This window comes from Gallinula chloropus, assembly GCF_964237585.1.
Source record: "Gallinula chloropus genome assembly, chromosome: 7".
Taxonomy (NCBI): Eukaryota; Metazoa; Chordata; class Aves; order Gruiformes; family Rallidae; genus Gallinula; species Gallinula chloropus.
In genome coordinates, this window is record NC_140092.1 from 3370225 (window position 1) to 3658582 (window position 288358).

At 42.0% G+C, this 288358-nt stretch overlaps 3 protein-coding genes across 4 annotated transcripts; 1 reads left to right on the plus strand and 2 right to left on the minus strand.

Moving 5' to 3' along the window:
• Positions 1-4055: 4055 nt before the first annotated feature.
• STK32B (serine/threonine kinase 32B) lies at positions 4056-145807 on the minus strand (the record flags this gene model as incomplete). Of its 2 annotated transcripts, XM_084266665.1 has the most annotated exons (12): positions 4056-4194; positions 15210-15274; positions 16050-16181; positions 20683-20808; positions 21801-21917; positions 26414-26517; positions 38300-38389; positions 47679-47716; positions 67520-67693; positions 109653-109804; positions 117484-117539; positions 145732-145807. In XM_084266665.1, the coding sequence occupies 12 exons, from the start codon at positions 145805-145807 to the stop codon at positions 4056-4058; spliced, it is 1269 nt and encodes a 422-aa protein (XP_084122791.1). The 2 variants fall into 2 exon arrangements, with proteins under 2 accessions (XP_084122791.1, XP_084122792.1); XM_084266666.1 differs by lacking the exon at positions 38300-38389 and having other exon boundaries at positions 145732-145783.
• A 26385-nt stretch (positions 145808-172192) lies between these two features.
• CYTL1 (cytokine like 1) lies at positions 172193-174228 on the plus strand (the record flags this gene model as incomplete). The annotated part of the gene is made up of 4 exons (XM_084266927.1): positions 172193-172339; positions 172447-172491; positions 173851-173979; positions 174145-174228. Exons 1-4 carry the CDS (start codon positions 172196-172198, stop codon positions 174226-174228), a joined length of 402 nt encoding a protein of 133 aa, XP_084123053.1. The 5' UTR covers positions 172193-172195.
• Positions 174229-253700: 79472 nt separating this feature from the next.
• On the minus strand, positions 253701-256628 carry MSX1 (msh homeobox 1; the record flags this gene model as incomplete). Its single annotated transcript, XM_084266738.1, has 2 exons — positions 253701-254609; positions 256175-256628. 2 exons carry the CDS (start codon positions 256626-256628, stop codon positions 254179-254181), a joined length of 885 nt encoding a protein of 294 aa, XP_084122864.1. The 3' UTR covers positions 253701-254178.
• Between the last annotated feature and the right edge of the window lie 31730 nt (positions 256629-288358).

Below are 288358 nucleotides of genomic sequence, written 5' to 3' on the forward strand. Positions count from 1 at the left end.
TGCCAGATAGAGAAATAATAGGGATTATTTGCAGGACAGGGGTTTGTTCCAGGTCTTCCCTTGAGATGGGTGCTAGAGCAGTGGAGGTTCAAGAGTATACCCACTAAGACTGTAAGCACACCTAGCCAAATCCTCCAAGCCTATGTTGGCAGACACTTTTTTCCATAGCAGAAGTGTTGGCATAGTTACCCAACTGGAAAAATGCTTTGGGTCTTATTCCATTAATGATTTTTGTCAAGACTACAGATGAAAGAAGCCGTTTGTATTTTATGCAGTTGGTAATTAAACATTTACAGTAGAGTGCCAATATTTAATACACAATGTAGAAGGAGCAAACTGAACAGAAGGTGAATCTGGCAGAGTTTAGCGTGGAGGGATGCTATGGGAATGTGCATGTGTGATCAGAGCTGTAACACCATGGAGCAAGTGGCATTGCAATAAAATGTTGTAGCAGCAAACAGCTTTTCCAGCTGTGCTAGACTTCCTTCCCTCCTCTCCTGAACAGAAATGAGAAAAAATATTTTACCCTTGAAATGACTTGGAGAAACCAGATGAGACTTTGGGAGTTAAGATCACTGGCTGCTTTTGCAAGGCAATAAAGATGTGTAGAATAAATGAGTCCCAAGGAGTTTCTTTTGGGTTTATGACTGCCCCTGCTTTGTATTTCACTTACATCTCACTGAGTATTTTGTAAAAAAAGTAAAAACCAAAATAATCCATGTCATATTTTGGTTGCCTTCCCTGTTTCTGCTGGAAAGCAAGGCACTATTCTTGCAAGTGGTTTTTTTTGTGCAATTTCTCAGCTCTCTAATACCAGTTTCTATGTAAGAATAGAACCTGGTAAGCTCCATCTTACTCCTGCTACAATGATCAGAAAGGTCCCCATTTTTCCATAAGGATTAGGCTGTATCTCCACAAACTGTCTGTGCCATCAGAATCAAGATTTGTCTGACTAAATATCAGTGTGCAATGTGCTTGTCCAGATCTGAGATGAGACAGTGCAAGTGCACTACATCCTACAAGCAGCTTTTTTGGGTTTTTTCTTTCACCTTCCCTTTATTTTTGAGCCTAGCTCTGCCTTGCTCAGCTGCAATGTACATTTCTCTTATGTCTAATGCTAAGGGACTACTCAGGCTTATTCCCAGGCTGTGTGGCTTTTCTTGTGGTACTTGTTCTGTCCTCACAAAACACACACTATACAGAATGACTTCTCCTCCTTCATCTTCTGCACCATTACCAAGGCATCCCATGACAAGGCAGATCCTTACAGCTATGTTGATAAAAAAGAAAGATGAACTAAGAGTGCATCAGGTCTCTGCAGTATATCTGGGCTTGCTCTCTGACTTGTATAATAAGTAGACAAGGATAACCTTATGCAGCATAAGGTTCAGCTTCCAGTCAGTGGAAGTGCCATGGACTCTGGATAAAGCTGATTGGTGCCATGATTGTTTGTTTGTTTGTTTGTTTTTGTGTGAGCAGTAGAGTTGTTTGAGAAAAATTGTGTGGCAACAGGCGTGAAATTGAAGTGTCTGAGTGAGCTTGACATTCAGGCATACTCCATGCTAAAGTATCTCAATAGATGCCAGCTACTGAATAATGAGGCTTCTCTCAAAACCAGCTTAGTAGAGCATTGGCAAAGACACCCAGCAGCCAGCCAGATCAGACAGCAAACATTTGGTAGAATCCTGCTGCTGATTAAATTCTATTGGTGGGGAACTCCCCTGATTTTTAATACAGCCATTGATTCAATTCTTGTACTCAAACAGCTATGGATCAGGACTTTCCATTCTGTAAGCCCAGGTTTCTTGGTGGCTGTGTGTGCACGAGCAGGCAGTGCAGCCCGACAGGATGGGCTCTGCAGAGCAGAGCAGCTGGTGATGCAGACCTGGCATCCACATCAGGCTTCATAGTTCCTGAAGTCTCCGGGCCCCAGGCTGGGCAGGAGGCAGTAAGTGCTCTCTTGGATAACGTTTGTTGCTTTTGTGTAATCCAAAAGAATCTGATTTGGGTGCTACAATATGAGCTAAAATGCAGTGGGGCTGTAAGGTGGAGACTTTAGCTGCAAAAACATCTCCACAGTCTGGCTTCAGGTGCTGGTGTAGTGGCATCCTGTGTGGTTGGTGTTGTAGAAGGTCACCCATGAGAATGGCTCTTGCTCAAAACTGTGACCATAGAAAAAAAGAGAAACTGTGCAATTGCCTTTTTTTCCCCCTAAATGTTTTTCCAATTGAAAAATTTTACATGGAAATTCATTATAAATTACTGGCCCTGTTTCCAAAGTCTTCATGACTCTAATCTATATTGCCTGATACATCATGGACCCTGCAACCATTTACTGAGGAGTAGTGCCATTCATTCCTGTAGGGTTACTCAAGATCCAGGATTGTAATGCATTTTGGTTGGCACAGAACAACAGGTGTTTCCAGAAATTAAATGTTATCTACTTTTTTTCTTAATATTGGCTTCACTTGGGAAGGACCAAACCCAAACAAACCAACCCCAACAAGCCAAAACCAAAGAAAGCAACAAGACCAGCCCCCAAAAACGTCATTATAAGAAGGGATGGGCATGAAATAGTTTATTCTGGGCAATTAAATCTTTCCTCTCATGACTAGAGTAGTCTCCTCCTTTACTGATCCTATGATTATGTAGGTCTATGCCCAAATTAAACAAGCAGACAAAGACTTTGTTCATGATAGAGGTAATATTTTTTACCTTACTACATTTGTAAAGTGCTCTGTGGTTAATACAAAACCCATATCATTTCATGGAGTGATAAAAATCTGTATTTTATGAAAAAATTGTGACAAAAATTACACGTAATGTGAAAACAAATTTTGAAGTAGATTCAATTACAAAGAACTTTGTTTTGTAAAAGATAGAATGGAAACAATACAGCAAAAATAGATTATTACAAATAAAATGTTTTTCACTTCCAAACCCCCAACTTATTTGTTTTAAAAAGTTGAAATGAAATTTGCTTAGGAATGGTAACCCTTAAAAATAAAAGTACAATAGGACAGGCTAAGCATGCATTTATTATCAAAATGTGGACATACAAGCTGTAAAATACCATCAATGTTTGGTACTGTGGGTGCTATTAAAAAAAAAAAGAGGCTTTCACATCAGCAATACTTTGGATAAAGTATGTTTCTTCCTAGTCAAGATAGTTCTCATCCAGAACAGTTCCATGAAAACAACCACATGTAACTTCTTCACACTTTATAACACCTAATTATGAATCTGAGCAAATCCTTTACGTTTTTAGCTTCTCCTTACTAAGCTGCTTTTTGAGTCTGTCTCAGCCTATTGTTACAAATAGAAAGGTCTCTCTTTGTCATGGTTCTCACACTACTGTGTGTGTCTGGCCCTGCATTCCCCATAGTCTGGAGCTGAACTTCTGCGTGGCTGGAGTCACATCTTTTACTACAAAGCAGAACGCACAAAGTCAAAGAACAATGTGAATACATTCACGCTGCAATGTTTCCAATGGGCTTCAGGTATTTCAATGAAATGATTCAGTGTTTGGCCTATTTGACACTACACTCACATATTTACATCATATACATCTGTTATAAACTCAACAGCAGGCGAATCAGGAACTGCCACGTCCAGCAGTTCCACAAAATTCCAAATGGGACCATTTTAATTAATGGAGACAGAGAGGGTAACATAAAGCCTTGAAGATAAAGCTGGCCCCAGTTTAACTTTGTCTCTTGAAAGTAGGCAGAAACGTGGCAATCTTTCTGAGAGGCTGCCCTATGAATTGTTTCAAGTTTTCTTCCAGGATTTTGAAAAGGAAAGTCACACTTACTTATAAAACTGTGTTTTCTTGCTGATGATCATATTTCCAGTGGCAGAGGCAAAAGAAGAGCAGGGGTGCAACGTGGGAAGTCGCAGCCGATGTGCTCTGTGGGCTTGTCCTTGGCTCAGCATCCTGCTTTTGGAGGAGTCGGATGTCCCTGCATCCTGAGGGGCGAAGAAGAAGGCATGCACAGAGAGGACCTTTCCTTGCCCTGCCAGGGTGGAAGAGGTGGGTGCAGGGCTGTAGCTCACTAACTGCTGCAGCCTCTTGTGCAGCCGTGTCCCAGTAAATTGTTGTTACGCCCATCCTGGAGTTTCTCATGGCTCTGAAGGGATGCTCTGCTGTCCATACTGGAAGTTGGTCCGCTTTGATCCTGCTGTCTTCTTAACCTGCCAAAGGTTAAAAACATTGATATAGCAATTATGGGCAGGTAACTGTATCAGAATGACAGCTGCTGCTTGTCCCATGGATAGCCACACACATGCCTGTGTGTAAAAGAGAGTCCTGCACCATCCCACCCTTATTAACTTCTCAAGCTGACATTTCTTCTAAGCACTGGTGATTCCTTCCTCCTAAAAGCATGCAGCAGAGTCAGGCAGTTGCTCCCACCAAAGCCTGTCATAAACAGCCAGCAGAGGAGTGTTTTCTCTGGCTTTAGCACCTCTGCACAGACTTGAAAAAACGTCCAGCAACCTCAAGGCTGATGAGAGGCGATGGCTGGGCACACAAGGGCAGTGAGCAGCTGCTCTGCTCTGCTGTCCAACAAAATTGTCAGGAATCTCCACCAGTACAAGTGAAAAAAGAAAAAAAAAAAAGAGATGAAAGTATGTTCAGTATTCCTCTTGTTATTACTTCAAATGTTGTCAAAGCCACCCAGGTGGCATCAGGAAAGAATATAACAACAAAACCCTGTATCATTTAAAGACTGCAAAGTCATCTTATTTTGACATCATTTTCTAGAGAACAGCAACAGCCCTAGCAGCACCTGCAGTCACCAACAGTCATTTTGTCATCAAGCCTCTAATCATTTCTGTCCAACACTGGTATCAACTACTGTGATTTTGCTGTGATTCATGTGATACTCAGTGTTTTCCTCCAAACACGTACTCAGTGTAAGTACTTTGAACAGGGCTGTAAAGTTTCATGCCATGAGGTAAAGACTAATTTATTTTTTTTTCTCAAAGGGAGAAACAGATGTTGATGTATCCCAAAAAAGGCACCAAGAGTTGATACCAGAGATGCTTTGGAAGAAGCTCTTTGCAACAGTGACTGTAAGTGGCATATATTATATTCTCTAAAAAAAACCTGCAAGTAACATGAATATGTAGGAAATAGCAATGGAAATGAGATGTAAAGGGTCAGTTTAAAAGGATACAATATTTTCAGGTGGCATAAGATGCCATATTGAAGACTCAGAAAACAATGTGGAAGGATGTGAAAATTCTTCCATAGCTAAATACAGGAATAAGAGAGATTATTTAAGCCAAAAGTAATTAAAACAATGTCCAAGTAGGTTAAGTTTAAACAGGCACAAAGACAGGCACATTAAATAAAAAGGTGTAAGGCAGACTGAGGAAAAAGCAGATTAGAGGAACAAATTGCTACAAGCATTTACCCTAATAGTGACTTTTTCAAGTGCACCAGAAATGCGATGGCTGCCAGTGAGTCTACAGGCTGATGGATGACTAAGATATGGAGGATAGCACAGGAAATATGAGTCCCTAGCTGAAAAGCCAATGAACTATCTTCACCAATGTTCATGACAAGCAAGCTTAGGGGTCATTCCTTCTTTTATGAGAAATTTGTCCATCATCTCCAGTCAAACAGCTTGAGAACCAGACATTAAATGAATGTTGACAAAGCATCAAGACAGTGGATTTTCACCTAAGGGCTCTAAGAAAATTGAAACAGAAAATTTCTGCACAGCTAAATAGAGTATGTAAATTACTGTTTAAACATTCTTGGCACCAAGGAATGGAAGATAACAAATGAGATGTTTTGTTTTGTTTGTTTAGTTTTGGGTGGGTTTTTTTTCTAATAAGAGCTTCGAAAAAGATCCAGGGATTAACAAGAGACTAATTGATTGAGACAAAGTCTTGAAATACTTTAGGGTCTCAGCTACTGGCCCTTACAAGACTCATGTGTTTGTAGGCATTGAGAACTGGACACAAGACTCCAGGTGGGACCTGACTAGGGCAGAGTAGAGGGGGAGGATCCCCTCCAGTGACCTGCTGGCCACACTCCTCCTGATGCCCCCCAGGATCCCCTTGGCTCTCTCAGCCACCAAGGCACACTGGCCACAGAAGCTCATCAGCATCAGTGAAAGTGCACAGATTACAAAATTGGGGCAATTTTTGGCAGTAATATGTAGGTTGTGCAGTGTGCACACAGCTTTTCAAAAATAATGGGCTATATGCATGTGCACCTTAGCCTCTACTTTAAAAACTTCCCCCAATTATATTTCTGCCAGTACTTTAACACCAATTGCAGGCACTGATTGTAGAAATATTGATAACTGAGCATGATTTCTGGGACAATAAGCAGCTTGGCTTGTCATCTGGCTGCCACTGCAGGGAATAAGAATTGAGTTTGATACATGGACACTTAATAATTTTCTGCCTGCATTTTTAAAGGTTTCTCTTATAAATTGGTTCTCACTGTTGTTCTATTTTTGTAAAAATTGAAGAAGCTGGCAGTATTTTGCAATTGTAAATGAGTGTTGCTCATTCTCTTATATCTCTGCTATTCTGCTTACTAGTTCTCATCTGCCAGGTTTTCATTCAACTACGTTTTTTAGTGAAAAAGTAAAATAAGAAAAAAGAAAGAAAATGAGGAAAGCATGCTGATCAGGTTGGTTTTAACTGAATAAGTGTATTTGGGAAGAGTACTTTTGCTTTTTAAAACAAAATAGCCACCAAATGTATCAGAAAGAAGTGAAGATTCCAGTATTTTTTTTTAAAGTTAAGAAAAATAAGCTGACAAGTTAATCAGAACTCAGGAGATTTGCTTATCTTACACACCATCCATAAAGAAGAAAACACAAACCTGTGCTTGGTGTAAATCTTAGGGAAATGCACTAACAACAAAAAATAAATACAACTATTCATGGATTGCCCATGTGCTCTTGGTGGGGGCTGCAGATCTCGTCTTGCCCCTTCACACTCAGGTTTGCTTCCCAAGGAAAGAAGGGTGCAGGATGAGGAGTTGGCATATGACCAGGACATGTGAACAGAAGTAAGTCTCTGGCCAAGTTCTGTGAAATTCCCCAATTTAAAAAGGGCTCTGATTTCATAGCAACATATGTCAGAACTAATTGATATAATAATCCTGCATAAGATTAAGTTACCTGGTAACCTGAACGTCTGCCAAACATCCCTTTTCCCAGTGGTACCCAGGAGGGCTCTCAAGACAGGCAGCAAATAAAATTCTGCATGGGAATGTTGTTGCTCTGTTTTAGGCATCAGTTATATTCACACCAAAAGTTAAAATGGTGCAAGGCTTGATGTCTGCACCCTTATGGCAAAGCTTGCTAATCTTCAAACCAGAGCTGCTGTATTCCAGCTGCCTATTGGGAAGTCTTTGGTCTATGCTAACTTCCAAAACAGGAAGGGAATAGCTTCAGAGACTGATTTTGGCCTAGGAAAAATTATGCCAGGGACCATGCTAACAGCAAGAAGTATGGGAGCTTCCCTATATGCTGACTTTAAAAAATAGGCAGAAAACAACTAAGTTGAAAAATGAAGGATAAGAAAAAAAAGAGGAGAATTAGAATGAGAGTTACACACCTGAAAAACAAAGAGGGATTCAAAAGAATCCCAACTGTAGAGATCTACTTAATTAAAGTAACTAATTATGTAGCTAACTGAAATTATCTCAAAAGACAGCTGTATATAGCTAATGTTCATTTTTATTAAAAAAAAAATCCCCTCTTTACACCTTGCAGAAGAGCAATAACCATGGCAGAGTTAATAGTGGGGTTTTCTCTTTAGCTTCTGCACAGTGATCTCAGCAGTGCTTTCAGGAAAACAGAAGTCACTGAGAACTCTGTGAATTTGCTAAGCATTTCCAAGTAACAATCTTGTTCTGCCCCAGAGGAGGCTTGGGACAGACCAAGGCAGAATTTAGGAGCAACTGGAGCTAAATCAACACATCACTCAGCAACATCATCACTGAGTGACACAACTCCAAACTGAAAATTAGAGTCTTTTATCTCAGGTAATTTCTCTCCCTGCCCTTCTCTAGAGAGTAACATGTGCAGAAGGGTTGTAAATGAAACATAATGCTACTGTGTGTTTGTGTGGTAGCAGGTATGTACGTTGGAGACCTGATCTAAGACCTCATCAAATCACTAGCAAGAGTGGATGGCATGAGTCTTTAGCTCTTCCTTGAGAATGTCATAGTTATAACTTGCTTGTCCTTGGCCTTCTGCCCCTCAGGTTAGGCTCAAATGGAATTGCTGCACACATGGTGCTTGGAGCCATATGAGATGCCCTTGACCCCCTAACAGAGAGAACAGGCAGACACAACAGCAGACCACAAATGACCTGTGCCCATTGGACTGGCACGTAGGCATTTAGTCTTGCAGAAATGGAGTGAGTCCACAACTGTTGGATGGATTTTATGCCAGCTAGCTAGAGAGAATGGAACTATCAATTCAGGCTCTCTCTAAAAGATAGATAGAGGCACTAACATGGAGTAATTAGTTCCAGCCTAAGTTATCCAATATATGTGTCACAGATCAACTGAGTTTCTCCTCACTGACTATTAAAGGAGCTTAAACTAAATTATTTTTTAATTGATTAGTTTAAAGGACTAGAGTCTTCTTGCATCTCTAGGAAAATACTTTTCCTCTCTGAACCACAGAATCAAGTCCCTTCCTGTCTAGAAGCTGTATAAATTCATCACACACTGCACTTCTTAGCAAAGCCAGTTTGCTTCTGGATTAGAGCTAATTTACACCCACACTGTTCAGGCGTGCAGAAGCTGAATGGCCCCATCAGCCTGGTGCACAGCACACGTCAATAAGCACTGCCAAGAGCTGGGTAATGAAGTCACGGAGGAGCACAGGAGTACAGTAGTTGCCTGTTCATCCATGCAGATGTGCCTATAACATATTCAGGCTCTGGGTCTGCCAGCATGGCTTTTCTGCATGACTTGGACTGCACCTTGAAAAATACTTTGTCATCTAATTCCCATTTATTTTAGATACCTTTGAAAATCTTGCAAACACCCTTGGAGTTGTTCTGCCTGTAACAACCATTTAGCTCAGTGTGTGTTTGACCCCAAACATGTACTCTTGGTACTGACTGCTTTGATAGAAACAGTCAAAATCTCAGGTCTGTTTTCCTAATAATACACTGTGATGTATGTGTTTTGATAGCTCAGTAGATTACCACGAAATCACTCAAGTAAATCTGGTTTAACTCTATTTGTATTTAAATGCCTGAGACACAGCCTAAAAGTTAGGCTGTATTACAGCTGAATGTGAAAAGTAAAATTTTGGAGGAAATGTCCCCATGTAGCACAGATGTCTTCTTGTACCACTGACACTCATGACATTTACTCCCACCCCTTCCAAAAAATCCTTGGGGAAATATGCTTACACCATGGGTAATTGATTCAGGTTGATAGTGCCTGCTGAGTAATTATGCTCAGTAAATGCCTGTGAATAGAATTTTCTATCAACCAGCAATTTATAATCAAGCATAATGGGTTCAGGTGCACACACTGTGTGAGTGACATGTGAAAGACTAGTATGTGGAAATCAAGTGACAAATTACACTGGATGCTGCAGCGTGTTGACCTGCAATGTCTTGAGATCTCAGGTTTACCCTGGGAATTGATAAAGCAAAATAAGAGTAAAGAGATGAAGTAAATAAATGAAAACAACAAGTGATGTGCAGCCATTTAAGAAAATGAAACCAAAACAACCAATTAACACTAACATTAAAGCCATCTTCAGACTAGTAAATTAGGTGTCTCTCAGAGGGTCCTAGAACTAGACACAATATTAAAGATGACCTATTATACAGCCTTAATTTCTCATAGATACGATTTTTCCTACATAGATTTTTCCTTATTTTTTTAATATGCTTATAGGGTGCTGAGAACCATACATTTTTTGTTCCTCTCCAAATTCTGAGATGTACAAATGAAGATGTGTTTTTCTTTTCTCTGCCTATGAATTGATTTGATTAATTTTTATGAAATGTGTTTGTGTTTAGCTTTCTGTAAATGGAAATGCTGGCTTGCAGTGCTGAGGATTTGCATCTGTTATCCTGATACTTCCAGGTCCTTCCACATTTCAGCACAGAGGATGCTCTGATAAATGCACACCCCCGCCACCCCCCCAAACTTTCATTCCTGAAGTTGGATGTTCATTTGTTTAAGAGCAGCCACCACAATGATACAGTCACTTATTTTGGAAAACTTTGGCCATTTTTCCTTAGAAGCTTAGAAGCTGAGGTTCCAGTTACTCATTAGGTGCTTCCCCTCCTCCCCCATATAACTGTGAAGGGAACACATTATTGAAATATATAGCTTTTTCATGACCAGTCTTTTCTCAAGAAAAAAGTGAATTTGAAGGTGTGTCTACAGAAAAATAGCCAGCTTGGATCTGCTATGCTCAAATCTTTAGGAGGATGGCTCACTAAGAGGAGAGTCACTTTTGGACTGGTGATTCTAAACCAGTAATAATGAGCAGGAATTGTGGGAATCAAAGGCAGAAGTGAAAGAGCTGGTGTGACCAAGCAGAAATTATTAGTGGCCAAAAACAAGCCAGGTTTAATGACATTCAGAAAAGCATCTTTCTAATTAGGTGAGATTGCAGGAGCAATCTCCAAAAGCAGACTTATCCATTACAAAAAGGACAAGAAAATGATCAGCGAGGAGCAACGCGGCCACTTGAAATGCTGAGAAAGAGAGGGATTAAAGGTCATCAGAAGTGGCAAGAAAAGGAAAATTGTGCTGTACCCTCATCCAAAAAGCATTCAGATATTATAGGGATTATGATAATGTAAATATCTCCAGAGACAGTAAGTGACAAAAAAAATAGCTATCAAGAAAAGTACCTTCAATGAGGTGCACTGCAAATCATTATGAATATTCAATTCCAATCAAACTGAAATGAAAGAGAGCACTCAGGGACTCTGAATTTCAATCTGAAAAAACAATTGAAAGGAAAGAAAGGGAACTACAAATAGAGAGATAATAAATCTGATCTTATAAAAATGCATAGAATATTAAGTAAGCTTTTTACATATGATACTGACAAAATCAGACAACATGATTTAAAGCATCTTGATATGCTTAAACCATGCTGCTTCAACAACTGATGTTTATTGCAGGACCAGAGGGCTGGCTGCACACCTATTACCTTTTCAGTTCAGTATCTTTTAGGAAATAACTAGGTATGGACAAACAGTAGGAATTATAGTAGGAAAGGATGGAAATGTACAGCAGCCACCTGACCGATTCAATTTGTGGCAGAAATTTTTAGTGTTGCATTGAGCAAATACCAAGAAGAGAAATAAGGCAGCTTAGGAAAGGGGCAAGCCTGTTCAGATCTGTGGGGTCTAGACAGCTGAATATGCTCTCATAGGATATTAGTATTGAATAAAAAACTCCTCCAACATTGGTACATTTTTTAAAGCTTCCACTAGAATTGTTAAAAATACAGATATTTTGTTCATCTAACCCATTTTCACATACACTGAATATATGAAATACATACTCTGTTCCATAAAATTTAGTTATGTGATTTTACCTTCATTAGCAGGCTGATCATTTTGATGGCTTGTGAAGAATCCAACTGAAGGATTATTCTGCCTGAGGAGCAGATACTTCCAGTGTTTTCTCCTCTGTTCTTTATTTGCTCACCTCTTTAATCTTAAAAATATCTTTCAGAGTGAGAAAGACACATAGGAACTATAAAGGGTGAGAAATGTGATTCCACTGCAAGCAAATATTGAATCTTATTTCTTAATTTCTGGCTATTTCAGGTTTGGGGCATTAATAAACAGATGTAGATGTATGTGAAGATTCATTCAGTGAAAACAGCACCAAAATAGCAAAATAATCTCTGCTCAGCTTTTTAATAAAGCTACAAACAAACAGTGTGACTTTATCTTTACAATCTTTCTTTCTCTCCCTGAAGAAATTGAAACTATAGCCTACAGCCTGGAAGTAAGATCAGCTTCTCAAAAAATTGCTGGCTAATCTATAGGCATAAACACTGAGATACTGCAGAACATTTGGTGCTGCATTTCTAGATATAATAAAGCATCTACCCATAGAAATAGAGATAAAGCAAAAACCCAAAACATCATTTGTCAGCAAAAGGAACCAAACAAGTCCCTGAAATTAACTTTGGGTCATATTCTCCAGCCAAGCCCCAGTACATGGATCATTTTAGATCACAGTTTAGTTTATGTGTTCAAAACTAAGAAAGAGATTTATACTGGCACTCCTAAGAAGAATAGAAAGAAATCCTGCACCACAGTAGATCTTGGATTGTAAAAGAATTTTGGATCAGGACATCATGTGCCCCTCTCAATGGTGCTGCAAGACAGTGTCAATGTGGACAGATAAGACATGTGTTGTGTCAAAAGACACACGTATTTTAATTTGTAGCTCACCAAATCAATCACATTCAAGGACAATGTAAGCCTTACTGAGAATGTCTGTTGCCTGAATGATGCTGGTAAAATCATCTGGAAAAACATCAATCTCTTTGAACTGAGCCTACTCTTCTGATAGCTTGGCTTAGCTAAAATGGACTCTCTTTTCCTCATGCACTCATCTTGCTTGAATAAATAACAGCTTCCAAATACTTAACTGCAGAAAGCAATAGAAAAGTGAAAATGTGCATTCTGTCTTTTCAGGCATGAACTTAGGCTATTAAGTTACTTCATTCGATGCTTTGAATTACTTTTTAATTCTTTTCAGCCCAGTAAGCCTTTTCTCTACCTCTCCCCACCTCTCCCTCCCCCAGCTCTTAACTGCAATCTAAGAGTTCCTGATAGTCTCCTGAGTTTCTTGGAAAGAAAATAAATATGGCATATTTATAGATTTGCAGTATCTGTTGCAGGATGAAAGATATACAGTGAAAAAGAGACAGGGCCTGGGAGCATTGGTAAGATGTTCAATAAAAAGAGACTCTGCTTTTCATAGCATGTATTTTACAAGTACTGGATGGCAAAATGTCACGAAACTGGGATGGTTGATACCTCATTCTACTTAGAAATTACTACATTCTGCTCACACATTAACTACGTCAATTCATGCTGCTCAATTAGAAACATCTGAAATCTTTCCTAGAATCCTTTCAGTTTGGGAATTCTTGACTTTTCCCTTTAAAGAGGGGCTAATCTTTTTGGTTCACACTTTCTCAGGTTTTATGTAGTGTTCTGTGCCACTGAGGTCAACTGAGCAGGCAGCTTAAATGCCAATAAAATGTGTATTTTTGTACCTGAATATAATGAATATCTAAGGAAGTATGCAGGTATCTTCAAATAGCTAGCCACACAAAAAAATCTGTTCTATGTAGAGGAACATCCAAACATCTGGTTGCATTAATCTGAGACTGATTTAAAGCCCTATTTGGGATTGACAGCTCACCTAATGATACAATCATGTATTAGAGGATATAATATATCTTCATGTCTTTCAACATCTGCAGCTGTACCTAAGAACCTGATTGGCCACGTGGCTCTGGAAATCCTTGGAAGCACAGCCTCAGCCTGTACATGCAGCTTTGAGGTCTAAGGAAACCTGCCATAAATTACTCTGGCATATGTTGTGTAGCTTCCTCTCTCTGGTACGATGACTTTTCTGTTTGTCCCTGCTCTTTGTTTTGTTTCCATTAACTGGAATTCACTTTCCACTTCAAAAATTTGACTTTTACTTCCCCCTTTATTAACATTTCTGCCTTTGAAAAGTATTTCAGAAGCCTCTCCACATCCTTTTTCAGCTCTAGTACAGTTTAAACAACAAATGATTGTGATCTGGCTTTAGAGAACACAGGATCTGGTTTAAGTCTATACTAAATATTTTTCCTTTATCTTGTCAAAGCCAATCAAGCAATGACCAAAACACATGCATTTTCTGAATGAAGTGCATGTGTTTTATCTTTTGCTTCCATTTTACTATTACTCCATTTAAACTTCTCCTTGATCTCTCATCAGTCTCTCAGAGTCCTTTATAGTTTGTGTTGTTACTGTTGTTGTGAATATGAAACAAGTTAAGAAAACTTCCTGTCCACTGCTAAAAAGATTTAAGAATAAGACAGGAAAATCAGGTCAAAAGAAATCATTCAGTGCTAGTGAACAGACACAATGGAGTTTTTTAATTGTTTTATGAAATCTGGGATTTCATCATTCAAAAACCTGCTTGATATATGACTCTGGAGTAGGAAAGAGAGGGAAAATGAACTAGAGGTATGAATAACTTTTTGGAAATGCATCAAATTGATCTATCAATGTAAATGTTTCCTAATCTTATTATGATCTCAATAAATTTGATTTTTGTGGGTTAATAAAACTCTTACAAAGTCCAGCCATTCCCTAGTTCACTGATACCAGAATTGATCCAGAGAAATCCACCAAGACCCTTCTGAAAACCTTTACGAGGTGGCTTGGTCTGGCTTTTCTTGTTTATGGCTCTTACGTAAATATATGGCTCATATGTAAACATGTGGCCATCTTGTGCTAGAGATCACACAAGTCCTCACTTTAATTTCTGTGAGCAGCCAGTACTGAGCACAGACATGTCCTGCAGGTTCTAACAGGAAAAATCATCCATGGTATAATTTCCTTCGTGCCATCATGTCATCTGTGCAAAGCTGACAATCCCTTTCCCAGTTTTAATTACAGAAGACAATAATTACCTGCATTGTAAGCATTAAGATAGTCACAACTTTTTAATTAATTTCTAACATTTCACAACTCCATTAGAAAGGCTTCCAGATGTAATTAAGTCAAATAAAACCACTGAATGTAGTTGGATAAAAAGCAAAGATCTGACCAAAGACTCAAACAACTCCGCTGCTGTGAGCTGTATACATACTGATACCATTAATACAAGATTATTTACATCCTTGGGATTCAGACTTGTGTTTCTATGAATGCTGGCTGACACACTATGCAGCACTTGCTTCATGTCTGAAGTAGTTTTAATATTTACCTCTGTTGAAATAACTAATGTTGAAATAAAGAGATGGAAGAGCCACAAAACCATCACACTGGAGGCCGTAAGAGGAAGAAATCAATGGAAATCAGCCTTTTAGCCCCTGTTTCTGTGATCATTAATGACATTTCCTTATACTGGGAGGAGAAAAAAAACCCCAAACAGTTCTCAACTTAATTTCAGTAGTGAATGTTAAACAAGCATTAAGAAATGCACTTACTTCTCTCTGTTGAATATGATGAATTCTTTCCTGACGGTTTCCAAGCACTGCTGCAGGTGTACGTTCTTTAAAAAAACAGCATGAATAGGTTGATTAAAAACCAGGGAAAAATCACAGGCAAAACCCACAACCAAAACGACACAGCACAAAAAAATCTCATGAATGAATACTATCAAAAGGCACTTTGAAGACTCTTCAGAAGTGGGCCACAATAGCACAATCAGCCTGTCTTTCTTTTGGAAGAAGTTCCCCATAAAGAATTCCTGAGGATTTTTACATCTGATAGCTCGAAGAACAACTTGTGTGAGCACTCACAATGATCAGGTGTGGCAACAGCATTTATAAAACCATACTGAAATGGAAATTAAAGTCTGGAAAATGATTATTTCTTAATTGTCTCAGAGGTTTAGGCTGTTTTATACAAGTCTTTCTACATGAGACACATTAAGTCCAGTCTGCAAGAGACAGCTTTAAAACATAAACGAGCTTTTCATCACACACTTTTAACTTTTGGTACTAGCAGTAGACAAATACTCCTTTGTAGCTATCTGTCCATGTGTGGGAAGCAGATTTGCCAACTGGCAACACTTTTTCATAGTTTAAATGAGCATCTATGAGAACATTAAAAATCCTTACAACTTAAACATGCTGTTATTATTTGGCTGAAATAATAGTTTTCATGTTGCTTTCAAGATGGTCTGTGCTACACATGAAATGACAGACATATAGGTCAAGTTTGTTTTCAGAGTTGATAAAAATTAACTTATTGGAGGTGGTTTTTTTTTTAATTACAGAATATAAATGAAATGCCAGTGACCAAAGTTCAAGTCCCCAGCTTACCAGTGGGCAGGTTTCCTTAGCTCCATCTTTGGATTTGTTTTTGGCAAGTCGCTTTTTCTTTTTATGTAGAGGCTTGGATTCTAAAATCATTTCTTCAAGTTCAAATGTAGGATCACAGTTCAGTCTTCCTTTCTGGTACAAAAGGATTCAAAGTTACTCTTTGGAGCAGCACTGCGGTTTTTCAGTTTGCCTGGCAAGTGTTAATAGCAGTAGAAACGATCCAGCTTCCCTACACAACATCTGTAAAATGAAGACTCTCTTTTTAAGCCTGGAGGGATGCTTAAGCTTTAAATAAGGGAGGTAAGATAAAAATCATATTGTAAGGCAATTATAAAGAGTTAGATACTCTTCCTATTTGTATACAAGTGTATTCCTAAACTGAGTACAACTGTGTCAGCCCAATGAGAGAGGTTACTCTGGCCTACAGTCTTAATCAGATTATTGGTTAGTGCTGTAAAACATGAACAGCACCTGTGGTAATGCAGGAGGGACAGGGAGTACCCCTGAGACCTCACCTGTGGAAGTCTGCTTTTCTGAAGAGTTACGGGTGGATTCAGCTACCTAGCCCCTACCAGTGATAGCAAAGGAAGGCATCAGCCTTTTTCTGCCTAACAGCATTTATACCAAAAACAAATCATTCAATTATGCTTTTTCTTACCCATTACTTACATTATTTAATATTCTGACTTCTTAATTTTCATGTTAATTTGTGGTGCTTAAACCAAATCCTAAGATTCTTTGTTGTATTGGGAAGTTCTTTTTCAGGCAGGATGATTGGAAACACCATTTCCACATGGTCATTTCCTCCTTTGACTCCTTTCAGATTCTTTCTTAATTCTTTTCAGGTTTTTGATTCTTTCAGATCTCTCCAGTATAAAACTTTACAGGACCATAGTTATGCCTTGAGGGTTTTTTCTCTGAATTCTATCCATTAGTGCAGTAAAGCCATCTCATGAAAATGTTTGGGATGAACTGTTCCTCTCCTATTTAGGGATAAGAGCTAGGTTATGGCCAGAAAAATCTGTGGGTCAGCTGAACTTAATACCTTCTTTAAAAGTTACTACTTGGCATCCTAATTATTGTGTCAGTGTTTTGCTACTGATGTAATCAGAATAACATGAGTTCCTTTCTTCATTCTCTCAGAAAATGTAAACAAAAGATAAATCCAAACCCAAACACAACCCAAACCCCCCCAAACAATTGAACAGTTTGATCTGCCTAGTGGAAGATCTTAAAAGCAGCCTGTTTTCCTCTGGGAATTCTGAGAGTTCAATCACACCACTGTCACCGTCAAGGTGGAAGTACTAAGATAAGTCACATATAAATGTCAGATGTAACCAAAGACATTAAGCAGTAAAACCACATCAGAAACCACCTATAAAGCTTGTGGTGTCCTACTATAAAACATTTGATTTAGAGATCACTCCATCATTTTTATTCCTAGCAAAGTCTGTTTACTCAAACTACGTTATTAAGCTCTCTGATGCCTTTTCCTACATATTATCCAGTCAGGGCTTTTATTAATGGAGGTTTATAGCTTATTTATATTTATTTATAAATAAATAATTCTTTACATTTAATCAATATCAGCTCCTTTCTTGAGCATGTACAGTTTTAATATTTGCTTGAGCACATACATCACTTTAATTCTGAAGCTTTAAAAATGAAAGCAAATTACATTTAAATAATTTCTTGCTCCCTTATCAAATATTTAACACCACAAAACAAAAGCCCTACTAACAATTTATGACTCTACGCTGCATATAAAGAAATGAGCTAAACCATAAAGAAACACATGTAGTAGTTATGCCAGAATGATGTTTATGGAATCAAACCACACAGGGAGAAATGAAGAGATGGGACCTTCCTACCACAGGTCTGATGTGCACCCTCTTGTCTGCAGAAGGCAGGCAAGCTCCTGACAGTAACAGCAAGCTGTCAGAAAACCCTCTAGTTCAAAACTTTCCCCAGATCAGTCTGTCAGCTCTAATTCACCCTCTCACCTAAGCCCAAAACCCAAGACATATCTTCTTGTGCAGCCCCAGTCAATCAGGGAAGGTTTTCCTGGTGCAACAGAGAGAAAAGACTATGGAAAATGCCTGACCAAACCTGGTCTCATGAAACAGAAAAGCAGCACTGTACTAGAAAAGATGCTTTGACTCACACAGTCTCACTTTTTCCCAACACACCTAATTGACCAGGTGGAACAAGCCCTGCAGCATCAGCCTGGGTTCTAAAGTATCTGGTAGAACCCGTGATAGGACTTTCAGACTGGACTAATTAGAAGTAGACAACAAAAGCAAATTACTCCTATTTCCCTTTAAACTTATAATTTTGCCTCCAAAATCATGTATTTCCCTCCATTATTATAGATTCCCACTAAAAAACAAAGTGAATCCAAATGTGACAAGAATATCTTTGGACAAGTTTAGTTGCAAACATTTCAAACTATTTCAAGAGGATTTCCTCTTTCCTCAGACTTCATCACTTTCACCGTTGTCAACATTAGCCACAAAGGTAGATCACTTGGCTCACAGAGCAGTAACAGACATATGGGTTCCACTACTGCTTCTCAAATTACATTTAAAATTAAATCCTTAAGAAGTCAGGAAACTTATCTATACCCTCCCAGGAGTAAGGTACCCTCAAAACCAACTAAATCCAGGTGGGAAGAAGACAGTGAATTAAGAAGTTAGTGTTACTCAGCTGTGGCCAGATCACACACTTGTGCCCCAGCTCTGGGTAACCTGGGCATAAACCAGATGGATATGGAAAACTTGCAGTCCCTTTATTAGGTCCTATTACTACAGACAAAGCATCACCCCTCACTGCTTAGGGGTCAGGCTTAGCAGGGTGGCACATATCACATTAGTTGGCTATAGACTCCTGGACCAAAGCTGAGTTCAATCCTCAGGAGCAGAGTTAAGATGCAGGATATGGTCTTATGAATTCAAGCTTGAGTGGGAGCAAGGAAGAGACCAAGGAGATGTCTGAGGAAAGGACAACACTAGAGCAACAGACTTGCCATGGGGAGGTTTCAGTAGCTAAAGTAGATTGAAGTTCTCTTTAAGTCCTAAGACACATACCTAGGCACAACTGGATTGCAACTCTCCTGAATTCCCATGCATGTTTGGGGTACCTTTCAGGTATGTGGAACTGGAACCCTCTTTTAAAATACAAACCAGGGTTGTGAGGTTCCATGCATGCTAACAACTGCGAGTTAAACTTTCATCTAGGAATAGGAGATCTAGATCACCACTGAGTTTTGTGTGAGAATGAGCCAGCCCACAGCTCTGGTATTTCAGAGACATGGAGAATGGAGTTCATGGCTCACCTGGCCACAGAGGAGCTCTGTTCTGTAGTGCCTTGTTCAAGGTAGCAACCTGGGAGAGCACAGGGAAAGGGCCTGGCATGGCACAGCAGTTATTCCAGCTGCAGGGATATTGAGTGAGAGGAAAGGAGTCTTGGCCCTGGTTTGGTAGATATGACATGTACTTCTCATGTTTTGAGCTTGCACCACCACTGGGCTACAATGTGAAAGGGAGGAATTTCACCTGTGCACAACACTGCTCTGCAGTGCCTAAGAGGGCCCTGACTCTCTCTTCACCTGTCATAATAGTTACCTGCTGTGTTCTTGGTCTTTCCCCAAGCTCCCTAAGGAAGTCCTGCTTGCCCCCATAGCTTTTTTTCTGCAGGATGTTGCTTCCAGGAAAGTATCTGGTCAGGTGCCAGGACACAAAGCAAACATTGCCAGTACTGTCTTGGCAACCTATCCATCTGCCTTTGCTCCATTAGGCAATGGCCTCTTTCCTTCAGCTTCTGCAGGGCTGGATACCAACCTGTCAGATTTAGCAAGAACTTCAGTGTGCACCTGGATGAGGGCAGGGTCTAGCAATTCCCCCTTCCACATCTTTACAGTTGAATTAAAAAAAAACAACAAACAAAACAACATAAAAAAACCCAAACAAAACAACATAAACCCACATCAAAACCAAGTATGCTATGAATGTATTGTTTGGAGAAGAATTACAGTGCAGTATGACTGAACACCATGGAGAAACATCTTGACATGAAGCCATTGCTTTTTATTCATGGCCCTCAAGTCCATTTAACTTACTAATAATCAAAATGGAACCACAGTAAAGAAGAAAACACCAGATTCCCTCTCAGAATCTGAATGGTTTCGTGTTGGAAACTGTCACAAAGGAGAGTCTTTTGGAACAGTATTTTTTAAATGAGAAAGGAAGAACACACTGGGATGTTAAAAAGTCTTGCAAATGTTATTCAGATGCATAACTTTCAGAGCAGCAACAATTTTCTTGGTATTCTTTGGCTCAGAGTTAACTCTGACAGTCATTTTCTCTAACAGCTGAAATGCAAAGTCTGGAAAATGTTTTTCATTTGAAAGGGAACAAATAGTGAACCAAGGTTAATTAGGTTTTTGTTGTGATCTCGTGGTCTATGCCAAACTTTCCCCTAGCTGTGACCGAGCAAATGAAAGTAGAACCCAAAGTAAAGCTTCTGTGAGAAGGAAATCACTGAAGAGCGATAAATACAAGAGTAAACAGGTAAAACAGCAGTGATAATTAAAGTTAGAATTTGCACACCCAGTTCACCTGGAATATGGACTTACGTTAGGAACAAAGCCTGGGGTCACTGCTTTCTCTAGAACAGCATCCCAGTTGACATCAGCTAGGTATGGAGAGCTTTGGATGTCCGCAAGGCTTGAGAGACGGCACTCCGGGTCCTTAGTGAGGAGCTGTGATCAAGCACAAGGCATTTTCTAAGGGACTGGATGCCACATAAAAGGGGAAATACATCACACACACAAATTGTATGATACACACTTATATGTAAGAAAATGACTAGGGAATCTTCTAACAACTTCTAGAAGTCCCCATCTAAAGAAAGGAAATGAATACAATTTAATTGCACCAGATGGCTGTGGCAGGCATAAAGCATATAAATGATATAAATGTATTAGTAACAAAAGTCTGTTTACTAATACACAAGAGTCCAAGTAACATGAAACATCACAGCTCAATGCCACCTGACAATTTGTATGTGATCTGTAATTTATGGGAAGTTATAGTTACACTGAGCAACCTTGCAGCAGTTAAAATTAACCACCTCTCTGCTCCAGGTATCAAAAATAGTTTGCTCATTGCTGCAAAGGAAATTGATCTTGCTCTATTCACACATTCACAAACATTTCCTGGTCAAATACCAGTACGGATGGTCTGAAATACCTAAAAGAGGCAGATGAGCCAGAAAATTAAATCAAAGAAATAACTGGGATTTGAGGAATAAAGTGACTTCCAGGGTTGTGCTGCATTCAGAAAAAAAACCTGTCTTGTATCTTAATGACATTTACACCAAAGGGGCTCAACTTTTGTTGTTGCAACTATAGCAACATGGGACAGGGAGAGATACAGCCCTTTTCATTTCTAAGCTCCCTGGCTGGAAACTGTGGCAGAAATTCAGAGAGCAGAGTGGGCTTTCCTTTAGAAATATTAGATACCTGTTTCTTTGAGGCCATGAAAAGCCTGACTCTAAGCCTAAGAATAATCCATCTTCTAAAGAGAAAATACTGCACCACCGACATTCAGAAAAGTCTAGGAATAAGCACTGCTTTCTTATCCTTGCAATTTTGACTGCTTAATGTGTGCGTCTTCCTACCACTTCTGCACTGTTGGAGGAGCTTCTGGAAGAGGAGAGAAAAGAGGACAGAAGGTGTTTGTGCTTTCTTACCTTTTTCAGTAGTGCTATCATGCCCTTGCACCATGCAGATGAGTAGTGAACTCTTTCTATCTTGAACATGTTGAGTATCTCATCAATGGGGGTGGCTGAGTGAATTTCATATGGCCTCTGGGATAAAGTTAAATTGATATCAAGTCAGCAAGAATGGATAAAAGTGTGTAGGCAAATCATGTGTTCCTGAGCTCAGTATTGTTTATGCTGTAAATATCAAAACCACCAAAACATCTTATAACAATTTGGAGGCTAATCCTTCTTTGCATGTGTGCTTTTCTCTGGTCATAATCAATGTAATTACTCATAGATGCATTTCCTCTGCAAATTTTTCTCTCATGACTAGAAGTATCAGTTCAAATGAGATGGCTGAATAATTTTGTTCCTGGGGCATTCTATGTGAAACGTGGATTATTTACTCATTTTTTACATGTAGTACTAGAATGTACTTGAGATCTAAACTGACAAAATGGGTAAGTGGTGGCTGAAGGGAGAATTGTCATCCTGATTTTACTGAGTAGTAGATAGTGAAATTTTTAAAAGCTTACAAAAATCTGTGTAAGAACCACAGTAAAAAAAGCAGACTCTCCAAATCCCAATCCTTCTCCTTTTTCCTTTTTGAAATCCAACATTAATTTATTACATGGACCTACTGTTCTCTTTCCTTGTGCCTAAATTATACCATAGGTGAAGAGAAGCCCTAGCTTCACGGTGCCTTGTTTGTGAAGATTGCTGTGATTTATCTTTTTTAAATGAAGCATTTGCAAGTGAAGGTACTACATATCAATTTAAATTCTTAATAATTATTGAGCTCACATTCTCTGAAGACTCGTCTTTGTGAAGCTGCCAGAATGGTATTCTATGTTGCTGTGTTTAAACAAGGATAGAGTGTGGACTGCATGTGAATTGAGTTGCACCCAGCAGGTGACACGTATGTGGTATGTGATATGCCATCTGCAGCCAAATGCCATCATAGCAGCAATGTGCAAATTGAGGCATCATAATTCATGCACAACAGAGTTACCTTTTAATCCAATGTTCTCAATAGCAAAGGGCAGACACTCATCACCTTCTCACATGACTTTTGCTAGTATGTACAGGTAGAAGATTAGAATTTAAGAATTTAAGAATTTCTAGGTGTTAGTTATCTAATTTGATAGTGATTTAGAGATAGTCTTCACAAGGGCCCAGAAAACACTCTTATTTTGAGAAGCTTCATGACATGTTTAACTTTGAACCTGTGTATGAAAACAAGTCCATTCCAAGTGCTAAAAATAAATTCAAGGATTGCTTAAATCTTTTTGCTTTGATTCACATTGAGTTTGTCTGTTGACATTTAGCTATATCATGTCCATATGAATTCAACAGGAGCTAAATGCATGCTCTGAATACATAATTTTCTTGAATTGGGTTCAAAACTATCATTTGAAGTAGCATGGCATATTCTCTTCCCTACCTGTGGTAATGCTGCTAAAAAAGAGCTTTTAACAATGAAAGGTTAACATTCTGTCCATTGCAAGAAGTAATCTACTGCTTATTTAGACTTGGTATAATGATGTGACCGACAGGATCATTGAGCTAGAATTTACACTGTCTGTTGGAAATGGTGACTTAGCTTTGAAAATAGTGACTTTAAGGAATAATGAATCTTTGAAAGAAGTAAAAAGTGAGAATAAAAATAAGAATGTTTTTCTCTGAAGGATGTTTCTGTACAAGCCTTTTTCCCCACCTGAAAAATCCTTTAAAAACTTACCTTATTTTAAGGATTATCAGCATTCTGCAGTCTTTCTTAATTTTTTTTTATATTCACAGAGATTTTTAATAATTGTTCTTTGTCAATTTGAAATATAAATACGCAAAGAAATGGCCATTATAAGCTTGGTCTTTTGAGGTCATTAACCCCTATATCTCCCACATTTTTCAGCCATTCAGTCTGCTTGAGGGTCAGACACCTTCTTGTTTATTTTGTGAAAAAGGAAAAAACAAAACTCTGCTTTGTTTTGCTCATGACATTTCACTGAAGTTCAGTGCAAAACATTCACATCACAGTGAAAGTCAGAGTTCAAGAATTCCACTTACTACCTCTTTCCTTCACTTTGTCTCTGTTGAGGGCATGGTATATAGAGCTAACACAGTATTTTAGGAGTCGATTATGGCTTCGGAACAGATCAATGTGTCGTGGTTTGCACAATGAAGTTTAATTTCCTGATCTTGGGGAAAAGACCAACATTTGATACAAAGCTGGAGTTTTTTTGGTTATTAAGTATTTTCTTGGCAACTGGGTGGGCAGAGAAGTATGTGCTGAGAAATGCTACTACTACTGGGGTAACCCAAACATTGCCCAGACAGCTCTGCACTGGCTGCAACCTAGAATGACTTGAATAACCCCTCCTTTTTAACCCTCCTTCTTTCCTTTCCCATGTGCTATCATGAACTGTGATCTAACTGGAGGGAGATGTACCTCTGGGTGGTTCTGCCCAGTGCAACGTCTTCCTCTCGCCCCATGGCTGCACCAAGCACCCAACCCGCTGCTCTGCAGCGTTGGTGCGCTCTTCTCAACGCTGAACAAAGTGCTGGGGGACTGGGAGGAAGAGGAGGTTGGGTGCCTGCAGGTTTAACTTGCAGCCTTGTACACGCAAGCTGCTTCTTTGCTGCCATCTGCACAGGGCTTCTGGAGCAGATGGAGCTTTGAGATCACAGTTGTTGCAGAAAGCAACATGCCTCGGGTTAAGCACGTTTCCTCAAACCACCACTACTTCTTTTGTCATCACTTCTGTCAGTTTAGGCTTTGTCTAGACTAGAAAAATTTAGAAATAGGATTCAGGGGAAAAATGCACCTTTTCCTACCCTATACAAAGGTGTGGGCTGCCAGGCCACCCTCTGCCTTGCTCAGCAGGCAAGGGCAGCTCACTCTGCAGGAGGAAACAAGCAGCTGGCTTGGTTGACTGGGGCACAGACAGATGGCAATGTGGGGTTTTTTTAAAAAAAATTTATTCAGTCAGCTTGCTTTGTCTGTAGCCAGAGAGATTTGTTCAGAGAAGACTGTACAGATCTTGGCAGGTTGATGCCATTCTATAATATTCTATCTGCTCTGTCTCGACAGTGTCCAAGGCCAGGTTGGATGGGGCTTTGGGCAGCCTGGGCTAGTGGAGGGTGTCCCTGCCCATGGCAGGGGGGGTGGGACTAGATCTTTGAGATCACCTCCAACCCAAACCATTCTAGGATTCTAGATAATTTTTGATTTGTTAAAGTATTAGGTATCTTTTGTGATTAGTCTTGGGAATTCAGCTTTCCTTACACAGTATTTCATTGCTCTGCTTTGCTGGATATACACCTTGGTAAAAGGGTTGATGTCAAACCAGCAGGATCTTCTTTTAATTTATTATAGGTGCAGCTAGTACTACCTACTCTCTGTGACTAGGGTTAAGAATGTATTATATGTTTAGCTCTGCCAGACCTTAACCATTCAGAATTCCCTTTTCCATCCTGGGAAGTATGTCAGCTTAAAATCTCAGCAATTTTTAAGAGTGATGGTAGAGAAAAATTGCAAAGACTTTTTTTTTTTTGTTTTGTTAAAAAGGGTTTTAATACTCCTGTGCTTTGAGAGGAGAGATGGAGATTTGGCATGGGAGAGACCTTTGTATCAGGAGCATGACTTGTACCATTTCTATTGAAGTAAAAAATAGTTTGGGCAAGTTTTAGGCCTTTGAAAAACATTGCTTCTGGATTGAAGTAATAACGACCAGACATTCCAAAATGTAGTTTTCCATCTAAAAAATGCAAATAATGATTGTTCTTTATTTCTAGTTTCCTTTGTCTGTCGACCTTCATGAAACAATAAGATCTTTGTGGGGTAGATTCTGTCACATCACAAAATGCTTATCAGGACAGGGCAGCAGTACTATGTCATATGATAACAAATACCACCCCATTAAAACAGCATAGTGCAGTGCGATAAAATCCTCTTTCCAAAATAGGAATTAAGAATAAAAATATGCTACTACTTGAGCTACATGTCATTACACTGAAATAGTACCTAAACTGCAGCTTTCCATAGGCAATAGTAAATATTTAAGCAGCCACCTTCTATCCTTTGAACCAAAATGGAAAGGAATTTTCCATTACCTTCTGTGATATTTGACCATGCTTAGGAAGATTTTTCATTAAGCTTATTCACATAATTGATTAGATAAGTAGCAAGTGCTCTGGCAGATAAGCATTTTCTGTAGTTGGGCCAAGCATCTTAGCCATATCATCATATTAGATCTGTTAAGGTATTAGCCAAGAGCATCAAAGATATAATAAAGCCTGAAGTAACTCAACTTCTGTTTGGAAAATAATACAATTGTTTCCAACTCAGCATTGTTGAGAAGCCATTAAAATGTTAGGCCTTTCCATAGCCAGATTTAGGCAAACTTTCATAATGTAATGGAGAGTGAGGTGAAAGTTTCCTGAGAGTGTTTCCAGCTGGGAAGGGCCCAGCACAGCATTCCTGACCTGAACTACAGCCTCAGCCACAAAAATTACATCATGAAGGGTGTACTCAGGCACACTTCCAAACTTGGGGGCTTCTGTCAGTCAGTGTGTTAAATAACAACAAAAAACCTTCTTACCCAACCCCTCAGTAATTCATATGCTGTAATTCCTAGCGACCACCAGTCTACAGGGTAGGAGTAGCCTGGACCTCCATCCATAAAGGCCTGGAAAACTTCTGGAGCTAAAACAATAAATCAAAGAAAGACCATTATATTAAGGTTAGATTATGGGTCAATAATGATGGAGTTGAAAAATTAATATGGGTGCAATTAACAGGAACTAATTACATTTGTAAATGCAGCACTTTCAGGACACATTTTCAATGCCTTGGTTTGCTGTCACTGTGTTTTTGTACAACAAGTGATGTGCTGGTTTGTGTTTGGTTGCTTTGTTCAGAGGGTAGAGGGGAGGAATGGTATAACACCAGTGGTGTTCCTCCCTCTGAAAATACAATACTCTCACATGCTGCTCTACCAAAGCAAGAGTCTCTGCTGGGTTTTGACCAACATGGTCAATGCTGAGTTGTGGGTTACACCACGTTATTTGCTACAGGATAACCATGTTTCACCTAGTGCTGAGGAGAGCTAGAGGCAGGAGAGCAGTGAAGATGACTGGCTTCATGGCCAGCTCTCAAATCAAACCCCCTACTTCATCACCTGCATTATGTGCTTCTTGGGAGCCTTCACTGGTCAGGGTTTTTCAAAAAGTCAGTAATTTTTTATATTAATGCCTACCTGTTTTGGGTTTTATGTTATCTGACTAAAAGCAAAGTCCTGAAGCACGACTTGGAATATGTAATGCAAAAACTTTATGGGAAAAATATTTACAAGTGAGGTGGTTCTTTGTGATTGCTGGAAATGTTGAACATGGTAAATTGCAACCTAATTCTACATGGGGATAGAATCAAAGGGGTTTTAAAGGGATTGAGCATAGAAGATGTTAATTAAATTCTGTCCTGAGACCGATTTTATGCTGTGAAAAACTGTCACGACTTGAAATAAACACACCATCGATAAAGTAATAAATTCCATAAAAATAATTTTTCAGGGCTCGTGGAAGATCTTTTCAAAACAAGGATCCAGTTGGCTAATCTCAGCAAGATAGATACTGTAGGTTTTTTTCAGAAAACCACGTATAAATAAGAGAGGATATGAAATGAAATGAAAAGTCAGTCATGCTTTTCTAATTATTTCACAGCAGAATCTCAGAACACTTTTTGCAAAAACACCCCTTTCCCTGGGGATTTTCTAAACACTCTCACCAACCATAACATCTTGCTAAATTGCAATTACCATGTGAGACTCTTCTGGCCAGGACACTGAATCCAACGTACCACATTACCACCTGATTACCATCGCATCACTTTCTAATGGGCATTCTGCAATGGATAACATCATCTGGTCACAGTGACTTCTGACTGGCAGTTTGGGATTTCACTATGCACAGCAGTTAGAGAAGCACCTTTAATTAAAGGAAAGACATTCCTTTCCTGGGAGCTTTTGCAGTCCTTGCATCATTGTGGATGACAACCTAACAATTTACAACTCCAGACCTGAGGGCAGAAAGACTTGAAGAGACAAACCTAATCAAGGATTTTGCATCCATGAATTACATGCAGCAAACCCCTAATCTGTAGAATAAAAAGCAATGAACAAATGAAAGCATACTCACTGTCCAGCAGGGCCACCTCTAAAACAGGTTCAGTAGAAGAACTGTGGGAACTTAAATAAACTTTTTTGCTAGAATATGTGTGTTTGGAGACTAGCTGAGCAGTGGATCTCTTGGTATAAGTCAGCTTGTGCTGTGATCTAGTATGGCATGAATCAACAGTGCCATGAACGTCATCACATGGCATTAGCTCTGTCTCACTTCCAGAGGATACAGCTTCACTTGGCATCCTATATCTTCAGATGTACTTCAGATCTTGTTTGCATGCCCCTCGGGATCTGTGTAGGCACCTCGTACATGTGTGTGGTCTATCACATAGATAGATGCTGAGAGGATAGGCAGGAGTTTTTGTGTTACTTCCGTGACTTAATACACCTAAATGGCACATCAGGCACCAAAGTCCTACTTTTAATATCACCAGAGGCAACTTATAGTGAAGATTTGCTTTCTTTAGCCGCATTTGTTATGTTTTTTGCCTGCTGTGCCCTGATGATATAGATTCTCATTACAGAAAATAGCCTTTGTGGACTTTTTTATTGAGCTATACATGTATAATATTGGTTTCACTCTTTCTTTTAAAGCTTTAACATTATTACCATGTGACTGATCACTATCTGATTTCTGTGAGGTAGGGATGAAAGTACTTTATTGATGTAACCTACAGCATTGAGAGAATGGGGCAGCTGTTTCCTTAATTTAGTGACTGAGTTCTCCCCTTTTACTTTATTTGCTTGTCCTAAAAGCTTCGAGGTCAATTCATCCCACATGGAACAGGTTGGCAGAAAATGCTTTCTTTTGCCCACTGGCCCTGGTGTTTTGAAGCTCTTTTCTCACCTTAAGAGATGACTGCATGCTAAGATGGGCAGCCAGGCTCCTGGTCTTTAAGGCAGATAGTCCCTTTCCCCCTGCTTTCTCAATACTGCTTGCAGTCCAGCTGGACTGTCTCTCTGCATTCAGTCAGTGAAGTGCTCATAAGCACCTGCTTTGTGAGACCAGGGGGGGACTGACAGGTTAGCCAAGCTCTGAAGAACTAGAGCTGAGAAATACAGAATATAACATCAGAATATAACTCTGTGAGGAGAGTCAATTCTGGGTATAAACTGGCAAGGATACAAGCAAACAAGAAAATCTGAAAGGAATCTTTAAATTCTACCTTGATTTTCTTTAGCATTGCTATTGAAATAGACTATCTGTAGCCTTTTAAAATTTGAATTTGATCTCAGGCTCAGCTTGGACAGCTGTCCTGCAGCATGTTGTGGGTAGGTTATCCCAAAGGATTGTAAAATTTAAGTTTGCCAGCTTAAAGCAAGGGCAACAGCTCTGCTGCGTACACTCTTTCTATGCCCACCATCTCTTATCTAAACAGATTTAGAATGAGAAGAATATTTACAACTTTTACCCCCATGCATCTACCTAAGTGCAAGGATTCTGGCTGCAAAAGTTCATTCATGTGGACAAAAGTGAGGAGGTGCATGTGGGAACAAGAGTTTCAGATTTTATTCCTTGATTAATTTCTACTGAGCAAAAGGATTTTCAGGAAAATATGTGGTTTTAGTACTGTATCTGATCCTGCAAATTCTTGTGACTGAGGGCTGTATTATCACAGTCAGAGGCAAGGCAGCAGAAGTTTGCATGGTGGAAGCACAGCTTTGAAATAGCAAAGCTAAATCAAGTAATAGCAAGTCTAGCAGCAAGACTGAATGCAAGGACAAGTGGAGAAGTAATGCAATCAATAGGTCTTACAGATCCTCAGAGCTCCCCATGAACATACATCTTTGAACTGATTGAGAACCTCTTTTCTAGAGCTGCCCAAAAGAGTGTCTTCAACAGCAGTAACATGGTCTGGCCTCAGTGCTCACACTGGTTTGAGAAGGGGGTTGGGCTGGAGACCCCTGAGGCCCCTGCTAACACAAATCACCCAACAATCCTGTGATGCTAATGAAGCTCAGGTAAGCAACCACCTTCTCACTCAGCCCGAGTAGGGTGATGAGGGGGTCTAAGGCCAGAAGTTTCAATGAGACCTTTACAGCATCATCTTCTCCCCAGTCACTATGAACCACATGGGCTCTTCACTTCTGCTCAGACACCACAAAACCTGTCACCTAAAGTGCTGGGGGCTTTTAAAGTCTAGACCTCAGCAGCAGTGCAGTCTTTTTGCCTAGGGAATTACTCTTCATATGTGGCAGATGTGTGACCCACCACCTTTCATGCAAGGCTTTAGTAAGTATAAAGATAGAGCATCTCAAACCCAATACCATTCCCAGCTGGGACATCAGTCTATCTTTCAACAAGACAAGCAATAAAATCAGAAATGTTTCTGTGGCTTGTATGATAACGAGTAAATGCAAATAGTTGATTTCAGCAACTCATGAAGCTAAAAATTTTCAATATTTTTTCTTTCCTACATCTGTATTTTTCCCTTAATAATATACTTCCATGCTTTCACTGTTCTTCCACTTTGTGTTCTCAAAAAAAGACCTAAAATGAACCCACCTTTGCACAGCATTAAGTGTGCTTCAGCACGTTTCTTGACTGAGTCTAATATGCATTTCCAGTTAATGCTGGTTTTTTTTTCCCCAACTAATAAACTAAAATAACACCTCTTTAGAGCTTTGTCTTTTGATGCTTTTGCATTGTATCTTTCATTGCAGACTGCCTCTGTACCATGAGGAAGATTCCAAGGAAATAAATAAATGGTTATTTCACTTTATAATAAAACCATACTGGAGAACAGCTAATACAAAATTGAACATGAAAGCAGATCTAGTGGGTCTGCATTCAGCTCAGAACCTGTGGCTTCCTGGGATATCCATATTCCTGTTCTGTGGGTTTGGTCATACTTGGAGCTTCAAATAATTTTGTGAAATAGAGAGTAATTTCTAACAAACCAATTCACATATATAACTACCCACTGCAACTGTCACATCAGCTGGATGATCTACCTCTACATCTACTAAATTATGCAGAGGGTGCATCTTGTATTGTATGCATATTTCCCTAAAGACCTGAGACAAAAAATAATTCAGTACAAAACCTGAAATTTTACTTAATTGGTTGGTAATATTGTATCATATTTGTGGAAAAGTATCTAACAATATGATTTATGAGCTTGAAATAAAAGAAAATAGCAATGTAAGTGCAACGCTGCACTCAGTTTTCACTATCTTTTCCTGTTGTCAAAGAGCATTTTGTACATATGATAAAATGCTTTTACATATGGTTTCTAAAAATCTGCTGAGTATTCCTAGTCCTCACATAAATACAAAGCTAAGCTATAAGTGTTCCATGTCTCTGAAATTCAGGGCATCTTAACTTGGTGCCCAACGGTGAGCTTGAAAAGACTGTCCATGAAAAAATAGCCAATTTGAGGTCCATCACTTGGAATGGTTGGCACAAAGAATAGCCATTATTATTTTTGATGAAGCATACTGGTTTAATCATAAAGATAATTCATCAGACTAAATCACACAATGAAGAGCTTGGAGTGGCTCTGATACGAATCCTAAACAGCACAATGTGGAATTTCTTTTCTGATGAACTGATTTAAGTTTCACTTCCTTAGCAAAAAGCTAATCAAAGAGGACCTGGTGTGCTTAACTATCACTACCTGGGAGACTACCAAGGGTTGATTTGAAGCTATTACTTCCTTTGAGGCACTGCTGACTTCCATAGGCTGCTTTGAAACTTTGCAAGATTGGTGAGAGGGAAAAAGTGCAGTGAGATGAATGCATTAGACCCTTCAAGTCATCCTTCCTACTTACTAACAAATCAGTATATTTATGTAATAACTTGTGAGTTTTGCAAGATCAATTAGCTGTAGGGAGCTGATTGGCTATGTAGAGCTATATATTGCCAATGAGAGCAAGTCATTAATTCCTACAAAAATGCCCTGTGCTGGGGCAATTAATATGAAAACCTGAAAAGACAATTAAAAAATAAAGCAAAACACACCTCAGTGGAGGTTGTGGAGTCTCTGGAGATATTCAAGACCCATCTGGATGCCTACCTGTGCAATATGTCCTGTGGAGACAGGGCAAGGGGCAATGGCTGCAAGTTGGAGCACAGGGAGTTCCACACCAACATGGGGAAGAACTTTTCCCCAGTGAGGGTGAGGGAGCCCTGGGACAGGCTGCCCAGGGGGTGTGGAGTCTCCATCTCTGGAGAGATTCCAGCCCCGTCTGGACACCGCCCTGTGCAGTATGAGCTGGGGAGCTGCTCTGGCAGGGGGGTTGGACCCGATGAGCTCTGGAGGTCCCTTCTAACACCTACAATTCTGTGATTCTGTGATTTCATAGAGAGGAAGACAGATCTCACTGTCCTTAACCAAGGTACAGCTTAATATCATGCTGCCACATATCATTCTCCTGCCCCATCTTAGTCCCTGATCTTGCAAAAAACCAAGCCAAAACAACAAAAAAAAGAGAACATAAACTTCCATATCTATAAATGGATCTATACACACATAGACAGCGCACAGAGTACAAACAATATTTTCATTGACTAGCACAGGTTAAGCTGTTAAAAACTTGTTTACATTTTCCAGATTTTAAATGTGTTAATGACTCGACACTTTCATAGTTTCATCATGCTAAATCAGGCTTAATGAGTGACAGATTAAGCTGAAAAAAATAAGAATTTGATTTTTCAAATAATATTCCAAGATCCTTGGACTGAGATGGTTCAGTGAAATAGTAACTGCTTTCTCAGCACTGTGATGAGAAAATACTAATTTTCACTTTTCTCTAAAAAGTAAATTCAGAGGTCAGTAATTCTTCTAGGTCACGGTTTAAACAGAAAACAGAAATCAAACTACAGTGATGACAAGTGATCTTCTATTTAGAGGAGAAGCTGATTTAGGAGAAAAAAGGGACACAACAACTTCTCTCCCCCTGAATATAAACATGGACTTGGTAAACTATCAATTTACCTCCTAGCATTTACTTTCACATGTGCTAAAAGGGTCTAAATTATAATGGACAGCTTTCTGAATCAGAGCTGTAGACTAGCCAACTGCTAACTTCTATTGTAGAGGGCAAAGTGCTGCTTAAAGCCTGACCATGCTGGGCTGGCAATTTCCTAGCGTGAGACCTCGACTTGTTACAGCAGCGTAATTGATTTCGTACCATTATTCACATAATACACCTCAATAGTTCTAATACTCGTATTTAATGCAATTATTCAATCAAAGCAAATGTTTTAGATACCACTACCTGAATACAGACACTGCATTTAGAGTGCCTCATTAGCTTGCCATATAGCTGTTCAACCTCTGTTGCCCTTAGTCGGGGTGCGGTCCTCATAAAACCTTCTGCATTACTCAACCACTGAACAGAACCCAGATCTTGCCATTGCACCTGTGCAGAGAAGTCCTTTCTGATTGAAGCTCTGAATCAGCCTCAGAAAACAGCCTCGACTTGCTAGCCTCATGGAAAGAAAGCTGAGAAGGAGTGGATGTGTCATGGTCTCCTACTGCTGAATATGAAATTATACAAACATACCTTCCTTACTCCATACAAAAGCTCAGAGAGGTGGCAGTGCCAGTTTCTCTAGCAACTTGTTGAAGAGACTGTGTCCAAAAAATATTCACTAGCTACTTGGATGATTGGCCAAGTGTATGGGCAGCAGCTATTCTGCCTCAGTACTGAAACAAACAGGTCTGGATAGCTGGGGGTTCACAGGGCAGACCATGTACCTGACACATCAGGACTGTTACATACTCCTACCAGGTTAGCAAATGTCTTTGCATGCAAAAACCTGGGGAGGTTACATGGCTTGACCAAAGAACAGCAGTTATCCAGGGGGCAGAGATGCCCTGCTGGGTTGCTGGAAGTCCCTGCTTATTGTCCTGTCTGCAGTCTCTGCTGGAGCTCTCTTCCCCCTCAGATCTGCCTGCACAGCTCTGCATCCGATCAGGTCCTTCCAGGTAGATTTAATAAAGGGAAAAAAGAGCCCAAACCATAACTACGACTTCAAGTCAGCATGGGGTTTCTTGACTGAAAGAGTCAAAGAAATGATTGTATTAGCTGGAAGATCCTAAAGAGTAGTAGGAGGTTGGAGAGCACAGAGAGGTGAAAAGCAGCCAGAGACAGTAACTTCTTTCTCACCTCCTGAGGTTTTTCACCTGCTTGTGTGCCCATGGGTTAATGTCAGAGTGAAGCCCAAACCTAAATACTCACTCACAGCTCAGTGCTGAATTGCCTCAGCCATGGTGCTCCTAGCACAAGCTGAAACCAGTGAGTGTTTATTTCAGTGCCTCAAAACCCCACATGCCTGCTTGGTTCTTGCCTGTCAGAACAAACAGGAGCCTCCCAGCTCATGTGGGCATCGTAGTATTTCCCTGGGATCAGAAGGGCAGGTAGAGACATCACCAGGCAGTCAAACCCCCCGTAGGAAAAGGGAGAGATTTTCAAAAGCTGCCTTAACTGCACTCAAAAGGCAACAAGCTGCAGAGCCCTATTTCATTCCAGAGCACTGGTTAGGATGAGTTCAAGGAAGACCAAGGCTGAACACCTTTGAAAACCCAACTCCAAATTTGTCCCTGTTATGTTGTAAGGAAACTTAGCTCTGCAGGGTGTTTTGACTTTACCTGTAAGGTGGATACCAGGACATCCACTAACTTTCCTCTGACTCCAGTTACGCTCCCACAAGGTATTAATTAATAAATACGGATGACTCATACACTCTAGAAGTTCAGTGGACCTCTGTAAATCCACACTCCTCTGGTAATCTCAGGCACACAGCCATTCTTCACTGTGACAGCAACCTATGAAAGCAGCTGTGAATATCTGAGATAACAAGCCTGTGGGATAGGAAGGGATAACTGAAACTTTACATGTGATTTATTGCTGATTTGGTTGGCTTTGGATTTTTTTCAGGTGTCTTTATATTGTTAAATGTATTTTTTTAGGTATGATTTGAAGTAATGTCACAGTGCATTATTCACAGGGTAACTTCAGCCTCTGCTGAAGAAAACCATAAAGCCTCTACCCAACCCCCCTAACCATACTACCATCAGAAACAGAACAAAAAAAACCCCAAACAAACCCTAAGCCCACAAATTCATAACCTGTGAATTGAATATTTTTGCAATACTGACAAATAATGTGCAGATGTATGGAAACTCCTTCGTTCAAAAAGGAAATATTTCAGCAAGTAAAAAGTATGTACTATAGGATCCAAACACACCTAAATTATGAAAGAATTTTAAAAAAAAATTAAAAAAGAGATCTGTAATGTTTTCTAGATATATTTTAGTATTTAACATTTTGGGGTTTAGCTTACCAACCTGTTGTAGAAAGGGCCATTACTGCAAATGGACACCCAGAACAGGGTACATTCTCTGAGGCACAGGAATATTTCTTGCTGCCTGAATGAGGGACCAATATAAGAAGCTATTTTTTTCCTGCTCCTGCTTCTAAAGATGGAAGAGTGTTGAAAATGGCACATGCTTGCCTAGGTGCTTCCAGCCTGGCAAATGCAGACTTGCCTTGAGCACCAAGAAGGCTAATGAATAGACTTCTGCAGGAAGAAAGAGCCACAGCTGAATATCCCAGGCTAGGGCTGCAGCCAGAGCGTGCATCCTTCCCTGCTTCCCCAGTCCACATCCTAATGCATCTCTGATCTCCCCCCACCAGTGCTTGTGTTCATTTGTTGGCAGCAGACATGCCTGCCAGAAGTCAGTTCACTCTCAAAGGACATTTTGCATCGCTTGCCAGCCTAGGATGACAGTCTAAGAAGCTATGAGCTTTCAAAGGGCTGTTTGTACAATAAAACCTTTGACAATACCCTCAATCACAGGTGCTGTCGGAGGTTTGAGCAGTAAATTTGCAATGATAAAATCAGGCACAGGTGACAAACACAAGTTTCTTAAACCAGCTTAAGGGAGGCATTGTGTTTCACAGCAGTACTCATCTGAGCAGCACAAGACAGAACCTCAGAAGACCCCTGAACACTGAAAAGCTGATTTCACTTTAGCATTTCAGGTCAATGGCTTTGAGAAGTAAAATTGCAGAAGTGTCTGGAAGCAGCATGTTTTTGCCAGGCTATTGGCCTCATTCCTTTCAGATTCATCTTTGTCTGTGTTTTTGTTGTCTATGTGTGGCAGGTATTGCACTTGTCTGAAGGCATCAGCTGGGAAGGGGGACCAGGGAGGGTGGGGAGGGGGAAATCCCCAAGGTTTCTGGAGCAACATTCACGTTCAGCTACATTGCATTCTGCTTAACCATTTAATAGAGAAATAGGCAGGGAAAAATTCAGGCTGAGAAAGACCTAGGGGTAAAAAAAGGCTGAAGTGAAGTGGGATTAAGCAAAGGCTGCTGGAGCTGATTGGCACCATGCTTAGCGTTCACAAGATAGGTATCTTAAGCAGAACAGCCAGTGCATTTTTACAACACAACATCAATTCACTGTGGAAAGGGACATAAATGGAGTTTAAGGTGGGTGGACTGGATTTCATCTCTGCATTGAATAGATTAAGAATAAATTAAGAATAAATAAGATGTTTTCTAAAATAAATCTCAGCATTTCCTCCCTTGTACCATTTCTTGGCAAATGTCAGTTACACAAAAAACAAGCTGCCACTTCTCATGGAGGTGGTGGAGGGTGGGAATTCCAAAAGGATGGAGCCATTTTTCATAATTTTAACCTTAAAGTATAAAATCATGGTACTTGGCACTTGCTAAGATTTCTTTTTCTTTCTGTTTCTATAAGCCAGGGTTTCTCCTCATGAGAAAAGCCTGCCAGCAGAGACCACTAAAGAACTAATTTCTTGCTTATTCCTATGTGTGCAGATGGTCTGAAAGATGCTTCCAAAGACAGTAGGCTTCCCGTTAACTCTCAGCAAAATGTTTAAGGAATACTCACATACATTTTTGTACAGCTGTTTTGACTAATCTGCTTCTGATCATTAGCTGACAGACGATCTCTTCATTACACACATTCAGGCAATGACAGACAGATGCTAAAATGCTAACTGACCCCTAAGCAAGCACTTGGCTTCATTCTGCTTCTGTAATAATTATGCTTTCTAATGTAAAACTGTGCAACTCCTTCAAGATTAAAATTGTAAGGCCATCAAAACAGCCATTTAATTGACTACCAAATTGAATCTGAGAAAAGACTATTGCCTGCTGTCATCATCACAACTAAATATGGAAAGTGTCTATTCTGAAGTTGTTTGAGCTCCTGCAAAATGGTTACTCTTCGAGGATACTCTTTTGTTTGTGTCAGGACTGCATAAAATGCACTCAAAATAGACCAAGAAACTACAAGAGCCATCCAACCAGCACCAGGTAGGTGTACTGGTGACAAGCCCCAGTGGCACAGTGTGGTCACACACACACTATTGTATCCTATTAACTGCTGAAACAGGACAGCTATGGCCAGGCTGCTCAGGGAAGTGCTCTTACTCCTATGCAGATGTGTGGTAACACAGTGGCCTCTTTTCAGAGTATGGGAATCTACCAGGATTTCACTAGTACATGGGCATTAGAGTGCTCTGAGCACATCTGCTAAAGACAGTCACTTGGAGATACACATATCTCTTCACCTGGTTCCCAAATGAGTTTAGTCTTAAACCAGTCATCGCCACAGGCAATGGCAATTACAGATACAAATAGAATTACAGATGTGTAGGAAGCCACAAACAGGACAAATCACACCTGTTGTTAGTTGTGGAAGTTAGCCTAACTTCAATAGGACAAATGACCTTCAGGAGATGCCTTTTGCCTTTCAGCTCCAGGGGAAGTTTGAATTATCATCTTAGCCAAGACATTTAAACACATTAAGACAAGTGAACTGAATTTTACTCTCCCAGTTTTTATCTATGCATTTCAAATACATGATTAAAACATATAAAATCCTCCTAAAAGCCATAGGGCAAGCATAAGGGATTAGTCACCTAGGACTCTAAGAGCCATTTTTGAGGAACTCAGTGTAACAAGGCAATTAAGGATATGCCTAGATACTTTTAAAACTGATTTTACATGTTCTCTGCTAGATCACAGCCACAGTGGTGCAAATACAATAATATATCCTTGTCTCCAGCTGTGAGGATTTGCAGGACTCTCCTGAATTTGCTTCACAAAAGCAAACAGAGCCTGACTAAAAGCAAAGTCCAAACTCCTGACCAATCCCTCCATCTCCAACACTTTCCATTGTTAACACACATATACTGTCACCAAAAAAAAAAGTTGATCATATTTTTGTATGCTTTTACAAATTCAAATCCTTTTAATATACCAGTAGTGAACATTAATGTGTTTTCTTACAATTCTTTAATGGTCTTGGAAACTTACCCATGTAGGGTTTTGTGCCCGCCATAGAGGAAGCTTTTTCTGAGCCTTTCACTATGGTTGCTATGTTAAAGTCAGTGATGTGAACATGTCCTGCAATTACACAAAGTAAAAAAAAAAGTTAAAATAGCACATCAGACAAATACTCATTCCTTTGTTTAACATGAAAGATTCATAACAACTCATGGAAACTCACAGTTCAGTGTTGCTCATAGCTGGAAATCATTGTATCAGCAGCAAAGTAACACAATACTTTTCCTACATGGTTGCATCCTCTATCTGCTTGCAATGCTAGACCATCTCTTACCATGAATATTCAGGACAGGAACTGTTCTCTCAGAGAAGTAACAAGCAGGAGCAGTGCTCAATTTTGTGAAGCTGTGTGTGAATTCTACCTCTCCTTACCTCTAACTAGAGCCACACCTCACAAAGTCAGGCACTCGTGACACCTGACTGCTGTCACATCCACTTCAGGTTGCCATCAGCCTGGCTTTTTCTGAATTCCCTCTGGGCAGAAATGGAGCCAAGAAGAAAAAGGATATTTTTATCATACAATAACTATTAAAATTAGATCCACGGGAGCAGAAGAGTGTGCATGTAACAGCAGCAGGTCCCAAATGATCATTCCTTTGACAGCAGTTGCAAGATGAAAGGTAAGTGGCACAAGTCAACCTGCAGACTTGCTGCCTGACCAGCCAGACAGCTGATTCCACTGCACTAATCAGACTGGATGGTCCAAACCTCCTGTCATTACTTTTTTCCTGGGGTGGTTTACAAGCACAGGTTAAATTGCTCCACCACAGTGATGCAGTAGTTGTTAATCCTGGTTTGCCCTAGGCAGGTAAACTGAATGCAAATCTAGCCTGGAAATGTATCTGCAGACTTGTAATTTGGTAAGTCTGCTGTTAGGTTTTCTTATTTTCTAGTTAAGGACTAGTTTTATATAGTAGAGTGATGTGGATATTATGGTCTCTCTGATCACATCTGGCAATGCCTTTGTAGAGAACAGAGGATGGAGAAAGGTGCTCCTTTCCCTGGCTTAGCCCTGCATTCAGATCAGGATGAGTAAATACATCATGTGCTGAACTAGAGTCTTGAGTGACAGGTTCCTGTGGTTTGGGGGTTTTTTTTGATCAAGATCTCAACCTCATTCAGTCCACAGAACAGAGCAGGCTTTAGGCATGATGCAGCTATTAACCAAGGGTAGTTGTTATTGTGTTTGTTGCCAAAGATGAAAAGAGTGTAATAAATGACTGATGCTGAGTGTTGCTACAGTGCCTGACTGAGGAACTGCAGTCTTAACAAAAGATTAGGCTGCTCCGACAGCCTAACCTAGACCCTGCTCAAAGTCCACAGGAAAGGTATCTGCCAACCTCTGACAAGTCTGCAGTCGTGCAGGTGTGAACTGGAAGTCTGAAAGTACCCAGGTTTATTCCAATCTGAGCTGGTTTTGAAGGGGAAAAGGAAAAGGACACATCCCACTTGCAGAATTCAAGATATTTCTCCAAAGGGGAGACAAAGTAGAGCTTTTCAACGAAATGGCTTGAATTTTCTCTGCAGTTTTCTCAAAACACCTGCTTACATTTTGACCCTTTCCTCCTAAGACACCCAGCCCAGGAAAACATCTGCAAACAGCAGACAAAAAGTGGGCAGACAAAAGCGATCAGTTTATAAAAGGAGGGGGGTGGGGTGGGTTGAGAGGCTGTAACAAGAATTAGTGCTCACAGCCCAGCCTGCTGCCAGATTTCAAGATGGTATTCCTCCTTCTGGAGATGGTATTCCTCCTTCTGGAGCATAGCTTTTTGCTATTTATTTCTGCAATAATAAAACACCACAGCAGAAAGCTTCCTGAAAAAGATAATTGAACCACATACAGCCACCTCATGGCAGTAGTTTTAAGCAATTCCATGTGTGCCTTAGAATGAAGAGCTGCAAGGATCTCGACAGACTAATACTTTCTCCTTTTTTGACAGATAAATATAAAGCTCTGTCATTTAAATGACAGCATTGTAAGTGATGCTCCCTATTAGAGTGCCAGCATGATAGCCTGTTGCAAAACACCTATCGTATAATATCCATTCAGACTGATCCAGAGAGTTGATTTGCAATGAAAATTGCCTCTCCTGCAGTGCATTGTTTTCCCTCCCTTTTATTAGATTTCTTTTCATTTAACAAAACCAAAATAGCACATGTGAAATGTTGTATACACTGGTTGATGGGGTTTTTTTTTGTTAAAAATGCCTTTCTGGGAGGTAAGAGATGGATTGGGGCTTTAGGTTCTGCATAGGTCACCTGCATCCTGCTGCTGATACAGCAGCAATGGGCAGCTCCTGTCTGTGTAGCAGGGCTGTGTCTGTACTGCTGGAAAAACTCCACCTTTGTTCTTCCCAATTACAGGACCACCCCAGGGCCCATGAGCTGCCTTTGGGCAGCCTTTGCCAGTGCTTAGAGGGCTGCTAATCACCTCTGGAGGCAAAGGGAGGTGTCCCAAGTGCATGCAGGTGGCTCTGCTGCCCCAGGGGCTGCAGGTATCTGGGGATACGGAGGGGGGTTGTGTCTGGGATTGAGTCAGAGCAGGGGGTGTTGGGGAATGAACCCCTCATGACTGTCAGCAGCAGACGAGGGCTGGAGGGATGTAGAGGCAGAGCTCTGCCTGCCTGCACACACCACTGAACAGTTTCATAACTTTTAAGCACAGGGATCTGGTTTCTTTTTTTTTATAGGTTTTCATTCCTGGTGTCAATATTTTGAAAGATAGATAGACCCCAATTTTCTCTAGGAGTTTTTCTAATCAGCCTCTAAGGCATCTTTTTACTGCAGCTGTTGCACATAGGAAGAAGAAAAGTAGCTATGCTGCAGGAAAAACCCTGGGATACTGACTACTTCATACTGATTCCAGAATTTCAGTGCATAGGGACTTGTCCTCATCTGAGCTTCACACTTTGTACTTGACTGCCCTTTCTGGATACTATTGTGAACAACAAATTAAATGCCAAAACCAAGCCCTGTACCCTGGCTCCCTTCTGGGGTACCAGGAACAATATTGAACCAAGCCACTTGCGTTTAGCTTTGAAGAGCTGTGAACCAAAGCAGCACACAACAGGTTGAGCAATACCTGACTGAATTCAAGGATCATGGGGAAAAAGCTCACTGCTTAGTTCCCATGGCTGTGTGAGTCCATACGATAATAAGAAGGTGGCAGGGAGAGGGGAAGAAAAGGCAAATGACCACATTCCTCTGGCTCTCTGCAAGTGGCTTTTTCAAATCCTCCCAGACCGCACAGAGTTCACATACACCAACACACACATTGCAAGCAGAAAGCATCTCAGTGGAAAGAGAAAAATTGCATTCTTTCAGTCAACTTCCAGTTAAAGCTTTACCAGGGAAAATGTGTAATTAATACCTACAGCACAGTCTGTGGCACTGAGAAACTTTATGCATGCACCTTTGGAAGCACCGTGTGGCTCATATGCCTCACTTTTCCACATGGCCTGAAATCATAGACTGGCCTGGGTTGGAAGGAACCCCAAGGATCACAGAGCTCCAACCCCCCTGCCACAGGCAGGGACACCAACCTTCAGCCTGGATCTACACAAGGTTGCCCAGGGTCCCATCCAAACTGGCCCTGAACACCTCCAGGGACGGGGCACCCACCCCCTCTCTGGGCAGCCTGTTCCAGCCCCTCACCACTCTCTCTGTAAAAAACTTCCCCCTAATATCTAATCTAAACCTTCCTTCCTTTAGTTTTAATCCATTCCCCCTTGTCCTGCCATTGTCTACCCTTTTAAAAAGCTGATTCCCTCCTGTTTGTATGTTCCCTGGAAAACCCAGTACCTGAGGTAAAAAGCTCCCTGGCTTCTCTGTTTGGATTAATTTTTACTTTTAGATAAATGAGTATAAAAAATAACAACAATTAAAACAAGTCCTGAAAGGTGGCTGAGACAGGCTGACTAACATTTAGCAGAGGTAAATGTACGTGACTTCAAACCTCATTGAATTTCTCAGTCTGACACCAAAGGGGTGAATGTGAGGACAGAGGGAAGAAACACCAGAATGGAGTTATCACCAGTGATTCAGCACGTGTCAGAGCTGATGTGAAAGCTCAACACAGTAACATTGTGGAGCAAATTCAGATCTGGTTTGCCCTCAGAAAGTCAAACCCTGTGAAGAATTGAAACAGCATCTCCCTGGGTTCACCTGCACTATGTACAAGAGCATAAGCTTATATCCTCATGAACTTGGCATGATTTAGCAGTCTGCCACTTATTATCAGGGAGTTTGTTAGAAACTGTATTATACTGCAATAGATGGGTTCAGGAAGGCTGTGCATTTCAAAAGGGGAGGCTGTTTAATGGCCATTGAGGCATCTAACAGTTTCCAAGTGTCAATAGCTTCAGGTGCATGAATTATGCTCAGAACACTCATCTTCTTAATCAGCATCGGGAATTTAAATGAGATTCAGTCCTTGAAAATTGTCCGTGGGTATGATGAGGACCAGCCCCAGTGCAGTCACACCAGGTACATCTTTAGTGGAGATTTATGTCTCCCAGCCATCGCCTTAGAGTAATACTGTTGTCAGCTCTGGTGTTCACAATAAACATCAGGCTTCGAAATACTGAACTTATGGGTGGGTTTTTTCATCCAGTTTTTGGTTTTAGGGCTCAGATTGCTTATTAGGTACATTTGTCATTTTTTCTGTTAGTTTTCAAATGAGAGCTGAGATTTCCATGCAATCAAGGAAAAGGAGTTCTAAGGGAAACTCTGATGATCGTAAAAGAATATAGCCATATATAAAGAGGCATATACAAATGTCAGTCTGAATGTGCCTTGCTCTCTCATAAGAGAAATGATTACTGAGTAAAATTATCACTAACACAGATGCAAAAGTCTGCTCTGTGAAAAAAAATCTCCCAAACTAGTAAAACACAATTAGGCTAAGAGTGAAACATTAAGGGTGTGATTCAATATGGAAAACCACTAGGAAGCAGGTACAAGACTAGAATTAGGAGGCATTCAAGGAAAATAGCAGGTAGCACCTTCAAAATGAAAAAAAACAGGGAGTCTTCACATAGCCTGTGTTTAAGCTAAGGAACGCTTTGCACAGGCTGCTAAGGATGCTAAAACTTCCCTCCATTTAAGAAAGCACCAGAAAAGACCACTGAAATTTATGAACTGCCTAGAAACCATATCCAGCTTGGGAAATGTCTGAGGCTGTAGACTGCATGAGCATGTGGGGCAAAGTACCAGAAAACCCTGCTCTGTCATCCACTTTTTGGCAACTCTTGAAGAGAAAGAACCCATTTAGAGAGGTCTCTGATCCAGGATGGTTGCTCTTCTGCTCTAAACTGAAAGCCTGCATATTCATAACACTATCTGTGGCAACAGAGAGAGGCAAAAGGAATGGAGCAGTAAAAGGAATGGAGCAGTGCCTTAGAAGAAGAAATTAAAAAGGCTGAGGCTCTTCAGCTGAGACAGGAGTGTGAAGGACTTTCTGACTATTGCAAAGATTGTGATTGTAAGCTATTATTCATCAAATCCTGCAATTCTAGAGGTAGAGGATTTTTTTTTTTTGAGAGAGTAATGTTTCAAGACAGAGAAAAGAAACCACTTTGCTTTCATGAAGGATGGTGAACTACAGCTTGCTGATGCAGGAGGTCGTAGAGGCCAATACCAGCAGGAGCTTCAAAGATACACTAGACAAACTCCTTAACAATGATTCATCCAGGTTCTAAAGGGGATGTGCAGAGATACCCTGATATCCTAATAACAAAAAATTTGGGTCATAGGGGGACTGAAGCATTTGATGGCAAAAAGTGGCAAGGGGAACTGTCGTAGAATCACAGAATCATAGAATCTCCTGAGTTGGAAGGGACCCATAAGGATCATCAAGGCCAACTCCTGGCTCCACACAGGCCCAGCCAGGTCAGAGCAGGTGACTGAGCTCATTGTCTAGACTCTTTTTGAGCTCAGCCAAGCTCAGTGCTGTGACCACTTCCCTGGGGAACCTGTTCCAATGCCTGGCCACCCTCTCAGTAAAGAACCTCTTCCTAACATCCAACCTAAACCTCCCCTGTCTCAGCTTCATACTGGACCATTGGGTTCTATCATTATTCATCAAAGAGAGGAGATTGGCACCTGTCCTGTCGCTCCCCCTCGTCAGGAAAGCACAGACTGCAAGAAGTCCATGAACAGTGTCTCCTATTGCCACTGTCTATGACAACACTGACCAAGTCTAGCCCCCAAGGAGGTCTTCCTTGGTAGACCCAGCAGGGACCTTGCTGGGTCTTATGAAATGATGTCCTGAAAAACTTCCCTGAGAGGAAATCAAATCCTTCCAAATTTCCCGTAAACAGAACGTGATAATGGTGTGATTGCTCTGCACAATGCAAAACAGATGCCAAACTAGAGCCTCATAATTTCTGCAGAAGAACCAGAAATGTTAATACCAACATTGCTACCAAATAGTTATAGAAAAAAAAAGAAAACGTACTAATCTGTTTGCTACAGCTTCTTTTTCTGCATTTTAAGCATTACATGTCTCCTTAGACACCATGGAGAGATTTAAAGACAGCTTTAATTTCTTTAATATTTCAGAAAAAAAAAATAACATGGACCAGACTTTGCAGCTTTTTTCCTAGACACTGTTTCAGATATATTGTTCTAAACTGTTAAAGGGAATAGTCCAGGAAAGAGAATACTGTTATTGAGAGGATTCTGTAATGTTTTTCTCTGTATAAGACAGTAACAATACCTCTCCTGAATCACCAAGTAGTCCTTTCAGCTATCTCTGAAATAATTCAGGTTCGGATGTGTGTTAGCAGAACAGAGCACCACTACTAAATTTAGAGATTAGTATTAGTTGAAAGAGGGAAACCTGAGATGGAAACTTAATAGGAGAGCTTTATAAAGAGCATTAATTTCCTTAGAGAGGTCTGCTTCCAGTTCAGAGTGAACCCTGAAAACATCCCTGCTTTCTCTCCTCAGAGGAGACTCCTCTGTGGAATGGAGACTCTCATCAGAAGAACAGGCAATCATCTTCTGGTAGGGGCTGAACACTGTTTGAAGCAGTTGATTACTCCATTCTCAGGTAGCATTAGGCTTCTTGTGATCATCAAACATTTATCTCCACTGATGCTTCAGAACCCATAATCATGAATGTGGAGATGAGGCTTTGCTGAGAAGTATATGGGAAACTTTAGGCTTCTCTGATGGAATGATTTGAATGTGCTGTGTACATTTTCATGTTGTTTTTTCCTTTGTAAATTAGATCGATCCTTTTTCTGGCTTAAGAAAAATCTCCTGTTTTCACTACTTCTGCATGCCTGAGCTATATTCTTGAAGACATATTCATAAATTCTAATGAGCAGCAATATCTATACTCTATAATCTTGGTATATGTTACAAAAGTCAGCCAGTTTAACTGCTTGAAGATGTAAGGCAATGTGAATGGCATAAGAATTCTCTTCGACCTCAACCAAATAGGTTTCTTCAGTGAGGTCAAGGAAATCTAACAGATTTTTCCACTAAGTGAAATCTGACTATTCCCCCAAAATTATGCTACTATATTGAGGCTGGATCACAGCTTTTATGGACTTCAAGAAAAGTGTTCATCTTGCAAAACATACATCTGTATCTTTACTCAAAACTTCCTAAGGTATTAGTAATCAAAGAGAAGCAGATTACATAAAACATGTTTGTGTCTTTCAGTTATCTGTGAAGGAAGCCAGTGCTGATGAGCACGGTACAGGCACTTGTCCTACTGACGTCATGTCGTTTAATGAATTCAAGTGTGTAGACCCCTACCTAGGTTGAGAGAATTACATCTCCCAACCTCATAACAGGCCTGTGAACCAAGAATCCACGAGCTGGTTAATTCTGCTGAGCAAAGTCTGGAGAAGCATGCTTGTTTCACTGCTTTTGGATGGGTATGCTATGAGGGAGCAGTGTTCTGTTACTTTAGAGAAAAAGGGCTATCCATCCCAAAATTTCTACTCTGGCTACCAATATTTTTGTTGCTGAACTGCTTATAATCATCAGAAACCCTACATTTTGCTGTATATATCACACTCTGGTGTAGCTGCTTCTTTGCAGTACAGTACTTGAGCCCCCATAGGAAAGCTCTTGCAAGAAACTGACTTTATGCAGTAATTGACCTTGATGAGGGGCAAGGAGAGATAAGGGCAACTGTACTTCAAAGGCTGTCAATCAGAGATTTAATACACTCACAGTCATTTTGCATTGCCTTTGCCATCGTTAATTCACCCAGGACTTAAAGACAAGAGATTTCTATTTCATGCTTATTTGCTGATATTAGTGTCTAGGGAACATTAACACTTATGGGCCTGACACATTAAATTCCTGAAGTTTCAGATGGTTTAAAACTCCAACATTATGCAGCTTTGTTGGCTTCCATATTTCCAGGGACAAACTCCAGCTGTTCCCAATTGACTTTAATCGACTTTAACTTGTGTACCCCAGAAGCTCTGCAATGGATTTTGAAAGATAATGGTAACGTTGGCATCATTTCAATTTTGTATTTTCTCAGAGATTAACTGCTTTTAATCAATTTCTGAGGTGCACAAAGCACAACAAGACTTTCCCACAGTAGCAAACACACATCTCCTTTTTCCTATTAGTCTTACATTTTTCTGTTCTGAGGGATACATGGTTAATGTTTTCTTTTACCAGTATTTTCTCATGTTCTTCCTATGAATAGTTGAGAAATGATGCATGAGGTTTTAGCAAAACACATCATATATCACGTATACGATTTGTGTTTCAAGAAATTAGCTGCTTTTTTTCATACCACATCTATCTTTCTTTGACATCACAGAATTAGAACTGCAAGTTCTAAAGCTGATCATGTTGTCTAGTCCTTTTTATGTTATTTAAGCCAGAACAGCATGTAAAGGTATAAAAATTTTGCAGACATAGAGGCAAAGTTCCATGTTCCACATCTAAATTGAGAAAAGTAATTTCAGATACCTACATGCAAAATAATTTGCTATATGAAATTTCTTAACCCTTCAGAAGTTCTAAGAAAGCCTGAAGTGTTTGGTATTGTCCTACTGGTAGGCTCCTAAAAAGGAATTTTGGTGATTCACACTAATGCAGTTAACAAAACATTAACTTCTTTTCATCAGTTGTCCCTGGTGATCTCAATTCATATTAAATTCCTTATTCTTCAGGACTTGCAAGTGTCAGATCAGCTTTTTTTTTTTTTTCAACTGGGAGGGAAATTACAAAATCCACAAGGTGGACAGAGAAAGTAGGACAACAGGAATCAAACATCTGGGGCTAATTTACAAAGCATGTCACCAGCGTTTTACTTAGATCTCAAGAATTAGAGCTATCTGAGAGAAAGCAGTCAGTATTCACTTACCATGTTCATCCAGCAGTATGTTGTCGGGTTTGATGTCCCTGTAAAATAAGGAAAGGAATGCATTACATTTCATACCCGAATTAAAACTGCAATTTTGAAGTTTTCCCCATCTGGGTATGAGGGCCAAGTCACTTAAATCATTACAAAACCAATGAAAACCATATCATACATAAAGGCAAATGATCTTTATCTACATCTTTTTACTGGCCTGAGAAAACATGCATACTAAAGAGGCTCTCTAGGTTTCCATTTTATGTGGTTTTGTTTTCATATGGTTGGCATTGACATGGATTTGGTTTTCAAGATTATGTACTTTATTCTTTATAACAGCAGGAACAGCAAGATGGAAGATTTGCATCTAGGAGGTGCCTGATTGCCTCAGGGACTCCACATTTGACAGACCCAAGAAATCATGTAATTGGAAACAACAGTGATCTACCCTTTCTGCCAGACGCCACTAATCTGCCATGCTCATGCACGTGATCACTCACATCTTGTAGAGTTCTGCTAGCCGTCTCCTGCTAATTGGGAAAGTCTAGCAGCTCTCCTTTTAGCCCCCAAATCCCCACCTGGCTGTCCATAATGGCAGGTACTCTGCTGGGGGAAGGAGCAGGAATAAGGGAGGATGGAGATTTTTGATGTGCTGAAGAATCAGCTCAGCTCTGCTGTTCTTGGCACAAGGCAGGATTGCTCTAGGGATCTGCACTTTCAGGATCATTCTCTGTTGACCTATGTTCATGCTGCTGTCAGGAGGGATGGAGACAGCTTTCCCTCACCATTGTTGGCCATTCCCACGCTCTTTCTTGGTTTAGCATCATTGCTTAAGGTGCAGACTCATTCTAGGAGAAACTCATCTCTTCCCTTTTCCAGCCTGAATCAGTCCCTGCTCTGGCTTGCCCTGCAGCTTGGTGACTGTGGTGTGGCAGTGTTGTGTGGTACTGCTTTTACACCAGCAACTCACACTTCACACAGTTTCAAAGTCATGTTCTCAGTGTGGCATTGCCAGAGTGAGAGATGCATCAGTCCACCTGGGGCAAAACATTTGTCCCTTGGGCTGAATTTTCCACTTATCTCAAAAGGGAAAGCACTGTAAACTTTAAAAATAACCTGTCAAATGATTCTGCAAATGAACTCCAAACATTTCCACCTGCCTAATTTCTTTTAGCCAAGGGGTGGCTTAATTATTCCAATTTAAATATTTTCCTAGGAAGCCCTATCCTGGCTGAAATGCACACGAATGCATACTTGGATTTTGTTAACAAATATTCCCCAGTAAATGGAATAAAGGAAAAAGAGAAATGTTGCAAAAGAAAAATGTGTTACACCAGAACACTTTAAAAAAAATTAATTTTAATTAAAGAAAGACTTCTAAAGTAAACATCATACAGAAATAAGATAGCAACAGTAATTATAATACGTATATTGTTTGCATGTTATGAGTTCAGTCATCACCCAGACTCCACACCTTTCCTAACAAAAGGAAGCTTACAGTTCAGTATGCTGAATTCCAAGCCTTTTAGCCCTTCCTGAGAATCACATGAAATTGTAATCTGCACTAAGATTATGTTTACAATTTGTCTAGCAGCAGCTGGGGAAACGTAGGATAAATAAGAAATTACATTGAATCATTCCCTGAGCATTTGGAAATAATGTAGGATGTGTATGTGTCTGTGTAAGGAAAAGGATCCCACTATGAATCACCATCTGGAATGGAAATTTAAAATTATATCATTATTTCAGACTGAAATACTATATTTCTTCTGCACAACGTACAGACTATCTATAATTACCTGATTTAGCAGCAGTTCTAGTTATATCTCTAATGTCAGAGTAAATCTCTCCTAGAGCCCATGTCACCCATAAACCTACAAACTGACTTGTCTCTTTCTTCTCCCCTGTAGTCAACTTGTCATTTCATTTACTGTATCAAAACCTCACCTTCCCCTGTTTTCACATGGTGAAGTCATGAGTTGCAGGCAAACTATAGGATTAAATATCTTTGGTTGTATTATAAAACTTCTCTTTGGTGGAATTATCATAGGAAATCCTATACATTTTTATACATGATCCCTAATCTCTCGGTTGATGAGACAGTTTTCAGAAGAGCTGCTTTTCAGCTGGTATCAAATACATTTGCTAGTAAGAAAACGATCCCTGGGTTTAGATAACTGTTTTCTGATAAGAGCTGGAACTGTGATTTCATGTTGAATAGTTTTTGTGAACTTGAAATTACAGCAATGACATTCCCTGGAAATAAGCATGCCCTAGGGTTTATACTTCACAAAGGTTACCAAGCCCAGTTTGATTCTGCACTGTTCATGTGGGTAAAAATATTGAGGGTCACACCCAAATACATTAGGGCCTGCCTCTGGCTTCAGATGATACATTCAACATCACGCCAAACTTTTCCCCAGTTTCAGAAAACAAAAATTAAGAATTGGAATGGTACAATCTAGTACTTCACTGGGAATAAGACTGATCAAGATGAGAAATTCAGCTTTGTCTGTAACAGCCAGGTCTGTAACAATGCAGCACCCAGGGATTGCTCATTACAAGACTGTTCCTTTTCTATCTTTTTTTTTTTTTTTTAAGAAGATGGGTTTGAACAGTTTGAATACCTGCTATGGAATTGCACCATTAAATAGACTACACATTTTTATTGCCACCAGAAACGACAGTGACAAATCCACTTGACAACTGTATGTCTCATCAAATACATTCTTCATGCAGTTGCATCAGTAATATTCAGAAAGTTGAGTGGTAAAATTAGATCTGTGCTTATCTTTCTGTGACTAATCCAGGCAGTGGCTGCCACTTGATACAGATGCAGAGAGACCAGAAAGCCTTTTTTCCTACCTTAAGGGAGCTTCCCCACCGCGGGCTTTGCCAACTTTGCTCGCTTTGCTCAGAGGCAGGACTGTAGCTGGGGGCAGGTACAAAAGAGTGTGTTTCCTTGTGCAGAGCAGCCCAACCCCTCAGTGCCTGTGACAACTTGATGGACTCAGAACCACGCCCCAGATCTCAAAATGGGCTATTTTGACCAGCTTTCACAGCAAGTAAAAGTCACGGGCTAACTTAAGCCAAGAGGTGAACAAGTTTCTTAAGGAAGATGCTGCCGTTTTGGGATCCTATGCCCAAAGATGCACGTGATGCATAGATTCACATGTGCCTTCCAGCAGCACTCTGGCATGGGGTTGCCCTCATTTTACAGCATGGCACTAAAGGGTCTCCTCTCCAGAGGCAGCTTGTTGAAAGCTCTGAAGGCTGCAGAGGAGCGAGGCCACTGCTCTGCCCCTGCACTGGCTGCTGCCTGCTAGGTACAGGGCAGGGGAGGTTCAGCACAGTCAAGGAGGACTTTTTAGGTCTAGGAGCACTGCAATTAAAGTTACTGGATATATTCAGAATGGAGAGTTTCTGGCACCTGTTACACAAAAGACAGCTAATTCCTTTAAATAAATGTCCCAAGCCAGACCATCTACTTAAATTCATTTTAAAAGTAAAACCAGTTTTTATTTGGGAAGGTGGATTTAAAAGATAAGAACTCTTTCATTAAACAGTTAAAAATCAAATGTGTTAAGTAAGTTAAATTTGTTTTGGCTACACATCAGTTTTTCAAAAAACCCCATTTTTCCCATTAGCAAGCATGTGCAAACAACAGGGTGTGAAGTTCAGTGCTTCAACTTCAGGGGTTTCCTGGTATACACATCCCCAGCTAAGAGAACGAAGTGAAACACTCATTTTGTAATCCAAGTGTCACAAACCAGCTCATTAGAAATTGTAGGACTTCTGCAAGGAGCAAACTCAGAGTTTGCAATCAGAAGAGCCCTGGGCTGCCCTCTAACCATTCACCAAGCAACGACCAGCACAGCTATGAAAGTGTCCTTGACACTGATTTCATAAACACAACTTTCTCAGTCTGTACTCCAACTTTTTTTATAAGCAGAAAAATCAGAGCAACACAGAAATGGGAGTAGAGAAACCTTCAAAGTCATTACTCAGTGACAGGACCAAGCATAATATGCTTACAAACATAAATAATGTGACTAATACAAATAATGTAACAACTGGCCCAAGAAACTCAAGGATGCTGACAAAGGAGAAACAAACTGGAAAAAATCACATTTTAATTGCCACTTGTTGCCTGTGAAACCATTTCTAGCTTTCTTCAGTTGCCTTAGCTACAGATGTCGAGCTCAAGCTGCCTGAAGGTGGAAGGTACAGTAAAGTGCTGCATATAATTTCCAGGTAGGAAAGAATTATTAATATTCTATTTGTATTTTTATCACCACCTACAACTACCTGAAGGGAGGTTGTAGCAAGGTGAGCGATGGTCTCTTCAGCCAGGTGACAGGAGATGGGACAAGGGGAAATGGCAAGAAGCTGGGCCAGGGCAGGGTCAGGTTTGATGTTAGGAAAAAAATTTCTTACTGAGAGTTGTCAGGGCCTGGAACAGGCTGCCCAGGGAGGGGGTTGAGTCATCTTCCCTGGATGTGTTTAAAGAAAGGGTAGATGAGGTACTTGGGGATATGGTTTAGCATAGGATGGGAATGGTTGGACTTGATGATATTAAAGGACTTCTCCAACCTTGTGATTCTGTGAAATTAGTGACTTTGTATCTCTATTAATACCACGGCACTTCAAATATTGATCTAGAAACGAAAGGCATATGGTTGGTGATTTGACCAGGGAAAAAGTAAAGGCTGGTTCATTGACACCACTTCACATTGTTAACAAATAATTCTACATAAAAATGGCAATGAGTTGGGAAATAAAAGCTTCATCTATGGATTATTTGGGTTCTCATGAGATTTATCACTGTATCACAGCACTGAAATGAACCTTATAATACACTATAAAGGGAAAAAAAAAGTCTTCAATTATGGAAATAAATGTGACTAAATTCAGATTTCCACAGACAAGGGGTGTATTTTCTTCCTATTAGATATTTAGATTCACAAATAATACACCTGTCCAGGGCAAGAGGTTGGTAAAGACAGAGTGTGCACACAGAGTGAGGTTTTCTTATGGAAAAATTGTTAAATTTTTGATAAAGGAAAATTCAATATATACTGGACACTGTCCAGCCAAGAGGTGGATTTGGACAGAGGTGTTTTGCTTCTATAAGGGCAGCGCAGAGCTAATGCACTGCCCAGAGCTGAACCATGCAGAATACCTACCAAGAGTGCTTGTTTGAGAAATAGCCTTAACGAAGCCTGATGGATCCTCTCTTCATTTCATCGACACCTCATCACTCATTTATCTTTTTAGTTTTTTGTTCCTGGCAAACACACTTCCTAGTTTCAAGAAATGTTCAATGGTTTTCTTACAAAATCAGTAAGAATCTGAGCATTTCACTGATGATTCCTATCAGATGGATTGGAATCTGCCCCAGACCTCTGATTCTCAGTCCACATGCCCCACACATAGATCTCACCAGCAATTACTGCCACTTACTGTCCTTTCATAAAGCAGACCTTCAGAGCCTCCTGTTCCTGCTCTAATGAATGCCAGAGTGTGACACAACCCTCTGAATCGCTGTAATTTTGAAATTTACAGACTTCAGTAAGATTGGAAATCAGCTGAGGAGATTATGAGAGATCTGTAAAGAAAAAACCCGAACATCTGGGTGTGTTTCCACAAAGCACCACATCTGACACCCAAGCCACTAGAATAATTCAGTTCAGAAACAGGCTTGCACAGTTCATGGTGTCTGACTAAAACAGGAATGAAGAAACAAAGTCCATTAACATAAGACACTGGTCATAGGTATAGACAGAAAATGCAGAAACAAGTGATCAAGATGATGAAAAATTATTGGTCCTGATTTTCAGATATTTAAACTTGGGCTAATTCACTGACAACCAGAGAGAAGTTACACGGGTAATTTATTGTTGCATGGCTTTGGCTGAGCTGTTTATAGGAATAAATAAAAAACAATGCATCCTTTTCAGCTATTTCTCTCTTGAGTAATAAGAAAATTCCAGCACAGCTGAGATCCACTAATTCTGCTTGAAAGCAGAATAAACTGTTGTTTTGTGCCAGGATGCCCATGCAAAACTTGTCTTTTGGGAAGCAAAGGGCACAATAATTCATTCAATCAACTCAGCAGTTTCCATTTGCACTTTCTGGAGCCTGTTGTACACAGAGGACTTCCAGTGTCAAAGGGCATTGCTTTCAGTGTCCTGTCCTAGTCTGAAATGTCAAAAACTCTAAAATATTCAGTAGTCTAAGTTCTGTCCAGTGGAACTTAGCCCCATCTCCATCCAAAAAAAAAAAAAAAACACCTCACAAAAAAAGAAAAAAAAACCCAAAAAACCTGTTTTTCAGTTTCCAAATAAAACATGGAGTCAAATTTGTAGTTTTACAGTGATTTCCCAGATCCAGTTTTAGAATCAAATTACTGTAGAAGATACTTTTTTTCAAGTGCATGTATGTGGATAGACAGATATCAGATGTCTTAGAAAAATTAACTCCTTCCTTCAAGAAATGCTCAGACTGACAGATGTAACAACCTGAAAGTTAATCCGTTTTTCTCACAGTGTTTTAATAGTTTAATAATACTTTAATTTTATGCTCAAATCTCACAATTCTCATTAAGGCAACTTCTAAATCTAGACATTAATAGAATTCCACAGAATTCTATGTTAAAAGAATGAGGAATGGTTTGAAAATCATTCCTTAACACCGAAACACCTTTGACAGGATTCTATACGTGCAAGCCCAAATAATATATTTATCATCAATAAGAAATCTGTAATTTTGTTATTATACAATCTGTGGTGCTTTATTAATGAACATTTATTATATTTAGCGAGGCAGTAGGCTTTGCAAAAAATCCCATATCTGCTTATTAGGTCTTCCTATTTAAAATCCCTTATGTTTGAAATCCTATGTTTTGTCTGCAATTCCCACTCCTGGGGCGTTAATGCAGAAACAAAAAGATCCATAACAAGTCCCAGCTAATTACCTGGGAGTATGCATTCATGTGATGCTAATGAGAATCCAATCACCCAGCCCATTATCACATTTTGCAGCCTTTTCCTTCTGCGTTGCAACCTGTGTGGCAACAAGACCATTTTCTAGTCTGTAGGCAAGATATAACCACTGTAATAATTGTGGCAAGTGAAACAGCTCTCAGTGATGTAGACCTCTCAGTGATGATGACCCTACCTCTTCCTATGTACCTTTAAAACGCCTCTGGACCTCTGGTTCAAAGCTTGGGATTGTCGTACCTATATATATATATATATAAAAGTATGTTATTCTGCTGCTGAGTATTACAGTGCCTGCGTTTGATTTTTAATTTAGTACTATGTTTTACCAGGTGTTTAGGAAGATCTTGGATTTTCTTAGCGCTTGTACTGGCCAATTTTATACAGCTCTGAAAATAAAGCTGTCAAAGGCAGCACCCAAACATGCTTATTTACAAACACTTCAACTGAAACAAGCTTGGCATTTTCCAATGTTATCTCCATTTGGAAAAGTGAGATTATGAAAATATCTTCAATTTTCTGTTTGTAACAATAGGTGGCAGTAATGATATCTACATTTCTCTGAATGGCCAGTGGTCTTTGGAAACGCTGTATTTGTCCATTGTAGCTGAGACAAATAGTTGTAGTAGATATTGTTATACTGGGGTGAAGAAAATGAGCTTTTCAAAAACCAGGAATTCTATACTAAGCCCTTCCAATTTCTGTTCAGTTCAGTTCCTGAATTTGCATAGATGTTAAATAAAAATATTAAACACAGAATATTTCATTATGTTGTTCTTCCTGAAGATACCACATGACTATCACAGAGGTAATTACATACTGAAATAGCAATAAAAATGGGTGAAGATTCTTATATGCTATTAAAGCTAGAAAAGAGAAAGGTTCACTTTGTCCTTGTTATCCAGGATTCCTCTTCTGGACACAGAGGTTCTTTTCCAAGGGAGCACTAACCAGCACAAATGACTCACAGGCAATCGATCTTGCCTAAAGGACTCAAAGTAATGACAAATGTGCCACTTCCTTTGCTAGAACTGCTTTCTAGAGCTAATGCTAGGCATGACTATAGCTCTTGGACTTTTGGGTAGCTCTAAGAGGAACTTTGAACAACTGCCAACACTGTGGTGATGCCAAAACATCACTACATTTCCAATATAAAGTCTTTTCAGCCAAATGCTTCTCCAGAAGACGTGGAAGGAGTCATGCAGAATCACCATGTAGCGGTAATTTGTTGATAGTCTCACAGCTGATGGCTCTAATTTTTTCAGTGTTGTAGTGTCAAGTATTGCTGAGACATTCTGTGCACACAAGGGTCATAACCCTTTGTGTAAATCAGCTTCCAAGAACAGGTGACACCTCTGATAACCACGGGAAGTGCATATGCCTCATTAGATGCTAACTGGAATATGGCATTTGGAAAGAATTATCTGGTCCAGCAAGAAAACATATACATTGGAATGGTGATGCTTCTTTCCATGATACCACATGAGTGTGTCTGATGAGGAATGTGGGGGAGAATGTACTCAGTGTGTACTCTGCCAGCAATTGCACTAGTATTGGTCTCCTTCTACTAAAAGACATGGGTCCTTTTCCAATTTACACAAGAGAAATCCATGTGTGAAAGTAAATGAGAGAGGAAATTCGTAACATTTTTTCTCTGCCTGAAGATAAATCTGGAGAATATAGCTACTGAAAAGCAGGTTTGGCTTTCTCTGCTGTAAAAAGCTAGCATTGAAAGTGGGGTGTTTTGCAACAGCTGAAATTCATATAGCTGCTACTTTTTCCCCTTTTTTTAATGCATGAAATATAGATTAGATCCATTCAGATGTATCACATCTCCAAGAGTTTATGCAGTTTTTCAGATAAACTCAAAAAGAAAATATCAGAATTGCAAACACACAAGTGTGCTGAAGTCGACTGCCCTTCACAGTGTGTAATATCTGTATAATATCCCTAACATTTGCCTCAAAAGTCCTACCAACTGCTATACACAACAGTTCATTAGATACCTGCTAGAACAGCAGAATCCATAACAATAATATACCCTTGTTTAACAACTGTTTCCCAAGTGATCCAAGTGTCAGCAGTACAGTGTAGTAGGGAGAAGGTCTGTAGACCAGCAAGCAAAAAACAACCATGCAATGCTCTCTTATTCACTCTGATATGAAACCCCAACTTCTAGCACGAATGTTAGACTCCCAGTGACCCTCACCACTGCCATCATCTCCTGCTGGCTTGTGCTGAGCACCCTAAGTATAAGTATTTGGGCTTTTATTCCTCAAACCGACCTCCTCAGACCCCACAATACACTCAGCCAGGACATATCACAGAGAAGAGGCTGATTATATTCCACAGTCAAGAGAACTTCCATGTCCTGCATATGCAGGTAGGTCTTCTTGTGCAATCCACCAGCAGATGGATGAATTATATGAAACAGAAGGGCAAATATCTGATTTTGTGGTGCATTTTCTCCCTCCAACTAATCATCAGTGTTTTGAACAGAAATCTCATGACAATTTTCTACCAATAGCCTCACCTATCAAGGGATGGAATGTAATAAATTGCTTCTAATAATAACTTCTAAGAAGGAACATTTACAAAGAAACTCACAGAGCAATACCTATATGCATTCCTGCAGACTGGTGTTTAAAACAGATGAGATGTGACAAGTTGTATTTAACCCAAACCACAGCTCACATTCCAGTACAGCACCTTTTTAAACAAGTTTCCTTATTGTAAGAGATGTCAACAACATATTGCTTGCAATCAAACAGCCAAGCCTTCCAACTCCTCTTGATGAACCTGGATAAGGTATGAAAGACTGGTAACATTACTTGAAACCTCAGAGTGTGGCAACGTCCTGGTTAAGATTACTAGACAAAAGTGTGGTATGGTTGAAGATGTGTTTAAACCAGACTCTTTGCAGAGAAACTGTCACTACAGTAACTACTTGCATGGAAATAATTTTAAGGATTATTCTTGCTACTTACTCAAGTGAAAACAGAGATGAGATTCAACTCCCAGATTAGGATGCTTGTATTAGGGTCTATTGTGAATTAGGCATCTACATCCTCATTTATAATCAATGGATGTATAAACAACCTGGTCATTAGTGTGTAAAGAGCCATTCAGATGACAAAATGCCATTTTTTGGATGAGCCTAATAGCTGTCTAGATTCTGTTGGCTGTGTTGACTGGGTATCCACTTGCTTGAACAACAAACTAAACAAAAGCAGAGCCTTCTGCATTTAAAACTTGGTGAACTGTAGAATAAGTTTTTAAAAACATAGGAAACATCTTGCATGCTGTGTGGAATTATGAAAGCAACTGGGGATGTGCTCAAGTCAAATTATTGTAATGTGTTATCACAGAAGCACAGGCAGGTATTTAAGCCTCTTGTAGGAGTCACGCTTCTGGCGCTCATTGTCTCATTTGACGTCACCTCACACCACAAAGAACGCAGTCCTTCATACATGATAAATTGGGCTGCAGTTAAAATAGCTTCCATGCTTAAGAATTTCACTGGTGTCATCAAATAAAACATCCACTTCATTTCTGACATCAAATCCTCTGAGGGTTTCTATGACATTCTATCTGCGGGAGGTTAAGAGGGGATGTCTGAAGAAGCAGCCCAGGGGGTCCTCACTCCCCTCCAGACCAGTGGCCATCACAAGCTGATCTGTGGCATCCAAGGAACGTGGCACTGCCACACAGAGCTGCCTTTGTACAACTGGAACCACATTTCACCTTAGAGAGATAAAATCCTGTCTGGTGTAAGGAAACTGGTGGCCAAGTATTTCTTGGGAGGGAATAGTCAAAAGTGACTGAGCACCACCATTATTCCCATTAACTAAAGAGATACAGTGCTTTGATGTCTATGTTAAAAAATCTAGACAACTAAGGGCAAATAATTCTGTTTCTCACCTCCAGAACTCATATGCTATGCCTTTTTGACACCATATCTTCGAAAAGAAAACAAACAATAATGACAGGATAAAAACCCTGTTGTCTGGAAATGGACATCCTTGCCTGTGTGCTCATAGTTCTCATTTTCAGTAGCAGAGGTACTCTGGGACTCAGGGAAATAAACTGGTACTTTAATTAGTGTTCAACCCTCTATACATATGTAAGTGCATGTGTCTGCATTGGGGTCGGTCTGTAAAGCATTTCTATGCCTGAGTAGGTTTGCAGAAGAGAATTGAGGGAGCACCATCAGGGGAAAATTCTGTAGCATCCTAAATTAAGAGGCAAACTGTGAGTCTGTAGATTTTAAAGGCAGAAGCCAAGACAACTAATACATTTCATTAGCATAAAAGCTGAGAATTGCAGCATTCTGGCAATAGGTTTTCCACTCAGCAAGTTTTGCTAAGTGACTATATTGGTAATTATTATTGATTATCAATGATAGCTCAATTATTGACCTAGACCTGTGATACTCATTGAGAAGACCTATCAACCTAGTATTTTTAAAGAGCAACATATCTTATTTTTTACAGCAACTTGAGAGAGAAACATAGCAAACCCAAGGCTGCATTTCCCCACATCAGTACCTTTTCTGGGAATACACCAAGAGATTAATTTTTATGCCAGTGTGTTAATTCCTGTCTGCAGAACTCAGAGCAAGGCTTTTCACAGTGGGTGAATAAAGTGGTTTGACCCTGACAATGACCAAGAGGGGCACCCCTTACCCATACCTTGCACCACACTCTGCACTCTTGCCTCTTCTTCAGCCCTCCAAGTGCCCCTCTAGGCACGTCCGCCACGCTTCACGCAGGGACATGATGTCTTTTTTTGTTCTTGGTACACTCAGGTCCATCTATCTCAGCACCAATTAATTATTTTTTCCTACTACTGGTTGTCCAGTTTTTTCCTACTACTGGTTGAAAAATCAGCCACGTTCACTGAAAGTCCAAACTGTGAACTCATGGGCTGGGCATCCGGAGCTCAGCACAAATTTGTTCGACCAGTTTGTTTTTCTGCCACTGTTAAAAAATTGATACCTTCTGCACTGTTATTTTTTCTTGCAGTGTTTTTTTTATCATTCATGAAGTCTTTCATCATTCCAGTTCCACTGCACATCGTTTGACTTTGAATAACTAGAGAAAGATGAGATTTTAAGCAGTGTTTTTACTAAAAAGCTAACAAAATTTGAGTGCTGAATAAAGCTAGAGAAAAATATATTTTGATTGTCAAGATGTTTGCAGTCTGAACTGATCCTGATAGCAGACAGTATCCGTACAGAAAGCGGGCTAACAGTTTTATCATATCATTTATCTTCAAAAATACCTGTGCTCATAATTAAACCCCCAAACTTAAAAAAAAAGGTGTGAAATGTGCAATAAGAATATCACTGAAATAAACCATGAGAATATAACATGATTAGACACAGAACAGCCACTGTGAAAAGAAAAAAATTAAAAGAAGCTCCAGCCTTCTATTGTTTTTATCACCAGACTAGAGAGCAACCCCTCTGCACTCAGCACAGCACCAAAGTTTCGTGTGAGTAACAAGATGAACAAGGTAAATGACTGAATAAAAGCTACTAGCCACTGGAAGAAGGTAATTTCTCATTCTTGTTACTCTGACTATAAAGATGATTTTGATAATTAGTGTAAATATGACAAAATTGACTAGAATCTAATTTAACAAGTTTGGGTTCTTTCAAAGCCTCCCAAGCGCTGCTCCCACCTTGACCAGTTTGGTACTACGTGTTAAAGTCCTTCCTTGCTGATGGCAGTTCTGCATGTGCAGGAGCACCACAGCTGCAGAGTTGCAGGCTTGCCTTGAGTCTCCTGTGGCAGGGAAGTGCAGTTGTTCCCCCTGGGCTGGTAGGAAATTCCCTGCGGGATGAGTGCAAGCTGTGCACACACGTGTTGGGAGAAGCGAGGGCTCATCAGTAGGACTGCCTGTCATACAGCATCAAAGCTTTGAACTTCCTCCTCTGTAAAACTCATTCAGGGGTGTTGGGATAGGAGTTCACAAAGGATATAGAAATGTTTGAAAATAATCTCAGGGGAATGACCAGAGGAGCTTCCAAAAAAGGATATAGAGAATAAATGCAAGAGAAAACAAGTTGAGAAGGCAACTTCAGAGTACAAGTTTCATAGCAATCTATATCTTAATTACAGCTCCTGCCCACCAGATGATTTGTTTTGAAAGATGAAACTGTCAGATGATCAGAGCAATAACTCCCACTCTTTCTCAACCCTCCACATATATAAGTCAAAAATCGTACAAAGCAGACCACATCTCACCTGAAATATCAAAGCTGTACTGAAAGCTGCTGAATGCATTTCTAAAGCAAGAAAGGAGGAAGCTCAAATTGCAATATCCTTTAATGAAAAGTCCTTCTGCCACACCATGGACAATTTCCTCAATTCCTGAGATATAAAAGACTGTTGCACTCTTGAGGAAGTAATATAGATGTGCACTTTTTGCCTTAATTCTCTGCTATTTTGCCATACATTAAAACAAAACTTGTCTTGTAAGTAAATCTCCAAGGGAATGATAGAATACTCCATGTATGCATTGCTCATCTAAGCTGAAAAAAATGTTGCAACCATTAAAGCAGAAACAGGAGACAGAAGCAATTGTCCATATGTTGCTATTGGTTTATACTTTCCTCAGCCTGAAGTTTACAGTCTTTTTGCATATTCCCTTTCTCCATCTCCGTGCTTTAATCAAAGATGCTAAATTTCTTCACTGACTACAAAAAAATGAATCAAGCACATTGCATGCAAATCTGGCACTTCAGTGGAGAGAATATGCCTGCACACAGTTGTGATGTTGTGAAATAGCCAGGATGCAAACACATCAGAATATTTTTAATACAGTGTTAACACCAAAGCTTTGGAAAAAAGAGGATCAATGTTCTATCGGAGGGGGTGAGCCCTTGTTCTCTCCCTTGTTAATTAAGAGCTCACTCCATTGCTAGCTTGATCTTGCTGGTGAGAGAAGCTTTTGTTCAGCCTCTCCTCCCTCCAAGCTAGCACGGGGAGGTGGGGACAGCAACACCACCTGGGGTTGGCAGGTTGGGGGAAAGGGTCACAAAAACAGGGTAAGACAGGCAGTACCATATGAGGCAATTAATACTGTGGATACTGTTATGCCTCTCAACTAGGAGTGCCTAATGATTACAATTACTTGTTGCAAATTATTTAAATGTAGTTATTAATAACCTTGATTATTATATTTAGAATTATAATGCCCACATGCTATTAATGCAGTGATCTTTGCTACCATACATAAGCTGGGAGCAGATGCCTATACTATAAACACCTGAAGCTTTAAAGCAACACTGAGAAATTTGTTGTGGATTTCTGTGGAAGAAAGATGGTTCTGATAACACTCACAGTGCCTGGGCCACAAAGAAACTAGCAATATACTAAAGCAGAAAACTAGCATAAACCAGATCAGATTTGCGGATGGAGACCTGAGATAATCTTGAACACAGAGCTCTGCTTCAATTCTGTCAGCATCATCTCCTTCCGTGGCTGAATCCCTGAAGATGATTCATGATCAAAATTTCAATACTGAGGACTGGGGGATGGAAGGAAGGAAACCATTTAATCTCATTAACCATCAACAGGATGATAAATTGTGGATCTGAGGGATGTATCGTATTTTACTGCATATCATGTGCCCTGAGGAATGCTTGTGTAAGATTTCTCTTCCTAAAAGGTAGGCATGGAAGAGACATGGGAGGGCAAATTAGGACAATTCAATGGACAGCCCTCTTGACCTATCATGATCTTTGGTAATGCTTATGACTATTAGTCACATTATGGTTATTTTTTCCCCCCATTTCATCTCCTTCAGACTATTAAATTTTCTTCTTCACTTGCATGTGCTCACCAGCAAGAAAGACTACTATTACAAGCTGTAAGGAACTGTGTCCTTCTAATGTGTCCTGGTAAATCTCAGGTTGGCACTATTCTGCCTGTGACATCTGTGAGAAAGAACAAAGGTCAAATTCTCCATCTTCAAATCATTTCCAAACCTTTTTACTGCTTACATACTAAATGGATAGTGCTATGAAGGGAACATCTTAAATCAGAGTTTGCTCTTTTGATATATGGTGTCACAAGCGAGACTGGGAAGACCCATTTTAAAGAAGAGTCTAATCATTTGGACATATTATCTTATTTCAGCAGACTGCTGGACACCTTGAAAGGCTCAGTGGTAATGAACAAAGAGGAATCTCTTATACCATAGCATAGCCTAGCAGTGCTGAACAAAAAGAACATTTCATCTAGCTGGTAGCAGCAAGACACCCTTACTCTGCAGTGAATCAGCTGACAGAGTAAAATGTAATGCTTGATTTGTCATCGTTTTCCATTTGCCCACCCTACACTGCTGCTGAGTAGCAGTTTGGAGCTGGAATAGCTCCTGATGCTACTCACAGTTGGAAGCAGAACTTGGAGGAATGTAAGACAGAGCAGTGATCACAGTTGCCACACAGCACAGACCCGCCAAGCCAGACCGATTTCAGTTATGTTATGCCTCAACCAAAATGTTATACTTATGTTTATATATGCACACATATACACACACACGGGTTTGCATTAGAAAGTGCCACTGAAATAAAGCCCTGGGGATGGAGATGAAACAACTAGTCAGCATCCTAAAATCGTGCTGGAAGGTTATCGCACTTTCCTTTCCAGACATCTGCCACATCCAGCCTCCTTTCTGAGCAGATGAAAACTGATGGAGCCAAAGTGTGATGAAAAGTTGTAAGAGCAATGCAGTTAACACCTGCCCCCTTAGAAAGAGAAAACGTGATTTTATCAGCACGAGCGTGTTACTTGGGCAGCAGCCGCAGCACCAAAGGGCCAACGCTGTTCCGAGCCAAGGCTCCAGTTGCAAGAACATCCTGGGAGAGGCAACACTGGAGCTACTGCTGGGAGAACTAGCTGAATGAAAATGGGCAGCCTGCTTCAGTGAGGGAGCAGCTGGTTTTATTGAAATGTATGAACAGCGACATTTGTGAAAGGAGGAGGTTGAGTTACTCATGGCTGAAATAAGTTTATTCAGCCTTTGATGGGAAAACTTTTGTCCAACACATTATTCACTGGTATTATACAAGCAGTGCTGGAAAGAATGTGTTTAGTCATACCATCTTGAAACTTGATGTCAGCTAATGCAGAACGCCAGCTTCAATCCAATGTAGGAGAATGAATGAGACCATGTGAATTATCAGGAACCTTTCAGTGTGTACTGGATCTGAACGTCTACAATAAACATCTCTCATCCAACTTTTAAAGTTGGTTTTTCTGCTTTTTAATTTAAGAAATAATGTGGATAAAATATTGTTCTGGCACAGCTCTGGGATGGGCTGAGGGTGGGCTAAGTGCCTGGTCAGTTGTCAGCTCAGTAAATTTCCTTGTGTTATCACTCACTGTGTGTATTCTGTCATAAGTCCTGTTGCTGTTCTTTCCCCCTCACTTTGCTGTCCCAATAAACTGTCCTGACCCCAACCCACAAGGTTTGCCTTTGTCTGCCCATTCTCCTCCCCATCCTGCTGTTGGGGGTGGGTGAATGTGGGCTGGGGGGTGCTCAGCTACCAGCTGGGGCTGAAACACAACAAGTATTACTACAATAGGACTGAGGGGAAATAGGGTTTTGTGGCTTAGGTGCTACCTGTGACCAGAAATTTAGATATACCTCAAAGTTATCTGTTGTATAAATTAAGTAAAAAAATTGCCTGGAGCAGTCTTGGGATCATAACTTGAAACTTGCAGCTTTTCTTTTTAAAGTCTTTATAATTCTGTCCGAATACCTATGCAAATGCAAACATCCACAATAAAGCTGCAAGACACACAGTGTGGCATTCATTATTGTGCCATAACAAATAAATCCACTAGTGCAGGACTCTGTGTGACAAATTTGGATCTATATATATGGGTGTGATTAATAAAAACTACACGTTTCATAAACAGACCAGAATGGTAGTGGTTTCTACACTATTTATGGTTAAAGTTGTCCCTGCAGAAACAATGCCTCTGTTGCTGAAATGATTGCCACGTTCAAAGCACAGAAACACTAACCACATCAGCACCTACAGAGCCATTGTACGGCATCTCCAAGGGGAACTGGCATCGCACTGATCTGGACACTGTTCATCCATTCATACATGCTGGATAGTTCCTGTCCCCTTCATCACCAGTTCCTGCTATAGCAAAGTCCTGGGGCTGCAGGTTCATCTGGAAAAAACCCCTTCTGTCATGTTGCTGTATGCAACAGTAATGGAAACCTGAACACATGTCATACACATCTGTAAACACTGAGGAGGAGTTAAGTTCATGACACACACATCATATATTCATTTCCCTGTAATACTGCAATTTGAAAATCCTCCTACCCAGTCTGATGAATCATTCAACTATTCTTTCTCTGTAGCACAGACAAAATTTAGTAGGGGCTGTCTCAATGACTCTGTGACTCACTAACCCTTTCCCCTCCCTTTTACTGCCAATGCACTCGTTTAAAAGTGAAAGATCTAATACAGTCTTGCAGGTTAGCACAAGAATGCTGGCTGGAAGGACTTGGTCACAGTGACATTGCTGAAGTCTGCTACCACAAGGTATAGATGCCAAACAGCTCATGGGTTTAATCTCTTACTGAGATGGTGTTTGCACCAGCAACATATTGGCTACCTGTCTCCTCACTGTGCATCACTGCTGGCTCAGCTCAAGACCCAGATTAAATCAGCACTGTCCTCTTAATGCCAGCCATGCTACAGAGACTCACAGCTGGTAAAGACCAGTACCACAGACTGCTGCTCCAGGTGGTGGTGAGGCAGAAAGTGCTGGGGTGCTCCAGGCTAAACATGTTCACTGGCACACAGATCATCTGGGATTTTATGGTAGTGGTTGGGAAGATGAGAGACAAAAGGTTTCTCGTGCCAGAGTTGGGTGGTTTGGGCAGTAACCAGTGAAGTGGGAGAGCTCTGCTCAGATCTCAGGTCTGCCAGCTTCAAAATAAACTCCTATAACACGGCGGAGTCCTGAACAAGATCCTTTATACCCTAAGCAATAAGCCTGGCTAACCAGCTAGAGAGACCCACCCCACTGGGTCTCAGAAACAAGTGTTTTGTGAAAAATTCTGGTGTATAGTGAAAGCAAAACCCAAACCCCAAAAATTGCCTCCACATGGAGTCAACAACCAGCTCCACAACCCCATCACGCCTCCCTCTGCCTTGGTGCAAATCAACAAGTGTTGGAAGGTGCTACTCTAGATTACAACCAGTGCAAGAGGGAAAAGTAAGTAAAATCAAGTGCTCACTAGTGATGATTATGTCCCACAGAAGGGAACAATGTGTCTTGCCCAATTTCACTGTTGGACTGTGGCAATGCAGTCACTGTCACAAGAAACTATAAGCAACCACAGTGACTTCAATCTAGTCCTCGTTTCTCTCAAGACATCTGCCACCTCTCACAGGCTTTTCTGTGAAACATTTCTAAGTCACAGGCTTGTAGCAAAATACAAGTTTTGATTATGAATTGCATTCTCTTGTGAATGTTTTGACAGCCTATTTGCATAAAATGTCTTGTCATTAAAATGAGGGTGAGAAAAACGCTCATCAATTTGTTTTTCACCCAGACCATTCCTTAAGGCATAGAAACAAAGGTCAGGCGAGACTTGGAGCTCCTCTTTTAAAATATTCACTGAGAAAGGAAAACATATGCAAAATATATGGAAATGTACTACAACCAATAACAATGTGCTAAAGATACAAAATTTCAGAAATTGTTTGCAACATTTGTGGGAGTTTTAACTGCAAGCAAAACAACTGTTGTGATGTTTGCTTGAATTTTGTCTTTGCACTTTCAGGAATACAGAACACCCATCTACCACTGCACCTCAGATCAGAGAGATCTCCCTCTTCAGATCATCCTTGCTATTGGTTCTTTATTGCAAAATGATGAGGCAGCTCTGGAAGATGGATGGGATGAAAAATCTCAATTCATTTATTTGAGTGAATTTGTTTATACTGGACACTGGAAGATCTGTGACACACATTAGTTTAGTTTGGTCTCTGAAAAATCACATTCTGTTTGGCAACATACAAAACACTATTTTTGTATTCAGACCACCATAGATCATGGAGGAATATCCTGACTTTACCATAAAAGAGCAAAATAGACACTCAAGACCATCATTTTATAATTTCACAGTTTTTCTGTTGACATAAAACCAGAAGTTACCCCACTGCTACAGTTAAATGCTGAATTGTTTAAGGAAAACAGACCCTGATGATCAACACCTTTTAGGACATGAACGCTATGATTACCAGCTGTAAGGCAGTAAAAAATAACAGACTGCTGTAAACCAAGAAGTGCAAAAAGGATGCAGCATCTATCACTGGTCTAATTTATTTCTACTGTTCCTCTTATTTCTCCACCTCTCTTCCACTGCCTGACTCCCATGCAGATTGTGCAAGTAAACAAATTACTCTCAGCCTTTGGTTTTCTGTCCTTTTTCTGATGATGTTGTTGTGTGAAGATGTTGTGCTGGATTACATCATTTTTGTTTTCAGGAACATTGGGACTCTGGAGAACTAAAACTAATTTAAAGGCAGACAGGGTGTTGTTACGGGTATTTAGTGCTTAAAGTCCATAGTAGAAAACATATGCCATAGTAGGAGATAAAAACAAACCAAAAAAAGGGTAGTGTGAGTGGCTGAGTCCAGAAAGAAAACACTTTAAAATACCTTTTCACAGCCAAATTACACAACTGGATAACAATGGAAACTTTTCATACGTTTTGAATAAACAGAACCTTGTAATCAGACAGGTGATAAATTCCTCTGTCAGAAGCAAGCAGCTCATCCCTCAAATGAAATTCCCTCACCTGTGAATGATGTGGTGCCTCTGCAAGTAATCCAGAGAAAGCGCCAGCTCACAGATGTAGAGCTTCACCGTTCCTTCGTTGAAGTGGACGTTCTGTTGCAAATGGTAACGTAGATCTCCTCCGAGCAAGAGATCAACCACCATGAACATGTCTTCTTCATCTTGAAAGGAATACCTGGAAGGAAGAGGTACAGCTGAGATCTCAAGCTTGGTAATGCAGCCACAGCTGTGCTCTTGGGGTAGCTCTCTCCCAAAGTAGATCTGCTCATGGCAAGTCTGTGATTTCCCCTAAGGGCATGCACTGGTTTCTCACCACTGTGGACCAGCAGCCAGACTTTGATTGTGGTGGGATTCTGAGTATTCAAAGCAAGCAGAGCTTTGAAACAGTACTGTCCTATCTGGATTGTTTTAACCATACATTTACACCTGAATGTTGATAAAACAGTATTTAAAACACTTTCCACGTTTATGCATTTTTAAATAACCATATACTCATTCGATTGACTTACTAAACAGCAGCAACAACACAGGCAGCCTTGAAACCCTACGTGGTATTCACACACAAATAACTTTAGCTCAGTGCCTGTGGAAAATACCCTGGCAGGATTGAGAACTGCTGTCCCAAGAGTATTTTCCGGATTCAGTAAATATACACAATGTTCTATTAGCTGAATATTTTCTATGGCTTGCAAGGTAGCTCCAAATTCAATAAGAAATAAAACTGTAATTTCACTGCCTAACAATACATATTTTTTTCAGTCTGCAACTTATACCTTATAAAATAAGAGAGTCCTCATGGTTACTGACTGAATTCTTCTGGACCTTTTCCCAGACTGCCTGTTGAGTACTCTGAGGACCAAATTCTGATCTGATTTAAACCCTGTAAATCCAAAGGTGTAGCCAGCCAATGTATAGTGTATATATAGCTCTTGGGCAAGCAGGAATTTCCATGTGTTTCTACTTACTTTAGCTATGCACTAAGCACTGTTTATTTCTGATTTGAGTAAACTGTCAGAAACTCTGTTTTTCATTTCTGAATGCAACTAAGAAACAGCATCTTAGATTTCCCAAATGACGAATGGAGAACACTGTATTTATAATATAAAGTCACTCTTTTTTAAAATTTTGAAGTTCTTTTAGAGGTAATTTTCAGGGGAAGTTATATTAGCTTATACCAGTTGTGGATATGAAGTGCTAAGAGGTGATCCCCAATGACAGTGCCTCTTCCATCACCTTTTCTCCCACGAGGCACGTAATACATGTTGGCTACACGTGCAATTCAGTTTCCCTGAACTGTAAAATATATGCTAAGGAAATGAAAAAGAGTGGGCTTCCAGAAATTCTGTGCCCACCCTCCCTCCACAGGCAGAAAAGTCTATATTAGATTATTTTAATTGACAGTGACGTACAGTTTCACTTTCATTCCCAGGCTTGCACTTTCTGAAATGAGGCACTGCTTAGGGGTTGTCACAGATGGTTCATTTTGAATTTAAATGCTTTCTATTCTTTCCAAACACAGTTCTGAGAAGTGAGTGACTCCAGGTACTGTGCTCTTCTGTTTCTGTATGCCTGCCAAATGCCAGGAGGGGAAAGCCATTTTATTTGCATTAAGCTTACTTCTCCATAAGTCAAACCTCTGAAGCAAAATAGTAAAGTAGGTGGCACATGGTGTCTGCTCACCTCCAGAGACTCAGAATTTCAGAATGGAAATGTTAAAAAAGAGGAGGCTTCAATTATATTCAAATTACTCTGACAGTTGTGCATTACTGACCCTGGAGCGATTGCAAAAGGAAAGCTTAAACACACAGTTATATTTAAGATATTTGTTTTCTTTTTTGACACTGCTGTTATTTTAAATGAAGTAGTTGTAGCATTGAGCAGATGTAATGAGAGATGCTATTTTTTCCTTCAGTTACTGCTTGAGTAAAGTGTAGATTTTGTCTGGTTCCTTTTTAGCTATTAAAAAAAAAACCAAAATGAAACATCACAGACTGAAATCTCTGCTTGAAGGTGAAAGTGAAATATTGTGTCTAAAGAGCTCTCCTGGTGTCTGGAATCGTGTGATTACGTGTCAGTAAAAATGGTTCCAATGCACCTCTGGTCTTGAGAAGGAAAATGTCCTGAGCCCTTTCTTCAGTGGTTCAGCCACCATGAGCTGGAGCATGAAGGCAGGGTAAAGAGTGACTGCTGTGAACTTTCTTTTAAATTCAGTGACTATTCCCATTTCTGGGCAACTAATGAGTGTGTTTTGAAGCATACCTATGAATGTTCAGTCTAGACAAAAGACAACCCAGAAATAAATGTGAAATCTTGCCCACATCCAGGTGAAGGAGACCACTTGATGGAACTGTGTCTTTATATCCTTTCTGCTCACAGTCTATCACAATGTGAGAGCAACCACACTAGGTCAGACTAGATACTTATCCAGCTTAGGAATCACAGAGAGCACACTCAGAGAAGAGCAAAGAACAGTGTGGAGACGTATAATACTTTCTTCCAGGGCTCAACCAGCCTCCACTCACTGGACTGCCCCAAGACTTTCCAGGACTTCATTTGTCATCTCTGGGAATCCAGGCTGGGATGATGAGAGATTGGTTTTGTCTCTGGACCTGACATGTTAGTGACTGATTGGTCTACTGCTACTCCACCTTGCCTCTCAGTTGAACGTAGTAAGGTAGGTGCAATCCCTACAAACAGAGCTGAAGGCTTTCAGAGATGACTCTTCCCCTGGAACAAAATGGTTTGAGCCCAAACAGACAAAGTCCCAAACCAGCAGAGATTCAGAAGGATGGTTAATGTTGGCACTCATCAGCCTTGAATCTGTCACAGCCTCTGAATGAGGCACAAGCCAGTTGCCTTTAGACATTAAAGCTGGAATGATGAACACTGAGGATGAGCTCTTGAGGAGCTCTGTATTGATAAGTATCTGTGGTACCTGCTGTTCCTGTAGAAGAGTCATTGCATACTGCTGTAAAGGCCAAATTTGAAAGAACTGATGCTGTGGATGGATGTGTTCAGTGCATCAGCATGTTTTTTCACCCACTGTAAATTATATTGCAGCTGACACATCATTATGCTAACAATATGCATCAGGCCATAATGGATAATGATGTTTTCACTGCCCAGTCAAACCAGTTGGGTCAAACCTGCATGGATGGCCTTTCTCTGACTAGCTGGATCAGACCACAGGGGATTAAAGGTGCTGCAAACAAGACCATTCCAAGAGATTTTCACCCCAGTGAAATTACTAGTCTACAATCTAGAGGAGAGTTTGGACAGGGCAAACAACAGAAGGCCTCTGGAGCTGATGGACATTCCACAAACTAGCTCCAGTAGCTACAAATATTTAACTTCTGAATGCTGAGAAGTTGCTCCAGGTCCTGCTGTGCAACTGGGTACTGAACACTGTTGCTGCTGCTCTGTGTTAAGGACTCACAGGACTTGGTGCACCAGCCCCTGACTGGTTTCATTTGTCATGGTCACAAGCACTCGTGTCCTCTGTCTCTCTCCCTTATACAAATCCAGTATTCTTTCTGTTCAGATGATATGAAGCATTCCCTTTCAGCTTCTTGCTTTTTCAATATCTCAATAAATAAGTGATCTTGATTTATTTGTCTAAGGATCAGAATTGACAGCGAGTGAAATACCAGCCACTGGAAAAATGAATCTTTGGAAATATTGCTGCAGGTTGGGGAGGGGCTGGTGGCAAATGAGCCCAGTGGAGATTAGTTTTTTGAGTAAGCATTGTAATTTTCCTTTTCTAAGCTTCTTATCTGCTCAAAGGCAAATGACATACAAAAGGGCTGATTGGTTTTTGAAGAAAAATCAGAGGTTGTTTGGGATTTTTATGTTAACCAGGTAACTGAGAAATACCTACAGAATTAATTATAGTAATGTGGCTGATATTGAATACTAATAATACATTACTAAGTTACTCTAAAGGCAAAATTTTAATCCTCCTTGAAATGAAAGAGCAAATTATTTATTTTATTTCTTTTTTGCTTGCTTTTTAAGTAGTACTATGAACCAGTCCTAGGAAAACTGTTCTAATTACAGAGCTAGGTTTTGCTTTCTCTTGCTTGAAGAAAAGTTTTAATGCATTAGAATCAGCTTTCTCCAAATTAAGATAAAATAATAATGCCCCTAGCAACAGCGAATTGGATTTTTGATTATCTTTGGACTGGAAGATAAACTACCATTGAACAAAGTCCTCCATGGAAACAAATTTAAACAAAGCACTTTCTGAATAATTTATATGTTTCTATATTTATATCTGTATATTTGTTTTAATAATATCTTCTTTTGTATTTATAGCAAATATTTGTATTTTTATTTGTATCTCTGTCTTTTTACAAAAGCAGTTACAGATGAATTATTGAGATAATTTTTCCTGGTTTCATTCCCTCATCTCAGTTAGCTAGGGTAATTTTAATTTTTTTTTTTTTTGAATCCTGACAGATGAGGCACCCACTAGCCAGAGTTATTGTTCTGTATGTATTACCTGGGGAAAAGGAAATCATGATGGATATTTTATATACGACTTTAATTTTAGCATAAAAGCACATTACAAATTTCATCATTAAGCCCAAAACAAACTTCATAAATCCAATGTCATCAGAAGAATATATGGACAGTTTAAACATTCAGATAACACATCTACTAAATATGATGAACTATTAATTCTAGGTAGCTATTAATATTGACCCTGGGGTCACTATTTCTTAGTATGTTTTCCTTGCTTTGGTTTTTTTAATAGTCCTATTTGTGTAGCTATGTTACAGAAGTCTCCTCATCCATTGTTAAGTAGCAATAGGTTCATCTAATATTTGCTGTATAGAAAAAGAACATATTGCATTTGCCAAAGAACTTTACACTGAACAGCTGGGTGGAGAGGAAAAATATAGGTCCAAAACTCCCTGCTATACATATGGTGGAATATAATATAGGTACAGTGCAGGCTAATATGAGTGCCCCTAATAGAAACTATGTTCATTCATATGTTCATTGAACAAATAGAAACCTGCTCAAAACATGCTAAAAGTTATTATAGCCACTGTGACTGGGCTCAGTAAATACTCATCTGTGGATTATGTATTTTATAAAATAAGAAGTTCAAGTTAACTGAAGACATGTCAAGTTTGTGTGTTCTGCCAGCCAAGGACAAGCCTCAAGAGAAAAATCCAAGATTTATGAAGTTTGCTAATATAACTACACAACTATTGTGAAGGAATTTTGGAAAAGGCTTTTTTTGTACGTTTCTATAGATTTCATTTGTACTCTTGGAAAATGGATAAGTATTGCTTATGGGGACTTACAATTTGCACATGCAAAATATTTAATAGGAGATTATTTTGTAAAAAATTGGAAATGCTTTTATTTCCAAACTCAGAAAGACAGTTGTAATTTCTCCAAATAGTTAAGGATAAGGATTATTCCTTCCTTTATTTCTTTATAAAGATATTTTTCTATCTTTCAAGATTATGTAAAAAAATAGGAGAGCAGGAAAACTCTTCATAAAGAATTAAGTTGTTGATGCTTTTATGAAATATTTTCTCAAATTCTGTTTAGCTCTGATGTGACCAAAGGGGACAGCTAATAATGGTCTAAATAAAATAATAGCCTGAAATGGAGTTGAAAGATGCAAAGAATTTCTGTCTCAACAAAGATAGTAAAAGACATATTACAGACTTATTAGCATAGCATATATTTATATAACCAACACATATTAATATTAGCTCCCAACCAGCTCAGGCTTGCCAATTAGAGACAGCTGAGTATTCATCCATCCACGGAGGAAAAGTCTTTCTCTCCCTCCAGGCAGTTAAGGAGAGAGAGCCACAAGCCCTCTCAGATCTTAAACCAACCCCCAGCTGCTCATCATTCCCACGTGCTCTATTGCAGCATTTTGCTCAGCTTATCATGAGCTAAGCAACCATGCAACAGACTGGCAGCAAAGAACATGGATGAACTAAGTAAATGAAAGCAAAATGTAAAATAACTGTGGCTTATTTTATTCTACACTTGGCTTTCACCTCATGAAATGATTCTCATCACTGTATTTTTACAGGGGTAAACTACAAGTTACTGATCAGTGCTATTTTGAACTGTTGAGTTCTTTGAGGCCTAATCCTTTCAGATGGTTTGCCTTAGACCTGTTTCTCTTTTACTCCTTCATCTGGCTCTAATCAATGCTTTGCTCCCTCTAAAGGAAGCTTCTTCACACTTGCAACTGATTTTGCACATGCTAGCAGAGGATGAGGTTGAGATGTGAGTTACAGTAATAACTCTGGATGTTTTGCTTGTCCTTAATCATAGTATCTTCTCTGGTATGGTAGAAAAAACACAGAATTAAATGTTGGTGGTCATCTACTAAATGAGAAAGGGGTCTTCCTGTTTAGAGTGTTTTCTGTTCCTCTAGTCTGGAGGTGAAGAGCTTAGAGACAAGGTTTGCATATGTCACCTCCACCATTTCCCATAGAAGACTCTGATTAGATCCCTTCCTCAGCTCAGCACTGTCATGTCACAGATGTTCTCTAAACCAGGAGCAATGATACTTCTCCAAAACTTCTTGTAGACAATGATTGGATTAATTTATTCCAAGAAAGATCACTGCAGGAGGTAACTTATGAGTGATATTAGTTAAAACCTTCACAAACATTTGTTTAAGGCATAGAAAATTTCAGACAATAGGATTAATTTTTGGTGTACTGTGAATGACAAAGTAGAAAAGCTACCATGTAGCAACACTACTAGTAATCACTATGACTGAAAATGTTTTTATTCCTACATATTAAATGATCCATTTTTCCAGGTGGCCAATCTCTGAAAGTGCTTTCTGATCATTTGTTTTTCAGGAGAAAATTAATTACTTTTTTGGCTCATTTGCCTGTATACTTGTAGACTTAACAGCAGTCTCATGATAAAGTCTGTTTTCTCTAAATATTATTAGACCAGTGATAAAGTAAGACTTGCAAATGAATGTAAGATAGGCTGAAGTCTCAGTCTATTTATTTAGGATTTTTTAGCAGACTTGGATGCAATATCATCAAAACATTTTAATTGTTCTGTTATCATAAAAAGCACAGCAGCTTTCACCAACTTCACTCAGCTTCATTCTTCATCAATCTTTTTTCCAAGTGTTTTAGCTGTCATCTATATTATCTTGAGGGAACTGAAGAGAAGTCTCCACTACCTCCTGTTCTATGTATAGCCTTCTTTACTGTATGTACATCACAATTACATGAGAGCTCTATTCTGGTTGAGTGAATAAAAGCATATATAGAATGCACTTGGGATTTGCTGATATTCTCAGCTGAATACTGTCTCTAAAATCCTTTCAGCTGTGTTGGAGATGTGCTGTGACTGGCTGTACTCGTACTTAGTGAATGTTCTCCAAGTTCTTCATTATCATTTTGTGTTATTATCACTGCCAATTTATATCACTTCACATGCACGTGGCACTCCAGCAGTAGTAATTATTTGAATAGTGCCAACCAGTCTCTCTTGTTCCCTGCTTGTCTCAAACACATCCAATTACAGCAAGCATCAGACAACACGTGTGAAGAGCTCAGGGAAAATACACAAACAAGTGTCCCATTACTAATTCAGGAAACAGCTCACCAAGAAAATTAGGTTCTTAGGAAATATATGGAAAAGGAAAAAGTTCATTGGGAATAGAGGACTGAGAATATGGACCAAATGTGAATGGTAATAAGAAAGAATTCTACAAGCCAAAAAGAAAGAGTAGGGAACATAAGGGTCCACTGCTCAATGGGGCAGGAGAGCAGGTGACAGATGACATGGATAAGGTCAAGGTGCTCAGTGCCATCTTCACCTTGACCTCCATTGGTATAAAACAAACTTCAGGAATCTCAGGCCTCAGAATGAAAACCTGGAGCAAGAAATACCCTACGTGGAGAAGGACCAGGGGAGGGAGCACTTAAACAAACTGGACATATATAAATCCATAGGGCCTGATGGACTGAATTGATAAATAATGAGGGAGCTAGTTGATTTCATTTCAATGCTGCTGCCAAATATCTTTGGAAGGCCATAACAGTTGGGAAAGGTAGCTGAAGACTGGAGAAAAGCAAATTTCCTGTCCTCAAGAAGGATAAGAAGGAGGATCAGGGGAACTATAGGGTGGTCAAGCCTCACCTCAATCAACAAGAAGCTGATGAAGCAACTAATCCTGGAAATCATTTCAAAACACACGAAGGACAAGAATGTAGTTCGGTGTAGTCAGCACAGATTTATGAAGGGGAATCTCCTGAAGTTCCACAAGGTGAAATACACACCTGAGGAGAAACAGCCCCATGCACCAGTACATACTAGGGCTGACAGACTACGAAGCAGCTTGTCAGAAAAGGATCTCTGGTTCCTGATGAACATCAGGTTGACCACAAGCTAGCAATTTGCCCTTCCAACTAAGTAGGCCAACAGCATTCAGAGCTGCATTAGGAGGAGTGTTGCCAGCAGTTCCAGTGAGGCAATCCTTCAAATCACAGAACTGTTGAGGCAGGAATGAAGAAGAGACAGACTCTTCTCAGTGGTGCCCAGTGACAGGAGGGCAATGGGCACAGACTAAAGTACATGAAAGTCGTCTGAACACAAGGAAATATTTCTTCAGTGTGAAGAACTCAAGAGGTCACTTCCAAAACTAAACAATTCTGTGATCTTTTCATTATAGCAGCTAACTGATTTGCTCTCTAAACTGAGGCTACACACAATAAAAGGTGTGTTGAAGAACAGAGTTTGAGCAGATATTTGTCACATGGAGAATTTCATCTGCTTCCTTCTTTCTCACAGACTCACTATTTGAGGTTCACAATATCTTACTTATGGTGTTTCAGCCCCAAGCATTGGCTGAGCACCACACACCAGTTGCTCACTCCCAGACACACAGACAGATCCTACATGGGTTGGAATAAGGACAGTTTACTGACAAAATCATAGAATGGCCTGGGTTGGAAGGGACCCCAAGGATCACAGAGCTCCAACCCCCCTGCCACAGCCAGGGACACCAACCTCCAGGCCTGGAGCTACACAAGGTTGCCCAGGGCCCCATCCAGCCTGGCCTTGAACACCTCCAGGGATGGGGCATCCACCACCTCTCTGGGCAGCCTGTTCCAGCCCCTCACCACTCTCTCTGTAAAAAACTTCCCCCTAATATCTAAGCTAAACCTTCCTTCCTTTAGCTTTAATCCATTCCCCTTGTCCTGCCAGTGTGTACCCTTTAAAATCACTACACTTTTTTTAATCCCTGTGAAAGGGGAACAACAGCCTGTGCCAAATTTTCACTCACACCCAGTGACAACACAGAGTATCTTACCAATCCAGATGCTGAGCACTGCACCGATGCAAGGACCAATCCAAAGCACCAGCCACACGCAGACTACACCAGAGGCATCAAGGAGCACTCCTCCCCAGCCAGCCCCTTTTATAGGGGAGTGATGTCAGGTGGTGTGGAAACAGCCCAGGGTAACTCAGCTCACCTGTGCTAACTCAGCTCACCTGGGCTGGCTGCATGGGGAGAATAACTCTGGCCTGGCTGGAACCAGGATATCATTTAGTGGAAGTTTTGGGGGGGGTTTTAAATATTTAGCAATATCTCTAAATAGATATAAGCACTAATTACAAAATAAGTTTTTCAACCAGACCAAAGAACTCAAATTTTCATAGTATTTAACAATACATGTTTGTAGGGCCAACAGGAGCTAAAAAGTCTGTTGCAAGTCTGGACTCAGACTTTGGTGGGATCCTAGGTTCAGCAGTTAGACTTGTCATAGATTACAACAAATGATCTCCAAACCCTCTCTATTTTTAACTTCAAACACTGTTCTCTTTTAGAGACAATGTTATAAGAGCCCTTTTTTTCAGATTTATGAAGCAAAGAAACATCAAAGTTGCAGCACTCACCATTAGGCTTCAATCATAACAAAATTTAACCTTCAGCACATGAAGAACTTCACTGAATGAAAAGCAAATGAACACGTTTTGGAGTTAAGAACAGGCATAAGTCTTTGTCATATCTGCCCTTCGAGACTGCAGTGATTGGGTATCTGCATGCATGAGGCACTCTGCATGGGTTGAGAGCCTTAAAACAAGGCTTTTCCTTTTTATTTATTTATTTAGGCATTAACCAGGTTTTCCTCTGAACTCCACAAATACTTCCATTTCTCCTTGTATGTGTCCTAGGAAAAGCAGTTACAGGTTACATTGCACATGTACAGCTTCTGTAGCCAGTTCCACTGGAACCGGACAGATTTCCAGTTACACCCTTTCCTCTGCCTGACTTTGCTGTGGCCTAAAATCTCTCTGCTACTGCAAGAAATGGCTCATCTTCTTCTCTGTTTGTTTGTTTCTTTGTTTCTTTGTTTGTTTGTTTTGCCTAGGTTTTGTTTATGGGTTTTTCTAGCCAGTTTCCAAATATCCAAACACTTTCCAGCCAGTTTCCCACAGAACCTTCTCCATTCTGATAGTAACCAGGGTGAATAAAAGAAGTCACTTGGGTTTCACCTATGCAGCTCCTCACATTTTCTGTAAATAAATTAGTTAACTTAAAACTACAGTGCTGAAACATGCTGCTTACAACCACATGTAAATGCCTACTAACATATTGAGTGAAACCAGACATTCTGCTTGTTTAGATGTAGCCAATTTTTTAGTTGTGAGCATTTTTAAAATATTAAAATAAACAAGTTGGACCAAAACACTGTTAAATATTCACTAGCTCATTTCAGGCTTACCCTCTTACTTGGCATACAAGGATTTTTCAAGCTTTCCAGGCTCAGAAAAATGAAGCAAAAATCAGAACTGTAATGTGTAGGATGTAGTGCAGAGCAAATCAAACTTATTGTCTCTCCTCCATTTTAACTGAGGCCAGAAAGCTGTTTTCAGTTTCAGCTCAAAACTAACTTTTTCCCAGAGAAATTTACTTACAATTGATTCTTCAGGAAGGAATGTAAGAGAGCAATGTGGTTTATATGATTATCCAAGCAGCATAAGCATACATGAAACAGCCTTTTCTTTTAACTGTTGTTTCTCAGCCATACACCAAATCCAAGAGAAACCTTGGAAAAGTGAGAGGGTTTGGGTTGCTTTCTAGAACATTATTCATAAATCCAACTGGATAAGAACTCAACAATTAACTTGAAATGAGTTTCTTAGCCCTAATTTTGCCCTGTCTACCTTCAGGCATGTTATTTGTGTGCTTTGGGTTAGAAGAGTAGCTTCTCCAGACTCACTGTGTAGTAAGTAGACAGTCCTGATCAGAGGTGTCCTAACTCCTCCCTAGACATTCCCTTTTTCCCACTGATTACAGAGGTAATCCAAAGGGCTGAGGCTGATTTATGAAGTCACCTGGGAAGAATTCAAGTCCTCTAGAGCTTGTCTTTTCTATTTTGTGAAGCTAATATGATCAGGGCCTGACAGTCACAAGTACGTTTTGACTGCTACAGAAGGGATGATAAATACGACTGACTGAACCTTCTTGTTCAATCAGCAAAACCAGAACTAAGATAGCATTTCTGACAGCTGGTCTTGCAAGTGCCAAGTGCTTTTAACTGTGGCACATGTCTTGCTTCTGATCGCTTAATTGAGTTTATGTTTACCTTCAGGAAAACAGACCTTCATCTATTCACATTAAAAAGAGAGGGACAGTATTAAGCTGCAAATACAGTATGTTATCATGCATATTTCTGGAAAAAGGCAAATACTGAAAGCTTCCCCAATTTTCTGTGTCTCTTCCTCAACCCCTTTGGAAGAAACTTTCAGTTAATGCTCAATTTCACATAAATGACACCTTCTGCTTCAAAAAGAAGAAGATTTACTGCATGGAAAGAGCGAGGATCCCTTTAGGTTAAGGACACTGAAGTGAAAAGGAGATTCTTTAGGGCAGCTATAAATTTAAGAATAAGTAAAATGAAATAACCATAGGCATTTTCCCCTTGCTTTTTAAAAAAAACCTCTTTATGCTTCTGTCTCTAAGTTGATACCAGCATACCATTGAAATCTAAAGGAAGAAAACCAACTCAAAAATCTCCTATGCTTGACACATCTGGCTACCATATATTTATAAATGATTGCTATGGCACACATACTGTAATGGTCAGACACACATCTGGTCACCAAATGACCTGCACTGGCTGACATAACTGTGAAGATGCAAATTAGAACATACAAATACATATACATATATGACTAGTTCTCAGCTGGCTGATTTTTTAACTAAATTAATATGAATATCAACCATCAGATAACCAAACCCCATGACTCTTAGTGTTCTGTTTCAAGGCAGCTCTTGTGCCACATACATCACCACAGGGGCGTCCATCAGTATTTTGTGTATGTGACATATGTTCACGTCACCTCCTTTTCTTAGCAGACTCTCTTAGGAGAGCTTTTGGATCTTTTAGTTGCTGAAATGCAAAGCACTGTGAGCACTGTGGTAGAAAAGTTCTACCATGCTCTCAGCAGAAAGAGAAGACGTTTGATACAGCTCTCAGATCGTGGGGGTAGGCTATGTCTTTAGAGAAAGAAATAAAGAAAAAAAAGAAGAATCAAACCTAACCTTTTACTGCATTACTTTGAGAAGTGAATCAGCGAAAGCTCTGCATAAGCCAGTGCACTATATGACAGTCCAGGTCTTAGGAGAGCAGCTGGGCAAAAGGCAGCTGCTTCCACATCAGGTCTTCCCCACTCCATCCTCCAAGCAGGGCACCTGGCACTAATACACCTGTCAGAGAGGATGTGCTGCTTGGGCCTGTCTGCCCAAGAGTGGGATTTTATGATCTCACCACGTGAAAACAATAAGAAATTTAATTCTGCCTGTTTTCTCTTTGTTTAAATTTTCTGAGAACTATTGTCAGTGATTCACCGCTCGTTATTTATTGTAACTACCACCAAAGAGTAGTATTTTGGTCATGGCAGAACTTTAATTCAGAATGTGAATAGTAAGGTCTCATTGCCACTCTTAGATTCAGAATCTGGTTTTCCCAGTTCCGATTATAGTCACAGCAAATGTTGAGATGTTATAAAGCTGGGAGTTTACAGTTGAGTTTATCAAATTGATTCAGAGCAATCACAAAGAAGGAACTTTGGGTGTCAGCTACTATCGTTCCATCTCACCCCAGACGTTTAAAGTTATTCTGCAAAATTGTCTGTCAAGCCTGCAATGTTTACTCTTCTAATTATAACATGGAAGAGTGATGCTATTTGTGGTAACAATGCTTAACTTCACGGAGGTGCAGGGAGGAGGAGCACGTCAAACTGTCAGGAACACGGGAGAGACCCCAATGACAGCAAAGAACATCACCTTCAAAAGCAACATTGCACTAAGGAGGGATCATTAACTTCAGGGCTGTACCCAGAGCCTGAATCAAGTGTCTCATCTCCTGATGCAAACAGAAGCAGATATGAAGGAGTAATACACATACACTGCCTTGCATGTGCTACTTCCCATCTTCCACATGTGGGGCTTCTGGAGTTACTATTTATATATTAAGAATACAACAAAATATAGCAGATATGAACTGTTTACCATAGATATCAATGGCCTTACTGGTGTCTTTTCTTCTGGCTGTATGTGTTGCTCTACTATGGGCCTTCTGCCACAGATAGGTTGTTTTATTAGTCAAGAAGATGAGGCCAGGAATAAGTTGGATGCAACTGTTGTGGATGCCCAAATCCACAGCTGAAGAGCTACAGGCCTTTCTCTATATTGCTGAGCAAACAGATGAACAGTTGCTTTTTCCAGTGGCACAGTGGGACAGGACCCAGTGTAGCTTCCTTTTCTGACCTGTCCTACCTCAGTGCAAGTATGGCCCAATCTTGGCCTAAATATCCCTCAACCTGGTTTTTGGGGAGTTTTTTAATAGTGAAAATAGGAGGAGGGAGGAAATGTAAGCTACAGCAATGAAAATTTAGTTCACTGATACTCAAAACATACTTGGAAACCCCAGTTTTGTATCCCTTTCTTTCTATCCCTGCACCCAAGCACTATGGAAGCTAATAGAAATACAACCACAGACAGAGTACAAGTGTTTTGTCATTTAAAAATGTTTTTATTACTAAGTCAAGATACAAGGACAGAGGGGGGAAAGGGTTTCTGTGGATATAGCAACCCAAGTATTTCCTTTGGATATTCCCTGAAGAAAACTTGGAGCAGGAGCTTCTGAGTTTCCACACTGCTGCAGAGCTTGGTCCCGTGGGGTGCAGGAGAGGCACCCGCCTGCTGATGTGCTGGATCATCCAGACACTGAGGGGGCTGTAGAGCTTCTGGTTGAGGAAATCCAGCAGTGTGCAAATGGGGAAGGAGACAGAAATCCAGCCTGGGAGCCCTTTTTTCTTCACAACTCCCTACCAGAGGAGCCTAGAGTCTGGCTGCCTAACAGTCATCCAGGCAAGACATGAAAGGAGCAGGTTTCCAACAAAATTTTGTCTTAATTGACATATATCTTCAGAACATTTGATTCACTTTAATTGAGGTTTTCCTCATAGAAAACAGTTCCCTTGGAAAAATTTCATCCAGCTCCAATAATAGCAAATTTATCTTACTGCACACTAAGAGAAAATCATTATAAGCTGTCTCCCCAAGTTGTATTTGTCTTAATTTGAAGTAATAATTGCAGTGGATCTGGCTCTTGGTGCTAAGGCTGGCAGCTGTAGCTAAATTGAACAGGACAATGGAAACAATATATTCCTTTAATAAGCTAGTATGAGACTGAAAAACATTTTGGATTGGGACTGGGACCAGGAAAGAAACATCACTTTGTTGTACACATTAGCCAAAGCTTCTAACAGAGGCTGATGGCAATTTACACACTGTAGCAAATAAGAAGGGAAAGATACTTTTAGCATACAAATATGTCGACTGAGGCTGTAAATTTATCATCTGAAAGAAAGAGGTAAATAGCTGGAAAAATCATCCTTTGGAAATGTGTGTATTGACTCTGGCCTTGAGTACAGATTCAGAAACACAGTGAAAGGAGTCAAGGAAGCTGAAAATCTGAGGATGAAGCTGGGTAACACCCTAAATACAAGACTGGCAGAGACAAGAATCTACATTTCTTTCTTAGTCTCACATTCTTCTGTAATTCTTAGGCCACGTCTTTAAACAGGCATCTAAACAATCAGAAAAATGTTCATATATTGTTTATTTATACATATTGTTCATCCTTCTGTGAGTAAATATGAAGTCACCAATACACACACACACACCCCCCCAAGCATCAGACCAGTGAGATAAATCTCTCTGTCATCTCTCCTCTCTTCCATAATGATGACAGTAGTCAGCAGCCTCACAGGCTTGTAGTGAGGAGGAAATGAGGAGTGCAGAGCATCCTGCACATCCTACTGAGCGTGTCAGCCTACCAGTCCTGTTTCTGTCTCTGCCTCAGGAAAGTAAATTTTAATGCAGACCATAGGTGTGCCTACTCTGCAAGACAGAAACAGAAAGGAAGAAAGGAAGAGGTGGCTTTGTAACCACGAGCAAGGCAACACACTGGTCTTCTGTCACTGCTTCACTTTTTGTCAGCAGCATCCCATTTAAGCTGAACGCAGCTCTTCTGTTGCACAGGGATGGGAATCCGGGCCAGAGATTTTTTCAGCAGAGCTTCCCAGTGGAGGAGCAATCAGTCATCACTGGTTTGTGATGGAAGTGTGTTTCAAATGTGTATTTATGAGGAAATCAATCTGAAATTTCCTTGGCTTTACCCACCAGCATATTACATAGAAACAGGGTAACGATTGGCATCTGCTCCACCAGGTGCTGTTTCACTTCTGAAAAAGTTTCCAGTTGCCAGCATGTGGGAGAGCAGTTTTGGCTGTGGTGATGCCCAGCCAGTTCTATACACCCTACCTGCAGAGTCCAAATTATTTCCCCCCTTCCCTTCCCTTCTGGCATTAACAAGGGCCCTGAGATCCTCACCTCAGGGCTTGTAGAGATTTTTACTGTGCTACTTGGTGCTAAAACACCTCCCTCCCATTTTGGCTCTGCACCAAATCATGTCCACCCAAATTGCTTTCCCATGAACTGAGTCTGACTTAATCACTGAGCAGTGACTTGACTGTTTACATTAGTTCATATTGAAAAGCAGATCCAAACCAGAACTGTTCAAGCAAGTCTTCTCACCTACTGTGAGGTGGGTCTTTCAAAAAGAATCCCACTACTTTTTGAGTATAACTAACTAGCACTTTGTTACTTATAAAATGAGGAAAGAAAGTAACTATTTAATCAGAAAAGCTCAGAAGTGATCACATCTATACTGTGACATTTGTAATGAGGCATATATGATGACGATGTGTGCACAGAGAGATAAGGACAGAGCATGAGATAAAAATTCACCTCCAATGAATCATCAAGGCAATGATGTTAAGCAGAAAAGTGGTTAATACAATTATTTTCCCAAATGTCAGGCTGTAAATTACCTTATCTCACAGCTTCAAGGCTTCTGTCACAATGTGGAAGAAAAATAATTTATTATAAACATATGCATTGTATTCACGCCCACTGCACAAAACTCCACAGCACTCAATACAAACAATCAGAGCTATTCCTACAAGAAAAAAAAGTACCTTAAAAATATCTATTTAAAGTCCCATACAGAATGTCAAATGTTTCTTTGCCACTACTATAACTAGCTTGCTTTGTTATTGGTACTGTTGATCCACTAGTTCTCAAAAGGATGATCCAGTGGGAATGGGAAAGGAAACAGAAGAGCATCAGCAATTAGGGAAATGTTAAAAGGGTAAAAACTGCACAATCAACTGATGGCAGCATGAGGCCATCAAGGTACCAGCAGTACTGAAGTTTGGTCGACATGCCAATGGCATAAATTGTGTATGAAATTAATATTTAAAAGGTAGGAAGGAAGCCCTTTGAAGCACCAGGGTTTCATCAAAGAGCACACAAAAAGGCCAGTGGACACCTCTGCCTGAGTATTTCCAAATCAACAGCTTGAGCCAGGAAAGCTCTATTTTCCATACTTTCAAGAGGTTCCCAGCCATTTTCCAAATCGGTGGCATAAGTACATTCAGGGAAGCAAACTCTTTGCATTAATGGTCTGCTCAGACATTTGTCAAACTTGCTGATGTGTACATCTGAATTTTTCAAATATTCCGAGCTATGCACTTTTGCCCCAGCCACAGCAAGCATTTTTCTTCTTTTTCTAGTTATCCAGGCTTAGGATTTGGATGAGGGAATAAAATAGTCTTTCAGTCAGCAATTTCCCCTCTCTTACTAGTGGATGAGTCTTTTAGCATTTGTACCATGTAACAAAAAACATACCAAAACACATTTTGACAAGAGAAAAGTATCCAATTCTGCTTTTTATTATTTTGCTGTATAATTACACCATATTTATATGGTTCTCAGCAGGAGTATTTCTTTTTTATTTGTAAGTATTTGATTAGTAATTCACAGGAAGCCATTGATTTGGTTTGGTCTATTTTTACCCTCTTGTCTGTGGCATTTCAGCCCAGTGGGTCGAAGTCTGGATTTCACAGCTTCAGGGAGCTCTGAATGATAGAACTTTCTAGCAGTTGCCATTTCTTCCCTTTTTCATGGTCATGTCAGTTGCTGTTCCTATAAGTGCCAAAAGGAAACATAGTACAACCCAGAAGAAGAACAGTTAACGTTAGCTGATGATTTCCTGAAGTCAAATTAGTGAGAGACACTGTTTAGAGAAAGCCACACTAAATTCCTAAAAAAAATGGTTTTGCTAAATCACCATACTGCTCATTGTTAGTTCAGTTTCAAAGTTTAAAATACATGATTCCTCCAACCAACTCCTACTGCAGTTGAGAACAGCTGGTTTCAGGGATAGTGGCAACTTAGGGAATCACTCCCTCAATTAAAATAACACCAAAGTGCTCACAATTCATTAAGACTAATCTTGTCTATTAAATTATCATTGTTGTCACCTCTCCCAGAACAGCAGACCTATCTCTTGTCATGGGAGTTACCGTCCCTCACCAACTCTTCCCCACAGTTATCTGCACAGCCCAGAAACACACTCCAGAAACTAATTTTTCATCTCAAAGACATATCCTCCTTTTTTCTTGCTGTTCAAGTCCACCTGTCCACATTCAGCTTGCCAACAGCATGGCCTCAAGAAGAGGCACTTGGACAACCTGCTCCAGCCCCTCTGTCTGCCTGTGCATATCTCTCTCTGCCCACAAAGGAAACCTGTGATAATGCATGAGCAGTTTACTTATACAACATCATTGGGGTGCTGGGTTTTGCAGGGCCAGACTTCTGGCTATCACAAAAAAAGGCTGTTAGTGTAAATCCTCTGCTTGGTTTGTCCCTCTGTTTCTGTATATGGTGGTTCCTTCCAGTACCTCAGTAGTCACGAGATACAGCACAAACATACTCAGCTTTTCCATACAAAAGATATGAGCTCTCCAGTTATGTTCATGCAGGAAAAGAAGAAATCTAGAATGTTGTTAAAGAGAATAAATATCACATTGATATGAAATAAAGAATTAATAGGTCTCAACTGCAATTCTGATTAGTGAATTCCTAAGTACATCTATAGCATCCCTGTGAATTATGTGGGTAATACTCATGTCTCCATTCTACCAACAAATATTTCAAACAATAAGATAACCTAAAATTGCTGAGACCTGTTCAGCTGCTCAATAGTGGAACTCAATATTAAAAAGGTCAGGATTTTCCTGTTCCCACCAGTGGGCACACTCTGCTATGAGAGTTCAGCTCTGATCCAACATCAAATGAAATAGTTCAACGTCTTGGCATGTGTCATTTGATTATCTAAAATACCCACTCACTGAATGTAAATGAGTTGTCTTTCTCTCTAATGGTTGGTTTTAATTAGGGACCAACCTGTTAGTATGTCACAGGTGCAGTTCTTCCTTAATTAATCTGGTAGAAACATGGGAATATTGCTATTTCAGGTGATTCAAAAGGAAAACCTCAGGTTTTAATACTTGTTGTAGAAATACTATCTGAATCTGGGATGTAAAGCCACGTGTGTTTTATGACAAATTCCTAAAAGAATGATGACATGTATGAATTAGGACACTTGAAATTCACCCATGAAAGAAGTGATATGGTGAAAAAATGAGTTTGAAAGTCTGATGGAGATTTGTTAGACTTAATGATGGAAATAATGTGCTGGTTCTTTAACTGAATTACAAGACATTTTAATCAGTAGAATCGATAATTGTCCGCTGCTGCTCGTAGGAATATGAGTGCTGCTCTGCCAGAATGGTTTCTGAGCTATTCCATCTGCAAATATCATTCTCTGCTGGTGTTGGGATGATCCTGACTGGTTAACTAAGATTGGCAGGTGCCTTTAGTTGAAGAAACACGTTGTGCTATTTCTTACCTCAGCTTGTGTGCAGGCACAGAAAACACAGAGAGTGTTGTCAAAAAGAGAGATGCTTACTCAGGAATGTTATCCAAAGCAGGTACAATCAAGCAATTAAGATGACTACTTGACATGAGGACAGCATATACAACATGTTTCACGTGATTTACAGACAGGGTCTGAAAGTTCTACAAAATCTACATATTTTGGCTGTGGGGTATGTGTCTGTGTGTCTGTCAAAGAAACAAACCAGCAGCTCAGCCACTGACCCTTAACTGAAAGAACAAACGTTTCAAGGGATCTAAAACACCCATTGTACACAGAAATCTGCTCCGTGGGTATTTTGAACTCTTTTGGAGGGGAGAAAGTGGAGACAGAGCAGTCAATTAACTGAAGGTTCCTGTGGCAGAAGTGATTGCAAGATCCCATTTGCACTCTGAGGAAGGGACAGTTGATGGTGACACGTTCACCCCGTAATCTCTCAGAAGTTAGTTGTTTGCTTAGGGAACTGAACTGTTGAAACAAAGTACTATTAAAAGTCTTTTGGGGTTCATTTTATTCATTAATCAACAGCCTTTTTGTCCCTTAAGCCCATAGTGGATACAGTAGGATTTGGGCAGAAGGGAGAACTGACAGTACTGATGAGACACATGCTCTCAAGTGATGATATTTGAAGAAAAATATTGTGATTTAAAGAACAAACTTTTCAGGATTTTCTTTTTCTCCTGTTTTGTTTGAAGTTTCAATTAAAACATGTGAGCTCTTCACAGCTCCATGATAGTCACACACGTAGTGATGTGCTCCAGATGTGAATTCATTTTCAGCAGTTCCTTCGCTCTGGGAACTGATGAATAAATAAAAGCAACACATGGAAACAAAATAAACACCATCTTTCATATTTTCTCAAGTATTTCAGCAGGGTTCAGTCTTCTTTACTCCACAGTATTTCATTTCCTCTCCTATGAATTCTCTGATCATTTGGAATTGCTTTTGAGAGACTCATGCTACTCACCCATCCCTTTTGGTGAGAAGTTTTGTCCAAAAAAACTTTCTGTCCAATAAACATCTCTGGGCACTACTGTTTTACTGAAAGAGCATCAGAAATGTTCCTGGACTATTTCTGATGGTCGCTGATTTTATGATTGCAGTTTCTTGCAGTCAAGATAAGAAATTTGCTAGCCAGCAGTTCCTGAGCTTAGCTTCCACTTGACATGGAAAATATGCATGATAAAGTACTGCCTATTCTGACTTTGATCTGTACATCTGAGCCCTTAATTTGGAGGACATATACACATGAATCAAAGAAAGGATGTACCCCAGAGTTTCATACTTAATTTTAGAGTAGCAGAGTTAGAGTTGCACTATTATTTCTGAACTTTTTCTACTTGACGATGTGCTTAATGGAATGAAAGAGAATTATAGCAGGAGGTGGGATGTGATTCAAACTCAGCTCTGGGTTTTGAATTATGGATGGCTGTGTTATCTTTGCACGAAGGGAAAGGCAAAGCAGCAGCTAATAATCTGCAACAGAATCGAAGTACAGAAGAAAAGAGAAGTTAATTTACAAGCTTTTCAAATTTTATGGAAGATTGGAAAACAAAACCTAGCAAGCAAGATTACTTTAATTTATATGTTAGAAGAGTACTTTGAAGAGAAAAACAACACATGAAAATACATAAGGGGAGAGCAATGAGGGAGAACAGTGTCTCAGCAGGGAATTCTTCAGTTATTTGTCAAAACCAGTCAGATAGTGCCACACAAAACAAGTCAACTATTTCCTAACAATTGGATGATGTACCCAAACAACAAATGAAGCACAACGAGAATGTTTGCTGTACTACAAGCTTGCTGTACATTTTCTATCTGTTTAAGTGAACTTCAAATATTTCAGTTTATAAACAAGACACAAACCAGCTTGAGAAGCCTCTGGCAGACACAGAGCACGTTTGAGCTCTCAAACAGTGAGGCTGGGGCTCTCACACTGCAAACACTCACTACTATTTCCTCCTCAGATCAGGAAAAATGCTTCTGTTATTTCCTTTATTGCTTTCAGATATGCTAAATGCACCAATTCTCTTGAAGAGGAGAGTTGAAGAAGATGCTTCTCTCGAAAAAGATTACCCTCTTAGTAAGCTACTCAGTGCTTAAAAGAGGAAGATGACACTATGAGACTTTTGAGGTTTACTGAAAGCCTGCTCTGAACCTTTTGGTGTTTCCAGCAGGTCCAGGACAAACTGTCTGACACAGAGCCACAGGTGGAGGTTTTTAAACAGGGTTTTCTTCCTGAAAATGCTAGTGGGAGTAAAAGATAAATGCTCAACATTCCCTCTCTCTCAAAAAACAAACAACACCCTGCACAAACCCATAGCAAAAACCCAAACCACCAAAAAAGCTCCACCATGCAGTCTCTGCTCATGGTGTTACTCCGATGTGTGACCTTCCTGTGAGAGCTGACATACAACCAAAGAGCGATACAACATTCCTGCATCTAGCCCATAACAGACCTCATCACTGAGCTAACAAATTGAGCATGAAGGAATCACAGATCCACAGCTCAGGAGTGGAGCTGCTTTAGCCAATAGATGACTGCAGTGATTTTCTTTCCTCTCCCCCCTCCTTTCTTTCTTTTGTTTTTGTTTTGTTTTGTTAATAGCTACATCTTCTTTGCTTTTCACTCAACGTGGGAAGTCCCAGCAGCTAAATTAACTACTAGAGTGAACCAATGAGAAATTCTAAACAGGGCAGTCACAGACAGATAGTGAGGTAGCAGTTCATATGGTTAGTCATAAACTTGTTATAAGCAAAATATCTGTTTTGTGAAAACAAAAAGAACATTATTATCACCACCAGCTGAAAACTGGCAGCATATATATACATAGGTGGAACTGATGTGAGCAGTCTTCACATTGCATTAATAGAAAAGCAAAGTGCTGGATGGTGATCTTACAAGTGCATTGACAGCATTCTGGATGCTTGGGGCAGATCAATGAAAATGAGGGATGTAAATTAAGCTGTCAACTTGAGTTGTCAAGTACTTGATGGGGAATTTGAAAAGTTGGGTTTATTTCTGCAACAGAATGTGTGACACAACTGGCAAAACATTTTACTTCTCTTGGGCTCTAACTGAAGAGACTCTTACCTGTCTGGCACAAAGACCATGTTTTACTGTATATGTGTGAGCTGTACGTAAGGTTTCAGCCTGGCTTGTACCTAGGTGGGACCGTTAGTAGGAGGCAGATAAAACTCAGTTTTCTGTTCATGACCAGACTGTCATTTGCATGTTTTATTTCAATCCTAATCATGCAAAGCCATGCACCTTCTCAACTCCTGCCAACTCAGAAATTGTGCTGAAATGAGCTGTTCTGATTTCACTAAACAGATGGCCAAGCACCCAGCACCACCAGGACTTTCCCAAGTCACAGATTCATACCTGAGCTGTTTTTCAGCGGCTGCTGGTCTCAGGGGGGCTCAGCCAGCCCTGGAGGCACCAGCCCCAGGCAATCTGCTTGGCCAAAGCAGCAGCCAGTCTGTCCAAGGACCTCCAGGAAGCCCTAGCCCTGTGTCTCCAATGGAGAATAAACACCACCAGGAGCCTTGCCAATGTTGGATTCACTGCTCCTTACTCTGAGCATCCCCATTTCTCTGTGAAGACACAGAGACTGAGGCACAACCACAGCTGCTAGCAGTTTACCAGAAAGTCTGAAGTTCCTAAGTAAGTTCACAGTTAGAAAAATCCAGAGTTTCCTGACTAAAAAGCTTAGATGAGCTAAATCTTCATTATCAGTAACAAACACATACTACACCTGCAGAACTCACTGTATCTTATGCCCACATCTGCTTAGGGTAAAAAGTTTCTGTTGCTGTTCCCTTCTGTAATGTACTGAGTATCCAGTGAGGCAGAGTCAGCAATGATTGCTTTCAATTGCTGTGCTACGATCTGTCTGCACTTAAAGCAGGATTGAAATTCTACTTTTTCACATTTGCAGGCCAGATTCAAACAGGAAAACACAAGACAACCACTCTTTGTGCTACTCTTGCTTGCCACATAATGTTTGTGAGAGGTTTTTTTTAATTTTGTGGGCAAGACATTAAAGCATTTAAGTTTGTCTCCAAGAGAAATTGTTTCCCTACATCCTGAAGCTCCCAGCCAACAAAAATGGTCAGGTTTCCTATACAAATGCATTTTCATGATGTCTTGGGGATTAAATCTCGGAATTTGATTAATTCTGATTGTAAGCAGTCACTTCCCAGATTCACTGCTATTTAAAGAGCTGTGCAAGAGGAAAACAGAACATCCTAGATTCACAGCTTCTTGCTTTCTCCAATTCTGTTGCCATAATTCATTAAGGATGTCCTATTTTCTTTTTGGACTGTACATATATCTTAGATTTAGAAATAACCAGAGGGTTACCTCCCCATGCCTACTGCACAATACAAGTCAGGAAAACTTCACTAGCATAGCCAGGCATTTAATCAAATTGGGCTCATTTTTTCTGATAGGATTCATGAAGGAATGCAGACAGTTTTCTTGTGTGTACAAACAAGTTTAAAATAATCAAAATGGAAGTTCTTACAAAAAGTTTAGGGTATTTTCTTAATCATTAGAAGCATCCCATTCTGTATTTTATAAAGCACCCTTTCTCTGAGAATATCAGTGATACTGGATCTCTGCTACTGGATGTGAAAATCAAATACCATGGAGTTCATCCTGCCCTGAAAACATTAATACCCTTTCTTAACAAAAACACTGACCTATTTCAAATAAACCAAAACCTAATTAAGACCACAAAGGAGCAAACCCATCACTTCCTCTTGCATTCTGGCTTCCATAAACAAATTAATATATAACTTTTAATACATTATTCTCTATCCACCTGGGATTTGTAGGTTTGAAGACCTCAAAACCCCTCCTGCTCAATATGGATGGAATGAAACGATAGTTTACATGATGTGATACTGTGAGATCAATATTTATTTTAAAAAGAGAAGATAAAAACCAAAAATTATTTCAGCTAAATTGGTCTTCTCTGAAGTTAGGCATGAACAGCAAAAAACATCAATAGAGAGCTATTCTGGCTGAAGTTATATTTTCTCTCCAAATCCACTACTGAAACTGCTTTTCATCAGGAAATTTAGACCAATCTGACCAAACCTGGGTTATAAAATCAGATGTCCTAAGTCTTTGACTGAGTAACTAACAAGCAACATTCAGGAACCCGCTAACCTTCACTTCAACATTTCAAGCCTAAAGAGACATCGATGGAGTTATCTGTAAGGTTTTATATTACCCTCCTCTTCTTGCTGTGGCTCCCAAAGACACAAATTTGGGGAAAACTGAAGTTAAGGTGAAAAAACTGAGACGACAGTAACAGTAGGAGTTAGTAAAGCTGTCCAAGCAGGTTTTAAACCGAGCGTCAGAGTAAAATCTCTCAACTCTTATCAAAATAGTGGCTAAACAAAGAAGACATCAGTGGTAGACATCTCTCAAAGCACTACTCTCTCCTACTGCATAGCAATAACACAGCTCCAGACAAACATCGCCTGAGGAGAGATGGGACAAAATACTAATTAAGGGGCTGCTTAGTTACGACTCCTTCCATTGAAAGCCAAATACACACACGTTTTGCGTGGAGGCTTTGACAGCAAATATTATATTTGAGAGACTTATAAATATCCGCTTCAACAAGACATTCCATGATTAAACAAGCGTCTCCATTTCTGATTCATTTTGTAAGAAAACATGTGTGAAGTGAATAAAACCATTTGATTTATTCATTACATGGGTCATTAGCTTTTCATTTTCAAAAAGCAAACTTGTCCCAGTATTTAAATAGAATTATAATTAAAATACATATAAACGAACTTTCGCTCCCATGTTCTTTATTTTTGTATTTGAATGACTGGCAAGTGAAAAACAAGCTCCTAGCAGAGGGTGTGATTACCATTTTAGTTTGGTTCAGGACCACATCTTGCATCATTATGGTCTTGGAGACAAGCTTGGGATTTTCTTGGATGAAGGTAAATCTTAAAATCAACGGTGTCAGGATACAATTTTCAATATAGAAGCAATAAGTGTTCTCTGAGGAACAACTGAGGGGTATAACTTCTGAAAAAATTTGCTTTTTGTGCAATATGTAATACTGAGAATGTTAAGTCTTTCCTTCTTTGAGAATTTGAAGAAAATATTGACACCTCTGAATTCTGTGAAATGCTTTGAGAAGCAACTGAGTGATAGTACAACATTTTAAAACCACTGAAGTTCTTTACAGCGTGTATATACAGCTAGCAAAAACTAGCTATATATAAATAAACTGGAAAATAAATCTGATTAAACATTTGCATTTCATTGTCATTATTATTCATTCGAGTTTTTTTGTGGAGTCCCAGAATACAATCTAGTTACACTTGGATGGCCTGAGGCTTCTCCAAAGACTGCTCCAGGTAATGGCACACAAGAGAGGTGTGCACTTTTCATGACTTTAAACTTTACAAATTCCTGCCCAAAAGCTCTATCGAAAACTAAGACCTATTGAAGACAGAGAAAGGCTTCGTGGTGGCAGCTACTGATGTCATTCTGAGCCAAACCTCAGCCTCCAGAGCAAGAGGTTTTAATTGATTTGTAACCAGCACCCAGGAGAACGAAAGGAAAAGGAGGAAAGAAAAAAACAAGTGTAAGGAAAGGGGAGGCTTTTAAACACATAGAAAACCTGTCTCTGGGAGAAGCTATATTTGCAGATTTTGATCTTGAGAAAGAGATTAGGAAGAATATTCTGAGCTAAGAGCAAAATTAGAGTAGCCTTATTAACTCAGAAAATTGCACTGGTGTAAATCTGGTGGTATAACTCAGACTTAATGAAAATCTTCCCATCCATAAAACTAGAACACAAAACAGAAAGCAAAAAATGTAATAGCTATGTCTGGTAGTTCTTTGCCTTTAACATGCTGTAATCCTTTCCTTCAGCACAAAGAAGGCATGAATGTTGCTAATTGCTGTAAAAGTGCTGTCACAACTGAATGAAAGCATTTCACACCCATTCCCTATGGAAATTTATATAGAACTTGAAACAGCAGAGACTTCAGACAAAAAAGTCTGTCATATTTAAATTAATTCTGTGCTATTCACAACTTTAAGGGTAAAATGAAAATTACAGTTGCTCTGCTAGTAGTAAATTCACTGGATCTCAAGAACCTCTTCCTGAAGTGAAGGAATTTTTCCTTTCGTTACACATATGTGTAACTTTTGGTATTGTGGAAACTGAGCCCAATAACCCTTAGGGTATGTTTTTCTTGCAGTACTCTTCAAAAGCTTGTGAAAAAGTGTGATACTCCCAGCAAAGAGCATGCACATAGAGGAAAGGGAAATGACACTGATGGACTGGCAGTAATGTGACAGCACTTGCCTATGGACTCCTGAAACTCAAGAAATTCCAGGGTAGGGGAAAGTCTAGGTGAAGGGTAAGTAATTAGCCAGCCAGCTCCTGATCTTTTATAATTTGAGATTAGAGATGTACCCTTCTCTTTTCTTGAATGGATAAGAACTTCAGCACAAAGGAAAGCATAGCCAGCTTCACCAGATAGACACATACTTCAGTGGAGGAAGGACAGGTAACCGTTTCCTTCTACAGCTGGCTACTTATTTCTCTGAAACACAAACATTGCTCTGATAACCTGAGTGCTTCCTGTTCAAGCAGAAACAGATCTTGCTGCTGAAAGTGCCACGCGGATGCATCTTTCATTTCCTCTCTTTCAGCTGCTGTTTATGACTCACCATTAGCAATTTTAATTATAAAAGCCTTCAGTTATCATTTTTGTATTCTACCATTATTACTTATTACTAAGTACCTAACTCTAATTATGATGAGGTAATTACTGTTGTTGAATGATGACAGCCCTCTATCTTTAATTTAAACTATTAGAATCAATGGTTCTGCCTCTAAAGAAGCCACCACCATAAAATATTGATCAAATAATTTTACACACAGTAGTTGGAAGCAGTATAATGCGGATATTTAAGACTAGCAATTAGCAGGAGACTTTTCTGAACACAATGGCATTTAAATCAGTCATGGATGTCTGAAAGGACAGAGATATAGTTATCTGTGGTACGAACTGTAGGGTGCTTACTGCTTAATGAAGGTTAAAGCTTTTCACAGTGCTGAATCAGTCCTTGGAGACTGATTCCAAAATGGTATTTGTTACAATGTGCCTTAGGTGCTTTAACTGCTGTAATACTGAGGAAGGACCTTTCACTTCCCATTATACTTTATATAATAAAGTATATATACATTATATATACCTGATCTTCCCTTGTGCCCTTTTACCTCCACACCCCCAAGGCACTGTGGCAGTGCCTTCAACCCAAGAGAAAGCAACCCAAGTGCCTTTGCCTCCACGCCCCTACTCTCTCCTGTATCTTTGAAGTCAATGTATGGCATCAGTTATGGACCCTGCAAGTAAAACTTTATGCAAACAAGTCTATACCAACATTTCACACAACATATTGGTGTTCCTTGGCTACCAGAGAGCTCTCATGAAGACCGCTGCTGCATCCATTGTTTGTGATAGACTCTTGATTTCATTGAAAGCAAGGTGTTACTGTTGTGTTTTTGAATGCCTCCTTAGTATAAGCCTAAAGCTCAATACTCACATTGAAAACAACTGACATTCAGGAGATACCCCAAAATCTGTCTAAATTAACACTTCAGTTTAGACAAGAAGCAGATATCTGAAGTGATTTCAGGCACTGGTGATTTCCCTGGCCCCTGTATCTCTGGTCTCTGCTATATCTTGCCTGAAGTGAACATTGCTAGAATTGTATTTACTTTTTCACAAAAGCTTCTGTCCCATCACATCCTGCTTTTCTTTTTTCCCCCTGGCCTTTGGAAAGATGGTGGTTGGACTAGAGGGGCTTGTGCTCTCTGTGGTAGCCTCTATGCACACTTGCTGTCAGATCTGTGTCCAGCAGAACAGGGTTCCAGATACTCTTTCCATACCCCTTTACAGAAAAAAAGTCAATCCACCCTTCATCTCCAAGACTTACTTATTTCCAGAAAGCCCTATTACCATCCTCACTGTCATTACTTCTGCTTTCAATATGTCTTTTACTCAGATTATGTCAGCACTACATAGAGGGAGAGGCAGAATTACTCTAAAATAAACTGAGCCTAAGGGGAGGGTTTTGAGTATCCCCACAAATAATGAACCAGTCTCTACCACTCTCCTGTAATTCCTTCTCTTTGAATGCAGGCTGTCACCACTGTAATCAGACTCCTATTCAACCCAGCCATTTTTGTAATGACCTAATTCTCTGATACATCCTGCATCAGGAGGTTCAGTTTGGGCTTTCATTTGTGATTCTTTTTTTCCTCTCATCACATCTTTACACAGCAAACTCACTTTCAGAGTTTTCTTTTTCACATAACCACCTCACCCATACATCCATCCTCAGGCTCTACAAGTACCTTGTTTTCTCCAGCAGCCAAAGCTTTGCTTTCCTAAAATGTTAACAAAAGTAACAGGCTTGACAAAGCAAACCTTTCTTGTACAAAGTGGACCTTTTAATTGTCAAAGGCAGAATTTACATGAATAATTTTTGCCTGGCCTTTTTTTCTTAAAGGCAAGTGATGACAGCAACCACTCACTCCAGCCCACTGTTACTTGTTCAATGGAAGTTCATAATCTGCATCTTAACTAACCCTTTCAGAGAGACCATGTGTCTCAAATGCCTTGGATGTGAGCATGTTCTCTCTTCCACTGCAGTTGTTTACAGTGTTTGGTCTCCATAAAGCCCCCAAAAAGAAACAAGTAAATTCTCCCCTCCAGAGTATACATCCTTGTGCTGTTGAGTGTTCTTGGGGTTTATGTTCTGCAGATTTTTCTACCATTTCTCTATCCCTTTTCTCACACATAGCATATCACCAGTTTGGAGGAGCAGGGAGGTTTTTGCTCTCTGTACAGCAGTTACTTGCTTGAGCCTTCATAGACATCCACAAGACTACTCCTGGAAGGATTCAGGGTGAGGCTGGGCATGTTTGGTGACAGGATACACACAGCTTTAATTATCTGATCAACGTCTGCATACCACCAAGGATGGCACCTGTCAAGCCAGAGATTGTTCATCCATCTCTCCCCAGTTGTATTTTTGAGCTGACCAGGATGAAGAATTGAACTGGGCATGTTTACCTAGTTTGTCTTAAAACGTTGACAACATTGTCAACCTGCACGTGTCTGCCCCCAACTTTAGTGGGCTGATCATTCTGGAGAAGGCTACCATATGTTATAAACCTAAGTCATAGCCATTTGACAACAGACCATTCAAAACAAATTTCTCTTCTGCCAGCATTTAGGAAAATTTACAATTACTTCATATTTCTCCTCTTGAAACATGTAGGGGAGAAGCCTGTGACCATCTTAAATGCCCAGGCTAGCATTAATGATTAAGAATAGTGATATAAACCAGATGTTTAAAGAAGTTCTTACATTGCAAAACAAGCTTTCTCTTTTAAAAAGTATGTAAATATGTAAACTAGCTTTTCAGGTGTGCCTGACCTCCTCTTGTCTTTGCATTTGCTCACTGTTTCATTCAAGAGACCATTTGCAGGAGAATAGAAGCCAACATTAGAGAATAAAGATGTTCCTGGATATTCTGATATTTCACTAGTAGAAGACATTTAGAAGGAAGAGAAAAAACAGATTTTCATCAGATACACCATTTCCTGTTAAATCTTCTGTTAAAACTACTTTCAGCCATCACTATATGCAACTTTCATGTAAATATGTGGTTAAGCTACAGAATAACAGCTCCCACCCTGCATTTATTACTACTATTATTGCATTAGTTAGGATAAAAACCCTTATTGGATTTGAATAGACTACTGTGTAAATAGCAGAGAGTCAGAACTGCAGAGCAGCATCCCATAATAGTTTACTTTTTTACAGACAACTCCTGCAAATGAAGACAGCAGTATGACATGTGACCAAACACTCAGACAATCTAATTATTTAAATGTACATCACATTTTTAAGGCTAGTGACCAGAATGCAAATTGTCAGTTTTAACTCTTGGCTTTGACTGACTTGTCTCTCTCTGCTGTCATGGAAACCTACATTAAATTAAAGCCAAAGGAACAATGAAACCTAATTGATGTCCCATGCATCTTCTGTACAGCAGAACGATTGGGCAGTTATTTGTAATGTTATGGCAGCATGTTCCACATGCTTGTCAAATGTTGGTGAAATAAATGGTATTCATATAAAAAAAAATATAAAATCATAAAGAGAAAGAAGTCAGAAGCACAAGATGGAGAGAAGAGGCTCCCTCCCTCCTCCCTTTCCCTGGCTTACATATTTTGAGGGGTAGATTTGAAAAAGGAAAATTTGAACTGTCCTTTCATCTAGTCCCTGCAGCCTGGCAGTTTCTCTGTAAGAGCAAGAACCAACATAAAAGCAAACAAAAAAAGAGTTTCTAGAGTGTGAAATGAAACTGTTTGTTAGTGCAGTTACAGAATAATGAATATAGGGTGTCATTAAAGCAGGCTACACTTGTCAAAGGTTGTGATAGCACTAATTAAAGATACTGTTTTGTCTGGACTGGAGTACCAGCCATTCCACTAGTTAAGCAGTTAATGTGCATGTGTCATCACTTGTACTAAATAGACAAGAAAAGAATGAACCTTGGGAAACTCAATACATATCGATGGGGTGTCCTGAAGCTGGCACTCTTAATTTATTTACAGAATTATTTACAACATTATTTACATAAACTCCTGAATTATTTACAGAAAGAAAAGTGGGAGGCACATTAAAAAATATTTAGTTTAGTTAGCCAGGAAATTTCATTTCAGGAAACAAAAATAAAAGAGTTTACTAGACATTAATGGCCTTCATACAACAAAATCGACTGCCAATTGACTCTAGAGAAGGCTGTGGCTGAGAAGAGCAGGAGAGGAAACCCAAGAGACTGCATCTGAGCAAACGCTTCTCTGTGTGTCACAAGGGAGAGAGAGGCCTTGATGAGCAGAAAAAGGCCTAACTTGATTGATAAGGAACAAAGGCAGATGTAGCATGGAGTTGTTTAAGGGCTCAAAGGAAAACTAAATACAAGCTCACTCACAGAGAAGTACCAGCAGAAAGGTTCAATTTATTCTTTCAGCATTGAACTGGGTGAAAGAGTCATAAAAGTTGTATTTTTTCCTCCTGAGTGAGTCATGTTCAGCTGCCCTGGGCTGCCAAGATAGCTTTTGGCCGCAGAGCTTCTCTCACAAAATGCTTATCTTAATGCCTTTTACTTGGGATGTGGAGGAAGAGATGTTCATTTCTTGATAGCACACATGTGTGAGGCATCCACCTCACAGCTAGTCCCAAAGACATGCTGTTCTCTGTGACTCTAAATGCTCACAATGTCATTTTCACTGTTTCACTACCTTTTAAAAGCCTTTTTTATCAATCCTTCTATATCTTTATATCCTAATGACCAGTGCCAGTTTTTCAGTAAAGCCAAAATTCTTGTTTCCACTTGAACAAATACTGGAAATCCCTGTGCTTCACTGGCATCACGCTGCAATTTAGCAACCCCAAATATGGATCATAATCAGACTTTATTATTTCATGTGAGCCCTGTTGGACGTCATAAGCCACCAGGCTGTTAGAATCGTGATAGCAGAGCTGTAGGCAGCTTGTCTGAGCCCATACTCTGCTAGCCTACTTAAATGCAGGCAGCTAGACCATGACTGAAAACAAATGTTATACCAACATTCACAGATGTAGTAAAAATATGCAGATGTTCAGATATGAACCCTGGATCATCCAGTAAAGCTGTTTCAAGAAGGGAAAAATTGTACTACCTGTCATTGATTGTAGTGACAGGAAAGAAGTGATGCTTACTCTTCCCCAAGGAATTAAGTGCTGTACTATCAAAACTACAGATGTCACCCTTTACTAAGTGATGAACAATACTAATACAGATAATACTTGAGACTAGCATAACATTTTATCCCTTTGGGATCTTAGCTTGTAAGTTATACTTCTGTATTTTTCTAGTGCCTTATGAAGCTTAATGTCTAAAATTCCTTTTAAATGCAAATCACAGAATCACAGAATCACAGGGGTTGGAAGGGACCTCGAGAGCTCATGGGGTCCAACCCCCCTGCCAGAGCAGCTCCCCAGCTCATATTACACATGTTGGTGTCCAGATGGGTCTGGAATCTCTCCAGAGAAGGAGACTCCACACCCCCTGGGCAGCCTGTCCCAGGGCTCCCTCACCCTCACTGGGGAAAAGTTCTTCCCCATGTTGGTGTGGAACTTCCTGTGCTCCAACTTGCAGCTATTGCCCCTTGTCCTGTCCCCACAGACACTGAAAAGGGGCTGCCCATTCCCCCTGCATCCCATACTTCAGATATTTATAAACATTAATAAGGTCCCCTCCTGGTCGTCTTTCCTCAAGGCTGAACAGCCCCAGTTCATTCAGCCTTTACAGCTTAGAATATTCTGTTCCAATTTTACCATACCATTTCCTCCCTTACTTACCAAACTACATTCTCTACGAAGGAATATTTTTATTTTGAATATTATCTTCAGATAAGGGCTATGTTGCTTAAGGGAGTATTTCAAGTGTTCCAGTTTGAAGTGAACAAAATATTTTCATTACTTTTTTTTTAAAAAAAAAAAGGTTGGAGAGCTTTCAGCTTCCACAGAATGAACAGCATGCACAGAGGTCTATAGCTCACCCCTCCTCTTCTTTGGAGAGACCTAATAAACAAAGCCTGAGTTCCTCATCTGCTTTCTTTATTTTCAAATATCAGTAAAGGAAGTTCTGACCTTGATGAACCTGACTTATGCACCAATATCGGTTACATTTTCTGATTAGGTTGGTTTTCACTTTCAGTGGGTACAAAATCTATCTTCTTTCATCTCACAGTTCACATCCCTCATCAGGCTCATTACCCCTTCCTGTATTCTTATTTTCTCTCATCCTTCTCCTAGCCCATCTGCAGGTGAGCCTGTGAAAGCTCTGGTCAAGAAGGAGAGTTACTTCTGTTAGTTCCAGTTTCTTATTGGGTTTCCCATCAAAACTCAATCCCACCACACTGTCTTCTTCCAAGAAAGAATTTACTTTCTGTCCCCTGGATAAATTCTAGTTCAGGAAATGAAAGAGAATTTGGCAGGCAGAACCCATTTTCCTCCTGGCCAATTGTTTTGAAAAGGTATTTAAGTAGTCATCTTCTTCATTGCCCATGACTTTTCTTCAGTCAGGACGCAGTTTATAGCAAGTGTATCGGTAGAAAAGGAACCTTAAATCCTCCTTTATGTGGCGTGTACTTAAGAAACATGAGAGTTAGTTGTCTCTAATGAGACCTTTACATTGCAAAACTGTCATTAATTTAGAAACAGGATACCATTCATCATTTTCTGAAGTCTCCCTATCAGCTTCTCGTTGCACTTTGCAGTTACAATAAGTATCATTTGAGTTCAATAAAATGAAAATGAGTGCACATCTCTGTTCTAAAAACCTGTAGACTACTTTGAAAATAATAAAAGCTTTGATAAATTTTAATGAACCCAGGCAAAAGGTCCCTTAAGCAGGCAAAATTAAAACTAATGCTTTACAGACCTTCCTGCCTTGATTCAGTCCTACCACTGCCATTTTACATCCACTCTGATAGAATTCTGACAATGGAAAAAAGAAATTTCTTCACAGTTAGGGATTATTATTATTATTACTTTGTTGCTATTATTTATTTCTGCCCCCCTAGCTATATAGTTGGAATTTTGGGTTCTGTTCTGCCCTTTAGACATCTGTCCAACAAAGTCCCCAACTTTTAATGTTTGGCAACATGAAAAGCAGTCTTGGCATTCCAGCAGAAATAAAAAGCAAATATCTGACTTGAAGAGCTAACATATTACCTGAAGCACACAGGCATTATTTCAGTTATCATTACTTTGATATTCCTTGACTGTTGCATGATGGGGGTTTTTTTGTTTGTCTTTACTATTGGTGCCCTGACTATTACATCAACCTGCTGCACATAAAAAGGCCTTCACCTATGTGCTCCATCTCTGTTTTGAAATAAAAGTACCTCAAATATAACCTAAAGTAAACTACTAGGAATAATTTCCAAGCCAATAGTCTCCAACAGTCTCTAAGAGTAACATTTTTGGACTAGGTGTAGGTTTGTAGGGCCTGTTCAATATCAAAGTTTGGCAGTGCAAGTGTTATTTACTTATTTTTCTCCTGTAAGTATTCCCTATTTTGCATTCACTGTTTGGATGTTCATGGAGAATTTAGAAGTACACCCAAGACCGTTCTGCAGCCTGATGGCTGTGTGATGGTTGTGGGGATTTGTTAATGCAGTGTTGAGCTGCATCTTGTAGAGTCTCCTTTTAGCAGAGCTTTTAGTACAGGCTAATTGCAGTCCCAGTTTCCACAGCATAGGTAAGAATTGCTCATGCCTGCCTGAAAGCAGTAGATTTGCATGATGAACTCATTACTCTGTCGCTGATTATGAGAACCACTTTACCTATAGGACCTTGGTTATCAGTTTAATTACACACTCTAGCTATCATGTTTGGCATTCATAACCTTTAAAGCAGAGAATGAATAAAAAAGAAAGGTGGGGGGGGAAGCACTGTTTGCCTAAAATGGCAATTGAGGAGTCTGAAGCAATGTCTAAGGACTTTTCTTCTCTCTTTCTTTCCCATCTCATTAGGCTGAGAGCACTGAAACCCTGCTTCCCTGCAAGCTCTCCTAAGAGTACCACTGCCACAGCACTGGAGCTTGGCTTCTGGACAAAAAGGAACAATATTCATCCTTGACACAAAGGTGCAGAGGGTTATTGTGACTATTGACACCACAGATCTGAGAGACAGTGTGGTGGGTTGACCCTGGCTGGAGGTCATATGCCCCCCCAAGCTGCTCTATCACTCCCCACCTCAGCTGGGCAGGGGAGACAAAATATAACAAAGGCTCCTGGGTCAAGGTAAGGGCAGGGAGAGATCCCTCACCAGTTACTGTCAGGAGCAAAACTGACTCAACTGGGGAAATTAATTTAATCCTTAACTAATCAAATCAGAGTAATGAGAGAATAAAATCTACACCTTAAAACATCTTTCCTCCACTCTTCTTCCGGGGGTCAACTTCACTCCCAATTTCTCTCACTCCTCCCCCAAGTGGCACAGGGGGATGGGGAATGGGGGTTGGGGTCATCATCATTTGCCACTCCTTCCTCCTCCAGGGGAAGAGTCCTCACAGTCTGTCCCTGCTCTAGCGTGGGGTCCCTCTCATAGGAGACAGTCCTCCATGAACTTCTCCAATGTGAGTCCTTCCCACGGGCTGTAGTTCTTCATAAACTGCTTCAGCATGGGTCCCTTCCACAGGGTGCAGACTTTCAGGACCAGACTGCTCCAGCACGGGTCCCCCACAGTGTCCCAAGTCCTGCCAGAAATCCTGCTCTGGTGTGGGTTCCTCTCTCCACAGGGCCACAGGTCCTTCCACAAGCTTGCTCCACTCTGGGCTTCCCACAGGGTCACAGCCTCCTTTGGGCATCCAAAGGAGAGTCTTCTCCATGGACTGCAGGTAGATATCTGCTCCACCATCAACCTCCATGGGATACAGAGGTACAGCCTGCCTCACCATGGTCTTTCCACAGGCTGCAAAAGAATTTCTGCTCCAATGTCTGCAGCATCTCCTGCTCCTCCTTCTGCACTAACCTTGGAGGCTGCAGACTTGTTCCTTTCACATATTCTCCCTCCTCTCTCTGGCTGCAAATGTTGTTGTGCAGAAACTTTTCCCCCATCTTAACTACATCATCCCAAAGCTGCTGCCACCATCACTGATGGCCTTGGTCAGTGGTCCATCTTGGAGGCAGCTGGCATTGGCTCCATCAGACAGGAAGGAAGCTTCTAGCAGCTTCTCACTGAAGCCACCACTATAGCCTCCCCAGCTACCAAAATGTTGCCACTCAGACCCACTGCACATGGCTAAGGCTAACCTCATGCCCATGAGGGTCTGCTCTGTTAGCTGTTTTTCCCCTAGTAAGGGAGGTCTGGGTCAGAAACGGCAAATTTATCTGAGGAACTTGACTGAAACTGACCATTTTTAAAGAAAAAGGGGCCATTTTTCCCAGAGGTTTGATGTTTATCAGTGTTTATTAAAAAGAAAGGTCCCAGGATGCAATGAGAGATCCACAAGATGAAATTGCTATTGCAGCAGTTTTTAATGCAAGAGATCAAAACTTATACTATGCCAAAGGCCAATTCCTGATTTTATGAGGAACATATTAAGGTCTAAAGACACATATTTCAAGGTGGCAGCAATTTCTCAAAGGAAACAATTAGTCACCAGAATAAAATTTAATGCAGGCAGGCTTGAGACAGTGTTCCAATATTGGCAATTAGCATTATAGGATATTAAAATTGGCACAAAAATAAATAACTGTTGGACCATGCATTCAGTAGTCAGTGAAGAGGTTACAGCTAACATTTAGCACAAGCATCCAGAGTTTACCAAGTGGCAGTGCTGAGTCCAATATAATTTCCACAGCCAGAAATAATATCCTGAATATTTACAACTGAAGACAAATCTTTCCTATATTCTCTTCTTCCAATTATCCTACTCTTCCTGCTGCCTCATCACCTTTTCCTGCCCTCTTTCCTCCATCATTATGTCTTCTAAGGCTCTGGAGAGCAGATTTTTTTTCAGTCTTACATATAAAGCTTCTGTATTTTTACCCATTTACGTTAACGCAGTGATGAATTGATCTAGCTATTTCAGGAGAGCACTCACCCTTTGCTCCCTCCACAGCAAAAAGAGTTCACCCATCTAAACTGTGTGACACACTAAATATATCTTGCTCCCTTGATTTACAATCTCTTCTTGCCTGGAGAGGAATCTTAGAGCCCATCAGGTGTGCTAGAATGGCCCTGGATTACATGGCCCAGGGTTTGTGACCTCAGCTAAATTCATATAAGAAGGAAGAAACATCTATTGTATTGATAAACATGTCAGTGGCTGTTCTCAAACTCCAAGACCAAATGGCACAGAAAAGTCTATACCTGGACTGTTCAGCTGTCAGCATCAAAAATAAAAGTGTGAAGATGTGCAAGCTGCCTTTGGGGAGCAGCCTGGCTGTGCCTGGGGCTTCTCTGGGGCTCATGCCCCAGCCCACAGCTAGGCTTGGGGGCAGTCAGCCTGAAAATATTTAGCAGTGTGGAAGATTGGGTTCAAGAGTCCAGGAGCAACAACCAGATTTAAGTTACTACCATAGTGGTAGCCAAAGAGGGAAACATCATAGCCTTTCTTCCCATAAACCAGGCTTAGAGCAGACAGGTATAACCAAAGGGAGCCAAGACCATCGAGCACCTTCATTCCTCTCCAGGAAAACTGGATGCTTTTCAGGATCTATTCTTTCATGAGCTTTTGGGGACACACCACATACTATCAAAATAGATATGACTACAGTCTGACTTTCCTTTTCAACAGGACTCCAGGCTACTTGCAAACACCCCACTGGTGTTCCAATAGGAAACAACACAAGCCCCTTGTCCCTTCCAAAAACACCACATAATTTTTCTGTCACAGGATAGACTTTACTCACTGCCTTTAGTACGGAGTCTCATAAAGCTAGTCATATTAGACATCAGAAAAGAAATTTTCCACCCCCTATAAAGCATTTCCACATCAGATAATACCCACGACATCAAGATAAGTTATACAACACTACAGCCACTAGGCAAACTCACCTAAAATCAAGCTGAACAACCTCCTCTTAGGTGCTTGGGCCTCTGATAGGTAATTGATGGACCTTGATTGGTTATTTATGGCTCCACCCAGCAGCAAAACACTTGGCCAGGTGTTCTTGCTTCCCTGAGTTTGTAAAATCATGTGCATTTCTGATTTCAATCTGAGGAGCAGAGCTGTGCTATGGGGCAGTTCAAGGTGATGTTTCTCCCAGCCTATTCTAAAAGGGTACCTTTGTAGAGAATTAATAATTTCCAGTTATGTGTGTGTGCACATTAAACAACCCATCCAACACTTGAGACTGAACGAAAACTTTCTTTTCTCCATCATTCTTCCGTCTCCTTTTTTACCTCCCCTTACCTTTGAAGACATATTGGGTTATTATGTGAACTCAGAAGTGCATGAACATTTTTTGCTACTGTGTGTTCTTTACTGGTTCCAGTTTTCACTGGATTTAAAACTTAGTCTTACTTTAGCTGGTAGCAGTAATGTGCTTTCATAGATCTGTCTTATGAAATACATAGTTTCCAAAGACTGATGAGTAGAAAGGAAAATACATCAAAATATGGAGCCACTCTGAGAATGCAGCTAACATTTCTTCATGGCTTGTTAAATATATCAAACATATTGTTCTGTCTATACTAGGAAAATGACCTGTAAGCTGACAAAAGTAAATCTTCATCCTTCTTCTCCCTCTGCTGCCTTTGAAATTGTTCTGAAAATTTTAAAAGGATCTAAACAGCTTTAAGCAAGGCTATCAAACATAAGATCACTTTAATGTTCCAAATGGTTTGATTAGTCCAAACATTTACTATTTTTTTTGGTAACCCTGTGCCTTTTGGGGTAAGCTGTACTATTATCAGAGCAGCCAGTAGATCTACTCATGTTTGAAGACAAGTCACGTAATGACAAGTCTAGTCATAGTGGTAGATAGGGAGCAACCTGGCTCTTGGCTCAGTCCTAATGCATGTTGGGAGAAACTTACTTGAAATATGGATCCTTTCAAGAATGCTACTCACCTTACCCAAGGGACACCCAGATATTCTGGGAAGGATAAACAGGGATAAAATACTGTATCTTAGAGGGGTGCATTAAAGTCTCAAGGTGGGAACGTGTTAGTAGCTGACGTTTCTACAGCTCATTCATCTATACTTGAAGTACACACGACATACTAATGGTCTGATGAAAAACAGGACTACTTTTCATTTTAAGAAGGAATCTCTATTATCAGAAATGCCTCTAACGGTGATAAAACTGGCTACAAGGCTCACATATCTTTAAGCATTTATTCAATTTCGTTTCTAAAATGAAGGTTATAAATCAACCCCAAGCCTTTCCTGAAAAACACTGTTATCCTCCAAGCTATTATGAGCATTTACAGAAGAATGATTCTTTTGTGTGTCAGATGTTATGAAAGACAGTTCATACTTCAAATAATATGATTTATAAGATGAGATTGTGAAGCTAAATTTAATAAAGCTCAGAGAAGATGCATGAGCCTCAAATAGCTTTTTAATATAGATCTTTTGGAGTTGAGATGCTACCCTTGTTTTATATTAGCTGTTCTGTATCCTTGTGTAAACTGGGGTTACTGATGATGGATGCCAGAAGAATTACCCACTACAGAAGGTTTACCTTCTTTCCTCTTATTCTCTCTACAAGAATTTAACTGTTGTCAGAGTGCTAACCTACATCTCATTACTCCTTTGTGTAGTTATCAGGTGTAACTAAAGAGCTTTTCAGTCTTCATGTTTGTTTCTTGAGGTGCTAACATTTCCTTTTGAAGATGCTCTCCTCAAAGAAGGATTACTGTGCTTCGTTAGTATTCCTTTTGGTTCAAGGCATTGTTGGGAAACTTACCAGCATACTAATTTTATTACATGTCTTGAAATTCCAGATGACCAACATTTGACAATCAGCATTTCTGGTCAGGAGTAGTACCACGAACTCATGAACAGGATGTCATGAGTGGAGTTTCTTCCAAATATGCTTTTCAATATGGATTTGGGATTTGACATTTTGAATGTAAAGGCGTAAGATTTTATTTTAATTCACCCAAAAGAAAAAAAAAATGCTGATAACACTGAAGTTGTTACAGAAAATGATACTTTGGAAAAAAAAGTAAGCATTTTGATAATAAAATTCCATAAAATTTTCATCATTCATATCCCTTCCAGACAAAATAACAACAGGCTACCTACCTAAGCTTAATTGTGCTTCATAGAACTGTGGATTAGAGGAGGGAGGAATCAAGGGGAAGGGACAATGGAAGTGAAATCAGTATCTACTTTTCCTTTCAAATCAATGGAGGAATGTCATTTTTTTCTGTAGACTTTTGAAGTGTCATCTGGATTCATCCAGCCAACAAACTACTTTTCACTGAGATTGCAAGAGGCAAGTAAGATACATTTCTATCAAGCAAGCTGTTGTCACTATCACTGTTTCGTGTAGTAAACAAGCAGCCAAGTTAATGTGAAAAGCAGGAGACATGAGCTCTGGGCTCCTCTTAGCATGGGCAGCCAATTCTTCACGGACTACATACAGGACTGCTTAACCACAAGCCCACAGAGTGTTTTGTACAAACACACTTTGCTGTTTTCAGGTTTTACCTAAGGCAATATAATATAGAATGCTTGTACACACCAATTAAACTCTTTTGGAAAACCTGTGCACCACTACTCCTCTTAGTCTCAGTCCTACCTATAATTTATCAATTTCTGTCTTTCTCTAGGTCTTTTAGTTAAGTGAGAAGTGTCAGTGCCTGTTTACTAATGTGGGGACTGCAGCAGAGCCCTAGATGTCAGATTGGTACCTTCTCAGGATAATTACTTCTGAAAATCCTTGGGAATTCAAAGTTGGATACCCTGTCTAAGTACAGACATGCCAATTAAATTTAGTAGCCTGATGGGATTTCTGAGTTTTAGTCACTAAAATCTTCCCTTAGGCAGGATTTCTGAAAGCTGATATGCACGCTTAGTGTGATGGAGCCTAGAAAGACAGACTAGTCCAAATAAGGATGGTTCAAAGAGACTCAACATTTACACAAGCTGCAACTGTCTTATTGCCCATATACCATGATATAACTATTCCTTGTTAAATTAATAGTCCATTTTTTGAAACAAGATATAGTATCTCCTGTTGCAGTCCATTTGTACGTTTACAATGCAATTAACAAAATAAACAGGAAAAAAAATCTCAATTAACAAAATAAACAGAAAAAATCTAACTCCAAAAAATGAATCACAAATCTAGCTGCAGTTCCTATAGAAGAAATGCAATTTCAACTTTTTCATTCCATTAGCACTAGCCAGGAATTGACTCATAAGAGGAAGTCTCATGGATTCCTGCTAATCATCTAATGTAAGTTATAGCTACAATATAAGTGTATTTGATGCTAATTATTATTGCATCTTAACTACAAGCAAAAATACATCCAACAGGCTGCTAATGCACCAACAAACAATGAAAATGCTGTTATTTTAATAGATTATTGTTGGGAACACATAAAATATGTTTAAAGACTATTCCATTTGTACTTGCAGTATTCCTGGTAGTAAATAAAAAAAATATTCTCCATTATTAAATAAATAAAATATAATTCATATCTTTAAGAGTTTCATATGGTTTGTTGTTAATAGAGCAGGTGACCATTATTCATGGGTCACTTCTGATTTTCATGGTTTGTCCTTTTTGTAGTTCAGTAACAAAAGTCATTTTTTAAAGATATGTGTAGAACAACTTGAAATTCAGGCAGAAATTGAGATAGTAGATTCAGAGGTCTGGAACATGCAATTGCACTCTGCAACTGTAGACACTCCAGAAATATATCAGAAGCTCTTTCAAATTCATTTAGGATTGTGCAAAGCTAATTATAGAAATGTATTATGGGCTGGGTACAAAGAATAAGTTATTTGGGATAGGCTACATTAATTTTGAGGAGGCATCTGTTCAATAGGTGACTGAAAGTTTTTCAGACTTCTCAACTTTTCAGACTTTCATAGCCTGAGCTGCTTCAGCAATAAGAAGAAAACAACAGATCCTTGATGTAATTTTAAAGGTTTTCTTACCATAGATTGACCAGGAAGGGATGCTCCAGGCCTTGCATTATCTGTAGTTCCCGAAAAACATTTCGAACTTCATCTCTCTCAATGCATTTCTGCTTATTCATATATTTCATGGCATACATTTTCTTGGTGTCCCTCTTCTGTACAATGCACACCTATTTGACAGAAAAGCAAAAGAAAAAAGTTTAAACGCCTACAGACAGAAAACTCCACTCTGACTTTGAAATAAAGGAGCCTCTTACATTTCAATAATCCAGATCTGGATACTACAACCTAAGAACACCTTCAGAAAGCCCACATCACAGCTATGCAGGACTCTCTGTACTAGATTATAGTTAATAAATTAACAAAAGAACATCCCACCCCCGCATAAAAAGAAATGAGGACCCAGAAAAGCAGCATAACTTTCAGACATCACATGATAAAGCTGGGAGGAACACACTCCAACTGTGCAAATGCACTCTGTTTAATTAGTCACAGAAATGACTGCCTCCTGCCTAGGAAAATACAAACTCATTGCACTCATTCCCACAAGTTAATATACACATCTTGATTACTGTACCATAAACATAGCCTATGTTCACAAGGCTTAATACTTCATCTAAATATCAGAATTATGGTCCCTTAATTACTGTTGAAAAGGAAAAAAAAAAACACTCATACAGAGATCATCTTTTTGAAGTCACAAGAGACTATTACAATTATTTAGTATCTGGCAGTAAATTTCTTTGCTTTAACTTCGTTTTCTTTTTTTTGACAGAAGTCAAGTAACTTTGTAAATGCAGGCAGAAAACATTAGTTGAGAGGCCTGGACTGGGTTTTTGGTATGATAGTTTATCTTGTGAACAAAGTTGGAGAGCATCTCCAGCACCACATCCAAACCCCATCATTTTAAATACAATTTCTAACGAAGAAATATAAGATTGTTCTGTGTCTCATCCCCAAAGCTGGTGTAAGTTTCATCTACATAACTCTACATACACACATAGAGCAAATAGCCTCAAGAGACTTTTGCTCTGAAGGGTCTTTCCTGTTAATTGATCAGGACTTTTTAAGTGACCCTCCTAGTATGTCTTCACAGCTAAACGAATTTTAGTTGACAATATTATTTTGCTACACCATTTATTATTGACACAACAATAGTCTCCAGTCAGAATTTTTCATCAGCAGGACATATATAGTCTGTGGAGTGGAAGCATCTGCTTTAGATATCACAACTCTGTAGTGTCTAAGTTCAAAGGTATTCTGGATTCACTTTGTGTGGGCACTATTACAGGCATATTTATGTACATACACACATACACTCTCCCATATTATAGACACATAAAATCAGTGCTCAGAGACCAGATTACAACATGGTGCCAAACAAAAATAAATCCTGTGGGTTTTAGTTTTATTTTAAGGAACTTGCATCCTCCAAATTCAGAAATGGATTGGAGAAACTAAGACAACTTCCCACACCTGAAACTCCTGACTTAAGGTTTTCACCTGGATTCTGGAACTGGTGATGAACCACCAGCTACAGGATGAAGACTCTAAAGAGACCTACTACTTCTTAAATGCAGAGGAAAGGCTACAGGAATATACCATCAGCATACTTTATTTCCCCTACTGTTTTTTCTCTCCAAGAGGAACTGTGACAGTGAAACCAAACCACATTTGTTTCCCTGCAGCTCTGTCTCCACGAAGCGTGTCCTTGAGCTCAAATCTATTCAAAAAAGAGGAGTTAATAGAGTACTTTTAACCTATAATGATAAGGTGTGATTAAGCAGAGTTTCCAATTACCTTTCCTAATATCAGGAGATGTTCTGCTAATTAAGTAAAACATGGATGGTAACGTTTTGTTTTGAGCCCATCAACGTTGCACAATGTCAAGAGCTTTTATTTTTGTCCTTGGGCTGTTATGGAAAGTCTGAATGTTTGTGATGCCCTTAAGATAAATAAAGGCTCAGGCTTGTATGGAAAGAACCCAGGTTGTGGAACAATGGGTAACTGAGGAAGAAGAGGTAGCAAGGTGGGGTTGAACTGAAATGGAGAGATGGAAATGAATTGATCAAGCTTCCACAGGCTCTTCAAAAGCATTAGCAGAATTTGCAGGGGCAATTCCTGACATCCTGTATGAGATTATGTTGATGCTACAAGTTAGGCAATCACATTATAAAGTACAGTGTTTATGGATTTTGGCTCAGAACCTAAGTCCAGAAGTTCATTCACTTACATGAATTTGCAGCACGATATCCATCTGAAACTTGGCAAAGACTGTGGTCTTTGCAGAAGTCGCCTGTTCCATTACATAAAATGCCTCCCTATTGAACTATTAACTAGTGAGACTGCTGAGAGAACGGGGTTTTACTCAGCTGAGGGTCACAGGTTTGTCCAGTGCAGTGTACCAGGATCATACCCAGAACCTACACGTGTAATGTAAACAGATTTAGAAACTGATTTTTGACTACAGAAAGCACCCGGCTCACATACCTGCTGGTAAAGACAAGAAGGGTATCAGCACAGTTGAAACAGACCTTCTGTTGTTAGGAGAAGCTTGACTAGCACACAGCTTCAAAGCAGAATGATAGTAAACATTTTCCAGTAATATGTACCTATGCACATCTTTTAACATGGCTTCAAAATCAATAGGATTTTAATGGATATACTAAAGCTACCTCCTACTAAACTTCAGGAAAACCAAGCTGCATCCATATGGATGTTATTGTGAAGAACACCTGGCATTGCTATGGCAGTGCTGAATAGAAGTGGAGATGCTCCCTGGTATTTCTACCTGCTGGCTGTTAGCTGCTTCTTTGGAGCAGGATGGGAAGGGGCTGAAACTTTTCCACTACTTCAGGAAAGAAAGGAAAAGCCCCCTAGTTCTCCTCACCAGTGCAGTCAGAATGGGAAATGTTTAAATTGATTTTTACTTTTTCTTTCATTTATGGTCTAAATTCTTCCTGAAGCAGTCATTTTAAAATAGGGACAAACAGGTGCTCTGGCACGTCAACAAGTTCTGCGATGACTCATTATTGTGGAAGTCTGGGCAGAATTGCCTTATTTACACATATCAATATGGAAGCCTGTCACGCTCACATTACTAAAACATCCTCTTCCAATTTCTATGTGAATATCATTTTCCCAAGCCCAGACAGTGCCCTGCTCAAACTGATATCACTGCTTCAGCAGCCTCTACAGGTGATGCTTCAAAATCAAATATAAGATTCATGAACTCAACAGCTCTACAGCTTCGTAGTCTGCAGCGAGGTACAGGCACACTCATCTCCACCTAAGGTATGGGTCTAAACAGGTCCAGAGGACTATCTCTAGAAGGATGGTTTCTCTTATAAAGTCCCTCTAAAGAGCCCTCTAAAGATGACTGGTTTGAATGCAGGTGTCTGTGTTGTACTTGTTTAAAACTAGACAATAGGAATCCCTGTTAATTATCTTTGGATATACAATTCTTGGCCTGGAAAGATCAGCAGAGAGCAGGCACACTTCATCTCAATAAAGACATTTTGATCTGATTTGGGTACATGAGTCCCAAACTATGGTTTCATGACAGGTCAAAAAAAAAAAAGAGGAGGGATGCAAAAATGCAGCCAGATAAAGCTTCTCTGTGCGAGGTCACTGTTAGCTGGAGAGCTGGCAGCTGGAGTGAACACTTCATTTGTTTTCCTGGATCATAATCTTATGTCAGGTGAGTAGATCAGATGGGGCACCTATAGCTGCCATGAGTAATCACAGCCCAGCAGAGAGGCTGTGGCACTGCATGGGCAGAAGACACTCACCTCCACGGAAGGGGCTGTAAGACAGGAATCAGCTACGTGTTTCAGGCTCGGGGGGGGAACTGACAGATCTGCTGTGAAGCACACGCCTGAAATCCTGCTACCTTGTCCATTCTTACCCACGTACCCTGAAAAATTAATGCTCCTAGTCTCAGCCTACAAGCTGAATTGGAATGATTTACACAGAGAGGCTGGAGAATGGCTGTCATAAGTCTGGCTTTACATTGCCAGGGAATTTCCTTGAAATAGGGGGATTCAGTCCCAGATTCCCCTGAGCAAAGCATGACAGCTGGAGCAGGGCCCAAGCATCTGCTTAGTCTCCTTTCATATTAACTCAAGCTAAAAAAATAAGTGTTTAAACTGTCAAACAATATTAATATTCTGTGGTTGTGTGGTTGCTTTTAGGATGGCAGCACATTTTTTCTGAAATACTTTGCATATTATTTAGTAAAGTACCCTCGATCAGTGCAGACGTGATTCTGGGCCCCCATCTGTTCCACACCAGTGTAATTTCAATTACTTCAGCAGAGGAAGTCACTGTTTTATACAACCAAATTAATCAGAACTAACTCCTGCATCTCAGCATCTTAGACAAATAGAAGAAAGCGTCCTTACATTCATATCGTAATTTGAATTTAATTTAAGGAGGTCAGAATGTCCAATATACCTGCTCCTTGAAGTGAGAACTTGAAGAAAATTGGTACTATAGTATCTCTGAAAACTAGTTGTTGCACCTGCATACAAATTATTCTGTGGCAGTAGGCCTGCAATTATGTGGTCACTGTTGCAGTAAAGAACAATGATAATTCTTGTATTTCACTCCTAGTCAGTTTTGTACTTATTGGTATTCCAATATATAATTTTTTGCAATAAGAATGATGGCTCTACATATAACAAAATGGAAAAAATTAGCCAGATTAAACATGAGAGAACACTTCTGATGTATTACATGGCATAAAGGAATAGCTACTTAGACCAGTCAGTGTTCAGCATTTTGGTTTGCTTATTTTATATTGTCTACATCCAAATTGACTTAGAAGACAAATATTTAATATACTAATAAAACCTGTTTGGACAAAATTTCCCATCTGGCCCACTTCAAATCTATTAGGAAATATTAATAGCTGGAACATGCCAAGCATACCTAGCTTGAAAGATTTAAAATATGTACATATATGTTTCCTGTTACATATGAGGACACCAAAGCAAGGAGCTACCTTCATCTACCTAATAAAGCACTGGCCACTGAAGCCAACAAGGTCACACACCTCACTTGGGTACCAGTCACCCTTGCAGGGGCTCACAGGTCTGTACCAGTGTCTGTATGTTCAAATACATACCCCAGGTATGTATACACGTGCCTAGGAGGGGGGGGCAGGTACATACCTTAACTTGCATGCCACTTGCCTCGAACAAAAGATCCACTGACTTACATAGAAGCTGTGGCTGCCATGGCCCTACACAGAGATCATCTTCATCTGTCCCTTGCCAGGGAGCAACCTGAACTCCAGAAGGATGTCTTTCCAAGCAGACAGAAGTGAGCCTGGTTGCTTCTGGAAACAGGAGCATGCTCCTTGTTTCTCTTCTTTCCACACTCATTTCCTACACTCCTCACAACTGCTGGGATGCATCTTTTTCTAGTGAAGATGCTACAGTGCACACAAGACTGCATCTGCTCTTAACATTGCCGCTAAGAAACAGCATGTACTGAGGCAGTCACTTAAAACAGGTGGCTGCTTCTCAGAAAAGACAAGCTCTTGAGTTACTGAGCACTTGATACCACATGGCCGAGGAACTCCTGTAACAGCAAACGCTGCTGCTGTGAATGGAAAATGCCAAAGGAAAAGGCTGGGAGTGGCTTTCTGAAGCCAGCCAGGATGGATGGGGCCCTGCTGCTGCAGCAGTCAGCCCCAGTGGAAGGAGGTGAGGCGCTGAGGATCACCTTGAGCTCCGTGCACGAGAGCGAGCCACGCTGCGTGGAGTCTCTGCCACAGCAGATACCTCCTGCAGCAGTCCCCTGCAGAGGCCTGAGGTTGCTGTAGCAACCACAGTAATTTAAGAAATATTGAGAAAGAGAGTGATTGTACCAACAGCAATAAAATAAAAAAAGTAGAGCACGTCTTAAAACATCCTACTGCTCTTCCAGAACAAAAGAGGCCACAGAGCAGCCATAAAGGAAGAAGGCAGTTTAAGGAAGGCGTGATGCTGAACACCGTGTTACATGTTGCAGGGTGCTAGAGCACAATAGACTCCACACTGTAAACAGCAAGTCAATAGAGATTAGGGGTCTTGCATCATTTGTTGATGTTTTCTGCTGCCAGGTACTTCCAGAAGGACAGTAATAGGAAAAATTGCCAGCAACGAGGCTTCGAAATGAACAACAAAGGCAAGACTGACTCAGAGAAAGACACTTGAAACGGTGACTGATTTACCGTGTTGTGCTTTTGGCTACAGCATAATAGGTCATTTTAAAATGGATTTATTTCTTTCCTTGTCTGTGGAAGGAGAAACAAGGTGATTGGTCAGAAGCTTGTATTCATTTGGGAAAAATAAGCCTGTTATGCCGAGGACTCTTCTATTGCATTTGACAGCTGCAAAATAAGGAGTTAAGTTTAGATGGGACTTATGCATGAGTCCTTTCTTGCATTAAATATGTTCTCTTAGGGTTGTGAAACTTTATTCTCACCCATACATATCCCCAAAGCAGGTTCACAGGAGCACTGAAATGCAAACCCATCAGAAAATGAGATGTTTCTAGAAGTATTACAGAAACACTTCCTGAATGCCATGAATAAGAATGGATCAAACATCAAGCAACAAGTCTCCAAAAAACCACATCAGCTTGTCTGTTTCTTCCAGCGTGATGTGGAGTGACGAGGGTCACTTTGGAAGGGTAGAGGTGTAAAAGGAGAATCTTTGAAGGACAAGGGGTGCAGGTGATATCATGGCCAGCATGTTTTGGATGCATTTTAACTGATTATCCTGCACTTCACTTGCACTCCTGGACCTCTGTTTAATTTGACATGATATTCCATGAGCATATTGTGATAATAAACCATCTTAGATCTCCAGCTGCCCTGATTCTTAAGGGATTCTTGAATAGCACTTTGCACTACCAGCATGCTCTCCTATTGACCTCAAAGAGGGTTTCTCTTGGAAACAACTGAACCAAATAAGGACCATGCTGCGAAGGACCGTGCTGCCCTGCAAGAAGTATTCCAGGCCTCTCTAAAATGAAAGTCATTTTTCTGCATGGAAGGCCAAGAGCCAGCAAAATCCTCTGTGTGTTCTTAATACATAACTACAGAAGTAGCTCACCGGCACTCAGCTGGCATATACTCAAGAATCATTGAAATCAAGATCTAGATAGCTATTGCTTGATCAGTTACTGAGGTTATATTTCCTCTTAAAACATATTCCTGCCAGTAATGGTTTCTAATAATTTTATAATATGATTTTCTTTGACTGCATGGCCTTGTATTTACCCATATTAAAAATGTAAAACTTGACATAGTCTTTGTTATAAGAAAGACAGGTCTTCTACCCCTGTGTAAACAAACCATTAATCTTCTCTGTTTTAGCAAAAGCCTGTTGAATTGAACAAACATTTACTCAATGATTGTAATTACAGTGTATGTCATTTTATACAGTCCCAAATACACCGAATCTATGTAAAGTGCCTTTAAAACACTGCAATTATTTTGAACACATTAATACATCCAGAGATTTAAGAATAAGATCGCTCCAGTGGAGTGCCTAAAAAAGAAGTCTGCCCCTACTTTTTTCTTTGTTTTGGTTTTAAACGCTGATTTTTTTAATTCTGCTAATGCCTGCTGTGGAGACTAAATTATTATAATAATTTTTACTCAATTAATTTTAGGTGAATGTATTGCATTAGAAATAATTTAATGTATAGTCAGTCAGTTCATACTGATGATCAGATGCTTTAAGAAGAAGAAGGCCACAAAACCCCATGCTCCTTGACCTTAGTCAGGTCACACTAGAAATACACAAAGGAATTCTCTATTAGACTTTTGACTGCTAAAAATAAGTTGACTTACCTTGCCAAAACTCCCTTTCCCAATAGCCCGCAGGATTTGAAAGTGGTCAAAGTTAACTGTAAAATAAGAGAGAAAAGGAAAGGAAAATAGTTTGTAGGGTGCCAAGTTAGAAACAGAAATCAGATAAAGAAGGTAATGACAGTATTTTGCCATGTGGTATTTATTTTCTCTCTTGAAACACCTCACATGTTTACTATCTAGCAAAGACCAGGTTTGCTTTAAAACATCCTTGGCTAATTCTATTCACCACCTCACCTTGGTCCGATGCCTTCAGTGCCTACTATCTCCACAAAGAAACATCTCTGCCCTAACCGAGTATCAAGACAGTAAGTTAGCATTATGCAACCATGAACAAACACTGCCCAGCATTTTCCAGGAAGATTGAGATCTATTAAAAGCATACTGGAGAATTCAGGTAAGAATGCTGCTTATGGATAGGTAGTAATATAAGGATAGTGTTGTTACAGTAATCACTCTGCAGAATAATTCCCTTGTTTTGTTACAGTGACAGAAGCTTGTCCCACAGTGACCTAGCAGATCAGCCCCCCCTGAACCTTCCCACCTTAATACAACACATAATGCTAATACCACAAGACTATTTCATAGATACAGCAGAAGTTTGGGTTGGGAGATTTCATTTTAGCTCGGCAGCGGAATGGATTTACTCCCACTTCATAGAATCTGACAGCAGAGTCTGCCCTAGACACTGAAGTGTTTTGCTTTGAAGGTGAGTGAGAGATTTCATTTCTCAGAAATGTCATTATTGCTGGTGTTGCATGAGGCTGAACACAGTGTGACCTTCAAATCTCTGGTTCACTGGTAGGTCTGGCAGTTCAAAAAAGAAAAAAAACCCAACAACATCCTGAAGAAAATTGATACGGAGCCACTGAAACACAAGCATGACAATGTGTGATACAGCTTTTACAGTCACTTGTCAGAAAAGAATCACACTTAAAGCTAAACTCAGTGAACCAGACTTGACCAAAGTTCAGTGCAACTTAAATTGATTTTTTTTTAAATAAAACTTTGTTAGATTCCTGGCTTCATCCCTGTGCCTCCATCTCTGCACCAGCTATTGCCATTACAGGAATTAGCAAAATTATGGATATCTGATAAAAATGTTGTGCTAGCTCAAGCTAGGTATTGAGTAGTAAGTTGCAAGGTTGATACATAGCAAGTCGCTGAGAAGGGCTAAAATCTTATTTTCCCTCTTGCAGTAATATCTCATTTACACTATTAATGCCACTTATATTTAAGCATTTGTTTATTTATGCTTGCTTACATTGTCTTCAAGAAAACATGGTTATTCCTTTCATTAGTGCAGCTATAGCAACCACCTTCCTGGTAATTGCTAGAGACCAAATCAAATCCAGAGCTGACAGAGCTGAAAGCTGCAGTCTCTAGTCTTTAGCAAACAAAGATGATAATTCTGAATATAGCAGGTTTAGGATTGAGATACTAAGATGAAAATGCATAACTTTGTAAAGGATTTATAAACTATTTGGAAACTGGAAACCAGATTTTGTGCTGCAAGAGTTAGGGTTACGCTAATGTTTGAGAAGCAAGATTCCATCAATGACCTGGAACTGGGGTCTGCCCACAGATTTTACCCATGGGACACTGTCCTGTAGCCCCTGTAGGTTGATACTGGTGTGACAGACAAGATGGTCCATTTACCAGAACCGCCTTCCCTACAGATTCACATCAACTTAAACCTTGTTCCCTTAAGTCATCCCTTCCAAGCACCTACCCCTAAGGATTGATTTGAGAGCTTAATGACTGGGATCTGGAAGTTGTTCCTTAGATTTAAGTGGGAATTGAACACAGCACTGAAAACGTTCAGAACAGTGTGCTAATCTCATTTTTTTGATAGGGGAAATTCAGCAATTTTTCCCTCCAGCACGCTCGTGTTGTCTGTGTCACTCCTCTGTTTTCAAACCTTCTCATGTTTCCTGTTTATTTCACCATTTTTTAATAAGGATGCTCCTTAAAGAAAGCTTAGTCTGAGTTTGTCCTTCACCTTGCAGTCATTCAGCTGAGGTTGGTTCCCAAAAACAACTGGGAAACTGTTGAAACAGTCTGTAATTATCTAAATTTCAGTCAAGCCACATTTCAATAAGACTTGACTATATTCCTGTCTTGAAGCCTGTCTGGTTTTGAAATACATCAGTTTGATGAATTATTTTGTTTTTGTAAAACTAAGATTAAGGATTTGTTTTCAGCTATGAGCGCCATACCTTTTTTTGTCCACATAATTCCTAGTCTATTTCTCTGTGCTTCCTTCTCTAATGGTCCTTATTGCTCTTTAATGACAAGAACAACCCTTTTTAAACTCGATTCAATTGTAAATTGGACTTCTCTAAGAAATAAATTATTAAATGAGGCATTTAGGAATTTAATGTGGATTATTAGTAAGGGAAATAAGTAGTTTAAAAATATAGCCATAACAATTGATCAGATTTTCTCAATTTTTATGTTTAACATGAATAGAAAGTGGGATGTTACACTTACAGATCTTGACTAAGAAAAAAAGAGTGTTTTCTTCCTGTATTTCACTGTCCCATAAGCCTTTTCTTAAATTGGGTACAATAATTGCAACCTGTTTTTCCCAGGAAAAAAGAAAGATAATTTTAAGTTACTGTGGAAATATGTAAAAACACCTGAGCCTTCTTTTGAAATGAGCTGGGCTTGCAGCCACTGTAGCCTTCTGGAATGGGTTAATTCACTATGGTGAGAGAACTTGGTCTGTTTTGGTCATTCAAACATAGTAACATTGTAGATTCAAAAACTGGGGAAGTTCCTCCCTTTGTATGTCAGAAGAGGATACTAGAAGGGATATATTTGCAACTGAGACCAATGTGAAATTCAGCAGCAGCCCCATCAACAACAGATCAGGAATGCAGAAGTGATGTTAGCATCGCAGCCCTGATAAGGAGTGAACGGTCAAGCTCAGTTCACTGCCACCTTATCACTACACTATTCATTCCCCTCAGGTGTTTTTAATGTCACACTCAAAATTTTTGGTTTATTTTCTTAATCACACCTTTTTTTTTTTTTTTTTTTAGGTTCTGGATGTGTTTTTTCTCCCTTTTGCTGAAAAATTGAACACCACAGGTTCACCACTCATTCTGAGAAGAATTACAGCTCACCATGACCTCTGGCATTTCCAAAGTTTAAAATATCAAGATCAGACACTATCATTTCCTCTGTGCAACAAGGATATCACAAATATTGTGTTCTTGTCCTCTAAAACATGACGTGTCTAACTTCTGGAGCTTGGTGTTGTGGTTAATGACATTTTTCCAGCGCAAAGCCCCGCTGAGATAATGGTGTGGTTGGCAGAAGGACACTTTCTGCAGTAACAGTAATATGACTAGTACTCTTTTGAAAATAGCTCTCTTCATATCTGTTACTCAAGAGGGAAAAAAATACTTTCAAATTTTTGGCACCTCTTTTATTTTACTATCATGCCATCATACTTGGGAAATATTAGATACCAGCTCTGAATTCGAGTCTTAGAGTACAGGCATTTTTCAGGAATGAACATGTTTATATTGTCTTCAGCTAGTGCTTCATACAGGCAAATTCATAGAATGAGACTGTGAGCACTCACAATAGTATGAGAGATTTCCCTTTTCGTTTCCTTGATTTTCATCAAGTTGGAAAAAAACAGTCTCCCACATTTATCCCTAAAATTCACAATTAATTCAAAACTGAGAAGGATTATGGATTAAAACAGATATTTGACTAAGTAAGGGAGAAAATAGATCAGCATTTATGGCATCTGTTCCCTGAGTATTAGGTATTAGAGTGACTGATGCCTGTTAATTTCAGTAATGAGCTATGCATGCATATAAATTAAAGTATTTTGTTTCTTTCAGTTTAGTCACACTCAAATAAATCTTAAATGAATTCCATTGCACAGCCTGAAGTCCCTGTTAATAACTTTAAGTATACCTCACTTCGATTATTTGCATGGTTCTGAAGGAACCCCATGTAGAGCATCTTCCAGTGGTTTAATCTTGAACTAATAAAAGCTTGGATGATGGCAATGGGATTCACAAGCTGAATGAAAAGTTGCATACTGCTTGCCTTGAAAAGTAAAAAAGTGTGGTCCTAGCCATTCCAGGTACTTGATCAAATACATTGGCATACTCAAAAAGTATCAGGAATATCTAGAAGCATGTTTTGTGACCAACTTGGACACAGAAGTCCCTTTTCCACCACAGCCTTCTCAGGTGACCTTAGGCAAGTGCCTCAATATATTCTGTCCCTTTCTGTAGAAACATGAATCAGTACATCCCTAAGGAGCTGTAAAATTAGGTATAGGAAGTAGTTCAGTGCTCGTACAAGAGTAATTATAGTGACAGCCAATTCAAATAACAGAGCTTTATAAAGCCACTGAAGACTGAAAACAGTTTCCAAAGTGTGATATGTGTACACCATAGCAGAAGCAGAGGTACAGAAGTCAGTAGATGATTCTACTCAAGCTGCCATAGAGCAGAACCTGGCTCCCACCTCACACCACATTTCTCAGGCACATCTTTCCAACTGCTCATAGCACTGACAGAGCAAACATTTCATATAAAACTTTCTAGCAAAAGATAAAATAAATATTTCTTGCTCCACTACTTCCCAAGGATAAAGTATACCTATGGGGAAATATGCACATCCCTGACTGTTTGGGGTTTTATAACTGTACTGCAAAAACTTCGGATAGTTTTAGTGGAAATGCCTATTATTCCTTTTTTACACAATGATATATGATAAAACTATAAAGTTCTGTATGCATTCACCTCTGCTACATTTTTCATGAGTGGTACAGGGATTTAAACCAGAAAACCCCAAATGAACTGTTACACCGATGAAGTTCATTACGTGTTTGAATTATGACATCACACAAAATCACATTTCTACCCACTCTTTCATTTGTAGTTTTGGTCATCTAAAATCTTCTCATGTCATCCATCGTTTGTTCGAGTGTAAATTACATGGAGCTCAAGATACAACACATATGTTGGGTGGATTCTACATAGAGCTGACATCCAGCTTTCTCATGCACCTGAGGAATATGTACAGCATGTTTATGTGATTAGTCCAAATACACTCAATAACCATTATCTGAAAGAACTTTGTATCACCACGAGCAAGTATCCAATCCAACATAGCTAAAACACAGGCAGGTACTTGCTTTGCATCATAGAAAAGAAATTAGGGGTCTTTCAGCTCAAAAAAACTGGAAGAACTTGGTAAATATCCAGAGCTAAATCCAGATATTGTCTTTCTCTAGCAGATTCCCACTGATTTATTTGGACTGTCTGGCAGTAGCCAAAACCAGAACATGGCTACTAAGGCATTAGAAATAAAGCCATATTTGTAACACAAAGAGCATTTCAAGACATCTCGCTTCATTGTGACTGATCTCAACAGAAAACAGAAACAAGGAGATGTGATCTGGCCAACAGCCAAGAAAATAGGGTTTTATTTAAGTCTCAACACTGTCTTAGATGTTGCAGCTGTGTTTGAGGGTGTTTTAATCCTTCCTGCTTCTATGTGAACTAAATCAGATTTTCCCTTCTAGATTTGGCCCATATGGTTTAACCTGAGGCCAAATGGACAGCACTATTAGGATTTCAACCTAGTTCTGCAGTCGTCTTTATATCTGCACCTGCTTTTCAGGTTCTTCAGCCATTTCAAAAGAGAATGTTACAAGGCTGCACTGACAGAATCTCAGTAGGGTCTCAGCAGCCATCAAGGCTTGCTCAGATTGCTACTGTACTTCCACACACAAGCACATAAAGTGAGTAACCAAGTAGCTACAGTCATATATAATCAGTATGCATGATAAAGTCATCAACTCTAATTGGATGGCAAAAATGAATAGTGCTTAAAAACTGGGCATAAAATGATTAGGGTAGTCATATGGAGTCACATCTCAGCATTCTCTTTTCATGGGAAGTGCACTAGTGAAGAAACATCTTTAAATAAACTAGAAAATGACTTTTTGTCGATGGAATGATAAAGCCAGGCATATCCTGGAGGTGAGCAAAGAAAACAAAATCTGTAGAGCTTCATTAGGTTTCTGAGTTGAATAGGCCATCCCTATATATTAATTTGGGGAACATACTAATTGGAAAGAGTTACACAAGTGAAGGACAAGAGAAAAGCAGTTTCAGAGCTGAGCTCATTAATGATGAAGCATAGTGTTTACTATCATTGTATTTAGGGGGTTTGCATTTGAATTGCATTACAATGTGTCAGATATTCAGGTTTAATGAATATTTTAATATGAACTGTTTCTAACTATTATGTCAATATTTTTTGTAACTATCCAGAGTTTATTTGCAATTAGAAAGATCTTTGTATGTCAAACAAATTTTGTCTAAAATCCATCAAGTTTTCAGACAACATATGGAAAATTTAATTTGTGTCTCTTGGGAAGTTCTGTTGAACATTAGTTTACACTCAAAAAAATTATATATGGCTCTTAATGGAGCAAAATCACTGTGACTATTTATTTGAAAATGTAATTTTCCTACTTTATCAATTGAAGTCTCTAATTTTGTACTGATTTTTCCATTTTCAAATATCAGTAGCCGCTTACAATAACCAGCTTCCACCCTGCTGCAACTCCAGAAGTCGTTCAGAATAATGTCCATCTTACAAGAGGAAACTTCAACTTCCTCAAAGTGAAATATTTATGTATTATTAAAGGACTTTCATTTCAGAATTCTTGATTGATCCAAGTGGTTTCTTTCACAGTAGTTCAGTACCACATTCTGCTTCCTTGTGATGATGACTATGTCCATCTACAAGATGAAGTCACTGACTGGACTATATCTCCCATTACATAGGTATTCCCATGGCACTTGTGTGATGCACTTTGTTTGCTCACAGGTGGTGGTGTGCTGTAAACAGGTACAAGATCTGGATCTAGAGAAGGAACTATGAGTACCAGATTCCAACGCCTTCGTGTCCTACCATAGAAGTGTAGCTAGCTTTCAAGTGACCCAAAATTAAATCAGTTTCAAAATGTAAACTTTCATTCCATTCAAAATTTCAAAGCCAGCTTTGTTTTCCCAGTATAAGGCTTATTTTTTTTTTAAAGGAAAACAATTTCATATTTGGCAAAAAAGTTTAATTACCAATAAAAAGTTAATATCCATGTTTGGGGGATGGGGAGAGGGGCAGGGAATGAAAAAAACCCAGAAACCCAGATTGGCAGTTCCTTGTTATCTCCAGAAATGGAGAGAAAACCTCAATACCATGGTGTTGGAAAAGCATAATTTTATACCTCTCTTATTTTATGTTCTATCAATAAATATCTGTACCATAGATAAAAGAGTGGGCTAAATAACACCTGCTGTGATGCATTACAGGAATTCTTATTTCCTTATGTTAATCCTCCTACGAGGTAGTACTTCACATGCAATGTAACTACACATCAAAGTCACAGAATATTTAGATGATGCACAGTTTGCTCACCAAAAGCAGTGCCAGCATCCTGGGGTTCTACACTGTGTTCAGTGAAATCCACCCCACACTGTACTGTTAAAAAGTGTGGTTTCCCTAAATGGATGGGAAAATTTCTAAATCCCTTGGGTTAAAATGAATACTCTAACATTTTCCAAAATCCCCCATCAGACTAGAAGAATTTGGTGAATCAGCTAATGATTTACAGTGTTAGAGACACAGGTACGTGTTGCCACATGAGAAATAAATATGAAATCCTAATGAAAACTACAGTTTGAAAACAATCAAGCTGCTAAGAAAAAAAAAATCCATGCTAGAACTCTGAAAACTTTGCTTCCCTTTTAATTCTGTGAAATCACATAATTCCTTTTCTAATGCCATTCTGCAAAAGCTGAAAAAGAAATTAAGATGCATTTGGCATTCACAAGGAAACTGTGACTCCTTGATAAACAAGAATCTGCTTGAACCAAAGATTAAATTAAAATTTCTCTGCAGAGCTGTTTACACCTCTAATAAGGCAAAGTAAAATTACACTGTCAGTAAACACATCCAGTCTGAAAAATATATCAAGGGGCTACCTGAGACGCGTAAAGCAAAGGTTCTGAGTAGAACAAGCTGCAAACCATTGCAGTTCTTCTTTGAGAGATGTTTCAACTGAAATTACTGAGTGCCACCCTACAAACCTCAAAACTGAGAGACATGAGATATATATCACCAAAACAAAGTTCAGAAAAGAGTCACAGAATCATAGAATCATAGGGGTTGATCGAGAGATCATCGGGTCCAACCCCCAAATGTCACCCTGATGCTTTGAGGGATATGGGTGCCATCATCTGTGAGCCACTGGGAAGGATTTACAGGTAGCAGAGACCTGTCAACAAGCCCTTGAAGTCTGCGTGAAAAATTCTGCAGCTATAAATTGCAGTGGGATTTTAATTTAAGAACACTGTCATTAATTAGTTCTTGCTGAAAGGTTGCCTCTTTGGTAGCCTTAGTAAGGGCTTCACCAGAAGCTCCAGGGACTACAGGCCTTGTTGTAATTGTTATCCCAGGGAAAAACAGAAGTTTATTGCCCTGGGGAAGGTGCGAGGGTGGTCGGCTGTTGCTTTGCTCCACAAGAACTTTAACACTGCTTTGATGAAATTAGCCATTCCTTTATGAAGGACTGACAGCAAACAGGTGTTCGTTGGTCTAGGCAAAATGTGCTGATCAGAAGAGCTCTTGTGACTGCTGTCTGCCTCTTTGGGAGCATTAGATTGAAAAATTAAGTCAATTTTCTTGGCTTTATGCCTCTTCAAAACTAGTCCAAAAATGGAACCATAAAAACTCATAATTAAAGCATTTAGTGTGCTGTGACTGTGCTCTTCAGGCAGGTTACTCTGTTTCAGAGGCAGACGCCGATATTCAGAGGTGGTTGGGAAAAAGGGAGTAACTGAAAAGCAAATTTTTGCCTGCTATGGTTTGCTTGACCAAATACAGGAAGAGATGAGAAAGAGGAAAAAAAATTCTTCTTTAAAATAAACAATATCAGTCAGAAGGATAAAAAAGCAATATGATAATTCTGATTTGACTGGTTCTGATTTGGGGGTCTTTCTTATCTTTCTGCTTTTTTCCTGCTTTCTCTTTTACTTCTTTTCCACTGGAGAAGTGAAAGAATTATAAAATCAAAAGGTTTTCACTAATCTCACCTGAAATTAAAAAATTCCTTACTTCTGATTCATGCTAATTATTGTTTGTCTGTGTCCATGTAGAATGTGTATGCATTTCTGATTATTTTCTTCTGAAATCAGAATGTATCAAGAAATAATACAACCTCTAGCACAGTGCTGACAGCAGGAACAGAAGGGAAAGCAGGAGCAGCCCTTTCTGCTAATGGCATGGACCTCTAGATTGGATTAAACTAATCATGACACCTTATGCAAACCCACAAGACTAGTTCTGTTAAACATCTAGTTCCAAGGGCAGTAGAATTAGAAAGTTGCCTTCCTAGCTGAGTTATAGTACTTTTTAATACAGAGTTTAGGTATTTTACAAACACTGGTTTACTCCAAAGTATAGATCACAATCTGATCCTGTCCCATTAAAATATACTGACTCTAAAACTTGCCTTTTCTCCTCAAACATAAGTGAGCACAGGCAATAAACGTAAAGACAAATTTAAAATTACGTGCTAAGCTGGTCTTTAGCATCAGACTTCATTCCAAGGAAGGCGACTAAGTCTACTAAAAGTCAGTGGGAATAACAATAAATAATAATAAATTCCAGAAAAATTCAAGCTAATACAATCTAAAGTACAACTGCTACTATTTAAAAGCAAAGTTACTAATTTAAACTAAAGAATTTTGAATTTTTTCTTATGAATAAACAACAACAACAACAAAGTTAAAATGAAGCTGTCCAAGCTTGGCAGAAATTAGCTTATCTTTGCAAAAATTCAGCTGGACAATCTAGCAGGGATCGAGTCCAAGTGGATATCGTGTCCTCATGGGCAATGTCATATAAAACAGGAGAGAATGACTATCTGTTTAATGTCACCATTAATGATGCCAGCTACAAAAATAAGCACAGATGATATATTTTACTTGTCTTTTTTTGGGCTAATGCAAGATCTTCAAAATCCTGATGATGACTAATGGTACAGGCAATAACCAAGGTGAAGCTCCCTTGACAGCTACCTAAGATTGAAAATAGCAGCAGCTGCCACAGCCTAAAAAGAAGAGACAAAATACAATAGTAGCAAGCATGAATGGAGGCTAATGCTGCAAAAGGGTAATTCAATTTATAATAATTCCTGCCCCAGGTTAACACCTAAACCAAGACATCAACGAGTTCAGAAAGTGGCAGAACTAAAGCACAGAGCAGACTCAAGGTGAGGAAGAGACTCATACTGTGATTAAGAGATCTGTTTTGAGTTGACCCTGTGCAGGGGAAACACAAACAAGACATTCTTCTAACACTGCTTCCATGCCTACAGAGGTGGAGGGGCTCTTATCAGTCTGAAAATAGTGGTATCATAGACTGAGAGCAAGAACTTGAGTGCTGCTGTTGGGTCACCAGCATAAATGGATTTGACTGTGTGGGTCAGTTTAGTGTAATCCTTCAGCAGCATTATTTTGAAGCAACCCTTCTCAATAACTCATTAGTCTTCTATTATGGCAACTGGATAACCATCCATACATTAAGCTCAAAAGATAACAGGGTCTTTTTCAATTATAATCTGCTATTATTTTTGAACAAGCAGCAAATAACCACAGATTGTTGTGAAAGATCTGTAATGGCCAATGAGGAATTTAACATATTGGTTTATCACTCACTGCTACAAAAAATATAATCACAAGTCAGATATATCTCAGGATAAAATGATATATTGTAAAAAATCCTCACCTTTGCTACATAGCCATTGTTGCTGTTCATCAATGGCCAGAGCCCGGGTAACTACACAAGGCCAGAATTGGTTTGATGGCAGAGGATTCATTGTGACTGGCCACAGAAAAGCACATGATTCTCTCTCCAGTTAGATTATCACTGATGCTATGAAACATGAAGAACTGAAATTATTAGGTTATTATTGGGTTTGGTCCATTGGATAAACACACAGCTGACTTAACTCCATAACCCCAACCTCACTGCCATATCAAAATCATTATGATTTGGTTACACAGTGTCAAATCTTCTGGTTAGTTTCCCATAACAGAAGGTCTTTGTAACTGATTTAGCTGTGTCAGCATTCTGTTAGCATACAACATTCAGCTAACCCATTTTCTAGCAGAAGGGTTTCTTTTGCATAGACTAACTTGTTTTAGTTGGAAGTCATTGGAACTGTAGATATCATCTTAGCCAGTCATCCACATAGCCTATTATAAAGCTGCAACTGATAAAATTGTACTATTATAAACTCATAAGTCAGCAATTTGTTTTTCAGATCGGTTTAAATTTTAATTAAATGCCCCTTTTTGTTGCTATGAAAACAGTTTTGTGATAGGAGAGATATTTGCTTCAGGAAAGCCAGCAGAAGTCTTCAAGTAACAACTGAACTGATGTATTAGACCTTATCACAGCCAGTGACTAGCAGGCAAGCCTCTGTTAAGGCTCCACACCATCCACAGCTCTTTCAAAAAGCAAACGTGACGTTGAAACTAAGGAGAGAATTCAAATGTAAGGTGTTTTTAAGACATTTTGTAAGTGATGAAACATAGCTGTCTTTTGTTGGGAAAAGAGGGTTTCTAATTGACGCCGCTGCTTAGTTATGAACGAGCTGACAAAAAGCATGTCTGAAAATCTATTGCAAAGGAGAAATATCTTGACAGGTCTGTCCAACAGAACAGACGCTCCTTGAGAAAATGTATTGCTAAATACAGAAAGTTTCAATTCCACTTCAGCTGTAATAGACTTCCCTGGGAGACCAGGAAACACATAATAGACTATGAAGCATCTTTTTCAGCTAGAAAGTGGGAATATTCACTTCCCTCAGAGTTACTATGAGAAAAACCTCATTAATAACTGAACTGGAAGGCTCTCTGAGGGAAGTTGCTATGGGAATAAAATGTCAAATTTCAGAGGACCAAACTATTTTCTCCTACAATAAAATTTACCAGAGTGATCCTCAGGTGAAGGGAAATTATTTAAATGAAGGTACTAACAAAATCCTCAGTGAGGTATCAGCTAATCTTATCCACACGGATGCCTCTATAATGCCAAACAGACCAGGGGGAAGCTAAGAAGCCTCATTGCTTAAGGCTTCTTTGAGTGGTGGCTTTGAGATTCTTGCAGAGCAGAATTTCAGAAAATGAGTCTTAGTGCTATGTTAATGGGAAGTTAGGGAGCCACATGAATAGGATTTTACCCAAACACCTTGACAAAGTATGAGTTGTTCTCCTCTTTTTCTTCTGAAGTCAGATCCCAAGTGATGAGGCTTCTGTCTCCAAAATTGGATCTGTAAGAAGTAGCTCTTCTATTTTTAACCACAACTATAAATGAAGCACGGCAGGCAAATAGGGACACTAAAGGGTCAGAAAGATTTACATTTCAATTGGGATTGCCTCACATTTAGTGTTTTTAAACCTAATCAACCCCATGGGCTTCAAATGAATGATGCCAGTTCTAACCTTCAGCAAAAGTGTGCCTGAAGTGCAGAGCAGTAGACTTATTTTTCATTTGTCATTGTAAGATTAAAGCTCATCAGTTTGATAGCAGCAATATCCCCTCAGGAAAAAAACTTTCAAATGAAGCAGGCAAATGTGTGGGTTATTGATGCCACTGTCCAAGTCTGCTTTATCTTTTGGGATGTGAAAATAGTGCAAGAATTTTGAGAATATTTGAGCCTTGTTTCTGAAGATGCCCATGCTTTTGGGTCCTGTGGCTCTTCCTCCTAACAAAAAAAAATCACAACTATCTAATTGAAAACCAACCTGTATCTGTCAAGGCTCTGAGGGCACTAACTGGCTTTGCTGGCCATGACCATTCCCCCGCCCCACCACCACCTCCATGCTGCCCATGGGCTTGGAATCCTATTGAAACAGGAGAGAGACATGGAGGGGCCTTCATGGGACTCCACCATGCTTTGCTGAGCTGCCCTTCAAATCAGTCTTCAGGCAATCTAGATTGCAGGTACATCTATGCACCTCAAATACCCTCTGTACCCTTAGCTGACCCCTCTTACTGTCACTGACCTGCTCTGCTCACCCGGTTTGGGGACAGAGCTACAGCCTGGGCTTGGCAGCAATGGGATCCAACTGCAAGTAGTGAGGTTACACAGCAGTAGCTGAGGGTAGTATAGACTGGAAATGGGTCTCTCATTATGGGAAAAGGCAGAGTTTAATTAAATTAGCAGCACGTATAGTGAATGCAGTTATGTTCCAGCACTCCAGTACAGAAGAGTTAAAGAAAATTTCAAGTACTTCATTACTGCCTGGCCACAAAGAAGCACATCAGAGTTCAACAGAAGCTACATGCCTCTTGTACTAGCCAGATTTCCATTGACTGTTTAAATACTACTTTCAGGAGAGCTGACCTCCATTAACCCCATTCTTTAGCCCACCCATAGTTACCCATCCTCTACAGCTAAATGACTTTCACCATGTACTTCAGCACTCAAGATGTGTCCTGCTCACAGGTCTTGTGAATTTTTAAAACTAAGTTACACCTCTAAAAAAAAGAAAATAAAATCAAATAAAATCTATTTTAGGGGTGGAACCTCAAATCCAAACCTCTGAGGTTCCAGGGGGACTGACCTGAACCTCGCTTTACAGTTCTGATGTTTTGAGTTATATGCAGCCAAAAAGGGGATGATTCTTTTCTTCCAGCTAGGATTCTTGCTGTTTCACTGTGTAAATCCTTTATTCTCACAAGAATCACTCCTCTTTGTCTAACTGCTCAAGACCAAACTGTTGTTGATCACATAGGATCAATTTTTCCCCAGCATCAATGGAAGAAATATCCTGAGTTATTAGTTAACTTTAAAACACCTTTCCATGTTGATACTTTTTGTGACTGTTTAATTTCAGGGTGCATAGAAAGGGTAGATAAAAGACCTGATAGTAACAGGAATATTTACTTCATAAAGAACTTGGGGATGTGTTTTTACTTGGAGCTGATGACTTGTTCTCTGATCATTGCACTACTTACCTCTGTGAAATCCTCACAGTGAAAAGTAAAGATAGTTTCAGCCTGATAAAAGTTATGCTTATTTACACACCACAAGCAATTATACCAAAGCTGATAGAACCCTGCGCTGCTGAAAACAGTAAATATGGAAAGGGAATCAGGACCTTTGCTTTATCCATCCATTGATAAGATTAGGAGTAAAACATAAAAGATTTAAAGCAAACACAGATACACTCACAAAATAAATTGAATTCACCTAATCTCCATTCTAGATTTCCACATCAGCTGGCACAGAGGCAACTGAGGGGAGAAGGGCTTCAGACCAGCCACAGTTCCCAGGTTTTGGCAAAAAGTCCACAGACTCTCTAAGCCACAACTTAACTTGTAAAGATTTCATTTCTATACTTTCTAACCACACAACAGGAATAAATAAAAAGATTCATTTGATGTAGAGGGTGGGTAGCTGACAGGTATTAATAGAATGAACGTAACTTCTAATTTTAACAACAGAAGTTATTAGCTGCAAAGCACAAGCAAATAGTGAACTGCAGAGGATAAAATTGCCCGATGCAGCAGAAGGTTTGTTAGTCTTAATGACTGAAAAATCCAGTGGTATTAAATGTGCTTATACCAATTCCGTCTAATCACAGAAATAGAATCTCAAATAAGTTTAATTATAGATGTTAGATGAAAATAATGAATATCGGTGACTCAGTTCCAGAGTTCCCAACCACATACCCTGGGTTTGTTTTGACGAGAGTCAAGTACGTGTAAAAATATCTATGTACATATACAAAGAAAGAGAGGGAGAAAAGGAGAGGGAACTGTTCTCTAAAAATATATGTACTATATTTTCATAACTAGGATAAAATGGCAAATGAGTGCATCAGAGCTCTCTCAGCTGTTTATAAAAGAGCATTAAACAGCCTTGGTTGCTTCACAGTACATAATAGAAAACCTTCAAAATACCAAAAAAATATTCCCCAACAGGTCTATTTTTTTGGGTTGTTTTGGGGTTTTTCTGTTAATCAGCAAAGACAGGTGGAAAAAGGACTGGAAATCAGCTTAAAAATCACTAAATACTAGAAGAAACATAGTGCAGTCCTCAGTCTGTCCTGCCTGCTCTCCTGGGCTGTATTTTTCTTTTCCCAATTAGAATGTAGCACTGCAGGAGGTTCTTGGCAACATCCAGGATATCCCATTGCTCAAAACATCAGGGTGTCATTGATCCCCATATGTCTGTGGATCAACAGGTCTGTGTGATCTGCCTAGCAGAGGAGGGTTAGGAGGCTGAGAGCTGAGCCTGTAGTTACTCATCCACATTTGTACGTCCAGGGAAGCATTCAAAATTCTCCGCATCCCGCTAGAGACAGTGAGACAACTGGATGTCACAGGCAGTATCTTTTCCCTGCAAAGGGCAGCAGCTACATTTAAAGGGTCACTTTCTACTAATGCATTTAAAATCTGTGCCTGGGCTCCCTCTGACACCTGTGAGATAGTCTGATGGCTCCTGGCTTAGAGCAACCAAAGGTCCAAAGTCAGAGCAGCATTCAACAGTGTTTAAAACCACCAAAAACATGCCATTTCTTCACTACTGTGTATTATTTAATCTTTTCTAGACCTCCTCTAATTACCCTCAGAAAAGCCTTGTCAGAAGCCATTCAGAGAGAAAATGCTGTCCCAGCAACAGCTAGAATTTGCCCAGGCACCAGACAAGCTCCATTTGTAGGTCCTGCCTCCCACAGCCAGCATTCACAACTGCCTGGGCAGCCATTCCCTAGCTGTTCCCTTCTCCCATTCATCAGTAGTAGAGAGCTCCCAAACTCCAAAAGAGCAAGAAAGATTTGCCTGCCAAAAGTTTGGAAAAGTCCTCTGTGCTGTGGCTCTTCTCCAGCAAAATCTCACAGCACTTAGTGGTAACATTTTTGTTTAACAGGAGATTTATCAATCCTGCAAAGAAGTCTTTGGATGCTGAGATTTTTTGCTGAGAATTTCACACCAAAAATATTTCTCATGATAAGGTATTTTTACCTGCTATTACTATTTGCACCATAAAACAATCTAGTTTGATAGTTTAGCTTTAAAGCTTAAGGAAAAGGTGCCAAAGACTTTTCAGTGGACTGGAAAAAGTTTTGAAGAAATAGCACAATTGGCATACAGTTGCTGAAAAATCAGAAGCTAAGGCTAGGCAGAGCAGAATCTCATGAGCTGTAGATGGCTTCTGGTTAATCTTTTCCTCCCATGATATCAAAACAAAGCCCAGGAAATGCTAACTTTGTTTGATAGCACTGCCCTGCATGTAAGACTGTGTACCTATCTCTGTAGCTTTCATATGCTGAAACAGTCAAATGTGATGCTGGACTTATAACAACAACTTTTCCCTACCTCTCAGAAAGGATCTTTTGATTTGCTTTTGTTCTTTGACTTCAAGCTCTGTTTAGAGGATCACAGTGCCTAAGATGCAGTACTGCCCCAAAAGAGTTTGCAGGCTTTACAACTTGGACAAAGATTTATTCAAGCCTAACCCCAAAAGGAATAGAAAAACCTTTCATAACCTAATGTGAAAACAGAGGATAGTTTCAGAAACGTGTGAAGGACGCTCCGGAGGCTAATGGTGATTTTGTGATTATATTACATCTCTGTTTCAATAGGGTGGCTAAGAACAGTTTTCATCTCCCAGCAGGGGAGGCAGAACAATATAATAAGGAAATAATAATTACTGAAAGGATTAATTCAGTTTTCATTTTTAGATCTTAAATAAGGAACAGCAGGTGTTTCCTCATCACTGCAAAAGTAGGAAAAAGAAGGAAAATATTTTTTTCTATTGCATTATATTGCTTCATAGTATCTTATCTTGCTTAACACAACAGTCTTTCTCACACAGAACAGTATTAGCAATACAATGACAAAGCCAGTGTTCTATTTCATTCACTATCAAAACAAGCTAAAAATGACAGGGCAGAAAAGTAAATCAGCTATAGAACCTATGTAAGTTTCCAAAATTCAAGGAACTGGAATTAAAATATTTAAACAAGAAAGAGAGAGAAAATTATAGAGAAAATAGAAATAAAAGCAGGAAAATACTGCCTAGTAGAAGGCAATTTTTAATTCACATTTCTATTTGAATGAGATAAATTGTAGGATTGATTTTATTAATATATTCAGAACAAACATTCTCAAAATAGAAAAAGATAGAAAAGGAAAAATGAAATCTAAAATACAGACTTTTATGTCATGGTTTGATGCTATGAAGAAAATCTTTACAGGGATACAAAATTTGAGAAATAAGTTTCAAATTCATTGACTATGTTTAGTTAACATTAAAGCATTAAAAAACTTATATAAGAGGCTGCCAACAACTCAAGCAATGCTTTCTAAGAAAGGGTTCCTTCAATTTAAAAGGAAAATGCCTTAATTATGGAATGAATGAAAATAAATTATGTGGCTATATTGCACTTAACAACCATGTCAGAAAATAGGGTACAACGTTTCTAAGAATAAAAGTGTAGATACTCTTGTGTCAAGAGATGAGATCATTGAAAAGTGGTGTAGGAAAAAAAACAATGAGAAAGAATCTTCCATTAGTTACAGCAGAAACTAATCATGTGAAAACTGGAAGAACCACCCTGATGGAATGAATACAAGTGAAATAAACTGGAATTATACAATTATTTAGGTTGAAAAAGACCTTTAAGATCATAAAGTCCACCTCTAGTGGTCCCCAAGTGCCACATCTCCAGTGAGCTTTCCTTAGTTGCATGCTGCTGGGTTTCCTGATAGGCAAAGAATGTCAGACTAGAAAATACAGTAAATTGACTGCCTCTAGAACTGTGGTGGTGATTTTAGAGGAGACCAAATTTTTAGGAACATTTGTGTAATTCAAATTTTCAGTGACTAAGAAGAAAACTGCCCAATTGCCTCCGAAATTCTTGCCTGACCAGACTGTTTCTGTTATGAAAACACACAAGTTTGGTAGTCAATGTAGAAAGTAAGGAAGCTAAAGATGAGTTCAAACTGATCAGGTGAGAGATGATTACAGTGTAAACAAGTCTTCTGGTTATCAGGGTAGAAAACTAATCTGGAAATGAAAGGAAGAAAATTCTCATTTCTGTGACACAGAAGTAAAGCTGCACTCTTCGAGTCCCTTGTCCCTTCAGGTGAATGCTGACTGCCTAAATTAATAGATCAACACTACAATTTTCCTAAGGACAACCTGAAAGCAGGTTAGATGTTGCACTTCTTATATTTGCCAGGTTCTGACAAGTGAGAAAGCCTGATAGTATTCACCAGTGAAGCAAAAGATGCCTTCATTCTTTCCTTTATCTATCAATATCTACCAAAAAAAGCTTTTCCTAGAAGTACAATAAAAACAGAGTAAAACTTGAAGCACACAGTGTCATGTTATGTTGTATACACATGATGTTTAATTTATGAAGCACAATGTTAATTTCTAAATGTTTATTATAAAGTCAAAGGATGTTCCATGAGATACTATATAAGGAGAATCGTTTCTAGGTCCTGATAAATACATTAACTTTCAACCACCTCATATACTGAGATAGCATAGGCATTTTGGGCCTCATCAGCATTCATCTGTAGATACTGTGTGATATGAACAGGCATTTCTGATACAGGAAGCAGTCTCTTGGGATCAAATGCAGAAAACTAAAAGCCAGTGTTATTATTCAAAACAGTTGATGTATTACAGACCAAACCCCAGAGAGTAAACCAGTTTTGTTCCTTAACCAAAGAAGAACCAAAAGGTCCAGACTTTAGCCTGCTCGGTTTCTGCAAACACTTGTTACTAGTTACTCATGCAAATTAGTTGTTAAGTCCAAGGAAATTCAGAATATCATTTCATTAGGAAACAAGATTTATTGGTAGTGCACGCTTTGGTCTTTGCAGTATAATAATCTTTCACTTTTTCTTGCTGTGGGGTAGTCTGCATATACACATGTATGCAATGTTTACAACTACAGCAGCAAATTCAGCAACTGCTCAACGTGGGCAGTAAGCAATGCAGTTTAAGGTAAAGAATTTAACTAGATCATGAAATTAGGCAGAACTGTGTTGAAGAAAGATCAGGTGCCCTGATGCACACACTGCTTATGGTCCCCCAGACAGGCCTTGCCTCTCCTGCTATGTTTGATCATGATAGGGCACTGTGGAGCTCCACTACTAGTCTGAGCTTGAAGTTGTCCTTTTCCCTTGCAGATCCTTTCAGAAAATTTTGCTTTGTGTTGATTGATCCCAGTAGCAACCTTTTCCACACCCTTCCCACCACCATCCAGCTAAGTTGAAATAACCATGAAAGCTCCAAAATTAATTAATTTGACAATCTCATTCTCTTTTCCACCCTTCAATGCTTAGTCACAGGTGGGTCACAACCTGTTTAGCATCAGGAAGGCTTCTGTTTCTGCTTTCCCAGCTTTGCTGTTTAATGAAGAAGCTAGAAAAAAGTGTCTCATGCTTGGCCATAGTGCTTGCTGTAGAGATTGGAGGAGCTGCAGTGCCTATGGATCTGTTTACTTCTCTAGGTACTTGCTCACTCTCCCACACGCTGTGCCACCCTGACCCTTCAGCCCCAGGGAAGATCTCTTGGCAGTATTCTTGAAACAATTTTTTGTAACACATAAGACTTGAAAGGCATTCAGGAGAATGAGCAGGAGACATATACTGATCTGAACATCCCAGGGATAGTCACAGTTCTCAGAAGATGCCATAACAAGCCTGAAGGATTCCTGATAAATTTAGTGCAATTATTAAACACTATATGGGCATGAGAGAAATGGCACATCCAAATACCATCTGAGGCTTACACACAGGTGATATCTTGTCATAAGTATCACACAGTACAACAGAATTAGAATCCTGACTCCCCTTTCCAAAAGGATGGGCACCAGGGCAGGGATTACATGAAACAGGTGTGGTTTCACATACCAGACCCAGGTGACCAAACAGAACATCATTGTTACCAGCACCTCCTAGAATAACATGATATTTATCACAGTTGTTTTGTTTTAACACAGTCTGGTCAGATCTACCATTATCCCAACCCTTTGAGCCCCACATTGGGCATCAAAAAGGTCTGTGATGGTTCCACCCCAGGCAGCAGCTGGACACCACACTTGGGCACCACACTTGCTCACACACACACAGACACACACACACACACACACACACACAGACACACACACACACACACCTTTTATGATGGCAGCCCAAGCTAACTCAGCTCACCTGTGCTGGCTGCTTGGGGAAGGTAATTCTGGCCTGGCTGAAACTAGGACACCAACAAAAACCCTGCCTTCTTTGTTCTTAAGCCCACATTCAGAAAAGACAGTCCTGGTGGGATAGGACCCATGAGCAAGGTCATAATTGCTCATTATTTTTTTCTTCTAAGCATTTTCTCAGGTGTTTTCTAATTCAGTCAGGTGCAGCATTTCATTCAGGGCTGAACTTCCTCCATTCACTTGACAGAATGTTACTCAAAGTTCACCAAAAAATGTATTTCCATATTGCTTCCAGCTTTATATTCCACAGCCACATCAAGGAATTCTTTGTCTTTCATGCCAGATGCAACCAGTGATCCATATATGTCCACCAAAGCAGAAAATTAAATCTTGGAATTGTAGAAAATACATTTAGGAAGGATCTCAAAACTTCATCTGTCTATCTCTAAGCCACTGCTGGCAGAAATCTGGTGGAATGTGGGTAATAGTAACATATAATCTAGTCAGTATACACATTAGGTGTTCCTTGAAAGAGACTCGGTTCCAATCCTGACAGTATAGGTTAAATCAGATGTTGCACAACATCTTTAGGACAGTCAAATAGGGGGGGAACAAGAGCAAAAGGGGGGAGCAAGAATCCAAAGTGGAAACGTCAAATTCATCCTGTTTTTCTTCAGAGTTCCCAGTAGAAAAGGGAAATCCACAATCTATATTACACTTCATCTACAGCTCCCATTCAGTGTCTGAAGAGGTCCACGTTGTTCGTGTACCTTGTACCAAAGCTGTATGACTGAGTCAGGAAGATAATGACTGACAGTGGTTGCAATACTGTGACACTCCTTCTGAACCTCCTTTGCCCCAGGCCATGCAAACTCTTGACAGCAGTTTGGCAGCGACTGCCTGGAGTTGTCATATTGTTCTTCTGTGCTTTTCTTTCTGTCCATATCCTCCTATTGTCTCATGTTATGCTGTAACTGCAAGCTCTGCCCTAATCATTATTGTATTCTGTGTTTGTACAGATACTAGCATTAGGGTTTCTGAAATTTATTGCATTACACTTAATGATGACTTCATGTCTAACGTTCAGTAAATGGAAAATAAAACTGCATATAATTCTACATCATCATAAAGTAAATAAAACAAAAAAAACCCCAACAGTCAGGATCTTATTTATCTAAAAGCTTGAGGTCCAGCATAAAGCAATGCCTTCAACAGCTGTGGTTTATCCAATTTTTTTAATACAGAACTGTCTTAGAGCATTTTTAAGTCACAATGTGGCATTCTTGCCCAATCCGGTTCTAAAAGGGAGTTGGAATATTCATCTTTGCCCAGTCAAATGCTACATAACCCACCACAGAAACTGCATGAACAAACCAGGAATCCAGCAGAAATATTAATACCACTCTACATTTCTTACGTTCACTAAGAGAAGGTATGCAGATTCTAACCCCTTTAACTGTTCTGCAGAGCTATACTGTAGGAATCAATGAGTTCCAAAAGAGCATGTTTTTAGGCTTGTGATTCGAGCTCTTTGCAGTTGTTACACGACTGCCTCAGACATTATCCATTACAGCTTTGTGGCGGCAGGCTGATGAGCACTATCATATCTCTGACAATAACTGGACACTGCTTACTCTGTTTTAAATCTGACTCATTTTGACATTTAGCCATTGCTTTAAACTGGTCCCAAGCAAAACCCTCGTGTGTCATTTTTCCCTATGTCACTTTTATAGATCACAGAATCACAAGGTTGGAAAAGAGCTTTAAGATCATCAAGACCAACCATTCCCATCCTGTGCTAAACCATATCCCCAAGTACCTCATCTACCTTTCCTTTAAACACATCCAGGGAAGGTGATTCAACCCCCTCCCTGGGCAGCCTGTTCCAGGCCCCGATAACGCTTTCAATAAAATGTTTTTTCCTAACATCAAATCTGCCCCTGCCCTGGCACAGCTTTGTGCCATTTCCCCTTGTCCCATCTCCTGTCCCCTGGCTGAAGAGACCATCACCCACCTCTCTACAACCTCCCTTCAGGCAGTTGTAGGTGGTGATAAGGTCTCCCCTCAGCCTCTTCTTCTCCAGGCTGAACAGCCCCAGCTCCCTCAGCTGCTCCTCAGAGGATTTGCCCTCCAGCTCCTTCCCCAGCCTGGTTGCCCTTCTCTGAACTCGCTCCAGGACCTCAATGTCCTTCTGATGATGAGGAGCCCAGAACTGGACCCAGCACTCAAGGTGTGGCCTCACCAATGCCCAGTCCAGGGGCACAATCACCTCCCCAGACCTACTGGCCACACTGTTTCTGATACAAGCCAGGATGCCATTGGCCTTCCTGGTTGCCCGGGCACACTGCTGGCTCATATTCAGCCTGCAGTCAACCAACACCCCCAGGTCCTTCTCTGCCTGACAGCTCTCCAGCCAACCTCCCTCAACCCTGTAGCACTGCACAGGGTTGTTATGTCCCATGTGCAGCACTCTCCCCTTGGCCATGTTAAACATCATCCCGTTGGTCTCAGCCCATGGGTCCAGCCTGTTCAGATCCCTCTGAAGAGCCTCTTCATCCAGGTCATTGATAAAGATGTTGAACAAGACTGGACCCAGGACTGAGCCCTGGGGGACACCACTCCTGACCAGCCTCCAGCTGGATTCTGTTCCATTTACCACCACCCTGTGGGCCTGGCCATCAGGCCAGTTTTTAACCCAGCAGAAGGTCCTTCTGCCCAGGCCAGTGGCAGCCAGTTCCTCAATCAGAATGCTGTGAGAAACTGTGTCAAAGGCTTTACTGAAGTACAGGTAGACACATCCACAGCCTTCCCCTCATCCATTCAGTGGGTATAGACTATCTTCAGCTTCCACCACACTTTATAAAATCTCAGCCATTTATCTGAATTTAGCTACCTGAACCATATTAATTGCAGGGGTTTTTGTTAGGATCTGTGTCTTTTTTGTGTGCTGTTAGTACAAGATGGGCTTTTCAGCAGTTGGTCATTTAAAAATTACTTGTTCTGCAACTCACCAAGAACTTAAAAATCTTCATTTAAAGTTGAAGGCTTAAATTAAGAGAGGTAGAAAACAATTTAAATTACAACTTCAAATTTAAAACTTAGCTCTAGAGGATGTATGCTACATTCTCCAGTACATAAGATTTCTATTGAGCTCTGTAGTTATGCCACTAGAGCAGAATGAAGCCTTATGACTTAGGCAAAGCAATGGGGCTTCAGCACTTGCTTGAAATTGAGTAGATCCATAAGCACTACAGTGGATCAGGGATCAGCCATGGAGAAATAAGCCAAGGCATGTTGCTATGCCTCCTTTCCCTCACACAAGACAAGAGTACTGAGGCACAGCACGTCACACTGACCTCCCCAAAGGAGCGTTCAAGCTCTGTTGCCTCAGGATGTTCAGTGAAATGTTCTTTGGGAATAGATATTTGCTTTAAATGTAAAGTCACATACTATAAAAATAAACCCAAGATCTTTACAGGTTCAGTGCACTTATTTCTTAAAAGTAGCTGCAGCAAAACTGAATTCTTAAGCCCCAAATAACCAAATACAACTCCTATATCACTTCATAGGGCCAATTTCTAGCCTCTAACACTTCTGCTTCTTATCCTTTCCTCTGTATCTTCCACCAAAATATAGGCAATTATGTTATTCCTGTTTGGTCATGGTAACATCCCTCCTGAGTAAGCTCTTTTCTAAATGAAGCTTTTCTACTATTTCATTTTCACCTATTAAATATCACTGAGGCTTTAATAGAGCATGGTGAAGCAAATCCAGCATGAAAGACACTCTTTACAGTCACCAGGCTATTGCTAACACATTTGTTACTTATGGTACTTAGTGAGAATTTGCAAACAACATTTACCAATGGTGAATATTCCCCTCACCCTTCTACTGCCATTCTTGTGAACTTATTGCTGTTTCTGAGGAGCTGAACATGAGGAAAGATGTCCTCCTTTTCTCTCCTGGTATTAGCACTGGATACACACATTAAGGAGGAGATAGTTGTTATAAGAATAGGAAATAGTCCTGGTAAAGAGAATACTCCTTACTTCAGCAGCATTAACCAAAATGAAACTGTTTACCTTTTACCAGAGTGCTGAATTAACTACACAACTGGTGTATTTTCTAGCTCAAAAACTCTTTCTGAATGTCTGAAAAAGTGCTATAGTTCCAATCCATTAAAGTATCTAACGTTGATTCAAGGTAGCTATGCTGATAGACAGCTAAGTCTGGTGTATCCAACCTATAAAGCAATAAAAATCAAGAAATCTTTCCACTGAGCTTCTTTAGCTTGAGTAGAAGCTTTAGGCAAACAAAGGACTCTGGATTCTCATAGCTCTTGTGCTTTAACATAAAATAAGAAGAAAAATGAGGTAAATACAACATGGGTTCACCAGAAGTTTTCTGCACAAGAGTAACCAGAGGCTTTTGCTTGACAAGAAAGGTATTTTGTAGCTGGTGAAGTTGACTTAGATTTCATTTTTCTCAGTTTCAGTGAAGTGATACATGAGAAAGTATAAGCAAAGCTGAACAAGGTGAGGATTAACTGGCAAAAGGCAAGGTGGGTAACGTGGGAAACAATGTTATTTTGAAACGGGAATTAGGAGGTTGACAGGGGTTAACAAAAATGAAGTCTGGAAACGATCCAGCTGAATAGTTACACTAAATATTGAGTGGACTTGATAACTGGTATGGAGATGATGAGAGTGACGATAATACACAAGACAGGTAAAGCAATGGAGGAGGAGAACGTCACAAGGAAAGAAGCGGATGACCATCTCTGAGAACATGAATACTACAAATGGACTGAAATTCCATCATGCAAAATGTGAGGTCATGCATATAGGAACACCAAACATTTCTGCTGTGTATTGAAGCTCATAGGTGGAAGCTACTGAACAGAGCACTAGTGAGCTAACATCACAGGGTGACAGAATTATCCACGACACATCCATGGAAAGGGCAAATGTGGTGATTGTTGGGCTCTACCAGGTGAGTTATTTCCACTAGAGATAAGAAGTATTGTTTTCAATAATTTGGGTTATCTGTGTGCAACTAAGACATGTTCAAAGGCAGGCAGGTGAGGGGCACAGGAGGTGAAAAAACAATGGAAATAAAAAACCAGGACATGCTTTCTTACAAGACAAAGAGAGGGGACATTTTTGCCATCTATCAATGTACTGGAGTAATCAAGCAGGATAGAGAGCTGTTTAAGCCCACAACATTTAAAATAAACATAAATCTTATAAATAGGTTAAGAATCATTTCATCAGGAAAACAGATGTTTCTCACCATTGAAAAAGTGAAGTTCTGGATGATCCTTCTAGCAAAAATAGAATACATGGAACAAATACAGCTAGTTTAAAAATGGTATGTATATGGCTTTTAAAAAGATCAGTATGTGGTAACAGTGTGTTATGCTGTTTGTGATAGCTGGGGATGTATGGCATGCAGTCCAGCCTTCTGGCCAGACCATTCTTTATTATCCTAAGCATGGTGGGGAGGCTACACAGAACTCATAGAATTTAGGTCTACTCAGTGGATCAACACCTTTTCTCATTAGACAGAGAGCAGGAGTTGTATCTCTAGAGCAGATACCCTACTGGCTTGTCAGGCAGTACTTGGCTGCTCTTGTTTCTTTGTGAAGTGGTACACTGAATAAGTACATTTTTCTATGATTTACAAAGTGACAACTAATGGTTTTAAAGCTCTTCTTCCAAAATTTGTTACATGTATGAACATAAAATGACACTCCCTTTTTTCTGCTCATTTTGCTGATTTTAGGAGGCAGCTGCGACATTACATGCAATAGACTGCACAGCTTAGTTTCTACTGTGCCTACATATTCATACACAACTCATTTACTATTATTCCAGTTCTCTCTGAACCAATAAGCATGGTCATTGCTCAATAAAATTCTACCATCTCAAGAAACAAAACAACTTTCTCTTGCTGGAGTTTCTCTTTTCCCTTTTAATTCTTAATTTCCATATGGAGTCCAATATTGTGGAAAACAGTGACTCTTGTAGCTACTAGTTGGAATATGAAATACAGCTTGATTTTGCTTCAACCTTGTAAGATACATTTTCCAAGATGAGATGTTTCCCTACATTATTCAGGTATTTTGGAAAATGCCATCCTGAATAATAATTTGTAAGTAGTGTGGGAAATAGGTTATTGTTTCAAAAGTAATGGGCTCTTCTGAATTAGATGGCTGTGCTAAGCATAATACCTTAAGAATAAGAGAGAGATGATGTTAGGAACATTTGTAATGCAAAAAAAAAAAACCCACAACAGAACAAAACTGGGCAAAGGATAAATAATTACCTAATAGAAATCCATAACTACTTTGTGTGGGTTTTTTATTAGGTATTAATAATGGCATTACAGAAATGTTTTTCAGAAGGAAAAATAATGCTAAGTGACATGATGTCTTGTCTGCAGTAATTTACTATTGAACTTCGTTCAGTTTGCTCAAAAAACTGACCACAGCCTTGTTTCATGGGAAATTAAAACAAACAAACAAAAAGTGGTGGTAATTAACAGAAACTGCAAACTTGAGAGACCCCAATCAGAAGTCTTACAAAGGCAGACAGGGCTATTTTCTTACTTTAGGGTGTTTAGACAAGATTAACACCCTGCTTTCACTCTTGGCTATTTCTTGGTGAGTTATCTCAAGCTTTACAAGACTAATTGCTTATTTTCAAGATTTTACCTGGAAGAGAGGTGTGGGAAGTGGGTTAAGAGGGGGTGTTCTTTCTCTCTCACTTGGTTACATAGCAGGACCTATGGCAAACGACTGAAGGGTTATGTCAGTACAAGAAAATCACAGCTACTGAAGCCCAATACACAAAGAGTCAATAATATGGCCCATTCTCCACAGAAACAATGGAGTCTTGTAAACCAAACCTCAACAAATACCTCTTTAGCCTTTGTCAAGGAATGGGGAATGATAATTGTGGCTTGAAGGGAAGCAAACATCTATTGTAAACATCTACTTGTCCTTTCACATGCATTTAATACATTTCCTCCCTAATAGAGGTATCACCATGTGTCCTGAGCATAAAGGGAAGAGCACAGGATTTTGATTTCTTATGAACCTCAGAAAGCCAAACCAATACGACAGCCTATTAAGACACAAACACCTCCTAATAAAATATATTGAGGAACTACTGGGAAAGGAATATGCTCAAAATTAAGCATCGATCGTTCAGATAGGCAGCAACATCTGTCCTGTAAGTAATGTTAAAAAACACTTCTAGTGATAATACACAAATACCTGTTCCCTGGGAGCACAATGTTCTCTTTGCTTTGAAAGCCCAAATGACTGTGATTGAAATGCAGCCTCCCCATTCCAGTCTACAGATAAAAATGACATGGAAAGGCATAAATAGTGAAGAAACCCCCTATTTTATGCAAACTTTTCCATTGCCTTCCCAAAACTTCGCAAAATGCACTTTCTGATGCCATATTAGAGAAAAATAAAATCTCCAGGTAACAGAGCAAGCTTTACAAAGTTTCAGAAAGTAAAGGTAGAGGAGGAAGTATAGTGACTGAGAGGATAGTGCCATTTAAAAGGGGCAGCTGGGCAAAGAATCAGCTATAACCGAGAACAAAAGAAGTGAGCATCCATCTCCAAAGCGATGCCCGCTCATGGATGTGTGTATGGAGTTACCTGCCATGTGCTTAGACCCCAAGCAGCGGCACACTTGACTTCAGATCGGCTGGCAGCAAATACCCACCACATCGGTGTGAACAGAGGTGGGATTTTCCTCCTCCTCCCCTGCCCGGGGAGCTCGCCCCACCACAGTCAGCCCGCTGGAGGATCGATCCCAAACCGCTCCCCGGAGCAGAGGTGCTGCCCGCGGCCCCCGAGGTGCAACACGACGGCGACGAGCGGGACCCGCGGGCGCGGTACCTCGGACAGCTCCGCACTCACCGTCCTCGTTCTCGTCGAAGACGGGCGCCCTGTGGGAGTGGCTGCCCCCCATGTTACTCCGCGGCCGGCTCCGCATCCCCCGCCGCCAGCATCCCGCGGGGCGCGCCGGCAGGCACCCCGGCGCCGGGGCAGCTGCCTGCCCGCCCGCCCGCCTGCCGCCTGGCCAGCCCCAGCCCGGCCCGGCCGGGGGAGCCTCTGCAGAGCTAGCAGTCACCCTGCGACATGAAAGCCATCCGTCTGCCCCCGGCAGCGATCGCTGCTGGCTGGCGCGCACCGAGTTGGCCCGTCTCTAATCGCGGAGGGGCAGGGGAGGGAGGGAGTTAGGGGAGGAGGAAGAAGGGAGGGAGGGAGGGGACGAGGGAGGGAGGGAGGAGGCGGAGGTCCTGCTGCTGGTCCGCTTTTGGTAAGCGGTAAAAGCTGGATCTACCTGGATCCTCGCGGATCCTCCCTCCGCTTTTCCTCCTCCCAGAGCTCCGCTGCGGAGCCCCCGCTCCTGCCCCGATACGGGGACTGGCATCCGCGCCCCGCGCTGCCCCGGCGGTGCTGTCTAGCGGAGGGGGTGACGGAGCTGCTCCTGCCGCCCAAAGATGCTCTCCGGCCCCCGGAGGAGCTGGTCGGCAGCGGCACCGGCAGCTGGGAGCTCCCGTTACCCGAATCGGGTGAATGGCTGGGAGGGGGATCCGCTGCCTTGGGTCGAGATGATTATTTGCCTGCCAGCTGGGGGTTGATCCCCGGCAGCGCGCAGGGACGCGGCCGGCTGACTCGAGCTTCGCTGGGTTTACAGAGGGGAACAAGAAGAAAAAGCCATAGACTGCCGCCCGTCCCTCTTTCCGCCCCCCCCCCCCCACACCCCCCCCAGCACTCAGCCCCGCGCTGGCTGCCCGCGGCCGCGGAGCGCGGCAGGCGCTGGGGCGGGGCGGGGCGGCCGGCCCGGCACCATACCGCCACCTGCCGGCAGGACCGAGCTGTGCCCCGGGAGGGAGGGAGGGAGGGGGAGCTTCGGGGCTGCCTGTCTGTACGGGCAGCGACCCTATATACTTGCGGCTGTATTCACGTGTATATATGTGTATGGATCAACGCCTGGGCCCTGAAAGGAGTCCTCCGTAAGAGTGTGTTAGGGAAAGCTGCAACCCGAACCCCGCAGCACAGCCTTCCCAGAGTTGCCACTGGCCCTGGTACACACGGGTAGCTGTCTCGCTCCCTTCCAGAAGGGCTACAGAGAGCCACTGTTGAGGTGAAGGAGGAAGAATGACTCGCAAAACGCTCACCAAAGGGACACAGCCAGCAAAACAAAATCACATTATTGTGTTATTACTGTACCCAGGGCAAAGTCTGTGCAGCTCATACAAGCATCACACGGTTGGAAGAGACCTTTGAAGATCATTGAGTCCCAACCATTCCCATCCTGTGCTAAACCATATCCCTAAAGTACCTCATCTACCCTTTTTTTAACCATATCCAGGGATGGGAACTCAACCCCCTCCCTGGGCAGCCTGTTCCAGGCCCTGACAACTCAAGCTCCTGTAAGGGAAACCCACAGGCAAGAGAATCAGCCAAAAGTTGGATCTTTGGCTCCTCCACTGTTAGAAGGGGAAAAGAGGTAGACAGAACCAAGAGTCTGAAGCCAGGGTGTATATATATTGTCATATATACAGACAGAACGACTCTATTGTTCTAGTGTAACATCTACCACCCTTCTTTCAGTATAGCTGTTTAGAAAAGCCCAATAACAATTTCTATGTGAAACAGGAGAACTTTCGGTCTCTTTGCTTATGATTTTTACCTGCCTTAGTTACTCACATCACCTGTCTTTGAAATCAATATAATCCTGCTATAACCTCTCAGGGGAAGGTTGATTAGAATTGAATGCAGTGGGTAAGACCCTGGGCTGTGTGGCTGAGAGCTCAGAACTTGCAGCACTTAGAGACCCAGAGAGCTGATAAGTTCAGACACGGTGACATTTTTCCATAAGTAGATGTGGACAGACTGCATCACCCACTGATATCCCTCACTTAAATTATTTGGTTTATCACTATTTAAAATCTGAAAGCATATGCAAAATAGGGAAGCTTTCAAAAGGTTGATCCATGGCTGCTCATCTAAAATACAACCTGGAAAGCACCACTTGCTCGTTGTTATTCTTTTGTTTGTTACTCACCCATTCAGAGATTTAGTGATCCAGTCAAAAAGCAGAAACAACATTATGTTACTGAAGTGATGCTTCTTCAGTAAGCAGACAGCAGCAGTATATGGAAACCATTGCCTTTCAGTTTTCTTTTGGGTTAACTGGCCAGCATGGTGCTTTATGTTACTCCAGTTCCTTTCACATTAGCAGAGGACAGCATTTATAGTTTGACACATTTCAGCTGGTAAGAATTAGCTTCTACCTGAGCTAAGGGCTTACACCATGTTAATGATCTTGTTTCAATTCATGTGGAAGTGTTTTAGAGTGACCTCCCAAATAAGGGGAAGAAGTAGTTTGCCAATAAACCCCCAGGCTGATCATTTTGCACATAAGAAACACATCCACAGATTACTGACATGGGATGAGCAGGAGCAGTTTGGGATTGCTTTGCAAGCAGAAAATACAAATTCATTAAAATTACTCAAAACTGTCTCCAAGAGTTAATCTATTTCTTTTTTACATCTGACTCCCTCTATATAGACCAAAAATCTAACAAGTCTTCTGAGATGTCTTTCATGACTTCATGTGACAAGGCCAGCCATGAACCAAAAGCTCTAAGACTATACAGAGCAATGAGTTATCTCTACTCGTTAATTAGTCCGACTAGACTGATATGTCTTTTTAACTCCTGTATGGATTACCACAGCTTTTCAATTCATTTGTCTTTGGTCTATGAAGCCCCCTGGCTTATGTTTAAACATAAGCATAGATAGGAGGTCAAGACAAACTGCATGCTGTGTTAATGTGAGATATGAAAAGTTAATATCTATTAATGAAGCATCGAAGAGCCATTCATTCATGATTTATTAGTTTATAACATTATATTCCTCTGTTGCTCTTGCACTTGAATAGTGACAGACATTATCCTTCAAAGCCATTTTCTATATAAACACTCCCAAAACCCCGATCATTTGACAAGAATTTTTGTTTGCTGTCCTGAAGGCAATACAATGCACTCATTGCTGTGTCGCCTTTGCTTCGAACAAAGGTTTGTTTGTACCACATTCACGAGCTTCCTGGGAGCATTAGCATTTCTGTAGCTAAATCAAATGCTGATTTCATAATGATGACCAATGGAACAAGTGGCATCAAGGCTCTTGATGCATGCCCAAGCCCCAGCAAAGACTCAAGGAAATCAATGGCAGCACCTTCGATATGAGTAACATTAAGCCTTGAACATGCAGGCTGCTTATTCACATGGTCCTGGACCCCACCTTTGTCTTTTGCAACACTGAATACATGCTAAATTCTGTCAGTATCTTGTTTTAATTGCACCCAGAACAACCTGAATTCCGCTGCATCCACTCCAAATTTAGCAACAACTCTTCAGGAACAATTACTCATGTGTTTGTCCAATTGCTTTTGTAAATCAGAAATGCCTCTGAAATTCTATATCATAGCATCATGCACATCAACAAAGCTCTCTGGAAGCTGATAATTCTCAGAACAATTAAATGTTTTACTCTTCTGTGATAGAGATTTATAAGCTACAAGCAGTGAGAGTTTGTAAGCCTTGCCAGACCAGAGCCAAGCTTGTCTGTTCTCCTAAAAGATGATCAAATTTTGCTTGAAATGAACCAAGTTCTAACCTTAAAAACACTTTATTTTCTAGCAAGTTAAAACAACATAGCCTATGCAGAAAACACAGTAGAGAAAAAGGACAGTCTAATAGAGCTTTCCACCCCCTGTAAACAGAAGCTGCAATCAGCATGAACATCATTTTAAGACATTGTTTTACATTTTCCTTTAAGGCCTGTGTTGTCTGGCTCAGATTAATAGTGATTTTTTTCAGATCTGCATGCAGAGTTAGCAATAAAGAAAATCAAACATGATTACATTCCTTTGCATTATAAAAATTCCCTTAGGGAATCCAGTAGTTTAAAGCCAGTAATTCTGTGATTACAGCTTTTGTATTAAAATGCTGCTGATGAGACTTACAGGGTGACCTTACAGTTCTTGATTTCAATGCATACCCTGTTGATATGCTAATATTTGTAAATTGCAGAGTGTTTACACTGACTTTTTTGTGTTTGAATACTCTCCAGGAGTTAACAAACAAGACATTAAAATGATATCTCTTATCTTTATGATTATGACTTCTCTAAAATAGAAGAAGATGGGTTAAAAATAGTCCCCTCCTTGGAAACTGATAGGGTTCCTACACAGAAGTGGTTATTTCCATTTGCTTCTTTCTGGAGAAGTCATGTTCGCTTCTGTTGGGTTTTCCTGCCATTGCAGAGACATGGGTAGGGCACACTGTGTTCATCAAGAGGCAATGGCATTTTTAAAGTGAGTATCAGCAAGAGAGGAACACAATTCTTGCTGCTTTTCCAACCCACTGGTGGTGTGGCTAGATGTGTTCTCTGGAGAAAGTTCAAGCAGGGTAAGGAGTTAGAAACCTTCAGCTGGAGTCAAGTTCTCAGTCCAGGCATGAGAACAGGCTCTGTGTTTTAAACCAGCTCCTTTCCAATTAGGCAGTTGGACTAGAGATGATCGTACCTGAAATATTGTCTCTTCTCCTTTCCTCTCCATGCTATGCCATGCCATGCTTTCACTTTGCACTGGACCACAGTAAGCTCACCATGGCTATTTACTATGTCTCAGCTGAGGGACTGGTAAAGTTGCTCAAGTTTTCTTTCCAAATCACCTCTTCTCCCCCTCATCCCCTTGATATCACTAAAATGTGCTGAAAGGCAAAAGATGCTAAAATCAGAACAAACAGTGCTCTCTAGTTCACTGCTGGAACATGCTCTTTGCCCTTTCTTGTTTGTATTTTGGGGAAATAATGTGTTGGGACCACATGCTAAAGCAGGCAGACAAGAACCTGAAACACACAGTGACAGTTTTCTAGTCACTCTTCAGGCGTAAGTACTCGCTGTTCCAAATGAAGGTCAGAGCCTGTGCAAATTGACTGACTTCTATTTCATCCCTGCATGAATCTGAAGAAAACTGTTTCTCCTAAGGTTCTGTCAAGACAGTGTTAATAAGCTGGAGTTTTATTGAGTCTAATTGGCATCACCTGCCACACTCATCCAACTGACCAAGATCAAGAACTGGTCCAAACACAGATCAAAGTTCTCTTTACTTTGCCCTCATTATGACCTCACTGGAAGGCAGTACTTTAGTTTGCCTTCCCAACATGCTCTCCCAACTGCTCCTTCCCCAGCAGCCCAATCTCTGATCCCCAAAACACAAATTTAAACCATAATGCAGTTTTGAACAGATTTTCAGCTCATCTCAGTATGGGTCATCCAGGCATGGGTTTATGTCAGGACACAAGGGCTTCCAGCCTCTCCATCAGAAAAGTTAATGGCATATGGAATGGACTCATAGGCAAGCTGTGCAGAATCAAATCTCTCTCAGATGGGGAGTGAGTCTTTTCCTATCCTCCTTTTTGCAGGGAGGCCCACAGCATTCAATAAAGTTTTTTAAAGGTTGCCAGCAAGTTGCTTCATTTGTGTTGCATCAGTGAGAATGCAAAACAGCTATGGCATTTACTTGAAGACCTGCTCAGCCTTGTTTCAGCAAAGAAAGTGATCAATCCCAGCTGAGCTTGGGAGATCATAGAAGGTATTTACTGCAACATTTTTAAAAGGTGTTGGACATAAGGGCAAGAAGAGCAAGATTGTCTGTGTAAGTAATATATGAGAGAGAAACTAGAACTATTTATTTGAACAGAACCATAAATGGATAAAGAGGGCAGAGTCTGTTCTGGGCTAAATTGAATATATTTGGGTCCAAATTACAGTAGCTTTGAGATAAGATTTGGTCTTACATACCACATATACTTTAGTTGTAAAATACTGTGATATCAGCCAAGTAATCAAGACATTAGATTGACAATGTGCACCATTCCAGACAGCATTGGCTATAGAAACAGTCCCCAACTCACCGGAGCACCTCAGAAAATGTGACTGTCTCTAGAAAGGAAGTCAGCTTCCAGTACATATTCCAGGAGCAAAGAGAAACTAACACTACTGGAATCTGAGGTCAGGAATGATTACAATTCCAGAACTGCTGGGTGCCGGTTGGCCACATTACTACTGAGTCCTGTTTGTGCAATTGGCTTCAGTCACAGTCTGATCAGGTCTATTATGCCCATCTTGTGATTTGACACCGTTACACTAAATCCCAGATTGATAAGCCCTAAGCAATTTTCACTGCAGTATGTAGCAGGAATCACTTCAAAATAGAGAGCATTTTGTTCCTTTAGAGCTTTTCCCTGTTTCTGTGAAACCCAACGTGGCATGCATTATGTATTTCCCTCAGCACAGGAATAATGTGGAGAGCCTGTGGAAGTTTGTGCAAGCTCCTTCTATAGTGTGGCTGAAGTTTTGAAGTGTCTAAGGAAGCAAAACCCAATGGCTGCAGTTGGAATGAGAAACCTGGTGTCAGCCCCTCTGCAAGATTACATGTCTGTCAAGTCAAGGGCAATGGTAGTACTTCAGTGTGAAACTGCTGTGGTGGAGGCAGGGTCAAGCCATTAGCTATGTGAGGCAAAAAAGGGAAAAAATTACCTTCTCTGCATTGATAAGAAGAAACATGGACAAAATGTCTCTTGTCTGTACAGGTTTTGGTCACAGCCTTCTTTAGCTTTACATTTGGGACGTTGAACAATAATGTCCCTAAAGTAATGGAAGTCATCAAAACACATGCATGATGAAAGAATCCAGAGATTATGGGACTTTGTTGGGGTCAATTTACCACAATACCATGCACCTGAGCATGTTGATGATCACCTTGGGCATGAAACTGAGACTAGAGGTTCCCATGTTCCACTCCAGCTACTTGTCATCTGTGACCACTTCCTCATCTTTCCATCAGGTGTTTTCACATACAAAGTATTTTTTCCAGAGTAGACTTCTTGCAACTTAGGAAGGGGCAAATAAAAAAGCATTTAAGTATCTTCCCTTTCTATAGAGAGACAAAGCGGTTCCAGCACCAGGGCTGTTAGGAGTAAGTACTGCTGAAGAAGAACAGGGCCAAGGAAAAGCAGGCAAGAGATGTACAGCCCAAGAATTCAGAATGTCTCCTGAGCAGCTACATTGGGTTTTTCTCCAGCACAACTATTACCAAGTCCAGCTAGTAAGCTGACATACCTCCTGCCTCTCCCCACAGTAGATATTCCAAAGGAGGACAAACTAAATCTGTACATCCTTAAGCAGCCTGCTCTGGGTGCTCTGCTGCTTGGAGGTGCAGCCAAAACCCTGCAGTAACAGCCCAGCCATTCCCTTTCACAACCTGCTGTGGCCTTGTGTGGTTTATGTTCCTCTCAATCTTAGCTGTTTAATAAGCTTTACTACTTAATGATGTTTTTTTCTTCCCCTCTTCATGTACTATAGCTGTATCTGGAGCCCTGTGGATTCTCTGTTAATAGCTTGTCCTATTGTGTTTTGTCACGTCCTTTCTTGTGACTGGTAATTTATCAGTAGTATTGATTGATGTAAAATTATAGACTTCCCAATCTTTCCTAGCCTGCAGAGTGTCTTTCAAGAATTCATAAAGTAGCTCAAGTGATGAAGAGCCCTACTTAGCAGAATAGTTAAGAGGCTGCTCCTTTAGAGCTATTACATTTGGGCTATTAAGGCAAAACACTAAATAGGGGTGCCAGGGTGACTTACTGCTCTTGTTGCTTGTCTTCTCAGGAGTATAGCTACTCTTTCTCTTTCTTTTCTTGTCTTTTTTATTTCTACATAAAACACTAAACCACTCAAGACATGTGTTCTCATCTCAGAGATAAGAAAATATAAGGCTATGGTTTGGAAACTGAAATGATCTACTGAAGGTCACAAGATAAGCCCAGGAGAGTTGAGCTTTGTACAAGGAGCTGTGATGGTTTTGTACACAGGTAGCTGAGCAATGAATGAAAAATCAATTGTTCACAGGAGTGGCACCTGAAGGAATTGTTATCAAAATTAATTGGATCTGTAAAATAAGGAAAAGCATTATTTGTTGACTATCCCATTCAAGCTGATTGCTGAAGCCTGTCAGAGCGAAGCCCTGATGGATGTGTGCGTGAATTGTGCAAGTGTGCAGCATAAGGGGCAAAACTCACGTTCAAGTTTACAGAACCAATAGACCGTTGGAAGGTTGTCATGTGTCTGCTGAGCAAATTGGATGAGAACCCAAACTTTTGTAAGTGGTGCTGAAATTTAGCAATTTTATCATTTTTTTCCACTACAATAATCACTTTAAGAGTAGAAAATAGACACTCTGATAATTTTCAGAAAAGACACAAGATTTAAGACTGCAGCCCAAGGAAAGTCATCTAACAGCTGTATATTTTCCTCTGGTTTATTTGCTTTGCTGTTCTTCAGGTCTAATCACATCTCTCTTTGCCCCCATCTCATAAAGAGATTTGCTGCACGTGCATTAAATATACACACAGTAGAGCTTAATGAGTGCAATAGGATGACAGAAGAGACAAAGCAGGAGGGATAGGTTCAAATGTGCTCTGTGAGCGAGGCCTAATGGTGCTTGAGAGCCACATGGCTTTGGGAAGTAAAGGATATGTAATTGCACTTTGTGAAAAATAGCAGGAGTTGTGTATCTGGCACCTTGTAATTTACCTTTGGTCACGCATATGGAATCACATGCAATTTGCACAACAGCCCAGTTACCTGACAGAACCTTGTTATACAGCCAAAGTCATCACCAATCTCTAGAAATTGTATTTCCGTGAATCAATTAAGTTCCTTTACCCCCACATCATGCATTAGTTCAAGGGAAAAATCAGACTGATAAATCTTTCCATGAAGGTATGTTTATCTTTCCAGCTCTGGGATTTCCCTAGAGTGAAACTACTGCAAAGATGCCCTGAGCAAATATGTCTCCTAGGACTGTGACCAGATGCTTGCTTTTTTCTTTTTATATTTTTTTTCTGTTTGTTTTTTCTTTTAGTTTGTTTGGTTTTTTTTCTTCCCAGCATTGGCTAAATCTACATTGCTAGTTTGGTTTGACACTGGTTAAATCTACTTTACTAGTGTGGTTTGACACAGGCACACACTTTTAAAGCAAATCTCACAGTTAGGTCATTTTGCTTTGCATCGAAGAGCAGTCTCAGAAGATAATCTGGATTCTTTTGGGATGAGTCAAAACTAGAAGTTGCCCTGTAGGAGTGTAATTAGTGCACCCTGCCTGGTGCTGGGCAGTCAGACTGTGGGATCAGACTACAGCTAGTCTGCAGTGAAACCCCCAAACATATACAGGATGGACATACCAGCCTCAGCACCAGCTCTTCCCCATGTGGGATCTGCTCCAACAGCTCTGAACTAATTGCTGATACTGATAGAGAAGTTGTCTGCAGGCTTCTGACTGCCTGTCCTCTAAAGAGCCTATAGCTCCTGTTTTGGGGTATTTTTTGCCCCTTTGATGAAATTTCTGGCATTATATCATGGACCTGAAGCAACATATCATTAGGCTTATTGTGGAAATTACCTTTCTTTCTTTCTTCCTACTTTAAAAAAAAAAACAATAAACAAAGGAAAAAATGCAGCTTATGGACCAACAAGTAGGTAAAGAAGAATCTCTGTTATGTACAGACACCTCAGCATTTAGTTCTGTATTACACTCCAGCTTATCTTAAGATATATTCAGACAATTCAAATGGAAATATGTGTAAAAGTAGCAAGAGAGGCATCTCTGTAAAAGTCCTTGATACAGTGCATATGTGCAGGCAACAAGCAGCTGATACCCTATACATCAGCTGTCCTTAGCAACCAGTCAGCTGTGAGAAATGAGCCTGACTCCCAGAGGTAAACCTGCAGGATAACATGCATTCACCACAGCAATTTTTTTCTTGTTACTCTACAATTGGACACCCAGTTTGGGACAGTCATGCTTGGTTAGAAAGGGGAAGCAACTCTTTCCAGGCAGACAAGTCAGTGCAGAGGTGGAAAATCAGTTATGCTCATCGCATCTGTGGTTTCCTACCATCCCTAGTATTTTCAGCCCTGTAAATGCCATTGATTTGACACTGTCATAACTCCCTATTATGGGAAGCAGTTCCCCATCACTCAGCCATGTCTTCTTTATTCAGATCTTATAAGACTGTTTTCCTCTGAGAAATGTGTGTGATGACATATTTTAGTTCAGGAAGGAAACTCCTGTCAAGGTTTAAATTCACATTTAAATTATGCTTTTGTTTAAAATAATCTTAATTTTAACAGCATTTAACATTGACTTTAAAGTTAAAAAGTAATTAAGCCTTTAAGTAAATGTAAATCTATTAAAGTGACATTTTATATATCTGATATTCTTCTGATTCTTAAGAGGAGAATCAGCCAGGAGAGAAGAGGAAAAAGGCACCAAACATAGAATGAGCTCACGCTTGATTCTTTCTGCTCTGATACAGAAATGAGATGGATGACAACTTAGTCTGGATTTTCACATTTTTCAGATCTAATGTAACCTTCACAGCTGTCCTTATCACCCTTTAAGACTATTGCATATCTTTCAGGACATTTTTATCTTTCTATACTCTTCCATAAACAAGAACGGAGGAAAGAAAGTAGTGTAGCTCTATACCTGTAAGACTTTTCTACATCTGGTGACACAATGTAACATCTGCTTTTTATACAAATTTTGTGATTTTATTTCCCCTTAGGGATAATGTTTTAAAATAGTTTTAGAAGACATTTGTAAAAATGGTGACATTCATAGACAATTATAAATCACAATAGAGCCCTAGAAATGGCACCAGCTTGTAATAGGATCCTTTTATTTTAATGGGTCCATATAAAGACCTATGTCTCCTCTGCTTCCCAACAAGCATTTATAGAGAATTACAAGCAGTCCCATTGCTCAACAAGCACCAATGTTCAGTAGTGACCGTTGCCTGCAGCATCTATTCTGTCTACATCTACATTTTCTATAAGGAAAGTCCCATTGTGCATTTAAGTTGGAAAATGAGGCTAAAGTAGTGATGTAAATGGTGAACTGGAAGTGAAAGAAACACAGCTGAGGAAAACATGTTTCCTGTTTCCATCGCTCTGAAGATGAAACCTGATTAAAATCACTGAAGGCAGCTTCTGAAAACTGTTACTGAGATTCCCAAGAGTCACAGTCCCTTCACATCTCCTGAGAAATGTGAGACATGTCCAACTGTGGGTGAAAGGAGGAATGCATTTTCCACCTGAAGGGATCATGCCCTCAGCCTGGAGAGGAGAAACACTGCAGCAGGACCATGGGAAGGAAGAGAGGTTCCTGCAGGCAGGCAAAGCACAAATATTTGAGGTTATTTTTCTGCAGGAAGAAAATGTTTCCACTTGCTTATCTGTTTGGTTTCTACTCAGTTTGCAGCCTTTGTCTTGCTGGGCTGGGAGACAGGGATGTGGGATTTGGAGCACATTTGTGTGCCTGGCTGCAGTCAGAGCTGCTTGCTTGGGGGGAAATGTGTTACTGGTGCTGCTTGCTGTGACGCTGGTGCTGTTGATTGAAAGGAGCCTGCTGTGGCTTACTGCTGAAAGGATGGGAATCTTCAATGGAGCAACCAACAGCCCTCAGAGGGGGATAGAAAAACACAGAAGGGAAAATGTTAAGGGAAAATTATGTTGGTGGTGAAGCTTGTTGTTTGTATAAACTGTTCCTGCTAGGAACCCAATAGTGACCTTTTCTCACCAGTGGAGAGCTCATTCACAAGTGTGCTCACAAATGAGGGTTTTACAGGCTTCCTGGGGGTTTCCACCTGACTCACCTCCAAAGAATGGGGTAGCAGCAATGGGGCAAGAGGGCAAACAGACCCAACTCCCAGTGATCCACTGCAGTTCATGGGCACAGCAGTAATTTGGGAGCAAATAAATGCTCCCTGCCCTCTCAGTGACTGCCCATATCACTCTTTCTGTTCCCCTTCTTTCCCTATAGCTTCTGAGCACGAACTATATAGTGCCTATGGGGTCCTCAGATACTTGCCTTACATATAATCATTTGTGTGCAATCATTTACTCCCTCACTAAAAAGACAAAGTGTTTTCCTTAGGCAGCACTGAACACACAGCTAGTGCTTGCCTGCTTTATTCAGGCCACTGGAAAACTTAATGGTCACTTACTAGCATGGCTGGTCACCCACAGTTCATTCTGTGCTCTCCCCCTTGCCCATGCCCTCAAGCTTCTCAGCTTAACTCTTAGTAAAGCACCAGTCTCATAGTATTTCATCAAGATGGAAGCCACCACAGAGAAACATCTTCAGCACGTCCAGTGGCTGGCATTTGCCTTATTGGTCCACTGCCAAATGAGTCTCCATGAGAGCTCTCTTCTCCAGACCAGGTACCAAAGGGGCAATAACAGTAAAGAATTTGCTTTTCAGGTTTAGACTCAAACAGGAAAAACTGTTCAGGAAGATGGACACAGGGAATATGTTATTCTCCCTAAGTGTTGCCAGATAAAAGTACTACTCCATAAGTAGCATTTGTGCTTCTAATGAGAACTGTTGGAGGAAAAACTAGCCAGCCTGAGCATCCCCTGTACACAATATCCCAAAGGTGCCAGCAACAGCACCCAAGCCAGATACAGACTTTTTCAGAGGTACATGTTCCACCTCTCAGTGGTTAACACCAGAAATGACAGAGTGCTCAGGAACACAGTATGTCTCAGAAAGGAGAGAAATTTGATTACCTTCTAAATCTGCCATCTCAAGTGGGAATGATTCATTGGTGCCAGTAGACACAACAGCAAGGAGTCCACCATATTAACACTGACTTTTTCATTTACTGATTTCATACAACAAATACTAAGCAAGGTACTCAATTGCCAGACAAGGAAAATATATTGTTATTAATGGACATAAGGAAACAATCTTGGGAGAAAAATGGCACTAGGTTGAACAGGGATGTGTGCAGAGCCAAAGTTCTGCGACCCAGAGATCATCTTTTCACCACATGTTTGCACAGCTTCCAGCTCAGTGGGATTCTTGATCTATGGCTTTGGCCCCTAAGCTGTAATCCATATAGCAGTGCTAACAACATATGTCATCTGGAAATTAGTCTCCAGGTCTCAGCAGCATAGCAGACAATCGCTTCTAGGGTCTTATTCTGTGCTTCAAACATCCTCCAGTAAGTTACATTAACAGAAGGCTTCATTCCCTTGCTGGAGGCAGAGAGTCAAAAGAAGAAAGGAACCAACAAAACAAAGCATGTGTAAACAGAACAACAAACTAATTACATTCCCTAAGGCATCTATGCTTCAGAAGGACCAACGGCACCGTGGCTTATTAAAGATGATTCTGAATCATGCAATAAGGATTCCAGCATAGTCAACCAAAGTATAGCTTGCTCAAGTAGGCAGTCACACACAAGTATTTGTCTACAAGTTTTTCTGGGCATTTCTTCTTACCGTGTAGCTGTGGGCATGCACACAGTCTCAAGCAGAAGAGCATTCCTAGTGAATTCAGTAGTATGCCTACACTCACATAGTCTTTGGGGGGTTTGCTGGATGCAAACCTTGGGTTTACCCCCAAGGAGAACACTACACTCTCCTTTTAACCAGAGTTTTCTTTTAAAAAAAAAGTCAACATCAGATGCTGATCTCTGACACAGCTGAAGTTCCTTTGTGTATTGCACTGGAAAATCAAGCCATTTACACACCAGTTCAATATGAAGCATCAGTAATCCAAAATTAGCTTCTATTTCTTTCCAGAATGTGGTTGTCACACCTAGTGTTTAATGTCAGCTTAAGCAGCAGAAAAATCTGAGGGGGAAACAAACACTCTCATTTACATTAGCCTTACCTTGTTGTTTTAAGTATCTGCTCTTTAATTACTGGAATCATTTGCTAATAAATTATGAGATGTTCAACACTGCCCAAAGTACTTACAAAAGCAGTCCTACCCACTAGTGCCTTTGAGCAAAACAAGCTGCAAAATCCATTGCAAAGCCTGTGGTGTTTCTACCTGAGTGCAGCCATTTCTACATAACCCAGCATCAAACCTCTTTGCCCTCCTAAGACAGGGCTGTCCAACTCCTGGTTCTTCCTCTGCTCTGCTACCCCCCCCCTTGGGGCAGGTGGTAATGGAAGTAGCACTAAGAAAGACAGTCCTGAAGCTGACTGGCATGAGGGTCTGTGATCTTAAGCAACTTTGCTTGGGCATCAGAGATGAGAAGCCCATCATAGAGGCTGGTTGCAGAAGCATCCCTCATGACTTGGAGTCACATTTGCTTATCTCTGCTGTCTGCATCCTGCCCACAAGTCCTTCTTGCCTTTCCTCCCTGTGGTCAGAACCCACACAATAGATGAAGCTAAATACATAAAAGCACAATATATACAGAATATAGATAAATAAATCAATGCAATAAAAATTAATGAAGTTATCGTGGTGGTTCAGCCCCAAGCAGTGGCTGAGCACCACACACCACTTGCTTGCTCCCAGAGGAGAAAAAGACAGAGCCCCCAGGTGTTGGGATAAGGACAGTTTACTGACAAAAGCACCATGAAAGGGGAACAATAACAGCCAATTACACTTACACACACCCCCGATAACGCAGAGTACCTTACCGACCCAACAATTACAGAGTGCTGCATGATGCTCGGACTGACCTGATCCCACCAAGCCACCCTCAGACTGCTCTGGAGGCATCCAGGAGCATCCCTCTCCAACCAGCCCCTTTTATAGAGGAGTGATGTCAGGTGGTGTGGAAACAGCCTGGGGTAACTCAGCTCACCTGGGCTGGCTGCTTGGGGAGGGTGACTCTGGCCTGGCCAGAACCAGAGCAGCTATGAAAAGGAAAGCAGTAGAATGTCATTCAGTTGAAGAGCAGCTCTGGCCTATTGGTTATCTCCATTTCAGGACCATTCAGCCAGGTTCTAAGGAAGAGTCAGACTCTGATAATTTTAAACATGTTACTGTGCCAGTTGTCCTCTGGGCAGTGCCAGAACTTGGTTCCATCTCAGAATAAAACAGAGCTGGACTTTTGGCTCTTATTTCAGTGAGTAAAAGGAAAAGAACACCCAAAAGAGTACATGTACATCTACATCTTCTCTCACCTCCTGTTTTGCAGGGTTTTTCCTCCATTGTCACATGCTGAACGTGTGCTTTGCAGCATCATTTGACTATTGCTAAAATTGCCCTGCACATGTCTGTCTCACACCTGAGCAAAACAAGCAAGTGTTGGATATGCATTTTTTTCCATGTTTTCTTAGCTCTGACATGGCCAGGAGACGTAGGGCTGTCCTTGGGCAGTGCTCCCCACGTTTGGGAAGTGTCTGTATTGGTCCACTGCCTCAGCTAGTAAAAACAAAAGAAAAATGTGAAAAACACAATTGAACATGCAGTGAAGTTCAGGCTCCACATCCAACACTGGTTTGTTTTCTGTTCAAGGTTTGAATTCTTCTAATACAGTTCCCGTGTGTACGTGTGTGTGTGTGTGGTTTGGCTTCAATATTTCCTGGAGGAATGTGTCCACACAGCTAAACAAAATACCTCCCCAGAGGCAGCTTTTGCTTTACAGTTGCTGCAGCACAGAGAGAAAATCAGATTTTACAAAGACAGAAATGGAGTACATCCTGCCAGGGTATGAGAAAAGCTTCATGCTTGACATCATTAATGGTCAAATTATAACATCAAAACCTAGTATTTTATTCCAGTGTATTTAGATGAGGAGCCCTGAAACCTTGTCTAACTCTTTGGGAAAAGAATGGGAGATAAATTCATGAGAATAATCAATATTTTCTAACTATAAAGGGAATACGACCAGGCACCTTTTCCAAACTGCTCTTTAAAGGTGTTCCACATGCTTTGTAAGCTGCTCTTGTCCCCTAGGGCTTGGTCTGTTAACAAAGAGGTGTATTAAATACAGATGAACAAAAGGATCTGCTCGGAGCTTTTCCCTGTGCTTGAAAGTGCTGATTCCTCTACGGCGCTATCCAGGCCTGGCACTGGGTCTCTCTCAATGAGAACTCGGCATCCTTAGAGAGCAAGAAAATACATTTAGCCTTTTCCTAGCAAGTTCAACCCTTGATAGCACAGCTTAGAAAATGCATCTTGGTAAAGCTCTTTTTTTCTTTTCTTGTTCCTATTTTTATCAGAGTATAAAGCTAAACAGAGCCAGTTTATTGGCATCGAGAACCGACACACTGTTTGGAAACTTAACCCTTCTTTGAAAACTCTGTGTAAAGCCGAATCAAAGAGTCTGCTTTGATCACTTTGATACTTTCCTGAATGTTGTTCAGTTTCTTTGGCTCCATTGGCTCCATTTCTCTCTGGTGTCAGAGGGAAAACGGTGTGGACAATGCTATCATTCTCCACCCGGCACGTTGTCTTGTTACAGAAGCTCATGTACCTAAATTATGCAATAGGAAGAATTGAAACTGTGGCTTTGTGACACGGACAAAGTTGATGCCAACCTTTTTGTTTGTACACAATCCCTGACTAAAATGGGTTGGTGTTCTGAGTGCGGCTTGCGGTGTGGCAGCTGCTGTGCTGCCTGTACACCAGCTTTCGCATTCCCCAGGAGCACGCCCGGCCTTTCTGAGAGCGCCACGTAGCTGCACAGCAGTTTTAATGCTGTATTCAGACTGCTGGCCCAGGGCCTTACCACATCCTTCTCTGGGCTGGCAGCCCAGTCCCCAGTCCTTATCGCAGGCAGCTGTGGGCTCCCTCCTGGAAAGCCATGGACCACTGTCCTGTGCCTCTGCAGCTTCAGTTCTCATATCGGTCAAAGAGATGGCTACTGGTCAGCAGTTAAGGCAGTGCCCATCCCAAAGGGCAGCACAGAAGCAGTTCACAGCTTGCCTGGGCTCTGCAGCCCTTGTGTGCTTGGATTTCCAATGTTTTGAGGGACTGGGATGTGTATGCACAGGGAAGTTGTCTACAGGAGCTCCTCCTGTTCCACCCCTGTTACAGAAATTCCTAGTGACAGTTATGGAAAAAGGAACTGTGAATAAGGGAGGCTGCAATGGGACTGGAGTGCCCTGAGCCTCAGAGCTGACAGCCAGCATCGCCAGAAGAGCAGGACAAGGACCCATCTAGTGGAAAAGTAACAGAAGCTACACGGAAAGGGAGGCAGTAGGGAAAAAAGCCCACATTGTCCCATATCTCTCATTCACTGAATATTTTCACTGTCCTTTCTGCACCCCATGCAGTCTGAATTCATCCTCCTTGACCATGGGTGACCAAAACTGTATGTAATATGCCAGATGCGCAGATCTCTGCTTGTACACCAGTGCCAGTATCTCCTTGTCTCCTTGCTGGCTGTAACTCCTCTGACTCTTCTTAAGATTACACTCAGCTTTTTCATAGCAATTCTGACTAGGGGCTAATATTCATCCCATGATTAATGAGAAAATATGTAGTAATACACTTAGCACATTATTTTTTGCATCCTTCATCATTGCCATATCATAAGCTCTCACATTACAGTAGAAATTCTATGCAAAAAACTTATGGCCAAACACATAATACTATTGGATTTAATTATTTCCATTAATCCAGTCTCCAGTGGTCTTTATTTATTTATTTATTTCAGCTATTCAGATGTTCTATGTTGATACTGGCTCCCAAACTTTTGGTTTTACGCCATGTCAGTGGAAGGTTATATGGTAATAGTTGTCACAGTGATAGATAGGGATTAATATAGTAAGGATAATGCTTAGGCCATGTGTGTCTTTGTGGTACCAGAAAGACATTATTTCATAGCAACTGTTTGATCGTAATGTAGACAGTGAATATATTAACTCCAGATGATTTAAGGTAAACAGACAGGGTTTCCCTTTAGTATTTACCCAAGATTACTGGGGAATTGGGCAGCCTCTTTCCCTCTTGTGCACTCACACATGCTTTTACCCTTTTGGGGGCTATTTATTTGCGGAACAATGTTTTAACAAAGAACATTTAAATTGCCTCTGCAAACTGTAGCATGACTTTACTCTTGTATACTCTATGTATATGTATATCAGAAGGACACTTTACATTTCAAAAGCAACACACTTCTCACAGTTGTTTTTTTTTTTTTGAAGACGGCTTCTTATTTCAAGAGAGCTTCTCATTTGTAAGGGTAGCCTCAGCTCTCAGCAAGAGAGATGGCTGCAGTGACTCACTAGCTCTCATTGCCGGTAAGATTGCTTTTTGCCCCAAAAGCAGTTTGCCTGGTTTTCAGCTTGGGAAACTTCTTTAAATTCACCAGTGACTTTGCCAGCTAGACAACGACAGCATCAGAGTGTGAATCACACCGTTTCAATGGGCTGATTGTGAAATAAATATGAACAGGAACAGCAGGGGGCTGGCTTTTCTTTAGCAGTCACAGTTTCCTTTTCACTATATGCCCTTAAAATGCCCAGGCAGCCTATTAGCCGAGGGGAAGATTGATAGAATTGCATTTACATTTTAAATCAAGCCAAGCTCTCACTTCCCCAGCCGCAACCCTTCTAAAACATCAAACAAACAAACAAACAAAACAAAACAAGAAAAGTTGCGGCCAAACAGAAAAGAGGAAAATAAATGTTCATTTGATTACTCTTCTAATGGAAATTAGCTTAATGGTCCAAAGTTAAAAGTACAGGCGTTAAAGACCTCGGCTTGTTCTACACGTGAAAGGCATAACGCTGCAACCGGAGTGATTCTTCTCTCTGTGCCATCCCCTGGTGCTCTCCTCAGTACATTACCCAGCTGTAATGTTGTCTCCGGTTTGTATCATTATTTCTCTTTCTTTTAGGGAATAATCAGAAGGGTAAAACTAAACTTTCTCAAAACAGGAGAGTAAGGAGACACGGTGTTGCTGAAAAAGTCCCCCAGGCCACCTGAGACACCTTTCATCCAGCCAGTGACCACGAACGCTCATCCCTCCTCTGGCACCAGCTGACTTGGGCACCCCATGCCAGGGTGGGCTGGGTTAAGACACGCCAAGCGCTCTCTGGGAAGCTGCCTGAGAACCAGAAATGCAGGCAGGAGACACTTGATATCTCATCCTTGTGTGTGTGCTCTCAAAACTACCTGTTGAACGCTGCCTACGGCCAGTCAGATGGAGGTGGGGTACCTCTGCTCTGCTGGGGTTACAGGACAAACCTGCAAGAGGTTTGAGTGCAAGACCCTGCCTCAAGCTACAGTCTCATTACCATACAGAGTTATCAACTACATCAGGCTATACTTCACATATCTTCAAATAATTCTGGTCTAAGCCACTTGACTTAAATACAAGCTAAAAACAAACTTGCAGGACACATAGTTCATTACATGGGCTTCAGAAGTGGAAGGGGATTCTATTTTCCTGTTTTCTTTCTATCAAAATTATTTAAAACAGAAAGGTTACAATGAAGAATGAAATTCACATTTAAATGACAAATCTGGTACTGACACCAGTTTCTGAGATGCTCAGATTTATTTTTTGTCCTTGTTTCAAGGCAAGTTGACAGAAAAAATAATGCAATTACCAAGTTTATTGATTTTCTTAACCTGAATTTTCTTCACTTGTTTTCATCACTTCTGGGTTTTAGCAAGTAGAACAGGTCATCAATTTTGGCATCCTATTTTATACATTTTTGTTCCATAGAAGAGTATTGACACCTGTAACAGGTACTTGCCACATTGTTTGGGTTTAGGGCACTGGCACAGACAGCTTTGAACCTGTGTTGTGTTTCTAATGGACAGGACTTGGAAAGGTAATGCCCTCTGGGAGAAACAAGAAACAATGCAACTGATTTATTTTGGCTTGGGGGATTTTGTGCTACTGAGGCTAATGAACTGAACCCAAGTTTTAATCTAGAGTGAGAACATGGATCTGCAGGAATCTGTGACTTGGGTCGGTGCTTTCCATGATGGCAGGATTTCTCCCACTCCATTTAAATATGAAAACCAGCGTATAGGAAAGAAACTAGAACTATGGAGACAGGGTGTGTTATATGGGCCCATACTCTGCCTTCTCAGCCAGCTGAGATGAGAATTTATCTTACCTTGCGGTTGTGCTAGCCTGCTGGAAGAACCGTTGTTTGTATCCAGAAATACACACAGCAACATAAGCTTTGACGTTTGCAGGTTTCTAGGCAAGAATAAATAGAAAAGGGAGCCTGCTAGCATGTTAAGCAGCTACTAAAAAGCTCCTGTGCCCGCTGTAGTTCAGCAGGAAAGTCTCTTTGGATTTCTTCTTGGCTCAGACCGGGTTGTTATCCAGAGCTGCACTTCCAGTCTCATCCATTTATTTTATTTGAGTGACATAATGGCTCTGAAAGGTGCAGGAATACCAGTCCTTGAAAATTAAATTCCTCATCTCCTCGCAGATTAACCACACCGCAGACAAGAGCTCCTTGGAGGGACAACTTCAGAGAACAGATAGCTCAGACCTTCTGTTTTCTCAGCCCTTGAATTCCCCCGTGGGCTTGCATTAGAGGCAGATTTGGTAGATGAATATGTTTATTTGTATCACCTCTGATACATGTCTTGCTGGCTGACATCATTTTTCATCACACGTGTAATTTGGAAGGGTAGGAAGCTGACCAGCAACAATCAGACCTGGAGCTATCTGCCACATTTGCATGTGCATGGGGAAAGAGAGGGAAGGAGGGCACAGGGAGGGCAGGAAAGCGTGAATAACTTGATTTTACTGCTGAGCACTGCTCTGAACCTGAATGAGGCTTTCTCCCCACAACACTGTTCCTGAGGCCCCGACTTCAGTGCCAATAAAACATGGTATTACCTTAAGATAACACACACGTGAGTGGTCTTGAAGGCCAGACAGAGCGCAGACAAGGCACTTGTGTGCTCCTGGGAGGGGAGGAGGCAGCTCTGCCCCAGCTGAGGGAGCTGGGCTGAAAGCACTGCTATTATTTCACCAGAGAGGTCTGTGAGGTAAAATTGCCTTTTTCTTAGCGAGGCGGTGAAGGCTTAAGACTCTAAATCCTGCATTACTTGAATCAATAAGCCTTGCAGTCACTGAAAAGAGTATCACTGACAGGGCTAAAACCACGTAATCTCCCGTCTCCCTGGTGTTGATGGCTGCGTTCCCACAGTGTCCGTGGGAAATACCATTATCCTCATTACACAGACTGCAGCCAAGACTCAGACAAGCCAGGCTACGCCTGCACTGCAGTGACATGGACATGTCTGAGCCATCCCAGGCACTGCCATCACATTGAGCCCCGTATACCCTAGGGGACTCGAGTCTGCAGCCCAAGCCCCTGCCCCACTGCAAAGGCAGGTTGGACACGTAGCCTGAGGAGAGGGCTGATACACACAGTCAGTGTCTGTGACTCAGTCACTAGTCCAAGGCAGCACAAGGAAATTATTCCTGTTCTCTGGCTCTGCTGGGCTGTCCCATCTCTGTCCTGGACCACAGGACTCCCCATTTCCATATGCTTTCCTGCAGGGAAAGTGCCCAGTGCCAGGTTCATGCTGGCAAGACCTCCAGATTCAGAACATCTCGTTTCTTGTTCTGACTCAGATGGCTTAGCTGCTTCTGTAACCATTTTATCAAAGAATGGGCTTTTGAGCAGTAACATCTGTTTCCTCAATATATATGTAAATTTTTAAAAATAACAACAGCAGTGTGGGAAAAAGAAGCCCATAGCACTGAGTTAGCAGAGAGTACATTTGCTTAACTCTCACAGGGGCACGGTGTTGCAACACCAGTCCAGCAACAGGTCCTGCATGCCTTGTGCATTGCCCACAGCTTGGCCAAGCTGTGCAGATGACCAGCAGAGATCTATCACTAGTGTGAAAGAGGAAAGGAGAGACTGTGCTGCCGTACCCAGCTTCCTTCTGTACAGGGAAGCTAGCAGCGTTGTGTAACAGCACCCCTAAGACCCAGGGCAATGTGTGAGGCTTCACAACCCCATCCCAAAATTCACTGCCGCTGTCTACAATATGGCTCAACAAAGCACACTGCTGCACAGTGAGGAAAAACACAGCAACCAGACAAGACCTTAACCAAAAAAGCTGGGGTTTCCAAACAGCCTGTGAACACACCTTTTGTGCTGAGATTGAAGTTTGCAGGGCAGTTTAGCTCTGCTCTGAAGCTAGAAGTGGCACCTTTGCCACAACAGCCAGCTGAGTCACAGGTCTTTGAATCGTGTCTTAAACACACAAGGCGTTCTCTGTGAAGTGCCATTTTACTTTTCTTTCCTATTTTTTCAATATATCAGAAGCTCATTTCATGAGGTGTCTCATGGCAGCCCCCGACTATTTAAAAACAAACATTTTCATTAAACAAGTGGATTTCGGTATTAGGGAGTCAGCAACTTGAAAGGGCTTTTGTAAAAGTAGGTGGAGGCCCTGGTAGGCTGTTCAAACATGGGAGGAATTTCTGCCTGCATAGTGAGTCCTTTGACTTGCAGAAAAATATTATTGTTTGAATTTTCAGTAACTTGGAAGCAAAAGGACACCATCACTCCGGTTTTTATTCAAGAATTATACACACAGTTATGTCATGATAGGATTCTCATTTTCCTCTCAGCCCATGTGTCTGCTTTTGCTATGGAATGTTCCTTGTAAGAGTAAATAAATGCACTATAAACAGCACTCGGGACTGTAGTGACATCATCAGCCTCAAGAGTTGATGCAAAACTCAAAGGGTATGTGCCTTGAGCCCTCAGAGCCTTGATATGCTCACTGAATTGAGGAGGATGGTCTGCAGTGCAGATGTCCATGTCATAATCATCACAGATACGGGGTATTGACTGACTGACTCCTGCTGTGCTCCCTTCCAGTACCAGCCTGAGCATTGTTGCACAGGCTGGGAGGGCTGCAAATAGCAGCTTCTCCATAGAGGCAATCCTTAGGCGAGTTCTGACTCTTAACATATTTTGATCTTTGCCCCTTCCCCTCCTGTAGCTCTAAAGACTATTCCCATGTCCATTTTCAGTCTTGCCTCTAAGGTGCTATTAGTCTTTGTGAAGAACAGCTTGTGTCTCCCTGTTAAAGACCTTCTCTGCCCAAGGCAGGGTGCACACCAGGATTAGTAAGTGGCTTTGCATGAGGGACTGGATAAAACCAGTCACTGAAAAAAAAGAGTCTGGAGTTTCAAGGGCTTTGGTGACTGTGTATCTGATTCAGAGCTGTGCCTTACCCTGAAAGGACTCCCAGTCCCTGGTGTCACTAGCAAGTTCTCTGGAAGTCACCAGTGATCTTCTTAGAGAAAAGGAAGCTATTTCCTCATATCTGGACCATAAACTGAATGTATTCATAGCTCAAGGATAAACTTGCTGATGAGATACAAACAGAAAATAACTGAGAACAGAGTATTTGTAATTTTTGAACTGAATTGCATATTCTGCATGCTGAGATGTGCAGAAGTGCTGATGAGCTACTAGATGCTGGAAAATATCCATCTGGGCCAGAGTCAACTATGCATGTAATCTGGCCCAGGGAGAAGATTTAAGTGAGGAAATCAAACTCTGGTCCTTCCTTTAAAAAAAAAAAATTAAAACTAAAATAAACTAAACCCCCTTTTCCTAACATTTCTGAGAGCAGCTCTTTTTTTTTTTGTAAACTATTTGAGTAGACATCCATCACAGGTGGCTTTCCTTCAGTTAGTTTATATGGGATCAAAGAGAAACCACAAAGCACGAATACTGCAGCTGAGCAAAAACTTCAGAGCAAATTACTTCAGCAGTTTTTCCCCTTCACAAAGCAGAGAGTCTTTTTTTTTTTGTCTTGTTTTTGGGGTTTTTTTTAATTTGTTAAATGTTTTATGAGGTCTGGATCCAGCCTTCTTGGCCAGGAAGGGCTTGGTTGCTCAGCTAGACATTGCATTTCCCTGTTATACAGCAGAAAGTCAATGGGTGGATCATTTCCCTATCTGTTGGATGCGAAGCATCCCTACAAGTGTGTGTGGCTGAGCAAATCTCACCCCTTAGGACAAGAGTCATGGGTATACTGGCTGCAAATGTGGGCCCAGGCAGACTTCAAGTGCAAAGGCATGAATGATGGGTGGCAATTCTTTCTTCCCCTTTGCCACCACCAGAGAACATGCCATCCAACCCAACACCCTGCATCTTCAGAAACTGAGAAAGAAATTAATTCTAGGTGTGTCCTGGTTTCAGCTTAGAGTTAATTTTCTTTCTAGCAGCTGGTGTAATGCCATGTTAGGGAGTTGGGATGAGAGCAGTGCTGGTAACACCCTGATGTTTTAGTTGTTGCCAGGCAGTCAAGGACTTTTCAGTTGTTCATATTTCCCTGCTAATGAGAATGAGGGGACCTAGGGGGCTGGGAGGGGACACAGATGGTGGGATATGTGACCCAAATTGGCCAAAGAGGAGAAAGGGTATGGTGCTGGGCTATAGGAAGCTGCATGTTTGGCTCTCTGGCCTGGGCAACTGATGTACAGCTTTGTTCATAATGTAATTCCAAATCGGTGTTGACACCTTTCATGTTGCCTTATGCTAAAAAGAGATATTTTTAAACAGCTTTCAGCTGCCTGAATATGACAAGGTCGTAGGACTTCGAGAGTTGTTTTGTTGGTGTTTCATGTCAAAGAATGGCCATGAGGACACCCACATTCATCACAGGTACTTTCACATCTAACTATCTTTTAGAACATGATCCATAGCATTTAATTGTAGTATGAAAATCACTGCTGTAGGCTTAATATAGTAAATATTACCTTAATGGTAAAACACCAAGAAAGAAAATATGCTTGCACTTAAAAAAACATCCAAAAAAACCCACCCAAAAAACCACCCAAAGAAAAAGTAGCTTCATTTTGAAGACATCTTTAGCAGCAACTGGATTGCTTCATTCCTGTACTGGGAGAGTGTTTATGCTGTTCAGGAGACTGCTCTTCTGGCAGAGCAACTACTTTAGTAGCTTGCCAAATGGCAATGGGATAGAAGGATAATAAATATTTCACTGCTACCCTCAGCTACTCTTTACAGTAATGAGATGGTGATTAAGAGTCTGTTTCTTTACCAACAAGGCTCGCAGTAAGTTACATCCTTTCCCTGGACATGCTGTAGGTAGCTGTTTAGATCTGTGATCCAGCTGCTCGGGGCCACTTCATTCACTTGTCTTGGCAATTCTCTTTCCTGAAAATACGACCCAGCAGCCCACGTGCCAAGGCAAGCCCTAAATTCCCCCCCACCAGAACTCCCAATTTTTCTTTCCTCTCCTTTTCTCTTTAACTTGATGTCACTCACCAATCCCTCTTTGTGAAAGTGGGTAAATGTATAACAAGACAGTAGTATGCAGCTCTTTCCCTGTTTCCTCTGGGTGTTTTGGTGTATTTAACTCAAGAGCCCTCTGCAACATATAGAATAGGGTTTTTTCTCCAAACACTAGTTTTTAAACCTTTGATTTTCTCTCTAAAATGGCTGGTGGGAAGCCCCTTTCTTGTGTTCAGCCATTGCCCCTTACCTCTTCAGATGAACCTTCCTGGGCTGCTGTAATGCCAGGGCATCGCAGTACTTCATCACATACTTTACTATTTTTGCTAGTACTTAACCAAAATCTGAATTTGAAGGGTGGTGTAGGGATTTTCTTTTGGGGAGTGGGGGGGGATAACTTGTGAAATAACCAGTTCTTCATTCAAGGGTACCTCTATTTTATAGGACAATTAACATGTTAGAACAACATATGTTCAGCCTCACGACTGTATCCCAGCATCTGGATTTCTCAGCTCCATCTGGCATCTAATAAAAGAACAGAGCCTCATAAATTCAACTCAGAAAGCAAAACATTTTAAATACATTTATGACAGCCATACAGAGAGGTATTCATTCAGTTTGAGACCACAAATGTATAAAGACACAGGTCTCCCAAAGCAGCCATGACAAGTACTATTGTTTTGATGAAGAAACTGTGAGCATCTGCATAAGATGAAAAGAGGAAATGATGCTGGACATGGGAGGTTTCCTTTATAACAGCAACTTTCAGACCTGCTAAGGATGATAAGCAAGCCTGATACTGCCAACAAACATACCTCTCTATCTGCAGCCTATGTAGTCTCATGGCTGTACTGAAGAAAGAGGTGTGCATGCCAAAGCAGATACAGGTTCAGGGCCTACAACCCTTTGATAACCCTGTACCATTTCTTACACACGCTCCTGTAGCTTGAGATGCTCACTCAGTTCTTTTCTTTCTGGAATGAAAAGTACCAGCAGTGTTTGTTTTTGTTATCCTCATTCCCTCCTTTCCCTGCTCCGGGCAGGAAAGCTCTAGCAGCTCATAGGTTGGCAGGAAATTTAAACCAGCAGCAAGCTGCTGCTTGGACCACCCCCAGACTTTTTTTTTTCCCCCTGTTGATGCAGGAGACTATTTAATTGGGGGCTGACTTGTCAAACTTACTTGCTGACGCTTACCAGTAGCTGCCTAATCACCAACGCTGATTTGTTTTCCTCCCTTCCTTTTCCCTTGGACAAGATCCCCACAATGAAGATGCTGCTGAGCCTGATGGCTCTGCTCTCTGCTGCCCTGTTAGCCAGCACAGCCCCTCCAACTTGCTACTCCAGGCTGTTGTCTCTGAGCAAAGAAATCACGGAGTCCTTCAAGGAGTTACAAAGCTCCACATCTGTGGTGAGTCTAACTCAAAACTGCTCCTGCAAAGACGCTGGGGGTGGCTTGCTTTTGACAGAAATTTCTCTCCAAACAAAATTGCAGTGGGAATTTCTTCTTTCCTGCAGGACTCGTGTGTGGAGATGCTGCCCAGGCTGTACTTGGACATACATGTAAGTTTTCACACTTCTTACTTACAGCTGTACAGTGAATGAAAAAAAGATAATAGATCTTAAGATTGTGCCCCAAAAGAGGGGTTTGAAATGAATTTTTAGAAGCTTAATTAACTAGAGAGATGCATGACAGAAAGAAAGAAAAAAAAACAAACCACCAACACTCATTTTAAACCTTATTAAAATCCCTATGGAGCTTCTGGGATTTTACTTGTTTAAAAATTCAAAAATGAGGAAATCAATATTTTAATTACCCTTTGTACATTACTGACTGGTTGAGACAGAGCTTTTTCACAAGTTCAGCATGTGCAACAAAACTTTGAATAATAGTTTAAAAGGAGAAATGCAGAATAAACTTTCTTCACTTAAGAAATCAATTTCATTTGATATGGTGAGTGGGTTCTGGCACCGTGGCTTTAATAAAAAGAAGTGCAGGAATTCTGTGCTGGCGTTTCCTCTTTTAAATAGCCACTTGTTGAATCCAGAAAGAAAAAGTATGCCTGAGGATATATGGAAGTGTGATACTGAAAAGTAGTATTCATCTCCCAGCAAAATAGCCTTCTGCATACACAGTTTATGTGGTAGTGTTCTGCCCTGGGGTATTTGATATATTTTGCTTCTTTTCCCAGTGCTCCTCTGAGTAACTAAGTAGACAATATCAGACAAAGAAAGAGTTGTCTCATGCATTTTTTCCAGAGGCAACTGCACCGTCGATTCTTGCAAGTTGGGACCCTCTAGATCCCAGTCTCAGAGTTGCCAGTGCTTCACTTCAGTGCCAAGGCCAAGCAGTGGCAGTCCAGTGCCTCAGTTTCCCTTGCTTTAAAGCTTTACCTCCTTCACAAGGACATTGTGAAATTTATGTTAGCTGTGATTTATTTTGATAGCACAAAGTCTGAGGTAAAAAACACTTTGAAAAAAAGAATTGTCTGGTGCTTGCAGTCTTGTCTATTGTAGAGGAACAGAGGGGTCATATCTGTGAGATCTTGATGATCTGTTCCCCGGCTGATCGGGTTCTCTTAAAAGTGAGAGAGTGCACCTACTCTGTAGGTAACACCACCTACTAGAGGAGCAGATTTGCTTGTATTGGCGCTGCTTCCTCCTAAAGCATGTGAGAAACAAGCTGGCAGACCAAAACTCTGTCTAGGCACTCACTTTTCCAAGCCCTTACTTAGACCCAACATCTTCGTTATGAAATACTGAACGTGAATTTTCCTAACTAAAGCTTCCATAGATTCCCCTTACAGAGCAGCAGGCATTGAAAATTCCCACAGAGGCAGTAAGAACTTTGTAAGTAGTGGGGAAGGAGCATAAACCTGTGTTTGTGCAGGGTTACACGTACCTCTCTTGTGTGCTTTGCAGAATTACTGCGTGTTGGCAAAACTCCGCGATTTTGTGGCCTACCCCAGATGTGAGAGAGTGCTTGAAGTGAGTGAGCTGAAGGAAAAAGCCCGGAGCCTGTACACCATCATGATCTCCTACTGCAGAAGGGTAGGTCAAGATGCACGGAGAGGGATAGATTCTCTGCTTTTAGCCCCCACTGTCTCCCCTGACGTCAGCAAACCTGACTGGGTTCAGGGCCTGAGCTTCTCAGCGTTGTGCTACATCATCTGTCTTCCTCCATATAAAAGTTAGCCTTCCTTTTTGTTTCTCCAGGACCTGGTGTTCCTCACTGATGACTGTAGCGCTCTGGAAAACCCTATTCTGCCTCCCATTGAGCCCTCCGTTATTGAGAGCTAAAAGGAAGCCAGCCCAAAAGTTGTACCTGGGACAATTTCAAGGAGGCGAAGAGTCAAAATATGTGTAGGTGACCAACTACAACATTAAAAGCTAAGATCTTTTTCAAGCACACTAGCAATATTATCTCCAACCTACCCATTTTTCTCAGCCTTGGCAGGAAATGAGCTGCATGCCTTACATACCTACTGAGCTGCTCGGAGAGCCATGGTTAGAGAGCAGTTTTTCATTTGGCAAGGTATGATATTTCAGCTTAAGCCAAATGTAGAAAGTATGTTTTGTTTAAACATTAGATACTGGATTTTGGGGTTTTGCTCTTTTATGAAAAACTAGAGTTGTATAAAGAAAGTACATGAATATGAATATCCTGACATAGCAGTTCTGCTTTTATCAGATGGGCTTGGAAAGGACTACATTTGTTTTTCTTACAGTGCTTGATAGGAGAAGTGTAACTGTCCTGCCTGTTACCTCTCTACGTAGCTCACATATGTATGATGATAGTTTTTGATGTCAGACTTGTAAGAACAGAGGTGAAAGTAGCCTGTCTCTGTGGAAAACTAAATAAAAATAGCCTTCTAACCCAATATGCTTGTGTTACATCATGTCTTTCAAGTTCACCCCAAAAGGTGTCATTCTTACAAACTGACTTTTCACAGTCACTTGCAAGTTGTTTTTCACAGCATAAGCCATCTTTAGCTTTGTTTCCATAGCAATGCAAGCTTTGCTGTGTCTGCATGATTGGACAATATATGTGTTTCTACTGAGGGATTTTTAACAGTATTTTTTAAAATACTGTTCCTGTGTTGTGAGAATGTGAGTTGTGAGGCAGTGGCTCAGGAGCCTATTAAATGTTAGGACAGATTGATGTGTTTCTAAGATACTGCCCATACAGTGAGCTCCTGAAATTAATAACATTTCCAAATAATAGATCCAGAGTCATGGGTCTCTTCAGTATCTGCAGGACATGAGACCTTCCCACCTGGAAGCTCTTTGAGCCAAGAAAGGATCTTCCCTGTATTCTCAGAAGCAGCTGCTATTACCCCATGAAGTCCCTTCACTCTGTGAAAGTTGTTCCTCCCTCTGCTCTACAGTATTCACTGGTTGTTCATCGCAGCACAGCCAGTTCTGGTGACTTGGTCAGTGGTCTCACCATGTTTTATAAACACCCTATCTTCTGTAATCATAGGATTATGTGACAATCTCTGCTCCTCTATCATCCTGTCACCACAGTGAATATCTGAAGGTATAAAGCAAAGTGATTGACAAGGCTTATGGAAATAAGTGAAGCGTAACATTAATTCAAGGGGAAAAAAGAAGGAGAGGGGGAATAGGAGGGGTTTTCTTTTTTAAAAAAAAATTACCCTGTTCTGTGGAAACTATTAATCTGATTTTAGCTGTAGAAAATGTTACTGTCCTGTTGAACCACAGAATAAGGCTAGGGAACACTGAACCCAGGAGAGATGCAGAGGGATGAAAGCAAACAGGTGGTTTGCTTTTCAGTTTGTTTCAAATCTAAGTGTGGATTCAAGGAATGTACCTGTCAAACTTTGTACTTGTCTCCTGAAGATGAAGTCCTCGTGTGCTAGCACTACCACAGCAGCTCACAGGGGCTGGCACTCAGGTGTCTCTATAGGCATCTTGTAGACAGAAAAACACGTTCAGCAATTTGATCTAGCACCAGGCTGAACTGAAAAGGTGCAACAGCTCAGATAGCTCTACTGTCAGAAAAATCATTGCTTAGTTTGCCTTTTAGGATTACTCTTCTCTCCAAGCATCTGTACATGATCATACACATTCCAAAGATACCACTTTTTCTGCATCTACCTGGACATACCCAAGGCCAACCAGCATCAATCATATCCTGGAATGAAAGCACCTATTAGCACACTGGCAGGAAGCCTGATAACCACAGTGTATAAAGACTGGCAGCTCCCTGGCTCAAGGAGAAATGCAGGTGGAGTTGAACCATTTGCTGTCAGACTCCACATTCAGGTTTTTCCTCCCTCTAACCAGGGGCTCAGTCACCACCTGGGGAAGCAGTGGGATAACATCAAAGCCTATACACTTCCATACAAGTACCAAAACCACATCACAGCCCTTGATTTTCATACTTTTATGCAAAGACAGCCATGGACATACCTAGGAAGAAAGTGTGGTGTGGTCACCACAGGCCAGGGTGTTGGCAGAGCTAACCCAGGGACAGGGCAGTAGGTGTGCTTGGAAGCTGGCAGCAGAAGCTGTTAAATTTTGGTGCTTCTTTTCCACCTCCAGCTGTCACGGGTTTTAAACACAGGCCTGTTGTTAAGCTTGTGTTGGGACTTGGCAAGTCAACTGCAGAGCGAGACGCGTTTCCTATCCCGCAGAAGCCCACTCAACTCTGTCCCCAGAACTGGACCTTGGGTAAAGTCTGTGCAGGTCACCATGGCACTTCTACCCCTGCTTCTGAAATGGAGTATTTGGTGAGGATTCTCTGTTGGATCTTCTCATAACTCCTCTTTATCCCACTTTACTGAAGTAAATAAGCCCTCCCTAGTCCATTTTGATGGAACTCATGATCTTAAAACCAGATTTCTCCTGTAGCATTCCAGTTCTTTCAACCACCTTCCAAACCTATTTTCTCCTGCTTTAGGCCAATTGTATTTGCAAGGAAAAAAATACATGGCAAGAAGTCTTTGGAATTGGAAACAGATTAGAAATCATTACTTCATTTGCATTTCTCTAGTTCATAACTTTCACCTTCTCACAACTGACAAGGACACACACTGTCTGCAATACACTCTTAGCATCATTACTTACCAACAGCACAGTTCTGTACTCTTACATCCTACTTCTGCAGAAGCTGAGAAAAGCAACTAGATGCTTTGGGGACTGTACATACTTGAATGGACCTTAAAAGCCTATCATCCATTTGCAGATGCTGCATATTTTATCCCCAGAATCAGATTTGTCTGGTTGTTGCTGTGCTTTTACACCAAGTGTATTCCCCATGGTTAATGCTGTGACTCTCCTCACATCTCGTATGTCATTTTTAATGGGAAGTGTGCTGAAAGCAAAGCTATGCTTTTTCAGTCCACAGCAACCCGCTGTCACTCAGGCTGTCTTAATGAGATTTGTGATTAGATGAATCCTTTATATGAACTGCATCTTTTTCCACATTGTTACGGTCCAGAGGAAAAAAAAAAACCAAAACACTGATAAAGAGATCTAATCTACTTGTAATTTGCCAAGAAATTATCTACCTCCCCCATTCATTGAGACAGGAAGTTTACCAACTTTTTAATTTACCACTATACCAGGTATATACAGCCCCTTGGAGCCGTTCATGCAGATGAGCATTTATTCCTGCAACACAGCAGCCCATGCTTATTAGGGCCCCAGTCAACAGGGAGACTGTGAAGGGATTAAGAAAGACATATTTGTTGTAATTTGTCAACTGGCATCTTGCCTAGTTACTGCAGAATATTACTAAAAGCACATCATTAAGAAACTGTGCTCAGTTTGTACAATCATTAGGGAAGAATTGCAGAAAAACAAAGCATCTGGTGTTTTCTTGCCTGTTGAAGGGGATTTGTTGGAAGGGGCAGTCAGTCCTAGGACTCAGTTTCCTTTCTATCTGCAAGAACCCTCACTAAAGAGCAGTCCTGGGACTGCTAGCTGCTCCCTCATTGCATCATGTGGAATCCCAGGGCAGTCAAAATGGTATGTCTTGGGGACTGTCTCTGCAAAATTATTCAAAGACACTAATTTCAAATTTTATATTGTGGATTTTGCTAGAACCACCTCCTTTCCCACCTCTTTTGTTACAGCATCAGTCACAGGGACTTTCCTTAACTATGCATTCTGGTTACTTAACTCCTCATACACTGTTTTTTGGTGAAACCAGGCTAGGGGCAAGGGCTAACAAGTGTCTAATCCCCAGCCACTACTCCACATCAGGAAAGGCTGCAGCCTTTCAGCAGATACTATATCATCCACTGATGTCCCATAACATGTGACTTCCTACTAATTAATAGGGCATAAATTAAACATGGTCTTATAAAAAAAATAAAGGCTGGGGGGTTGGGGAAGGACAGAGCAAAAGCAGTAAAGTAGCATTGGGGAGGAATATGAACTTTTAGGCTGTACGTTTTTCAGAGTGGGGTGTTTGTTTGTCCAAACACCAGATTTGAGTGTCCATTTCTCCACTGCACCTTTCCCTGCAAGATGTGTATATGTCATCTGTGCAAGGAGCCAGTGGATGCTCACAGAATTTTTTTAAAAATTGCTATAATGCTAAAGTATTATAAATAATGTTATCCTATAAACACTTAACCACTGTACTTTAACCAGTCATTTTTTTTCTATATTAAAATCTTCCCATCTTTTGAATGCATGACAATGCAAGTGAAAATTACAATGGACAAGTTTCATCACCTTTGTTTGTGCAACTTTTTTGTTGGCACTTTTCTTTCAGGCTTTCTATGGCCAGGAACACTGTGACCCAATGATCTTACTGTTAGCCTGTCAGAGTGAAAACCCAAAGCCAGTCTGCAAGGGAGCTGTTGGTAGCTAAGTCAAAAATTCATTGACAACATCCAGGAAAATGCCATGATCTCATTATCAAAAGATTTTTCATAGTCTGTGTTACCTCAGCATAGGGTAAATATATATCCTTAGATAAATAATACCATAATGAACAGAAAACCAATTAAAATCTATCTTTTGATAGATAAACACATACATGTATACCCTGAAATCCTGTTTTGTGCTCACAGGTCTGTAAAGAGGAGGTCTTCAGTCAGGTAAGAGTATTTTGAAGCCAAACAGACATTGCAGGGGGGAGGGAGGAAGAAAAAACAAAAAAGAAAAAAAAAAATCCCTGCAAAGATGTTTTACAACAGATTGAAATGTATAGACATCACTTCATTAACATTCAAACCTTACAGAAGAAAAAAAGCCAAAGTTACAGAAGAAGAAAGAAGCTCCACACCTCCCAATGCATCCCTTGAGCCCAAGACTAGCCTGGCTATCCCAGGTCATTCCTCATAGCAGTTTGCCTGAAAATTTTTAAGAAAAAGCTGATCTAGAAAGGCCAGAGCAGACTCCACTTTTGTTACAAAGCTTTGCCTGGTACTCAGTTTGTCCTCTCAAAATTTAAGCACATTGACTCCTGTTTTGTTCAGTACAGGAATGGGGATTGGATTGTTCTTTTTCCATCTTTGAGCAGACGTCAGTACATTTGAAGACTTCTGCCTCTCTCTCTCCCTACTCAACAAATCTAATTCTTTCAATCTTTCTTCATTGATCAGAGGTCTAGAAAACATGACCCTTCTTGTTGCCTTTCTTCTAGTTCTATCCACTTGGTTCCCATCCTTTTTGAAGCACAGTGCTCGAATTTAACTATAGACACCCAGCTGAGCCTTTATCAATGTCAAGTAGTGGAGAAAGAAAGATTTATCTGCAATGTTCTGACAACGGTAGATTACAAATAAAAAATCATCTCCAAGAATCTGGAGGCATTGTTCCACTTTCTTATTTAAATTTGAAGATGAATGTAGGAAGTTAGAGTACAAGTTGGCCTCACTACTCTACTGTGAAGAATATGTTTGGGGGAAAACAAAAAAACCCCAACAGATACCGATGGATGGCTGCTCCATGTGCTGTACAGAGAGATGTAAAGTTTACTGGAGTCAGTGCCAGCTTTGAATAGACTATGAAATGGGGAATCACATTTTTTTTAAATTCATATGGACTCTACAAAGTGATGGACTCCTCCTCCTGCCGAGGACACTGTCCCAGCTCCCAGGCTGCTGCATCCTGACAGAACTGAGCCATGGCAAAACTAAGGACATGAGATTACTTTTAAATCTCCAGGCTAAATGTCTTTGTGCCTTTCTCTGGCACTCTCTGGCAGGAAACAGCTCATCACCTCACTATTAAACACCTGCCTTCCTAACCAGGGTGGCAGCAGCCAAGATGCCTTTTGGCAACCGTCTCTGGTCCATGCTATCTCCCAGACTACATCCAAAACTTGCTTGGAAGAATGGCATCTGCCCCAGATCAAAACTGTGCACAGAACTGTTACAACAATTTCCAAGTATAGCCAGGCAGGGTTTGATACCTGGAAATGTTCCTAACACTGAGCAAATACATGGCTGATTTTGGAGCACAGCAGCTCAGTTGTTCTCCTGGGAGAAGATGTGCTTTCCAGATTGTTAATGCATTTCATATTATTATTGAATTAGAACACAAACCCCAAAGCTGTCCAGGGAACAGACCCCAAACCTGCTCAGTTTCTATATGACTTTCCCATAAGTACCTGGAAAATGAGTCAGATAGGTATTATTCCCATTGAGAGAGAAAGGGAAGCAAAAATATAACTTTTAGTATACCAAGGTCAGACAGAAGCACTTCAAGTGACCAGGAAGGGGAAGAAAATGTTATTTGGCGATCACAATTTGTTATTTGTTTGTTTGTTTGTTTTCCACTGTTTAATACAGAAGAAGCTTTTTCTGCAGTTGCAGAATTTAAGCTATTTCTCTCCACTCTGAGTTCTCTGAGGTCCAATAAATGCTGGGCTGTTGCTGCTTTCTTATGACAGCCAGCCAGAAGATGTGAGCTTGGAAAGCAGGCTGTTTATCAAAAATTTCTGCTTGATCAGGACAGAGAGGTCAGGTCAAGGAAGCAAATACTTTTGGGCTGTTCTGTAGCTTCCCTTTTCTAGGGAACAGGAGCAGTGTCTGGGTTTGTAACCCGAGGTGCTTGCCATACATCTGGGAATTATCTGCATTTTAGGCATCCAAGAAGTTCTGTTCGTCTTTTAATTGCTGCAGAGTGCATTGCTTGCCTTAGTGTCCCCTCTGAAATTTTAATAACAAGACAGAATTTTAAATATTTTTTTTTTTAAAGAAGGCCTAGGAATTCAGTTCTTGACTAAAACATGTCATGAGTATCTTTTGTTCAGCTGTTACACTGCACTGGGTAACACAGCCTGGGTCTGGCCCACGGGTGACCAGTTAGGAGCTGGGCTAAGCCACAGCCATTTCTGGGGTATGGTGGACAGTTGTATTTAGGTAGCATCTTTCTTCACTTAGCACTTTTATTCCCTCAAACACCACTGTCTTATTTTTATTAAGGATCTGAAAGTGTAATGCTGGGGCTAGGAGCTATGGCCTGAGTTTTGCCAAGCCTTGTATGGACCCCAGGAGAAAGACCATGGCCACATTACTTGCAGCCTGGGATACCTATGCCATCCCTGAAATCCTCTGCATAAAAGGTAAAAAATGACATGAAGTGATACAGAAAAAAGGAATAACAACACAGCATGACAGTCTGCAGGAGAGGCAAGGCTAGGCACACTTCCACCATGGCTACAAAGAGCAGCCAGAAGGTCAAAACCACATATTCTCCCTTTCCCACCACCTAACTCACTGCTCAGCACTTGTGAGAACAAATTAACTTAGGTGGTTGTGTAAGATAAACCTGACAAAGCCTTGTCTTTTTGACATGATCTTCAGTCAAAAGTTGTTAACTGATCCTAAAGGTCCCTCAGTCACTTTGGCTGAAGAGGGGGAAGACAATGTGGATGGGAAGGAAGAAGAGCCAAGCAAAAGCATCTTGTGCCTTTGTTTGTTCAAAGAAAGATGGTTCTGTTGCTGCAAAACTGTTTTCCTCTACCAACTGCAAATGCAGCAGACTTGCTCCAGTATTCTGTAATGGCATTTTATCACTTACCTCCTCACAAAAAAAGCCTTATTCAGAAGAGAAATTATGCAAATAAAATCATTCCTAATCATCACTGTCTTCAAAGGAGGACAACAAAGAGTTGCTCTAAAGAAAATCTATTGATAAGGGTAATTATGTTATTAGGCTTTCTCAGTCATCTCTTCACACATACAATAATTACCTTCAACTTAGAATCGTTCGTCAGCATGGCATAAAAATCTGGATAAAGATGTAGACAGGTAAAGAAAAGATCATGAAGTGCTTTATGTACATTAATTACACCTCATAATACCTCTGACAACTCAGAAAGAGATTATTAAATTTAGGCATTGATGCCTCTAAATCAGGCTGTTTATTTAGTTACTTAAAAGCAGTTCTGAGGATCTACATATGAACACTGTGGCAATAAACAGCTTGCCTAGGAGCAGACATGACAGTGCCAAATCCAAAGCATATGCCTTTTGAGTCTCCTTCTCCAGCAGTCTGAGCGTTGCCTTCAGCCACGTGTCCCCACACAGTCTAGGAGGGGCTCTTGTACTTTCTGACAACCAGCACTTTACACAGCAATCAAGTGCATTACCATTCCAGTGTATCTGGCAAGCTTTCGACCAAAGCTAGATTTGTGGTCCAAATTTAAAATGGATTCTTATTACATATGCCAGAACTGGTTTGAAGAAATATTTCCTCCCCGTTAAAGCTCTTGTCAAGACAAGAAAAGAGCAGTCTGTTTTCTGTAACGCGTATCTCCCAGTGGCTTATACGGGACACACGATATTGAAAAGCAAAGACCTGATGGTCACAGCAAAATGTACTTGACAAATTGCTTTTTGGAAAGAATATCATCCAAATTCCAAAAGTAGCACACAGTAACTTCAGACCAGTTGTGGATTCCTAAAAAATACTGAAAACCTGCAGAACATTAACAACCTGTTTAACCTGGGCCCCTGAAAGCACAGTGATTTGCTAATAATGTCTTCAAAAGTCAATTCTGCACCCACCACCACTGAGACCCTGTGATGGAAGTGTCTCCATAGACTTCACATTTATAGCCAGACATCAAGCTAGACTGTATGGTGAGGCCCCACATCTCTTCTCTCCTTTACCTGGGCAGACAAATGAAATTTTCTACAGTAACACCGCTGAGTCAACTGGTGGTGAAAGACAGGAGGCCTGTCAGGATCAGCATCTGCTATTCTAATTAAAAAATTAGGCAAAGGAACCAGCATTTTGAAAGTGCTAACTGTAATCTTAATGAGCACTAGTATTTTAAGTGGGATTCCTACTGACTGTGGGAATATGTTATCAAGAGCCCAGGGTTCAGACCAAGTCAAATAGCTGATGCTAGTAAGTGGGAGGCTCTAGCAGGCAGTGATATTTCCTGTTATCCAACTATGCAGAATAGTCAATACCAGGATCTCACAACAAATATGAAACACATTTAATAGCATGTTCTGCCCTAGGGCAGCTGCTGTAGGACTGGATGCATTGTGGGATGTCTTCACTGAGGAACCCTGACAACGAAACCTGTGAAAGGAAGAAGAAACAAAAAACCCATGGAACTATCCACGTGTCAGCTATGCTGAAAGATTACTCAAAGCCTAGGTCCAGGCTCCACACCTAGTCATATGCTGTAAAACACCTTTACGCCATACAGTTTACATTGCTGGTTCTCACTGGGCATCCCTGATGGTTTGGCTCCACTACCATCTGTTGTAAAATCTGTCTGATGTGAGCAGAGACAACATTTCTCTTCATTGCACCACAGCAGAGGTTCGACTCCAGCCTTTCTGCACTGTGTCAGAAGGCAGAATTTTCCTTAAATCATCAACTGTCTTCATTTGGGCCAAACTGCAATGGCTCTGCCTCATAGATGGCAATCAGACTCCACGCTGCAACTTGCCTGTCCCCTGACTCTAGTGATCACAGGTATGTGGCTACAGATCTACTGCTGTGTCTCAGAGCAGCTGAACAGCCACGGCATGATGCTGTGGTGGGGACCAAGCCTTCTCACCAGGCTCTGCACTCAAAAGGAAACGTGCAGCTGGAGATACATCCACAAACATCCTCCACCTTCCTCATCAGCTAAAACTTGCCCAAGGAGCCTGCATGGGTCATAGATTTTAAAAAAATAAAAATGCAAACTAGGTAGGCTTTTATTACAGCTGTTGGATCTGTTAAGCTGTAAGTAATTCTTGTTCACTGCTTCAATCTGGAAAACAGACACGTCTCAGCATCTGAGTCATTGAGATGGACTAAAAAAGCCTAGGAGAAGCACAGCTATCATACTTTGGAAACTGAGTACTACAAAAGTTTTAATGGCACAGTTATGGCAAAAAAACCCCAGAGAAGTTGACAATAACTCACACTGTTCATCACAGGGGTTTTTTTGTAAACTTAGGCTCCCTCTTAGGAGATTATGTGCTGATTCGTTCGAAGAAGCTTCACAATCAAGCTTCTGGCATTGCACCATTTTTGCTTTTGATCTGTCCACAAATTTATGACTTCTACTCACCAAGTCAGATTGCAAAGTTAGAAAGCTGCTGCATGGACTATTTTTCTCTTCTCCACTCCACTTAGCTTCATTGATTTTGAAATCTGCCTCTCTACAGCTGACTCAGGGTTTATTATTAACAATAGCCAGACACATTTTGATGCTACTTGATGCCGAAGATAGTTTTGGATAAATTGGAGGAAGATTGCTGTAATACAAGAAGGCAAGAGGATCAGCTTTGTCTCCATAAGTCTGGAGTATGAAAAGTTTATTGCCAGGTTTAATTTATCTTTGCTGGAAGGCGCATGAACTCTAAGAGATAAATTTGTCCCAAATGTGCAGAAAACGGTGCACCTCATAAAAACTGTGTTCATTTATCCTTTCAGTCAATTCCCATAAATCAAACCCCCAAAACACAATTTATAAATATCCTATTATATTATGGAAGTTGCAGATAGTAAATCTATTCCTCCTGAAATTACATTCCCGGTGCTCCATCCTTTTCAAAGAGGGTGTCTGTACCAGTGCTCAAACACGAGCTCCAAAAGGCCTGTGTAGGTGACCAGTGAGCTCCTGACAAAACCCAAATATAAAAAGAAAGTTCACATGAGGTGGAATCAGGGTCAGAAGATCCAAGAAGAATACAGAGACACTGTCAGAGCAAGCCAAAGCCCACATGGAATTGAACGGGGCAAGGGGCTGTAAGGGCTTCTATGGGTATATGGACCTGCAGTCTGCAGCAGCAGGGAACCACTGCTGAAAGGGGAGGGCAAGCTGATGATGAAGGTTATAAAACCAATGGTTCATGCTCTTCCAGGAGAATAACAACAGGAAGCTTATATAAGGTATTCCCCAGAAGGACATGAATCTCCTGATATCTAGGGAAATCAAAGTCCTGATTCCCCAACTCTATAAATACTATTGAAAATCATAGAGGGGCATATTCATAAATTAACCTTTATGAGTACCAGCAATACCCTGTAGACCAATATATTAGTGGAATCTCTCAGCTGAACCATACCTTGCAGGTGGAACTGAACTGTATTTAGTTTTGGGCCCCTCACTACAGGAAAGACATTGAGGTGCTGGAACATGTCCAGAGAAGGGCAATGGGGCTGGTGAGGGGACTAGAAGACAAATGTTATGAGGAGGATCTGAAAGAACTGGGGCTGTTTAGGTAGGAGAAGAGGAGGCTTAGGTGAGACCTAATTACTCTCTGCAACTACCTGAAGGGAGGTTGTAGAAAGGTGGGGGCTGATCTCTTCTCCCTAGTGACAAGCGATAGGATAGAGAGGAAATGGCCTCAAGTTCCTCTAGAGTAGGTTTAGATTGGATGTTAGGAAAAAAATCCTTCACAGAGAGGGTTGTTAGGCATTGGAACAGGCTGCCCAAGAGGCAGTGGAGTTGCCATCTCTGGAGGTATTTAAAAGACAGGTAGATACAGTGCTTAGGGACATTATTTCATGGTGGTTTTGGCAGGTTAGGTTGATGGTTGAGCTTGATGATCTGAAAGGTCCTTTCCAACCAAGACAATTCTATGATTCTATGTAGCCATGAACAACACCATTTGATCAGTTCCCTGGAATTCAAAAGACTATTCTGAACAGCAAAGTTATCCAGTATGACTAAGCACCAAAGTGTGCAAAGGTGAGGCACTTAAATACCATGAAGAAGACTGGTCACAAGCATCTCAAAAAATGGATCAAATAGAAACTATAAATAAAAATGATACCCACTGTGATAGAGTGGAAACAGCTTTAAAAGATTTTGAGAATAATTTGTGTTCTAGCATTAAAAAAACATGTGAGGCAAGAAATAGGGCATTTGCACAACTGTTACTGTCAGGCAGTCTCCACACTCACTGACAGAGATGAGAGTCCCACTGTGCCTATCACATTAATTTGTGGTCTAAACAGCATATCTAATAAAAAACTAATGGGTGGATCGACTTCCACTTTAGAGCTTTGTGAAGCAGGTTTGATTTCTGAAGATTAGAAATTCTAGCTCTGAATGGTCACATCCAGAGGAACAGGGTAATTCCATGCTGCTATGACACAAGTGCAACAGCTTTCCCCACCTCTTTTCTTCTCCCCCACCCCAGACAGTCCTCTCAGTCAACTGATAAATTGGACCAATAAATGCCCAACTTGTGGAAGGAGCATACATATATACATATGTGTATATATTTATTCAATATTACTTTTCCCAAAACTTATAGTCTGTTGCTGCACCCATAAACACAACATTCAGTCATCTCAGTGAGTCAACCATCCCAGAGTTAGAGACCACAGAGAAAAATAAAGCCATATCACAGCACAGAAAACAAAAAACAAGCCATGCTTTATTTAGCATCCCAGCAGGTGAGAACAGTCTGGGCCAAACTATGAAAAGTAGCAGCCAGGACAGTACCCCACCTTCTTGTTTTAGTTCTTTTCAGAGCTGCTGTTTTGTGGGCATGATGCTTACACCCACATAGCCTGGAGTGTTAGTGCTTTCTTTGAGTCTGGTCAATGTTCAAAGGTCCAGAGTAAGATCAGGTCAAAGTCTGAATGAGCTGGCAATAGTATGAATACATGAAAAGGCTACATTTTTCACAAAAAAAAGACCTCTCCCTGTAATCCAGCACACTGATCCATATTAAACTGAGCAACTTGAAGTCCCTTCAAATCTAATTATTGAAGATACACTTGACAAAATTTAAGTTGCAAGCAGAAAAGTGAGGATAGTTCACGGATTCCCATGCACTGCATCATTCTTCTGATAAACTATTATCTTGTCTCCACTAATTGGTTTTGGCTTGTGATAAGGATTTTGTGGATAGATCAGTTCTGCTTCGGAGACAGAGCGGATCCAGAGCAAACAGAGACACAACGCTGACACAGCTGAACTCCCACTTGCACCAGTGGCTGAAGATAGCCAAGGAGTGGCTATCTTGCAACACAAATTGGCAGAATTTGATGGTGGAGAGATCAAAACCACACGGTGGCTATGTTGTGTTGTGGCAACGTCAAGAACGGAAAGAGTGAGTAGACAGGGAGGATGTCAAACGGTTACACACACACCCCCATTCAGCATGTGAACTGGCAAGTTGTCCTTGCTGTTTCCCCCACATGTACATTTGTGAAAGTACTGTTTCCCACAGAAACATCCTCACCATGCAGACACATACACTTTTGAGTTTCAAGAAGGATAATTCACATAAAAGCATCGTTAATAAATCAGGTCTGGGCACAGTCACGCATGGCACTGGCTGCATCCTTTCACAGTTTAAGACAATTTTAGGACCAGAGGGATTCTGGCTTGAGAGAAATTGTCAAAACATCAAATTACCTAACACCATGGGCAGTTTTAATAGTGGTTTTTATTTGGTGTATTAATATTAGTAGATCTCTAAATGAGTTATGTCTCTAATACTATTCAGATAGATGTCTGTGGAGACAGGAACTGCTTAGCATTCCCCTTAGATTCAGAAACCCAAGAGACATGTAATTACTTACCATCCAGCCATGGTGTGTTCAGATATTACTGCTTGGCTGTATGTAAAGCCATAATAAACTTTTTTCTCTTGTCAGTGTAACATTCTTCCTCCAGTCTCTGATAAGACATCACAGCACCTACTCCACAATACCTTAGATTTGTCACCCAGAAATCTGGTCAGCTTATTTTCAGAGCAAGAGAATAGTTTATTGTCTTGCTTTAGGGGATTGTGATTCTATTTTTAATTAAAATAGATTTGTATCCTCTTGTTATCACCAGGTACAGGCTGCATTTTATTTTTTTTTCAAAATGGATTCAGGCCAGTAGGAAATGTGGAAACAAGCAATGAATCCCATTAAATCTGAAACAGGGAATTTTAGCTGTATTAACAATCCAGTCTGGTTTTGAGGTTCAACCCAGCTCTTGCAAAGAACATCCAGTCCTTTCTGCATTATCAAATTCATAAGATGTCTTCAGATTATTGGGGAGGAGGACTAAATTGTATTTCATTCTTGGTGATAAGGTTGTTTACTTCTTCCTTTAGATGAATATATCCCATCGAATTAATCTTCAAAGACACACAGAGTTCTCTGTTCTTGCTGCTTCTCCCACCTCCCTTACAGCTTAACTTTTAAATCAATTAATATTTTGAAATTTGAAGGATTTAAGCTTTCCCTTAACTTCTTTGTTTGGAAAAGGATTCAAGGAAGATCAGAGCTGTTACAGACCTTTAGCATCAAGGAAAACCCCACAGCTGCTCTATTTGAAATGCACCCAAAGAAGGTAGTGTCTTCACAATGGAGAAATTCTACAGCTTTCTTGAATGTTGGGGTGACAGACCCCAGTGGAGTAAAAGAGGACACTTATTCCTGCTCCCTGGGAATTAGGATTTCAGCCTGCTACAGTATCCATTACCACAGACCATGGGCTACCTGACATTCTTAAATAAAATCACCCCCCTTTCATTTCTTTTCAAATCCCATGACTTATTGCATCTCGTTGCAGTGTGGGCAGACAGACACAGGTGAAACAACTATTATTTGGCTTTCTGCTATCTCCTTACCCCTCCTTCAGGATCTATGTTGAGTGATGCCCCAGCAAGCAAATCATGGTGTGCAATAGGAGTGCTTTTGCAACAACTCCAGAATCTCCCTCTTCTCTCACTAGATCTGCTTGTTAAAGCTTTAGTGAATGAAAATTCCTTAAGTCCTCCTCTTGTAGGAGACAAAGGGAGATTAAATGCTGTCAGAAAGGATGGATACATCAGTTCAGGTGGAAGATTCTCATTATCTCAGCAGTGTTTAATCTCTCTGTGATGCTCACATGGGAAGCTGGCTTTTTGGTTTTGCAGAGCTAAGGTATCTGTTCTGTTGGATAAGCAACTCAGGAGTGAGGATTGCCTGGGTGGGATGGAGGGAGGCACTGCTTCAAGCCTGCACTGTCCCACTTTGTGAAGTAGGGCAAATCACTCTCTAAAAACACCAGTACAGGTGCAGAGCAACCCTCCAACAGTTGCTGTTGACTCACCCAGAGGTAGCACAGACTTCATTTTACAGCGTGAAGTGATTTAACTCCTTGTCAGGCCACAGGGAATAAGGTGATAGCACAGATGCTGGGTGATTAAAATAGAAGTGTATATGAGGTGAATATGAGTAGTGTGTGGTTACTGGCTGGTACCAGGTGGAGCACATCGTTTCCCTCACGCTTTAGCAGTAGCAGCACTGCAGGTGAAATGCTGTCACGGGCCAGATTTCATACTCTGCTCCAATGTTTCCCATCACTTCAGGAGCTGAGCACCACAAGACTTGTAAATTCCCCCCTTTCACAAACAAGTAATCCCATGTGCAGTGGATTTCCTTGTGGGAAGGGGTTTATAGGCCAGCACTTAGAACCATCTGGTCAGTGTTTAACAAGGAGCTGAAGCTATAATGTAATCATATTTTATTCATTCAAGGGCTCTCCTCCTGGCTAGCAGCCAGCTCCCTAAGCCATTTCCCCCTCCCCATCATGTGCTTTAGAGATTGATGCAGTAAGTTAAGCAGAGAAAGAGTAAGCTCTCAGGTAAGTCATCTGGCTCACCTTATATATCTGTCCTGCAGACCCAGTCCTTACCTTCCTCTGCCCAGGGCTCGGTACAGGGGTGACAGGCATGTAGGCATGCACAGCTCCCTCTCCATCCACACCAAAGCAGGCAGCAATGCTCTGTAACCCTCTCCTCCATCTATTTCAGGGAAGTGAGAGGCTTCAAAACAGTTTCACCTGATCTAGTGGGGCTGCTGCACTTACAATTTCCACCTGAGCAGATGTAGCCACCCTCTCCTTTGCAGAAAGATGCTCATTCTCAGATTTTCCCCTTTCCTGCACTACCTCACCACACAATTGCCTGGGTGGTAGTGGCAGAGAAGGAAGTAAAATCACATGGCTGGTGGGGTGAGGAGAGTCCAGCTTACATTGGCATCAGCTTCTGGAGAATCGTGTTCTGCTACAAGCTGCAGTTTGGCCCAGGAGATGTGATGCTGCATGTTGGAGGAAGCAGCAAACGCTGATGAGAGGTGGAAGAGATTGAGGTTTGACTGAGCTAAAGTGCTCTTAAAGTGCTCTCATGCCCCAGCCTGATGTGTCCAAGATAACACCCACTCAGCAGGTTGGTCTAGCAGACAAGGCATGGTTGTTATCTTCATCCTGCCCTGACTGATCCCAAGGGCTACAGGACCCCTGAGTAGAACAAGACCTGAAAACCAGCCCTATCAGCGTTGTAGTGAGAAATCCATTAGACCAAGGAATAAGTAACCAACCACTCGTCTCCCTCCTGTTTCTACAGGAACAGAAAACATCATCCAAGAGGGTAGGGATTACTCTGTCTGGTACATGAAGCAGACTGTCCACAGTTCAGCCTTTTAGAGCTTTCTCTTGAGTGCAGCCTAGAAGACTTAAAAGCCTTTGATAATAACTGGAAAAGATCCCTTAAGAAACAAACCAATCAATCTTTTTCCGACTGTGATTCTGAAATGTCTTTCCATGCAGGGATTGCCAGCAGTTCTCCATTTGGAACCCCATTTCTCCTTATTTGAAATGGGCTCAGGGCTGGAAAATACTGCCTGTAATTTAAACAGCTGAGGCATTGCCTACCCAACATTGTAGGTGTCTGACCTCTCTTGTTTAGGAGAAATTCTTAGTCTTGGTCTTCTCTTCCATTAATGGTTTTGTTTGTTTGTTTTGAGGGTGTTTTTCTCCATGAAAGAGGCTTTCCAGAGAGTGGGAATGGCCAGGACAGGTATTAATTTAGATTCCTTTGCAGCTATGCAATCCCTGAAAGTAAGTACAAGATGTGGATGGGATCCTGTCCACATAAAATCCACCTCAATCCCTAATAGCAATGACTATATTTTTCCCCAATTATTTCCTCCCTTCCAGATCAGTTGAACTATGATGAACTCACGTCAATATTCTAGCTGAAGGCTAGTAAACAGGCAAACTAATTGCAGATTTGTGTACCCAAGTCTTTCACTACCCTTCTCAATAGCTTCATTCATCAAACGAAGCAACAGAAAAACCCCCACAGAACTGCTTAAAATAGCATTCCAGGCTTTGCTACCATGTCTACTACATGCAGCCTGTCAGTAATGAAAAGTGGAATTCACCTCATCAAACAAAGTCTACGAATTTTATTGAGGATAATATGACATTAGAAAAACAGATACATATTTGAGGCCCAAATTAAACACCAGTGTCCAGTTCTTAAGAAACAGACTCACTGTGACAGGTACTGTTTATTAGCAATCCTAGCAAACCTCAACCAAAATGTTTAAAAGGCTGAATTTAACTTTTAGTCCCTCTGACCTGGCCTCTCGTGCTGGGTAATAATTCTTACCCTGTGCTTCAGAGGAACTGGCATCCACAGGGTTGTAAATGGAAGGGACCTCCAGGGATTTGATACCCAGAAGCAACCAATTTACACTCAAACGCTCTGGTGGTGGTTGCATTGACACTTAAAAGCCTGTTGGTTCCAGATGCTTAGACATACAACGGCTTTTGTTGCTCTAGAACCAGCGCCCACAAGCCCTTATTTCCTTTGGCATTGGATTCTATAATGGAAACTGCATCCTGGGAGGGTGTAGAGTCAGGTCTTGCACACCAGATGATCAGGGCTCACAAAGGCAGCTGGGGACTGAGTCCAGCTTTTTGTCTGTAACAGAAAAAGTCTGGATCAAGAGGCCTTCCCCTCCAAACCTGTCCAAATGTTCACAGCTCAGATTGAGCTTCACAGTTGTCTACACAAGGACAAGTGAAGCGAACTCGCTGGAAGCCAAATTACTGCAGCAAAGTGCTCCCTGCTTCTTACAGTGCCTGGCAGCATTTGCATCCTGCACCCCAGGACGTGCCCAGGGAGGTTGGGTAACCTGGCCTTGTCCAGAGAGGCAGCAGTGATCATCAACACCACAGACTTCTGTCAAGCTCTAGGAGCAGGGCTACAGCAAATCCTTGTAATCCATAGGGGTGATTCAGGAATGAGCAGGAGAAAGAAACATGAAAGAAGACATAAATTTTAACTGCAGGGTTTTGCTGCTGCTTTCAAGCACAGGAGTTATGGGGAAAAATCTCACTGCATGCTTCCTTGCCCCCAGAGCTAGCATGTTCCCATAACTGGGCTGGGAGCCAGGGAAGTTCTCCATAAAGCAGTGAAACAGTTGTGCTTCTGCTACTAAGGAAATTCCTCTTCCTTGATGCACTATAGCAGCTGCAGTCTAAGACAGATGCTTCTGAGAAGAGGCAACCTGCATTAACAAAGTTGTCTTACTCTCTCCAAATGCAAATGTATTTTATGTCTTTGATATTAAATGACCTTTGGAACAGCAATTTCGATTTATCCAAATTGACAATAACTGAGAGGCATGAACTACATAAGGCTAAAAGGTATCTCGTGCAGTGATGTAAATAAGTTCCTGTTACCAAGAACTCAGCCATGCTAAGCAGAAGTTCTGTCATTAATCTCTTCCCCGTGCAGGAGGGTGACCACTGGTAGTGACTGGGTGAATCTCTCTCCCTGCACTTTATCCCTGATTTTCAACATAGCTGAGTCAGTGCAGTTAATGCAGCCTGCAGCAACCAGGTGTCCTTTCTCCATGGTGTAGGAGGGCGATCTACCACATCGAAATATCTCTGGGTATCATTTCTTCTCAAAGCCTCTTCATCAGACCTGCAATTCCTCTCTTGCCTTTTACAGAAACAAACTGATGGAAGAGTTTGCAACCACTTTGATCCACCCCAGTCCCACAGGTGAGATGTACCTGTTTTACAACAGCAGCATCAGTGGATGTAAAAGCATTCTTATTGTTTTCACTTCAAGGGAAAAAATCTTATTTTCCATATTACTTCAAGATCCCTGCATACAGAGAGATGAAATTCTGTCTTTTTTTAAAAAAATTATACACCAGTATCAGCCCTCATCTGACTTCTGCTTTGCCAGTCGCCAGCCACCACCCTTTCCTTGGGCTAGCCAGCACCTCTAGTAAGCCATGGCAAGATCGAGATGTCAGAGAGATGCAGACTCAGGGGCACTGCAGGAATTTTAATTGTCCCTATTTACTTTTTTTCCCCAAATCTAATTTCAAATATTAGGTGACCCACCCTCATCCTTGCTTAGCTAGAAACAGATCAAATGCCTATGACTAGGCTGAGAACACAGTAATACAGCAACTCACATGGAGGTTAAAGAATAAGCAACACAGACATGGGGTGCCAAGTCCCAGGTCTTAGTACCCAGTAAAACTGTAGAAGTCTAAGCAGTACCAAGATGTTTCCTTGAGTTAGCAGATAATGCAGAGTGACATCTTTAACAACTGTGAACTTTTCATGCCCTCTTCTGACAGTAAACTCAGAGCTGTGCAAGAAAAGGATAGCTAGTCAGGGTTTCCTCACCATGGGGGATTCTATTTGTGGCACAAAGAGAGCAAGCCTGGCCCATCTGTGGAGGCTTACATCCTCTCCCTCCAGCTCCTGTCACCTTCCTCCTCTGCAAGAGCACACCTTTTGCAGTCCACATGTTTTACTGGCTCTCAGGCAAGGAGAACCTATTGCTGCCCACTCCTGAGCAACACCTACTGCAACTTGGAGTCCTCACCAGTCACCTTTACTATGCCTTTTGGGAAGCAGCTTGTTTGTCTCCCCTCACATTATGAAGAACAAACAACAACAAGGACCACTTTTACATGATGAGTTGCCAAAATCTTGCCAGGGCCAGAGTAGTGAATCTTTGAAGACAGAATCTAGCAATACCTTTGACATGTTCTCACAGTGATACAGAGCATAAGCTGTGATGTGGTTCCAAGTCCAGCTCAGAACAGCCCAATCGTCCCCTCCTTCAAAAAATCTGCAAAATCTTCATTGAGAAGAATATTAAATTCACTGCCAAGTTTTTCAGACACTTAAAGGAATTAGCAATATAATCTACATTGGCAAGACACTTGGAACCCAGAGGCCCAAAGAGGATCCTTCAGTACCTGTTAGAAGCACTAAAAAAGTGCAAAGTTTCCACCAAGGCTTTTTCATTGGAAGTGAGGGGAGGGGAAAATAAAATGTTTCTTACAGCAGTGTTTCAAAGTCTTATTAAAAAGAATGGAGTAATATGTTTGTTGGAAAAGGACTGTAGTGTTCATGCAGCCTCAGTACAATGGACATCATGATCACGTTGTGACAAGGGAAGAAATACCACCAGTGTGCTCATGTGTGCTGTCAGCATGCAGGGTTATTCCCTCTGGCATCTTACAGTGGTAAGTATCTGCAGACACCCTGGCAGACAACCATGGGATGTGAAACTGTAACACAAGATCCGTGTCACATTCAGCCTTGCTGCTCCAGGGGCTGCCAGGGTAGCTGTGATGGCAGGGAGGAACAGAAAGGGGAGCGTGCTGCAGTCACTGGGGTGTCTGGAAGGACATCGGAACAGCACAGGGAATCTCCCAAGGGAAGGAGTGGGGTGAGTAGCCCCCCTCCCAGGAAATCAGGGTGAACTCATTGCAAAGCGTCACTACACCTCCAAAGCAGTGGTGTAACTCAACTTCCCACTTCTTACAGGATTTTTGCTCCATCCCAACTTTAACATGTGGCCTAAAGGGCTAGGAGAGCTCTGTAGAAACAGAAAAAAATTCTGAAGAGAAAAAAAGAGCATATAAGAATAAATGTTAACAACATTGTGGTTTTAAGTTTACATCAAGGGACAAAACACCAGGTATTGTTTGTGTTTATCCTCAGGAAGAGGACTTAAAGAACATGCACAGCCCCTCATTTGTTCCTGTAAGAGTTACTTAGAATAAACAGGGGAAAAAAAATCCTCTGTGAAGAGAGGAATATATTCACCTTGCAGGCACCACACTTTCACTCCTTCTCCTTAGATTTAAGACCTGCTTTTCAGCTCACCAGTCCTGGTCTTTACTAGTTTACCCTGTCTGGCAACACTTACTGGACTGGCTTTGTTTTGAATCCAAACCCCGGCTCAATTTTCGCTGCACAAATAAATTCCACCAATCAACTGAACCTGCTCCCATGCCAAGGTGAGAGGAATTAATCACCTGTAAATTAAGATAGATGCACATCTGGTGCAAATCACTGTATTACAAAACTAAAACCAAAAAAAAAAAGCCCATTATTTCTACCAGGGACTGGGTTTTAATGGATTATCATAGAGAAAACAGCAAAGCAGGGACTCTGGCTGTTAAGGATGTGATGGTGTAAGACAGCAGCAATGCTGGCAATGGCCTGCAGATCCAACACCACCATCACCAGCCTTCGCTGCTTCTCACACCTCCCACACCAGCCCTTCCCTTCGCTGAGCTGCGGTGGGAGACAGGATCTGGTGTTAACTCTCCTGTGTCCTTTGGAGCAAGCCCTGAGGTACCCTGAAAAAGTCTTTCTCCACCTCTGTGCATACCCACTCATGCACAAAGGACTCCTTGGGTCACCTTCCCCTTGTGTCTTTTGTTTTGGGAGCACTTGGGGTTTCAGCAAGTGCAGGTAATTAAAAATGAATGAGTTAAAAACTGCGACAGGACAAAAGCGGCTGAGATTTAAAAGGAACCAGGAATTCTTTTCTCTCCTCCCTCCTTCCAGCATTTCCCCCCGTGTGCTCCGAGCCCGGGTGGGCGCGATGCAGCCACCCAGCTGTTCCACGCCAGCTTTGGCAGCTGCATTCATTGCTGCATGCTGCTATCTAGTGGTAAAACTGCAGATGTTGGGCGCTGGGAGTGATGGGTGACCAAATAGCCTCCCAGATGCAGCTGGTTTTATACGTGAAACATCTCTGCTGTGGCAACAGAATCTGTGACCCTATAAAAAGCCAGAATGGGTAAAAAGAAAGGAATTAGTAAAACACACCCATTTCAAAGTGTGCTTCTTGTACAGGACCTTTTATTATCAATGAATAAAGTCTTTGCCTTTGCACCAATGTGTGAGTTTAGCCCCATATGATTAAGGAAGATGAAATGAGAAGCTGATTTGCAGAGATAAATTAACTTCATTAGGAAGAGTGGAGAAGGTTACCTGGTAGGAGAGAGGATACAAACCTCTCTTCCTTTGGGTACTGCTCCTTGAAGGAGCACTGGCCTCCTCCTATTAAACTGTGGGTCACCTGTTTCACAGGATAAGAATCAAAGAGTGAATGACATTGGAAGGAGCCTCTGATGATGATGATCTGGAGATCATCGTGCTCAATCCCCCTGCTCAAGCAGGGTCACCTAGAATCAGCTGCCCAGGACGATGCCTTGGCTTTAGAATACCCCCAAGGATGGGGACTCCACAGCCTCTCTGGGCAAGGTGTGCAGTGCTCAGTCACCTTCACAGTAAAAAAGATAAGGTCAGATGAGATGGGTCCTGCTCTGTGACTTCATGGCCTGACCATTATCAACAGCAAGAGTGTCTGAACAGCCCTTCTGTGCTCTAGTTGAGAGAGAGAGAGAGGCAGAGAGGGGAAGAAAAAATACTTGTAATCAGGAAGTCATTCAGCTGGAGGTCCTCATCTTTATTCCACTTAATAAAAAGTTGCCTGTGGACAACTCATCTCACATACATGATCTGAGAAGCACCAGACATTAATCGAACTAAGTGAGTAGTCAGGACTTAAAAATGAAGACATCTTAAATTGAATTATCTGTCAGAAAATTGGATCACTGTCATTTCTCAAACCTGGGTTCAGACTCTTGAGCTGTATTACTGTAGCAGCCACTCATCATCAGTGAGACATTATCCTGCAACCTGTCTTCATACAGACTTCTGCTTTTTTCTTGGCTATTAAATACAGTGCACAAGCCATTGTTCAGTACAAGCACTTCTTTCTCCCACTGTGTAACAGTACATGATGAGGATATGGGGTTTTTTGTTTGTCCTATAAAACAACTGAATTTGTGGAGCCTAATCCTGGTCTATTAACTGCCATTCTCTCAATGTCCTCCATTTCTCTGAACTTGCCCACAAAACTTCCTCAGCTCTCTCTGTGTACCAAGTATTTGTAATGCTCCCATCACCACCTCTTCAAAACACAGCAAAATGCAAAACTGAATGACAAAAGGAGAACTGTGAACTGAGAGGAATCCAGGCTGCCCTTGGCATGTTCACTGGGAAACAAAACAAACTCTTTTCTTCTCTTTGCTTCAACACTTGGGTAGGAAAATGGTTTGGAGATGTCGTGTGTCTTACTCAGGCTGCTGAAAATGTACATCTGAAGATGAGCTGCTGTGTAATACTGGCTCTGCCATGAGCTGTAATTAAGCCGAAGAAAGACATTGCAGGTTTTGCTAACGAGCATCAGAGTGACTGTTCTGGAGGCAAGTAAATCAACAAACATCCCCTCCACTTTGCATCACAGCTGCATCACGTGGAAATGGGAAAGCAGGTCAGAGCAGAGATTGGAGGGGACAGTATGGATGGAAAGCAGTTCTGGCATGGGAAAGCTCAGGTCCTTGAAGCTTGAAAAAAAGTGGCTTGAAAGAAGTTTGCTACGATGGATTATGCTGTAGGACCTACCAAATTTATCAGGAAAAGACCATCTGGGCTTTACTTTTTCCTCCCCAACCCTTGCTGCAGTGGTCCTGACATGGTTGTGCCAGGATCCCTTTAACTGGACACTCTTCAAACATGGCTAAAACCAACCCAGACCATGAGCTTTTGTCAGGTGATGGGGCTGCTGACAACACAGCAATGATACAGCTCTTACCTTATGATTTTACCATACCATTTACAATACATCTGGAGTAAACAGAATCCTATTTCATCTTAAGACTCAGTACAAGTCCCAGGGCTGTGGCTGGAAAGTATGTTGCACACGTACTAGAAGCACCATGACTGTCTCAGGCCTGAATTTTTGTCACAGCAATAATACTATAAAAGAGTTAAAGGATCTTGGATCTAGCCTACTGTCTTGACTTCAGATGCAGCATCGTACACAAGAGCACAGAGAAGGCAGGAACTCAGATGATTAATTTTCTTTCCCCTTCTTTCCCCTGCCTTTCCTTTTCGTTCTGCCTTCATGAATTTGAGACATAAAATCAATTGTGCATTTAATTGCACTTCTTAGATTGAACACTTTGCTCAAAATACTGGTGCAGGGTTGTTCCTACTGATGAACTTCTCATTTCATGATCATTATTGTTTTATTGGTGTTTCCCCTCTCCCAGTCACTGAGCCAGCATCTGAGGCCTCATAAAGTCATTTCGATTAGGGTAAGAAATAAGGGACTATAAATCAAGTGGGTTATTGAAGTCATTTATTCTAAAGAAAATGTGCAGCCCTGCTTCACTGAATCAGGGCAGGCAAGAGCCTGATTTGCTCCAAAATCTGAGGTCTGTGGCTGTGCCCCCACTTCTGGGGAGCTAGCTGGGGTCTTTGGCTGGCCAGTCCTGACACCAAGTGAGAGCAGGACAGGAGCATGGTCTCCCACCCTTCCTCTCCATTCCCAGCTCAGGAAATCCCTCTTCAGGTGGACTCCTTTGAAGGCAGCCACAAGCTTTGCCTGCCCGCACTTGGGTTTCCAGCCCAGCCAAGGGATGGGAACTGACAGTAGAAAAGGTGGTAAAACATCAGAGAGATGCTGAAGGAAAATTGCAAACACTTCCTGGCCTGTTGGCACAAGGAGAAGGGGTTGAAAAATCTGCATCAGTCAAATACTGAGTGAGTAGTGCAAGCTGAGAGGACCAAACCCTTCTTCACAGCGCTCCATGCCTGAATCATTCAAGATGGAAAGATCACACAGTGACACTGCTCCATTTGCTGTGCTGTTGCAGATATTTATCCTGCTATTTATCCCTCTGAGACATTAAATGAAGTGGATACACCGTAAAAGATGTATCTGTCACCCAGCACAGGAAAGCAGAGGATGGAGGCAGCAACTGCAGGTAATCCCCTAGCCAGAGCAGGCAGGGAAGCACATGTTTCTCAGCACCCTGATAACAGCCATGCCAGTTAACTGGGAAAACTGCCAAGGAGCTGATTCGGAGTAATGCATCTGAGCAATGAATAAATGACATAAACCATATTAAGTACAGTAATTCATCTGAGTTTTGTCTGCAAGATGTTTCACAGCAGTGTCCAATGTAAGTGAATCAGTAACTGCTAGCGTGCCGTTCCCAGGGGGTAACATTAAATCCTCTCTGAGTCATTGTCTTGCTGTGGTTAAGACTAAACAATTCAGGATTAAAGTACATTATATTAAAAATAATTTAGCAGGGTTTGACATAAATCTGCTGTCAGCTGCAGTAGTGCTGCGTGGTACAGCGTGTGGTCACTCTGATATTACACTGGAGTAAAGTGTCCAAATTTTAAAGCTGGGGAGGAGACAGTGCATCCACTGCTGGAAAAGACTGCCAGCTCATTAGAATCATAGAATGAGTCATAGAACCATCGAATGCATTTGGTTGGAAGGGACCTTTAAAGGTCATTGTAAGCAGGGACATCACTAGATCAGGTTGCTCAAAGCCCCATCAAGCCTGAACTTGAATATCTCCAGGGATGGGGCTTCCACTGCCTCTCTGGGCAACCTGTTCCAGTGATCTACCATCCTCAGATTGAAGAATTTTTTTGTAATATCCAACCTAAATCTCCCCTTTTCTAGTTTAAAACCATTACCCCCCATCCCATTGCTACATGCCCTCATGAACAGTTCTTCCCCAGCTGTCTTACAGGCACCTTTCAGGTACTGGAACGCTGCTGTAAGGTCCTCTCGGAGCCTTCTGTTCTCCAAGCTGAACAAGCCCAAATCTCTCAGCCTGTCTCCTCTGGATGCACTCCAGCAGGTCCATGTCCCTCTTGTGTTGAGAGGTCCAAAGATGGACACAGTATTCCACGTGAGGTCTCACCAGAGAGGCAGAATCACCTCTCTTGATCTGCTGATGCACATTGGTGGCTCATATCCAGCTTCTCATCCATGAATACTCTCAAGTCCTTTTCCTCAAGGCTGCTTTCTAGCACATCATCTTCTCACCTGTATGGATAAAGGGGGTTGTCCCAACCCAGGTGCAGGACCCTGCACTTGGCTTTGTTGAACCTCATGAGTTTCACCTGGGCTTACTTCTCCAGCTTGTCCAGGTCCCTCTGGATGGCATCCCATCCCTCTGGCACATTAACCTCACTGCTCAGCTTGGTGTCATCAGCAAAGTTGCTGAGGGTTCACTCAATCCCACTGTCAATATCATTAATAAAGATATTAAACAGCTCCAGTTCCAGTACAGACCCTTGAGGGACACCACTTCCATCTGGGCTTCGAGCCATTGGCCATCACCCTCCGAATGCAACCAGCCAGCCAATTCTTTATCCACTGAACAATCCACCCATCAAATCCATATCTCTCCAACCTGGAGAGAAGGATGATGTGGGGGACCATGTCAAAGACCTTGCAGAAATCCAGATAGATGATATCCATAGCTCTTTCTTTGACTGATGCAGCCACTGCATTGTAAAAAGCCACTAGATTGGTCAGGCAGGGCTTGCCCCTTGTAAAGCCATGCTGGCTGTCTCAAATCACTTCCCTGCCATCCATGTGCCTCAGCATAGCTTCTAGGAGGATCTGTTCCATTATCTTCCCAGGCACAGAGGTGAGGCTGACAGGTCAGTAGTTCCCAGGGTCTTCCTTCCTACCCTTTTCTAAAATGGCTGTGATGTTTCCTCTCTTCCAGTCACTAGGAACTACACCTGACTGCCATGACTTTTCAAATATCATGGAGAGTGACTTGGCAACTACATCAGCCTATTCCATCAAGACTCTGGGGTGCATCTCATCAGGTCCCAGTGGGCTTGTGTACATTCAGGTTCTCCAAGTGGTCACAAACCTTGTCTTCACCTACAGTGGGAGGGACTCTGTCTCCCTGGTCCCTGTCTTACAGGCCATCAACATGAGAGCATTGAGGAGAGGGGTCGCTAGTGAAGACCAAGGCACAAAAAGTTGTTGAGAACCTCAACCTTTTTCTCACCTGTTGTTACCAGTTCACCATTGCTGCTCATCAAGGGGGATACACTTTCTTTAACCTTCCTTTTCTTGTTTATCTACCTGTAGAAGCCCTTCTTGGTTTTTTGTGGCATCCCTTGCCAAGTTCAACTCCAGACACGTCTTGGCTTCCTGACCTCATCCCTACACAACAGCGCAACATCCCTGGACTTCTCCCAGGGTACCTGTCCCTGCTTCCACTGCCTGTGTAGTTCCATCTTGCCTTTTAGTCTGACCAGCAGGTCTTGACTCAGCCATGCCAGTCTCTTGCCTTTCTGGCCTGATTTCTTACACCTGGGGATGGAGAGCTCTTGTGCTCTGTTGCAAGCATCCTTCAAGATCTGCCAGCTCTGCTCTGCCCCTTTGTCCTTGAGGGCCATTTCCCAGGGGGTCCTATTGACCTGCTTCCCTCCAAAACCTCTACACTCAGAAATTCTTTTAGAGTGAACAGTTAAAAGGATAAACCTTTAGAAGCAATAATGGAGAAAACCACCTCGCTGGCACTCAAGCACCCCAACACTGACCTGTTTTCCCTGCTCAGGAAGAGAAGCAGCTCAAGACTTTCTGAACTCAAGCGAGACTTTCCAGGGGGGGAAAGTATGGGCACTTTGTGGATTCATGTGGAACAGTTAAGAAGCCACTTGGACTTTGAAGTGCAGGAAAGGAGATTAGTTTATCTCATTGGAACTGAAAGACTTAAAAAACTCAGACATGCCCTCACCATCCAAAACATCAGATCTGAAAAGAAACACAATTAAAATAAGACTGTAACCATTTAAAATGCAAAGATTTACCACAGATCCAGACCACTTTCAAAGAGACCTAAATCCCTGGTAGAGACTAAACTACTCTTGCATATTATAGTTTGAACTGCTGTCGTTTATTTGAAGTGAATGGATCTATGCTAACGTCTGCCAGCTGATCCCAGAGTTACATCCATGTATCATACAGCCATGAAGGTTTTCAACTGTAATGTGGAAAGCTACCTCTGTAGAAGTGCCTTGTTTGACTACTGTATTTTCCTCCTAAGGATCATCTGCATTATATGGTAGGTTCTTGGATTTCTTTTCAAAAGCAAAGTCCAGCAATTATTTTATCTGTGAGTTTAATTTGGGTTTTAAGAAAAGACACAAAAGTAGGATGAAATGGAATGGAACATGGCAATAATATTTTTAAATTAAAAACACAGCTGACCTCTAGTGGCTGCTTGTCAAAATTAAAGTTGTTCAAATAGTCAATGAAGGGGGGAAAAAATCTAATTAACTCTTCTGTCTGGATTCAGAAAAAAATTGTTACTCCCTTTCTCTGTCCTTCTCCAGACAGCATCCAAGAGTTTTGTAACAAAGCTCAACTCAAATGTTTCAGTTGCTTTAAAACAAGTTTTAAGTGCAAGTTTCCAGTTTTTTTACAAAACATATTTTTAAAAGAAAACTTCCATCTTACTCAAAGCAATTTGGATAGTCAATAAAAAAAAAGTCTCACACAGTTTTAGCTCCCCAAGTACTGCATAAAATTGGCTAGTCAGAAAGCAGTTTTCAACAATAACCCAAATGTTTGAGTCTAGAGATGATATTTGTTTGCCTGAGAGTTTTTATAAGGAAGTTGTAATATTTTTTCCATTCAACCTCTGACAATTTTATGTATATAAGTAAAAGGGGGGAAAATATACATATAAATATACATACAAATATTGGTAGTTACAGTATTTCCTCTCTCCACCAAATATTGAAAGCTGGGGAAAGCCCTGTATCAAAGCTAACCAAAGCCACAGGTCCACAAAACCAACTGTCCTCAAGGATCTTCATGAACCCTTCTCAACAGATCCTTAGTGCCTGGCTGACTCTCCTCCTGGTTGTTACCCCACCCAACCTGTAGTAACATCAAGAATACTCATGGCAGGACATCACCTTGCTCAGTCTGCTGTTGGAGGAGTGTTTTCTGTAAATCACAGCATGTAAATCACAGCATGATTTTGTAATTAACACAGTAATGAGCTGGCACTATTCAGTACCTGTGCTGAATAATTAATCCCATGATTACCTTGGTAATGCATCAATACCTCCACCTCACGTGTTAGCCTGGCCTTGGCCATGAGGTGGGTACAGCCCCATTCTTTCTCTGTGTTTTGAAGGAGCTGTCCCAATTCTCAGCCTGTTCCTCTACCCAGCTCTCCTGGGTAGGGTTTAAAGGTCTCAGTGCGAGCAGCAGCTCAGCTGCTTTGCTCAAGGAGTCCAAAAGGTCTTATTACCTCGGGAACAGCTTAGTCTTTTGCTCAGGTCAGTCCAAATGTGTCTCTTGTACCTCCTGCTTTCTCACTCCCCTCCACCTGCTGGCTAGGTAGCACTGGGTGTGATGCCCACAGTGTGAGAGCCTCTGAGGTCACTCCTCCAGGGACTTATTCCTCTTACTCTGCACATCAAGTCCAGGCAGAGGAGACTGCTATGAACACATGAGCCATCCCACATTTTTTGTAGGGGTGCCTGAGATGTCTCTGTTCAGCCATTCAGTTGAGAAACAAACCTTAAAGCACTTGCTCCCTTCTTCTTGGAGACAGGATGGTTTTAAAATCTTCCTTTTTTCCTTGGAAAATACTTAGATGGAGAACTTTTGTTCCATCTGTCTGTCTTACCTCAGCAGAGCTCATGGCTAGGACCATTTCTGCAGCATGTCAGAGCAGAGAGCACGAGGCACAAGAAAGGAGTGAGCCTGACCGTGGGCAGGAGTCCAAAGGCCAGCTCAGCTTGGGCAAGTGCTTCAAACCACAGGACCTGCCCCCATTCTCCCTGCTCACACCCAAGTGAGCACAGAGCAGCTGTAACACGAGGACAATACCTCAGCTCAGTGTCTGCATTTAAGGTGGAACAGCTCTCCTCACATAAGGTCAAGAGCAGTAGCTTCAGTGTAAATAACCTGAAGAACCTCTGCATTGCAAAAATGGTCTTCAGTGATGAGGAGACAATTTAATGTTGCCCCCAAATAGAGATCAGCCTTAGAGATTTTGTATTTTTACACTTTTTTTCTTCAAAATAAACATACCAATAAAGGGCAGAGTGGTGCCCTGTCTGAGGATATAAGCAATGCCTTTTCAGGGTAAGGTAGCAACTGTCACTAGAGCAGCTGAGTGGAGACCTTATCACCACCTACAGCTACCTGAAGGGAGGTTGTAGAGAGGTGGGTGATGGTCTCTTCAGCCAGGGGACAGGAGATGGGACAAGGGGCAATGGCATGAAGCTGTGCCAGGGCAGGGACAGATTGGATATTAGAAAAAAAATTTTACTGAAAGAGTTGTCAGGGCTGGAACAGGCTGCCCAGGGAGGGGGTTGAGTCACCTTCCCTGGATGTGTTCAAAAAAAGGGTTGATGAGGTACTTGGGGATATGGTTTAGCTTAGGATGGGAATGGTTGGACTTGATAATCTTCAAACGTCTCTCCCAACCTTGTGATTCTGTGTGATTCTGTGAGAAGCTGATGCACTCAAGAGTGTCTCTGCTTTTTCCCTACCACTTGGCACTGTAATGTAGTGATAGCAAACAGAGCTCTGAGGAGCACAGAATTGGGGCTAAAAGGCAGTCTGAAGAGCTAAGTGTTTCTTCCCCACTGGTTTAGGTTTTCTGCCCAAGCACAATTGAAGCATGTGGGCATCAGCAGGGGACTGTGCATGGAGCACATGGTCCAGATCTGGGGATTGCCAGAGGGACTGCTGCTTTCTCTGGGTGAAGTCACCGCTGCCATGGTCACTTGCATGTACCAGACTGAAGACTACACAGCTTAGCACACCTGTACCACAACCTGTACTACAGCCAGACTCCCACCCAGGGTGGGAAAGGTCAGTCTCTACCTCACAGGTATCTCAGAGGGCGGTGCTCATGCTGCTGCTGCCAGTCATTTGCCTGGGTGATGAAGCAGTTGAGAGCAAAGACTGCAAAGGATCTGGGTGGGCTTCAGATCGAGCTTCAACCAAGAGCCTTGCAGGCTGTCAACTGACACCCTTTTACGTGTATTGACATTTATAAAAAGCCAAGACAACAGAAGTTCTTGAAATAGAGCCTAAAATGCATAATGTTTTTCTTGTAACTCAGTCTTAGAAATTGCACTGGGCCTGTACAACCTCTCAAAATGCTGAAAACTTGTATTGACGTGTGTTTGAGAAGTTCCAAATCAGGTCACTGTAATACCGTATAAAAATAGCTAAAATGGAAAATCATCAACAGAAAAACTAGAGTACTAAATGATCTATGTTATTATTCCCCTAGTGATTAACATACTGCGTTTTCCCAGCCTGTTGCAATTTATTAGTCCATGTTCTTCTGTATCAGTATCAAATATTATTTCATTATAAAAACTTGCATGCTTGTTAACAAAAAAAAAAATCCAAATTAACTGTCAACATATGTTACTTTCACTTTTTCAAATTAGAGTAAGCAAACTGGCTCTAATTAGTTTCCTGATTAATGAGTGGATGGTAAGCAAGAGAATTACATTAAGAATAATTTCCAGTTTACGCTGGTTAGGAGGAGGTAAAAAAATAATTTTTCAACAGGGATCAAATAAATCTACAGAACCTCATTTTTTTACAGTGCTGTGAAAATATGCAAGGCATCACATTGTAAATTGCTGCTTAGGTCACTGGAGCAGGATGAATAAATACTGTTTGCCATATGAAATTGGCTAGTTAAATGAAGATCACAAAATTGTTTGTTGCTATATAAGGCTCATTTTTGCTATAAAAAGAGCAATTTTAATTTACAGGGGCTTAAGGCAATTTTCCATCTAATTTTATGTTTTATAATGTCTGCTAAAACACTGGTGCCTTATTAGATTGTGTGGTCGAATATATATTGTTTCCAAATTTCAGGCCCATTGATTTATCTTGACCAAAGCAAAATATGGTTACTTTTTCTTCCTAAATGTGAAGAAAAAGCCATGCAGATCAGATTAAGACAAGCCTAAATTAACTGTATCATAGGTACATCTCTTTTTGTGACTAATGGGAAATACTGTGGTTTATATAGGTGTGAGTAGTGATAGGTTAACTTTACTGGTCAAAACTATAATCCTTCCTATGCCACCCTTTGTTGTGCAATCTCACAACTAAAAAAACTGAAACCTGAAGTGAATTAAATGGCTTTTATAACACAGAAACAGCAGGAGAGACATAGAACATTATTTCTTGAACATCTGTGCTCTATTCTCACCAGCACAGGTCCTGGCAGCCGGGTCAGACATAGCTTAAGGCTTTTCATCATCCAGTGGTTCAGAGGCTTCGGCTTCCTACCAGCTCCCCTCACACGTGGGAGGATAATGCCATTGCCCTGTTTCCATCAGCCCAACCCTGGGCAGTGCTGACCTTGCTGCTCAGAAAAGCCAAGCATCCCTCTTCTTGGCCATGACACAGCCAAGGAGGACCATAAGTAAAACATCAGCCCTCCACCCACAGGCCAAATTACTCCCAAGATCCTCAGAAAGCTTGGGCATTTATAAATCTCTTCTCCTCCAAAAAGCAGCATCGCTTACAAACTTCCAGCCAGATGACTTTTTTATGTTTGTTTGTTTCATAACTAACATCCCTTTCCCTGTCCTTATTTCAATAGCACAGAGACTCTAAAAGCCAAGAAAACTATCTAGGCCATTTGTGTTTCTGCCCTGGCTCACCATGAGGCATTGAGGACAAGGAGTGATGGATTTGGAGTTGGCTGGGACTTCATGGCAGATTTACTCTGACAATACAGTCCCCAGTTCCCCATCTTTTCCTCTCTATGTCCATCAGCACAAGGGCAATCTGGCAACCTAGGTGGAGCTGTAGACACTGTACAAACACAAAGCTAAGCTGACCCCAAAGACATTTCCTCCAAAGATTTTCTCATTTCTCTGCTGGTGTTTTTCAGCCACTGGTATTGTATCCAGATTTTCTCCAGCTACCTAATCTTCTGGTTTTCCTCTTTGTGTTCACCTCACTTTTTAATTCCCCTGTCTAGTTGTTCTTTCCATCTTCTCTCTCCGAGGCCCATCACAACGTTTTTATCCTAAATATGCCCTGACCTCTTTTAATTCAACAGTTTTACTTTCAGGTTGCAGGACTGCAGAAAGGTTTGTTTCCCAGTGTCAGTGAACTGCCAAGGAAAATGTTTGAAAGAAGCCAGCATAGCAGGCCTGCATGCAATGTTTAGCTCTGCAGTAAACCTGCTTGGAGGCACCAGTGGAAGAAGTGGGTTCCCAGCATTCTGCAAAATCAAACCATTTCTTATTTTCCATCTAAGTAGAGATGTGGGGAAACTAGGCAGCAGTTCTGGGAGGTGATAATACCATGCCTATTAGAAGAACCACTAAGCTGTCTTCTTCCATCCTTTGCATTTCTGAACAGACTCTGGAGGGAAGAAAACCCTGTTTCCTGACCCAGCAGCCCTGCTTTGTTGTACATTTTTGGGTGCTGCTCCTGCCCAGATAGGAGAGCTCACACTACAAGCTTTGCAGATGACTCTTCCTTGCTGTCAACTTACATGTTGCTGAAGAGTTGGAACCTGAGACTGCCTTAGTGCAAGAAACCCCCACGTTAGACTCTGGACAGGGTAGCAGGGGCACAGTGAGTACTACACTCTGCCAGGCCATGGGACTGGCTGAAGACGTGAGCTCCACTGGCAAAAACTGGATGCTGGGAGAAAGATGCAAGAACAGGGAGTGTCCATGGTGGAACAAGGACCACCAGATGGGTGACTGTTGGGCATGGAAGGGTTTGTACAAGAATATAACTGCATGCACAACAGTTTTAGTGTAAGTGAAGGAACTGGGGCTACTGGAAACTCAAATAAATGTATTTATTTGTGTTACTAAGAGCTTCTTTTGTGGCAGTATAGACTATTTCTAGCTAGCCAGGGACAAATGGCTGTGGACACAAACATTTGTATCCAGACAGGAGACATCTCCATCTCTTGTCTGTTGAGAGAAGCACTACAACTCCACTATGAGCACAGCAACACATGGTAAGTGCTGTTCCTCCACAGCAAAGCAAGCTCAGGTACAATGTCCTTTATAGACAAAAAGCAGTAATGTGATTATCCTAATAAACAACATTATCAGATGTTCCAATTAATTATCTTTTCTTTCCAGGATCAAAAAAAAAAAAGAACCATATAAACATAAAAAGAGACTTAATTTTTTTAAGCTAACCAGGATTTGTGGTCATAAAGAATAATGGCAAAGGCAAGGGTTTTTTTTCCTTTGTGAGAAAATTCTTGGAGCAGCATGTAAACAGACCTTCTTGTGGTATTAATATTACCCCATTTATGCTGAAGCTATGCAAACAGAGACATATAAAATTGTGCTCCTAAATCTTAGGTTGCCAATAAATATTTTTACCACTTTTAATTTATACTGTTTGCAACTTTGCCCCCTTGTAGAAAAGTGATCCCAGAATTCAAGTGGTTAGAAATTCTGAGGCTGTTTGAGCTATCAGATATTTATAATAAAGATAATTTGTGTTGCTCTGAACTTAACCTGTTGCTCGTTTGGGAAGATTTGACGTGACAGTTTGCAAAGCTTCATCTCATGGGCTGGTGACAAAAGCCTAGAATTTTTAGGTTAAATTAATGTCAAGAAGCCTTGTTTAGTGCCCCAGGCAATTTGAGTTCCCATCTTGACCTTCCCATATACACCCTCACTACACATATTGGGTCTATTTTCACAAAGTTACTGCTCTCCAGGTAGCTATCTTGGTATCTCATAGGTTTAATCTGCCTTGCTATACCAAGATAACAGCCTGTATTGCATTAAAATGAAAACATAGCTTCAGGCTTCCTTCATCAGCTTACTGAGGTAATGGAAGTTACAGATTTTCACCACACTGAAAAATCAGTGTGAAAAATCATCATTTTCGTTTTGGTGCCTACATAGTGCCCACTGGATTTACTACTTAATTTTCTTAGTGCTTAAGGTGACATTAATATTAAAAAGGTGTAAGCTGTGCCTCAAAAACCTGAAAGGTAAGAAGACAGTTTGAAATAATTAACTTCGGTATTTTAAAGTTTCTCTTCAAACTTTTGGGTTCAAACTCCAAAAACGTTGTCCATATTCAATAGGAGGGAAAGGTGGACAGATTAAATTCTCCCCCAGTGCTTGAATAAGTGAGCTGGGGAATTCAAGGGAAAAAAGAGGATTGGGACAAAAGTGGGGGAGCTGACAACTCAGTCTGCCTCAGGGACTGATGAAACTAGTCCTGAGCTCTTATCTTTATATTCAAGTACAAGGAAAAAGTTAGATATTTTACAAGGTCATGGGCAACCTGACCTGTCATTTTGAAATATGTGCCCTAAGAAATCATTGACTCCATTTTTAGAGTCAAAAACAAATGATCACACTTCTAAGGTATGGACACCACACTATTTTAATTCCTATCATTGAATTCATTTTACAGGAACGTTAATCACGGTTATTTTTATATTATCTATTTTAGTACTAGTTGTTTACTAAAGGGACCAATTATTTTCTATTTTAAAAATCCTTTTCTTTTTAAGCAGAATTCAAAGTACTGCTGTAGCTCCTGACTGACTTAGATGCTATAATTTTGGGACATAAGCCCACAAAACTTCACACATTGGCAAGCCTCTGCTCCCCTTTCATTCCAAAACTCTCCTCCTTGAGATGAAAACAAAGCAGAAATATTTGCAATTATAATGCTGCAAAGCACTATTTGCTTGTTATATGTTTTCAGCTTTCAGGCTGGAAGTGAGGATGAGGGATTGAAATCTGCCAACTTGCTAATGAGACAGCTTCGCCTGGAGGAGTGGAGAAATGTGGGCAAACAGGTACAACTCAAAGGAGGTAGCTGCAATCAAAGCATCTTCTCTAGTGACCTGGCAGTTGTGGAATACCCAGATGTGGGTTCTTTTCAGCTCAAGGTGAGGGCTGCTGTGGGGTCTGGTGAGTTATCTGTGTGTCACCTGGAGCACTCATCAGTGAGTATCATGAACAGATCCTGCTCTGCTGATAAAATGTGCTGTGGTGCTGGAGGTTTGTAGATACCTCTAACATTTTTCTCAAAACAGGAAGAGTTTTGTGCAAGGAATGAAAAAAAAGGAATGTTAGAAGATAGAAAGCAAGTAAACATGACAGAAACAGACAAAAAAGAGGAAGACAAAGACTAAGTGCTGGCAAATGCCACTGTTTAACAAAGATCACTGTTGAAGAAGGTCAATGAAGCTGGTTGGCAATTAGCCTTTGGCTATGTGAAGAAAGGACTTTTGACTAGTTAGGGCATTATTCTGCAGAGGTTAGTGTTATATGCACTCACAAAATCCTCCTATGCCACCCAGCTTGCAAGCATAAAGCCAGGAAAAAATGATACTTTTTGCCAGTTGGCTATATAATTTTCAGTGGCCAAAAGCCAACTGGCTGCTAATTGTTATTGCAGTGAAACTGAAAACAAAGCTCTTGGTATGAATACTTGGACTGTTTGTTATATTCCCCCTTGAAATTCTTCAGGAAGTGCCACGAACTGCTGCTTACACCCATAGCTCCCAGAGAAGATGAACTGGGTGCCTGTATCTGCGTGCAGCACTTGGTCTGCAGCCTTGGTGAATGATTTCAAAAGTCTTTTTGCAGCTGACATTAGCTGGCTGCAAAGAAATCCATTTGTTTAGCTACTTTGCATGCTTAGAGCATTTTTTTAAGTAACTGCTGTGTGTAGTTCCATGGAGGCACCAGCAAACATGAGAGGGGAGAACCTGGCAAAAGGTGGAATTGCTTTCCATCATAAGACAAATAACTGACACCTACCTGCTATTATTTGCAGGAAAGGCTCTTGAGGCAAGGAACATCTCTTTGTTTGGTATTAGTGTAGCAGCCAGCACAGCAGAGTGTTAGTTCATGACAGGGAGGGCCAGATCCCACCACGGCTCAAACAAATGACCAGGGTTATTTCCAGATCTGACTGAGCAGACACTGGCTGCATCACCTGTGCTCATCCTCTGAACCACACCCATCTGAAATCAACACAAGAAAAACGTGTCTTGCATCATTCTTATCCCTCCCTCCTGCAGCCTACCTGCAGCAACACAGAAAAAAACTTGTGCCTTAGGAAATGTAGACATATAGATATTCATAGGCTCCTCCATATTTGTCTGATTGGTTGGTTTCCATTTAATTCCATATCTGAAGGCAGATCTGTGCACCAACGTTCTGCTGCTATTAGTTATACAGGTTCCAAACATAGACTAGTTGTATCCCTGCTTTTGCTGTGCCCACAAAACCTCTAGTGTGGGGACAAAGAGGCAGGGCAGCCTTATGCAAGGAGAGGTCCCCTAATTCTGCATGGGATGTTTGCATAGATGGAAAAGAAGGAATTTGACCACATGCCCATGATTTCTGGATGTTACTGAGGAAAGCAGTAGTTTTAATCAGGTTGGTTGTCTTTTGGACAGGAGGCCAGCATCTGTGGGCAGATCAGCCATGCAGCAGATGCATGGTAGTTCTGAGGACAGCATAGCCAGTGTACATATATGCAGATTTCTGCTGTGGAAACATGCAAGTCCAGCTGATTTTATATTCTCAGGGGTCTGCTATAACTGAGCTGACAGATTACATCCTCTGCTGACATGTGCTGCATTGACTATTCTTCCAACCTACATGCACCAAAGAAAAGCTATAGCATACATGGCATGCATGGGGAAAACATAGAAGTGCAGAGATAGCTCCTCCTTCAAAGTACATGATAAATGTTACATACCTTCAGGTAGGAGAAGGAGAGCCTTTATTCTTCAGACCCCTGGAAAAGATAAGGCATCAAAGGACATATATCATATCAGTGCCTCTGTTAGCCAGCATAAAGGCACCAAGTGAATATGCATCTTTCTCAGACTTGTAGCTGCTAATGGTCTTCCCCTACGGGTGTCACCAGCTGGAAAGAGAAAAGGAAGATAAGGGAACTTGTGAACTTCAGGGATAGTATGTCAGAGGTGAGCAGTCAACAGTGGAAATGGTGAATCTGAGAAAAAGAAGCAAAGAAAAGCTTATACATTCACCAGGAAAGGGAAATTGTAGGAAATACCCTCTGTGGGTGTTTGCTCACAGTGAATCAGACCTGAAAGGAACCTACAGCTTTGATTTGAATGACAAATTTAACTGTTTATTTGACATGTGCTACTGCTTAATGACACAAACATCAGGCATAGTCTAAAATTATATAAAAACTTTCATGAAGTTAACAAAAAAATGCACTTTGGCGTATCTATCTACCAAGTGGGTGTGTAACTCTTTTACCATCAGTATACTATCTTATTAGTTCCACCTTGTGCATACTACCCTGGTAGACAGAATCGGGAGCCGGATCCAGCTGCATTGTCCACCTTGTTGACACCTAGTGGGACACTGTCCTCTCCCCGAGGCAAATCTAGAAGGTGAATCAGCGAATACTTGGGCAAGTGTCTCTGCACGCAGCAGTAGCCCTGTTGCAGGTAGGGAGACAGGCTTCTGGTAGGCAAATAGTCTGCAGGCATTTGCGAGATCAAAGCCTTACTGAGGGCGATTCGCAGGTTGTGACAAGGCTGAGATAAAAGGAAAGAAAGGCTGAACACAACAGTGAAAGAAACTTAACATGGTGCTCTAACATAATAAATGATTTTGAATGCAAAAGCATTAGGGATGTTATTAATCTCCATAGTAGATGTGCCTACACACAGTCATTAATGAAATAATAATGATATAATATAATAATGATATAATATAATAATGATATAATAATGATATAATGATTTGACAGTCATTAATGTAATAATAATGCTTCAGATAAAAATAAAATAAAGCAAAATAAAACAAAATAAACCCGCTGTGCATAAGCAAAGGATAGAAATTACTTTCATTCTTCAGAAATTACTAAGGGGGCAATTTCTGCCATTGCTGTGATTGTTACGGAGGACTAAGTAAAGCTCCAGACACTGAGGGAGCTCGAATCACACAGGACAGACAGCAAGGTAAGTCAGTGCTGCTGCCCCCAGCTCTCCACCCCAGTGCTCAAGGGTTTACAGGGCCACATTGCCCCAGGGAAACCCCGGGAGACATCCCTCCTCCGGGAGAGAAAAGTGCTTCCCCATCTCAGCAGCCGCAATATGCAGAACCTTTGATGCGATCGTAGCTTGCAGAGTGGTTCCTTTCCAAACTATTCTTCGCTTAGTTTGTGCTCCCAGATAACTCCCTCTTTAATCCTTGTGTGAGAAAACGGTGTTTTAGGTTGTATTGTCAACCTCAAGCCTCAAATATTCGTAGGTCAAGAAAAATAGGATTAATCTGTGATTTTAGGGTGAATATTGGGAGGTTTCATCTGGTCTTTGGACTTCTGTAGCTTCAGACCCCACATTGTTAGGTTTACCTTGGTGAATGACAGGATGAGGAATGAACCACTTGCCCTGGAATGCTGAAGCACAAGGTGCAGTGCTGCTGCATCGTTTTGTCAGGTTTTAGTAACTTAGAAAAAAAAATCCCTGATACCACCAGAATCAGCAACACTGCACAAGTCACATGGCAAAATTACACCTGGTAGATTAGATGTGTAAAACACCCATATGCAGGAGCAGAGTGATTCAGGGCCAAGGAAACATTTCTGATTACAAACAGCCATTCAGAGGAGAATTTTTCAAGATCTTTTTTTACTTCTGCCAATACTGCTGGCAACAAAAAATCCTTAACATGAGTGGAAAACAAACAAGAAGACACAGCAGAAGGGGCTAACTGAATTTGGTGTTATGCATCCAAATAATTGCAACTTCTCTGCAGGATTCACTCAGCTGTGGGTCTAATAATATCCCTCAACTGAAAATGCCTAATTTACACTTATGCAGTATTTATTTTCAATGTTTTTACAAAGGATGCTATATAAAGGCTTCATTTCTAGTTTCATTTATGCATTACATACAGGATGAGTCAAATAAAAGTCAGGGTAAGGCAGGGTATTTGAAAGCCAGCATTTCTATAGGTGAACTTTAATGTATTCAGATCAGAGCATAGTGAAGCAGCCTGAATAGTTTAAGATACTGAATTCTGCTAATAGCTCCCATTGCTAATGGGTAGTTAAAAATTCCCCACCGTTATTATTGTTTGTTCACAGGGAATTTGCCAGCAATAATACATGTTTTTATTATGCAGTTTTAGGGGCACACCCCAAACCAGATTTCTGCAGGGAAGATGCAGAGGAGGGCTCTCAGGGTGGAGCTGACCCCTGGGAGAAGAAACAAGTCAGCTTCAGAGCAGCCCCTAAGAACTGTGTTCTCTCTAAGTTATAATGTATTTATTTACGTTTTGCCAGGGATTTCCTATCAAATGGCTGTAAAGTAGCACAGGCAGATGAGCAGTTGACCTTTTCAGTTCAGAAGAAGTATAATTCCAACTTTTAGAAGACAACTAAGCTGAAGGATCACTGTGTGGAGAGATGTTTGTGGCACACAGGAGAGTGCTAGGATGCAGCAATCCAGGGATGCTTCAGTCAAGCTTCCTAGAAGATCTCTCTAGGTTTTACAAAGGACAGGTTACACCAGAGCCACCTTGGGGATGGATTTTAAAACACACAGGCCTGTACTCTGAGGGCCCAGGGATGTGACATGCACTCACTCCTGGTTGCAAAAACATGCTTTTGAGTTTCGGCTTTCCTTCCTTAAACAAAGTGCATGGCTACTCCTCATGACTGAAAAACCTGAAAGCATCTAAGCAATATGAATGATGCTGAGACCTCACTCTGCAACCTTGAAATCTGTTACAATGCTAGAAAACTTCTCTCCAGCCAGGCATCACAGGTTTTGTTGTCTGTCCCCTTCTCAATGAGGACCTGCATCTTGCTGGCCCACTTTCCCCACTAAGAAGAGTGAACTGGACAATGGTATTTGTTCTTCCTGCTCTGTTTTGCAGAGATGGGCAGCAGGGGAACAGAGGACCAGTTATTACTGCTTTGTCAGAGACCTTTCTTATGGTCTGAACAAGGAGTTCGACAGTCTTACAACTGCACACTGGTGCATTGGAGTGTTGTCATGCAGGATGATTGGGCATCATCTGCCTGTATTACCCTGGCCATGCAGCACTGCAGTCTGCTGAAGCTCACCTAAGACAGTGCTACAGTTAAAGCAGAAGTTTCACCCTTGTGTCCATCTTCAGCCACATATTGTTGTGTTGGAGTCACTGCTCTGATCAAAAAGGAATCCTTCTTTCCAGGATGGCTTCAGTTGAATCAAAGCTGATCTCCTGATAAAATAAATAAAGCAAAGGAAGGAGCAGGAGTACATGGCTGGAGAGGAGGCAGGACTTCTCATCCAGGAGCACAGAAGCCTTGGGTTGGCTGAGGCTGAAGGCGAAGGGGTACTTTTTACCAGTGATCTGTTATCTATCCTCCCAGATGGAAAACAGATGGCATAATCATACAGTGCTTGGTATCATGTCCTAATTTGTTAGAAAAAAAAAAAATTAAATCAAATGTTCAAGTGGGAATCCTGGTGGAGGGCAGATTCACTGTTCATCACTGCAGGAAGCTGGTTGGCAGATACAAATATATTCGGAAAGGCAGAAAAGAGATATCCTGTCCTTAAACCTTTTTCACTCAAAGTTAGGATTTAGATTTTAAAATTTGAAATGGGGTTTCTAGTTTTCAAATAATTACTTTTTTTTATTATTATTATTTAAATTGAAGTGCCAAATACACAGAAACTTGTCTGAGAGAGTCAGGATGCTTCCCAAGAGCTGCCGTCAGGTCTCAAGCTGTGCTATCAGACAGGAACCTCTGGTCTTTGTATATCACGATGCTGGCTGAGAAGGGGTGTCTAAGATAAAACTGCATTCACTTGCTCTGAGGTGCATGATGGAAGATGAAGTCAAAGGATTCCTCCACAGAGATGAAATTTCTGTTTCTAGGTGGTCTGAGGCATTCCTATTTTCATCTTTTTTTTTCACTGCTTGCTGAAAAAAACTACATTTCTCTATATAAAGTTGGGAGGGTTCCTTTTTTGTTCAGATTCTCAGCAGAGAAACTTCTGTTTTCATAGCAGTGCTTGTGTGCTTCTGGAAACCCAGACAACAAAATGACCAACAATATCAAAAGGAGGATGCAGGTGGTTGTCTCAAATCTGACACAGCACAAGGCACTGCTCCTCTTTCAACCCAGCAGAGATCAGGGTGAAGAACTTATTTAAAGAAAAGACAGGCCAAACTGATACCTCACAGAGCTAAGGTTTTGCCAGGATATTGCTGAATTTAAGGTAACCCTACGTAGTGCTTTGCTTCATTTTAGGGCAAAACAGGAACAGAAAGGAAGTGGTCAGGGGCGTTGAGCAGGGAAGGATTTTCCTGTTGTTTTGAGTTCTTAAACCAAAAAGACATGCTGATGGATGGGACACGTGGAAGGAAAAGCCAGAAGGGAAATGCCAAGGAGAAGGTTTATCCATACCCTGAGACTGATGAATAGGAAAAATAAGCTATGACTTAAGATGGTACTGTAGATTCAGTGGTCACTTACTTATCTGGTCAGGCATTTCTGGTGGGACCATTTCTGCTGAGAACCAGGTATTTCAAAGCATCAGTGCTTAATAGTTTTCCAGAGACTTTTGATCTTTCTCTTCCTTTTCATCTCCAGTGTTTTTTTCATGGGGCTGGGCAGGGGGGAGATGAGGAAATTAGTTTTCACTCCCTTTCCTTGGTGGGAATAGGTGTGGATAGGATTAAGAAGGTCTTTCACCTCCCCTTCATACAGTTTGGCTAACAGAATTGTTCCACTTGTAAACTCCAGTGATTACAAACACACCCACTAGTTCTCAGATCATCTGACACATTCATTAGGAAATCAAAGGTCTTTTCTAGCTGGGAAGAGAAGTCTTTACATTAAATACTAAAATAGAAGCACTCTGGCATTCTGCAGCCCTCTCTAACAGATCATTATCCAGAGACAGACAGGGTTCCAAGTTTTCTACAGGGTAAGGCTAACAATGTTTTACTGAAGAAAAGACCAAACACAAAGTTCCCGAAACATCTAAATAGGTTCTGTCTTTTCCACAATAAAACATTTCACATATTTTAATGTTATTTGAAGTTTTGTGACTTATTTTTGTGTGTAATGTGATACAAAGTGCCAGATTGTTTCTTTTTTTCCTGACAAATTAATCAGATCTTTTTTTCTTTTCTTTTTTCTTTCTTTTCTCTTTTCTTTTCTTTTCTTTTCTTTTCTTTTCTTTTCTTTTCTTTTCTTTTCTTTTCTTTTCTTTTCTTTTCTTTTCTTTTCTTTTCTTTTCTTTTCTTTTCTTTTCTTTTCTTTTCTTTTCTTTTCTTTTCTTTTCTTTTCTTTTTTCTCCTTCCCTTTCCCTTTCCTTTCCTTTCCTTTCCTTTCCTTTCCTTTCCTTTCCTTTCCTTTCCTTTCCTTTCCTTTCCTTTCCTTTCCTTTCCTTTCCTTTCCTTTCCTTTCCTTTCCTTTCCTTTCCTTTCCTTTCCTTTCCTTTCCTTTCCTTTCCTTTCCTTTCCTTTCCTTTCCTTTCCTTTCCTTTCCTTTCCTTTCCTTTCCTTTCCTTTCCTTTCCTTTCCTTTCCTTTCCTTTCCTTTCCTTTCCTTTCCTTTCCTTTCCTTTCCCTTCCCTTCCCTTCCCTTCCCTTCCCTTCCCTTCCCTTCCCTTCCCTTCCCTTCCCTTCCCTTCCCTTCCCTTCCCTTCCCTTCCCTTCCCTTCCCTTCCCTTCCCTTCCCTTCCCTTCCCTTTCCTTTCCTTTCCTTTCCCTTTCCCTTTCCTTTTCCCTTTCCCTTTCCCTTTCCTTCTCCTCTTTCCCTTTCCCTCTCCCTCTCCTCTCCTCTCCTCTCCTCTCCTCTCCTCTCCTCTCCTCTCCTCTCCTCTCCTCTCCTCTCCTCTCCTCTCCTCTCCTCTCCTCTCCTCTCCTCTCCTCTCCTCTCCTCTCCTCTCCTCTCCTCTCCTCTCCTCTCCTCTCCTCTCCTCTCCTCTCCTCTCCTCTCCTCTCCTCTCCTCTCCTCTCCTCTCCTCTCCTCTCCTCTCCTCTTTTTTTCTTTCTCTTAAGTGTCCAAGTCACATATCAGGCCCATTCAGCTAAAAGATGTTTAGATTTCTCCTTTTTATATTGAATTATAACAATGTTTTGGTTTTAGGTATCAACGCCTCTTAAGTTCAAGCATGGACTCACAAACATGCCACAAATATGTCAGCCACATCCAGATACTGGCAAAGTTACTGAGTAAGCATAATTCATAGCACACTATGCATTTACATTGGCCTTGTTCACCTCTCCGAGCATAATGGGATGCATTTGTCTTGGCAACATCCTGAACGTAGGTATGTTCCCCAGGAAGGTGTTATTTAACACAACCAAAGAGAAAATGTAGACAACTTGCAAGGAACTGAACACCACTGAACTGCAGCAGCTCCTGTGATGAAGTTCCACCTCTTAATCCACTTTTACTCGATCACATTGAATTGTGATTCTGTGTCCACAGACTTCAACAAGTTCTGACCTCACTGAGGGACTTAAAGTGGGACTAGATAACATGATGGCAATGTTGTTAGCACATAATGTGCCAAGTACTGGTTCAGCTAACAAGATGTATTGAGCCACAACAGATTTCTTTTTGCCTGTTGATGCACCACCTTGCTCAGTGGGACCCTAATCCCAAACTAGATCTCTAATCTCTACCATCATAGAGATAAACCTAAACAGAAACAACCTCAGAAGATAATAGGCATACTAATAATAACCCACACGGTCACACACACGTTGGTGTAATTTAACAGGTAACTGATTCACAGAGTTGTAGAGGTTGGAAGGGACCTCCAGAGATCATGGAGTCCAACCCCCCTGCCAAAACAGGCTCCCTAGAATTTATATTATATATTTATATTTTTGCTATGGAAATTTGAGGAGCAATTTATACTGTTTCCTATCAGCACCTGGCTTAGCATGATCTCAGATTGATCTTCCTTCTGCTTGTGCTCCTCTTTGCTGGCTACAGTATAGGGAAAGTGCTTTGCATACGGATTTCTGACTCCATAGCTGCTTGATTATATATGAATTATCCCTCTGATCTCTCAGGCTCCTGAGGTTTCAGGTTTCTAAAGAATCTCACTTTAGCAGCTGCTCCCATAAAATGGCATACAGAGGCAAATTAGTGGAGACCTGAATCTTTCCCTACTTACTCATGAAAATACTGGAGCAAAACCAGGGAGATTGACATATTGTCATCATCCCAGCTGTTTCTTGCCACCACCATAGCACAGTCAAAAAATAATACATGGAGGTACCTATGGGTATTGTAGGGGAAATCTAGTAGGATAAACCATTTCCATGGTTGCTAGACTTTGTGCTGAAGCCAATTTGTGAGCGGATTTGTGCTTCTTCTACAGCACCAATAACTCCTTTTGAAGTCCTATTGCAGAGGTCTGTGCCAAGCAGCATTTCAGATGCTCAGGACTTCCCCTAGGCTGCCACAACACTGCTGCAGGGCAAAAACACAGCAGATACAGGCTCACTCTTTCTGACGTTCTCATTTAAGCCTTGCAGTGTGAGCAGTAGCTCAACTGAGCCTTTTCCTTTCCTGGTCTGAGACTTGGAAGCTAGATTACCTCAGATAGAGCTGTGAGAGTTCATGGTTCACTATGGAGGCAAGCACCCAAGTTCATAGCCCTTCCACAGTAGCTTAATGAGTAGGAGAGCAAACAACATGCCTTAGTTTACACTTCAGTAGAAACTGATGAGGAACCATTTAAAATCGCCCCTTTGTATTTCATAGCAAGGACATAGCTAGAAAGTGTTAGCAGAGAATGCCTGCCCATGGCCCCAGGCTCTGATGGTTTAGGGCCTTTCTTTTTTTGCTAGGTAGCAGCTCCATTCTGCCAGCATCCCTCTCATTTTCTTCCAGGTTTTGACAAAAGGTCTCTTCTTCTAGTTCAAGATACAATTTTCACAGCAAGTCAGTGCTGGTGAGAAGGTGTCTGACTTCAATATTTCTTCACAGAAACAGCACTTCTAGGTTTACAAGATCCCAAAGGAGAAAGTTCAGGCCTGCAATAAGGGAAAATCTGCCTTTAACCAGGTCAGTCTCCCTTGTAGACAGTCCATAAGCAGAGCTGTGAAGTCTCTGAGCATGGGACTTACCCGTTGGCTACTCTCTGAGGTCCCCCAGTGTACTGTCCTCCCTCAGATGCATTGAACAGAGCATAGCCAAAACCTGCTAACGAGCAGTAATTGGCACAGGGTGATGGAGTGAGAAGGTTCGGGCCAGCACGGCTGCCAGGGGCCCGGTGTTCAAAGGAGCCATGGAGGAGACACGTTCCTCAGCTCCAGCCATGCACTGTATCCTTTCCTCAGCACCTGCCTGACTAAAATCCCTTTCCATGACGCTATTCGTAGGTCCATCCGAACAATCTATGCCCCAGACAGATGCTACACCTCATTGTTTGACAGGAAATAGAGATTTAACTTATGTCAGCCTTAGATGTTGAAAAGCATGTCAGTTTATACTGCCTGGGACCAAAACTCCAGTGCACACACAGCAGCCACGTCCATTAACAAAGCAAGATAGGGTTTCACTTTCCATCTCCATCCCTTGCTCTTCCATCTCCTTCCTTCCCTTCATCTCAGTCCATTGAATAACTGTTTCCAAAGCTTTTACTGCTCATGAGGACGAAGGCTTTTTCTCTGCTGAATTATGAAGATCTCTAATGAGTTATATGTTGTGGCAGCAACTTGATGCTAATGAATTACAGAACAGAGGTTGGCAGCAGAGACCTTCCATAAGTTACAGTGTGCCCAATTACACTAATAGGCTGGGTAGCAACAAGTGAGTTATTTCCAACACAACATAAACCAGCATAATTGTTTTCCTGCAATTTTTATATCAAGTATCACTTGTTTTTAAAAACACATTTCTTCTTTCCTTTACCATAGTCTGTTGAGGAGAAGCTTGATCTGTGCCCGATCAGTTTGTTGCACACACTGGAAAAAGAGCACACAGTGCTTATAGATGGATTAAGCTGTCTTTGTTTTCTCCTCTCAGCTCCCTTTAGGAAAGGGACTTGCAGAAGGGCTTTCTCATGAGCACAGGAGCATTAGCTTTCAGTGCAGGTATGTTGCTGCAAACCCGGAGCTGGTATAGCTCAGCCCAGCTGTCATTTGGGGCTCATCTGTATTCTAAAACCCACAGTGGCGACACAGCACAGGAGACAAAGGGCTTCCCAACAGCACATCTGCAGAGCTTTTTCACACTGGTAACCTACAGTGTCACCACCCTCTGTCTGCACCAGGGCTTTTGCTGCACAGTGCAGTGCATATAGGTTCTCTTTTTTTATGGTTGGAGGGTTGCCTTTTTTTCTTTCCATGCTGTTAATTCATACTACATAGCTTAAAAAAACCCAAAAAAAGTAATATTCATGATTGAGACCTGGCCTTTTACTGAGGCTCTTTGCCCCAGCTCTGGGCAAGGATAAGCAACCGCTGTATATAAAACACAGCTTACAGCAGTTTTGACTTTTTACTGTAAGGATTTGAACCAGAGCAGCTTTATGATGCTGGATTTCTAATGATTGAGGTCCCCAGCAGAGACAGTCAAGGAAGAAAAATGAATTCCCCAGCACTAATTTGTACTTGGGCAACACTTGAGGTGAAATTTTAAATAAAATTCATCAAGGAACATGGGGGTACAAGGACTCTTTCAGCTTGCCCTCTTCCAGGGGCATGGGTTAAAAGGATATGACTGTTGTAGTGGAAAGACTTCCCACATTTCTCACTCCAGCAGCTTGTAAAAATCGTGGACTGGGGTTTATTTTATTTTATTTCATTTCATTTCATTTTATTTTATTTATTGCCTTATTTTCACAGACTTTGCTGAGCACAGAGCCTTCAAGTGTTCCAGCAGTATGTGAACACTCAAAGAGGCCAAGAACTGTGGCCCTTTAGGAGTCCCAGCGATGCACTTTGGCATCCCCAAGTAGCCCCAAAGCACGACATCTGGCCATGTACCCCTCTAAGCAGCAAGGCCTGATCTGAGCAACACTTTCAGTGCCAGGGATGCACAGGCCATGCTTTCCCTCATCTTGGGACCTTGCAGTGCCATGACCTGAGAAGAACTCTGCAACATCCTGGTTTTAGGGCATTTTGCTCCCACATGTAGCAGGGCACTTCCCCACCATCACCACTGCATGCAGCCCCCTCCCCTGTCCTGGTGAGAGCTTGCCCCAGCAAAGAATGTGTAACTGAGATCTGCAGTTCAGATCCAGGAGCAAAATGTTGTCTTTAATTTATAAAGCATAAACACAAAAGGAATCCTAAATCTGATTTTTACTGTTTGTGCATATACTATTTTCCTAGCATCAACATAGGCTTATGCATATAATTGCATTTGTTTTGGGTTGGGGTTTCTTTAATTTTAAAAATTCTCTTCAGCTCCTATTCAACAACACCCTTCCTGTCACGTTCCTTCTCTGGGTAAATCCAAATGTGTGTGTGCATGGCTGTGCAGGCACACACACCCTCACAGAGCCTCCCTTCAACCTCACTGGGTTGCACCAAGGTTCCCAGGCTGTGCATGTCCTAACACCCACCTCCAGGGTCTCAGGAGCTGGGTCTCTCTTTCTATTTCCATGAAAGCTATTTCTAAATGAGATTTCCTCCATCTTGTGAGAATGTGGTTGTTTCTGATGATGTTCCTTGAAGCAGTAGGAATGCCAGGTGAGAAAGGACATCAGGGATGATGGTAGCAGTCATTACTACTACTTCCACCACACAGCTTCTCTCAGAAACTCATCATGTCCTGTCTTTAGGCTTTGCTGGTTACAAGAGAACATTAAAAAAAATGGTAATTGGTCAAATAATTTTTAAGAGGCAAAGCCACTTAATAATAGCATCAAATTCAAGCAACATGCATTTTTGGGTTGGACCCGATGATCTCTCAAGGTCCCTTCCAACCCCTATGATTCTATGATTCTATGATTTTAAAAATCCACACTAGTAAGGCAGAAATCTTTTCAATTTTTCACTGCATTATTCCATATTGTACCATGTCCAAAACTAGGAGATACAGGATTTACCTGACAGATGTTTAAACACTGAGGTTAGGCAAGCCAGGTAGTCCACTGAGAAATGCAGTTTGGTACACAGAGTTACAAGCAACAGTGAAAAATGTTGCTATGCCTAGCAAACAAACTAGAAACAGAAACAAACCAGTCTATGCTTTATAAAATACAGTAAATTGCGGGTTATGCCATTTCCTGTTTTCCACCTATGAATTGGCTAAAAAGTATAATCTGGATACTTTTATTACTGCTGTTTCAGTGCATGGCTTATTGTTAAACAAGATCCCACTGTGAGCGAGGTGTGTCCTGCAAGAAATCGAGTTACAGTGAGGTTGATCAATGCCATCTGCTTTCAGGACTAGGGAACTCCTGGTCTGAGCACCAAAGAATGCAACACGGGCACAAAGAAATGCAGTCCAAGCATGGCACTGAGTGGTCAATGGTGCAGGGACCACTTGTGAAAGAAAGAGCCTTCAAGGAAAAGAGTTTAAGTGTCAAACTTGGCAGGCAGGAGCAGGGAGAAAGGTCCAAGAGTAGAAATGAGTAAGGAAAAAAATAGAAAGCCAGTTGTGGGAAACTGAGACACAGGAATCAACAGCGAGGTCCGCTCAGAACTGTATGGCATGAGAGCTCCACAAAGAGGCAGAGGGGCTTTACCAACTTGTTTGTGCAGAAGTTGGAAGAAACCTCTGCCATCCCAAGCCAGTGTCACTTTCCATCTGTTGTGTATTCTGGATGGTTGAAAACCCCTTGAAGTCTTCCAGCATTTCACAGGAAAAAGATTCTGGGTTTTTCCTTGGGGGTGCTGGAGCGGGGGAGGGTTCCTTTTTCAGTTAACATTTTTAGTATTCAAATTAGAAGACTTTCAGCATCCCGGGGTGAGGCTCAAAAGCCTTTCCCTAGGAAGCCTGGGAGCATATCAGAAATCAATGGCATGGAGGATGGAAAAAGTTTCAAAAATGTGAGACTGGCAGGAAATACTGGCACATTTCTGTTTGATATTTACTTTCTTGGCATGCGGTGGCTCTTTTAGCGCCAATGGAAAATCCTTCAGTGCCAAGCCACTCTCAGATAAATCTGCACACAAAATACACTTTGAATTGGCATGTAGCTTTTGAGATTAAGGTTTAACCCTTGCCAAAATATGTATTTTTGGATTCTAGCATTTCTCTTAAGTAAATTAGGCAACTTCATAATACTAAGATGCTACACGTGACTGATTTGAATTTGAGGCATCTGAGCTCAGCCAAACCAGATGAATGGGGAAGAGTGAGAACACCTGACATGGAAGGAAAGCCATTCAACTGGGTGCAGGCTTGCTGCTCTCTCTTTCACTACTAAAACATAGATGTGAGGCTACCTCAGATCAGTGATGCTTCCTGCAGCAGTCTAGGAGCAATTCCTGGAGTTCCAGGGCATGTAGGGATTGAGCATCACTGCATGATGTTTCAATACAATGAAGATGGTTGTCTTTATGATAGTTATAAACTGCATAAAAAGATGTCATGGATAGAGGTGTTAAAAGTCCCTCACTCTAAGTAAGGTTGTGGAGTTATGGTGAAGGTCAGGAGCCAAAGTCAGGAAACACAAAGACCTACAGAGCAAGCCAGCTCTGGATGCTAAAACCTTGAGCTGGTTTGTATACCCATTTCCCACTTATTTCTTCTTTCTCATTCATCAGCATTATGCAGAGCGTTTCTCAGGAAGGAATAGTTCTTTTTCCTCACAACTTTCCAAAACAGTGCATGTCCTGGTAGAGCACCTCTCTGCTGTTGATAGTATGACAAGAACCTGGAGCATACCTGCCCTTGGTGCCCCACTGGGTCAGCTGGAATTCTTGAAATGACACACTTTTTCTCATGAGTAGGTGAAGACCATAGAGCAAATTGCACAGATATGAAAGAGATGAGGCTATAGATTAACCTACATTATTCTGCTGTTAATTGTTTTTTTTCAGAGAGTTTAATTAGGCTGTGAGACAAACTTAGCACATGAATCCATCTGTGTTCCGTATTACCAGATTCTTATATCTCATCACAAAGCAAGTACTTGAAATACAACTCACTCTAAACCAGTCCTTTTTAGCAGGAGTAGAACAAAAATCTTAAATATCATCTGTGTTAGCTAAGGCAAAGCCTAACTTTGAGTCACCTTCCCTGGATGTGTTTGCTAAAAACTGTAGGTATGCAAAATCTTCCAGAGTAAGGAAATAGAGTGATACTAACTTCTAGCAAAATGTAATATACATCCTACTCAATATGGTGTGAAAGACATTGTTTATAGAATCTCTTGGTTTATGTCAGATTTGTACAGAGAGCCCTAATGAAAGCTCTCTAGCCCAGTATTTCTAGGTCTAGAACTGACTGACAATGTCAGACTGCAGATTATTCTGAGTGTCCCACTGTAAAATGGCTTGACATCATGGATTTATTAAAAGAGGAGCATCAGCTGTCATCCCAGCTTCCCAGCATTTGGCTAACTTGCTGCTACCCTGTCAATAAAAATAGGTTGTTTTTAACAGAGCAGGAACTCAAAGGAATTGCTTGTAGCCTGTTTCTTGGATACACAATTTATGGTATTCAGACAAATTCAGCAAAAATGTGTTGGGGGAAAAAAGGTTGGTTTATATATTTCCAGATCAAAGATCTCATCATTTAAAATACTGTCAGGTTGTCTTTCATCTTCAGAGCTGGCAAGCATAGGAAAATATGTTGGGAATAAAAGCAGCCTTCCAAAATGTCACAATGATTATGCATTCACAAGTCAGCTACTTGAGGCTCAGCTAGATGACAAATATCACGAGTCCACTACATGGTTTAGCGGTTGTGGTTTGAGCAGGCAGCCAGCAGCCTTTACACATACACATACTGCAGCAACAGCCACGTTGCAAGACACAGAGTGACAATATTCCCTAACCTATACATTTGGGTTTCTGTTCATTTCCTTTGGTGGTTGATAACCTGTGATAAAGGCTGGCACCAAGCTGTTAGCTTTTTATCTCATCACTTATTTGACAGAATCTATGTTGAGACATTCTGTAATTTCTTCCATTATTTTTTCCCCACTATTTCCCCATACTTAGATGGCAACAGGAATCTAAGAACATCTAGCTCTAGGAGCCTAGAAACATGCAGGACCTTCCTCAAAGTTGTGAGATGTTCCCCAGTGTGTAACCTTCCAACAATAATGAGATGTTGAGAAAGATGAAGGAATGCATGTCAAATCGTACCTGATAACAGACAATGATTTACTTCTGCTGACTTTACCAGTTTTGCTCTCTCAGGAAAATATTTAGTGTATATTTTCATTAGTATGGTATTCTCAGAAGAGGAGGGAAATTGAGACTATTTAATGTCTCTTGAAGGAATGCTTTCAACTGCTGAGAATGGAGGGGAAAAGCCGTGGAAGTAATTTGCTACTGAATTTCTTCATAATTACAGGGTTACGACACATGCAAAAACAATGAGTCTCCTTTTGAAATTTTACATGGGTGAAAGGTGAAGACCAAGCTGAATTGGGTCACTTGTTTATTCTGATGATGATGACAAGCTTGAATATATAATAATCAAGAGAAGCCAAGAGCCACGTTGACATAAATGAAAATTAACACAACCCAAATTGCAGGAAAGCCTAAAAGAATTTGGTCTTTCTTCCTTCAGAAATAGTTTCTGTAGATTCTGGTAACACCAGTAAAAATGGTAAAAAATAAAACCCAAAAATAATGCATCTTTAACTATCCCTGTATTTGTTAATGCGTCTTGTCTCTATATCAGTGCTCGAATAACAGTATATTGTCTCTCTTGGAAAGCTGACATTAAGTTAATGTTTGATAATATACAATAAATGAAGTTGAGATAATGTTTGTTGGTATAGGAATAAGGTTTTTGAAGAAGCCTGATGGGTGTGCAGCTGACTTCTTAATCCACTGATGCTCTTTACCACACACAGATAGCACAATTTCAGCTGAAATTAGAATCTCTTTGTCACAGAGCTGGGGAATGAACCATCATGACCAGTCCAATGTCCTTCAGAGACTGAAGAGTGTCACAGAAGTTGCCCACATACATATTTCTTTACAAATGTGAAGATGTTATTGGTAGGATTTCCTCCTCTGATGAATGACAATCTTAAATCTTTGTGAGCACAAGACACACCATTGTTTCACAATAACTTTTTCTGGGGTTTTAGAGACACAATTTTACTGTCATCCTACCTGATGTACTTTCCATCCTTTCACTTCCTCTCTTAGCACTCTAGGACTCCCATGTATTGTGCAAACATCTCAGCCAGACGTGCCCTACAAATTTGCCACAAATAAATATGAAGGACAGGAGAAAACAATTGTCTTCATGAGATGGACACATCGCTAAAGCTTTGATTCAAAACACTGATTCTGCAACAAGGGCCAGGAAGTAAACACAAGCACTAGACCACAGGTTGTCCATGTCACTTAACTGTTAACATGCTCCCTGCTATGACTGTGCCAGCTGACGTTCTCAGTCACGGTGTGAGGGATAGACAGAACCATTCCAATAGGTATTAGGGACAAAATACACCAGATTTCCCCCATCTCTCATACTTCTCAAGGCTGTCCCAACAGACTTTGCCTCTTAAGCCCTCTTTGAGCCACTCTGTGGGAATGTAACACGTAGGCTCAGCTTCATGCTACAGAAATACTTCCCTAATGGTACATCATATCTGACACTGTGAACTGAAAAAAGTCAGTATTTATTTCAGTACAAAACGAAGTATCTAATCTTGTATGGAATATTAAATATACCTGCCTATTAAAGATCATCTAACTACAGTCATATTGATTACTCCTATCCTCTGACTACAGTTCAGATCCCATCAATTTGACATATTTAAGGCACTAGATATGAGTCTCTACAAACATTGTGAACCAATAAACTCCTGCTTCCTTTGGGGAAATCACCTAGACTTCAAGTGCCACAAACAAAAGCAAAGGCTTTCTGCCAGGGTCTAAAGTATATGCTGACTTCATATAATTAATTTTTTAGGACATGAGTTAAATTCATTCTCTTGGTTTTGATATGTTCACGTATGGAACATCATAGGTCAGAAAGGAGCCTGCTTATGTTCAGATAGATTTAAAATTGCAGATTCCTTCCTCTTGGGGATGGAGAAGCAGGTTTTACCAGCTTTTGTGTAGTAAAGACTTACAGTCTCCATACAGCAAAGGCCTCATGGAGATTGTCTGCACCTGAATTAATCACACTGACTCTTCAATGAAGGTCAGTGAAGACCTATTAGTGACAATTGAGAAGAGGAAAATTCAATTGAGTGCTTCAGAGTTACACTCAGAGCTTGTAGCCAAACCTAGTCTTAAATCCAGACCTCTGGGAGCCAAATGACTTCTGTACTAGAGCTTCTTTTTTCATTGACATGAAGACCAGAATCTTGATTAAAAGATAATCTAAGTAGAGCTCTAATAAGAACTCCTCAGTATTACTGAAAAGAACACCATTCGAAGCTGAAAAAGGGTATCTGTTATGAATCAGTGAATTAGCATTTCCTTCAAGATAAAATATAATGGCAGCATGCCCAGACTGTCATGGTGAACAAAATTATCTAATAGCCTTCTTTCACCTCTAATTTTAAAAAGTCAATTATCTACTTTAACAAGATACTTCTTTTGACAAGGGCCAACAATAATGATGATGGACATACCCTTTTCACTTACAGGTTAGGGTTTTTTTTAATTTACATATATAACATTTTTCATAGCTTTAACAGTATTCAGAAATATGCTGAAAAGGTAACTGAAGCATGTCTAGATCTGCCTTTCATGTAAACATGTGGAGTGCAAGTACACATAGGATGATTATCAGTAGCTTAAGTGGCTTTTATCATTACAGCAATAAGCCTTATTTCATGTGCTCTGGGTTGGTTTTTTTCTTAAGAAAATCTGTTTTATAAAAGACAAATCACTTCTTGGGAGTTTTTTAGACATTTGGTTGAGAGCTACCCATCACCCCCAAAAGCCCTGCAGCTATTCTAGCAGAAAACTTCTGGCAGAAGACCAGGATATTATAAATATCAGGAATAATATTGCAATGATTGGATTTAAAGTATATTTGTTTACTTGTTAGGATTTGCTATGTTCCCTGAAATACTTAAAATTCTTTAAAACTATAATAGGAACTCTTTTAAGTAGCAGCTCAAAAGGCAAAGAACTCAATTCTCTTCATTCAAAATATGTTTGGTTTTCATTTTGTGATATGAAGTATGAAATGAAGTCCAAAGCACAAAGATTAAAACATCCAACTCTAACAAAAAATGTCACCTTTCTCAATGTATCGTTTCCTGCTTCTTCAGATCCCCATATTCCTTTCTCACAGCAGTATCTCTGTTTCTGCACAGAGACATCTAGGCCAGAGGTTGACTTCTCATCTATGGAAAACAATGGTGTGAGAGAGCCAGAGTGCATTCCTGCTGTAATTTTCTTTACTTACCTACATATACCTATACCCACCAGCCCAGCAATAAGATGGTCAAACAGTCTGCAAAGAAATCCCTTTTTCCAGAAAACTCAGCCTAGCAGTAATTGTTGGTTTGTGGGAATAACTCTGTCACAAGAATTGACCTAATGAGAGCCTAAAGCAAAGAGCAAACATTCCTTTTGCCTACACGGCGCCCTCTCCTCCAGCTATCCTACACACACCCTTGCACAACTCAGAAGCAGTAGGAGCAATAACACGTCCTCCCGAAGGCAAATGCTATTCATATATTTAAAAGAAAAAAAGAACTGGGAGACCACAGCTGTACCAATCCACAGCTCTAAGTGTTGTGTTCAGGTAAAGACAGAAAATAGAAGCAGGAGGAGATCCTGGAAATTACTGGATCAAGGGGCTGAGAAGAGATGGGAAATTCACCTAAGGTTTCAAAGAGTTTACAGGTACATCGAAGTTACTGAAATATGGAAGTGGAGATGGTTCCTAAGCTGGTAATAACACGAGCCAATTTTGACAGTGATTTTTGCCTCCTGACATCAGTTATTTAGAACAAGATACATTCCCTTCTCAAGATGTAAATCGCACGATGAAAAGAGAAGATAAAATTCCTTTTTTACATATTAGTCTGCTTGTGATTTTAGCAAACAGGCTTTCTGCTAAGCCTGCCATTTGTCTCGCTGGATGTGAATAACAAGATTAAAACTTCAAGGACTCGATCCTCAGCCAGTCTATATTTACGTACAAGAGTTGAGGCTTTGGCCTAAACTATTCAAAAGCCCATTTGTGTTTTAAAAATTCAAACAATTTTAATATTTTAATATTCCCCCTCGGGTTATTGAGAAAAATCAAATTTAATACTCACCAACCATCTGATTTATATAAATATCTTATAAACTTTAATACTGGTGCCTTTGCGCACTTAAGAGCCACATGGGATATGAGAGCAGGGAAAAGTTGCATGGAAAGTCAGTGGGAAAAAATCTGGTTTCTCAGTTATAAAGCAATAAAGGGCATGCATTTAAAATTACATATTTTAATATTTCACATAACCCATGCTGGATGCTGCAGAAAACGAGTACGTTGGTTGGGAGCTTCGCATGTGCTTGTTGATCGTAACAAATCCAGGTGGGGGGCCTTAGCTGAGTGCTCAGGCACTGTGTGGTCATGTGTGCATCGCCCTTCTGAACTCCAGCCCTGTGAACACTCCTGTTTTGTGTATTATTAGTACCACTCCTCTGCAAGATTTACCATCAAGGAAGGTAACTGAGATGCTGGTCAGATCGAAGGCAGTGAAGTCACTTGCTGCCTGGCACTGGAAAGACAGAATTCGCTTCCATTTACCACCTGAGCTGAACAAAATTCAAACCATGAAGAGAGGCTCAAAGTGAACATACTGTATAAGTTCCAGTTAAATCTTCAAAATAAGTTGCAGGTTGGGGAATGTAATAGAGAAGCCATGGGGATGGGGGCAAGAGAAAGCAGAGAACAGGGCAAGGTGAAAACATGCCAGGCAGGGCTCACAGGCAGTCATCCTGCACAAATACCCGGGATGCAATCACTGCCTGTGCCCCTCAGGAGTTGGAGAGGAGGGCCTGGAGGTGTCTGAGGTGAAGTCCCTGCAATGTACTGGGTGGGCAGAGGGAGGGCCATAATGACCTGACTTAGGGCTTGTTGCTGGGAAGGGCAGCACAGCGGGAGCTGAGGAAGGCGTCGTTTCTGACATCATCGTTCACTGTATTAATTCTTTTTATTGTAGAAAGGTCTTTTTCTCTGGGGTTGACTGTCATTTTACACTGTGTGAACAGAGGGGTGAACGCAGGGCCCCGTGCTGAAAGCTGCCGTTGAGCCAAGAGTAAAAATGCAAATAGCTGCAAAATGCCAACAGCCATAAGATGGGACAGGGAGTCAAACCCTATAGCAGCAGTTTGGCCCATGCAAACCCCTGGCTACGTTCACACTGACATCGGGCCCTGACATCACTCTGAAAACTAAATACATTGAAAGTCACCTGGAAGAAACTGCCTCTCAGAACAAGCATATCCCCAGCCAGCACTGTAGTACTACAGCTCTGCAGGAGCCATGACATAGAAATAACTGATGAAACCTTCCCATGATGACAAGCCCTCAGGTTGATGCTCCTCTGTAGCACTCACTGCTGGAGGGGCAGGGAGAGCCAGGGGAGGGGATGTGAAGCAGGAGCAAGGAGCAGCCTCTGCATCACGTCCTCCCTCTCTTTCCACTCATCTGGAGCAATGTGGCTGTAGTGGCTGGGGCCTGTTGAGGCTGGCACTGCAGCGGGTTGGTTGACCAGGGATGGGCTCCAGCTTCCCCTACACCACTATGTCTCTCTCTCTCTCTGCACAATGGGGGTGAGAGGACAGCCGTCCCCTGGGTCTGCCAGCTGCAAGTGCACCTTCAGTTGTAGTGTACCCAGAGCAGGGGGGGAAGCTGTGCAGCTATGGGGGGAGAAGAGGGAGGAAATCACAGAATCATCAACAATGAAAAGGAGTTTAAAAAGTCATTTAGTTCACCCTCCTCTCCCCCTTTCAAAGGTAGGATCAAATTTACTCATGAAGGATACTTGCCTCCCTGTCCTTAAGGAATTTCTAAGCATGGACAGGACACATTCATTAATCATTTATTTCTCTCTTCAGTCTTTACAGTTTGACTTATTTTTTCCAATATCCCACCTAAATTGGGCAATTTAAGGTCATCATTTCTGATATTACCCACAGTAGACAGAGAAGCACTTTTCCCCTTCCTCACAGAGGAACAGTTGAAGTGTTTGAGGCCTCTAGGACATCTTCCAGAAGCCTCCTCTACTCAAGACTGGGAACAGCAGGCAGATGGCAAATGACTTACACAGAAAGCTTACACATTGTTCCATTGCATCCTAGCCTATAAATATAACACAGATACAACATCAGGATAATCCATCAGGCAGAAAGCCATCTACTTATAATTCAATACTAGGAACAATGGTTTTAGTGGTGAAATTGAGCAAATGGTAAAAATGAAAAGAATTCCATCATTTTAGTGAACTCTGCTACAGAATTGGACTTAATCTACTTTACAGAATTTCTCTGTTTGTGGAATAGTAGTTTATGATCTGTAACTTCTTAACCCAAGTAGTAATGTGCATTTTATGACAGATATATTTATGAATTTCATTGTCAACAGCAGTAAGCGTTGAATAAAAAGGATGTGTTTCAGTCTGGAAGACACACCTGGGCATTATGAACATTATTCATCTATCTCAACACATCCCCAAATACTATGGAAATTGCTCAGTGACATTAATTATACCAAATTTATGAATAGGCACTTGTAAAGAAAAATACAGCAAGAAGTCTACAGCATTTTCTGTTCTCCCTTGTTTCTAAACTTTTTATCCTTGCTTTAATACACTTCTTTCTCGAGCAACTTCAACTTTAACTTAACTCTTCTTATAAATGTTTTCTGTATATGAAGAAATGAGATAGGAAAGCCTAAAGTATTTGTCCTGTATGTATTCTTCCAGACCAACAGGAAAGAGCCAGGAAATTACAATGCTTAGTGCTGATCATTATAGCTCCACGTCCAGTTTTGTCTGTGCCACCCTTGCTAGAGCCAGGCAGGAAGATGGAAGAGTGATTAGGACATTGGACAAGTCTTTTGTCCCATAAGAGCATTTCATTGATAGAAGATCACAGAATCACAGAATCACAGGGGTTGGAAGGGACCTCGAGAGCTCATGGGGTCCAACCCCCCTGCAGGCTCCCTAGGACAGGTCACACAGGTCGGTGTCCAGACGGGGCTGGAATCTCTCCAGAGAAGGAGACTCCACACCCCCTGGGCAGCCTGTCCCAGGGCTCCCTCAGCCTCACTGGGGAAAAGTTCTTCCTCATGTTGGTGTGGAACTTCCTGTGCTCCAGCTTGCAGCCATTGCCCCTTGTCCTGTCCCCACAGACACTGAAAAGGGGCTGGATATTTCCCCTTGAGATGTCTAGATTATTCCCAAAAGCAGGCAAAATAATTGATTTGCTGTAGCTTCTGGGGAGCTCAGATGCAGCACTGTGCACTGCAGAGACCAAGCTCATCTCCACCAACTGATTCATCAAACTCAGGTTTCCTATAAAGGAATATAGGACCTTCTGGAGATTTGCATGAAAATCACTCACTAATTGCCCATTGGCTTAATTGAGGAATTAAAGGAAATTTGATTCCTAACTTTGTCAATTTATTTGCAAAGGCAAATTTTGGAGTATCACTATTTATTTCTACTTACAGCATTTGTTTCTCAACACCCTGGGTACCTGCACAGCATTTTTACTGAAAAAGGGAAAATAGCAGCTTTGTGAAGAAATCCTCATTTTATTTATTACCACCACATAAGGGCAAAGAAAAAAAAAAAGGACCAAATTCAAGCAGCTGTCCTAAAGAAAATACATCCCAGACTTGCAAATCTGACAGGGAACTTGGTTTGTAAAAGCATTACCAAGATAATAGGAGTCATGTTGTTTTGATAGCTAGGATATGGCGTTCTGCTGTTGAGCTAGCTGCAGTCGGACCCTGCTTGGACAGCAGATGGTGTGCTACTGTAACGCTAGGCTGCACTGCTCAAGGAGGAAGCTTAAACCAGCCTTTAAAATACTCTCCCATTTCCATCTAATTACTTCATTGCCTTTATAGACTACAGAATAAAAAAGATGGGTCTGTTTACACACTGGGCTGGATTCAACATGCAGTGTGTCTAAAACAGTGACTTGGAAACACAGGTCCCATTTCTGAGGCTATTTTCCAGTATTTAAGGAAACTTTTCTAAAAGGTGATTTTATTCAGGTGCCTGAGTGGTCCTTCTCAGAAGGATGGTGGGCAAATAAGTGTTAAGAATCCCTCTGAGGGTCAGGGGAGTTCAGTGCCTCACTCTTAAGCATGCCTTTGGGAATTTTCTCCTTGTGATATATGTTATTTGCATATAGAGTTATGAGCTCACATGGGAAACAACCATTACTTCTCCTCCCATGTTGCACAGTGGGCATCTGGTCCCCATTGAAGCTCTCAAACACCAACTTAGTACAATGAAAAATCCATAGGCATTAAATTCATCCCTGATAAACAACATACTGTTGCTGTGATACTAAATCTGAAGGCAGCAATGTAATGCTTTCAGTCTGCATCCAAAGCCATTTTTCCTTGTATGGTTGGGTTTTTTTCCTGGTCTTTGGGATCTGCACAGGCTCCCAGCACTCTGTGACTAATGGGGTGAACTGGATGGTGACCAGAAACTTATTATATTAAAAAGTTACAAGCCTACTGATGACACTGCACTTCAAGAAGTAGGTAGGTAAGTGAGAGATCCTCACAACCTCAGAGCCTGTCAAAGTGTGGCACAGAGCCTGACTCATGGCTAAGCCTGGTCTCAAAACACTCCTCCAGAGATTCCCCATTCACATCACTTCCCGAATCACAGCTGTGGCCACTGCAGGGTCTGATGCATTGCCAAGCAGGCTGGTGTGACTCAGCTCAGGGTTATCTGGAGTTTGCAAGCCTAGACTGAATTTACTGTCACTGGGAGGGCAAAATTTGTTGGGAACAGTTTTGTCATTCATACTGGGAGGTGATGAAATCTTTGCCTGCTGGAGCAGATAATCATCAAACCCAGGCCAGTGCAGAGGAGTCATAAATGGTATTATTCTCATGATTGTCACTGAATTGCATTTTTCTTTCTTTCATGGAGACCCTTGTAAAATTCTACTCTCTTTCTGCTGCTTTCATAAGAAAATAATTGTTCCTCTAGCCCCGGGTTATGGGAGTAGTCTCACTGATTTTTGGTGAGAGCCTTCATGTGAGAAAACACTTTTGAGCTCGTCCTTTAGAGAAAAAGTATGGTAACTGTAATCCTACGAAGGAGATACCTGGTGTTCAGAACATGGTTTTGTTTTCTTCATCCCCCCAGATATGACAGAGGATGCGGCGGCCAATATTCTCCAAAAACATTTACATAACCCCTCCAAAAGCAACAAAATGATGAAACCCAGAATCTGCAAATTGTGGTGATTTGTAGTGCTTTGATTTATAGCCCTGTTGGGTTCAGAGTGAATGATTTCTACAGAGACCAGTCCCTCTAATCGGAATTTTACAAGAAACGGATGTGCTAAAAGAAACAGAAAGCTAACAGGGCTTCTGGTTACATTTTCAGCCTGATTTATAGAGCTGTAAAACTCTCTGTATCAGGGAGCTGACACCAATTTCTAGAGAGCTGTGAACATTTGTTTTCATCTGATTTTCCTGCGGGGTTTCTGAGCCCACTTCATTTACAAAAGACCCCGGTGAAATCCATGTCAGGTGTTAGAGAGTGTGGGATGCTGGTGTCACCAGTGAGCTGGGGGCAAAGGAGAACTGGTTCCATAGCTGGGCAAAAGGAAACTAGCCCTGAGTGTGTGTTGTAGGGACAGAGGTGTACTTGTAAGGATTCTGGAGTGGGAATGGAGCTGAGGCAGGAGCAAGCATTACCAGGGCTGAAATGGCTACTGGAGGTCTGGTCTGGCTGGGCAAGGGATGCTGTGAAACTGCATGGTCCCCGAGCTGAAGGCAAGCAGGTGGAGAAGACAGAAAGCCAAGCCTGGTCCTGCATCAGCCAGATTGTTGCAGTGTGCCTGCAGATCTTGCACCCACCGGCAGGAGCAAATGCCACCTGTGTGGAGACACGTTCAGACAGCAGAGGAGCAAAGATCCAGAGAGAAAGAACGGGGAACATGCTAGGGACAAGAGGTCCAGCCCCATCAAGGCTTCAGTCTTGATTAGTGCCACAACACAGCATGGGGACATGGTAGACAGATGGACAGAGAAGTGCCTAGAAGCCTTGAGTGGGAAGAGGGTGGCAGAAGAATTGCCATGGCTAGGGTCCCCTGCAGACCCCACCAGGGCTGGGCTGCAGATGGAGACATGCAGTGCCCTTGGCTACTTGCAACAGTAAAACCTCCCGGGGGGATCAAGCCAAAGCAAAGCAAACCAAACCAGAACACACATCAAGCCCAGTGCAATGCCCAAGATGAGGGGGGGAAAAGGGGAGGAGGACAGTTCATGCACAAGGATCAAACAAAGAGAGATATAAAAAAACCTTCACATCAAGACTGAGTAGATCATCAGGAACCACCCTCCTCCAGGTGGGCTGTGATTCACAGTAAAACCTCCACCTGCCTCTGTCAGGATATTTGACCTACTTCAGAGAGACCTTCACATCTCAACTCTTGCCAGTTCTGCTCCTTCCTATAGTTAGGAATGTGTAGAAATCTTTTGGTTTGTATTTTCATGCCCAAAATGAAGATGATGTAAAAGTTAGAACAAAATAAGCTGAGACCAGTTTTGAGAGGATAAGCTGTTCCCTGCCAGCAAACAAATCATGAGTCAGTCACAGGTGCTTAAACTCGCATCCTGTCCAAAGAGAACTGCAGGAGATTCTAGTGGAAAGGAAACCATAACATTACTTTAAGTCAGCACTTTTAAGCATAGTGGATCTTCAGATCTAAGGCCCAGATCCAATCACTTGTTAGGTGCCAGGACACTTAGTGGGCTGGTGGGCAGGCCCAGATGTTAAAGGTTTGGGCATCAAAGCCTGAGGTACTTTTATATGTTGGCTAACAGGCTAGCATAAGATGGCAGCTTCTTCTGACATAGCATTTAAAAATCTGTTCTTGTTTAAAAAAAAAAACCCTATCACTTTATTACATCAAAATATTAAATATATTATTTTATAAAATGGCTTAGTAGTATGTCCCTGTTATTTTGGGTTTAGACTGTCATTTTTTTAAAAAAAAAAAGCAACCAGTTATTAATTAATAAACCAAGGTGTGTTTTATTGCACTAATAAGTGCAGCTCTAAAAATTTATTACTACTTCCCAAGGATTTACTTCCTTTATTTAAAAAGAGTATTGGTGTCTTAAATTAATTATAAAGATCAAACTTACATGGAGAGGCCCTGATCTAGCAAATGCATATGCTTATGAGTAATTTAACTGCATGAGTAACTTCATAGAATTCAGTGGGTGAGAGAGAAGCTGTGATCCGTGGAGCTCCTAATGTGGGTAAAGTTATTCATGGGCACAACTGTTTGCAGGACTGGAGCCAAATATAACACATATACCAATTCCCATCTAGAAGAAAAGGCAAATGAATACATAGTAAAAAGCAATTACACCTCATTGAGTGTTTTAACAACTATATATTCAATAATAGGTGTGTGAACACAAATGTGGGTTCAAAGATGCACAGGGCCTATATATAATTGATGCGTAATGAATGGAGAAGTAGAGTTTGCCTGGAGCATCTCCCCTGTGAGGAAAGGCTGAGTGAGCTGGGGCTGTTCAGCCTGGAGAAAAGAAGACTAAGGGGGGACCTTATTAATGTTTATAAATATCTGCAGTATGGGATGCAGGGGAAATGGGCAGCCCCTTTTCAGTGTCTGTGGGGACAGGACAAGGGGCAATGGCTGCAAGTTGGAGCACAGGGAGTTCCACACCAACATGGGGAAGAACTTTTCCCCAGTGAGGGTGAGGGAGCCCTGGGACAGGCTGCCCAGGGGCTGTGGAGTCTCCTTCTCTGGAGAGATTCCAGCCCCATCTGGACACCGACCTGTGCAATATGAGCTGGGGAGCTGCTTTGGCAGGGGGTTGGACCCCATGAGCTCTCGAGGTCCCTTCCAGCCCCTGTGATTCAGTGAAACAGAAAAGGTGAAGTGAACACAGTGCAGCTCTCTCCATGCTTGAGTTTCTGTCTGCCTGCAATGTTATTTTCATGCAGTAAGTATAGACAGGAAATACACAAGCAAAACAAAAATGTGGTTGCACTCAACTAGCACCTTTGGACACCAAAGGTGGGTGCATTGCTGTCTAAACAGCATTTGCTTTCATCTCTCAAACTGTTTTATAGCACCTAAGGCAGATGCTTAGATGCTCAGTCTGATCAGTAAGTGAAAAGTAGGCACCTCTAAAGGTTAAATTAAAAAAATCCCCAACCTTTGTACCATACTCAGGACCCTAAAATCACCTGCATGTTTTATATCAGATAATCACTAGCTAAAATGCTAAAACAAAACAAAGTTTCTGCTGCTACTTGTCCTCTCTTGTGATGCCCTTGGCTGTGTACCACATGCTGCAGAGGGATGTGTCTCCTGTGAGGAGAAAGAGGGCAATGCTTCAGACCTCAGCAGGGAAAGAGGACACTGCCCTGGGACACGTGTACCTTGGCTTCAGGAGTTGTGGAGGGGACCCCTGTTATCTTCAGTGTCCTGTTCCAGATGTAGTTTTTCAACAGAATGATGCCTGATGCTGAAATCAGCACTTCCCAGCAGCTGAGTGCAGGTTGAGGGTCTCCACACCCTCACTTGGAGTTGAGCTTCCTTGGGACTGAGTTTCTGACTTTCAGGAGGTGGTGTGATGCCTCTGGGAAACTGCACAGTCCAACATGAGACCACACACTGGTTCTAGATGCCAGAAAGTGTCCAGAATTGCTCTCTAAGATTTAGACACCTGTAATTAACCTCTGGTCCAGGACAAGCAGAATGCAAGTTGCCAACAGCTCTCCTGCAGTGCTGAAACCCTGCAGCTGGGAGGAACTGGATAATTCCCTTGTTAAAATACACATGAACACCTCAGTGCCCCTGGGCCTGGCTGGGGAGGCATTAAGCACTCTGCAAGTTCTCCTTAGGAGTTGCTGGTAAAGTAGACAGTTTGCAAATGTTTATGTTCCTGCACATATTTTGCCCCTATGAAATAAATGCTGCTGCCAGGGCCAATACAATGCACCCAGTGTCTCCTGCAGCACTCCAATCTGCATCTTTAGGGCTGTGTCTCTACATCTTCACCTCCCTGGCCCTCACACCCTGTGTTTCAGCAGCCTCTACATGGAAGATGTGCTGACCCACAAGATGCTGGCTTCAGCTCTGCTGTGTGCTCACTGGCTATTTTCCCTTTGCATTCTTTCCTGGAGTCATTTCTCAGAGATCTCTCTCTCCCCCCTCTGGCTGTGCTCGGCTTCCATACAACCTACTCATCCCCTGCAAGGACTTCACTCTGGATGCTACCACAGTATGGCAGGAACGTTACAAAAGGTGCAATTATTTTGGCAGGCCTTTGTTCCTGGTGTCTGTTTGGGAGGCACACAGCTGATGGCTGGGCCTGCTGGTTACATATGCAATATGTAGGGCAAAAGAGCACTTGCTTTCTGTCCACACAGGAGGAAAAGAACATGAACAAGCCTTAGTAACCCGTTATTTCTCACCTGCAATTAGACTTTAAAATAAAAGACCCTGTTTGTATCCACAAAGAATTCTTTGTGAAGGGGCAAGTGCCACTCTTTGCTTGGTGGCATTGTCACTGTACAGAGCTGTCTGCTACAGCTTTCTCACCTGCCCAGCAACCTCTATGTTGCCACTGCAACCACTAGCAAGGTTGTAGCTCTAACTCTCATCAGGCAGCTGGTCCAGGTTTTTAAATGCCTAAATGGCTTTGTGAGACATAGCCAAGAGGGCCTTCTGTCACATGAGGGGGGAAATGAGGAGCAGATAAGCCAGCACCACCTCTAAACGCCTCAAAATGTGAAGCCACCTCGCCAGGCATGATACAGCTATTTCACAGGTTCATCAGGTGCTCCCTACCTGCCTGAACATGCAGATACCTGTGTAAGCAGCGATGCTGCTGCCACCGAGGTTATAATGAGGTATACTCTCTCGTGAGGGATGCAGGGAGCTCCCTCTGAAGGGAGCAACCAGTGGAAATAAGGGTTAATCACAGCTGGAACAGGGAAGAGCTGTATTGCTTTCTACTAGATCATCCAAAATAGTCCCCCTTCCAGTACACCCCCCTACACACACACCCCCCACCACCACCACCCCACCACCCCCCTGTGCAAGGATTGCTTTACCAGTTTTTGAATGTGAGCTAACTTTGCTTATCAGTACACAAAAAGCAAGTCCCTGAAGGGTGCCCACTGACAGATGCTGCCAGGCAGTCATACCCCTTCCTCAGCTCTGAATGCAGTAATTAGAGAGATGCAATTTTCCACCCGGGCTTGACAGCCTACATCAAAGGCACAGAAACTGTTTCTGGACATTGAAAAGATAAAATTCTAATACTAACTGATGCCTCCTTCAGTTTTTATTGCAGCTCAACATAAACAGATGCTGCTGGGTTTTAAAGTGTACGTTCAGATCTGTCAGAGTATATATATTGCAGCAGTGATATCTACTGTAGTAAACGCTGATATTTATCATCATGTGTATATACTTGATCCAGTCATCTCTCTGACATGAGCTGTGTGTGTGCTTACACATCCACAGATGTCTGTCTTCCCATGTACATGCATACAAACACAAACACATGCATGTGAATTAAATAGCAACTGTAACCCAATCTTAACCAGGGGTTTACATTTATCATAATGCATACACACACTTACAAACATGGGGCTATATTTAACTTTCACATAAGCAGTGTAGAACCATGATCTTCTGTGGAGCTCCACAGTTTATGAGTCAGTCCCAAAGCCTGTTAGTTAGCCGGTTGAAAGACGCCACTGACTTTATTGGGCTTTGGACCAGACCTGAAGCCAATGGTTAATTGTCTCATATAATATAACTTTCCCTTCCAGCAAACTTAAGATAAACTTAGATTCTAATTCCAATAACTCTCTATAATTTTTTTTCCCAAACAAATTCCTTATGGAATGGAAATGCCCATTCTTCTTCTGGGCATTTTTCAACGCTTTCTCGTTTCTTTGTTTTGAAAATCAATTCAGTCATGTTAAACATTATGCAAGCCTGAAAACGATCAGAGCCTCCAAGTATCCAAAGTTAAATTCTCATACATACATAGCTCATAAATAAATGTCATTAGAAACTTCAAACTTGGCGGGTATTAAAGCCATCTTTGAGGAAGGGGAAAACAATTCGCATTTGAAGAAATTCATCCTGGTGTTTTATAAAGTAGGAATAGTTTAGGATTACATGTCCATCTCAGCTTTCTCATTTTATTATATGCCCTCTACGACTTTCTATTTTCTTTCCAGGTTTTTTGACTTGGATTGATTTTGAGTATGTACTTGAAAGATGCAATTAACATGTGTGCACTGAGCTGCTTGAACTAAAGCGAGAGCTGTGTATTTGAACTCCAACCTAATAGGGCTGTAAGTTCATCCTAATTCAGGTATCATAGTTGACAGAAATGTAGTTAAAGACTGCGTTTAAGACAAAAGACATTTAACACATAAAGACATTTTAAAGAAATTACTCTTTGAATTAGGATGCTGCCAGTCCTCCTTTGAATAATGTTTAAAATGCTGAGTTAAAAGCTCTTCTAGGCTTTCTGAATGTAGATTGTATATGCAGTTAATACTTCGGCTATCTAGAAAAAGGATGTGGGTGAAGTTTTTTAGCTGTGCTAATCACTAAAGAAAGTTTGCATTCAGATTACTCTTTATATCGATACAGTCGTTACCTGATACAATCGATGTGTCGAGACATCAGGATGCCTTGTGGCACTTAAGGCTCTCAGCTGCTTGCTGACAGTCTCGCAAGGCAACTGGGATTTAGGTTCCTGGTGAAGAAGTGGCCAGGAACATCTCTGGGCAGTCTCTCATAGTCAGGTAGGGGCTTCCAAGAGGCAGTAATTAATTCAAGGCTATTAATGCTCTGTTAAAGTGTTAAAAATGTTTTGAAAACCATAGATACCTGTTTCTCCCTGCATCTGTTCCAGTCCCGCAGCACAGACATTGTATTTTGCAGCCCTGTCTCTTTCTCTGTATAAATACTTAGTGTGTATTGTTTACGTAGCCTCCTACCCAGAGAGAGAGGATTGGCAGTCTCACAGAAAGAAAAATCTTTGTTCAGACTGACAACATCTACGACATCCCACTGTCTCTTCTTGTGGTACACCACGGATGTGGCTTTCACAGTTAGTCCAAAGTTCGTTGCAAGGTTTTGAAACGCATTTGTGGCTTTTAGCAGAGTGTGAGGAGCAGATGCTCCCCAGGACCAATGCACACAAGCCTGGTGTCATGTGAAGGCAGGTCTCAGAGCCCCAGAAAAATCTCTTCCAGCCCTTTTGCTGATGTAAATGGAACAGGTCCATCGGCTTACATCTAAATGCGTTTACAGTGTAAAACAGTCGCCCAGGAGTTTTAAAGCATCCCATCCTTACTTCTGTGTTTGCCTTAGCTGGTATTTGCATAACAATGCCCAATGCACACAAAACATGGCATCAAAAGAGAGTTGCTCTTTCCCTCCAGCTCGTCTTCTGGGAGCAATTCTCTTTGCCTCAGCTTCCCCTCACCATTTGCAGTCTCAGAGTTAACACCACTTCGTCATCCTCTGCTACCAGACCTCTTTCCTCCCCACTGCCACTTCTTGAGCCTGCGGAACCTCTGAACGCTGCCTCCCCTGTGGACTCTTTATCTTTCTACTTCTACTTCGGGGCAACAGCACCGGTGGTCAGGAGGGTCTTGAATGTCTTTGTCACTGTACAGTACCTTTTCCTCTGAAACGGGGAAAGTTATAGGAATGTTATGTTATATAGGAATGTTAGGTTATAGGAAGGTTATAGGAATGTTTGTTATAGAATTAAATGGTTGAGGGTCTGGCCAGTAAGAATGTCACACCCTTTATTCCATGGATGGCCTGCTTAGATAGCGGGGAAACTCCCAAGGACTGGTGTTACCCCCTGCTTAGATAACGGGTGCCTGGTGTTACCCCCTGCTTAGATAAAAGCCCAGCTTGCCTAGTACGCATGCGTCAAGAAGAAAGGTGAAAAGTTCATTTCTGAGGAAGACTTTGAGCCTTCATCTTGGGACCCCCGACGACCACCCTCAAAGGACACTGCGCCTGCGCCACTAGGAGGAGACTATGGAAATGCTCATTTTAATACGAAGCGGGACAGGCCATGCATATGTATAGGCGGGTGGGGCGACCTTATGAATTTTGTAACAATTTGCGGTATAAATATGAGTGTGTTACTGTATCGGGCACGCACGTCTTTGGAGGAGCTATCCCCCGTGCGTCCGCCGGCGATTAAACATACCTTCTTTATAACTTTCTAAGTTGTAAAGTGTGTTTTCCGCGTGTCAGTTTTGGCGACCCAGATGGGACCTCCTCTGCCTGGCTGCAGGACCGCCTGAGGCGCGGACGCCCTAGCTGCAGCCCGAAACACTTTTTTCGGAGGGACTCCGCTCTCAGCTGGTCACTACAGGGGTAGACAAGGACCATCTTCTTTGCGGACAAGGTATGTGAAATAATATTTCTGGGATTGTGCACCCGTATTGTGCACCTGTATTGTGCACCTGTATTGTGCACCCGTATTGTGCACCCGTATTGTGCACCCGTATTGTGCACCTGTATTGTGCACCCGTATTGTGCACCCGTATTGTGCACCCGTATTGTGCACCTGTATTGTGCACCTGTATTGTGCACCCGTATTGTGCACCCGTATTGTGCACCCGTATTGTGCACCCGTATTGTGCACCTGTATTGTGCACCCGTATTGTGCACCTGTATTGTGCACCTGTATTGTGCACCCGTATTGTGCACCCGTATTGTGCACCCGTATTGTGCACCCGTATTGTGCACCCGTATTGTGCACCCGTATTGTGCACCTGTATTGTGCACCTGTATTGTGCACCTGTATTGTGCACCCGTATTGTGCACCCGTATTGTGCACCTGTATTGTGCACCCGTATTGTGCACCTGTATCGTGCACCCGTATTGTGCACCCGTATTGTGCACCTGTATTGTGCACCTGTATTGTGCACCCGTATTGTGCACCTGTATCGTGCACCCGTATTGTGCACCTGTATTGTGCACCTGTATTGTGCACCTGTATTGTGCACCCGTATTGTGCACCTGTATCGTGCACCTGTATCGTGCACCTGTATTAACTGAGTGTGATCGCGATCGGGGCGGTCTATAAGTCGCGGAGAGACGTCTCGCGCACGACGGAGTCCCCTTGTCCTGGACCTGGAAGTGCTAGAGTAGTGGGGGGGTCACTGAACTGTGACTTATGGCCCATACGGCTAGTACCTGGTAACTGGTTGACTCGAGTTGTACTGTTTTGTCTTGTCCTATTGCACGTGTGTCCTTTTGCTATAACTGAGTGTAACTGTTTATTGTGTGAGTGACTTGGGTAAGTGAATGAATGAATGAATGAATGAATGAATGAATGAATGAGACGTGGTCTGACTGTGAAGTTTGTAACGTAACTGTGTAACTACAGTGTGACCTCCTGAGAGTGAATAGGGGAAATTTGGATACTAAGGTGTGGCCCTCTCAGGATGTATTGCCCCTGTGAAGTTTGTAACGTAACTGTGTAACTACAGTGTGACCTCCTGAGAGTGAATAGGGGAAATCTGGATACTAAGGTGTGGCCCTCTCAGGATGTATTGCCCCTGTGAAGTTTGTAACGTAACTGTGTAACTACAGTGTGACCTCCTGAGAGTGAATAGGGGAAATTTGGATACTAAGGTGTGGCCCTCTCAGGATGTATTGCCCCTGTGAAGTTTGTACCTAATTATAGGATGGCCGCCCCTAAGGCAGTCAATATCTAATGATGTCTCTTCCCTGGCCCAGGGGATAGATAAGACAATCTTGAGATGCACTGATCTCGTCCCTTACACCAGGGACAGGATTGGGTGAACAACTGCTAGCTCCTTTAAATCATCTGGGCTGGCTGAATCAGTGCCAAAAGGCTGTGTGTATACAAGCCATGTATGAGCGTGGGAGACAGGGTGTTCCCCTTGCTGCTCCAATTGACCCCACCCGCCTTAAACCATTGATCAGGGGTCTCCCGCATGCCTTGAAAATCTATATGCAAACCCTAAAGGAAAAGATTGCACAGACAATTGACTGTAATGCTCACAACCCAAACCAGCTACAGCCTGTTTTAACGTGGGGGGAGCTATTACAAGAAATGGTGATTTACGGCAGAGAGATGGGCTGGTTAGAAGAGGGTCCAAATTTGCAGCGCCGGGTCCGCCAAGCACGGTTTTTTGAGAGAAATAATCCCCACCCTCCTCGACAAACCAATCTCCATTTCAAATCTCAGCGCAATGAGCTGTGAAAAAAGGCGTTAGCATTAGGGATACCGCGGGCGGCCCTAGATGGGCAATCCACAGAGATTATTCACACACTGATAAATTTATCGGAACGGCCGATCAGCAAGGCTTTAGAATCTGTGATACCACCAAAATGCAGGAGAAGGTCAAATACTACAATATGTGGATGACATCCTAATCGCTACCAAAACAAAGGAGGTATGCATTTCTTGGACTGTAAGCTTACTGAACTTTTTAGGGCTACAGGGATACCGGGTGTCACGGAAGAAGATAGCTGAAGTCACGCATGAGCTGCAAGAACAAATAGAGGACACTTGGTTGGGAAATAATTTTGGTAGAATAGGATGGGTATTTTTCGGGGTGGATTATAACCTGCTGCAGACCTTAATTGTTATTATAATTTGCATTATTATAGTAAGTATTGCTATCAGTTGTATCAAAAGAATCATGGTAAAATCCATCTCTCACATAAGGGTTCACTTAAAAACCGAGGAATATGTAGCTCTGCTAAAGTATGCAGATGAAACCCATGCATCTGCCAATAGTAATATATAAGTGGTTGAATTGTGACTCAGGTCACGGTGTGGAATGTAAGGCTGAACTACACACACAGGTTTCAATAGTGCCTAGGCAGAGCAGGTGGCCTACGGGGAGTTGTAATACACAACTCAGTCTTGGGCTGCTTTTAAGCTCTTTATCTGCAGAGACACCTCATGGGGAGCTGTGTAGATGGCTCCGACTTGAGTTGTGTGTAAACAGACTGAAGCCGGCACTTCACAAAACCTGAAAAACCTGCATGGAGCCTTGCTAAGCCTTGGCTTCCTTCCACAAACCTATGTCCTGAGTCCCAATCAAACCACTACTCAAACTGTTTGACAAGCCCTAAGGATCCACATTTGGTTTCGATGGGCCAAGACAATGGGAATATGCAAGAGATAGGGCCGAAGATGTCAGGCCCAGCCCTGCATCCTGTCACACATCAGCAAAATGAACCAAATGAAAGCCCTGGCATTCGAGCTCGTATTGGGAGCCGTTCCTCCAACCTTAGGAGGAGACCCTTCCCCCTTAGCCGGGTGGCTGGCTGAGATAACGTATTGGGAACCCTTACCTGAGAGACGGGATATGTGACTATTTGATATGTTTTAAGTGTGTCGTTCTGAATGACTAACGTATGGGTAATATTTTGTGTGCTTGAGAGCTGTGATCCTAAGTTTTAGGGAAGCCACAGTGATTGTAATAAGAGTATTTTGTGGATCTTTTGTGATTGTAATCAGTGTGGTCATACTTCCAAACTGCAATAGTGAATTCCCCATTGTATCCAACAATAACCTGCAAGTGACGTACTGAATCAAACACCAAAATTGAGAATGGGTCAAATTGAACGAGGAAAGGGGCCGGGACAACATTGGCAAATTGATTTCTCGGAACTTCCAAGAAAAGGGGGGTACAGATATCTATTGGTATTAACAGAAAGAAGGCCCCAGGAAGGTGGAGAAGTGAGCCTGCTGGACCCGTGAAGATCCGACTACAGAGGCAACCCCAACGATGATAACTCATGTGACTGTGTTTGTAAGTATGTACCTGGTATACATTGGTGCCGGATTCGAAATATGGGCCCCACATAAACAATATGAAGTTGCCGAAGGGGAGTCAGTGCTCTTGTAGTGTGCTTTTACCAAACCCCAATCAGCAGGATATGAAGTATTATCTGTAAGTTGGGATAGGAATAAATAAAGATGATACTTCTTGGGGGTTTGCTGAGGTTTGGGGACAACTGACATCTTGGATATCAGTACCATGGCTATGGGTAAGACACCTCATAATGATAATTATCATCATTATTGGATTTTGTATTGTGGTTGGGACCAGCATAAAATGTCTCCAATGCATTATACAAAAGAGCTTTTAGAAAAGGGCAATCTACAAGGAAATAAATGAATCGTGGCACCATGTAACCAGTTACATACTTTATGACATTGAGCGCATATCAACTAAAGTCTCATGACATTGGAGGGATATGTAGTAAAAGAATTTACTAACTTTGTAGAAAAGGGGGGAATTGAAACGGGGAAAGTTATAGGAATGTTATGTTATATAGGAATGTTAGGTTATAGGAAGGTTATAGGAATGTTTGTTATAGAATTAAATGGTTGAGGGTCTGGCCAGTAAGAATGTCACACCCTTTATTCCATGGATGGCCTGCTTAGATAGCGGGGAAACTCCCAAGGACTGGTGTTACCCCCTGCTTAGATAACGGGTGCCTGGTGTTACCCCCTGCTTAGATAAAAGCCCAGCTTGCCTAGTACGCATGCGTCAAGAAGAAAGGTGAAAAGTTCATTTCTGAGGAAGACTTTGAGCCTTCATCTTGGGACCCCCGACGACCACCCTCAAAGGACACTGCGCCTGCGCCACTAGGAGGAGACTATGGAAATGCTCATTTTAATACGAAGCGGGACAGGCCATGCATATGTATAGGCGGGTGGGGCGACCTTATGAATTTTGTAACAATTTGCGGTATAAATATGAGTGTGTTACTGTATCGGGCACGCACGTCTTTGGAGGAGCTATCCCCCGTGCGTCCGCCGGCGATTAAACATACCTTCTTTATAACTTTCTAAGTTGTAAAGTGTGTTTTCCGCGTGTCACCTCTCAGGTATGTTGAGTGCACATCCCACCCTGCCTGTGGCTGTGTGTCAGATACAAAACGCCTACAGTAAAAGCATTGCTCAATTAGGCTGGAAGGACATTTAGTTTGGGCTGTATCTTTTTATGCCTGGGTCCCTGAATCACATTCCTGTCTGGTGCTGACCACCCTGACTCTACAGTTCCCCTGTCTCTGCCCCAGCTTCAATGGCAGTGGGGCACAGATAGAAAAATCATTCGAATTTTGAACATTGCTCTTCCAAAACTCCCTCCTGAGGTCTGTCCTACAGCTCACTAGCAAGGCTAGTCTGTACTAGTTAACGGAGTAGCTTGATGGTTGTGTGACCCTATGAAAGAGGTTTGCGTCTATCCCACAGCGCTAAGCAAGAGGAAATGCTAAGAGCATTGCTCACATCATCATGAGAATCAGCGGCTGCCTGAGAGGACTCCTCACCACAGCAGCACAAAGGTGAGCAGGCTGCAGAAAACTCACCTCCCAGCTCCAGGCAGGAGTTTTACTCCGTGTTGCTGTGGGATCCTCAGCTGCAGCCACTTCCTCAGGTGAAACGGGGGGATTTACTGCGCACTCCTGGCCGCACAACAGAGACCTTGGCCAGGTAGTTCCCACTCTTGCTCTCCCTTTAATCACGGCAGGGTGGGAACCCGATCCAGCCTGGAGGGATAAAAGATCTCTGAGATGAAGCACAATGGAGAGGGGTTAATGTCGAACGATTTACTGTTGTAAGCAAATCTACTACCAAATCTCTCCCTGCAGCGTGTTACAATTTACTAGTCGTAGTTAAGTGAGTCAGAGCTGTTGCTTCTGGTTCTGCTTCCAGCTTCTCCTGCCGCAGAGCTGGACAGACAATGGGTCCGTATTGCAGAGGGGCCTCGGGCCAGCCCCAAGGAGCCGTGTGTTGCAATGCCCATTATCGCAATGCCTCATTTTTAGGCTCCCTGCTGTGGAACAGATTGCTCAGGCCAGGGACAGACATCACTGTGCTTCTCACAAGGTGTGGGGAGAGTTAAAAGCGAATGAAAGGAAACTTCGGGAATCGAGACACTCTCCCGGTTAGAACACGAATATATATTCTAATAATATATATTAGAATCTAATATATATAATTGGATATATATGTGGGTGTATATATATAATGGGATCCAGCGCCGAGATAGTTAGGGAGAAGGTGTCTCTGCTACAAATTCTATTGCAGTTAAGTTCCTCAGCCACATCAGTCAGCCTTTGTGGAAAACTAGGGAGGGAGAGAACCACCTCACTGCACCCGACAGTACAGTATGTTATATCCCGAGCAGTGGGAAACTTACACGCCAGTCAACACTCCGCTGGATTTAATTTGAACAGCCCTACGGCTCTGAGGAGTGTCCTGGCCACGAGGCTATTTAAGCATCCCCTTTTTCTTGCACTCTCTGGCCACTTCTGTGTCTAATATGAAATCAAATGGATCATTGGGAGAGATGAAGAGCAATTATCTTCGATGCCATAACAAGTTGGTGATTGTGATTTTCACTTTGCATACAAAATACCTGAGTTGAGCCGTTTACCTGAAATCAGTACCAGGAGTTAGTGCCAAGTAGCACGTTTCTCGTTGAAGGTGTCCAGCCGGTATATTCAACCTTTCACTTCCCAGATCCTTAGGAAGAAGGTCTGATGTGACTCAGGAGGCTCACACAAGATGATGAGCCTGGGTTTTAAGAACACGCTACTGAGAAGCAGGCTCACCCCCTCCCCGCCGCCCGGCCTTTACAATGGGTAAGTTAGGCAGCTTGGCTGCTCTGCCTCTGATTTCTGAAGGTTGTGTTCTCAGGCGCGATCCTGAGCAGCAGGAGGCTGCTGAATTTAGCCTGCCCTCACTTTTGAAAACAGGCTTTCAGCGCCTAACTCACTTGAGCACGAAGGAAAAACGTCGGGTGCGGCATTCAACAGGGCACCGATCCGTGTTTCGAGTTAAACAGCGAATTCAGGGAGAAACTCTGAAAGCACCAGGAATTCAGAGCAGAAAACAAACCCACGATTTAACCACAGATCTGCTGGGCGGATTTTCCCGGTAGCCTCCTCCTGCGGAGCTAAAACTGGGGGAGAGCCTTTCCTTAGCCTTTAACTGCTAAAGGCAGCGCTGGAAGCTCTGCTGGAAGCTCCCGAAGCTGGAGCCGGGGCGATGCCGCGGCGCTTCCCAGCCCTCACGGAGCTGGTGCCGGGCGAAGGCGCCCGGGGAGGCTGCTCTCTTCTGCCGATAGCGAACCCGTTCCCCCCAGTCGCTGGAATAAAAGCAGAAAGTTTTGTTTTTTTTTTTTTAAATGGCTTCCCTTTTATTTTATGTGTGGTTCTAGGGGTGGTTGGTCCTTCCAACGTGCTCTGGCTACCGCCTGTGCTTTCTTTCCCAGCCTCCGTGGAAAGTGTCGCGTCACGGCGGCATCGCTTTCCCACGGCGGCGGGTTGCCTCGTCTGGGAGTCCGCGGTGGTACATGGATGTGCTCGGGGCCCCCTCTGCTTTCTCTCGTCTGTCTGCTCAGGCTCTCTAGGAGCGTGTGTGGAGATATGTATGGAGCCGGGGGGGGTGGGGGGGAGGGTGGGGGTACCGGAGAGACTGGGGAGGGGTGGCGGGGGAGAGGGGAGTTATTAGGAAACTTTGCTTTGGCTACTCTCTATCCTTGGGGCTGCGTGGCGCCAGCACCCTCAAGTTGAAAGGAAAACAGCCATTCTCACTTCCAACTGCCCACTGAGATCCTTAAGGCGACAAAGACACAAAAGTGAGTTTTATTTGCTGGTAAGCCAGAGGCAAGAAAAAAGAAAAGCCAATTCCCCCTTAAAAAGAGCCGACAAATCCTTTTTGCTCTTTTGTGTGAGCTTTTCCTATTCACATGGAGCGTTCATCCGTGTGATTCCCAACTTATTGTCATTACTTAGTTATTAATTGTTCTCATCTGGGTTTAATTGAGCAACCAAGGACTTTAGCCCAAGGGTCAGGGGGAAAACTTAAAGCAAAGACATGTTCAATAGGAATCCTGCGCTTCGAATATCCATCCCAAGTTGACATAATGTAAAAAAAAAAAAGAAGAAAAAAAAGAAAAAGAAAAACCAAAACAGACAAAGCGGAGAGATGAAAGGGTCCCGACTTGCCCGCAGCCCAGCCCCGCAGCGCCCAAAGGTGCCGGCGGAGGGGGAGCGGGGCTTGCAGGGAGCCAGCCCAACGACCTTCTTGTTAGTTTAAAACCTCTCTCGGCCTTTTAAGGGTTTCTTTACAGGATAAACCTGGCCTCCTGCGCGATTAGATCTTCCCCCCAAACCCGCGGTCTAATCGCGCAGAGGCTGAGTTTATCTCCAGCCTTTTTCTGCCAGAGAAACTACGTGGGAAAAAGAAAAAAAGAGCCGCCACCGCGCTCTCCCCGGGCCGGCGCGGCGTTGGGCGCTGGGGTCAGGATCACAGACACTGTCATTTGCACAGAGAAAAGAAATGATCGGAAAAGAAAAGCCAGACCAAAAAGGAGGGAGGAGTGGGGAGGGGGAAAGAAAAAAAAAAACCCAAAAAAAAAAACCAACACCAAAACAAAACAGCAAACCACAAAATTCTAAAATTCACCCCAGGTCCAGAAAGGACTAGGTGGCCAGTGCGGAGCGTGGGATGAGAAGAGGGGGATTAGAGCAGCGAGTTCTGGAGAAAGCGCCTGGGTTCAGGTATGTTGTTTTGTTGAGTTATTGAATGCATCATTGATATTTAGGAGATGATAAAAGTCCCGCCTCGCCCCCAGCTACAGTCTCGCTGGAGCCACAGTGCCTGCAGAAGATTGCCGAGCCTCATTACAGCAATTATTTTCCTTCTAACTTTGCTTCAACCTTAACGTTTTAAATTGCTGGAAATGAAAGCAGCGGGGTGAAAAAAAAAAAAAACCAACAAAAACCCGAAAGGGACAGAAAGAAAAATATAAAGAACCCCAATTTCTCAGCGCCCATTCCTCGAGCACAAAGGTTAAAGCACAAAAATAAAACAAAACTAAACGAAGGCAATAAAAGGGGGAACCAGTACTCTACTTAACCCGAGAGATCAGCAACACGAAGTCGGGAGCACCGGCGCACTGAGGGGGCTCGGAGGCGCAGCCGGCGGGGCTGGCGGAGCGGGGCGGCCCGCCGCTCTCTTCCGCGGGGTCTTCGGCCGTCGCGGACGGTTTTCCACGGGGCTGTAGCGATCGGGACGGGTTTCCAGCGGAGCCGGCTGCTGAGGGCTGCAGGGTGGCCGGAGCTAATGGACGGCGCCGAGCGGTCCCGACCGTCGGTGCCGCGAGTCCCGCCGGCTGCCTACCGCGGGTCGGCATCCCGCCCCAAACACCACCGCTCCCCATCACCCCCTACTTTTAACAACCTCGGCCACTGAGCTCCAGCGCTGCCTCGTACCGCTATCAGTGCGCTTTTTCCCCCCCCTTCTCCCGCACCAACCCCACCGCCACAGCCCCCTCTCCTCCCTACCAGCCAGAAGCCCCCGGTGCTCCCCCTTCCCTGACGAAGAGAGCTTCGGCCAAAGCCCTTGCTCTCTTCTCAAGGGTTGGCACCGAGGTAGGGGACAGGTCACTCCAGTCCAAAGCTTCTAGCAGCCGTCGAGGGCTGCGACCGAGAGCTTCCCAGAAATAAAGAGGCCGCTGATGGGGAGAGGAGCAGCTTTTCTCCCTCCTGGGGCCGAGAAAGCCAGACCTGGGAGCCGTGCGGGAAGAGCGGCAGCGGATGCCTACACCCTCGGGCAGGGGATGCAGCGGGAGCTGCCACGGAGGGCTGGTGCAGGGGGAAAACAAAGAAACCTCAGGCAGCCGTGAGGACAGGGCAGCTCCGGGATATGCAGCAAGCTGAAAACTCAGCCGAGGCCTCACTGTCTGAGGCTGAAGGCTTCAGGGAAGGAAGAAAACCAGCTAGTCCCTCTCTCCTGTCCCCCAAACACACAAATTCAGTCTTTTCTCCTATCACACCTGGCAGGGCAAGGAACAAACCAACCACATCAAACAGTAGCTTAAAATTAATTTATTTAACAAATATAGCTATAATATAAATGATAATAAAATTTCAAATATACAGTATATTACATAGTACACAGAGCCCCTTCTAAAGGAGCTGGTGGAGGAACAAACACAGGTAACAGACAGTGCTGTTACACAGGGACAGAAGAGGCTGCTCTACACTTCTGCCTCTTGACTTCACCTTGCAGAAAGTAAGAGAAACGTCCTATGTCTTTCAGCCCCCTTTATGCTGTTTCTCTTCCACAGTTTCTTCCCCGACGGTGGGGGTGCTGTCCCCAGTCTGCCAGCCGGACCAGGGGGAAGTAGGACAGGCTGGTCCATCGCTGCCCTGTGCTGGGGAGCAGCTGGGGCAACGACTCAGGCTTCTGCCCAGAGTAGAGCAGCTCCCCAGACTGCTGGGGGGAGTGGAACAGGGCTGGACCGGGGGCCGGCATCACAGGGGGAAGCAGAGAGGCTGAGCAGAGTCCGACTGGCAAAGTCTCTGCCACGGGGCCCGTGATGAAGTCCGCAGCGAGGAACCAGAGGAGCAGGGAAGGAGCATGTGCGGGGCCGGCGGGAGCAGCCAGTCGGCGGGCTGGGCTCAGCTCTATGTGAGGTGGTACATGCTGTATCCCACATGCGCTGTGTACAGTCCCACAGGAGCCACGGGCAGTCCTGCCCGCTGGAAAGGGCTGGAAGCACCGTACAGAGAGGCGCTAGCCACAGCCGGGCCGCCCAGCGGGAAGGAGATGCCGAAAGCAGCAGGCGGGAGCATGGGCTTGGCTGCCATCTTCAGCTTCTCCAGCTCGGCCTCCTGGAGCCGCTTGGCCTTGGCACGGCGGTTCTGGAACCAGATCTTCACCTGGGTCTCGGTGAGGCTGAGCGAGCTGGAGAACTCTGCGCGCTCGGCGATGGACAGGTACTGCTTCTGCCGAAACTTCCTCTCGAGGGCCAGCAGCTGCGCCGTGGTGAAGGGCGTCCGGGGCTTCCTGTTCGTCTTGTGCTTGCGCAGGGTGCAAGCTGGGGGGCTCAGCCGCCCTGCGCCCATTAGCAGCCATGAGAAGGGAGAAGGAGAGAGAGAGAAACACCTCCGTTAGCAGCGCCCGAACCCACACCGCCCGCCGAGCCCCCCCACCTTACAGAAGCTGGGGTGGAAATACGTTCCTGCTCCAAGTGAGGTGGGCAAGAGAGCTCCAGGGATGCCCGGGGCACCCTTTAATTTGATGTCTGCCGCTCCAGTTAAGGAAAGCGGGTCCTTTATGAATTAGGTTTTTCAAGAGTCCCAGGCTCGAAGTTACACTCGCAGTGCTTTGCAGCAAGACCTTCTCCATCACCATGGGAAAACTCGCAAAAGGGCAGGAGCGTGGAGTCAGACACTCATATACCCTCCAACTCCTGCCTCCGTGACTCTTCTCATACAGAAGAGACATAAGTGAAGGAGTGACCTCCATAGGAAAAAAAACCCCAAACACCACACACAAAAAAAATCCAACCTCCCCAAACATTTTCAGTCCTTCTTATTGAATTCAGGAAAAAAAAAAAAACCCAAAACATCAAAACGGACTGGCTTCTCCTCAGACTCACACTCTCTTCATTAGGCCCCTGGGAACCGGATTAAGCATGTAATTAATTATGAGCTCTGAATTAACACTCAGCCTCAACCTAGGCTCTTCACCGGTCTGCTCCTCTTAGCATTTCTAAGGGTCCTCAACCTCGATCTGCCCCGGCTTTAGTTCTCCAACAACTTTAACTTCGCAATTTAAATAAATTAACGCACTCCATAGAAGTCCTTTTGGGAAACCTGCCTTTCTCCGAGGGAAAGAGTAAACAGCGCTGTTCGCAGGTCTGCCAAGAGCACCCCAAAGGCTCCGGAAAACCTCAGCCCAAGCTCGCCGCTTTCCATACAGCCCAAGGAGGGAGGGAGGGAGCAGGATCCGGCCGGCCGATGGCACAGCGGCCCAGGCTGCCCGGCTCTGGGCTGAGCGCGGCCACCGGAGAAGATTAACGGGCTTTCCTGGTCTCTGCCCTCCCGGTGTTATTTTTTATTATTTCAGATGTCTCCGTAGGAAAGCAGGAAGACACCAGTAAATGCGGCTATTGGGACTTGTCGAGATGCGGCACTCGGGACAGCAGCAGCTGGGGCCGAAGCCCGCTCAGCCCGCAGGCGCCGCGGCTGGGAGCCCTTACGAAATTAAGCCACTTTCGGGAAAAAAACACTGCTGAGGCTGAGTCAGGCTTTGCTCGGCCGGTTCGAGCCTAGGTTAAGATAACAGGCAAGCCGGGCTGGCCCTCCCTCACCCCCCCGCTTTAACGCTTGGCACAAAATCTCTCCCTGGCGCGGCCGCTCTTCCTCCTGCCGTCACAGCCATCCCCCCGACGCTCGGCTGAACCGAGTCAGTCTTTTCAGCAGGCCCGGCAGAGAGCGCGAACCGCAGGGAAAAACATGCCAGGAAGGGCCGGGCTGAGTGGAAGCCAGAAGAAATCCCCGGCCGCCCCCGCAGCGCTGCCCCCGCACCGACCGGCCCCGGGAGAAGGGCGGAGACGGCGCGGGGATGGTGGCGGGGGTGTCCCACCCAGCCCGCCCGCTCCCGGACCCTACTTACTCGGGGGAGGCGGCGAGAACCGTGGGCTTTGCATCCAGGGGCTCCGTTCCTGCTTCTCGGGGCTTTCCGCCTTGACCAGGGCTTCTTCGGGAAGCTTGACCAGCCCCCCGACGGAGAAGTGTCCGCCGAGAGGCAGCGGAGAGGCCGGCGCCTCCGCTGTCAGGGCACCCAGGCGGGGGCTGAGGGTGGCGCGGGCAGCCGCCCCGGCGCCCGGCGGGGGCCCGGCGCCCTCGGAGCCCTCCCTGCCGCCCGGCTTCCTGTGATCGGCCATGAGCGCCTCCACGCTGAACGGCAGGAGGGATGGGGAGACCTTGGGCTTGTCGCTCTCCTCTTCCCCGCCCATCGCCGCCGCGACGGGGAGGCCGCCGCCGCCGGGCTTGCTGAAGGCGGACGCGGGCAGCTCGTCGCTGCGGACGCCGGTGGGCGCGGTGGTCATATCCACAGCCGGGGCCATGCAGAGGCGGCCCGCCGCCGTCGCCACCGCAGCGCCGAGCGGGAGCGGGCGCCGCGGCTCATGGGGCCGGGGCGGCGGAGGGGCGCGTACAGCCGTCGGCGCGCTCCGGCCCCACGGCGGGCGGCGCCGCCTGATAAAGCGGCGCGGGGGAAGGCACCGCCCAACCAGCGCACGGGGGGCGGGGCAGAGGCGCCCCATTGGCTGCGGCGCGGCGGCGGCACCGGGAGCGAGCGGGCGTGCGGGGGGGGGGACACGGGACGAGCCGGGCCGGGCCGTACTCGCCGTCGGGGCGTCCCGCTCCGCTTACCCCCCGCCCCCCCCCACTCCGCCCTGGCCCCGCTCCGTGCCCCAGCGCATCGCAAGCGGGAGTGAAGGAAGGCCGGGGCTGTCGGAACAGCACTCCGCCGTGGGGATGGGGGGTGTGGGGGGGTGCGGGCTCGAAAACCGTGAAAGAACTGTGTTAACGTCGGAAAAAAACACCCGGTGTTTCTGTTGGCGAAGCGCGAGGGAGCGGGCCCGAGCCGTGTTACTCTGGAAAGCCAACAGTCCGGAGTGTGACCTCTCGGAGGAAGCCCCTGCCTATCCCACTGCCTGGCTGCGCCATGAAAAGTGGGGTTAGGTTTTTTTTTGGGGGGGGGGGGGGGAGGGGGAGCTGGAGTTGCTCGTTTGGGTTTGGTTTGATTCTGTGGAGGTTTGGTTTGTTTTCTTTGTTTGGTCTCTCAATAAACGCCCGGCCCTACGGTGTGTTCGACGTCGACCCGCACGTACATACACACACACACACACACAAATACACGCATAAATCGCCCTGCGTTCCATGGCATAGACGTGTGCGTGCCTCCAGATAACGAAATGTTCTTTCACGTAAAAAGCAACATCTTAAGCCCCAGACCCATTAAAGTCCCGGCTATTTTGTTTTGTAAATTTGTTTTACGATGCCTTATCCCCGCGCTCAGGACGGATGTGCAGTAAAACGGAGCCGCTCTCTAATAACGTGATTGGCCGCTCGCTGAGAAAAGTTTATTGATAGCTGCAGGGCTCTAATCTCCTCGGAACACAAGAGGCTCTTGCAGTCATTTAAGGGTAATTATCTAAACGGGGAGGGACAGCGAATTCCCTTCCCTTTTAACTGGACCCAGTAAAGATGGGAGATTAGGAGCATATAGATTATGAAATGAATTGATACAGCAGACATTTTATTAACTGATAAGGAACAGGACCTGATTGAAATGAATTGTCCTGCACGCAGCTACACACACACACACACGCGTATCTTACACACGTACACGTATCTTACACACTCGGGGGTATGTACCCTGGCTTACTGTAGGTACTATCCCGCCAGTGCACATCCATGTCGTGCCGAGCTCATACACCATCCCTTCTAGCTGCAGATGATTTGTAGGAGACTCGCAGGGTACCCCTCCTATAGATTAGGGTGAACGCACAATTTCAGAGACTTCTTCACCGACGTACAGCTCGCACAGATACCTTCAATTCCCCTCCCGATTCGTGCCGCCCCGCTGAACGCTCCTGCGAGGCGGGGAGCGGCGGTGCCGCCGTCCAGCCCAGCCCGGCTGAGCGCTCCGCCGGTGCCGGTGCCGCTGCCCGCAGCCTCCCCCGCGCCCCGTCGGGCCGGGAGGCCGGGCCGGGCCGGGCCGGGCGGGGTGTGGAGGGGGTGCTCGGAGAAGCGGCTGCATTGCTAATTGCGAGAATAAACAATCTGTCACGATTAGTCAGTGCCTCTAATAGGCAGACAAGTGATGTTGTTTTTAGGCGCCAGCAGCGGTCTGATCAAAGGCTTCAGCTGGAGGGGGACTATTGAGGACGTTAACCCGCATCAAGGGAGCAAGGCGCCTTAGCCCTGGGACATCGGCACATTCAGCCTGACAAAATTAGTTTGCTCTACCAATCACACGACATTTTCCCAAAGCCCGGTGCCTGACGCGAAGATGCACCCCCACCCCACCCCCGACTAAGAAAACACGCACAAATAGCGATGCATCGTGTTTCACGGTGTCCCCTCCACCCGATCCTACAGGTAGGATCTTATTTTTTTTTAAAAAAAAATCCCTTTATTTTTTTCCCCCGTGGTCCCAAACTCAACCGCGCAAAAGTGATGTGTTTATTAGACCTCCAGGCAGCCCCTGGGCTACTTTCGAGCCCACTGTTTTGATAGAAATATGAAAGGAAAACCCAGAACTGCTGAGGTTTGTTTTCCCCGCTCTTCTTTTGCAGAATGGTTTGAACGTTGGGATGTTGCTGAGGTTTGAGATGAGTGTGCGTCCCACACTGAGCGCGAGATCCCGCTCTCATTGAGAGTTGACAGAATGAGATAATTAGCTCTTTATTTATCTCCCAGCAATGAACGCTTTGTGTTTACGTTTCTGTCATACTCGGTGGTATTTTAATCACTGTACTATAGCAAGGACTTGATTCTAACTCACATGCTGGCAAGCTCTTGGGCTGAAAACGGGAAGCCAGTAAAGTTTGTTTCGTTGCTTGCTCCTTCCTTTACCTTCTTAAAGAACTCTACAAGTTCTTCGTTAGGAATAGAGAAGCCGAATTTGCAAAACGAAATCTGCCCCGAGATGTATTTCTTTGTCTAGCGGGAAATTTTTAGTAGCCCAACTCTTCTCGACCTGCTCGCTGCGCTCTGGGTGACCGAAACAGCTCCGGATTTAGGAACTTCTTTTTCTTTTTCCACAATCAGTTCCCTTGTATTGATAGTCCGACTTGGTTTTAGATGCCCCTCTCTTATTTTCCTCCCTGAGCCGTAAGAAAAACCGAAGTGAAAGGGCTGGGGGGGGGATAAAGGGGGGGGAGGAATAGGGGACTTTATTGGTGCTTGTTCCAGTCCAGTGTTTTTATTGGGAACCGTGGCGCTTCCCTGAAGGCACTTGTGCTAGATAACAATATTGGGCAATTAGCATCCTAAACAGTCCCGTTTCAATATAATGAATGTGCTAGGCAAAGCTATTACCCACAGCATTTTATTTCGGTGGGAATACAACAAGGGCTGGGAGGAGTGCGTGGGGGATGGGGAGGGAGGACAGGAGGCAGCGCTAAGCCAATTCAGGGCATTGTCTGCCTTTTGTAAACGTTATCTTTGACTTAAAGGCAGAACTCAGAAAGGAGAGGGGTGTTGTTTCCCTTGTTTCTATTTTATTTCCCCCGAGACAGCGGCTCTTAGGAGACCGGTCAGCCCCGCAGGACAGGAGGAGGCTTTGGAGACTGGTGGCTTCGGGGCAGCTCCGCCGTGCCGGACAGTGACTGCGCTGTCCCTGCGCGCTCCCTGCGCGCCTTTCAGCCAGCCTTGCTCCAGCTCTGAGCGGCTCAGCCCTGGAGGCAAAGAGCCAGATCTATCGCAAAGGCTAAAAATGTCCCGCGGGCTTTACGAGCCCCCAAAGCCCTTCAAGTCTCAACACTCCCTGCTCCCGTCGCTGCTCCTTCTCTGCTGAGCGTCGGGTAATGCGAAAAGACCTCAGTTCTTTTCCTTCCCCGCCCCCCGCCCGGCTCTTTTCCCCTTTCTCTTTCTGCCCAGATTAAACATAACCCAAACTACTTTTAGGGCTTCAGGCACCTGGGCTGGTCCTCGGGAGGTTACCAGGAGTGCTGATTTGGATGGCCAAGCTCCAGCCGCCGAGGCGTCCCCGGCTCTTTGAGGGTCGGAGGAGCCGGGCTGAAAGGAAGGCACTATTTCAAGTGGTCCAAATTAATTTGATCGCGACATTATGATGCACTTGGAAAAGATGAAAGAAAAGGCTGACCGTCTCCTCCAAGATCTCTATAATTATAGATAATATATCCTATTTCAAAGCAATTAGCTCAATCAGGCGTAACGAGGCACTTTGCTGCCAGGGAGTAACAATGCCTTACGGTTATTTAAGCTTCAAGATGTCAAGCAGACTTCGAGACTCTCTGCTCTGCTCAAAAGGAAACTTGGCTGTCTTGGTGAAAGCCCCATGGCTAAGGCAGTGGTTTCCCTTCAGTGACAACACGCCTATTTCATTTTATGTGCTTTTTTTAAAGCTCTTACAAAGGTGCCGGCTCTCCTGGAGAGGAGCACCGCTCCTCCAGGCGCATTTGAGGCCGGTATCTGCGTGGCATCACCTCTGCCCCTGCCCGCCAGCACCGACCTGCCTCTCCTCGCCTGCTCGCTCCTGGATGTTTGTGCTCTCCGAGCCTTTCCCTTCCTCGGTGCCTTTCTTTCGTTGGCTTTTTTTTGGGGTGACTCCGACTATTCCTCACCGGGGTGTGCTGGAGCGGCGGTTGATGGGTCGCGCTGGCCGACGCGCGTCTCCCATCCCGGCGCAGACCTCCCTGCCCAGCCAGCCGCCTCCTCTCGACCCCTAAAGCTTTACCCTGCCCTCGCCTTGCTTTTTTTTTTACCTGAAACGCTAGCAGATGGCAAAGGTCCAGAGAGCGAAGAGAGCACCCGTGTGCCGCTCACATTAACAGCGAGCCGGCGGGTGTGTGTATGTGCCTACCCGTGTGTGGAGGGGGGGTGTCTCTGCAATAACCTCTGTGTGGGAAGAAGGGTCTCAGGTGCCGAATCCCCCAAACGCGCAGGAGGGGCGCGCAGAACGGGGCTGTCCGTCCCCCGTCCCCCGTCCCCCCCCGAGATCAGGGACGGTGGCTGCGGGTGCGGATTTAGGCCAAAACGCCGAAAAGGAACTTTCTTTCCCTTTCCCGGTGCCGCTACAAGCCACGGCACCCACGGCTGCTTCTCCTGCCCGCAGCCGCGCCGTGCCGCGGGGCTGCACCGGGCCCGGAGCTCCGCGGAGCCGCAGCCGCCGGTGCCCGGGCTGGCAGGGGGTCTTCTCCCGCTGCTCTGGGGCAGACCCACCGCCGGCGCGGAGCCCCGAGAGGCCGCCAAAGTTGGAGCCGCCCTCGGATGAAACTCTGCCGTAGGAAAATGCATAACCGTACAATTAACCTGCCAGCTATCCTTCTAGGGATTTTAATTGCTTGGGGCTAAGCGAAGGTGGTGGTGGTGGTGGGGGAATAAAGAGGGGGAAAAAAAAAACAACCCCCAAAAACCAAACGAAAATAAAAAGCGTCGCCCCCTGGGTGAGTCATTTGAACCGGACAGTTCAAGGGAGACAGGAGGCCGGGGGCATGAATGCGGACTGAACAAAGTTTAACCACCCCTCCTTCTTCTCCCCATGCGCAAAATGGAAACCTTATTATATGATTCACTGTGAATCACTAGTTTGAATGCGATCATTATGAGTAAATGATAGTCGGGACTCCGCTGGTCTTTTCTTTCCTAGAGGCAAAACTATAAAATATGAAGGATATAAATGATCTTCTCTCCGCGCTCTCATAAAGGACATTCATTCAAAGCCGCACTCTGTCTCGCTCCCAATTCCTTTGGCCCCCTCGAATTCCCCAACGATCGAGGTAGATTATGGCGAGTCCCGGTTTACGTGTCTTCACGCGCTTGTTTTTGTCACGAAACGTAATTTGTCCTAAATTCCTTAACCTGAGAAAACACTTTGTGGTTGAAGGAATCCACGCTGGTACCGCCAAGGCGATCTCCGATGCTCAGAGCAAGTTCATTATCATGCTATTTTACAGCGTTCCCATGTTTACTCCTCATTTCTCAGGAGCCTTTTACATATCGTTGCATAAGAAAAGGATTTCGCCAGCTCTAGTTATGAGATTTCCTAGATTTTTTACAGGCGGAGCCGGTTTACAAAAGCTGTATTGTTTGACTGCGGTCTGGGTTTCCATTTGGGGTAATTACTGTATTCCCAGTCTTCTTCTAATCATTTGCTCACAAGGACACAGTTTTGGGGTTGGTTTTTTTTTTTTTTCCTCGCCTTTTGAAGAAGATGAAATACTCCAAACTTGCAAGACCATTGGAATAATCCCCCCGCTTCTTTGCCTATTGTATAAAAGCCGTTCCTTTACATCTCTCTAAACTGCTGGAAAATATCTAATGGAAAGGACAGTAAGAACACAGCGAGAGCAGAAGAAATGCGTGTCCCCACATTTTGAAAAATGTCTGCAAACTGCAGAGAGTCCCGATCTCAGCCTGTTCCCAACAGAGAGGTCTGTGCAAATAGGGGAGGAGAGGGACCAAACGCAAAACAAACCCACTTTTAGAAGGAAATACGTTTCAGCTAGATAATAATCAGCTCCTGAGGGGGAAAAAAAAGGAGTTCATGGAAGGAGAAATCAAGGGAAAGCAAACGCCTGTGTGCGGCAGGGCTGTGTCTGTGCAGAAGGGTTTCTCCTCCAGCTGCTGCCTACAGCTGCACAGCTGGAGGAGGGCCGGGAGCCGCTGCAGCCCAACCTGAGTTAAGCTTGGCAGGTCTCCTCTTCACAGCACTCCTTTTTGGACCTTTCTGCTGGTGTCACGCAGCTTCCCGAGATAAAATTGCCTCCCCACACCTTGAATTTGTGGCTGTAAAACCCAAGGGCCAAAAATATCTCCCTAAACTCACCAGGAGGAGGATTGGGGCAAATATGTCTTTTGATGGTTTGAAAGTGATTGCCTTAAGCAAAAACCTGCCAGTTAGGAAAACATATATTCGTGCATCTACATATAGAAGGATTTTAATCGCCCTGTGCGAGGGAAACTACAGTTTAATAGCAGAGTAACTGGTGTCAGGTATCTTCCAGGCTCTGCCTATGGAAAACCAAAACAACATCACACTCCTGCAGCTATCAAAGCCATCCACAAGTATTTGAAGCTGTCCTGATGATATGTAACCTCCTGCTCAGGAACTCCAGTGCATTATTGTTTTGGCGATGTGATCTCACCACATCTTTTTGCTGAGTGGCAGCTGATGGCTAGATATGATATTGGGGGTTACGTCATTCTAATAAATCAATGTAACCAAACAATTCTACTGCCAGAAGAGGAGGGAAAAAAATCCCAAATATTTAGTAGGGGAACTGAATTTGTCTTTCAGAAAGCTTATGTTCCTCTCAGACTTTCCATCAACCGCAAGCATAGACATAATCTAAAATGTTCCTGGCTTGCCTGCTGCTGGACTGATTAGCTTTTGGAGCAGAAGAGATAACATTTCTAGACATCGGTCTGCCTTGTGCTGCCTTCATGTTATTCCTGCATATGTGGTTTTGACATTATTTATGTAGCAAGTGTGGGATCTCTGTTGGTGTGGGGTCACTTTGCTTTTCAACAGATGGGTTGTTTTTTTTCTGTCAGTCACAGCAGAACGTATTTCAGACTTTCAGACAGCATCAGGCATCTCCTTGCTTGAAGGTACAACACCCTCCACGCAGCTGAGCAGGCTCACAGGCTGCTGCCCACTTAACCTCGTCCCCTGTCAGGAGCATGGACCACTCTGCAGAGCAGGATGAGGTCTTGCCATCAGGTCCAAAGTCTACTTGTTTGGGGAAGCACCATATTCGGTCTGTCCCCTGCTGTTCGTAGTCCTGTAACACATGGGATGGATTTGGGTCAATTTGATTTTTATTTCTGAGACAACATGAAGGATAGCAACAAAGTGCTCCTACTTGTTCCTTTTTCTATAAACTCAAGGGAAAAATAATGAACTAATAGTGCCACACTAATACAAAGAGGATGCTCTGACAATTGGCGGAGTGGGGGTGGTGCTTTCAGCACACAAAATTATCTCCCTAATGCTCGCTGCTGGCCTTTTGCAAATCATTTCCCCTCTTTTTCACTGAAGTCTCACATGAGAGTCCACCCTTTGCTAGTTACTTGTGCAGCTGCACGTCTCAGCAGTGGGTGACATTTGCACACACACACACACACACACACACTTTGCATCCTGCCTCCCACACTGTGATCGCTGGGGCTGGGATGTGGGCACACATCACCAACCACTTGATCCACCAGTAGCTATTTACAGGGAAAAATCATGTTCAACAGCCTCATAGGTAAACTCAGGTCCTCCTTTCTTGCCGACACAAGTAGCTAAATACTGGTATAGATGTATGCATGTGTACAAATGTATGTCCCATGTATAAAACCAGGGATGGGAAATGTCATGGGAGTGTACACAGAGCTGCGAAGGGAGGAGGGCAGCATGTTCACTGGCAGTGACAGGGAACACCTCCATTGCAGCTGAGATTTTGAAAAATAAGGGGCAGGAAGAAGAAAAAAAAGGAGAAAGGGGTACTATGAGCATCTTGGAAAGTCACCGGAAACTTAGTTCTTAGGAGTAAATTTGGCTTCTCGTGATCCCCTTTCAGCAGGGCTGGCTGGGAGCCAGCAGGGTCCCCTGGAGCCCCCCTGGCCTTTTTGTCTGGAGCCTGGGAATCTGTCTGGAGCACGAGGCTGGGGGGACCAGACTTTGATTTGCAGGAGGGATAGGCTTAGGCAGTGGTCATGTAGAGGAAAGGGAGTTCGGGAGACCTTCCCTGGGGTGAGTGGGCAGGGGAGCTTTCCCCTGCTTTGGAGGCAGCTGGGGGCAGGCTGCAGGGAGGTGAGGGGACAAGGGAGCAGGAGGAAGGGCAGGCTGACTGTCCCCAGGTCCAAGATGCCAGAACAAATGGGCTGGGATGGAAGGGTTTGAGCGATGCTCTCTGGCCCTCACCCAGCTGGCCTGAGTGAGGTGTCCCAGGGTGTCCCACCCTCCCCAAGGTGTTGTTGTGAAGGCAAACACCAAATAAAGGGAAAAATTACCGATGAAAAGAACAAAAGCAAACCAAAAGCCTTCAGTGGAACCATGGTGCATTACATTTCCCCTGCCCCTCTAGCTCTGCTTTCCTGCTGACCTCTTTTAGGGTGATGAAAGTGTGGGCTCTTAAAGCTGCCTGTAGAACCCAAAGAAGCTAATCCACATCTTTCCAATAAATACTTAGGGGGGGCTTAATGAGTGATTGAGCCCTTTCCAATGTTTTTGTTCCCCTACTCTTTCCAATTCTCTTATCCAGGTACATTATTCTGCTCTTTTTGTGTATTCCACCCCTCCCCAACCTCCCATTATGACCTTTAGGGATAAAATTCAATTTATTTATCTACTTTGCAGACAAAATCTAAAGCCTGCCTTAATTTGTAGTTTACTAGCCCTCTGATGTGAGCCTACATAGAGAGTGCCTATCTGATCAAACGGCCAGTACCTTGACACAGCCCAATTATGTGAAAATATATCCTTGCTTATCATTTCAAGCATCATATAAGCGGGGAAACTGAAGTCGCTCCCTGTCTGTTTGATTTTCCTGTTCAGACACACTTGTTTAACCAGGCACCCTGAGACTTTTCTGTAATCTTACTTGGAGGAATTCAAAAAAGTGTTTCTGCCTTGAAAGCCCCGAGCTGGGACGTGGTGGCTGCCCCCCTGCCCCTCCCAGTCTGCCCCCAGTGGGGGAGACACGAGGGGAGGGATGTATCCTGCTGCTGAGCTCTCAGCTACATGGAATGGAGCTACACCAGGGGAAGCTCAGATTGGGTGTTAGGAAAGGTTCTTCACTGAGAGGGTGGTTGGTCACTGGAACAGGCTCCCCGGGGAAGTGATGACAGCAGCAAGCTTGTCAGAGTTCAGGGAGTGTCTGGACTATTGTTTTAGTCATATGGTTTAGTTTTAGGTAGTCCTGCAAGGAGCAGGGAGTTGCACTTGATGGTATTTTCTCTCTAACTTGTGATATTCTATGATTCTGTGATCCCCCCGCCCTGGTCCAACGCTGCTGCATCCCCCTTCCTGATCTGACTCTGCTTCATCCCCCTTGTCCTGGTCCCACTGCATTCACCTTCTCAACGCTGCTCCACCCTGTTAGTCCTGGCCACCTTGGAGGTAATATCCACCAGAGAGGGATTTTTTTAAAGCAGCCAGTCCCCAGAAGCCCATCATCCAGCCTATGTTTACAACACACTGGAGCTGCTAGGAAAACCTGCTCTGGAGACATGCAATCCCGTTTTTCCTTGTTGCACTCTCTACTGCAAGGCCAAACATTTCCAGGGATAAGGCTGGTTTGGGGTCTCACCCCACAGCTCCCTTGCTTTTCTTCAAGAATAGTCATGACAGACTCAGAGAGTTGACTACATCCTAGTGCAAAGGAGCTGCCTGAAGCCACACACTCTGCTTCTCCCAGACAGCAAAAGGTACCACTTATCCCTGCAGTCCTTGCCTGGGCCAGCTTTAACCTATGAGGTAACAAGCCTGACTTCTTCCCACGTTGTTTCCCAAGGGAATACCTGATGAAGGACACCAGAGTCAGTGCACACTGCATTCATATTTTATAAAACAACCATGTGTACCACAAAGAGCGGGAGCAAAGCCATTCACCATCTTGAGGTGAGATACAGAATCTGGACTAGCTATAGAAATCAGTGGGAAAAGAGATCTATCAAAACAATGACTCTTCCAACCATTTGCCCAAAATGCAGTGATCCAAACCCTTTGCAGTTTTCCCTTCCCTTCCCTTCCCTTCCCTTCCCTTCCCTTCCCTTCCCTTCCCTTCCCTTCCCTTCCCTTCCCTTCCCTTCCCTTCCCTTCCCTTCCCTTCCCTTCCCTTCCCTTCCCTTCCCTTCCCTTCCCTTCCCTTCCCTTCCCTTCCCTTCCCTTCCCTTCCCTTCCCTTCCCTTCCCTTCCCTTCCCTTCCCTTCCCTTCCCTTCCCTTCCCTTCCCTTCCCTCTCAGGTTTCAGATTGGTCCCTCGGTGCCTGTAAAGGACTTTTCTGACTTTCTGATAATTTCATGGGAGTAAATCTCATTGAAACCCACGGCAACACTTAGTGTGGAGTGTGTAAAACAAGCCTTGGGGATTTTAAGCACTCTTATGCTTTCCCTTTCTAAGAATCTGCAACAATCTTATCTTCAGTGGCTTGACAAAATTCATTATCTGCTGCACTACACACAGAACTAGTAAGATGTTGAGAAAACCAAATGAAGCACAATAAACAGTCACTGCTTTTGAAAGATCATATTTTCTACTAGTTTCCTTCTTTTTTACCCCTTTTAACCCCTTTTTTAATCTCGGTTATAAAGATGCAAAACCCTCTACTTCTTCCTGATCTAGAACGAATCACGTGCAGAGAGAGGAAGAAATTTGTGGTTAGGTTGAAGCAGACAGGAGAATCAGAGATGCTAACAGCAGAATCAGTCAGAGGCTTCTCTGGGTGCAAGGATGTAGGAACCGACTCAGATACATCCCCTGGCTCAACACCTTTAGGGCAGCGTGTTATTTAAAGATTAGCTTGGAATGACATTTTCCTGGTATCTTTATGGGAGCTGGTGACATTACTCCATGCAATTACCAAAGCAAAATAGAATATCAAGCAAACCCAAACCCCTTCTGCAGGATGCAGTCCTTAAACACAGAGTGCTCTGAGTTCCTGCCTGGATCAATGGGAACTGAAGAGATGAAAGCACTCACCACTCTCTCCATATGGAGCCAAGTGCTTATTCCAACCCGGAGCCAGATTTTGCTTAAAGGAGGGTCGAGTTGGCAAAGGGCCAGGGCCCAAAGGCTGCTCTTAATTTGCATATAAGAGACCAGCTTGCAGACGATGCTATCTTGCAGAAGGCAGTGAAACCATGCAACGGTCAGGCTCCATCCCAGTATTCTGGTTGCATTGCTTGAAACGGAGGATTTCTCCCAGGGAGCTGCAGTCTCTGCATCTATCACCACCCTGAGAAGTTTCTGGGTTCACTTATAATGTCTAAGGTCTGATGGGAACATCAGATTGCTTAATATGACTTCCTATAGACATTACAGACCATTTCATTTCATCCACTCACAAGAGTATTGGGTTAAAAAAAGTCTGTGCTTGGCTAGAAGATAGCTTCCCAAGAGGTAGCAGGAAACACAGAGACGTGAAGAAGTCATCATATTAGATTGGCTTAGTACTTAATTACCCATGCAGTAACAAGCTTGTTTTAGTTGCAGTGTAACTCAGCTTCTGGGTGTTGTTCCCTTGACACTGCCACTAAATTAAGTGGTGGAATGATCTTTCCTCCTGTAAGGAGATGAAACCTTCTCTCCTGCTTCCTTTGAGTACATCCAACCACCCATAGCTGTTTCTCCAGCTGTCTGCCCTTGTCCTCAGTCTCTGGACCCATTTGTGTGAGCCTTGTTGACACTGCAACACCATTGTGTCTTTCTTAAAGCACAGACACTGCATTTGCAGAGTGAATTTCACTTGGATGGCCTGCAGCAATGCTGTTTGAGCCTGTTGCTACCTCATGCTTATGCTCCCCATGTCTCAACATCAGCAAACTGCAGGTCCATCACTGAGCAGTCATCCTACTGCCTAAAACAAGGGCAACCTCCTAGGAGCATCCATGCAAACTGCACTTTGAACTATTTAGGTGTTCACACCCAAGTGTGCAGTGGAAGGTAAGCTCAGAATGTACCCATTTCATCCTGGGATAAAAAATAAGGCACTTTCCTATTTTTGTTTTTTTTTTTTTTTTTTTTTTTTTTGTTTGTTTCATTTTATTTAATTTTCTATTATAACATCTCTGCCTTCCCCAGATTGAAAGTGGCAAATGGACCTTAACCTGGGACTCAGTTCTGAGGTATAAAACCCCTTTTCCTAAACATAGAAGTCCAGTGAGTCCTACAAAGGCTTGTTTTCATCCTGCTCACTGTGATAGCAAAACCTCCCTGAAATTAGCAAATGCCAGCCTGGAGCAGAAATCAGCTCTGCACAGAGGAAATAACTTTATCTGAGTGGTACTTGGTATGGGCTTCAGTAACAGCTAAAGGCAAAATATGGTAACACTTAGGAGTTCAACAACAAACAAGAGCAAGTCATCAACTTGTTGCAGTTAGCGTAACCCCCTTGCAGTCTATGAAGCCAGTGCATGGGAGCTGAGAATCTGGTCTTCTATCCCATGGGCAGGCTTGGATGAGATAACACAGATGTGTTAGATTAAGGACACAACCCTATAAAATAAAGCAGGGGCTGCATGGGAAAAGCCCCTTCCCTCCCCTCTCCCCCTTCTTTTTTAGAAAAAAAGAAATCCATCCAGTAAAGCACTAAAAACCACCACCAAAAATGCATAAACCAGGGCAGAGGTAAAGCAAAAGAACAAGTTGATGCACCCCTCGAGATTTACACTCTTTAGACTTTTTTTCAGGGTTTTTTTATTTTGTTTCTCATGCATCCAACTGGTTTAAGGATCTATTCTCTTTGTGGTACATGCATGCACATAACTACCATTGATGTGGAGTCTCCAGGTGATTTGATGTGCATTCCACATAAGGCATGGTGTCAAGTATATGATCCCCACACAAAAGAGCTGCCTGAGAACCACTCTTAGGGATGCTTTTTTAGATTCCTTTGCTCCACATCTAGATTTCAGCAGATCAGAGTGCCTAACCAAGCAGTGGAACTACCACTGCTACTCTTTCATCAGCTTTGATCTGTGCAAACTCAGGGGGGGTGGGGGTGGGAGGAGGGTATGATGGGAAGGAAATTTTAAAATTTGTGTGGGAAGTCAAGTGACTGAGGAATTTTGAGCATATCAAAAGGGGCAAACAGGAGTGAAAACGTGTATTTTTGGTACACACGAGCTGAAATTATTGCAGATATCACTCTATCATCTCCAGCTAAACGTTTTTAGGTCAACAGGGTGACTCATTCTGGTTACCAAGCCTAGAGCAAGTCTCTCTTCCCTCCACTGGATGCAGCAAAACCAGCTATATAGGCAGTCCCAACTGATGTGAGATGCAGAGGTTTAGCAAAAATAGCACATGGAGGTAACTCTACCCAGCAGCTGATCTCATGGAGGTCAGTCACAGCACCCTAAGTCAGGGTATACTGAGATTTGCTGTTAAGGGTGGGACTAAAGCTACGTATCTGGTCTGGAAATTTCTGTCCCGCTTTGATATAGTGTCCCTCCATGGAAAACACAATTTGGTTTGGGGGGGTAGGATTTTTGTCCAGTGAAGTGATTGGTGACATTTTCAGGTAGAACTTAAACCCAGAGTTTCACATGGGTAATGTCAGACTTTCCTACGCTGCAGACAGAAAGACCAATAATCTTCACTGCTCCAGATTTTCTTTCCCTCTTCTGCACGTGCACGTGCAGTCCACATCTCAAGTGTGAACCAGTCTGAATTGTGGACAAGGAAGGAAAAGAAGGAAAACTTCTAAACCAGGGATAGTTTTATTGTGATCCCATTTTAAACCAAAGGAAAATTCAACCGTTTTTGGAGCAGCTTATGTGTGTAAAAACATTTCAAGTTTTCCAAGCCTGCCTTGCTGTTTTATGTCCTTCTGCTCTCCCAAATGTCCTGTTTGAACAGAAAAGCAGGGTGACTAGAAGGAGGGATGATGGGTTTGGGGAAAGTAAAAGGGTGCAGGATTTGAAGGAACGGAGGGAGGGCACAGATGCAAAGAGTTTGTGACAGGACTGAGATGGGCTGAGCAGAACTTTGGAAAGAAAAAAAGAGAAGATTAATAAGGATGTGCTGTCGGTTTGCTTTAAAGGGGAGGAGGGAAAGGGAACTGTAGATTGTTGGGATTTTTGTTTTCAATAAGGAAACTGAGCTGGAAAGAACTGCACTTATGGTAATAGTCCTCTGAGTGGACCTAGCTTCTGTCTGAAAGACTTTTTCACTGAAAAATGCACACTTGGATCAGTCAAAATCAAATGCAGTCAGATTCACATAATTTTTTTCAGTCAAACTGTTTCTAATTTAGAAGACATCAGAATATTTTTTCCCTATTCAAAATGACTTTTTATTTTAATGCTTGTCCCTCTTTTTTTTTAAGATAAGAGAAACCAGAAAACTAAACTCAGCTTTATGTTTGAACAAACTGCAGATTTTCAGATGCTGGAGCAGAAAACAAGTTGCAAAGCCATAATTTGCGATCTGATCTCATACCCCCCAGACTCTTAGAAAGACAAAACTGCAACTGAGCTACCTACAGTATAATTTGCAAAAGCCACAAGGTGCCTTTATCAGTTGTTAAAACACTCAAGCATGTTACCAATAAACACTGGCATGAGATGAGAGCCTCCTCTGGCTGTGGGGGACCAGGATGCTGAGATGTGGCTGTGAGAGTGGGGACCAGGTGATGGCAGAGTGTGAAGCAGGGAGGGATGAGCTATCAAACCTTTAGTACCTTCTCCATTTCTTTTTGGGGGACAGCTGCTCAGTTACTCAAGCTTAATCCAAGCAAATAAAAAAGCAAAGAGAGAAAAATGATTTGCAGTTTCTGATCCAGCTGTGTCATGATGGAAAGGATGCACACAGATATGAACCTTGGCATTTCCCTCCGTGTATTTCAAGTTGTAACTTGTCTGTGTACAGTACTGGGGCAGTGCACCCTCAAACTGAGACTGAATTTCTTTTACTCAGGTTAATGTAATTTCTCTAATAATCCAAATGAAGGTGCAGCTATACTATACATTGTGGTTTTCAGAATCATTCCTACAGTGTAAATCCCTATCACACACAGACAGAAGGTCCAGTAAAAGATACTGGTTTCATAGATGCCAGTGCAGCATAGAAAAAACTACATCTAGACATGTCTGAGGACTATATTTTGCTTTTAGTGCTTTGATTTAGCAAAACCAGAAAATACACAGAAGTGAAACTTCGGTTGGCAGGGGAATTATTAATTAGTTAGTCTGAGTGACTAACATTTTATTTCAAGAAGTCAGGTTTGGAAGGGATCATGACAGAAAAAGTCCTAAGTCTCTGATACTGTCAGAAATACGTTGACAATTTTTTTTTTTTTCTTTAATATCTTTCTTTAGCTTTAATACTAAGATCAGTTTTTTTCATGAAAAGACATCTGTCTTGGAATTTATATGGTCAGTCATTTATCCTGTATTTGAAGATAGCTTGTCATTTATGACAACACAGCTATTTATTTGGTTAGGAGTGAATAGGATGACAAGAAAATCATTATTTTGTGTGTGAGTAAAAGACAAGGGAATTGTAGAAGTCGTGTGCAAACGTCCAGAATTTTCTTCCCTGTCCAGGAGATTATTTTTCAAAGGGTTTTAACAACCCTTTTCATGCCCTGCGAAGTTTTTCAGTAAAAAAGGGTGAGTTGTTCCTTCCTCCTCTTGGAGTTTCTATTTATTCCTGCATCTGCACAAAACCAGGAGAGAAGCCTCCATCCTCCCTAGCCTCCAACTGCTGTGGGTTGAACCCACGGAGAGCTACCTGTGCTGTAGCTGACCAGGAAACCCACTTCCTGCTGCGTGGAGAAAATGGTATTGGATCCTGTTAAGCAGCAGTGGACATTTGAGATCACCATTGTCTCACATTCATGCCAGTAACTTCTTTTTCCTCTTTCTCTGAAAATGCAGACAGCTGAAGACCTGTGGGTTCTCAGGTTTGGAGGTCAATGGCAGGGCCATGACTGACTGTGCAGGGAAGTGGATCAAACTCACGAAGCAGCTTAACAAACCTTCAGAGATTTGGCCAAAATATCTCCCTGAAAGGGTGTCAGAGTTTTAAAAGGAGTGAGGCTTATAAAATAAGCACGGTTTTGTCTTTTATTTGCCCTGCAGGTCAAAGGCAATGAACTTCTCCATGTGTAAATGGGCTACACCTATTCTGCTGCGAATCAGTGTGGAGGGGGAGAATCCAAACATAAGTAATCTGTCAGCCCAGTTGCCTGGTATGAATTCAGACAAATATGTTTAACCAAACATAGATGCTTCAGAGGGTGTTCTTGTGGTTACTCCAACTGCTTTCATTATACTTTTATATCAACAGTGTGTCTGCTCACCATGTGCAATAAAACAATTTCTGAGGCTCAGCCTCAGAACATGGGGCTCATTCACCGTCTTGGATAATAGCCTGGCTTGTTTGCACTGTTCTTATTGAACTTTCTAAATATATGTCATTTTCCTTTTCATTCTAGGAGTGATTGTACATTACAGCAATTACAGACAAACCCTTGCAGACAGTTTGAAGACCAAAACTTTCTTTGTGTGGAAGTCCAAAGGCAATTATTGGCATTAGAGTTTAAGAGAAGCATTCCATCTCCCTGATGCAACAGCAGTAGCTTTCTGTGGCATGTTAAATAAAGCAATTTGCCCTGTAGGAGACTAATGCATGCGGAGTTGTGATGAAAAAAAAGGGGGGAAAAATCATGCAGCTGCTCTGAAGAAACAGCAACAAAAAGATACAAGGCTGATTCTCGCCCTGGTTTAACTGAAAGACACCAAGCATCTTTAACCTTTGCCTTTACCTCCTTGACATTTCATATATTGCTTCAAGACTGAGAGTCTATAAAGACACTGGCGTGCTAATTACCCGTCAAATAGATGCATTTTAACTAAAAATAGTTGATAAAAATAGTATATGACAGAACTTTCCTAACACACTCCAGAATACAGAAGTCTGTCCAAGCCAAATTTCTGTTCTCATAGCAGTTCCCATTTGCAGAAAAGAAGGAAATGAGTAGACTTGAGCCTAGAAGTAGAAAGACTTGACCTCAAAAGGTCTCACAGTCATATTTTCCTACTTCGGGAAGTATTAAATGTTAGGAAAATAATAAGACCCAAATGATTCTCTCCCTTGACAATATTTAAACAATTAATTAAATTGTTCATCTAACATAACTGTGAATTATTTGCCTGTTTTAATAAGCTGGGTGAGTGAAACAGGGGGATGATCAAATTAACTTAGACTTGAGTATCGCAGAAGGAGTTGGAATAATTCTTCAGCAAAACCAGTGCACTTTTTTCCCCAGCACTTTGAGATCCTCAGACCAGGGTCACTAGGTCCTTGATCCTAAAACATCATTAACTGCTCACCCTAAATGCATTTACACTAGCCTGGAATTTCAATCATAAGAAGATGAAGAGGACACTATTACGAAAGCAATAAATGTATAGGAAATAATAGTCAGGTGAGAGTAAGAACAGACATGCCTCCAACATAATGTATGTGATTAAAATAAATGTATCAAATATTACAGCAGCTCATTGGCATCTATAAATGGAGTTGGAGCAAATTTTTTTCCCCAGACAAATTTCTGCTCGAGAGGATAGAGACAGGTTTGAACAGAAAGGAAAGGAATTACTTTAACAGCTGTATTACTGTAATGAAACGTAAGAGTAGCTGATTTCACCAGCCATCACACAGACTGCTCCTTTGAGTGGTGAATGTGATGAGGTTTGCAAAATAGAGAACACTCATTTTTCTGAGACGGAGCCAGGTTTACCAGGACAGATCCAGAACATGAGGAAATTCCCCATTTTTAAGAACAAATTAAGCCACTTAATTTTCCCTCCCATCAGAATGAGTACTAGTCTAACAATCTGATGGAAAAGCTGAACTGTGTAAATGGGATTCTTAGAGGGAAAGGAAAGGTAGAAAAGTTTGGTCAGGATATGGCTCTTCCTCGAAGCATCAAGCGGTAAGACAAAGAGCAGCCTTTCCAGAAGCCTTCAGCATGCAGAAGTGTGAGGTTGCTTATACAGTATTGACACTCTGACAAACATTTTTTTAATGGAAATTGATTTAAGGATGGTTAGTTAAAGCTGAGCGGTCACTAATTTGGGATTTCATGTGCCATACATCCTTTGAAAGGAATCTGTTTGTACTGTCAGCTTCAGTTTGGTTATAGACGGCATCAGCTGACTGGAAACACTATCACATCAGTTGCAAGGCCAGATTAAACTGATTAACAGTGAACACTGATTAAGTACTCTTCCATTAGTCCCCAGGAACTGCATCATGAAAATCTTTCATCATCTAGTGTTGAACTTTTTCTATACAGTCTGGATTTAGGTATAATGGCAACTCTTCAGAAAGCAAAAGAGAGTATTCAAAGAAAATGTTTTTCTGAAGTTGGAAGAAACAGCCTGACTATTGTTTATCCCCTGACCACACAAATACCTTGTGGCAATGATGCCTTTTAAAACTGCATCTCTCTCTCACTCTTTACATCCCAACAGCTCTGCAATAACAAATAACAAAAACTCACAACAGAATGTCAGCTTTCATTTGGAGTTGAGAGGAATTACAACATTGAGCAATAAAGTGATAAAATCAGTGAAACAGGAACTCTCCTGTTGTGTGTGTCAGTGCGTGCTGCTAAGGACCTTTCACAGCACTGCAGCCAAAACACCGCAGCGCGTTCCTGCCCATGGCAGAGGTTGGGACTGGATGATCTTTAAGGGCCCCTGAAGGGAGATAGAACAAGGGGAAATGGCATGAAGCTTTGCCAGGGCAGGGTCAGATTGGATATTAGAAAAAAAAATTTACTGAAAGAGTTGTCAGGGCCTGGAACAGGCTGCCCAGAGAGGGGGTTGAGTCACCTTCACTGGATGTGTTCAAAAAAAGGGATATGGTTTAGCATAGGATGGGAATGGTTGGACTTGATGATCTTCAAAGGTCTCTTCCAACCTTGTGATTCTGTGATTCTGTGGCTCTGTAATAGTTTTCATGTTGGGAACTGTAGAAATAAACCATGTCTCACACTCAAAAGCAGCTTGTTTGGAGAACACAACAGCAAAGAGGGAGAATAATCACCATCAGACAACTTCAAGAAGTCAACCATGTCTTTTTCCACCCTGAAGATTTTAAAAAATGGAATGAACTGAAATACCTGGGATTTGGGAGCATTTTGCAATGCAATTGAAAATAAGTCAGAAAGAAAATATAATGTCACTCTCTTTAAGAAATGGTTGCAATTAATTAACAAGAAGGGAGCCCGACTCCTTAAGAAATGTGTTGGGTTCATTCTTTTCATTCTGGGAGCAGCCTTGCAGATGTTAGCAGGATAGCTCCCAATGTTTATGAGTTTGCTACCATGAGAAACAGTTTCAGGATCCAGTCTTCTGCGGTTTAACATGATCCATCAGCTGATTGCTTGTTCTGCTGCAAGGCAGATCATTGACACCATTACAATTTCGTTCGCTGCCTCAAAGCCAATTTCCCTGCATATAAGCACTTCATTCAGAGCACAGAAAAAATACATTAGCGAAACAATATAGCATACTGTACAACAAGGATTTTCCTGCACTGTAACTCTACAGCTCACCAGGCAAAAAACACTTCTTTTTATTCTAGTTCCCCAGGGTGCTACATGGAGACACCAATCCTGAGACGGATTAACTGTGGCGCTTTCATCAAGAGGAACTTGTCTTCACTCTGACTTTGGAATAGAAAGAACGTGCTATTACCCTTCGACTTTGAAAGAGAAATGCTTTCTACCTACATTCCTTGCTCGCTTCCAAAGTTTAGCTCATAGGGATTAGAATTTGCTAGATATAGGATAAGCTCCTTTCAAAATACTCATTTAAGGCAAGACAGAGGGAGCTTTCAGATATCTTTACTGGATCTGTATTGGTCTTAAAAATAGGTAAACCAGAGGTAAAGGATGAGCAGGATGTTAAATCCTCACATGAAACATGGGGGAGTAGTCGGGAAAATATGCCATTTTTTTCCTGTGGCTTTTATAGAAGACTTGCTTTCTGCTCTTCAAAACCAACCTTTTCTTTCCCTTAATCTAGAGGTGACTTCAGGGTTATTCTGATTTTGGGAAGCTGACTTGATCTGTATCACAGAGAATAAAATGTCAGGCAGCAGGTGTTAAATACCTCCTGAGTATCGAGGTTTCTGTAAGGTGTTTCAATATCTAGCCATAAAGCATACGGAAAGTCCAAATCACTACCTGTCTCAGGCAGCATCCCAGGATGCTTAATCCCTACCTGGGAGTAAGTGTGTTCTCGGGTCACTGGCTTCAAAGGAGGCTGAAAATGCTAAATATCGGGTAAGGTCTGGTATCACATAATGATTTTATAACTATCAGCTTTGTACGCTCTCCCTGGGATGTGAGAAGCAAGGCCCTTTCTGAGTTTGATTTGTATTTCATCAAAATGTATTTGAAGCCCTGCACTGATTTTAGCTGAATTCAGCTGATTTTCCTGCCAGCCAACAAGTCCGCACGACAGACATCGCCCACAACTCCCTGGCTGTCAGCAAGGTTAAACAGAGCCTAGCTTGGTCCCTGGGATTTCAGATTAGTGTAACCAGTCACAAAAAACCATCAGGCTAGCTGTGAAATAAGTAGCTAGGCTGATTTGGGAGAGGATATTCTTTATGATTGATGCCTGACTATATTGCTTCTGAAACTGGTGACCTTAGGTTTAGACCTAATGCTTCCTCTCCTTCCCTGTGCCTCCCACCCTGCTGTCGGGAAAAGGGTTTGTGCAGCTCTGCCAGGATTAGGGAACCTGATTTAGCAGGGGAAGATCCCCCTGGGATAAGGGGTATTTTTCACCCCAGTGTGTTAGCCAGTCTGCTCCTCCCCTCGCCTGCTCAGCTTGATGAGCACCTCCATGCACAGGCAACAGCAGGAGCTGGAAAGGCTCAGATGGGGAAGAAAGAGAAGTCAGGAGGTGGATTGCTTCCCTAAGTGTCGACACAAATGCTTATCAAATGTGTCAGTCCCACCAGTGTATCTCCAGTGGTACAAAGTGCTTTGGGCAGAGGCTGCTGGCTCCTCTGTCGTGTTGGCCTGCAGCTGCCCAAGCACAGCTCTCTGTGCCTGCCTGCCCAACCGGATCAGGGAATTGATCTGGCTGGGGTGGGGGGGAAGAAGAGAAAGGTTAAAACACCCTGAAAAACCAACATGTTTTTCTTTCCAGCCAGAATCACTTCTTCCATCTGGCTGGCTGCACAGCTGCACAAACAGAAGCGCCAGCGCAGTGGCGGGGCTGACCAGGAGCAAGGGCTGCGTGGGCTGGTGCAGGCCCAAGCCATGGAAACCTCTGCCTGAGCCACACCAGGCAAAGGTCTCCTGCAAACACTCCTGAGGAGGGGATGGCTGCTCTGTCCCAGGGGCAAGCAGGGTTGTTTGTGTTGGTCTGCTCCCCTGTTCACCTCACTGCCTGTTACTGATGCTGACATTGAGTAACAGCCAGGAGAACATGCACCATTTTGGGCCTGGAATTGAGGGAGAAGCTGTCTGAAAGGCCCAGTTGAAACCTGAGGAGCATTTGGGGTATTGGAACAGATAACTATATCCAACATTTGCTCCTCTAGGAAAAATAAAAATCCTTGGCATCTTTAATAACATTCACAACCCAACTAAGTGTGATGTTTGTGCCCAGCAAAGTGCAGCAGCACCACCAGCAGCAGGCCCACTGGCTGCTGGCTGGTCTGTTCTGTAGCAGCAGCTGGTGGAGATGATGTTCAAGCACTGACTCGTTTGTACCACTATGAATGCAGAGTAGTTCCTCAATCTAACTCAGCACTGGGTTGACTCAGCATTTAAAATTAAACTAAACCAAAACAAAGCTGAAGGTATAATTTAGACCACAGTAACTACTGGCAGACTGACACAGTGTTTCCCATCTGAAGTGCAGGGAGATCAGCCAGAAAGGTTTCCTTCATGTAAAGATCATGAGATACTGCCTCTGAAGCTTTAAGTTGCACTTGCATCATAATCCCTCATATTTCTCAAAACAACTGAAAGCTGAGATTCCTGTACCTTTTACTGAGAGCAACATCTGGGATTAAAAAAATTCAAGGTACAAGCACCAGAGCTGGCAAGTCTTGTCAGTCAGGGCAAGAAAGAAATAGTTCCTTTTTCTGTTTTCAGGTGCCAAATTTTGAACTTATCTTTGTGACAATATCCTCTTTAAAAAAAAAAAAAAAAAGAAATAAATCCTTCTTCATATATTCAAAAAGTAAAATCTCCACAGAGTGATATAAACTATTTTTACTCTAATAATACAAATTCCCTCACCAAAGACACACTAAGGCATTGTATTTAAAAGCCAGACTCCTACTCAATGAATGGTACGTCCCTTGTGATTTAAACATTGTCAGTTAGGTTTCTGATGGCACCCTGCACCAGAATTACTGAGTGGTTTTGTATGATCATTGTGTCTCTATAATTATACAGAGCCACAAGAACACAGGGACCAGCCGATGTCATATAGTGGAGAGGAAAGATATTTGCAGGGGATGGAGCAGAAGACAATGTAATTTAGCAGATACTGTGGCTAAATATCAAATAAAATGGACTGGTCTACTGCCATACTCTGCAATGGGTCCTGCTGAAGCTACAGCAAGGGCAGAAATTAGTGTATGATATCCAATAACATTTGCTGAGACAGACCTTTTCATTCACTCACAATAATGGATTCAACTTTATTAATGTTTTAATTTTTTTTTCATTATTAGTAAATGTGTTCCTATTTCTGGTCAACAGCATTTTGTTATTAATACAATGAATACAAATAAAATGATTGATACATATTTTTTACACCAATAGCTTATGTGTATATTTTATACATTATTTAAAGTAGTTTATTTTTCTCCATATTCATATTGTTTTCACACGCAGCCTATAGCAAACACTATTTTTAAAATTTATGCTGGATACACAGCTTTGTGCTAAAATTTTAAAGATTATTCTTATAAGGGCACACATTCAGCCAGGCACAAATCATATGTCACATTTTTCTTGCAATGGTGTTTTTCTGTCTTTAGCTGTCACACTGAGACTCTCCCCAGACTAACGAGAAATGTATTTGAAAAAATGACAAAGTAATTAATGCAGAATCAGTTTCTCTTCAACAGAACCCTTTCTTTGCATTGTGTTATTATTAAACATCTACCTTCTGGTACAGAACATGATCAAAAAGAAGCAGCATACAGAGGTATCTTTTCTCCCTGCATCGCAGTTCGGGGCCTTTATTAACTGTTTCAGTAGAAACATCACTGTACTACTCCCAATTGCCAAGCACAGTGTATTAAAGTAAATATACAAGATACCCTGCTGTTTGACTGTGCTCACAAATGGTCACTTCTTTTATGCATAACTCTGCATCATTAACATTTTTTCTCCTGTTGGTTTGGGGAGACCGTTTGATTTGCTCTATGCTGACACTACATTTTTACAACATCAGAAGTAAGCTTGTTCTAAAAGCTGAACTTCTTCCTTAAGCTCTCCCACTAGTTAGCCAAGCAGGCTCTTTTCAGCATATCTTAACTTAGAAGAACAACTGATTCTTCCATATACCCAAGATATCTAACTCTACATTAAACATTTTTCAAAGTGAGTTTTGCTCTGATAGGCAGAAAAGTTTGCTACACACCAAAACCATTGCTTGTCTACAATGTGCAACAAAAAGTGTATAAGCACATCTATGTTTTCCCTGTAACTTACAATGCATCATTTTCTTAATAACTACATAGACTTTACAAGGGTGTGCTTTGGTTATTTTTTGTCTAGGAATTCAGGACACATAAATATCACAGGAACAAAAAGGAAATTCTTGGAGGCCAATTTATCTACTGAAACGAAGTCTACACATCTTAAAATATGAAAATAGCAGAGTGTGGAGGGGGACCCCATTTACTTTCTCTGCTGGAAACATCATTGAACTCTGGTTAAAGATTCAATAATAAAAATCAGCCTTTTAAATACACAGGTGCATAGCTGGGATCAGTCATTTTACAACAGCAAAACCAAGATGAGAATCTGGCCCCAGAGCCAGCAGGAATGCCACATGATATCTGAATGGTAATTTTCTCTCTATGTGCCACAATAATGCCTCAGACTTGACCTTTGGTTTTGTTGTCACCAAGTATTATCATATGTATAATTTGACCTTTCTCTGTTGTATGAATGCTTGGCCTTGAACTCCATGTAACCTTCTAGGAGCTGTAAAGATAATTTCTATACGTTTACAATAAGGTCTCTGATTTGACCTATGACTCAAATGAACAATAATTTCTTAATATTCCCATTCCTCCTAAGACTATTTCCCGGAATAGTATAATAATAAGGCAATAAAATGTCCTTCAGTGCAAACTCATGTTATTCTAAAATTTGAAGGTCTGTGCTTCAGGGCATTCACAGTTCATTACATTTTTGTGTTGTCAAAAGATACTATCAGGGCATCAGAAGTTTCTAGAATTTAAATCAAAATGAATGAAAACACAAAAGTGACATTACTTAACTGTGTCTATATGCAGACAAAACTAAAGACAATAATAAGCTTTAATCAGGGACTGTAAAACAAAAGCATATCCTAGCAATAACTGAAGACCATTAGTAACTCTATTTGGCAATTCCAAAACAGAAAAGCAAGAAATATAGAAAAAAATCTCAGTTCTGCCTTTCAAAAAGAGAAAACAGTGTGTTCCATCATATCACAAAGAATAATCAAACACCACGGCATTCTGCAGCAAAATACAGTAATACTGATGTTTCTCAGAAGAAAACAAACAGAAGTCCAGCGAAAGTATATACTGGGCCATTCTGGTTTTGCTGGTGTATTTAATGAAACATTTGATTTTGCAGCGCTGCTTTTGCTACCTCATTAAGCACTCAGTGCAAGAGTCCAATCGTGGTCCCGGGCGACCTCAGTGGTACCCAGCAGGGCACACAGCCATTCTTGCAGCCTTCATCTGTCTGACACCAAAGTTGTGGTAAGAAAAGACCAGCACTCCCTGCCTACCTTCTGCCTCAGCAGAGCTGAGTGGGTGCTGCAGCACCCAGTGCAAGGCTGAAAACCCTCTTCATGGCTCTCCCCAGAAAGCTACAGACCAGCGGGCAGCCAGTCCTTGACCAGGGATGATTTCCAGTGGTGTGTTTTTAATTCAGTCCATGATTCGTCCTTTTCTGTCCCAACTGTGCTTTTCAGGTTTTCAGGAAGCGAAGCAAAGATTCTCCTATAGCCTGACTATCTACAGGCCTGGTATTTGTCTTGTTTGCACCTTGGAACAACCTGGTGGGAAATCTAAAGTACTAAAAAACTTTCTAAGGTGCTAGCAGATTTAAGGTGCCAACAAAGTTTGTGAAAGAAATTTGATAAAAAACACCAAATCTGAAAATCATCTAATTCCCTACATGTGTCATACATGGATGGCTTGGATGGTGGACTTCTCCCTCCATTTGTAGCTAGGAAGGTGTTAAGTAGAGAATAACTTGTCAGATGACCAGTCCTTTAAGATTACACCCAACAATCTTAGAATTGCTTGAGAGTTTCTGGTCTGGTGGTATTAATTTTTAACAATTGATTTTTAAGAATATTGGAGCACAAGTAAAATGCAAAATATTGTAAGTGGGCAAAAGAGTTGTGACTGTATTAGAAATGGATTCAGCCTGGTGGCATAGAATGTGTGTGATGTGCAAACACCTTTTTCAGCTGTGTAAGACTGCAGGATGATCCTTCCAACTATATAATTTTTCCTGTCAGCACTGAACACACTATTTCAAGCCAAATGTTGCTGGGAGTAGAATGCTAATGGGTCATTATATTTGCTGGTCAAGCCCAGCACAAACATCTTCACCTGCCATGAGCCATACCCAAAACCAGAACACATTAGAAAGCTGTCAGAAAATAGAAAGCTCTGATTTGAAGGTCAGTAATTCAGGATCTTGGTCCTGTACAAGACCATAAAATATGTCTACTTAGGTTGCAGGCTCATGGGTAAGAGATATGCAACACCCAACATGCGGTGATAGAAATCAGTAACCAACAGCTGAAACACCAGCTGCCAGCCATTGCTCAGGTTTTGCTGGTGTCAGGGCAGAGAAGTGTTTTGGGACCATGAAGTGACTTTGGGGAGCCCAGCTGCAGCCAGGGTGTTTATGAGTGGGGGGATGTGCAGCAGTATACCTTCACTCACCTGGGTCTGCCATCTTCACAGCATCTTCTCTTTTAATCAGCCAGAAAATGCATCCCTATAGATGCTATGTAAAAGATTTTCCCTGTACCCTTTTTTGCTTTGAAACTACTCAGAAACTACTCTGAATGACTTTTACTCCCTACAGCTATTCAAGCCAAGGCTTTTTTTTGTGAAAATCTTTTCTACTTGTTACTGGTAGTAATGCTATGACATGATCAATGCAGCTCTCCTCCTTATACAAATTGCTCCTTCCAAGCTATCTGTCTTGCTATCTCAGTTTTCTTTCCCACTGCAAAAGCTGGTGACACAAGACTAGCTCAGACACATCACTTGAGATTAATCAGAAGCTTCAGAGTACAGAGAACAATAACAGGGGACAAAGGCCAAATTATTAGTGGAATATGCAAACTGAGATTCAATTAAAAACATATATGCTGCTTGACTTTTTTTGCTTTCAATCATGTTGTTCATGTATTCTGATCTTGGTGACAAGGGATACCCTCCATGGTCACTTGTAGGTCAGCAGCCACCGGACAGAACGGAGGGTTGAAAACTGAATGATGAAGGTGCCTGTAGTTAATCAGATCTCTCCTAAACATAAAGTGTTACTTTGGCAACAAGTAAATACTTTAGGTTCTTTAAGATTAGGGAGATACAGTGTGGTTGGCCAAAAATAACAGAATGGTCAGAGAAGTTTGGCTCCAGAGCGTATCTCTATCTTGAATAAGCAGATTAAGAATCACTTATTCTACACTGTTTTCCCAACAAGAGTGAGCTTTGAATGCTTGGCTTCCTACACATGTACTGGTCAGGAGAAATGAAAAGCACAAAACCCCAAGGATGAAGCTTTTCAATTCCTGTTGTGTCAGCTCAGACCTTCCAGAGAAAAAAGGCAAATTTGACACTGTTCCCCAGTCTGAGCATTGAGATTTTTGGTTAACTTGACAAGTCCTTCCAGAAACATCCATCAGCTTCCTCTCCCTTCCTAAAATACTCTTACTACATCCAAAGGACTGAGATTCTCACCGTGTCCAAGGGAAGGGACAGCTGAAATCACTCAGCGATATGGGGTGTCCAGTGCAATGGGAACATGTTGTGCTGGGTCACGGGACACAGTCCTTCAGCTCTTTTCAACAAGGCTCAGGAACCTGCCCCCTTGCACAGGGACTTGAGTAAAAGCCATCAGTGAGCACAGCTCCTCCCATGCTTTATCTCTGTGTGCCAAAAGCAGTGTATCCCAAGTGTCCTGCCCTGGTAATTTGCATTTCAGGGAGTCAAACTCTGCTGGCTTCTAGCAGGGGTGATACTGGGAAGACAAGGGGTGGTGCTGGCTGCATTTGCTCCCCCCTCACTCCACTGCCTGGGTGCATCCCACCAGCATGCTCTTTAGCAAATGGGCCAGCTACCTTACATGTAGTATGGAGGGGCATCTACCAGAGCCCAGGTGCAATGAGAAAAGGGTGGTAAAAAGTAAACAAGGGGTAGACAGAGAACAGTGGAAGCCCTAAGGGTTTGTGTGCGTCCAGCAGTGTGTGCTTCAGTCAGCTGGCTGGAGAATCCAGCCGTGGAAGGTGAAGGAGACACCCAAGCTGGATCTGTGCTCCAACAACTTTTGGGCCCAATGCTGGCTTTCTGCTGAGGGTGAGCAATCCCCTTGGCTGCCAGGCCACTGGGAAAAAAAATAAATCTCTTTTCCACTCTGCTGTTCTTCTAGACCTGCAGTCACAGCTCTTGCACTATACGTGAGAAGTTTCTGCTCCATTTCACACTCTGGGAAGTCCCTTTTGCTCTAGCAGCTCTTTTCTCCCTTCATAACCCAGCAGTGTTCACAGCACCATCACAGAGAAGCCAGGGTAAAGGCATTGGTTACTGCTGACACCCTTACTAATGGTTTTTCACTCAGAAATTTGTTATTATTTGACACTGTCACTGAAAGGTGAATAGTTTTCAAAGACAGAGGTTGGACCAGCCCCTACAGATTTTTATGGAGAGTTTGGCATCTACCTGACCCCTACAGTGTTATAACTCTCCCTTAATAATAATGAAAACAATACACAGCACTTAGAGCATTAAAAGGTTATCTTTGTTTTTAATTTAAATCAAAGGGGGGGGGGGGAAGGAAAGGGTAAAGAAAGGGGAGGGGGAATGGGAAGCGGAAGGGGAAGGAGAAGGCAAAAGAAGGAAAAGGGAAGAAAGGAAACATTGGGATGAGACCTTTCCAAAATCCAAACGCAACCTCTCCTCCCGTCCCCTGTAAACTGCTTTCCCAATGCACTGGATCACAAAGTTTTCGAGGCTGGATTACAGGCTGCTATAAACCAGTTTGCCTGACACAGAACCATCTCTAAATTAGCAATGCTATAAACCGCCCGGCGAGGGGAGGGCCTGCTCGTGATTCAAGGGCATCGTCTTTTCTATAATTTTCCAGTCTCATAAATTTCTAGCCCAGCTCCTAGCAGAACAGCAAGGGCTCCAAAATATATTGAATAGGTGTCTTTCATAAAATGTTATACATGGAACAGAATTAGAGTATCTGTATCACAGTTCTTTAAGATTAGCCTAATTTATATATAGGAAGCTCAACAGCCTGATTAAAACCCGTAGGTTTTTAGATGCAATGTTAGGTTTTACCTTTCTGAGCCCCCTGTGCTTAGCTGGAGTGTGTTTACTGTGATTGAGGTCTTTTTCTAAACAGGGAGGCGGATTATTTAAACCCTTTTGGTATGGAAAACCCACAGTTTGTCCACCTCCAACAATCTCTTCTCTCCCTCAGTTGTCACAGCAACAACTTCAGCATTTGAAAGGAATCTACTTCAATAATCTAAGCCTCTGATCTTTGACAGGCTTATAATGAAGGAACAGTTTGTTAATGCTGACATAAACATTTTGAAAAGTTAGAAGTGCAATTATTTCACGTTGTTTAGGAAGTCAGCACTACATGGTCAAGAGAACAGCATTACTGCAAAAATATTTACTCATCCAATTTCCTACTGAGAAAAACAACTGCTGACTGTACAGCTGAACTGAGATTCCAGCCCTGGGGTTTAAGGGACAAGAATTTTTCTTTGTCTCCTGTTCATTTATAGCTCATTTTCTCCCTCTGATAATCCCATGACAATCTCTCAGATAATTCTAGGCTGTTTCAGCCCGATCTCTTTTTATTTAAAAAGACAGAATCTAAACCCCCAGCCTGAATTAGACCCAGTTCCAAGTGGATCTCCTGGCTGTGGTGCTTGCAGTAAGAAGACAGTCAGAATTGCTTCTCAGCCAGCCAGCCAGCAGCTGATGGAAGTCGTTTGCCTGTTTAGCAAACAGAACTGTTATTTTTGCTGGGAGGAGGGTGGAAAACTGACACGATGACAAAGTTCCCCGGGCAAAGTAGCCCCTGCACCTTCCTGGCAATGGAAAAGCTGGAGCAGGCGAGGAACTCCAGGCTGCACTTTGGGAGTCGAAGCCACACTGGTGCTGAGGAGACCATCACTCTTGGAGCAATTTTCTACAGTAGCGCGAGGGCTCCCGCGGTCCTCGGGGGTGAAATCCATCATGCTGCATGCTGCACTCTATCAAGCGGGGCTCCGAGAAAGGGTCAAGTGGTCCTCTGCCATGCTGTTTGAGCTCATCAGAGACATATTTAATTTAATTAAGGTTGTCAGCAGTATTGATTTTGGCAGTTTCAATTACCGTGCTGTTATGGCTTCTGGATCTACTGATCTGTGATGAGCCCTATCAGCACTGGCACACATTGAGGAAAAAGCCCTTTGTCTCCTTTAAAACCTGACACATCCTGCCATAGGCCATAACTTATTGCTTTTATCCAGCCCAGCTCCTCTTCTGTTCCTCATAATTAATTTCTCATTAGACAGCTCTTTATTGTTTAATTTGTGCAGTTTATAATCAAATTGGGCACATTAATTGTAGCTGAATTTAAGGCTAATGAAAAATAAAGGTTTTCAATAACTTACTCTTCAATTATTTCAGACAAGATAAAATAAAACACTTTAAGAGTTGTCAGCTTTTTAAATTATAAATTAGGTTGTTTAAAGAGCATGGGCATTTAGGAAGCAGTTATCACACATTTAGTAATTATAAATCCTATGCTGCAATACAATTATTAGGATATATTTACAATTCCTCTTAGTTTTTTTCCACCCTGTTGTTAGTTAACTGCATAACATCTAATTGTTAGTGGTTAAAAATAGCATAAGCTGAAGTCTCTGGGCCTGGTTCCTCTTCTTCCACAGACCGAGCTGTAAATCAGAGGCATGTCTGAGGAAGTCCAGTCCATAATGCTGGAACAGAGAGGTGTCTGGGTAAGAGGAAGAGCATCTTGCTTGGTAAAGAGTTATAAAATGTTGATCTTCCTTCTAGGCAGCAGTGTAGAATTCAGCCCCTTTCCTTTGAAAAAACCACAATGCCCAATTTACATTTTACACACATCAGGACTGGGACACCAGCTAGCAAAAATCAGCAAATCCCCCTGGGTAGAGCATACAAATTCTACAATGATGTACAAAATCATTTTAGTAATGGGGTATCCAAGGCAGAGAAGCAGCTTATTTGAGAGTGGACATTGATGCTGAGGTCAGACAGCTGGAGCTGGGTATGGTTTGGGTTTTTTTCTTTTCAGAAGATGGGATGGAACATTCAGGTGGCACCTACCTTCTTGCTTGCCAAGATGAAAGATGGGAAAACAGAGTTTCTTCCTTTGTTGAATGGCTGCACTCGAGGTGTAGCATTTCAGGGGTGTGCAAGAAAAGAAAAGGAATGACAAGCAAGTTTCACACCACCACTGAGGCCAAAGTCAGGGGGATGTAGGTCTCTAATTGGGATGTGCGGGGATGCTGGGGAAATTTGATTTCTTGTGTGCTCTAACACCTCTCCCTGCCCAGATGTGCAGGATGCTACTCTGTGTTAGAGTATGTACTTAACCTGACATTTGAGGAGGGGTGGGAAGCTGGGTATCTTACTTTCTGGAAAAGCATCCTCACTGCCCTGTAAGAGAGGTATTCACCCTCTCTTATACAGCAACTCCGACTGGGCAAGGAGCGCTTTGGATCTGAGACCTCATCTCAAACGTCCACCCTTGATGAGGGCTGGAAGTGATCTGAAATCAGTACTTTACCTCTTCCCTGAGCAGGTTAACTCTACATTCCCCCTGCACTCTAAACCAATGTCAGAAGCAAATGGAGAGCAGCTCTCTGGACAGTG